Source organism: Schistocerca nitens, chromosome 8 (genome assembly GCF_023898315.1).
Source record: "Schistocerca nitens isolate TAMUIC-IGC-003100 chromosome 8, iqSchNite1.1, whole genome shotgun sequence".
Taxonomy (NCBI): Eukaryota; Metazoa; Arthropoda; class Insecta; order Orthoptera; family Acrididae; genus Schistocerca; species Schistocerca nitens.
In genome coordinates, this window is record NC_064621.1 from 596,249,187 (window position 1) to 596,537,544 (window position 288,358).

The following is a 288,358-nucleotide window of genomic DNA, read 5'->3' on the forward strand; positions in this document are numbered from 1 at the left end:
GCTCTTCCAGGCCCTTTGATGTCTCTGACAGAATTACAATGTCATCGGCGAACCTCATAGTTTTAATTTCTTCTTCATGGATTCTAATTCCTACTCGGAATTTTTCTTTTGTTTCCTTTACTGCTTGCTCAATATACAGACTGAATAACATCGGGGATAGGCTACAACCCTGTCTCACTCCCTTACCAACCACTGCTTCCCTTTCATGCCTCTCGACTCTTATAACTGCCATTGGTTTCTGTACAAATTGTAAATAGCCTTTCGCTCCCTGTATTTTACCCCTGTCACCTTCAGAATTTGAAACAGAGTATTCCAGTCAACTTTGTCGAAAGCTTTCTCTACGTCTGAAATACTAGAAACATAGGTTTTCCTTTCCTTAATCTATTTTCTAAGATAAGTCGTAGGGTCAGTAATGCCTCACGTGTTCCAACATTTCTACGGAATCCAAACTGATCTTCCCCGCGGTCGGCTTCTACCAGTTTTCCCATTCGTCTGTTAAGCATTCGTGTTAGTATTTTGCAGCCGTGACTTATTAAACTGATAGTTCGGTATCTTCTGGTTATCACATCTGATACTCCATAGGCACTCAATTTGATTAATAGTCGCTTATGAGGAACGGTATTAAAATGCTTCTGGAAAATTATTCCTGTAATAGAATATTATAGTTAACACGTTCAAATGCTATGAAACTTCCTGGCAGATTAAAACTGTGTGCCGGACCGAGACTCGAACTCGGGACCTTTGCCTTTCGCGGGCAAGTGCTCCACCAACTGAGCTACCCAAGCACGTCTCACGCCCCGTCCTCACAGCTTTACTTCCGCCAGTACCTCGTCTCCTACCTTACAAACAAAGCTGTGAGGACGGGGCGTGAGTCGTGCTTGGGTAGCTCAGTTGGTGGAGCACTTGCCCGCGAAAGGCAAAGGTCCCGATTTCGAGCCTCGGTCCGGCACACGGTTTTAATCTGCCACGAAGTTTGATATCAGCGTACACTCCACTGCAGAGTGGAATTCTCATTCCACATTCAAATGCCTTGGATAAGTCGCGAAAGAGTTGGAGGGAGTTACTGAAGATGGCGTTGGTATTCTCTTAGGCGAAGGGAAACCTCCGAAACTGCTGGCTGGAGGGCCGGATGAGTGTGTACGGCTGTTAGGGTCCCCCTGGCGCCGTAAACACGGCCTCCGGACGGCCGTCCGTCGCAGTCAGCGCACAGCACACACGTGGTCCGGCGCTGCGGGTGGGGGTGGCCGCGGGGGCGGCGTGGGGGCGGGAAGCGCGCCAGCCAGTAGCGGCCCGAAGGCGCCCGCGGCCGGACGCTCCCACGCCACAGGTAGGCAGGCAGGCAGGCAAACGCGTAGGCGGCTGACCGCGCAACCGGCGCCTCGTCACAGCCACTGCCGCTGCGCTGTACACACGATCCGCGTACCCTAAGGCAGCCCGGTAAATCTCACTTCTGTCTCTCTGTGCGAGCTGTCACTCCAAGTTTTATGGTTTTACTAGCTAAACTGCCCGGCTTTGCACGAGACTTTTAATGTCTGCCACACAAAGTGATTGGCGCTGTGCCTTGGTGATACTCATAATGAATCTACGCCACACGAGAAAATGTAATCGCTTTAAATCGAAGGTCATACTTCTGATTCTGACTTTCTGCAAATACACACCAATTTCAAACCAAAAGTTTAGTAATAACAACTGTATCACAGATTATCCTTTGATTCCTTTTTAAATTACAAATTAAAGCGATATGTATGTAATGCATAATGTTAGGTATTTAATTTTTCAATAATTATCTTCATTGTTTCATCTGAATGTAGAAATTTGATGTAAATCGGCGGAGAACTTTTAAGTAAATCGGTCAAGAACTTCTCGAGAAGTTTGGTATGTATGTAGCGTATACTAAAAATATGACCGCCCAAATGTTCATTAGAGATCGTGGAGAAATTTGAAGTAAATCGACCAAGAGCTTCTAGAGATTTTTGTAAGGAATTTATTTGTAATACATGTGAAAAACATGCCACATGAGCTATTACTGGCATTAACATCCAGAAGAAATGGGCTAATGTTCATAATTTTAAAAGACATGCAATACAACCGAAATAGTGTATATTGTCCAGTGCAGCAGATCAATCAACAGATCTTTGGAATTTAGGTAGAAATGTTTATATATTTCGAGCTTTTCTAGAAGATTCATTTTGTAGCGCTAGTCAAGTATGTGCAAAATTTCTAGTTTAACAGAGATGGAGGAGGAAGAGTGCATTTCTGGGTTTTGAGATGTTCTGCAAAAGTTGGATTACATGAATTTTCACCATCTTTGTTACAAGTGCTTACTACAGCGGTTTTTAAATGCCCTGTCTGTCAGTTATATATACAAACTCGGACACATATTACAAAGAATTTTATACATCCCAGATTTGAGAAGTTTTTCAGTTGCTTAATATGGGAATTTTGCATATAGTTGATAAGGGCTACAAAATTAACCTCTTAGAAGAGTTCAAAATATATAAACATTCCTATTTAACATTCCAGATTTGTCGAACAATAAGCTTCCACTGAAAAATAGACACTACTTACGTTGTATTTCATGTGTTATAAAATGATGAAAAGAAGCCCATTTCTCCTACATATTAATGGCAGCAATAGCTTATGTGGAACTATGTGCCATGTTTCTCGTATGTAATATATATAACTTTCTTTATATACCTTAGTTAACATTTTATATGCTTTTATATATGTTCATCTCTGTTAGCACAACAACTTGACTATGTACATAAATGTTATTTATTTACTGTAAATCATGAATCTTTGTATACAGCTGTCACATACGATATGTACGCTTTTGGACATGTCATAGCATTATGCTTCTATGAAGAAGATATTGATATCTGTTGAACTAATATTAAGTAGGTTTTTGTAATACACTTCTTATACTTTACGTACAAGTATGGCCATGTTACAATGATTTATAATGTCCCGTATTTTGTAGGCTTCTGAAGGTGACAGTTTAATCTTTTGAAACTGGTAAAGCGAAATAAATTTCATAATCGTGCAACTGACGACTGAATTTTATTCTGAAACTCTAATTTTAACCTACCCTGCTTTCATGTGAGGAATAGAATGTCTGTAGGCTTCTCGCTGAAAACAGATGCCTCGCATCTCCTTGGACTTTCCAGAGACGTCAGACATATTTCTGCGACACCGATTACGATAGCGCAGTAATTAGACGATGGATTCATATTCCGGGAAAAGACTGTTGAAATCTCTGAGCGGTTATCCAGATGTTTGCTTTCTGTGATCTCTCTAAATCGCTTAACGTATTAACACCAACACCCGTTATATGACGGACCAACGATGGTGCGCTCTCGCGACAAGACCCGTCATATGACGGACAAATGAAAACCTGTCCTCAGCATCAATCTAAATAAATTGTTAGCTAATCCGTATCATCAACATAGAGCTATAAAATGTAGCCGAGGCAATTAAAGTTTCAACACACCTTTATTGAAATGATAATTTCCAGTCATTTTCCTAATAATTGTTTTTACCTGTGTAGACTGTCGATTGGTATTAAAATGAAATAACAAAATTGTAGATAAAATGGATTATCCAGTATCGTAATGATATATACATAAATTTAAAGTAAGTATCAATAATGACCCAGAAGAAGTAGTGGCTCAACCATTAACCACTCAATATGGAAAAGCATTTTTATTGTCGAACATAGCTGGACCTTGCTTTTAAGAATAGAGATGTATTAGCATGTACTCACTATTGTTAGGTAAAATTAATTCTATATGTCATGTGAAAGTAATAACATGCAGTAATTTATAAGTTAAAACATTTAGCAATCCATTCATTCTTCTAACTTAGGCAGCGCCGGTCTAAATTCGTGTGAAAAAAGACGGAAATAGAAGTAATCTGTTGATTTATAGACACATACTATTTACATAGGATTGTAGTAGGATTTTAGAACTGTCTTTCAGAACTGTGAAATACCTCTACGAAAACAGTCCATTGACGCCTAACGAGAACGGATTCACAAAGTGGTACTGGATCTATTGACACAAGTAAAAGTGCATCTAAGGTTTATTCGACGTTTCTACATTTCCAGAAGGCTTTTTACACTGTTCCTGACAAACAGCTTCTAGTCAAATGGCGTGTCTAAGCGGTTCGTCGCTTCCTGTCAGAAACGACAAAGTTCATATTGTTTGGCCGGAAATCATCTAATGAAATCGACGCTATATGTGAGTTCTCCAAAGCAGCGCTAGAGGCCGTTTGTTGTTCCTTTGAGAAAGTGACGTATTCTAGAATGGTATCTCACCTTAACAACAATACAAACAAACCTATTGGGAGAACATCCGCAACTGAGTATTATACCAGGGTTTGAAAATACCGCTTCAGTTGTATATTTCTTTTATTATCACGACCGGTTGGCCATCCTCAGGTGTCGCAACTGTGCTGTGGCCCCCGAGCGCAACAATAATAGCCTGAGCAAATCACAGTTTCGATTTCATAAGGGTTGCTGTACTGAGAATGCCGTTTACATGTTCACTCACCGGATTTTACAAGCATTAAATAATAAAATAGCGCCGTTTGGTATTTTCTGCCTTCTATCTCAGTCATTTAAGAGTGTGAATCACAGTATTCTCCTAGAATGTTTTATGGGACTGATGGTATATAGAACCGTTGGAAGATGTCATATGTAACAAAAAAAAAATTGTAGACCTACTTAGTAATTCAACCAACATAGTTCGGGGACAAAATTCTAACTGGGTAGAAATCACGTGTGGGGTTCCCCAGGGCTAGATCTTGGCTCCGCTATTGTTCCTCATATATGTAAACAATCTTCCATCTGATATACAACAAGCAGAATTAGTTATTTTTGCAGATGACAGTAGTACTGTGATAAATCCAAGTATACGTACAGAAACAGAAGAAATGGTAAACAAAGTTGTTAAAAGTATCTGTGACTGGTTTTCTACGAATACTCAATTTTAAAAAGAAACAACATATTCAGTTCTGCACACCTCGAGTACTACGCCAATGTTAAGTATAACCTATAATAAATAGGATGGAAACCTCAAAATTCTTAGGGGTCCATAGTGATGAGAATTTAAATTTGAAAAAGCACATTTTGGAACTCCTAAAACAATAAAGTTCAGCCACATTTCCTGTTAGAATAATTGCAAACCTTGGGGAGAGACAAGTCAGTAAGTTAATATATTTTGCACATTTTCGTTCAATAATGGAATAACGTTTTAAGGTAACTCATCTTTAAGAAAGCAAGTCTTCATCGCGCGAAAACGTGCTGTAAAAATATGTCGTGCTCACCCACGATCATCTTGTAGTCTTGTGTTTAAGGAGTTAGGCATTCTGACTGTTGCTTCACAGTATATTTATTTCCTCATGAAGTTTGTTGTAAATAATCCACTACAGTTCATAAGGAACAATGATATACAGAATTACAGCAGCAGAAGGAAAAATGACATCATTACTCCTCATTAAAGTTGTCTTTAGTACAAAAAGGCGGTGCATAATGCTGCAACAAAAATTATTGATCACTTGTTCAGTGATATCAAATGTCTGACAGACAGCAAAGTAAAATTTGAAAGTAAACTGAGAAAGTTTGTCCGTGACAACTCCTTCTATTCCGTAGAAGAATTTCTATTACTTTAATGTGTAAAAGGTGTTGGGTAGGAATTACTATCTCACATCTGTACATATTTTTTCTTTTTGAAAAAAAAAAAACGTTAGAAATGTTGAGAATGTAACCATATGTATAAATTAATTTGCGATGTGAATGTAATAAGATCCATCGTGCAAAATGATTCATGGAACATGTAACCAACTAACTAACTAACTTATATGAACGCTGTAGGAGACAGTCGTGCAGCTCTCAGATTGTTTACAGATGATACTGTCGTTTACCGTCCAGTAAAGTCGTAGAAGATGCGGCTCATGCGCATGCGACTTTTCGCTGCTGATGCTGTAGTATACAGAGAAGTTGCAGCGTTAGAAAATTGCAGCGAAATGCAGGAAGATCTGCAGCGGATAGGCACTTGGTGCAGGGAGTGGCAACTGTCCCTTAACATAGACAAATGTAATGTATTGCGAATACATAGAAAGAAGGATCCTTTATTGTATGATTATATGATAGCGGAACAAACACTGGTAGCAGTTACTTCTGTAACATATCTGCGAGTATGCGTACGGAACGATTTGAAGCGGAATGATCATATAAAGGCGGGTGCCAGGTTGAGATTCATTGGGAGAGTCCTTATAAAATGTAGTCCATTATCAAAGTAGGTGGCTTACAAAACGCTCGTTCGGCCTATAGTTGAGTATTACTCATCAGTGTGGGATTCGTACCAGGTCGGGTTGACGGAGGAGATAGACAAGATCCAAAGAAGAGCGGCGCGTGTCGTCACAGGGTTATTTGGTAAGCGTGATAGCGTTAGGGAGATGTTTAGCAAACTCAAGTGGCAGACTCTTCAAGAGAGGCGCTCTGCATCGCGGTGTAGCTTGCTGTCCAGGTTTCGAGAGGGTGCGTTTCTGGATGAGGTATCGAATATATTGCTTCCCCCTACTTATATCTCTCGAGGAGATCACACACCGCTGGGTGGCTTGCGGAGTATAAATGTAGATGAAGAACAAAACGAATTGCATAAGTTCATTGGTTTCCACGGCCAGTTTGAATTCCAATAAAATTATTTTTATCCGAGTCGTTATAAGACAGTAAAACTATAAAAGCGAAGTTTAGAGCGTCTTTACAATGGCGCTATCCTCATTGTCAGTCTAGGCGCCTGAAACGCACCGCAGCAAAGAAGGTCAAAACCTGGGGTATGTAATTGTTTTAGTATTTCGTAATGACGCGGTCTAGGACTCAAAGTGATTTTACACGAATTACAAAGCGATTTAGACAATATACCTGCTTGGGGAGAAAAGTGGCAGTTGACTCCGAACAATAAGAAGTGTGAGATCCTCCACATGAGTACTGACCCAATGTCATGAAATTTTGGTTACGCGATAAATTATACAATTTTAAACGTTGTCGATTCATCTACTCGTAAATGTGCCGGGATTACATTTACAAACAACTTTAACTGGAACCATCACATACGACGTGATTTAAAAAAGTAAGATGTACGCAGTTATGGCTGGGCAGATAACTTTTACTGAATGTTGCACCATAAATCAAAGTGACACAGATAGATGATACCGTTTTTCAGCATAGTTGGCAAGCCTCTGAAAACAACGCTCGGAATTTTGTGCCAATCATTCTCTTTCTGGACAATACAAATCCGCTGCTATTTCACAATGCCTTTCGATAACCGCTGTGTGTACGTCCTCGTATTAGGAAAATCTCCTCCCCTCAAGATGTAACATAATGCGGATGAGTAGGAAGATCAGACCGGTAATGTTCACATGCAGTATTGCTAGTGTCCTGCTTCACATAATCAAGTCGTTTAACTATCTGGCTGTAACGTTGCAAAGCGATATGAGAAGGAACGAACGTGTGAGATGAGTAGTAGGGAAGGTGAATGGTCGACTTCGGTTTATTGGGAGAATTTTCGGAAAGAGTGGTTCACCTGTAAAGGAGACCTCAAAAAGGACGCTGGTGCGACCTGTCCGTCAGTTCTGCTCGAGTGTTTGAGATCCGAACCAGGTCGGATTGAGAGACGACATGGAGGCAGTTCAGAGGTGGACTGCTAGATTTGCTACCAGTAGGTTTGAACAATCCACAAGTGTTACGGAGATGCTTCGGGAACTCAAATGGGAATCCCTGGAGTGAAGGCGCCGTTCTTTTCCACAAACACTATTGAGAAAATTTAGAGAACTGACTCCCGAACGATTCTACTGCCGCCAACATACATTGCACTTAAAGACCGCCAAGATAAGATGCGAGAAAGGGCTCATACTGACGTATATAGATAGTCGTTTTTCCGTTCCTCTGTTTGCGAGTGGAACGGGAAAGGAAACGATTCGTAGTGGTACGGGGTGCCCTCCGCCACGCACCGTACGGTGGCTTACAGAGTATCTACACTCCTGGAAATTGAAATAAGAACACCGTGAATTCATTCTCCCAGGAAGGGGAAACTTTATTGACACATTCCTGGGGTCAGATACATCACATGATCACACTGACAGAACCACAGGCACATAGACACAGGCAACAGAGCATGCACAATGTCGGCACTAGTACAGTGTATATCCACCTTTCGCAGCAATGCAGGCTGCTATTCTCCCATGGAGACGATTGTAGAGCTGCTGGATGTAGTCCTGTGGAACGGCTTGCCATGCCATTTCCACCTGGCGCCTCAGTTGGACCAGCGTTCGTGCTGGACGTGCAGACCGCGTGAGACGACGCTTCATCCAGTCCCAAACATGCTCAATGGGGGACAGATCCGGAGATCTTGCTGGCCAGGGTAGTTGACTTACACCTTCTAGAGCACGTTGGGTGGCACGGGATACATGCGGACGTGCATTGTCCTGTTGGAACAGCAAGTTCCCTTGCCGGTCTAGGAATGGTAGAACGATGGGTTCGATGACGGTTTGGATGTACCGTGCACTATTCAGTGTCCCCTCGACGATCACCAGTGGTGTACGGCCAGTGTAGGAGATCGCTCCCCACACCATGATGCCGGGTGTTGGCCCTGTGTGCCTCGGTCGTATGCAGTCCTGATTGTGGCGCTCACCTGCACGGCGCCAAACACGCATACGACCATCATTGCCACCAAGGCAGCTGATTCTCATCGCTGAAGACGACACGTCTCCATTCGTCCCTCCATTCACGCCTGTCGCGACACCACTGGAGGCGGGCTGCACGATGTTGGGGCGTGAGCGGAAGACGGCCTAACGGTGTGCGGGACCGTAGCCCAGCTTCATGGAGACGGTTGCGAATGGTCCTCGCCGATACCCCAGGAGCAACAGTGTCCCTAATTTGCTGGGAAGTGGCGGTGCGGTCCCCTACGGCACTGCGTAGGATCCTACGGTCTTGGCGTGCATCCGTGCGTCGCTGCGGTCCGGTCCCAGGTCGACGGGCACGTGCACCTTCCGCCGACCACTGGCGACAACATCGATGTACTGTGGAGACCTCACGCCCCACGTGTTGAGCAATTCGGCGGTACGTCCACCCGGCCTCCCGCATGCCCACTATACGCCCTCGCTGAAAGTCCGTCAGCTGCACATACGGTTCACGTCCACGCTGTCGCGGCATGCTACCAGTGTTAAAGACTGCGATGGAGCTCCGTATGCCACGGCAAACTGGCTGACACTGACGGCGGCGGTGCACAAATGCTGCGCAGCTAGCGCCATTCGACGGCCAACACCGCGGGTCCTGGTGTGTCCGCTGTGCCGTGCGTGTGATCATTGCTTGTACAGCCCTCTCGCAGTGTCCGGAGCAAGTATGGTGGGTCTGACACACCGGTGTCAATGTGTTCTTTTTTCCATTTCCAGGAGTGTATATAAGTGTAGATGTAGATGTACTTTCCGCATACCGACTGGACATTGTCGTCTGAACTCGATGTCGACTGCCTAATACCAAAACATTTTGTTGACTCTGATTTACATAAGGAGAAAAGATCGTGGTGATGAAATACGAGGAACCAGGGCTCGACCAGAAACCACTCGCTTTTCGTGAGTCTAACGGTGTACAAACAGTTTGAACGTATTTCTATGCCATTTCAGCCAAACACGTATCAAATGCAGAGTAACTGAGTAGGTGAAGTTATCAGTCTAGCTTATAATCTTCCCCACCTCTACCTGGTGAGATGAAAACTAATCTTATTCTCGATAAAATCCTGTTCTTGGAATATTCTTTGATTTTTCCCAGACATCAGAAGGCTTTCTTCGAAACCGAGCGAGGTATTGCACTGCTAAGACCGACATTCTTTACAGCATTAACCCATTACTTAGGTTGTATTTATTGCGAATCTCTCACCCAGTGCAAAATCCCAAGCGACTGGAAAAAACGCAGATCACTCGTGTATATATGAAAGGTAAAAGAATGGACACACAAAATTACAGACCAATATTCTTAACATCGCTTTGCTGCACAATTCTAGGACGTATTCTGAGTTCCAATAGAATAAATTTCCTAGAGACGGAAAAGCTTATGTCCACGAATCGGCACGGTTTTAGAAATCATCGCTGTTGTGAATCTCAGCTTTCCCTTTTCTCACGATATACGGCGAACTGCGGATGAAAGGCCACAGGTAGAAACCGTACTTATAGATTTCAGGAAAGCATTTGAACGGTAACCCACTGCAGATTGTTATGGAGATACGGGCATATGCACTAGATTTCCTCATATATGAATGGCTCGAAGACTTCTTAGGTCAGGGCTTCACAACATACGTGCTCGCGGAGCAAGCTGTGAGCAGCAAGGCGCGAGCACGGAGCAGCGCGAGCACGCTACCCCCACTACCGGACCAGAGCGGAGAGTGGGGAAAGTCACGTGGGGCACACAACAGCTGCCGCCAGTCAATGTAAATCCGCGGCCACCTGCAGGGATATCACTCACGAATTATTACTGCGACAAATGAAACAAATAAAGGAGAATGTACACATGCCACATAATTTTATTAGCTTAGTGTATGCCTCTACATTCGCATTAATTTGTGAACTGTTACACAATAAAAGGTGTCACAGAAGTGTGGGATTCTCGGTTATCTTGTACTTTTTGCCCTTTACAATTGCGTCTATGTTCGGAGTAATTGTTCTTGTGCATTTTAGGCGCAGCGTGCAGTTTAAATTTCGATCAGACAATGCGTTTTTCAGGCGCGTCTTGTTACATTTCATTGCAGAGAACAGTTGTTCACAAACATACGTGGAACTGAACATTGATATTATTGTAGCCGCCAGTTTGTGCAAACGAGGAAATCTATCCTGAGGGAAGTGTCTGTAGAATTCCAAAATGTTTTTCTTGTTCTGAAATTTGTCTCTGTATTCACTGTCACACTGCAGGTCAATAATTTCTTGCTTCAGCGCGGGACGAATCTCTTAAATATTCGCTGAATATGGAGAGAACAGATCAAAATCACTGTCTAGTGCTGTCAGATCTTGAAAGCGCTGATCAACTAAACTATGTGAATAACGTTCACAGACTTTGTGAACATCTTGCATGGATGATAATTTAGGAAAATGAGCTAGGTTTCCTGTTTCCAGGTGACTCACCCAAAGTGTCAATTTCATTTTAAAAGCTCGTATTCGATCTATGAAATGAGTAATTAGCAGATCTTTACCTTGTAGTAAAATGTTCAAAGCATTCAGATGACTAGTTAAATCTGCTAAGAACGCGAGATAACATTCAAACGTGCGCGCGCATTTCCCCTCCCTCCCCTCCCTCCCTACTCCGCGACCTTGCACCTGCTCGCGAGCACGTGCCTGAGCAGACGCGAGTACTCGCGCTCAAATCCGGCCAGTTGTTAAGCCCTGTCTTAGGTAATAGAACCAAGTATGTAGTCCTCGAATGACCTGCCAGGATAGCTAAGGGCGCTAATGCGCTGCTTCCTGCACTCGCGTAGGCTCGCTGGCCCCGAATCGAATCCGCCCGGCGTATTAACGACCTGGATGTGGTTTTTAGGTGGTTTTCCACATCCTAATAGGTGAATACCGGGCTGGCCCTCATTTCCCGCCTTAGTTCCACGATTCGTAGACATCTAAAAAACGTTCGCATTCATGGCTTACACTAGATGCTGACAACCTGGGGTGCACTAATTCTGTCCTGGAGGGTATGGGGAGGCGACAGCAAGGGCATCCGGTCACCTTCCGACACTAACAAGTTCACAGTAACGAGGCCGACCCCGTATTGAAGTGGGACAAAGGCTCACGAAAACGGTGACTATGATGTAGTCCTCGACGGCGAGTGTTCATCAGACACAAGGGTATCCTCAGAAGTGTCACAGACTAGTGAGACAAGACCGCTATGATTTACTATGTACATAAATGATCTGACAGACAGGTAGACAGCAGTGTGCGGTTCTTTGTTGACGATGCTGTCGTGTACCGCAAGGTGTCGAAGGTTAGTGGCTGTAGGATTATACAAGATGACTTACACAAAATTTCTTGCTGGTTTGAAAAATGGCGAGTAGCTCTACATGTAGATAAATGTAAGTTAATGGGGATAAGTAGTAAAAACAAGCCTGTTATGCTCGGGAACAGCATTAGCAGTGTCCTGTTTGACACAGTCATGTCTTTTAAATATCTCGGCGTAAAGTTACAAAGTGATATGAGACGGAACGAGAGTGCGACGACTGAAGAAAGGATGGCAAATGGTTGACTTCAGTGTATTGGGAGAATTTCAGGAAAGTGTGGTTCATCTGTTAACGAGATCGCATTTTGGACCTATTCTTCAGCACTATTCGAGTGATTGGGATATGCACTAGTTCGCATAAATGGAAGACACTGAAGCAATTCAGAGGCGGGATGTCAGATTTGTTGGCGGTAGGCTGAAAGATCGCACAGGTGTTACGGAGGTGCTTCGGGAACTCAGATGGGAACTGCTGGAGGGAAGGAGAGGTTCTTTTAGAGGAACACTGGTATCCTGGACCGACGAGCTTGAAAGCCCGCCGGAAAGCACGGACCTAGGCAACAGCCGCTAGGGGCGCTGCTAAAATCTGCGAGCGCCGCTGTTGCCGCGTCACACGGACCAGGCCCCCCGCGCCAGCCAATCGACGCCACGGCCCCGCTATGAAGTTAGCAGAACAGGGGCCCGACCCTCAGTCGTTGTACTCACCGCTGATTGGTTCCTGATAGTGCTGCGTCTTGTCTCTCGATTTGGTCCAGTGTCTGGATGTGTCATTCTATCGCATTGTCCTCGTTATTGTCTGTTCATCAATGCTGTTGTCTTTCCCTTGTTTTTGGTGACTCACAGTCGACACACTCGGCTGGGCGGCCAACGTCTCCCGCTCATATCCGATTCCAAATGCAATGATACAATTTCAGAGACTTTACTAGTCTCATACAGATACACTACTGGCCATTATAATTGCTACACCAAGAAGAAATGCAGATGATAAACGGGTATTCATTGGACAAATATATTATACTAGAACTGACATGCCATTACATTTTCATGCAATTTGGGTGCATAGATCCTGAGAAATCAGTACCCAGAACAACTACCTCTGGCCGTAATAACGGCCTTGACATGCCTGGGCATTGACTCAAACAGAGCTTGGATGGCGTGTACAGGTACAGCTGCCCATGCAGCTTCAACACGATACCACAGTTCACCAAGAGTAGTGACTGGCGTATTGTGACGAGCCAGTTGCTCGGCCACCATTGACCACACGTTTTGAATTGGTGAGATATCTGGACAATGTGCTGGCCAGGGCAACAGTCGAAGGCCCGTACACGACCTGCAACATGCGGTCGTGCATTATCCTGCTGAAATGTAGAGTTTCACAGGAATCGAATGAAGGGTAGGGCCACGGGTCGTAACACATCTGAAATGTAACGTCCACTTTTCAAAGTGCCGTCAGTGTGAACAAGAGGTGACCGAGACGTGTAACCAATGGCACCCCATACCATCACGCCAGGTGATACGCCAGTATGGCTATAACGAATGCAAGCTTCCAATGTGCGTTCACCGCGATGTCGCCAAACACGGATGCGACCATCATGATGCTGTTAAAAGAACCTAGATTCGTCCGAAAAAATGACATTTTGCCATTCGTGCATCAATGTTCGTCGTTGAACACACCATCGCAGACGCTCCTGGCTGTGATGCAGCGTCAAGGGTAACCGCAGCCATGGTCTTCAAGCTTATAGTCCATGCTGCTGCAAACGTCGTCGAACTGCTCGTGCAGATGGTTGTTGTCTTGCAAACGTCCCCATCTTTTGACTCAGGGATCGATACGTGGCTGCACGATCCGGTACAGCCATGCGGATAAGATGCCTGTCATCTCGACTGCTAGTGATACGAGGCCTTTGGGATCCAGCACGGCGTTCCGTATTACCCTTCTGAACCCACCATTCCATATTCTGCTAACAGTCATTGGATCTCGACCAACGCGAGCAGCAATGTCGCGATACGGTAAACCGCAATCGCGATAGGTTACAATCCGACCTTTATCAAAGTCGGAAACATGATGGTACGCATTTCTTCTCCTTACACGATGCATCACGACAACGTTTCACCAGGCAACGCCGGTCAACTGCTGTTTGTTGTGAGAAATCGGTTGGAAACTTTCCTCATGTCAGCATGTTGTAGGTGTCGCCACAGGCGCCAACCTTGTGTGAATGCTCTGAAAAGCTAATCATTTGCATATCACAGCATCATCTTCGTGTTGGTTAAATGTCGCATCTGTAGCACGTGATCTTCGTGGTGTAGCAGTTTCAATGGCCAGTAGTGTATTTTAAAAACTTATTGGTGTTTGCACAGGGAAAAACACATAATCAAAAATGGTTCAAATGGCTCTGAGCACTATGGGACTTAACATCTATGGTCATCAGTCCCCTAGAACTTAGAACTACTTAAACCTAACTAACCTAAGGACATCACACAACACCCAGCCATCACGAGGCAGAGAAAATCCCTGACCCCGCCGGGAATCGAACCCGAGAACCCGGGCGTGGGAAGTGAGAACGCTACCGCACGACCACGAGATGCGGGCAACACACAATCCTGTCTGTTCCCAGATACAAGGCTTGTCGACGTAAACTGATAAACATCCATTCGATTGCTAAACTGCTACTTCTGTGCATAGAACTACGTGTAATACATCTAGACCGCCACATTTAGATCCATCCTTTTATTAAGCAAATCCAGATGTGAATGGAGCTTTATAAACAGATTTTTCGTGTGCCCCTTAATGCAGTAAATATTTTCGATTTCGACATTTCCGACCAGTACTCCATCGTATGGCTATTTGGTTGGTTGGTTGGTTTTGGGGAAAGAGACCAAACAGCGAGGTCATCGGTCTCATCGGATTAGGGAAGGAAGTCGGCCGTGCCCTTTCAGAGGAACCATCCCGGCATTTGCCTGGAGCGATTTAGGGAAATCACGGAAAACCTAAATCAGGATGGCCGGACGCGGGATTGAACCGTCGTCCTCCCGAATGCGAGTCCAGTGTGCTAACCACTGCGCCACCTCGCTCGGTATATGGCTATTTGTGTTACTACTGCCGGCAAAAGTACCACCTCCCACAACAAACAACATTATTTGTGTAAACGTGCTCCAGTTCCACCACCTAAGCTAATGTCAATAAGAATTCTTTAAAAAAAACATGATTAGCCATCATTTGCAACCCAAACTGTAATTTTTATCACATGCATAAAATGTTTCCGATTTTTGTGGTGTTTTATGTGCAAAATACCGGATCTGCTCGTCAGCCTGGGACATTTAGCAGGTTGGACTAATAGATATGTGGTATAATTAGCATGAGAAAATTTGATGGAAGCCTATTTTAATATGGTGATGATAACCCAGTTCAGTGTTTACACATACACATTCCAAAGAACAATGACACTGAAATGCTAGCTAACTCTGCTCATATGTCGCAGATTCTCCATGTTGGAAACATCTTAGGAATTTTGGTGTGTTAGCGAATAAGACAAGCAAAGATTCTAGTCCAAAATCCTTACTAATTTCTGCATAAACATTTACACACGAAAAACAAACCTTTTTATGTTTGTTTTGTGTAGTTTTAATTACATCCAGCTTAAAGTTTTAACTTATAATTTAAATCTACATCTGAATCGTGTATTTTTTACTCCTTCCAGTAATTTGTCAAGTACGAAGAAGGTGTGTTCTCGAATTTCAGTACAGATCTGATTTTTCCAGTAATCTATATCTTTTACGAATTGTTTCCTGCAACTTTTGTAGTGTACAGCATTCGGGGAGTTACATTTTAGCTCTTACCTCCTGTATAACACTACACATTTGTATAGGTGTACGCTATCAGTTCTTCTGTTCCACATTATTATGGAATTTCCGTGCAGAACTTTAAGTTTACAACTTATATGAAGGAGTGACCATTAAATGTTGTTATTCCGTTGGTTGTAAGCTCTGCCGATTGTTGTTCCGTTACTAGATGCACAACATACAGTCCACCACATTTAGACATAATGTAACCATTCTTTTTAAACAGGTCCTGGTGGAAATGGAGTTTTATAGACTGACTTTTCGTGTGGCCTTTAGTGTAGTATATGTGCTCCAGCCGATCATTTTCACCCAGAACTCGAAGATATAGTCCCTTGCCATTGCTGTTTACAGTTGACACTAACATCTTGCATTAGCCAGTCACAGCCGGATTTCTCCATACACTGTGTTTAAGCTAAATGTCAACCTTTTTGTGCTCATCTGCAGTAGCTTCTTCTTTTGTACAATTCCACTTTATAGTCTTCCTTATGGCAGTAGTTTAGCCATATATATAGTTTTTGTATTCTGACTTCCATCTCTTCCATTTTCAATTTTCTTTTTTGTGCACTTAAGGGGGGTAGGACGTCAAACTTGCCGACTTGGAGCAGGAGAGGCAACACAGGACATTTTATTTTCTACTGTCTATACTTTTACAAATAAATTCATAAAACTTTATCAGCATGACCAGGAAGGATTCAGGATTTACACTCATAGCAGTGGAAGTGCAAAAACATAACAAAATAAATTTTTTTAGATATGAAATTTCGTCATTTTTTCACTTACTGTTTGCTGAATTTGTTGCTATAGGTACATTTTTCTTCACAAGTAAGAAAGATTCTTTGATGAATTTTGCACAGCATACAAACCATACTTACAGGTGTATGAAACTCTAGAATTTTCCAAATCTATTAAAAACTGTGGTACATATTGAGATAATTAACTACAAAATTTGATTTTTTTCTAAACATAAAGTTTAAAACGTAACAGCTCATTCATTTTTTCATAAATTAAAAAGATTCTAGAGTTTCAGACACCTGTAAGTATGGTTTGTATGCTGTGCAAAATTCATCGAACAGTCTCTCTTACTTATGAAGAAAAGTGTACCTATAGCAACAGATGCAACCAATAGTAAGTGAAAAAATGATTAAATTCCACATGTGAAAATTTTTTTTTATGTTTTTGAACTTCCGCTGCTACGAGTGTGAATCCTGAATCGTACCTGGTCATGCTGACAAAGTTTTATGAGTTCACTTGTAAAAGTATAGACAGTGGAAATTAAAATGTCCTGTGGTGCCTCTCCTGCTCCAAGTCGGCCCTTTTGACGTCCTACCCCCCCTTAACGTATTAACTGCTCTTAGAGAGCTAATTTCTTTAATGGAAATGGTTTAAGTCTGTGTGATACATTTCTCTTTTTCTTAAGACTTTATAACACACACCCCTCCCCTTTCCTATCCGGGCGGTAGACTAATTGAAGACTTACCTTGTTGCTAATGGTTTGATATTAATTTGGAGTAAGGCAACGAATCCGAGTTGAAAGTACTACCCGGAAGAAGTCACGCGCTGACGTAACGTGCTCGTCATCGTTCTACTTACTTTGCGCAATAACGATCGGCGGAAATAAAGAAATACCAGAATAAAACGGAAACTAGCTAGTGAAATTAGGTCCGAAATGAACTTGAATGCTTCCTGTACCCAGCGGGTGTAGGAACCAGATGGTTGTCGCTGCGGCCACATTCTGCGGAGAAGAGGAAGCAGCGGGTCGCGGCTGCGCCTTGTCATTCCGTTGTGCGTGCGTGTTGTGTGTTTGTGCGGGACAGGCGACGTCAAACACAGCCGGCTCCCCGACCCTGACTGCTTCTCAGAACGCCATCTCCCTCTCAAACTGTGTAAGCTTGCGGCGACACATAATGAGTTTACACCTGTTACTCATGCGAGGCGGTGGTCTTCCGCTCCTAAACTTCGGGGACAGACAAGAGAGAGCGGACGAACACTTACTCAGTATTTGCGGGTGCGCACAGAAATAACCTGAGCGAACCGCTGAGATAAAAATGTGACTACTTGAGACTCATACAGGGTGTTTCAAAAACGACCGGCAATAAAAACGAAACGAGCAGCGATAGAAATACACCGTTTGTTGCAATATGCTTGGGACAACAGTACATTTTCAGGCGGACAAACTTTCGAAATTACAGTAGTTACAATTTTCAACAACACATGGCGCTACAAGTGATGTGAAAGATATAGAAGACAACGCAGTCTGTGGGTGCGCCATTCTGTACGTCGTCTTTCTGCTGTAAGCGTGTGCTGTTCACAACGTGCAAGTGTGCTGTAGACAACATGGTTTATTCCTTAGAACAGAGGATTTTTCTAGTGTTGGAATTCCACCGCCTAGAACACAGTGTTGTTGCAACAAGACGAAGTTTTCAACGGAGGTTTAATGTAACCAAAGGACCGAAAAGCGATACAATAAAGGATCTGTTTGAAAAATTTCAACGGACTGGGAACGTGACGGATGAACGTGCTGGAGAGGTAGGGCGACCGCGTACGGCAACCACAGAGGGCAACGTGCAGCTAGTGCAGCAGGTGATCCAACAGCGGCCTCGGGTTTCCGTTCGCCGTGTTGCAGCTGCGGTCCAAATGACGCCAACGTCCACGCATCGTCTCATGCGCCAGAGTTTACACCTCTATCCATACAAAATTCAAACGCGGCAACCTCTCAGCGCCGCTACCATTGCCGCACGAGAGACATTCGCTAACGATATAGTGCACAGGATTGATGACGGCGATATGCATGTGGGCAGCATTTGGTTTACTGACGAAGCTTATTTTTACCTGGACGGCTTCGTCAATAAACAGAACTGGCGCATATGGGGAACCGAAAAGCCCCATGTTGCAGTCCCATCGTCCCTGCATCCTCAAAAAGTACTGGTCTGGGCCGCCATGTCTTCCAAAGGAATCATTGGCCCATTTTTCAGATCCGAAACGATTACTGCATCACGCTATCTGGACATTCTTTGTGAATTTGTGGCGGTACAAACTGCCTTAGACGACACTGCGAACACCTCGTGGTTTATGCAAGATGGTGCCCGGCCACATCGCACGGCCGACGTCTTTAATTTCCTGAATGAATATTTCGATGATCGTGTGATTGCTTTGAGCTATCCGAAACATACAGGAGGCGGCGTGGATTGGCCTTCCTATTCGCCAGACATGAACCCCTGTGACTTCTTTCTGTGGGGACACTTGAAAGACCAGGTGTACCGCCAGAATCCAGAAACAATTGAACAGCTGAAGCAGTACATCTCATCTGCATGTGAAGCCATTCCGCCAGACACGTTGTCAAAGGTTTCGGGTAATTTCATTCAGAGACTACGCCATATTATTGCTACGCATGGTGGATATGTGGAAAATATCGTACTATAGAGTTTCCCAGACCGCAGCGCCATCTGTTGTTGAAAATTGTAACTACTGTAATTTCGAAAGTTTGTCTGCCTGAAAATGTACTGTTGTCCCAAGCATATTGCAACAAACGGTGTATTTATATCGCTGCTCGTTTAGTTTTTATTGCCGTTTCAAATATACCGGTCATTTTTGAAACACCCTGTACTTTCATTTGTGACGGCGATGTCACACCTGTAGAAATAAAAGGTCCGACACAAGTGCTTCCGTTTAGCATGTACACCCATTTTCAGAAAAAAACAGAACACCTTGAACGATATTTACAGGACGTGTACATTAATATGTTCTGCAGAAATGATTAGCATTTCAGCCACCTCGGTTCAGTGTTTCCTGTTGCCTAGCAGGCATAGGGTCGGCCATGGGTCCTGGTAACTTGTTTCATCCATGGTGACGTCAGTGCGCATAATGGCTGCATTCACCAGTTCCCAAAGTACATCTGTGGTGGGTGGCATTGGGTCACAGAGCAGACGACAGACAAACAATTAAAATCGCTCAAAAGAGAAAAGGCTGCTGGACCTGATGAGATACCAGTTCGATTTTACACAGAGTACGCGAAGGAACTTGCCCCCCTTCTTGCAGCGGTGTACCGTAGGTCTCTAGAAGAGCGTAGCGTTTCAAAAGATTGGAAAAGGGCACAGGTCATCCACGTTTTCAAGGAAGGACGTCGAACAGACGTGCAGAACTACATACCTATATCTCTAACGTCGATCAGTTGTAGAATTTTGGAACACGTATTATGTTCGAGTATAATGACTATTCACTAGACTGGAAATCTACTCTGTAGGAGAGCCGGCCGCGGTGGTCTCGCGGTTCTAGGCGCGTAGTCCGGAACCGCGCGACTGCTACGGTCGCAGGTTCGAATCCTGCCTCGGGCATGGATGTGTGTGATGTCCTTAGGTTAGTTAGGTTTAAGTAGTTCTAAGTTCTAGGGGACTGATGACCACAGCTGTTAAGTCCCATAGTGCTCAGAGCCATTTTTACTCTGTAGGAATCAGCACGGGTTTCGAAAAACACGATCGTGTGTAACCCAGCTCGCGCTATACGTCCACGAGGGCCATAGACACGGGTTCTCAGATAGATGCCGTGCTTCTTGACTTTCGCAAGGCGTTCGATACAGTTCCACACAGTCGTTTAATGAACAAAGTAAGAGCATATGGACTATCAGACCAATTGTGTGATTGGATTGAAGAGTTCCTAGATAACAGAACGCAGCATGTCATTCTCAATGGAGAGAAGTCTTCCGAAGTAAGAGTGATTTCAGGTGTGTCTCAGGGGAGTGTCGTAGGACCGTTGCTATTCACAACATACATAAATGGCCTTGTGGATAACATCGAAATTTCACTGAGGCTTTTTGCGGATGATGCTGTGGTATATCGAGAGGTTGTAACAATGGAAAATTGTACTGAAATGCAGGAGGATCTGCAGCGAATTGACGCATGGTGCAGGGAATGGCAATTGAATCTAAATGCAGACATTTGTAATGTGCTGCGAATACATAGAAAGAAAGATCCTTTATCATTTAGCTACAATATAGCAGGTCAGCAAATGGAAGCAGTTAATTCCATAAATTATCTGGGAGTAGGCATTAGGAGTCATTTGGTTCAAATGGCTCTGAGCACTATGGGACTTAACATCTGTGATCAGTCCCCTAGAACTTAGAACTACTTAAACCTAACTAACCTAAGGACATCACACACATCCATGCCCGAGGCAGGATTCGAACCTGCGACCGTAGCAGGAGTGATTTAAAGTGGAATGATCATATATAGTTGATCGTCGGTAAAGCAGATGCCAGACTGAGATTCATTGGAAGAATCCTAAGGAAATGCAATCCGAAAACAAAGCAAGTAGGTTACAGTACACTTTTTTGCCCACTGCTTGAATACTGCACACCGGAGTGGGATCCGTACCAGATAGGGTTGATAGAAGAGATAGAGAAGATCCAACGGAGAGCAGCGCGCTTCGTTACAGGATCATTTAGTAATCGCGAAAGCGTTACGGAAATGATAGATAAACTCCAGTGGAAGAATTTGCAGGAGAGACGCTCAGTAGCTCGGTACGGGCTTTTGTTGAAGTTTCGAGAACATACCTTCACCGAGGAGTCAAGCAATATATTGCTCCCTACTATGTATATCTCGCGAAGAGACCATGAGGATAAAATCAGAGAGATTAGAGCCAACACAGAGGCATACCGACAATTTTTCTTTCCACGAACAATACGAGACTGGAATAGAAGGGAGAACCGATAGAGGTACTCAAAGTACCCTCCGCCACACACCGTCAGGTGGATGTAAATGTAGATGTAGATCCGTTGTTTCACCATATTCAACACATCTTCGATTGGCAACAAATCTGGTGATCTGGCGGGCAAGGGCAAATGGTTGACATCCTATGATACCAAGAAGGCACGTGTTCGTGCAGCAACATGTGGTCGTGCATTGTCTTGCTGAAAAATGGCGTCTGCGGTGTTGTGCAGGAAGGGTATGGCTACGAGTCGCAGGATGTCATTCACATAGGTCACTCTGGTCACAGTGCCCTGGACACTCACCAGCTGTGATTTGTGGCTGTACCCAACGGCACCCCGCGCCGTTAGCCTTTGAGTTGGCGCTGTATGTCTCGTGCGAATGCTGTCACTGTGATGCCGCTTCCCTGTCTGCGACGAACCAAAATGCGGCCAGCATTTTCAAACAAAGAGAGCCCGGATTCGTCTGCAAACACTATCTGATGCCACTCCTGTCCCCAGTGACGTCGTTCTGCACATTCGTCAAAGGTGGGCGAAGAAGAAGACGACGCTTACTTAACCCATACCGTAACAGACGGCGACGGACTGTCACCTCTGATAGTGTACTATGTGTTTCACTGTTCCACTGTTGCGCCAGAGCCGAGGAGAACGCATATCAGTTGTGCAATCTCATTCGAATGACGTGCCAGTCTTCGTGGGGAGGTCTGGTGCGACCTTACCCATCTCGTCGTGTTCTACGGCCTTCCGTGAACCATTCTGCACAAAACCGTTGCACTGTCCAAGACACTTCGTCCTACACGAACAACAGTTTTCCAGATTGATGTATCACATTCTCTCATGCCAATATTGCGCCCTCTTTCAAACTCACTGATTTGACGGTACGGTTCGCGCATACGTCTGCAAGGCATTTTGCATGTCTGTTGAAATCACACTGACCATTACTTTCGGTTTATAGAGACAAAGAGACCGGCAGGTAAATTTTACCGGTGGTACTCTTGCGTCGACATGAAACCCGCGGACCGACGTGGTTCAAATTCTAATAATTTCTGCACATCGTACTAATGTACATGTCCTGAGAATATGAACGTCCTGTCTCTAGTCCTTCAAGGTGTTCTCTTTTTCCTGATCTCGAGTGTAGGAACCCTTACAGTGAACAAAATTTAGTTACATAACTTAGGCTGCAAAATGTTGACACGTATTACTTACGGAACAATGAAAAAGAAAATGGTAGAAGACGGCCTGGTGGAGGATCTACATCAACATCTACGTGATTACTCTGCTATTCACAATAAAGTGCCTGGCAGAGGGTTCAATGAACCACTTTCAAGCTGTCTTTCTGCCTTTCCACTCTCGAACGCCACGCGGGAAAAACGAGCACTTAAATTTTTCTGTGCGAGCCCTGATTTCTCTTATTTTATCGTGATGATCATTTCTTCCTATATAGGTGGGTGCCAACAGAATGTTCTCGCAATCGGAGGAGAAAACTGGTGATTGAAATTTCATGAGAAGATCCAGTCGCAATGAAAAACGCCTTTGTTTTAATAATTGCCACTCCAATTCACGTATCATGTGTGCGGCACTATCTCCCCTATTTCGCGATAAAACAAAACTAGACGCCCTTCTTTGTACTTTTTCGATGTCATCCGTCAGTCCCACCTGATGTGGATCCCACACCACACAGCAGTACTCCAGAATAGGGCGCACAGGCGTGGTGTAAGCAGTCTCTTTAGTAGACCTGTTGCACCTTCTAAGTGTTCTGCCAGTGAATCGCAGTCTGTGGTTTGCTCTACCCACAGTATTAGCTATGTGATCGTTCCAATTTAGGTTATTTATAATTGTAATCCCTAAGTATTTAGTTGAATTTAGAACCCTCAGATTCGTGTGACTTATCGCGTAATCGAAATTTAGCGGATTTCTTTTAGTACTCATGTGAATAACTTCACACCTTACCTTATTCAGGGTCAATTGCCACTTTTCACACCATACAGATATCTTATCTAAATCATTTTGCAAGTCGTTTTGATTATCTGATGACTTTCCAAGACGGTAAATGACAGCATCATCTGCAAACAACCTAAGACGGCTACTCAGATTGTCTCCTATGTCGTTAATATAGATCAGGAACAATAGAGGACCTACATAACACTTCCTTGGGGAACGCCGGATATTACTTCTATTTTATTCGATGACTTTCCGTCTATTACTACGAACTGTGACCTTTCTGGCAGGAAATCACGAATCCAGTCGCACAACTGAGGCGATAGTCCGTAGGCAAGCAATTTGGTTAGAAGACGGCCTCGTGGAGGATCAGTTTGAAATCCGGAGAAATGTGGGAAAGGGACACGCGAGGCAGTACTGACTATGAGGCGTATCTTACAAGGAACCCCTTGACTGCGAGTCGCAAGTTCAGCCTTTAGTAAGCCTCATTTGAAAGCGTTGTGTTAACAATTACAACAGGAAGAATACTAGCTGCTAATGACTCACCATGTGCATCAGGACAGCGACAGAAGATGAATGTCCGGAAGGAGCAGAGATCAACCTTCTGAGGGAAGTATGTATTACACTTCAGAAAGTGAATATCGTCGACGTTCAAGATATGTTCAAAACAATCTGTTAACTTGCACCATGAACACAGAATGAAAAATGGCAATTCACAGTGATCACAAAGGTTCGCACCATCAAGATCGAAGGCGAATGACTTGGGTGCTATAAACCGTGGAGAACGTTAAACTAGGGATCCACTCTTAAGGACTGCATGTAGACCCACGCTGGGGTAACTGGTGGAACATGATCCCACGCAACCGAATGAGAAACAGTCTCTCGTGGAGCTTATCGAGACACTGACTATCGTTTAAGTTCTAGCTGCAGATATTGCGGTAATACGAGGTGCGGCTAGAAAAAAACCGGACTGATGTTGGAAAAAACATTTATTTACAATTATTTACAATTTCATGTTATCTCCTTCAATGTACTCTCCTCCTCGGTCTCTACACCGCTCCATACGAATTTTCCACTGTTCATAGCAATGCTGCAGATCATTTTCGGTAAGTCCATACATTACTTCCGTCGCTTTTTCTTTTACTGCTTCAACAGTCTCAAATCTAGTTCCTTTCAAAGCTGACTTGACTTTAGGGAAAAGAAAAAAGTCACAGGGGGCCAAATCAGGTGAGTAGGGTGGATGATATAAGATGGGAATGTTGTGTTTTGCCAAAAACGTCTTCACTGACAACGCACTGTGAGCTGGGGCATTGTCTTGGTGAAGGATCCATGACTTTTTTCTCCACAAATCGTTCCGTTTTCTCCATACTCGCTCACGTAGGGTAGCCAGGACGCTAATGTAGTAATGCTGATTCACTGTTTGTCCCTCTGGTACCCAATCAATGTGCACAATCCCTTTGATGTCAAAAAAAAAAACAATCATCATTGCCTTGAATTTCGATTTTGACATTCGTGCTTTTTTTTGTCGTGGAGAACCAGGAATTTTCCAATGCATCGATTGGCGTTTAGTTTCGGGATCGTAAGTAAAAAAAAAACACGATTCATCGCAAGTAATAACATTTTGTAAGAAGGTGGGATCACTTTCACTGTTTTTCAGGATGTCAGAACAAATCATTCTTCGGCGTTCCTTCTGTTCAATTGTGAGACACTTTGGAACCATTTTTGAACACACTTTGTTCATGTTGAAACTTTCATGAAGAATCTGCCTAACACTTTCCTTGTCAACTCCTGTTAACTCAGACACTGCTCTGATTGTTAAACGGCGATCTTGTCGAACAAGTTTACCGATTTTTTCAATGTTTGCATCAGTTTTTGCTGACAATGGTCTGCCAGTGCGAGTGTCATCACTGATGTCTTCGCAGCCATCTTTAAATCGTTTAAACCACTCAAACACTTGTGTTCGCGATAAACAATCATCGCCGTACACTTGTTGTAACATTACAAACGTTTCACTTGCAGATTTTCCTAGTTTGAAACAAAATTTGATGTTAACACGCTGTTCTTTCTGTACACTCAACATTTTCCGACGCACAGACAAAACGTCAACTACTTAAAACAGACGCCACGGGCAGACTGAGTGCAGGAGGCAGATGAAACTCGAGCAGCAGGCGGAGCGAGAGTCACGTGACAGGCCACGCGACTTTCAGCCTTATTGCATTCGTTTTATTGTTTCACCAGTACTAGTCCGGTTTTTTTCTAGCCACACCTCGTATTCTTTTATCGGCATGGAAAAACATCCAGAGGCTGAATTTGCCCAGTCGTTCCAGAGACATGAATTGAAATGTCACACTTTTCAGAAGGGGTAGTTTGCTCTAAAGGAGTATGACTTCTACAGTGTGATTGGGAAGGAAAGGTCAGTATTTTAAACAGTGATAGTGTAAGCAATTCTGAACAAAAAATCTTATATGAACATAGGTCCGCAATGCTTTGATAGGGAGGTATGGGTATTGAAAGGAACTTTAATTCTGCAAAACTGATGTGCACAACGTGTACGTATACGCAATACAAATGGACCGTAACGTGATTTACTTGCAAACAATGCACGGGTACATGCCATGTTTACGCTACGCAACCTACCACTTATTATGATCATGTGACATACGTAGTACAGGGTTATTATAAATGATTGAAGCGATTTCACAGCTCTACAATAACTTTATTATTTGAGATATTTTCACAATGCTTTGCACTCACATACAAAAACTCAACAAGTTTTTTTAGGCATTCACAAATGTTCGATATGTGCCCCTTTAGTGATTCGGCAGACATCAAGCCGATAATCAAGTTCCTCCCACACTCGGCGCAGCATGTCCCCATCAACGAGTTCGAAAGCATCGTTGATGCGAGCTCGCAGTTCTGGCACGTTTCTTGGTAGAGGAGGTTTAAACACTGAATCTTTCACATAACCCCACAGAAAGAAATCGCATGGGGTTAAGTCGGGAGAGTGTGCAGGCCGTGACATGAATTGCTGATCATGATCTCCACCACGACCGATCCATCGGCTTTCCAATCTCCTGTTTAAGAAATGCCAAACATCATGATGGAATTGCGGTGGAGCACCATCCTGTTGAAAGATGAAGTCGGCGCTGTCGGTATCCAGTTGTGTCATGAGCCAATAATCCAGCATGTCCAGATACACGTGTCCTGTAACGTTTTTTTCGCAGAAGAAAAGGGGGCCGTAAACTTTAAACCGTGAGATTGCACAAAACTCGTTAACTTTTGGTGAATTGCGAATTTGCTGCACGAATGCGAGAGGATTCTCTACCGCCAAGATTCGCACATTGTGTCTGTTCACTTCATCGTTAAGAAAAAATGTTGCTTCATCACTGAAAACAAGTTTTGCACTGAACGCATCCTCTTCCATGAGCTGTTGCAACCGCGCCGAAAATTCAAAGCGTTTGACTTTCTCACCGGGTATCAGGTCTTGTAGCAATTGTAAACGGTAAGGCTTCTGCTTTAGCCTTTTCCGTAAGATTTTCCAAACCGTCGGCTGTGGTAAGTTTAGCTCCCTGCTTGCTTTATTCGTCGACTTCCGCGGGCTACGTGTGAAACTTGCCCACACGCTTTCAACCGTTTCTTCGCTCACTGCGGGCCGACCCGTTGATTTCCCTTTACAGAGGCATCCAGAAGCTTTAAACTGTGCATACCATCGCCGAATGCAGTTAGCAGTTGGTGGATCTTTGTCGAACTTCGTCCTGAAGTGTCGTTGCACTGTTATGACTGACTGATGTGAGTGCATTTCAAGCACGACATACGCTTTCTCGGCTCCTGTCGCCATTTTGTCTCACTGTGCTCTCGAGCGCTCTGGCGGCAGAAACCTGAAGTGCGGCTTCAGCCGAACAAAACTTTATGAGTTTTTCTACGTATCTGTAGTGTGTCGTGACCATATGTCAATGAATGGAGGTACAGTGAATTTATGAAATCGCTTCAATCATTTGTAATAGCCCTGTACAATCACCCGTTGCTTGCGCAGTTGTGCCGTGTAAGATGCATTGTGTAGTATACTGGCGACGGATCGGTTAGCTGTGTAGTGTATGGTGTTAACTGTGTTCGTACAAGTGCTGCTATCAATGCCACACGTCTACAGTAGTGAGAAATACGCACATATGGTGTATATTTATAGATTCTGCGACGCTACAGGAGAAGAATACCACAGGTGCTTTCCGACTCGACGATTACCTGATCGCGGGGTGTTTACCAAAGTGTTTATCACTTTGCGTGCAACAGGCTCTCTTCCAAGTAGATATTTCTCGTCCGACCGTGCACGTGAACAAACTTTGCAAGAACAGGAAGAAATTATCGCAAGTGTTGAGCAAAGTCCCAGTACGAGAATACGAAGAATGTCCCTGGGTATAAATGTCCCACAGACACCAGTATGGGAAACATTACATGCAGAAAACCTGTAGCCATACAGCGTGTCCAAAATCTCTACGTTGGCGGCAACTTCCAACGACTTCAGTTCTATCATTGGGTAATTGAGAATAGTTATTTACTTCCATATATACTATTCATTGACGAAGCCCAGTTTTCACAACAGGGAATAAACAACACACGCAATAATCATCGATGGCCACGGGAAAATACACACGCTTTAGTAGGTAGCAATTTCCAAGTTCGTTTCGCCATAAATCTTTGGTGCGGCATGATCGGTAACTTTTGACAGGTCCATTTATTATCAATCAGCGTTTGACAGGAGACAGGTACCTGAATTTTTTGGAAAATTCATTTGTGCAACCATTGGAAGACGTTCGTTTAGCCAGGCGAACTGGAATGTACTTTAACATGACGGTGCCCCTCAACATGTTACCTTACGTGTGAGGGACCATCTCAACCGCACCTACTCTAATTGCGGGATTCGCCGTGGTGGATGCAATTAACTGGCCTCCAAGATCACCTGACTTTACACCTTTAGATTTCAGTATGTAGGATTGGATGAATTCGGAAGTGCACAAAGTGAAGGTAAATAAACGAGATGAACTGCTTCGTCGCATCATGGACGCTGCTGAATTGATTAGGAGCCAACCACAGGCAACTGAACAAGAAACACAACAAGTTGCCGCTAGAGCGCAAAAGTGCGTTGACGTTCATGGGATATTCGAACCTGTTCTGTGAACTGCACAACGTCTGTACGATAAATGTTAAAGCCGTTTGTAAAAGACGTTGTACGTCTTTTTCAACTGAATACATGTAACTTGTATGTTGTAATGCATTATGTTCTAAATGCAAAGTAAATAAACGTTATGTAAAAATGTGTAACATAACTGTACTTCTTTGTAACATTGTTCCCAAAAAAATCACTTTACGGTCCAGTTGTATTGCGTATACATTCAGGGTGTGCACATCAATTTTGCAGAATTAAAGTTCCTTTCAAAACCCATACCTCCCTAACGAAGCATTTGCGGACCTATGTCCATATAACATTTTTTTTTTCAGAATTACTTATACTATCATTGTGTGAAATATTGACCTTTCCTCCCCGAACACTCTGTATGTGTAGAGCAGGTATCAAGTAAAAAGAAGTTATTTTGAGAAGCTAGTGCCCAAAAGCAGTGCTCATTCCATAGTAGTCTCTTATCCTCATTTTCCCACTGTTGCTTCCTGTGACATGAATGTTTCCTATTGCTATTGAGAGATCGTGCGTACGAGAAAGAATCGCAGCGGGCAGATCACCTCCAGTTTCTCGGAACACAACAAATAACTTTCCAATTTACCATCCAGACTAACAGTCTGCATAAGTGTATGCGAGTGCGTTAAGGTACTGATGAGAGTTGATCTTGATACAACTCTCTTGGTACATCTAATTTCCAGGTTTCCTTTTATATGCATTTTCTCTTCAAATGCCGACTGGTCGGCGTTGAAGACGAATTCCTTAATTAATGATGGAATAAGTTAGTTTATCTCATCTACAAAATTTCTGGCCGATTCCGCAGTTTGCTGGGCATCGTCAAGTTGACCAGTTATTTGAAATTTCGTTATCTTACTTGTTCCAGCTCTGTAGAACTGTTTAAGTTATGCAGCCATCCACTGCTTCCCTTGAAATCACTTTAATCTATGTCGCGCGCGATTTGATGTGCGTAAAGTAGTAGGCCACTATCTCGTAGATCCTGTAAATTATATCGAGCATCCTTGAAATGCTCAGACCCCAGTTTTTGTGACAAGTACGTCTTGCCCTCCCTTAAATATCTGTAATTTTTCTTATGCACTACACGGTTATATTGCTGCGGACTTATTCGAAAGCTGTTCATAATTATTATTTTTTACTGTGCTACGGATGATCTTCCATGTACGTAATTATGTTGATTACCCGATCCTTTGACAACAATTGTCCTTTACTACGTTTCACTGGAGACGGCGTTTGTGGCTCTCTGTCAGACAGGTACGATGAATTACGTGACTCGACACACCTTAAAATTTTTTTAAATATTATTTATTGTGCAGAAGCGGTACAAAGCTGTATCACTTTTCAACATAATCTCCCACACGCTCAATGCAAGTCCTCCAGCGCATACAAAGTGCATAAATTCCTTTAGAAAAAAATTCTTTTGGTAGTACGCGCAACCACTCATGCACCGCGTGGCGTACCTCTTCATCAGAACGGAGCTTCTTTCCTCCCATCGCGTCTTTGAGTGGTCCAAAAATATGCATATCACTTGGGGCAAGGTCCGGTGAGTATGGTGGATGAGGTAGACACTCAAAGTGCAGGTCTGTGATTGTTGCAACTGTTGTAAGGGCAGTGTGGGGCCTTGCATTGTCATGTTACAAAAGGACACCTGCTGACAGCAATCCACGTCGCTTTGATTTGAGTGCAGGCCGCAGATGATTATTTTTTAGAAGATCTGTTTATGATGCGCTGGTGACAGTGGTCCCTCTAGGCATGTCATGCTCCAAAATGACGCCTTTTTCGTCCTAAAACAGAGTCAGCATAACCTTCCCTGCTGATGGTTCTGTTCAGATGGCTCTGAGCACTATGGGACTTAACTTCTGAGGTCATCAGTCCCCTAGAACTTAGAACTACTTAAACCTAACTAACCTAAGGACATCACACACATCCATGCCCGAGGCAGGATTCGAACCTGCGACCGTAGCGGTCGCGCGGTTCCAGACTGTAGCGCCTAGAACAGCTCGGCCACTCCGGCCGGCGATGGTTCTGTTCGAAACTTCTTTGGTTTTGGTGATGAGGAATTGCACCGTTCCTTGCTTGCTCTCTTCGTTTCCGTTTGGTGAAAGTGAAGCCAGGTTTCGTCCCCAGTAACGATTCTTGCAAGGAAGCCGTCACCTTCTCGTTCAAAGCGCTGAAGAAGTTCTTCACAAGCAACACGTCGTTCTCTCATTTCAGGAGTCAGCTGCCGTGGCACCCATCTTGCAGACACTTTGTGAAACTGGAGCACATCATGCACAATGTAGTGTGCTGACCCATGACTAATCTGTAAACATGCTGCAATGTCATTCAGTGTCACTCGCCGGTTTTCCTTCACTGCGGCTTCAACTGCTGCAATGTTCTGTGGAGTCACAACTCGTTGTTCCTGACCTGGACGAGGAGCATCTTCCACTGAAGTCACACCATTTGCGAACTTCCTACTCCATTCGTAGACTTGCTGCTGTGACAAACATGCATCACCGTACTGAACCTTCATTCGTCGATGAATTTCAATAGGTTTCACACCTTCACTACGCAAAAACCGAATAACGGAACGCTGTTCTTCCCTGGTGCAAGTCGCAAGTGGGGCGGCCATCTTTATTCTGATACTGCGACGGTATGTGTGCATCTGCACTATGCTGCCACCTACAGGCCATTCTGCACGCTGTTTGTAGTACGCTTGCCAACTTACAGGATAACGACACGAAATTTCGATATGTTATTAGAATTTTAAGGTTTTCATTTGGCTTACCCTCGTATCTCAGCTGCCATGTCTATCTCATTCTGCGAAATTTCTTGGGTTCCTCTCCGACAAAATGTCAACCTCGGCAACTGTTGTTGTAGATATAATGGAATGTTTGCATTGTTTATCGTAGTTATTGCTCTACTTTGTATCAACACCACTAGCACTGTAGCACTGTTGTTACTCGTCGATTAAGCAGTTCATGTATGCTCCGTAGGCTCATGCTGTGCTCACTATTGGATACCTCCAGTTCCGCTCGCTTTGCCATTAGCAGCCAATACTGTGGTTACTTGGTAGACAATGAGCGGGGGCGTCGAACGCAGTAAACGTTATTGGCCTTTCGCAACGTCGCGCTGAAGAGGTACATTGTTAGAAAGTAACCTGAATTAAGGCAAACGTACGTTTAAAGCATTTGTCGCTCGCTCGTGCTTTTACCGGCCTTCAGGCGCTTTCCATAGATGATCACTACAGCAGCACGGAACGACCGACTAACGTCTATGTTTCTAAGATACTCGCACCTGGGACCAGGCCGGCCGATGTGGCCGAGCGGTTCTAGGCGCTTCAGTCCGGAACCGAGCGACCGCCACGGTCGCAGGTTCGAATCCTGCCTCGGGCATGGATGTGTGTGATGTCCTTAGGTTAGTTAGGTTTAAGTAGTTCTAAGTTCTAGGGGACTGATGACCTACGATGTTAAGTCCCATAGTGCTCAGAGCCATTTGAACCTGGCGCCGGGCCATAAAATGTGCCCTCGGTCAAAGTCGCTTATTTCAGTTAATTTCCCCAGTTGTGTCTCTTATAACTGCTATAATGATTTCCCATTCGACTCTGTTCTGCTTTTGCATAAAAAAATGATGAAATGTGCGTGAAATCTTATGAGACTTAACTGCTAAGGTCATCAGTCCCTAAGCTTACACACTACTTAACCTAAATTATCCTAAGGACAAACTCACACACCCCGAGGGAGGACTCGAACCTCTGCCAGGACCAGCCGCATAGTCCATGACTGCAGAGCCTAAGACCGCTCGGCTAATCCCGCGCGGCATGCTTTTGTACTTTCCTTACCGAATCACGTGTCCACAACGCCATCAGGTGGCATTCAGTCTGGCGGTGGGAAGAGGTCGTTATGTGTTGGCTGAGTATATTTTTCTTCAGAAAACCTTTTTCTGCTATTGTCAGGTTGCCTCTTTTATCCTCTCTACTTCTGCTGTCGTCTGCTATTTTCCTGCACAAATAGCAAAATGGCTGTCGTTGACTGCTGCACTGATCTGGCTTCTTGACTGCTCCATTCCACTCGATTAGCATTGTTTTCTGCAATCCTTGTTTTAGATTGTAGCTTCCACAGCTTGTATCAACAAATATCTGCCGAATTTTGCCGAGCGACACGGGGCAGTGCTTAGGACACTGGACTCGGATAAGGGAGGACGACGGTTCAAATCTGTGTCTGGCCATCCTGATTTAGGTTTTCTGTGATTTCCCTAAATTGCTTCAGGCAGATGGCGGGACGGTTCCTTTGAAAGGGCACGGCCGACTTCCTTCCTCTTCCTTCCCTAATCCGATGGGAAGGGCCTCGCTGTTGGGTTCCTCCCCCCTCACCCCCCCCCTCTCCAATCAACCAACCAATCCAGCCAATCTACCAAATTTTCATTCGGTGTCGACCAACAGTTGTTTATAATACATGAAAGGAACTTCAAAAGATTTGTTAACAAGGGAAATTCGCAATCGCTGTCCCCTCAGATGGCTCAGTGGATAGACCGCCAAGATCTGAACACAGATCAAGCATGAAAACAGGAAGACGGCGTACTGAACTGTGAAAAATGAAGCAAAATAGACACAGCGAATGGTCCAAGTTCAAGATGTGCAGCGTCCAGCATAGCTGCATAGCCACGGCGCAGAGGTTATGTGGTTACGGTGTTGAACTGCGAAAGAGGAGTTGTGTATTCAAATCTCTGTCGTACCCAGAATTTTTTCCTCAAAAATATGAACTGTCCGTCCGTTTATTGGCGTGTCTGTACGCTGTATCCGATTGGTGTCTGTATCGTGGTCTAACGTCCGTTCGCAACAGCGAGGTGCAAGAAAGGGACCTCCAGAAGTGCGTTCCTCCTATTTCTACTACAACGAAAGTGCCACACGAATGACTGTTGCCTTCCGTTTTGGAAATTATGACTTTCGAATTCGATTGATGTAACATACTTAAAAAAAAAAAAAAAAAAAAAAACGCTTCAAATGGCTCTGGGCAGACTTAACATCTGAGGTCATCAGTCCCCTAGAACTTAGAACTACTTAAACCTAACTAACCTAAGGACATCACACACATCCATGCCCGAGGCAGGATTCGAACCTGCGACCGTGGCGGTCACGCGGTTCCAGACTGAAGCGCCTAGAACCGCACGGTCACACCGGCCGGCCCTAACATAGTTCACACCCCCTTATTTCTGTTTTACATTTCTGTCAAAGGTCGATGCGGCTTCTCGCCTGCTTTCCCTATTCATCACATTCACTTGCGACGGTAATATATTACTTACCGTATGACATATTTTATAACCAGTCTACAGTATGACAATTGCCAAGATTACAGAAGCATAAAAGACACGTCAGCGACCGGACCCGAAAGTAATTTTGTGAATAAAAAAAGGGGGGGTGAGGGAACGATCGGGATTTTAACATGGACGTCTCCCTTCGCACTCCACCACTGTACCCAAATATCCACGACGCATATGAGCTTGGAGCTGAGATTGGAACTCCAAAAGAAATGCACACTATTTTTGTAAAAATACGGTTTTCATTTTCCATGTGTGAAAGTTTTACAGTGTGTGGATACATTCTTGCCGCTTGTTTTCAAAATTAGTTCAACCTGTTCTCGTGAGTGGCGCCGTCACAGCATGTCTTCAAGATGGCTGCTACACTTGACGTTCGTCAGAAACTACGTGCTGTCATAGAATTCCTGTGCTGTGAAAACGAGACAGTGCGAAACATCCACAAGAGGTTGAAAAATGTGTATGGAGATGCTGCTGTCGATCGCAGTACAGTTAGCCGGTGGGCAAGCAGGTTACGCGATGAAAGCGGGCACGGCAATATTGAGGATTGCCCTCGCAGCAGCAGGCCTGGTACTGCACACACTCCAGACAATGTGCAGAGAGTTAACGAACTGGCGACTGCTAACAGACGCATCACAGTGAACAAATTGTCGCGCTACGTTGGGGAAGGAAGTGTTTGCAGAATACTGAAAATGTTGGCGTTAAAAAAGGTTTGTGCAAGGTGGGTTCCCAGGATGTTGACAGTGGCTCACAAAGAAACAAGAAAAACGGTATGCAGCAAACATTTGGAACAGTAAGAGAATGGTGGAGATGAATTTCTTGGAAGAATGGTGACAGGTGATGAAACATAGCTTCATCATTTTTCGCCACAGACAAAGAGGCAATCAATGGAGTGGCATCATGCAAATTCACCCAAGAAAAAAATTCAAAACCTCACCTTCTGCTGGAAAAGTTATGGCTATGGTGTTTTTCGATTCTGAAGGACTCTAGCTTGTGGACATCACGCCAAGTGGAACCACCATAAATTCTGATACATATGTGACGACACTGAAGAAACTTCAAGCTCGACTGAGTCGTGTTCGACCACATCGGCAAAAGCAGGATGTTTTACTGTTGCACGACAATGCACAACCACATGTCAGTAAAAAAACCATGGAAGCGATCACAAAATCGAATGGACAACACTGAAACACCCTCCTTACAGTCCTGACCTGGCTCCATGTGACTATCATCTCTTTGGGAAACTGAAAGACTCTCTTCGTGGAACAAGGTTTGAAGATGATGACTCCGTTGTGCACGCTGCCAAACAGTGGCTCCAACTGGTTGGTCCAGAATTTTACCGTGTGGGTATACAGGCGCTGGTTCCAAGATGGTGCAAGGCAGTTGAGAGGGATGGAGATTATGTGGAGAACTGAAAATATTGTTCGTAAAGGATGTATCTACACACTGTAAAACTTTCAAACATGTAGAATAAAAGATGGATTTAAAAAAATAGTGTGCATTTCTTTTGAAGTGACCCTCGTATTTTGCTTCTTTTTTCACACTTCAGTACACCTTCTTCCTGTTTCCATGCTTGATCTTAGTTTTTGAAGGGCTATCCACTGCTCCATCTTACGACTAAATATGTGGAAGTTGTGATGGGGAATTTCCCTTGTCAGAACACACAACTCACGCATAGAGGCAGTTTATTGCTAGGGAAGCAACACGACGTATTTACAATAGTTGAATTAAGTTCTACCAACTCGTCCACCAGCGTCACAGCCCTGAACATGTCAGATATTTTTAAAGACGTGCAGTGTTCTCTATCAGCTTGCACAACCCACGCCCCTCCATTCAGTGTGACTCTACTTTCAGTCGCACTGACAGCTCGCTACCAGCTTCCATTGATTCTCATGTAGTCTACACCACAACCATCGGCTTTCATAACCCTTCCGCCTTCGCTAATGGTGTTTACCGTCGTTCAAAGTGTGTCAGAATTTCATAACAGAGCGTTCAACTCGCTCCTTGCTGTCTTTGAGCAGCAGAGGGGAAGGGATTCCGCTTTTTACGACTGTTTACAAATCCGTGCAGACGCGTGAGTACGAATTCCAGAAAGGCTGCTCCTCTAAGTACGTGATATGTCCACAGTCCAGAAGTACGGTACTTCACCGTCACAGGCGCAGAGGCAAGCACCGAGCTATTCCTGTAGCCTGACCAAGTAGTGTCTACGCTCCGCAATTAGACAGAACATCGTCGTTTTATTTTTCAGCGTAAAACTGCATACCTCAACTACGAATACGAGAATTCTCTGAACGTCAGTTTCTGGGGTGGAGTTCCACGCCTGTTGCACTTTCTCGGTCAAAACAGGGACGGTTAGCGCTGTGTATGGATTGTAACCTCCCCCTCACTTATCGACCTTAATGACAGTGAAACATTAAACCGCGTGTACCTAATGGAAATTTGGGAAAAACAATCGTCACCGAAGTTAACTTGTTGGTAAAGAGGAAGGAAAGGGTTACATATAAATGAAAGGAAAAATGCAAATGAAATTGGTGGAAATTAGTTTTGAGAAAAGGGTAAAATTAATAAAGAAAGTAAATGTGCGGTCGTTAAGTTAACAATTAATTGGCGTTAATTAGACGTTTGAGATTTGGGGAAAATTACGGTCGCCAGTCCTATGGACAACTACTATAATAACTGAATTAGCACTAAAAGCGTGGCAACTGAAGGTAGACACGTGTTGTGTGAAAACTGAATGTTTTTTCAGAAGTAATAAATTTCGCTACACTCTGACTTAATTTAGCAAAAGAATTAATAAAACCGCAAAATTGGAAGTTAATTTAGTGACTCAAATTAATAGTGAACTTTGTTTCTGAAGCACTACGAAATTAAATAAAATAAGGTTAGTCTTGGGCTACCTCAACAATCATTTCAAAAGCTACTTGAATCTACGCAATTTAGAAATAAGAGATTTAACTTTGAACTTGAATTAAATGATTCTGAACAGTTAACAATAGTAAAATTTAGTACGTACCAAGCTGAGCTGCAGTCACAGGTAAGCTAAAATATGGTAACAAAACTCGCACTCTTAATTTCTGCTTGTGTAATCCAAATATTGTACACAGCTATGAATACTTTAACTGAACTTTGAAATTAAAGCAGTGAAATGGAATGATATTACTTTAATGCTGGCGTTTGAATTTCAACGACACTCGGGTTCATTCCGGAAAAGGAAGGGACCCTGCTTGGTAAGGCAATTGGGACAATGAGCAACAAATGTTCATGCTAAGTCGCTGTAATTTTGTGAGGCAAATGTGAAAATTTTAAAAGCTGAGGTCTGCCATACAGTTCTGAAACTTAACGTGGTTTTAGCCTTCCTTGTTGGTTGATTGAAGTTTTGCAGTCGTCGATCGGGGAGGTGGCGACAGTCACTCATTGTCGGCCGTCGCTGTTACAGAAGCTAGATGTTGGCGCGCCTTCTTCTCGACACGGTCACCAGGCGAAACGGGCTCTTGATGTGCGCCAGCTAATTCTTCCCGTCCGCGACACCGTGTCAGAAACTATCATAGCAAGTCGAGCGCAATTACATGCTGCCAAACCCCGAAAGCGCGGCAACTCGCGGGAGCGTCACAAAACACACCCGCTCCACCGCCCTACTCCAGCCAGACTCTGCTCTGTCCGCGCTCCACGCGGCAGAGTTAACCCTACCAAAGATCCTAAACACTTTGGTTCTCCACACGACCTATCGATGTAATCGATCGATAGCATAGTTTTCCCTAGGCAAGACCCAGCGTAAAAATATAAATAATATTTACAAAACAAACGAATATATATATATATATATATATATATATATATATATATATATATATATATATATATATATATATATCAAACCAATTACAATATATAAAGACACAGAAATGTCATATCTTCTGGTAACAAAATAAGGAAAACAATTTATAGTACAGTAGATGGAAATAGGAGGATATGCATTTCCGGCGTTACGGGATGACGCTGGAGTTGTCCGATGGTGTCGCACGTGTGCTCTACTGGTGACAAATCTGGTGATCGAGCTGGCCAAGGCAAGATGGCGACACTCTCTAGAACACGTTGGGCTACAACAGCGGCATGTGGGCGAGCGTTATCCTGTTGGGAAACACCACCTGGAATGTCGTTCATGAACTGCAGGAAAACAGGTCGTGTCATCAGACTGACGTACAAATTTGCAGTCAGGGTGCTTGAGATAACCACGAGAGTGATCTTCCTGTCAGGCAAAATTGCACCACATTCCATGTGTATTCCACTGTGTCCAGCACGCAGAGAGGTTGGCTGCAGGCCCTCGACTGGCCTCGTCCTAACCAACACGGCGATCACTGGCACAGAGGCAGAACCAGCTTTCATCAGAAAATACAACTGACCTCCACTCTGACCTCCAATAAGCTCTCGCTTGACACCACTAGAGTTGCAAATGGCGGTGTTTTGGGGTCAGTGGAATGCACGCTACAGGGCGTCTGGCTCGGAGCTGTCCTTGAAGTAACCGATTTGTAACAGTTCGTTGTGTCACAGTGGCGCCAACCCCCGTTCTCGTAGCCCTATTACACCATCCCGTTCAAACAAAGGTGTCGATAATGGCTTCTTTGTTGGCTTAAGGGGCTCCGGAAGGCCCTATACTTGCAATGTTAAAATAACGCTTATAAATTACATCTTTCCTCACAAAGTATTTGAGGTAGGAAGTTGAACTTTTTACAGATTATTTATTGGAATATGGGCTACAACTTAACACAGGGATTTTACAAAATTTTAGTTCAGTTATTAAAGATGATTTTTTTTCAATTGTAATGAAAATTCACAACATTTTTTTGAAATTTTTTATTTATATATTCAAAAATATACAGTTTTTTGGAAAAACGCTGTGTTAAATTATCCAGAAGGTACTGTGTAACATTTACTGAAAGTTTGAAACAAATATGTTCGGAAGATCCTTAGAAAACATGTAATTAGTATGAGAAAATAAAAGTTTTGGGAATCGAGCGACAAAGATTGAATTAACTTTTTAGTGCATTCCAGGTCCATAGGATGGATTATCTTCATCCTCTGCAAACTTCTCCTCCAGCTTCCTCTTGTTCCTCCTCCTGTTTACCCTTGCTTGTGTTTCTAGACTCTTTACAGCCCTGTCTGCAGCCCGAAGGCGTTCCTTGTCTAAAGCAAGTATCGCTCGTACCATGTTAGAACCTATCTTCATTCCCATATTTCTAAATACCTTGCACCTTACAATGTTGCCACCATTGAAAGTCGCAACAGCATCATACACACCAAAGTGAAGTGTTTCTGTTCCAACAAATACAGTCTTGGGAATTCTCGACCATATAACACTATTTACACTTTCATTGGGGTTTTGAGTTTTTCCGTGAATACACTTTTTCAACAGTTCAGGTGCTGCTAAGTCTCTGAAAATAGGTTTTATCACCTCCATTATTGCATGAGGCAGACTATGCTTATGAGTGTACACTTCACCAGTTAGCAATCCTTTGTTATATTTACACCAGCTGTCTTCTTCTTTGGGACACAAGCTACGTTGGGAATTTTCATCGTCTTTATTGTTTACAGTAATAACACATACCTTTGGCTTTCCAACATTTCTCCTTTTCTTAAAAGCCTTCAGAGGATTTCTAATAACTTTACTTTTACTCATTATTATACTTCAACAAAACAGAGACTCAAGAAACAGAATTAATTACGAATATTTTCGAGATAACGACAGAGTAAATAAACATGAAACAATCGACAATCACACCAGCGATATATATTGAACCATCACAGGTTAGCCACAACACATACTTTATCTCACATCACTAAAATGTACCTGATGAACACGGACGTTAATAATAACACCATTTGACAGCAGTTTAACAGCGCCACAGTGGGTCACGCCCATGTAGAACACATTTCAAAAAAAATTTAAAAATAGTTGTAGTCTACGGAATTGAATAAATTATATATCTATTAAAAGGTAATAGTCTGCAGATTCAGAAAACGCAAAAAAGTAAAAATTGAACGTTTCATGATTTTGAGCCTTTCCGGAGCCCCTTAAAGGCATTCTTCAGCAACCTCGAGTCATCATGTCCGATCTCAAAGGTAACTAACGGTCACGACTGTTACAGCAAACCAGATTTCCATCCTCACAGCGGTGCTGCTAGCGCCACTGTTATGCGACTGGCACTAAATCTGAACACACATCGTCTTTCAGCTGTAGAAACACGCCTACCAACTTTCGTCTACGTCGCACAACTCCTTCTTGATACTGCGATTTTTTTCCGTCAGTGTATATGACGTGTTTAGGAAATATTACGCATTCAGAAAACCTATTTGAATATTGGTAGTTTATGAGAAGATTATGTTATCTCCCTCCAAGTAGGAGGAACGTGTACCAGCCTTTGTCGGAATTCGATAGCGGCAGGATCATGGCCCATCGAGACGGTGCTTTATAATTGTACGATATTATTGCTCGCAATGGTCGGGATGCCACGACTGTCATTAAATATGGTCTCTGTGTGTTAAGAAGGATCCTTCCCAACTCCATGCTTGATCTTACCGATACCGCAGGTTCCCTTCGCGCGCCAGCAGAGATGTGCGCAGCAAGTGGTGCTACCAATGGCAACACGGGACGCAGGTCTTTTCAAATGGGAGACTCCAATGAGATCGAATGGCATCAGATTGCATTCATTATCAACATACGGACGCGGTCTCAGCTACTGGAGCAACGATTGTTCACCTCTAGTTTTACAGTCACAATAGAACATATATTGTGTTGGAACATTATGAATTACCTCGAAGAAAACTCTCTATTGACACACACTCAGCATGGGTTTAGAAAACATCGTTCCTGTGAAACACATCTAGCTCTTTATACACATGAAGTGTTGAGTGCTATTGACAAGGGATTTCCGATCTATTCCGTATTTCTGGATTTCCGGAAGGCTGTACCACACAACCGGCTCGTATTGAAATTGCGTGCTTATGGAATATCGTCTCAGTTATGTGACTGGATTTGTGATTTCCTGTCACAGAGGACACAGTTCGTAGTAACTGACGGAAAGCCATAGAGTAAAACAGAAGTGATTTCTGGCGTTCCCCATGGTAGTCTTAAAGGCCCTTTGCTGTTCCTTATCTACATAAACGATTTGGGAGACAATCTGAGCAGCCGTCTTCGGTTGTTTGCAGATGACGCTGTCGTTTATCGACTAATAAAGTCATCAGAAGATCAAAACAAACTGCAAAACGATTTAGAAAAAATATCTGAATGGTGCAAAAAGTGGCAGTTGACCCTGAATAACGAAAAGTGTGAGGTCATCCACATGAGTACTAAAAGGAACTCGTTAAACTTCGGTTACACGATAAATCAGTCTAATCTCAAATCCCTAAATTCAACTAAATACCTAGGTATTACAATTACGAACAACTTAAACTGGAAGGAGCACACAGAAAATGTTGTGGGGAATGCTAACCAAACGCTGCGTTTTGTAGGCAGGACACTTAGAAAATGTAACAGACCTACTAAGGAGACTGCCTACACTACGCTTGTCCGTCCTCTTTTAGAATACTGCTGCCCGGTGTGGGATCCTTATCACATAGGACTGACGGGGTACATCGTAAAAGTTCAAACAAATGCAGCAAGTTTTGTGTTATAGCGAAATAGGGGAGAGAGTGTCACAGAAATGATACAGGATTTGGGCTGGTAATCGTTAAAAGAAAGGCGTTTTTCGTGCGACGGAATCTTCTCACGCAATTCCAATCACCAACTTTCTCCTCCGAATGCGAAAATATTTTGGGAGGAACGATCACCACGATAAAATAAGGGAAATCAGAGCTCGTACGGAAAGATATAGGTGTTCATTCTTTCCGCGCGCTATATGAGATTGGAATAATAGAGAATTGTGAGGGTGATTCGATGAACCCTCTTCCAGTCACTTAAATGTGATTTGGAGAGCATCCATGTAGATGTAGATTTGGAAAGTATTCGCTACATTACTGATGCGTTGACGGTAGTGATTGTGCCCTGCCTTCGAGGTCTCCACGACCTGGTCTTTCAACTAGAAAATGAGAGGCAACATTTTGCCCCTGGGGTGCACGCCGACCTCGATACAGAGGGTGTTCGAGTGGTGCAGAAGACAGTATTGTCTCTAGATCTCTCACCCTTGAAACCTTCCCGCCTCCTCTATACCTCTTTTGTTATTGATTATTTTACAATAACCTAAGTAACCTTTCCTTAGGATTTCTATCTCTTGCTTAATAATAACATATGAAATCTTCCCTTTGAAATTTATTCTCCTTCTCTATCTTCGCATACAAATTTAATTGCTGCTTATTAAAAGTGATTTTCTGATTATTTCGACGAAACATAGAATGTGTCGTCGTCGTGGCCCTCAGTCGTTATCTGCAGTAACCCAAAACTATTCCTTACCTTTTTTACTGTTACTGGATCGCCCTCTGACTGCTACATCGAACTGCGACATGAATATACTTACTCTGTTTTACTATACTCTATTAGCTGCTGGTGGGCTTTCATAATAAGTGGCTGTATTTATTACCAAAGCTGACGTTATTCTTTAATAGCAAAGCTGACGTTATTCTTTAATTAATTTGACTGAAGTTACGTAATTCATAGTTAAACTTTTTCTTGACAACAATAAAATTTTGCAAAGTTCTACGTTGATGGTTTTTGGGATGGATTATAATTAGAAATGCAATATTGCTGGCAAAAGTCAATTATATTCTGAATGAAATGATTTTACAAACGTTCAAATGGGACTTACTTTTTACAATAATCATATAACTAGCAATGTGCAAACATACCTTCAGTAGACTTCAGTTTCTCAAAAAATTAATTGAATAATATTAGTTCCTCTTATGATAATAGTTAGCTGCTGTCTCTGTACATCCGTTTATAATCTCTTGTAAATCATAGCTAGTGGCTGGCAGGCACACCGCTCCTCTCAACCTCTCGCTTCAGACCTGCTACCGACTCGCTTCACTTCTCGCTTACTGCTGACATCCTACGAAAGCTAAAGTGCAGTCTCTCCTGCCAACAATGCATTCTGGTGCAGACAATCCCTGCTACCATTGCAAAATGTATCAATGCGCGGTCTTTCCCGCTCTTTTCTTAAAATGTATCCATACGCGGTCTCTCCCGCCCTTTTTAAAATTATATCAATCTGCGGTCTCTCTTGCCAACAATACTTTGGTGCAGACATTCCCTGCTGCCACAATTATTTCCATCATGACAAATATTAATTATTTCTACTTAATCCTATTAATGAAATATAAATATCTTTCATAAATTGTGATTTGACAAACAACAGAAATATACACGTCTTACACCCTTTGGAAACATCTAGTCATGGTTCTGTGGGACAGTTTTTTCCAAAACTGCTCTGTGACCTAATTAATAAACCACTGTTCAAATTTTCTTTACCTTTGGCGTTTTTCCCTCCTGATAGCAGGACCCGCTAAGTGGATTCGCTGTCTCCATTTTGTTTAGTCGTTGGCGGTGTCTGGATGAAGATTCACAGCCTTCAGGTCGTTGTGCATAGTATTGGCCCATGGCGGTCTAGGTCGTCCCTTGGCTCTGTTTCCAGTGACTTCCACTGCGTACGCTGCCTTTGCAGTGGTGTCTTCCTCTGCACACAACACGTCCAAACCATTGTAGACGGTGTTCTCACATTTTCTTCAGGATGCGTGCGGCCCCAAAACGTTTCCTGATAGTATCGTTCGAAACTTGATCCAGACAAGTGATGCAACCTAACCATCTTAGATCTTAGTTGCCATGACTCCCAGTCCTCGTTCTGCTTCTTTTGTAGCAGGCCGACTCTTGGTGCCGTAGAGAGCAACAGGACGGATGATAGTCCAGTGGATCTTTGACTTCAGAGGATCCTCGCTCCGATGACCGCAGATGATGCCTGTTATCGTTCGCCAATTTATGCAGGCTTCCTGCCTCCCTGCGTTGACCTCGTCTGTAAGCTGGCCATCGCTAGAGAGCGCAGGACCAGGATACTTAAATTTTGGTGTATCTTCTCTGTCAACGTTGACGGTCCCAACTTCTCACGGACGCCAGCGGTTCTAGGCTCTTCAGTCTGGAACCGCGCCACCGCTACGGTCGCAGGCTCGAATCCTGCTTCGGGCATGTATGTGTGTGATGTCCTTAGGTTAATTAGGTTTAAGTAGTTCTAAGTTCTAGGTGACTGATGACCTCAGAAGTTAAGTCCCACAGTCCTCAAAACCATTTGAACCATTTATATACGGTTGTGAAAGCTACCTGTACTCTCTCGGCTAGCTGAGTCCGCTGGCTGATTGTGAGAACGCCAGGGTGACAGGGGTCGTAAAAGTGTTTTTTGCTAGAAGGGAGATACCTGGCAGGTGTGCGCTGGGTGACGGGTCCTATTTGGGGCGGTGCTCTGCGTCCGGGTGACGGCGGCAACAGGGGCAGGGGGACGAACTCAGCAAATTGTAAACTCGCATTGAGGGACGCAGCCGAAAAAATATAGGGATCTTCAGTAGGATGGGAAAATGTAAGACATTCAAAATGAAAGAAATCTGCTAGACTGAGAATAGGTTACCGTTAACTGACGTGTTAATAGTTTCGTAAGTGATACCTCACAGGGGTTGAGGTAATGTTAAGGAAAAGCACGTGGAAAGTGGACCCACTTATTTCGTCATTTTTTATTTATTGGAATACACTTTATTGCTTGACAAAAATATTATAATTACAATTTAAAGAAAAACCTTGTTAAAAGAATAACAGCGCTCGCAATCTTTTTAAAAACTTGAACAGGCTCAGTTCAACAACTTACTCCATTAAAAGCAGGGCTTGAAAGCAGGAGTATACAGTCCCCACATACAAGTAAGAAGTCACACCAACTAAACGTGGCTGCAAACGGGTTCAATAAAATATTTGATCAGTAAAATGAATTACAAAGACAGGCACTAAATGTACTAACAACGTCCGAGCATGGGTGACACGTAACACAATTGGGTAACGCCCATCAAAAATACAGAAAGGGTAATAAGTCACTCCACTGATTATGTTTTGTGGAAAGCCCTTAAATATGTGTAAGCCTCAATAAAATCCCTTAACCAATAAAACACACAGTCCCCCAAAATACAGGCAAAGCTGCTACGGCATACAATTTAAATGTGACTTCCAACTGTTACACACCACCAGAAACATTGATGAATGAGATTTTCACTCTGCAGAGGAGTGTGCGCTGATATGAATCTTCCTGGCAGATTAAAACTGTGTGCCGGGCAGAGACTCGAACTCGGGACCTTTGCCTTTCGCGGGCAAGTGCTCTACCAACTGAGCTACCCAAGCACGACTCACGCCCCGTCCTCACAGCTTTACTTCTGTCAGTACCTCGTCTCCTAAACAGTTTTAATCTGCCAGGAAGTTTCAGAAACATTGATAATGATTCTTAAATAAAGAATCATTGTCAATGTTTCTGCTGGTGTGTAACAGTTGGAAGTCACATTTAAATTGTATGCCGTCCGAGCTTTGGCTGTATTTTGGGTGACTGTGTGTTTTATTTGCTTAAGGGATTTTATTGAGACTTACAAATTTTTAAGGGCTTTCCACCAGCCATAATCAGTGGCATGACTTATTACCCTTTCTGTATTTTGGATGGGCGTTACCCAATTGTGTAACGTGTTACCCATCCTTGGACATTGTTAGTACATTTAGTGCCTGTCATTGTATTTCATTTTACTGATAAAATATTTTGTTGAACCATATACAACAGCCCAAAATAACCAGGCAAGCTGAGAATTGTAGCAGACGGCTATCGCAGTCAACAAGTAACAAGAAGGCAAGTTTCACAATGAGTGGAGTTAACTAATGACTGCGGACCAAAGTAAAGGTTCAACAGTTCATATGATACGTAAAAAGCCTTAAGCAGCGCCCCGTAAGTAGCAATAATGGTGCAAGATTTAGACGAGTAGTTAAAGAGCAGGTAGAGAAAGGAGGAACTTCGGGCTTGGAGAACACGCTTTAAACCTCTTGAGCTTACTAAATTCACCAACTGCGACAGACTAATGGCTCCCGATTAATCAGCGACATTCTGCCGTGGCACGCATCAAATTATCAACTCCACTTAATCTGAGCTACCACGACGCAGCTGGTAGAAGCACCAGATTGCTGGCCATCCCAGACGTCATGCGGTGGCGGAAGAGCCACTGCGCCGGCCGCGGTGGTCTAGCGGTTCTAGGCGCTCAGTCAGGAACCGCGCGACTGCTACGGTCGCAGGTTCGAATCCTGCCTCGGGCATGGATGTGTGTGATGTCCTTAGGTTAGTTAGGTTTAAGTAGTTCTAAGTTCTAGGGGACTTATGACAACAGATGTTGAGTCCCATAGTGCTCAGAGCCATTTGAACCATTTTTTGAAGAGCCACTGCAGCGGAAAGCAAACACGCCTCTGCTCCGGACCCAGGGAGCAGGAACGCGTCGTCCGCTGCCAAAGCTGCCCTCCCCACACACATCAGAAGGGAACAGCAATTTGCGGAAATAAGGCTACAGACGACAGTGCCTAACATGTAAGAAATCTCAACTTCTCGCGAAAGCGACTACACATGCAAATTACAAGCTTAATTGTCCTTAAAATTACTTGTAAATTAGAAGCCGGTGCAATGGTTGATGCATTTTCATCTACAAAGCGTACTTTGCCTCCCACACAGATTATGTTACAAATTTAATTTCGTTCAAAAAAAGTGTTCAAATGTGTGTGAAAGCTTATGGGACTTAAATGCTAAGGTCATCAGTCCCTAAGCTTACACACTACTTAACCTAAATTATCCTAAGGACAAACACACACACCCATGCCCGAGGGAGGACTCGAACCTCCACCGGGACCAGCCGCACAGTCCATGACTGCAGCGCCCAAGACCGCTCGGCTAATCCCGCGCGGCTTAATTTCGTAGATTGCATTTATAACAAAGGGTACTCGTACACTTACACGGAATACGGCCTGGAACGAATGACTGCGATCACTTACACTGACCTATGATCATGCACGCAATCACTCAGAGGCGCGTTGATGTAACATATCCAAATCCACATTAACACAGACGTGGCCTTGCCATATCAAGCATCCAAAATATAAGAAAGTAACACTTAACTCCACTCAGATGTGAAGGAGCCGGTAACTGCCAGGATTCCAAGCTGGCGCTATTGCCTCCAATCCGCACAGGCGATCTCCAACGTGCCGTAAAATTTAAGCTTGCAGAGCAGGCCGGGAACTTGTCGACAAGCTTGCAGGCAATGTCCGCTGCTCTTCCTGCAACTCGCCATTACCAGTCCTCAAGCGAGCCGGCCAGTCTTGGCTCCGACCGATGTAACCACTTGAGGCTTCTCGAAGCCTGTAGCGAACAGCCGGAGTCCCCCAAAAGCAACAACTTGCCAGCCACGTGGCTGCCCTCCAGCGAACTAACTTTCTCAGGGCCCACCAAACCAATAACACACGTCTCACCAAAGATCCTAGCTGCCGGCATAGATCAGATCGATACTAGCAAGCCATGTAGTTAGTGGCGCCAGCGGAGAGCCATGCTGCCACAGCTCAGTAAGGGAGCCTGGGATTAGCTCACCAAAATTATTTTTATAGTGAGACGAGAATTTGCTAGTGTCTATATCAGGGTTTCCCATACTATGTTCCGAAGAACACTGGTGTTCCATGAGAAGTGAATAAGTGATCCGTGAAAACCAATCATAACACGGGACTTTCCTCAAGTTTATTTTTATTTTTTAAAATGTAGCTATGATTTTTGTGTTGTTAGTTATGATTTAAAATTTAAGTAATAGCTGAATGAAACAAGTTTTTCTCATTTATAAAATTTTATTAATTTTATTAACCTTCAAAATAAACGTGGTGTTCCATCAGAGGAAAAGTTTGGGAACCCTTCGTCTACATTCAGCAGCTATCTTGGCCAAAATGTGAAACGAACCTCACAGCGGGAAAGAATTTCTACTTTCTGCCCCACTCTAAGAGGGAAATGTGTGTTATTAGTTAATGGCTCAAATGGCTCTGAGCACTATGGGACTCAACTGCTGTGGTCATAAGTCCCCTAGAACTTAGAACTACTTAAACCTAACTAACCTAAGGACAGCACACAACACCCAGCCATCACGAGGCAGAGAAAATCCCTGACCCTTATTAGTTAATCCCCGAAGAATCTTTAAAAGGAGGGAATTGCTAATATTGCTTAATTTTTCATTGGAAGGAACTGAGAGGGTCCACAGCGATGGGCTAATGCAAGTCTGGTGTTGGCAGAAGCAGCAAAGATTTTTGGAAGCGAACGTATAGGGACTTCGCCTCCTGAGAGGGAGAACTTGGCCTTAGTTTGTGCTCCCCACAGACATCGCTTCAACTGACGGTCGTTTTGACGCTGTCTCAGAGCCGAACACCGACGCTGGGGCCAAACTGGCAACTTTCAGCCACCACTGCAACCACTCCGCGGTTTTAGGATATTAGTAAAGAATGTTCAAATCCACAGCGCTGTCATTGGCCGCGGGCTACCCCCGGAAGCTCGGGTACCTCTGCCTGCCCTGTGTCCAACGTCTCCTTTATATTGGGATCACCTTTACGTCGTCAAATTTTGAGACTTACCCTTGTGATAATCAGTCATAACTCCCTACTCATATTGCGCAAGTTCTACCGATACCGATTACGGTGGACTTCGTATTCAAGCAGCATTCGATAATTTTCTGACGGCTGTGTCCATCATCAGCGAAGTACGCTGTGACCTACTTCTTACTCTTTCCCAAAGTTCAGGAGGGCTCGGTCTTAGTAAAGTACGCTGTCGTATAGCGGCACTTTACATGGCCACTATGGCGCCGTGTCGAGGCCTCCATTACGCACCATTTACTTGCCGTCCTTGCGCCACTGTCCTTCTCCCCGCTGATCACGGTCGATAGCATCACGCCCGCGTTTGCACCTATCGTGAAACTCAATTAAGCTCGCGCCGAAATCCCGTGGACGCGCCGGGCGCGGGCGCAGGATTTCTGTGTCCTTTGTTTGCGCGGTCGTCAGAGAACGCAAGTTCCCATTGGTGCGGTGGACTGTGATTTGACGGCACATTCGTCACAGTTTCTTTTCGACGCATATCAGGTCGACTTGATACTATGCAAACTGTGGCAAGTATCCAGCTAACCAGCGGTTCCGTGCCGCGGGACTGGTGCACCCCCCCCCTCCCCCCTGCGCCCTCTGTCGTAGCGTCGGCCATGATCACCACCGATCAACTGTGTAGTCGTTGTGGGTGTCTGGTTGTTGCGGCGATAAATGATCGCGGGTCTTCTGCGAGTTCTGCCGCATCCTATTGAACCAGAACCCTTTCTTTACCCAGGGGTGGAATATTTTCGTCCCACAAAGTCTCGGGCAGTTCTCTGGATAAAGGGCTGGCCTTGGCTCGTCTGTATGGAGGTGCCCATTACTCGCTCCTTGATTTTTGGCAGTACTGGCACACTGCACATGCGGAGCTTTCCCGCTGTTCGCGCTGTCGAGCGTATTTTGCCAATTATCTTAACAGCGTTTCTATCACGCCCACGCTAGGTGGACGTGTTCCCGGCGTGGCAGCTGCCCGCCCGATTCGGAACGAAACGTGACGCGCCTGCGCCTTGGCCCGCCCGTCATCCTTTATCACCCTTGCAGAGTTTTCAGGGTTCCGGACAGGTGTACCAGTTTTACTTTGTTTTTCTAATGCATATACGCTAAAAATAAAATAAAAATGTGCAATGTGAGGGTGCAGCACGCAGGCCTGTGCGGTGGCGCTCGCCTCAGATGTACGCTGGTCCAAATCAGGTTGGTGGATATAATTTTCTCTGCCAGTATTTTGCCGGCAAGTGTAGGAGAGGTGGTGGCGTCATGTTTCTAACGACTGTTCTTTGCACTAATGTCCTGGTTTAAATTTCAAACCCCTCTGCAACATCTGAGCAAGTGAGGGAATATGACACTAATGATCGTTACCTATACACCGGATGGGGACGCAAAGTTCGGCGACCCCTTTGGTGCTGTTCAAGAAGAGAGGCTGTGTGGCGGCACCGGATTTAACCCTCACCTTTCAGTCATCATTACTGATGTCTCCTACGTAGTTGCATACAGTCAATAATTGATCGTCCCATTTCGGATGCAAGTAACATTTATTTTCGTTCCATATAAAAAGTGCAAGATACAACTAAATTGTCTTCTTGACTAACTGTGTCATACAAGTGCAGACAAACTTCATCACTAGTTAATGATTGATAAACAATAAGGGCCGGCCGAAGTGGCCGTGCGGTTCTAGGCGCTGCAGTCTGGAACAGCGAGACCGCTACGGTCGCAGGTTCGAATCCTGCCTCGGGCATGGATGTGTGTGATGTCCTCAGGTTAGTTAGGTTTAACTTGTTCTAAGTTCTAGGGGACTAATGACCTCAGAAGTTGAGTCCCATAGTGCTCAGAGCCATTTGAACCATAAACAATAAGGTTCAAAATGGCTCTGAGCACTATGGGACTCAACTGCTGTGGTCATCAGTCCCCTAGAACTTAGAACTACGTAAACCTAACTAACCTAAGGACATCACACACAGCCATGCCCGAGGCAGGATTCGAACCTGCGACCGTAGCAGTCGCACGGTTCCGGACTGCGCGCCTAGAACCGCGAGACCACCGCGGCCGGCCCAATAAGGTTCAAATGGTTCAAATGGCTCTGAGCACTATGGGACTTAACATCTGTGGTCATCAGTCCCATAGAACTTAGAACTAATTAAACCTAAGTAACCTAAGGACATCACACACATCCATGGCCGAGGCAGGATTCGAACCTGCGACCGTAGCAGTCGCGCGGTTCCGGACTGAACGCCTAGAACCGTTAGACCACCGCGGCCGGCAAACAATAAGGTTACTGAGAATTTGTCCATGTACAAACACCTGAAAGATTATAACTTCCAGAGAAGGAATCGCGATAACTGGACTCACAGAGCCCGTTTACGATCGGGATCGTAAATCCTTTGTTCGTTTAGCTCTGGCGCTTATAGATGAAAAGTCACATTCCTTTTTGTGGTATAATGACGGCAACTACTGACCACAGCTGATGGCCTAAGGTCCGTACAAGAATACGAATCTTGGAGCGTCGGTGCCTCAGGAGGTCAAGTCGGAGAAGTTCAAGTATCCCCACCGTTGTCTTCCAGACTGGACTGCTGCTGGAATCGAGAGATGTAGACCCTGGTGGTCGCTTTGCGTCGTAACTGATTGCCGTGGCTTAGCGAACTACAATTGCAGAGCGTGGCCGGACATCGTCCTAAATATACGCCCGGCGGAGTAACATCTGCTTGATGCTCGGATAGCAGGTGATTCGCGGGAGCCGAGTGGTGCTTCGAATTGTGGCGCTGATGTCAGGGATGTGTGCACTGCTAGCGCAGAGACAGGGTGTTTTCATGGTGCCAGCTCGACTTCTACTTCAAAACAGAGTGGCATGTTTTGGACAAATTTCAGCTTTTTGTGGCTGATACGCCGTGCTTGCTGTAATGTTGACATATGGATCTGTCCAGGGAATGTCTCCTCCGGAGCCGGAGCACAGACAACTTGTCGACCACGTCTGTAATGCAGGTAGCCGATTTTGTAGGCGAAGGCCTTGGATACTGCAATTATCATCATAGTAGGGCTATTTTGAAAGTAAGTTCCGATTGATCACGAAATAGAAATCACTGTGATAATCAGAAATATAGAAATATTTTATCTGCAACAGTTAGCTACAGCTTCCAGCCACTGCTCTACATTGTCACCGCTCCGACTTAGACATTTGCCGTAGCGTTTACCAACTTCCCAATACACTCGTCATAGAAGGCAGACGCCTGTGCTTCCCATCAATTCTCTACGCTCACCTATAGATCGTTGTCTGTGCAAAATGTTGTCTTCATAGCCAGTAGTTAATGTGAGCAGAGATGAAACACTACCGGCTGTAGTGCGGCTGATCAAACACATAATTTTAGATTTCCACAAGGCTTTCGACACCGTTCCTCACAAGCGTCTTCTAACGTAACTGCGTGCCCACGGAGTATCGCCTCAGTTGTGCGACTGGATTCGTGATTTCCTGTCAGAAAAGTCACAATTCGTAGTAATAGAGGGAAAGTCATCGAGTAAAACAGAAGTAATATCCGTCGTTCCCCAACGAATTGTTATAGGCCCTCTATTGTTCCTGATTTATATTAAGGACATAGGAGAAAATCTGAGTAGCCGTCTTAGATTGTTTGCAGATGATGCTGTCATTTACCGTCTTGTGAAGTCATCAGATGATCAAAACGCCTTGCAAAATGATTTAGATAAGGCAATTCACCCTGAATAAAGAAAAGTGCGAAGTTATTCACATGAGTACTAAAAGAAATCAGCTAAATTTCGATTACGCGATAATTCACACAAATCTGAAGGCTGTAAATTCAACTAAATACTTAGAGATTCCAATTACAAATACCCTAAATTGGAACGATGAGATAGATACTGTTGTGGGCAGTGCCAACTAAAGAATGCGATTCATTGGCAGAACACTTAGAAGGTACAAGTCTACTAAAGAGACTGCTTACACCGCGCTTGTCCGCCCTATTCTGGAGTATTGTTTGTGCGGTGTGGGATCCGCATCAGGTGGGACTGACGGATGACATCGAAAAAGTACAAAGAAGGGCAGCTCGTTTTGTATTATCGCGAAATAGGGGAGAGAGTGTCACAGGCATGATATGTGAATTGGAGAGGCAATCTTTATAACAAAGGCGTTTTTCGTTGCAACGGAATCTTCTCACGAAATTCCAGTCACCAACTTCCTCTTCCGAATGCGAAAATATTTTGTTGACACCGAGCTTCATAGGGAGGAACGATCGCCACGATAAAATAACGGAAATTAGAGCTCGTACGGAAAGATTCAGGTGTTCGCTCTTTCCCCGCGTTATACGAGATTGGAATAATAGAGAACTGTGAAGGTGGTTCGATGAACCCTCTGCCAGGCACTTAAATTGATTTGGAGAATATCCATGTAGATGTAGATGTAGATACGGTGCCTGCTTTTGCGTCGTTTAGGGGAGCGTCGTTTACGCAATCGTCCGCCTGCGTCCGAAGACAGGAGGGAGTGGCGCCGGTCAGGTAGGAAGGCCGTCGTGGGGGCAACCAGAGAGCCGACCAAGGGGTCGCTTCGACATCAGCGTCGGCCATGGGCGCAGCCGGAGCAATCGCCGGAACTGAGGACGTGGCTGGAGTCACACCGACACTCACCTCCTCCACAACTGCTTCAGGAAGCAGCGTAACACTGTCCATCAGCCGTTCACGTGATACCGAAAGCCGCCGGACGGCTGGCGGCGACTTAAGCGGCGTCGCATAAGTGATCGGAAGTATCGTAGACGACGACGGAAGTACCCTCGTCCAGTTGGTAGCTATCTGTCGCTGCAGGCATTCAGATCTGATGAGACCCTCTTTTACACACCCAGGACATGTATGATTATGGCCCATCATTTGCTGACGGTCATGACGGAACATGGCTGCGCAGATCAATTGTGATCTGACGCACTCCTTTAACGACAGGACGTGTGTGTGTAAGTGGACCCAGAGTTCCACCTTATGATCATGAATAGCGACTTATGGCCCAAAAGGCGCTATAACAGCCTCTGTAGGCACTTCCAATGGCAGTTCGAACACGCGAATAGTCCTAAAGACTAATCATGCACGTTCCACTTTGTCCAAGTCGACGTGACCGTCAGTGTGACGAAAAGGGACCCCTGTTTCGTCTGTTTAAAACGTGCCCGCAGGCAACGTCGTTGATCATTTTAACGTAAGTGGTGTTACTGAGAATCGAGTGATGGATATCCAGAAGTCCCGATGGCGGGATTTTCGCGTCCTCATGGAGGACACGTTCCACATGCAACGCTTTCAGTCATGCGTATTGCAGACAAAAGCTGAAACGTAATTTAGATGTTCTGAACTCATTTGTCATGGTCACAATGCAAGTCGCAATCCAAACGAACATGAACTCACACACTCCGCTGGCGGAAGTGCGGCACGTCCTCTCCAGGCGGCTGCTGAATCCAGATTCTATGAGGCAATGATGACAACGAAAATTTTCCTCAACTTCGGAAGCGGGTTGTTATTTTAGCAAAAAGTGTACGCACTTAGTACTAACATGTAATAAATGACTTGCAGTGGGAAAACGTCCGCCCCCGGTAGCTGAGAGGTCAGCGCTACAGAATGTCACTCCTAAGGGCCCGGCTTCGATTCCCGGCTGGGGCGGAGATTTTCTCCGCCCAGGGACTGGGTGTTTTGTTGTCCTAATCATCATTATTTCATCCCCATCGACGCACAATTTGCCGAAGTGGCGTCAAATCGAAAGACTTGCATCAGGTGAACGGCCAACCCGACGGGAGGCCCTTGTCACACGACATTTTATTTAGTGGCAAAACAGTTATCTGGAATAGTGCCCTCCAGCCCAGACACTAAATGATTTCAAAGGAGTTCTTGGAAATTCCTCGCCAACACCAAAGAGTATTTGCGGATGGACGAATTTAAACATTGTTGAAACCTACAATTACGGATAAAAGGATGAAAGGCGAAAGGTCAGGGCCCATGTATCATAATGTGTCATTTCCTGTTACTACCTTGTTGACATAATACCTCTGAAACAGATACGAGTTTGGCAATCACAATTTCAGATAATTACAACACAAAAAAATGGTTCAAATGGCTCTGAGCACTATGGGACTCAACTTCTGAGGTCATTAGTCCCCTAGAACTTAGAACTAGTTAAACCTAACTAACCTAAGGACATCACAGACATCCATGCCCGAGGCAGGATTCGAACCTGCGACCGTAGCGGTCTCGCGGTTCCAGACTGCAGCGCCTAGAACCGCGCGACCACTTCGGCCGGTAATTACAACACAGATTGACTAAGATATCAGATGACAATAATAGTGCAATAAAAACAGGTAGGCCATGATTAATAAGAGTTTCAGCGAACATACATTATGAAACAGCTCTTAATTTAACTGATAAGGGAACAGCCTGAGTTGAGTAAAACTACTAAATAGCAAACAGGCAGGCCTTCAGTGACAAGAGCTTTAATTAACCAAAATTACCAATTGCAAACAGGAACGCCTTCTATAATAACACCTTCAGTTAAGTAAAATTACCAAATGGATAACAGGCAGGCTTTCAATGATAAGAAATGGTTCAAATGGCTCTGAGCACTATGGGACTTAACTTCTGAGGTCATCAGTCCCCTAGAACTTAGAACTACTCAATCCTAACCAACCTAAGGACATCACACACACCCATGCCCGAGGAAGGATTCGAACCTGCGACCGTAGCGGTCTCGCGGTTCCAGACTGCAGCGCCTAGAACCGCGCGACCACTTCGGCCGGTAATTACAACACAGATTGACTAAGATATCAGATGACAATAATAGTGCAATAAAAACAGGTAGGCCATGATTAATAAGAGTTTCAGCGAACATACATTATGAAACAGCTCTTAATTTAACTGATAAGGGAACAGCCTGAGTTGAGTAAAACTACTAAATAGCAAACAGGCAGGCCTTCAGTGACAAGAGCTTTAATTAACCAAAATTACCAATTGCAAACAGGAACGCCTTCTATAATAACACCTTCAGTTAAGTAAAATTACCAAATGGATAACAGGCAGGCTTTCAATGATAAGAAATGGTTCAAATGGCTCTGAGCACTATGGGACTTAACTTCTGAGGTCATCAGTCCCCTAGAACTTAGAACTACTCAATCCTAACCAACCTAAGGACATCACACACACCCATGCCCGAGGCAGGATTCGAACCTGCGACCGTAGCGGTCGCGCGGTTCCAGACTGTAGCGCCTAGAACCGCTCGGCCATCACGGCCGGCTTCAATGATAAGAACTTCAGTTAAGTAAAATTACCAAATGCAAAGAAGCAGGCCTTTAATAATAATAGCTTCGGTTAGGTAACGATGGTTCCTCTGAAAGGGCACGGCCGACTTCCTTCCCCATCCTTCCCTAATCCGATGAGACCGATGACCACGCTGTCTGGTCTCCTTCCCCAAAACCAACCAAGCAACCAACCTAACGTAGGTTAGGTAAAGTTACTAAATAGAGAACACGCAGACCTTCTTTAATAAAGACTTCAGTTAAGTAAAATTTACCAAATGCAAACAGGCTTCAGTTACAAACTTGCGATAGGAATCTCTCCTCTAAAACAGTAAATAATATAATTTAAATGAGTTAAAAGTTCGACTCAACTTCAGTTACATAACTGACTTAGAGAAATTACTCTCGTGTAAACCCGTAATTAATAAAACCTAAATGGCTGAAATTTTTAATCAACTTCAGCTACAAAACTAGACAAGTAACTCTCAATTAAACCAGTAATAAATAAAATATAGAGACTCCATTGTTGAATAACTTCAGTATAAATCATTAGAGAGCAATTTCAAAATAATTAAATTTGGGGAGCGACAACATATTACGCCCAAATGACGATAATAGTAAGACCCTAAACGCTCCCTTTAAACAGTCATAATTAATCGTAGAAAATGTTGGGCATTGATTGAAATAACCGAACGATGTGACGGACAATCACTCCTACGGTGCAGCAAAACACCGATACAGTTTCACGTAAGAACAGGTTATCAGATGAGCTGTTTTAAGATACGGAACAAATTAAGAAGCCTGGGACGAACCGCGCACAAGCGTGAATAGCGAAAGCCCAACTCAGCTATCCCGGCCCTTGAGTCGAAAACTTCAGCACACAGGAAGCAATAAAAGCCAACGAATCATCCACGACAGACCGGTCTTCGTTAGCTACAAACAGACCGCCGAGCCCAACTGTACAGCGGCCAGTCAACTAACGGTTGCAGTAAGTCCTGGTCGAAATAAACTTGGCTCCAGGTACGAACAGCTCATTCAAATGCTATTAAATGACAGAAATAATATTTCACTTGCTTTGAGACGTTACGTAAGTCAATGTAATTCGCCCTTGCATGACATGATTGAAGTAATCACGGGTAAGTGATACAAAGCGAGGCGAGCCAGCTAGGTATTTACTATCACCGGGCCTTTTAAAGACTCAACGGACGTTCAGCATTTATTCTTGCGACATCACGTAATCAAAACTTACGTACGAGGCACTGTCTCAGAACCTATATTCGATTTAGGCTGAACAGGAACTGCCGATAAAGTACCCAATATTCATATTAATGGCCCTAACACTTCCGCTAACACAAAAAATTCACTGCGTTACACTGAACAAACAACGTCGGTTGCAGCCCCCTCTTACCCGTCAGTGTCCAGCAGTACCGGGGAAGCAGTAACTACCTCCTTGCACGGCTTTCCGGGCGGGAAGGAGCGCCTGGTCCCCGGCACGAATGCGCCCGGTGGATTTGTGTCGAGGTCCGGTGAACCGGCCAGTCTGTGGATGGTTTTTAGGCGGTTTTCCATCTGCCTCGGTGAATACGGGCTGGTTCCCCTTATTCCGCCTCAGTTACACAATGTCGGTGAAAGCTGTTCTCCACGTATGCGTACACCACCATTACCCTACCACGCAAACATAGGGGTTACACTCGTCTGGTGTGAGACGTTCCCTGAGCGGCGTCCACCGGGGACCGAACCGCACAATAACCCTGGGTTCGGTGTGGGGCGGCGGAAGGGTGAAGTGGACTGTGGTAGTCGTCGTGGGGTTGTGGACTACTGCGGCTGCGGCGGGGACGGAGCCTCTCCGTCGTTTCTATGTCCCCGGTTAACATACAACTACCCCCTTCCAACAGGTCGTTCTAACAGCTCTGTTGAAAACACAAGGACGCGCCACGCCTGATCCCCACGCGGCTCGGCCCAGCGAGGAAATACGGAAGAGCTGCTGGCGCAACAGCCTCTCCGACGCAGAGCAGAGGGAAAGGTAAACCACCAGGCTGTGGCCGTTGTCAACTCCCCGACTCGCTACGCCACAACTCGCCCCGTACCCCATCAACAACGTCGAGCAAAGATCTTAGTGGTCTCAAATGACAGATGGAGCTAGTGGCTCCAGGAATTCTAAAGGTGACGCCAGCAACCCCGCCACACCTCAGTTGCGCTATTATCCTAGGTAGAGGATAGTACAGCAATAGGCTCACCTGACTGCATGCATTTCGTGAGGTTATCATTGTGACGTCTCGCTGTATGTGTATGTGTATGAGGCTCTTTGGAGAGTACAATCAAAGATATGAGAGACTAGGGAGAATAAGTAAAACTACGACAGATACGTTGCTGTTGTCTTCAGTCTGAAAACAGGTCCGATGCAGCTCCCCGTACTAGGCTATTCTGTGCGAGCTTCTTCATCTCTGCATAACTAATCCACCCCACTTTTATCTCAACTTGCTTACCGCTCTGATGCCTTGGTTTCCCTCTACAAGCTCCTTCCCCCATTCCCCCTCCTCACGCCCCCTCCCCTCCTCGCTACAGACACAACACACACATACACACACACACTTCCCGCTATTGCATGATTGACTATTTCTTGATGCCTCAGGATGTGTCCTATACACCGATCCCCTCTTTTCGTTAGATGTATGAACAATAAGACTGTTTGTTGCAAATTCGGATACAGTTTTGAATTTTGCTTTCACAGTCTGCATACTCTTAATTATAAGAGAACTTCCTCGTCTAGATTTGGAGTATGGAAATGAGCATTTGGCGTCATTGACCGGGAGGCCCCTTGCGGGGCATGTCGGGCCGCCTTGGTGCAGGTCTTATTACATTCGACCTGCGCGCCGGATTGGGATGAAATAATGATGAAGACAGCACAACGCCCAGTCCCTGAGCGGAGAATATCCCCAACCCAGCCGGGAATCGAACCCGGGCCTGCAGGACGGCAATACGTCACGCTGACCACTCAGCTATCGGGCCAGACGATTAGGAGTATAAGCCAGACGAACTAGGAGGCCCACACGTTCTTCGGCAGAAGAAAATTGGTTGTCAATGGATAGCAAACCAACTACGAAGCGAGGTAGTGCAGTGGTTAGGACACTGGAATCGCGTCGGGAGGACGGCAGTTCGAATCCGCCTCTGGCCATCCAGCGTTAGTATTTTCGTGAGTCCCCTAAATAGCCCCAGGCAAATGTCGGGATGCTTCTTTTCAAAGCGCACGGAGCCGGCCGAAGTGGCCGTGCGGTTAAAGGCGCTGCAGTCTGGAACCGCAGGACCGCTACGGTCGCAGGTTCGAATCCTGCCTCGGGCGTGGATGTTTGTGATGTCCTTAGGTTAGTTAGGTTTAACTAGTTCTAAGTTCTAGGGGACTAATGACCTCAGCAGTTGAGTCCCATAGTGCTCAGAGCCATTTGAACCTTTTTTGAAAGCGCACGGCCTATTTGCTTCCCCATTCTTAAAACAATACGAGCTTGGGTTCAAATGGTTCAAATGGCTCTGAGCACTATGGGACTTAACATCTGAGGTCATCAGTCCCCTAGAACTTAGTTCTAGGGGACTAATGACCTCAGCAGTTGAGTCCCATAGTGCTCAGAGCCATTTGAACCTTTTTTGAAAGCGCACGGCCTATTTGCTTCCCCATTCTTAAAACAATACGAGCTTGGGTTCAAATGGTTCAAATGGCTCTGAGCACTATGGGACTTAACATCTGAGGTCATCAGTCCCCTAGAACTTAGAACTACTTAAACCTAACTAACCTAATGACATCACACACATCCTTGCCCGAGGCAGGATTCGAACCTGCGACCGTAGCAGTCGCGCGGTTCCAGACTGCGCGCCTAGAACCGCTAGACCACCGCGGCCGGCCTACGAGCTTGGGCTCTGTCTATAATGACCTCAATGTCGAAGGGACACTAAACCCTAATTTTCCCTCTTCCTTTTCTTTTTTTTCAAACCATTGATGTTCAGGAGAGGTTACGCTTAAATTTCGTTTTGGACAGTTTTAACTTTTGGAGATGTGGTACAGTTACGGCCAACGGTTTTTCCGCAGTGGTTACACCGGTCCCCGCCAGATCACCGATGTTAGGCGCTGCGAGGTTTGGCTAGCTAGATGGGCTGCTGGCAAGCGGGGTGCACTCAGCCCTTGTGAGGCAAGCTGAGAAGCTACTTGACTGAGAAGTAGCGGCTCCGGTCTCGCAAACTGACACAGCCGGGAGAGCGGTGTGCTGACCACGTGCCCCTCCATATCCACATCCGGTGACGCCTACAGGATGACATGGCGGTCGGTCAGTACCATTAGGTTTTCCGAGGCCTGTTCGGACGGAGTTAAGTTTTCAGTTTAGATAAGGCTACGGGTGGAACATGGATCCACCGTTACACTGCCGAAAAATATGGTCAAAAGAGTGAGTAGAAAGGGTGAAAGTATGCCAAGGGAAAGATAATTGGTCAGAAACAAAAGTGTAGTAATGTTTTTTGTTATCACATCTTCATCACCATTAAATATGTGGAAAAAGGTAACACAATGACTTTCTTTGCCCGCATCTCGTGGTCGTGCGGTAGCGTTCTCGCTTCCCACGCCCGGGTTCCCGGGTTCGATTCCCGGCGGGGTCAGGGATTTTCTCTGCCTCGTGATGGCTGGGTGTTGTGTGCTGTCCTTAGGTTAGTTAGGTTTAAGTAGTTCTAAGTTCTAGGGGACTTATGACCACAGCAGTTGAGTCCCATAGTGCTCAGAGCCGTTTGAACCATTTGACTTTCTTTTGAAGCAATGTTATTGCAAAGTTTGTACGGTGTGTTGAATCAGAAGAGACCTAGGTCAGTGCTCAGCAACGTCCTCTATCCTTAACAGCAGCCGTCTTCTCACACATCGCCCTCTGCAATGGAGAAGGCACGAACTTGGCTCCAAAATCTCAAACCACCCCAATTCCCGTAACTGGTCACACGCGGTTTTTCTCCAGTTCTAAATAAGGATTGCAGAAATGAATCTTTCGTTCAATGAAAAGATTACCTTCACTCTATAGAAGAATTATGCAGTGAGTTCGCCGTGGCAATGGAGGATCTGCGACAGACCTCTAGTTTTCCCGCTTTTCGCAGGCAGCTACCTTAACCCTTAAAGCGACAAAATGACCAAGCCAGAGTGACAATGAAACACATGTCAGTATGTACTCGTTGGGAATAGTAGTCAATGAAACTGCTCAATTTATTATGTATTTCGAAATCCGCTATGAGTTATCGGGTAGTAAATATTCATACCTAAGAATGAGATGCATAAAATCTATGCTGAAAAAAAAACCGGAAACAACATTGCAGGAAATTAGCAATGTCAACTGGAGTAAGTAAACGTACGCCAAAGGACTGGTGTTCAAAACCATCTTTAGACAGTGCTTAAAAAATCCACATTTGCGGCCACTTTAGTATCGGAGACAGTTCACGACTCTCATGAAACGCTTCTTCAAACACTGGATAAGTGCCTACGTTACCTGCTGCATCCGTACTACACGTTTACCTACAGTTCCACTCGACACTGTGTTACCCACACTACCATAAGATATTGTAGTAGCGTTTCAAACGGCAGACACAGCAGCTACACCATCCGCATCAGAGGCACCTTACAATGCTGAATCATCTGCGTGCTCCTTTGTAACTACTTCCCGCATTCCATTACACGATCAGCTAGAACGTCAACTGCCGTGGTGTTATGACACCTCCATGACGTTGTTCTTGTCGATACAAAAGAAGTATTCACGAATGTCAATACGACCACCCCAACAATAAAAAACCAACAAAAAAGAGTAAATAAAATGCATATTACATTCACGTGTGTGCATAAACTCTTTTCGTCATGCTGCACATTTTCAGTAAGCATACTAGATGTGCACTGTCAGTGGAAATAATTTATACTATCACAGCGGCTAACTATTCGAGAAAATTTGTGAAACAATATTGTCTGCCATGTTCATTCGTGATTAGAAGCAGCACTTCACAACATATGATAGTGAAACTGGATGTAACAAGCAACTGAATTAACTACAATCCATTTGTTTCCGTGTGCGGCACGGAAGAAAACTGTCTGTAAATATGTTTGCAGACAACTACCGAACTGATTTTATATTTATAATGTAGGAAATGTAACAGTGAAGTTCAAATAGCGTCATTTATATCAGATGGTGTCAAAATTGTAAATTCACGAGCTGCAAATTCTAGATGAAGAAAAAACAGCTCTGAATACGAGTGCCTCACAGGCCATCGGTAAACATACGTACCATAACTGATTTGTTTGCTGATATCTCAAACTTACCAACGTAGTCATACAGATGGTATTCATACTTATCAGAGACACTATTGTGAATATACACTCCTGGAAATGGAAAAAAGAACACATTGACACCGGTGTGTCAGACCCACCATACTTGCTCCGGACACTGCGAGAGGGCTGAACAAGCAATGATCACACGCACGGCACAGCGGACACACCAGGAACCGCGGTGTTGGCCGTCGAATGGCGCTAGCTGCGCAGCATTTGTGCACCGCCGCCGTCAGTGTCAGCCAGTTTGCCGTGGCATACGGAGCTCCATCGCAGTCTTTAACACTGGCAGCATGCCGCGACAGCGTGGACGTGAACCGTATGTGCAGTTGACGGACTTTGAGCGAGGGCGTATAGTGGGCATGCGGGAGGCCGGGTGGACGTACCGCCGAATTGCTCAACACGTGGGGCGTGAGGTCTCCACAGTACATCGATGTTGTCGCCAGTGGTCGGCGGAAGGTGCACGTGCCCGTCGACCTGGGACCGGACCGCAGCGACGCACGGATGCACGCCAAGACCGTAGGATCCTACGCAGTGCCGTAGGGCACCGCACCGCCACTTCCCAGCAAATTAGGGACACTGTTGCTCCTGGGGTATCGGCGAGGACCATTCGCAACCGTCTCCATGAAGCTGGGCTACGGTCCCGCACACCGTTAGGCCGTCTTCCGCTCACGCCCCAACATCGTGCAGCCCGCCTCCAGTGGTGTCGCGACAGGCGTGAATGGAGGGACGAATGGAGACGTGTCGTCTTCAGCGATGAGAGTCGCTTCTGCCTTGGTGCCAATGATGGTCGTATGCGTGTTTGGCGCCGTGCAGGTGAGCGCCACAATCAGGACTGCATACGACCGAGGCACACAGGGCCAACACCCGGCATCATGGTGTGGGGAGCGATCTCCTACACTGGCCGTACACCACTGGTGATCGTCGAGGGGACACTGAATAGTGCACGGTACATCCAAACCGTCATCGAACCCATCGTTCTACCATTCCTAGACCGGCAAGGGAACCTGCTGTTCCAACAGGACAATGCACGTCCGCATGTATCCCGTGCCACCCAACGTGCTCTAGAAGGTGTAAGTCAACTACCCTGGCCAGCAAGATCTCCGGATCTGTCCCCCATTGAGCATGTTTGGGACTGGATGAAGCGTCGTCTCACGCGGTCTGCACGTCCAGCACGAACGCTGGTCCAACTGAGGCGCCAGGTGGAAATGGCATGGCAAGCCGTTCCACAGGACTACATCCAGCATCTCTACGATCGTCTCCATGGGAGAATAGCAGCCTGCATTGCTGCGAAAGGTGGATATACACTGTACTAGTGCCGACATTGTGCATGCTCTGTTGCCTGTGTCTATGTGCCTGTGGTTCTGTCAGTGTGATCATGTGATGTATCTGACCCCAGGAATGTGTCAATAAAGTTTCCCCTTCCTGGGACAATGAATTCACGGTGTTCTTATTTCAATTTCCAGGAGTGTATTAATACCAAAAAAATCGGTTGTCTGTAGCAAATAAAGTAATAAACTGCCTTTGAGACCAGATGTAAAAATTTAAGGGGTTAAACATTAAGCTACCTTAGCTCGCTTTCGTATCTGACTCGAAATTTCATCGTCACTGCTGTTTGCCTCTGTGATTTCCAGTCTCTCGTACCGGAGGTTCTCCCTTGGGATGTGCATATTTGATAAATTCGCTTATTTCTTTTCTGGGAGGGCTAAAATCTATGGAATCATGCTGTACCCACGCCTACAAATCTATAAGAGACACTCAAATGAAAACGAGACAGCTGGAAAAAAGTAAGTAAACTGTTTATTATTTAAAAAGTGAACCCCATAACTAGACAATGACTTTACGGAAAAATATTTGCAGTTGCCGACGGTACCATCATTGTCTGCAGACGTGCACCAATTCGTCCGAAGCAACTCAATGGCCACGAAGCTCTTTCTTCAGGGCTCCGAAAATATGGGAATCGCGTAAGGAAAGATCCAAACTGTATCTACATCTACATCTACATGTATACTACGCAAGCCACCTGACGGTGTGTGGCGGAGGGTACCTTGAGTACCTCTATCGATTCTCCCTTCTATTCTAGTCTCGTTTTGTTCGTGGAAAAAAAGATTGTCGGTATGCCCCTGTGTGGTCTCTAATCTCTCTGATTTTATCCTCATGGTCTCTTCGCGAGACATACGTAGGAGGGAACAATATACCGCCTGACTCCTCGGTGAAGGTATGTTCTCGAAACTTCAACAGAAGCCCGTACCGAGTTACTGAACGTCTCTCTTGCAGAGTCTTCCACTGGAGTTTATCTGTCATCTCCGTAACGCTTGCGCGATTATTAAATGATCCTGTAACGAAGCGCGCTGCTCTCCGTTGGATCTTCTTTATCTCTTCTATCAACCCACCGGTGAGCAGTATTCAAGCAGTGGGCGAACAGGTGTACTGTAACCTACTTCCTTTGTTTTCGGATTGCATTTCCTTAGGATTCTTCCAATGAATCTCAGTCTGGCATCTCCTTTACCGACGATTAATTTTATATGGTCATTCCATTTTAAATCACCCCTAATGCCTACTCCCAGATAATTTATGGAATTAACAGCTTCCAGTTGCTGACCTGCTATATTGTAGCTAAATGATAAAGGATTTTTCTTTCTATGTATTCGCAGCACTTTACACTTGTCTACATTGAGATTCAATTGCCATTCCTTGCACCATGTGTCAATTCGTTGCAAATCCTCCTGCATTTAGTACAATTTTCCATCGTTACAAACTCTCGATATACTACAGCATCATCCGCAAAAAGCCTCAGTGAACTTCTGATGTTATCCACAAGGTCATTTATATGTATATATTGTGAATAGCAACGGTCCTACAACACTCCCCTGCGGCACACCTGAAATCACTCTTACTTCGGAAGACTTCTCTCCATTGAGAATGACTTGCTGCGTTCTGTTATCTAAGAACTCTTCAATCCAATCACACAATTGGTCTGATAGTCCATATGCTCTTACTTTGTTCATTAAACGACTGTGGGGAACTGTATCAAACGCCTTGCGGAGGTCAAGAAACACGGCATCTACCTGGGAACCCGTGTCTATGGCCCTCTGAGTCTCGTGGGCAATTAGCGCAATCTGGGTTTCACACGATCGTCTTTTTCGAAACCCATGGTGATTCCTACAGAGTAGATTTCTAGTCTCCAGCAAAGTCATTATACTCGAACATAATACGTGTTCCAAAATTCTACAACTGATCGACATTAGAGATATAGGTCTATAGTTCTGTTCGATTTCCCTTTTTGAAAACGGGGATGACCTGTGCCCTTTTCCAATCTTTTGGAAAAGAGTGTGTGACGGCTTCCCAGCGAAACTTCTGCAGCGAAGTGGAAACTACCTTATCAACACGTGGGCGGGCATTAACCTGCAACAGAATGACGCCGTCCTTTAACTTACCTGGGCGTTTGGAGTTGATGGCGCACTTCAGTTTTTGGAAAGTGTCCTTGAACCGCTGTGTCTTAATTGTGGCGCCGTGTTGCACAGAGTCGATGAGCGGCGATTTTGCGGGCGGTATCATTGTGTTGCAGGACAATGCACGCACCCATATTGCCAAGGTTGATTCGACTACGCTGCAGAAATTTCACCTAGAGACCCTTAAAAATTCTCCATACAGGCGGGATCTCTCCTCATGCGAATTCCATATTTTTGGAGTCCTGAAGAAAGACGCTCTTAGCCGTCGATTTGCTTCGGACAAGGAGGTGCACTCCTGGGTACAATCATGGTTACGTAGGTAGACGCAAAGATTTTTCCATGAAGACTGTGGCAGTCTTGCCTCACAATGGGATAAATGTAATAACAGTTATGGTGATTACTTTTGAAAAACTAAACGATTTACTTAGGTTTCTTCCATACTTAATTTTGTTCCATATGTTTCCTTTTCATTTGACTGCCCCTTATACTTCTCAAGCCAAAAAACAGAGCATGAATGAGAATACCTCGTACTTCCTTGCTCATTCAATTCACGTACTGAGCGAAGGAAAACTGCCTGTATGCCAACGTACGCACCTAATTTTGTCTTATTCTCATGATCACTACGCGATAAATAAACTCTGTTGGCAGCCCAACGGCCGTACCCTCTTATTCGAATACAGGACCTCAACAATTACCCTAAAGGGTTTCTCGAGAGGTACGCCATCTATCTTCGAAGGAGTCCGATTGAAGTTCCCCGACAGTATTTGTTAGACATTCATCAGGGTTATGATGTCCTATTACTGTCCTAGTAGCACGCTCTGGATTCATTCGATGTCTGATCCCATGCCTACACTGGAACAATACGAGTGGAATTCCGCCCACTACTACCTTGTATGCATATTATTTTTCAGACGTACTCTACTTCCCCAGAACACTTCCAACAAATCCAGGACTTCCATTTGCGTTCCGTAACAGTGGTTTTTCGTGTTCGTTCCGTTTCATGCCGCTTCTAAACGTTACCTCTTACAGGGTGTTTCAAAAATGACCGGTATATTTGAAACGGCAATAAAAACTAAACGAGCAGCGATAGAAATACACAGTTTGTTGCAATATGCTTGGGACAACAGTACATTTTCAGGCGGACAAACTTTCGAAATTACAGTAGTTACAATTTTCAACAACAGATGGCGCTGCAAGTGATGTGAAAGATATAGAAGACAACGCAGTCTGTGGGTGCGCCATTCTGTACGTCGTCTTTCTGCTGTAAGCGTGTGCTGTTTACAACGTGCAAGTGTGCTGTAGACAACATGGTTTATTCCTTAGAACGGAGGATTTTTCTGGTGTTGGAATTCCACCACCTAGAACACAGTGTTGTTGCAACAAGACGAAGTTTTCAACGGAGGTTTAATGTAACCAAAGGACCGAAAAGCGATACAATAAAGGATCTGTTTGAAAAATTTCAACGGACTGGGAACGTGACGGATGAACGTGCTGGAAAGGTAGGGCGACCACGTACGGCAACCACAGAGGGCAACGCGCAGCTATTGCAGCAGGTGATCCAACAGCGGCCTCGGGTTTCCGTTCGCCGTGTTGCAGCTACGGTCCAAATGACACCAACGTCCACGGATCGTCTCATGCGCCAGAGTTTACACCTCTATCCATACAAAATTCAAATGCGGCAACCCCTCAGCGCCGCTACCATTGCTGCACGAGAGACATTCGCTAACGATATAGTGCACAGGATTGATGACGGCGATATGCATGTGGGCAGCATTTGGTTTACTGACGAAGCTTATTTTTACCTGGACAGCTTCGTCAATAAACAGAACTGGCGCATATGGGGGACCGAAAAGCCCCATGTTGCAGTCCCATCGTCCCTGCATCCTCAAAAAGTACTGGTCTGGGCCGCCATGTCTTCCAAAGGAATCATTGGCCCATTTTTCAGATCCGAAACGATTACTGCATCACGCTATCTGGACATTCTTCGTGAATTTGTGGCGGTACAAACTGCCTTAGACGACACTGCGAACACCTCGTGGTTTATGCAAGATGGTGCCCGGCCACATCGCACGGCCGACGTCTTTAATTTCCTGAATGAATATTTCGATGATCGTGTGATTGCTTTGGGCTGTCCGAAACATACAGGAGGCGGCGTGGATTGGCCTCCCTATTCGCCAGACATGAACCCCTGTGACTTCTTTCTGTGGGGACACTTGAAAGACCAGGTGTACCGCCAGAATCCAGAAACAATTGAACAGCTGAAGCAGTACATCTCATCTGCATGTGAAGCATTCCGTCAGACACGTTGTCAAAGGTTTCGGGTAATTTCATTCAGAGACTACGCCATATTATTGCTACGCATGGTGGATATGTGGAAAATATCGTACTATAGAGTTTCCCAGACCGCAGCACCATCTGTTGTTGAAAATTGTAACTACTGTAATTTCGAAAGTTTGTCTGCCTGAAAATGTACTGTTGTCCCAAGCATATTGCAACAAACGGTGTATTTCTATCGCTGCTCGTTTAGTTTTTATTGCCGTTTCAAATATACCGGTCATTTTTGAAACACCCTGTAAATACTTACACAGTGTGACGAGCTAATGTGGTTTGCAACTATTATTGTGATCTGATGGGCCGGCCGAAGTGGCCGTGCGGTTAAAGGCGCTGCAGTCTGGAACCGCGAGACCGCTACGGTCGCAGGTTCGAATCCTGCCTCGGGCATGGATGTTTGTGATGTCCTTAGGTTAGTTAGGTTTAAGTAGTTCTAAGTTCTAGGGGACTAATGACCTCAGCAGTTGAGTCCCATAGTGCTCAGAGCCATTTGAACCATTTTTTTGTGATCTGATACTTCTGTGTTCTTTCCCTTTATTACAGACCAGTATCTCTTGCCTGTCCTGACTTTGAGAAAGCATTTGATCGAGTACCACATAAGACAATTTGGTATGCTCTTCTCCATCGTCAGGATCCAGAAACTTACAAAAACTGGATAAGAATGTCGTACAACATCAGCAGCCAGATGCGATGGTCCGCGTGACTGCCTCACAGATACCCTGTGACAGGTGGCGTTCGTCAAGGCTCTCCTCTGTCAACGCAGTTCTTTGTTCACTTAATGGGTACCCTAACGCGCGACCTACAGAAACGTGTGCCGTGGACGCTGACGACGTGATGCTTGCACCGGATACCACTAAGGATCATGAAACGCAAGTCCAAACAGGATACGATCAACCTTTAAACACCCACAAGACTATTTCGAAACAATTCCATCTCCAGGACCTACACTACTGGCCGTTAAAATTCCTACACGACGAAGATGACGTGCTACGGACGCGAAATTTGACCGACAGGATTAAGATGCTGTGATATGCAAATGATTAGCTTTTCAGAGCATTCACACAAGGTTGTCGCCGGTGGCGACACCTACAACGTGCTGACATGAGGAAAGTTTCCACACACACAAACAGAAGTTGACCGGCGTTGCCTGGTGAAACGTTGTTGTGATGCCTCGTGTAAGGAGGAGCAATACGTACCATCACTTTTCCGACTTTAATAAAGGTCGGATTGTAGCTTATCGCGATTGCGGTTTATCGTATCGCGACATTGCTGCTCGCGTTGGTCGAGATCCAATGGCTGTTAGCAGAATATGGAATCGGTGGGTTCAGGAGGGTAATACGGAACGCTGTGCTGGATCCAAACGGCCTCGTATCACTAGACGTCGAGATGACAGGCATCTTATCCGCATGGCTGTAACGGATCGTGCAGCCACGTCTCGATCCCTGAGTCAACAGATGGGGACGTTTGCAAGACAACAACCATCTGCACGAACAGTTCGACGACATTTGCAGAAGCATGGACTATCAGCTTGGAGACCATGGCTGCGGTTACCCTTGACGCTGCATCACAGACAGGAGCGCTTGCGATGGTGTACTCAACGACGAACCTGGGTTCAAATGGTACAAATCGCTCTGAGCACTATGGGACTTATTCGGGAGGACGACGGTTCAATCCCGCGTCCGGCCATCCTGATTTAGGTTTTCCGTGATTTCCCTCAATCGATCTAGGCAAATGCCGGGATGGTTCCTTTCAAAGGGCACGGCCGACTTCCTTCCCCGTCCTTCCCTAATCCGATGAGACCGATGACCTCGCTGTCTGGTCTCCTTCCCCCAAAATCAACCAAGCAACCAACTATGGGACTTAACTTCTGAGGTCATCAGTCTGCTAGAACTTAGAACTACTTAGACCTAACTAACCTAAGGACATCACACACATCCATGCCCGAGGCAGGATTCGAATCTGCTACCGTAGTGGTCGCGCGGTTCTAGACTGTAGCGCCTAGAACCGCTCGGGCACCCCGGCCGGCGAACCTGTGTGCATGAATGGCAAAACGTAATTTTTTTCGGATGAATCCAGGTTCTGTATATAGCATCATGATGGTCGCATCCGTGTTTGGCGACATCGCGGTGAACGCACATTGGAAGCGTGTATTCGTCATACTGGCGTATCACCCAGTGTGATGGTATGGCGTGCCATTGGTTACATGTCTCGGTCACCTCTTGCTCGCATTGACGGCACTTTGAACAGTGGACGTTACATTACACATGTGTTACGATCCGTGGCACTGCCCTTCATTCGATCCCTGAGAAACCCTACATTTCAGCAGGATAATGCACGGCCGCATGTTGCAGGTGTTGTACAGGCCTTTCTGGATACAGAAAATGTTCGACTGCTGCCCTGGCCAGCACATTCTCCAGATCTCTCACCAATTGAAAACGTCTGGTTAATGGTGGCCGAGCAACTGGCTCGTCACGATACGCCAGTCACGACTCTTGATGAACTGTGGTATCATGTCGAAGCTGCATGGGCAGCTGTACCTGTACACGTCATCCAAGTTCTGTTTTACTCAATGCCCAGGCGTATCAAGGCCGTTATTATGGCCAGAGGTGGTTGTTCTGGGTACTGTTTTCTCACGATCTATGCACCCAAATTGCGTGAAAATGTAATCACATGTCAGTTCTAGTATAATATATTTGTCCAATGAATACCCGTTTATCATCTGCATTTCTTCTTGGTGTATCAATTTTAATGGCCAGTAGTGTAAATAATAGGTGCTTTTCGCACCATGGTGGACACGTTTGTATACCTAAGTTCGCGATTGCAGACTGACTATATATAAATAGGGATGTGTGAGCAAAATCAAAGCGAACTGGATGTCATTGAGAGACGTCTCTGGTTTCGTTAGTGACAATCTACATAAAAACCTGAAGTCACTTACTTGGTCCAAAAAGGGGTCCAATATTCAGGAACACACATTTTCAATTAATTGCCAGGAACCACTAAAAACGTGGTTACAGATAAAGCACGATTTGAACAGAGTTTGAAAGACTTTTTGATAGGCAACTCCTTCTACTCCATAGATGAACATCCTAACAGAGACTGTTATGCCAGCTTAAGTAAAAATATAGGTTAAACTTCAATTTTGACAACACAGTCAAGATTCTGACAGCAGCCGGCCGAAGTGGCCGTGCGGTTAAAGGCGCTGCAGTCTGGAACCGCAAGACCGCTACGGTCGCAGGTTCGAATCCTGCCTCGGGCATGGATGTTTGTGATGTCCTTAGGTTAGTTAGGTTTAACTACACTCCTGGAAATTGAAATAAGAACACCGTGAATTCATTGTCCCAGGAAGGGGAAACTTTATTGACACATTCCTGGGGTCAGATACATCACATGATCACACTGACAGAACCACAGGCACATAGACACAGGCAACAGAGCATGCACAATGTCGGCACTAGTACAGTGTATATCCACCTTTCGCAGCAATGCAGGCTGCTATTCTCCCATGGAGACGATCGTAGAGATGCTGGATGTAGTCCTGTGGAACGGCTTGCCATGCCATTTCCACCTGGCGCCTCAGTTGGACCAGCGTTCGTGCTGGACGTGCAGACCGCGTGAGACGACGCTTCATCCAGTCCCAAACATGCTCAATGGGGGACAGATCCGGAGATCTTGCTGGCCAGGGTAGTTGACTTACACCTTCTAGAGCACGTTGGGTGGCACGGGATACATGCGGACGTGCATTGTCCTGTTGGAACAGCAAGTTCCCTTGCCGGTCTAGGAATGGTAGAACGATGGGTTCGATGACGGTTTGGATGTACCGTGCACTATTCAGTGTCCCCTCGACGATCACCAGTGGTGTACGGCCAGTGTAGGAGATCGCTCCCCACACCATGATGCCGGGTGTTGGCCCTGTGTGCCTCGGTCGTATGCAGTCCTGATTGTGGCGCTCACCTGCACGGCGCCAAACACGCATACGACCATCATTGGCACCAAGGCAGAAGCGACTCTCATCGCTGAAGACGACACGTCTCCATTCGTCCCTCCATTCACGCCTGTCGCGACACCACTGGAGGCGGGCTGCACGATGTTGGGGCGTGAGCGGAAGACGGCCTAACGGTGTGCGGGCCCGTAGCCCAGCTTCATGGAGCCGGTTGCGAATGGTCCTCGCCGATACCCCAGGAGCAACAGTGTCCCTAATTTGCTGGGAAGTGGCGGTGCGGTCCCCTACGGCACTGCGTAGGATCCTACGGTCTTGGCGTGCATCCGTGCGTCGCTGCGGTCCGGTCCCAGGTCGACGGGCACGTGCACCTTCCGCCGACCACTGGCGACAACATCGATGTACTGTGGAGACCTCACGCCCCACGTGTTGAGCAATTCGGCGGTACGTCCACCCGGCCTCCCGCATGCCCACTATACGCCCTCGCTCAAAGTCCGTCAACTGCACATACGGTTCACGTCCACGCTGTCGCGGCATGCTACCAGTGTTAAAGACTGCGATGGAGCTCCGTACGCCACGGCAAACTGGCTGACACTGACGGCGGCGGTGCACAAATGCTGCGCAGCTAGCGCCATTCGACGGCCAACACCGCGGTTCCTGGTGTGTCCGCTGTGCCGTGCGTGTGATCATTGCTTGTACAGCCCTCTCGCAGTGTCCGGAGCAAGTATAGTGGGTCTGACACACCGGTGTCAATGTGTTCTTTTTTCCATTTCCAGGAGTGTAGTTCTAAGTTCTAGGGGACTAATGATCTCAGCAGTTGAGTCCCATAGTGCTCAGAGCCATTTGAACCATTTTCTGACAGCGTGTTAACTCTTTAAATATTAGCTGTTCCAGTTTACTGCATTGTATTATCCTATTTCGACTATATCCTGACGAATGATCCGGATAGTAAGTATTATATTCAAATGTTTTATGTTTTTATGTTACTCTTTCTGACATGTTCCACACCCACGAGAATCATCTCATTTTTTGGGCCTACGGAACGAAAACTGAATCTAATCTAATCTAAAAGAAGATGGTGAAACGTCCCCTTAGAACAATTATAAATGACTGTGCTTAAACTGACACACAATATTTTTAGCGCAACGCAATCTAACTTTCAAAAATCCCTACAAAAGAATGGCCCTGACTAACATTAACCTATACGTTTCACAAATCACTTACCTCACAAAAATCTTCGTTACTATAACTACTGCAATACAGCGAGCGCCACTACTGCCAGCTAAATAAAAGATTCAAACTACGGAAGGCACTAACTACTGATAGGCATAGTCAGCAAATGAAAGATTTTAATAGAGAACAAACAATGTATTTACCTTAATAGTCATCAAAAGTCATAATATATATAGCAGTTCATGACATCCAGTCTTACAAATTTCAAAACTCCGCCATTTCTCTCCCCACATCCACCGCTGCTGGCGGCTCACCTCCAACTGCGCAACGCTACGCGTTGTTAACATCTAGCTGCCCATCACTACAATAGCCAACAACAATGCAAACCAGCCACTGACTGCACACAGCACAGCCAGTGGTTTTCATACAGAGTTCTACGTGGCGTTACCAATAAGAAAACCTAAACAGCCTACTTACATAGCCCCCATGCTCCCCACAAAAAATTTTACAAATTGTTTTGGGCAGTCGCCAATTATGGTTTGATAAAATTTGTCATAATTACAATAAAAAAATATCAAATGCACACACTTATTGATACATTGTTGGTCAAAAGCTAAAATTTTCTCACAGTCCCATAAAGACAGTCCTGATCATTCATCACAGTAAAATTGCAGTGTTTTTTTTTTCTCAAAGTCTGAGCAGTAAAAGAAAATGCACACGGAAGTGGTGGATTTCCATGCAGTCTTGAAGAAGTAGTGTTGTCCTTCCAACGGAAAGACGGTGCTGACTCTTGACATGCCGACAGGCAATGGGCCACACCAGAGCAAACCCACAGCAGAGTCAGTTGAAGTTATGAAGAATATTGGTAGGTAAGTCATCACAGAACAGACCCACTGTAGTCCTGGTAGAGATTATGGTATTGGTGGGCCACCAGAGGTGCAGATCCACTGCAGTCCTTGTAGAAATAATGGTGTTGGTGAGTCATCAAAGGTGTAGACCCACTATAGTCCTTGTAGAGATGGCTAGCAGCCATCTGTTGCGACTGTGCAGGTGCACAATCACCATCAAAGAGTCTTGTGGACAATATAGCAAGTCCATGAACCACCACTTGTGCACTCACAAAAAATTTTTTTGGGATGTCATTAGAACCAGCAATGCTGTTAGCCAGTCCCTTGCTGAATTATTAACACACATGCAAACACTATCAGTCCCTGCTTCTCACATATTGTCCATATAATATGACCAACAGAAACGTATGCAGTGAAATGATACTTAATTTGATGAACTGGTGTCAATTACAATTTTATAACGTAAGAATACAATAACAAAGGTACAAAATACATCATTAAAGAACATAACAATACAGATAACATTTGTAGTAAAACAGGCTTTACAAAAGAATAGAAATAAACATGTACATCAGTGTTACAGGCATTAAGACGTAAGTAAATATATAAAATAATGAGAATAGTTTTCGAAACATTAATTTCACACATGAGCATTGAAACAGAACAGAATTAATAATGTCGATAAACACCTTTACAAAGTAAATAACATATTATCAATGCAAATTATATTTGAGGATAACAGTACTCCTCCTCATAGTGAATGTAGCTTTGTACTAGAAAAATTTTACAACATAAATCGTATTAGCTAAACACATAAAGACAGGAAAAACACAAATACACGAGAGTACACAAACACATAGCAGAATAACAGAAAGTGAAAGGACAGGGTTTGTTTTACTGCAGTATCTTGCAAACAAAACTTTCTTTACTTCTTGGAGATCTCCCTTCGTTCTTCATTATTTCAAAAAATGCTATTTATACCTGCTTTCCGTACTTTTTTCGTAAAACTTCACAATGCATTTCTTCCAATTCATTGTAACTCATTCTCTTATATAGTCTATCCCTCTTAAGCTAACTTAAATCTACTGAGCTCAGATGCTAAACTAAGGGACAAGGTAATGCAGCAGCCCAAAACAATTAATGCAAACAGCAATGACAAAAAATGCAAATTGGCAAAGCAAGCAGCAGTAAATGTAATAACTTATATCTAAACATAACAAACCCACAAGCAGAAAAAATAGTAGACTAAGGACAACAATGTAGATAAGGGATATGTATAATCACATCTTAATATCTATGTAATTAAAGTGGTGCACCACAAAAACTAATTCTACAACAAATTACCAAGTACTTGAAAAGAAAATTATATATGCAGTTACTGTTATTAGTCCCTTCTTATTGTTCTTTCCATTACAAGAGCTCCTTTTTCGAAGAATGTGGATCATAAAATAATTATTTAATAGATCTGTTGACAGAAAGTGTTCACATTAGCAAATGCATTTAATTTTATTTTATAAAACCCATGCTGCAACACAGCTGGAAAACAGATATCAAATGAAATAAGCAACTATGTACAAAGCATAAAAATATCATTCAATAGTCATATGACATTTCATAAGTTAGTAGAAATTCTCTCAACTCTCGTAGAAAGACGCTTGTCATAATCAGGTGTGCAGATGTAAGTATCTTTCCAAGTAATGAGCGTGTCGTATTTCCGATGCTTTCTACAAAAGAATGTCAATAGTGAGGATAATGGCCTCTTTTTTTCTCCACCTAATGGCTTTCTTTTGTCAGATGACTATCTCTCAGCTGAGCGCCCAAAACGCATTACGTCAAGGTCACTTACATTTCTTACTGAAATATTTACGACAGCAGTTTCCGCTACAGTGACAGTCTCATATAAAAAATTCCACAGGTCATGAATTTGTGTTACAAACGTGTAGAAACAAAATTCTGTAAATATAACAGTGTCCAAAAAATTTTCATCGGCATTGTGGTACATTCAAGCATTTACACACATTTCATAACTCTTAAAGTACGATTTTTGGTTTCCAACATCCTTTTTCACAAGTCAGAGTCCCTAACCATTACTCATTATTCCTTACCTTATTACACATATACATATTCGTCGACACGTCAATCTTGTGTAGACACTTCTTCAATATTTCATCATAATAAATACATAGCATAATCAAATTCCTCATATAGCGTCTGCTTATTGATGATAAACATACCTCAACAGCATAATACACATCGTCGTCGTAATAATAACATCAAATCTCAAAAACGTCGTAGCTTTCTGCAACAATTTCAAAACCTAAAAAAATTCTCTGCTCATTTAAATAGTGTCATCTACCTCAAACGTAATTTAAATATCATGATCCCATACCAAAGACATCATTCAAAGCTCTCATAGTGTCACAATGGTTCCGAAAAAAATATGAACAGTTCACAAAGTACAGACAAAATATAATTTCATATGTGTGAAATTATCCAACTGTGTAATTGCGTAAACATGTGTCACTGACATAGTAAAAAAAAAAGTTTGTCTCTCTCAGTTAAATGATCAGATAGCTGTGTAATTTATGTGTTAGAGAAATATAGTACCGATGTGTAAAGTTGTATAAACAAATACTATATTAGCTAGGGCTCCTTGTGCTTGGCAAACACATGGTACACAGAGTAAGCGTGTACCCCCCCCCCCCTGAGGATTAATGTAATTATACCCTCAGGTGTTACAGATTATAGCAATGGAATGAAATGTATCACAGAAAAACTTTGTATCATTGTAATTCAAAAATCTCTAAAAATTAATGTTTTAAGTACAAAATTAATCACTCAAATACGTGTACTGTAGTGCTAAACTGTGCATCTTGTTCTAAGACAATCTCTGTGGAAGTGTCGTAGTTTTCGTCCTCCGAAAGCTAAGTTCTGCAAAAGTCAATGTACTTACCTCATGATAAACAAAAGTGAAATGCTTTGTGTATAGATATCTTAGTTATTATGCCTATTGCCGTGATGAAGAAAGTACTGTGCTGTAACGTATTGTTGTGCTACGGAAAAGGCTGTCTCATTGTAGCTATACCACAAAAGTTACTACTAAAACATGTTTTAATTTCGAGAATAATTCAGAAAAACTGTGCAGATATAAAACGGAAACACCGCAAAAGCAACATCGTAAATTGTCACTCATTAGTAGTGTCGTGATAAAATCGTGTAGCTGTCACATAACTAACCACTGTTTCATCTGGTATCTCACAGAAAGTACTTTAAATCCAGAATGGATTTTCAAGTAAACCAAAATGTTGCATTAAAATCTCATTAGCAGTACCGGTACATGTTCTAAGTATGTGAGCCATATAGTCGTTACGTAATCGTACAACTAACAAGCAAGAATGTACACACACAATAATACTGTGTCGTCTGTTCACTATAACAATGCATGCGTAATTTCTGTTTAAATAAGTTCTCTTGGTTCTTGACTGGATATTTAACTTCAAACATTGTTGCATGTTAACAGATTCTAAGTCTGACAAAGCATACTAGTAATGTAAAGTGAAAAGTTTTATGGCAAAGACAAAGTTAAAAAGCAGATTATCTTTCAATAGATGGTTTTACATGTGAAATGTAGTGCAAACCTTTACTCTTCCTAATACTCAGTTTCAACTTAAACGCAATTATCATGCAGTATACATCGGTAAAGAATACTGGAATTTTTCTCAAGGTTAGCGCCTATGTTATTTTTCTCTGAGCCAGCCGGCGTACGCGGCTGCCTGCGGTGCAAGTCATTGTCTGTTCCTTTGTTGGCGCGCGTCGTTATTGGGATTAGGAGACTTAACTTCTATAAATTCACCTTGCCGAGAGGGCCCAGCCCTGTTTGAATCCAGCCAGTTCTGATGAAATTCAGGTCTGGCGTTATGATTATATCGTCTGTCGTCATGTCGGTAGTTCCTGTAGTTTCTTTCTTGTCGGTTAAGTGGTGGAGAATTTCTCCCTGAATTATCACTGCACGGTGGACCGTTGCGTCTGAAGTTATTCTGTCTCCCGTGATAATAATAGTTCTGGTTGCCATATTGTCTGTTTCTATGATTGTCTCTGTCATATTCATTACTACGGAAATGCGATCTTTCTCTGCAACTATTACTCTGCCAATGGTTATCATATGGGTGGTGTCTGTTTTGGTCACGATTTACGTTGTAAGAATAGCCTTGTCGTGTCCATTTATTATTTCTGTCATCGCGGAATTGCGACGGATGTGACCTGTAATTCTTGTGTTCCTGTTTTCGCGTTCCGCGATTGTCAGTGTCAATTTCTAATTCTTGTAAGAGTCCCTGAAAAGCTTCAATGTCGTCTTTGCAGCGTCCTGCCAAAATAATATGTCGTAAATGTTCAGGTAATTTGATTAAGCATGTGCGGATGAGTTCTGAGGGGCTGTATGGGTTTGACAGGTACTGATTCTTGTGCAACATGTCTTCAAAATATTTCACAAGACTGGAAAATTCAGATTATTCGAAATGTTTCATCATTATGATGCTATGTTTTACTCGGTCTTGTGTAGCTTGAGACCAATATGCTGAGAGGAAGACATGATAAAATTCTCCTTCACTGTGACAATCGTGCATGACCGATCGCATTCTTTCAGCTGGTTCATTCTCTAAGTAGCCACACATAAATTCTAATCTGTTCTCTAATGAGCAGTTGGGGGGGGGGGGGAGGGGGAAACAAGGAGAGAATTGATGAAGCCACGCTTGTGGATGAATTTCGTTGCTAGAATTCTTAAATGTTTTGAATTTACATGTAGTAATGAACAGCTTATAGTCAAAATCATCGTGTCGGCGAGTAGCTAATCGGTCATTGTTACGTCGTGTCGGCGGTTCCATCTCAAAATTCGGTGCACCTTGCCAATTTCTTTCATAATTTCCGAAATGCCCTGTGTTACTATTTTGTGGCTTTTCCGTATTTCTAATTTCCTCTTCCCGTGTTGCAGCGCGAGTGTCCTCTCAAATATGTAATTTTTGTATTACTTGTGCCAACTGATCTTGTACTTCCCGGATTTCTCTTTTGTATTGCATATTAATTTGATTTTGATTTTGTTTGAATTTCTTAATTTGTTGATACTCTTATGTGTCAGTGATGGCTACAGGTCTTGTGTCATTCAAATCATCATCTACCTTTGCAGATAAGTTAGTGAACTCATCCGAAAGTTCGGCAACTTTCTCCGATAGTGTACTTATTTCCTCAGTGTGTTTTTCTGAACCAAGTTTCAGAGTATCCATTTGTGTTGAAATCGTATCTACTGTGTTCTTTAAGTTTTCCTGAGTTTTTGCAAGTAGCGTAACCGAATCGGTAGATGCAACTGAGTCAATTTTAGCCCACAAGATCTCATGATTTTCGTGAACAATGGTTTGCAGTTCTTTTATGGCTGCTTCGTGATTCTGTAATGCATTTTCATGCCACAAAAAAATAGGTTGAAAATGCTCACAAATTTGTGTTTTTACGTCATTACAGACTTTTTGACATTTCGATTCAATGTTATGTAACTCAGCAGTTAAATCTTCACGTGTTTCTTCAAGTGTGGTGTCTAACTTTTGAAGCTTTTGCTGTGTTTGTCTCTGATTTTATTCCATTGTGTCTAACTGTTGCTGTGTTTCTCTCTGGTGTTGTTCCATTGTGTCTAACTTTTGAAGATTTTGTTCCATTATGTCTAACTTTTGAAGATTTTGTTCCATTGTGTCTAACTTTTGAGGCTTTTGTCCCATTTGTTGCATTAATTGTAATAACAATGTACTGTTGTCTGAAACATGTTCCTCAGTGCTATTCGGCAATGCATTTGAACCGACAATATTCGCATTTTGAAAAGCAGAAAATGTGTCTTGACTTGTTTGAGAAAACGGCGAGGACGCGAAACCGGAATCTACAGTATTTGCAAGACTGTGTCGTGTCATTCCCGATTCCTGAGGCGGGCTGTTGCCGACCGATCGATCGATAATGCTTCCCTGTTCACTAATTGTTTCACTGTCTACACCATTGTTTGCCGCCCGCTCCATTTCCCTATGCACAATTACCAAATTACTATGTTGAACATTAGTTAATTCATCACACGGTGGCGCTAACACACTGCTTTCGTCTTCACTGTCATTTCTGAGTTTACTTTGGAGCCTCGTATTACGTTTTTCACACGCCATTATTGTCACAATACTTCACACGACAACACAGAAAAGCACAATTTGAAGAGCAAAAATAAGAAAACAAATTAAGATAACACTGAAAATAATATCTAGTTAATCGCAAGCGCAGCTGCGAAATACTTGGTGCAAATCTACATGCATGCCACAACTGTTTTACTGTACAACGATGAAAGACTGCAACTACAAAGGAGATTCTCTCTACAGTTACGCGCTAGCAATAAACAAAAGCTACACTAAAACTACAAGAAAAAATCAGAAGATTCCAGTGAGGTATCCTCGGCTAAGGGTCGTCATATGAAACGTCCCCTTAGAACAATTATAAATGACTGTGCTTAAACTGACACACAATATTTTTAGCGTAACGCAATCTGACTTTCAAAAATCCCTAAAAAGAGTGGCCCTGACTAACATTAACCTATACGTTTCACAAATCACTTACCTCACAAAAATCTTGGTTACTTGAACTACTGCAATACAGCAAGCGCCACTACTGCCAGCTAAATAAAAGATTCAAACTACGGAAGGCACTAACTGCTGATAGGCATAGTTAGCAAATGAAAGATTTTAATAGAGAACAAACAATGTATTTACCTTAATAGTCATCAAAAGTCATAATATATATAGCAGTTCATGACATCCAGTCTTACAAATTTCAAAACTCCGCCATTTCTCTCCCCACATCCACTACTGCTGGCGGCTCACCTCCATCTGCGCTGTTAACATCCAGCTGCCCAACACTACAATAGCCAACAACAATGCCACCCAGCCACAGACTGCACACAGCACAGCCAGTGATTTTCATACAGAGTTCTACGTGGCGTTACCAATAAGAAAACCTAAACAGACTACTTACAATGGTTATCTGCCTAAAATAAAAAATATACTAACTGGTGGTGAGGCCAGTCACGTTATACGGCACAGACTGTTGTCTCATATCTAAAGGAGCAGAGCACACATTATACGTCATGGAAATGTGGAGACTGAGAAGATTGTTAGAAATTTCTCTGCTCGGCCGTATCAACCACAAAACGATTAGACAACTAGCTAGAATGGCCCCCAATCAGTGAGAAGATGCAAGACTGAAGACTTTATCGCCAGAGACACACCGTACGGGCACAACCGACTTCAGTCGGTCAGAGAGAGCGTGAAAGACTTACATTAACGTGACTGTACAATATATACGCAGACGTAAGATCAAGAAGGAATAATCCACGGGAAGGTTTAGATCGTAAGAAGTGGCTTGCACTGATCCAAAAAGCGGACCTCGTGCCAATGGGAAGGCGCTAGGAGGAAGAAGGCCTTGCATTTATCCACATTTAAAGTGAGCTGCCGCCCATTACACCACGTGGACATGGTTTCACAAGTGTTTCTGCATTTCCTTACGATCGTCCAGTGACGATACTTTTCTGGCAGGCAACCAAATGCACTGTGCTGAACAGACGTTGTTGTTGTTGTGCTCTTCAGTCCTGAGACTGCTTTGATGGAGCTCTCGATGCTACGCTATCCTGTGCAAGCTTCTTCATCTCCAAGTAACTACTGCAACCTACATCTTTCTGAATTTGCTTAGTGTATTCATCTCTTGGTCTCCCTCTACGATTTTTACCCTCCACGCTCACCTGCAATACTAAATTGGTGATCCCTTGATGCCTCAGAACATGTTCTACCAACCGATCCCTTCTTCTAGTCAAGTTGTGCCACCAACTCTTCTTCTCCCCTATTCTACTTAATACCTCCTCATTAGTTATGTGATCTACCCATCTAATCCTCAGCATTCTTCTGTAGCACCACATTTCAAAAGCTTCTATTCTCTTCTTGTCCAAACTATTTATCGTCCATGTTTCACTTCCATACATGGCCACACTCCATACAAATACTTTCAGAAACGGCTTCCTAACACTTAAATCAATACTCGATGTTACAAATTTCTCTTCTTCAGAAACGCTTTCCTTGCCATTCCCAGTCTACATTTTATATCCTCTCTACTTCGACCATCATCAGTTATTTTGCTCCATAAATAGCAAAACTCCTTTACTACTTTAAGTGTCTCATTTCCTAATCCAATTCCCCCAGCATCACCCGACTTAATTCGACTACATTCCATTATCCTAGTTTTGCTTTTGTTGATGTTCATCTTATATCCTCCTTTCAAGACGCTATCCATTCCGTTCATCTGCTCTTCCAAGTCCTTTGCTGTCTCTGACAGAATTACAATGTCATCGGCGAACCTCAACGTTTTTATTTCTTCACCATGGATTTTAATACCTACTCCGAATTTTTCTTTTGTTTTCGTCACTGCTTGCTCAATATACAAATTGAATAACATCGGGGAGAGGCTACAACCCTGTCTTACTCCCTTCCCAACCACTGCTTCCCTTTCATGTCCCTCGACTCTTATAACTGCCATCTGGTTTCTGTACAAATTGTAAACAGCCTTTCGCTCCCTGTATTTTACCCCTGCCACCTTTAGAATTTGAAAGAGAGTATTCCAGTTAACATTGTCAAAAGCTTTCTCTAAGTCTACAAATGCTAGAAACGTAGGTTTGCCTTTCCTTAATCTCTCTTCTAACATAAGTCGTAATGTCAGTATTGCCTCACGTGTTCCAATATTTCTACGTAATCCAAATTGGTCTTCCCCGAGGTCGACTTCTACCAGTTTTTCCATTCGTCTGGAAAGAATTCGCTTTAGTATTTTACAGCCGTGACTTATTAAACTGATAGTTCGGTAATTTTCGCTTCTGATTTCTTTGGGATTGGAATTAGTATATTCTTCTTGAAGTCTGAGGGTATTTCGCCTGTCTCATATATCTTGCTTACCAGATGGTAGAGTTTTGTCAGGACCGGCTCTCGCAATACTGTCAGTAGTTCTAATGGAACGTTGTCTACTCCCGGAGCCTTGTTTGAACAGGTATGCTGGGGTAATACACCGACCACGAACAATGATTTCTATCCAGTATGACGGATTATGCGTAGCTACCAAGGGGCGAGATGCGAGCGGAAAGGACGTGCTCTGGTGTGGTCCCCGTCCTCGCGTGCGACGTGTGCGTTCCACCTCCCCTCCCCTCCCCCCCCCCCAATCTCACCTCCCCCTCCCCTTCCCGCGCCTGGCAGTGGTCCAGGCCGACCCCGCCGGACGCAGGCTGACACGCGATGAAGGCGGCGCGGCGCTTTTGCGGTCTCCTCGTGTTTCGCTGCCTTCATTTGCATAGCGGCCGCGGCGCTGCGCGAACCGATACGCAGACACCGTGCCGTCGCTTCCCGTCTACATCGGCGCAGACGCGCCACACAGTGGCGTTCTTGTTTACCTACCCACGTCGCCGCAGCGCGGGCGCTAAAACTGAACGAGGCGCCGTCTACGCTCTGATGCCGAACGCCTGTCGCTAACGGTCACAGAAAATAATGACGCCCGAACAGCTGATTCGTATAGACAACCTCTAACGATGTTTCCGTTTCGAACCACAGAAATACACTACTGGCCATTAAAATTGCTACACCACGAAGATGACGCGCTACAAACGCGAAATTTAACCGACGGGAAGAATATGCTGTGATATGCAAATGATTAGCTTTTCAGAGCATTCACACAAGGCTGGCGCCGGTGGATACACCTACAAAGTGTTGACATGAGGAAAGTTTCCAACCGATTTCTCATACACAAACAGCAGTTGTCCGGCGTTGCCTGGTGAAACGTTGTTGTGATGGCTCTTGTAAGGAGGAGAAATGCGTACCATCATGTTTCCGACTTTGATAAAGGTAGGATTGTAGCCTATCGCGATTGCGGTTTATCGTATCGCGACATTGCTGCTCGCGTTGGTCGAGATCCAATGACTGTTAGCAGAATATGGAATCGGTGGGTTCAGGAGGGTAATACGGAACGCCGTGCTGGATCCCAACGGCCTCGTATCACTAGCAGTCGAGATGACAGGCACCTTATCCGCATGGCTGTAACGGATCGTGCAGCCACGTCTTGATCCCTGAGTAAACATATGGGGACATTTGAAAGACAACAACCATCTGCACGAACAGTTCGACGACGTTTGCAGCAGCATGCACTATCAGCTCGGAGACCGTGGGTGCGGTTACCCCTGACGCTGCATCACAGACAGGAGAGCTTGCGATGGTGTACGCAACGACGAACCTGGGTGCACGAATGGCAAAACGTAATTTTTTCGGATGAATACAGGTTCTGTTTACAGCATCATGATGGTCGCATCCGTGTTTGGCGACATCGCGGTGAACGCACATTGGAAGCATGTATTCGTCATCGCCGTACTGGCGTATCACCCAGCGTGATGGTATGGGGTACCACTGGTTACACGTCTCGGTCACCTCTCGTTCGCATTGACGGCATTGAACAGTGGACGTTACATTTCAGATGTGTTACGACCCGTGGCTGTACCCTTCATTCGATCCCAGCGAAACCCTACATTTCAGCAGGATAATGCACGACCGCATGTTGCAGGTCCTGTACGGGCCTTCCTGGATACAGAAAATGTTCGACTGCTGCCCTGGCCAGCACATTCTCCAGATCTCTCACCAACTGGAAACGTCTGGTCAATGGTGGCCGATCAACTGGCTCGTCACAATATGCCAGTCACTACTCTTGACGAACTGTGGTATCGTATTGAAGCTGCGTGGGCAGCTGTACGTGTACACGCCAACCAAGCTCTCTTTGACTCAATGCCCAGGCGTATCAAGGCCGTTATTACGGCCAGAGGTGGTTGCTCTGGGTACTGATTTCTCAGGATTTATGCACCCAAACTGCGTGAAAATGTAATCACATGTCAGTTCTAGTATAATATATTTATCCAATGAATACCCGTTTATCGGCATTTCTTCTTGGTGTAGCAATTTTAATGGCCAGTAGTGAATACGAGTAGCATTCATCTCACGCTAGTTGAGGAGAGCCCTACGTCATAGTGACGTAACGCTACGTCGTCATGGCGTAAATGAACCTAAATCGACTTCATGAGTACGTATACCGATCTTTGCAGTTGTACCACAGAGGTTGCACGGTAACGTGAAAGCTAAATCTAAATACACGTGTACAAACGAAGTGACAGCAGTTGTGTGGTATGCTCATACCAGTTGAATTACTTATTAAGCTGTAATCTCAACAGTTTTGGATGTTATTGTGTGTTTCTTGATGTAATGAATGTCTGAACGAAGGAACCAAAACAATAACAAAACGCAAAAATAGCGTCTATTCATTTAAAAAAAAAGATTAGTTGTGCATAAATCATGTGTCTGCGCACATGATTTATGCAGAATTAATCGGATTTTTTTTTAATGACTACTCGCTTTTTTTGACTTTCGTTGTGGTTATGGTTCCGTCGTTCAGATATTCGCTATATTCATGTAACACACAATAACATCCCACATTCTTGGGATTAGAACTTAATAATTAATTATTTCACGTTTCTGTCGACACAATCATGCACGATTCATGGAATTTTTCAAAAATGACTACAAGCTTTTTTTTGACTTTCGTTATATTCATGAAATACCCAATAACATCCTAAATTCTTTGGATTACAGCTTAATATTTAATTATTTCACGTTTCTTCCACATGATTTCTGGACGATTCATTGGATTTAAATAAATGAGTGCAAGCGTTTCTTTTCTTATTTCGTTATGGTTCCTTCGTTCAGAGCCAGCCGATGTGTCCGTGCGGTTCTAGGCGCTTCAGTCCGGAACCACATGACCGCTACGGTCGCAGGTTCGAATCCTGCCTCGGGCATGGATGTGTGTGATGTCCTTAGGTTAGTTAGTTTTAAGTAGTTCTAAGTCTAGGGGATTGATGACCTCAGAAGTTAAGTCCCATAGTGCTTAGAGCCATTTGAACCATTTTGTAACTGACAACGAAACTGTCAACTTCCAGGATAACATAGACCTAGAACTACGCTATCAGTTGTCACCTCAACCAATATTTCATATTCACTTTGACTGGGTTCACCAGTTCACCGCCGGCCGAAGTGGCCGTGCGGTTAAAGGCGCTGCAGTCTGGAACCGCAAGACCGCTACGGTCGCAGGTTCGAATCCTGCCTCGGGCATGGATGTTTGTGATGTCCTTAGGTTAGTTAGGTTTAACTAGTTCTAAGTTCTAGGGGACTAATGACCACAGAAGTTGAGTCCCATAGTGCTCAGAGCCATTTGAACCAGTTCACCACATTGTCACTTTACAACTTAACCAGAGTCCTAGGTACCGACTGACCGATCTGCAACCATAACACGAAACTAATAGAATTGCAACACGGACAGTACAATAGCGGTGTTTGTATGTATCAATAAAAGACACAACTGAAAGCGACAGAAGCATATAACGAAGAACCGTCATTCAACCCTTATAATTTTTATCATTGTGTCATCACAACCAAGGTTTTTATTTCAGACGAAATCGTTAGTAAAGTTTCAACAAAAAGTGTAAAAATGCTATACTGATATGCATCTACAAAATACGATTATTTCTTGTATTAGCGGCATGAAGTATGTACGAGGTTGCCCAGAAACTAATGCACCGCATTTTTTCCTTCAACAATTCTTTATTGAACATAAGAGAATTACACACACGAAAGAATGGTGTTTTATCTACACACCCTATTTTTCCACGTAATCTCCATTCTGTTCTATGGTCTTACTCGAGAGCGAAACAAGGTCGTGTATGCCCTGTCGGTACCAATCCTTGCCCTGGTGGTGGAGCCAGTCCTTCACTGTGTGAATCAACTCTTGATCGTCCTCAAAACATCTTCCACGATTGAAATACTTTAATGGCCCAAACAAGTGAAGTCCAAGAGGGGCTGCCACATGTCACGTGTAACAGCCGTGGACGGTCTCCCCGACCGCTGCAAATCGTGCAGCTCCGCCGAACCGCCTTCTGATGACCTCGCCCACCGTGCCCAGCGACTAACTGTACTTCTGTCGACAGAAGGTGCTCCATAGACTTTGCACAATCGTTTGTGAATATTCCGCACAGTTTCTTTCTCTTTACTGAGAAATTCAGCAACATTACCTTGCTTGTAACCTTACAGGGGATAATGTGAACAAGCTGTACTTACTTGGGATGGTTTGTTAATCAGGGGTTGGACCCACATTTGCCCGTAATACAGCTGCGAGTCTTCTTGGAATACTGCCATATAACGATTCTCCAGTGGAATGTTATGCCACATTACTATTAGAACCGAAGCCCTGTATTGACGAGGGAGGCGGAAATGTGCTCCGGAGTCTGCGCTCCAGTACCGCCAACAAGGGTTCGATGATATTCGAGTCCGGAGACTGTCCTGGCCAGGGAAGACACAACAGTTCAGATGCAAGCTCCTCATACCACGATTGTACTGTCCTGTCTGTGTGAATGGATGCATTATCGTCATGATGTATTGTAAGTAGGCTGTTTATGTTTTCTTATCGGCAACGTTACGTAGCGCTCTGTATGAAAATCACTGACTGTGCTGTGTGCAGTCTGTGGCTAGTTTGCATTGTTGTCTGCCATTGTAGTGTTGGGCAGCTGGACGTGAACAGCGCGTAGCGTTGCGCAGTTGGAGGTGAGCCGCCAGCAGTGGTGGATGTGGGGAGAGAGATGGCGGAGTTTTGAAATTTTTCATGTACTGCTATATACACTCCTGGAAATGGAAAAAAGAACACATTGACACCGGTCTGTCAGACCCACCATACTTGCTCCGGACACTGCGAGAGGGCTGTACAAGCAATGATCACACGCACGGCACAGCGGACACACCAGGAACCGCCGTGTTGGCCGTCGAATGGCGCTAGCTGCGCAGCATTTGTGCACCGCCGCCGTCAGTGTCAGCCAGTTTGCCGTGGCATACGGAGCTCCATCGCAGTCTTTAACACTGGTAGCATGCCGCGACAGCGTGGACGTGAACCGTATGTGCAGTTGACGGACTTTGAGCGAGGGCGTATAGTGGGCATGCGGGAGGCCGGGTGGACGTACCGCCGAATTGCTCAACACGTGGGGCGTGAGGTCTCCACAGTACATCGATGTTGTCGCCAGTGGTCGGCGGAAGGTGCACGTGCCCGTCGACCTGGGACCGGACCACAGCGACGCACGGATGCACGCCGAGACCGTAGGATCCTACGCAGTGCCGTAGGGGACCGCACCGCCACTTCCCAGCAAATTAGGGACACTGTTGCTCCTGGGGTATCGGCGAGGACCATTCGCAACCGTCTCCATGAAGCTGGGCTACGGTCCCGCACACCGTTAGGCCGTCTTCCGCTCACGCCCCAACATCGTGCAGCCCGCCTCCAGTGGTGTCGCGACAGGCGTGAATGGAGGGACGAATGGAGACGTGTCGTCTTCAGCGATGAGAGTCGCTTCTGCCTTGGTGCCAATGATGGTCGTATGCGTGTTTGGCGCCGTGCAGGTGAGCGCCACAATCAGGACTGCATACGACCGAGGCACACAGGGCCAACACCCGGCATCATGGTGTGGGGAGCGATCTCCTACACTGGCCGTACACCACTGGTGATCGTCGAGGGGACACTGAATAGTGCACGGTACATCCAAACCGTCATCGAACCCGTCGTTCTACCATTCCTAGACCGGCAAGGGAACTTGCTGTTTCAACAGGACAATGCACGTCCGCATGTATCCCGTGCCACCCAACGTGCTCTAGAAGGTGTAAGTCAACTACCCTGGCCAGCAAGATCTCCGGATCTGTCCCCCATTGAGCATGTTTGGGACTGGATGAAGCGTCGTCTCACGCGGTCTGCACGTCCAGCACGAACGCTGGTCCAACTGAGGCGCCAGGTGGAAATGGCATGGCAAGCCGTTCCACAGGATTACATCCAGCATCTCTACGATCGTCTCCATGGGAGAATAGCAGCCTGCATTGCTGCGAAAGGTGGATATACACTGTACTAGTGCCGACATTGTGCATGCTCTGTTGCCTGTGTCTATGTGCCTGTGGTTCTGTCAGTGTGATAATGTGATGTATCTGACCCCAGGAATGTGTCAATAAAGTTTCCCCTTCCTGGGACAATGAATTCACGGTGTTCTTATTTCAATTTCCAGGAGTGTATATATATTATGACTATTAAGGTAAATACATTGTTTGTTCTCTATTAATATCTTTCATTTGCTAACTATCCCTATCAGTAGTTAGTGCCTTCCGTAGTTTGAATCTTTTATTTAGCTGGCAGTAGTGGCGCTCGCTGTACTGCAGTAGTTCCAGTAACGAAGATTTTTGTGAGGTAAGTGATTTGTGAAAGTTATAGTTTAATGTTACTCAGGGCCATTCTTTTGCAGGGATCTTTGATAGTCAGATTGCGTTGCGCTAAAAATATTGTGTGCCAGTTTAAGCACAGTGCTGTATAAATTGTTAATAGGGGACGTTTCAATATGGCATCATTGTTGGGGGACAACATTTAAATCATGGAGTGCACCTAATCACCTAAAATATTCACATAATCGTTGGCTGTAACACAGCCTTTGACAGTAATGATGGGACCAGCAGAATACCATGATATGACTGCCCACACCGTCACACTTCCACCTCCATGCTTATCCGTTGGAATCGAGCAATCAGGATTGTAGGCTTGTTTTGGCGTTCTCCAGACGTAAATCTGGCCCGATGTTGGAAATAAAGGAAACGGTGACTCGTCGGATCGTATGATGTGTTTCCACTGATCAGCCATCCAAGATTTATGTTCCTGACACCATGTTTTACGCCCCTTTGTGTTGGTTATCGTCAGTAATGGTTTCGGTATAGCAGATCGTCCATGAATATTCGCTTTGTGGAGTTCTCGGCGGACAGTGTCTAGAAGATGGCTATTGAGTTCTGCAGTCACTTTAGCCGACGTGGTTTTGTGCTGTTTTGATACAGTTCGTGTTGGCGTACTGTTTTCTGTAGGCTGTCATGATTGTTGCAACAGATGCTTTTGAAACATTCAATAAGTCGGCTGTCTCAGTTACTGATGGTTGGTTGGTTTCGGGGAAGGAGACCAGACAGCGAAGTCATCGGTCTCATCGGATTAGGGAAGGACGGGGAAGGAATTCGGCCGTGCCCTTTCAGAGGAACCATCCCGGCATTTGCCTGGAGTGATTTAGGGAAATCACGGAAAACCTAAATCAGGATGGCCGGACGCCGGATTGAACCGTCGTCCTCCCGAATGCGAGTCCAGAGTGACTGATGCTCCAGCTAGTGGGACCCCGCAATCTGCCCTCTTTGGTACTCTGGTAGGTCTTTCACAGCACATCGACCTCGGCCTCTGAATGCAAGTACGAAGTGTGCACTACTCGCAAACAACCTGCACTGCTGCCTGGTCCGTACTGAACGCGCAGAGTCCAGCGCGACACGTGGCTCACCTGCGCTGTTGACAGTCGAACAGAACCATCGCATTACAACCACTGTTCACATTATTTTGCCTATCCCCTATAGAGCACATTCAGAAGCCATTCTGAAACTGTTCTACAGCTGCGCTATCTGTTGGCAGCGACGGAAAGTTGGCGCGCTCACTCGGGAGACTTTTCAAATGCTGTCTGCGTACTGGAGTAGCCAGTCGGTCGGTTGCGACAGAGGGATCTTCTTCCTCGCTGATATTTTCGGTTGTCTTGCCGTTGGCCGGGTGGAAGGGAGTTGATTCGGTTGTTGGTTGGTTCGTCAGCTGTCCCTAGGTCGTGCTGCCACCCGATTATTTAATGTTACGCTTGGCTGCCTGTCTCACATAAACTGTTGTTAGAGTTTCCTTCCCACGCCGACCCTTGGAACACTCCTGAGCACCACTGTTCTGTTGTTTGTGATTGTGATTTTCTTTTGTCACAAGTAACTTGCCAGGCCTTTAGCCGTGTATTAATTTTGTATTTTCTATGTTTAGCGTATGGCCTTCGCCGAACCTTATGTGAAGTATTTTAAGATTAGACCTTCAGTCGTGTTTTATTTATAATTCATGTTTGCTCTCTATTTAGGCCTTCAACCGCGTTTGTTTTAAAATCTGTGGCTTTCAGCCGTAGTGTGTAAATTCATGTCTGTAAGGTTTCTCTTTAATTATCTTGAATTCTTAAAATGGCCTTCAGCCGTACTGTGTAAATGCTTATCTTAACATTTGTCTTTAATTATTTTGAATAATTGTGTGGGCCTTCAGTCGTCAAGATATTTCAGGTTTTCTTAAGAAGGTTTTCTGTTGTACTGTGTAAATGCTTGTCTTTAAAGGTTTCCTTTTATTATGTTGAAATGTTATTGGGCTTTCAGCCTAGGAATTAATTTAAATTTTCCTTAATGTGGCTTTTAACCGAGATCTGTAAATGCTTGCCTTTTAAAGAATTTCCTTTGCTGATCTGAAATATTATTTGTGCCTTTAGCCAAGAAGATATTTTAATTTTATTTAAATAAGGCCTTCAACCGCTTGTCTAAATTCTTGTGCCTTAAAAGGAATTATTTAAGGACATTTTAATTTTACTTAAGTAAGGCCTTCAGCCGTTTCTCTAAATCCTTGTGTTTTAAAAGGAATTATTTAAACTTTATTATTGAAAGGTTAGTCGGGCCCTCAGCCGTGAATTGATTCTTGTTGTTTTAAAGAGAAAACTGTGCATTGGTTTTCGAGGAATGAAAGTTGTGTGTTCTTGTGTAACTAACAGTAGCTGATCTTGGCCCCTTTTTACAAACTGATCCGCTCTGTCCTGTGAAACCTGGTTTCAACACCATCTGATGGAACTTTAAGTTTCCGAAACCGATCGTGTACACAATAAACGGTTGTGGTTTAAGTAACTGTTGTGCGGTTTCTTCATTTTACAAAATTAGACAGTTATATCATCAACAAGAGCACTTATTCAGAATACAAGGTGAAAGAAGAAAGTTGTGCAGAGTTCTCATGAACTTTAAAGTCAAATAGAAACTTTAAGAGTAAAGGTCAAATTTTGCAACCTTAAACAACGTAAAGGCCTCGAAATCAATGTTGTGCTATCCTTACGTCACATTATTGCAGAGCACGACCACAAGCTTTTCTTTGAGACGGAAACACTCACTTACAAGAAGCCTTTTTTAATAAAAGCATTCAGTTTGAAAATGAGGCAAAATATAGAAATTACGGCCCGTTTGCATGAACCGATTCCAGTGTAAGATTAATATCGAACAACTTTTCCAAGGTAGTTACTACATACTTACTATTACTCGTATATGTTGCTGAAATTTGGTATATTGTAAACTTTGCAACTTATGCAGTTTTTACTACTGCATTTATGTTTCCTATATGCTACATACAGTAGCATCTTGCTAGTTTAATTCTCATTAAACTAGCAAGATAATAATCTTCGCAGCAACAGATACCGATAGTGTGGGATTTACTACGACAGTATCACAATATCGAATACGTGGTATGGACACGGATATTGTAGATATCGAAACAAAAGTACCTCATCTCTGTAATACCTGAACGTCGCTTTCCCGAGTGAACACACACAGCAACGTGACGCATCCCGTACGATAACACTAGGGCCTCGATATCGGTCACTGCCCACACCACTCCGCGGGTTTTGTCTCATTAGCAAGGAAATGAATCTGTGGCTACAATTACTGTCGCTATCAAACCACGACTGTCGATGTCACTGGAGCGAGAGGACTTCGAATGTTTCAAGGATGGGGAAGGAAATCGGTAGTGCTCTTTCAAAGGAACCCTTCCGGCACTTGCCTGGAGCGATTTATTGAAATCACGGAAAACCTGAATGTGAGCAACCGGGTGCGGATTTGAACCGTCGTCCTCCCGAATGCGAGTCCAGCGTGCTGGCCATTGCACAATCCTGCTCGTATGGATCAAGATGAGGCATTTCCAGCCCTCATTACCCGATAACAAAAGATAATAGCGCATGACGTACGATACTCTTGAAGCGTACCATAGGTCCTCCACATTTTGTTGCTGACTGCCCAAGTAATTAGAAATCATTTTCTCGTCACAGTTGCTCACGATAAGTATTTCTATAGGTTTTCATCATTCTTTCCTGAGACCACTAATCAGTGATGCTAAGCAGCCTTACGATTTCTATTTCTGTGTTCACCGAATGGAAAATTATAGATCTGTTTGTTGCCACGACACCGTTTTATACAATGTCACATTAATCTTTGCCATGCCACTCGCGTTTAACTGTGTCTTCCAGTCTATTTCAGGAAAACTGAGTGCTTACTACAGCGTGATTGGAGCAATTACGCGAGACACTCTCCAAGCGTTACCGGAAACGGTCAGTCACTTCGGTGGGTGATCCACGTGGCTGATAGAAACAACCGTTTACTATTTTTAACCCAGCTTACAGTTCTATCTCCACCAAGATTATTATACATTTCGCGCGAAGTAGAGTAACGAATATTAGAAGCAGTTCGTCATATTTATGTTTTCCTTTGAAGACAGATGCCAAGAAAGATGTGAGAGATACAGCAAACGTTGCGTGGGCGGAAACAGGTGCGCTGCGTGCGGTCTATTAATAGCGGCAGCCGCTGCAGTCGCCAAACTACCTCGCAAGCTGAAGAGACACTTTTTTTATTTATTTTTAATAATTATTCTCAGAAGTGCAAAACTGCAGTTGTACATCGCGAGCACCAGCGCCGACACACACGAAGTGACGTCAATTCGCTCCCAAACATTTGAGTCTAGGGAATGACACGCGTGGATAGTCCCTGACGGCTGGAAAACGCCAGCATTGCGATTAGCCAGCTACGAAAATCGACTACTGCTGCCAGAGGATCAGTTCTGTGCCAGATTTATCTACATTTACAAAAGTTATCCACAAAGTCCCGCTATCCTTTCAAAAAATCGTAACTTATGTGACAAATGTCCTGAGGTAGCGATATGCACGTATACAGATGGCGATAGTTTCGCGTACGCAAGATATAAAAGAGCAGTGCGTCGGCGCAGCTGTCACTTGTACTGATGCGATTCAAATGAAAAGGTTTCCCCACCTCGGGAATTAGCACACTTCGAAACCGGAATGGTAGATAGAGCTAGACGCATGGGAAATCGTTAGGGAATTTAGTATTAACAGATCAACAGTGTCAAGAATGTACCGAGAATACCAAATTTCAGGCATTATGTCAGCGCTAACAGGCGAACAACATTGCGTGAAATAAACACAATGTGGGACGTAGGACGAACGTATCCGTTAGGACAGAGTGGCGAAATCTGGCGTTAATGGGCTGTGGCAGCAGACGAATGACGCTAGTGCCTTTGCTAACAGCCGGACATAGCCTGCAGCGCGTCTCCTGGGCTCGTGTCCATATCGGTTGGACACTAGGCGACTGGAGAACCGTGGCCTTGTCGTCTGAGTTCGGATTTCAGTTGATGAGAGCTGATAGTAGGATTCAAACTATGAGACAGTCCCCACGAAGCTATGGACCAAAGTTGTCAAGAAGGGACTGTGCAGGCTGGTGGTGGCGCCGTATTGGTGTGAGCTGTGTTTACATGAAATTTACTGCATACTTTGGTCCAACTGAACCGATCATTGACTGGAAGTGGTCATGTTTGGCTACTTGGAGACAATTTGCAGCTATTCATGGACTTGATCCCCCCCCTCCCAAAGAACGATCGAACTTTTACAGATGACACTGCACCATGCCACTGGCCCACAATCGTTCGCCATTGGTTTGAAGAAAATTCTGGACAATTCTAGTGAATAATTTGCTCGCCCAGATTGCACCACATGAATTCATCGAATGTTTTTGGGACATAATTGAGAGGCCAATTCATGCACAAGATCTTCCACCGGCAACACTTTCGCAATTAAGGACGGCTTTAGAGGCAGCAGGGCTCAATATTTCTGTAGGTGAGTTCCAACGACTTGTTGACTACATACCACGTCCAGTTGCTGCTCTACGCAGAGCAAAAGGAGGTCTGGCACGATACTGGGAGTCACCCCAAGACTTCTGTCGCGTCACCGTCTAGACCACTATCGTGCTGGTGCCGAATCTCAACACATACTGGTAGACATTTCACCTTATTACCCGTTCACGAGGCGATTTCTGAATGAGAAACTCGACCCATGATCTTTCCTTATATCTACATCTACATCCACATCCATACTCCGCAAGCCACCTGACGGTGTATGGCGGAGGGTACCTTGAGTACCTCTGTCGGTTCTCCCTTCTATTCCAGTCTCGTATTGTTCGTGGAAAGAAGGATTGTCGGTATGCCTCTGTGTGGGCTCTAATCTCTCTGATTTTATCCTCTTGGTCTCTTCGCGAGATATACTTAGGAGGGAGCCATATACTGCTTGACTCCTCGGTGAGGGTATGTTCTCGAAACTTCAACAAAAGCCCGTACCGCGGTACTGAGCGTCTCTCCTGCAGAGTCTTCCACTACATTTGATCTAACATCTCCGTAACGCTTTCGCGATTACTAAATGATCACGTAACGAAGCGCGCTGCTCTCCGTTGGATCTTCTCTATCTCTTCTATCAACCCTACCTGGTACGTGTCCCACACTAGTGAGCAGTATTCAAGCAGTGGGCGAACAAGTGTACTGTAACCTACCTCCTTTGTTTTCGGAGTGCATTTCCTTTTGATTCTTCCAATGAATCTCAGTCTGGCATCTGCTTTACCGACGATCAACTTTATATGATCATTCAATTTTAAATCATTCCTAATGCCTACTCCCAGATAATTTATGGAATTAACTGCTTCCCGTTGCTGACCTGCTATATTGTAGCTAAATGATAAAGGATCTTTCTATGTATTCGCAGCACATTACACTTGTCTACATTGAGATTCAATTGCCATCCCCTGCACCATGCGTCAATACGCTGCAAATCCTCCTCCATTTCAGTACAATTTTCCATTGTTACAACCTCTCGATACACCACAGCATCATCTGCAAAAAGTCTCAGTGAACTTCCGATGTCATCCACAAGGTCATTTATGTATACTGTGAATAGCAACGGTCATACAACACTCCCCTGCGGCACACCTGATATCACTCTTACTTCGGAAGACTTCTCTCCATTGAGAATGACATGCTGCGTTCTGTTATCTAGGAACTCTTCAATCCAATCACACAATTGGTCTGATAGTCCATATGCTCTTACTTTGTTCATTAAACGACTGTGGGGAACTGTATCGAACGCCTTGCGGAAGTCAAGAAACACGGCATTTACCTGGGAACCCGTGTCTATGGCCATCTGAGTCTCGTGGATCGTCTTTTTCGAAACCCATGCTGATTCATACAGAGTAGATTTCTAGTCTCCAGAAAAGTCATTATACTCGAACATAATACGTGTTCCAAAATTCTACAACTGATCGACGTTATAGATATAGGTCTATAGTTCTGCACATTTGTTCGACGTCCCTTCTTGAAAACGGGGATGACCTGTGCTCTTTTCCAATCCTTTGGAACGCTACGCTCTTCTAGAGACCTACGGTACACCGGTGCAAGAAGGGGGGCAAGTTCCTTCGCGTACTCTATGTAAAATCGAACTGGTATCCCATCAGGTCCAGCGGCCTTTCCTCTTTTGAGCGATTTTAATTGTTCCTCTATCTCTCTGTCGTCTATTACGATATCTACCATTTTGTCATCTGTGCGACAATCTAGAGAAGGAACTACAGTTCAATCTTCCTCTGTGAAACAGCTTTGGAAAAAGACATTTGGTATTTCGGCCTTTAGTCTGTCATCCTCTGTTACAGTACGGAGTGTTACAGTACGGAGTGTCTGGACATTTTGTTTTGATCCACCTACCGCTTTGACATGAGACCTACAGCTACAGACTGTAGGTGAAGTTTCTCCTTGCTACTTTGTGCAGTTCCGAGGGAATACTAATGATTTACATATCCAAGAATGTAGAGCCAGTTTGACATTTGTTGCATGTCGCCTTCGTGGTGTTGCAATTTTAACTGTGTACGGCAGGTGCTGCCCTCTTTCTGACTACAGGGCAGCTGAACAGGATGGTAGCCCGGCGCTGAGATGTCGTCGCCCCTGAGCCGCCTGGGTCTGGGACCCCGCGGTCAGCCGAGGACTCTGCGCGTCATGGTTCTGGGCCAGGCCGGCGTCGGCAAGTCTGGTGAGTGCCGCTGTGTACGTCTGGGTCCAGACTGACCGTCGCCGGAGAGTTGAGCGGCCCCGGCAGGAGGAATGTGCTGCCCTCGAACTCTCACCAATGCTCTCTTACTTTGCAGCTCTGGTGGTGAGGTTCATTACGAAGCGCTACATCGGTGAGTACGACCCGACGCTGGAGAAGGTGTACCACTTCCAGACTGTGATGGACGGTGAAGCGGTGCTGTTCGAGATCCTGGACACCGCTGGACAGTCGCACGTGAGTATACGAGACTCCGCAGGTCTGGCTGTAGGCGCCACCACTGGAACTGTTTTAGCCGCCCCTCTCTGATACAGAGGGTCGCGTAAAGAATTGTCACCCCCGGTGTGGAAACACATGACCATTGGTGTGCCACACGGCTCAATATTGGATCCACTGTTATTCCAGTTATCTACGAAACATCTTCTGCCATCTACACGAAAGTAATTGAAGTAGTTCTTTTTGCTGTAGGTTTTGGTGCTATGAACATCAGGAATGGTGGTACATCTACACCTGGATAAGTGAATGTAACTTTCTTAAAAATTTTTTTTGTTCTTCGTAAATGGAATCCCACCAAAATTTGGCAAACAACACGCAACTGACATTCCACGTAGCAGTAATGCATCAGAGGAAACCTTTAAATAACATTTAATATATAAAATGCTTCAGGTGCTGACTTATACGAACTTAAAGTCACATACTACAAATATCCACAAACGTCAACGTTCCATGACTTCTAACTTGATATAAACTGCTTTGTAATTTCTGTTTTCATTTGTTTATCTTTTCTGTTGTAATATTGCGGGTCTCCACTTAATTGGGGATGAACGAATGCGTTCATCAAAAATATCAGGGTAAATATATGACTTGCATGATTTTACGAAATTTCAGTCACCAACTTTTTCGCCTGAAGGAGAATGATCATCATAATAAAATAAGAGAAATAAGAGCTCATTATTACTATGTAGTATTCTGTCTAGTGGCAGGTCTTTGTCTTCGTATGGAGAATTTCTTATGCCAGTGTTCCCTGTCTTCAGTTCGTTCCTTCAGTCTGATGAATCTCATTCCATCATCGAAAAGTTGAATTCTTCATCTTCTTGTCCTATGGTTCCTTTAGTTTTTCCTTCAGTGACTTCTTGTATGAGCCCTCGATGTCTAAGTGTGTGTCCGATCCAGTTGGCCTTCCTCTGATGAATTGTATTTAGGGTTGAATAACACTTAGGCGGTTTTTTTTTCTGCTGATTTTTTATTTGTATGAACTAGTTTTCGGCTTATTAGGCCATCTTCAGATAATTACTGGTTATTGTTTCAAGGAGTTTGAGTTCTTACGAACCAAACATTCTGGACTAAGATACAACGCACTTACATACGATCTTTAGTTGTGTTATTGTCTTTAAATTGTCATTGTCAGAATTTCCGAACAGAAGTAGACATCATTAAATATATTGCATATAACAATGGCTGTAACCACGAATTAGTTGACAAAATCCTGCACAAGAAACAAAGAAGGAAAATCTTACCCTACATTTATGCCCCCCCTACAATAACAATCACACCAAAAACCAAGTGGTGTATTCCATATCTAGGTAAGCTATCAGAGAAACTAGCCAAAACAGTGAAATCCCTAAACTATAAAACTTCATTTTATGTAAAAGGCACTACAGCTAATCTCCCATTCGACAGAAAGGACAAAACAGAGAAACTGACTGCAATAAATTGTACATTGGTCAAAAAGGCCGCGCCATAGCAACAAGGCTGACTGAACATGAACGCAGCTGGAGATTAAATGCCGGGCCGAGTGGCCGAGCGGTTCTAGGCGCTACAGTCTGGACCCGCGCGACTGCTACGGTCACAGGTCCGAATCCTGCCTCGGGCCTGGATGTGTGTGTGATGTCCTTAGGTTAGTTAGGTTTAAGTAGTTCTAAGTTCTAGGGGACTGATGACCTCAAATGTTAAGTCCCATAGTGCTCAGAGCCATTTGAGCAATTTTTGGAGATTAAATAAACCAGATTGCACCTTTGCTGAACATGTGCTCAAAGAAGGACACAAATATCTAACACACACAGAAGTGCTACATGTTGTTGTTGTGGTCTTCAGTCCTGAGACTGGTTTGATGCAGCTCTCCATGCCACTCTATCCTGTGCAAGCTTCTTCATCTCCCAGTACCTACTGCAACCTACATCCTTCTGAATCTGCTTAGTGTATTCATCTCTTGGTCTCCCTCTACGATTTTTACCCTCCACACTGCCCTCCAGTACTAAATTGGTGATCCCTTGATGCCTCAGAACATGTCCTACCAACCGATCCCTTCTTCTAGTCAAGTTGTGCCACAAACTTCTCTTCTCCCCAATCCTATTCAACACCTCCTCATTAGATATGTGATCTACCAATCTAATCTTCAGCATTCTTCTGTAGCACCACATTTCAAAAGCTTCTATTCTCTTCTTGTCCAAACTATTTATCGTCCATGTTTCACTTCCATACATGGCTACACTCCATACAAATACTTTCAGAAACGACTTCCTGACACTTAAATCTATACTCGATGTTAACAAATTTCTCTTCTTCAGAAACGCTTTCCTTGCCATTGCAAGTCTACATTTTATATCCTCTCTACTTCGACCATCACCAGTTATTTTGGTCCCCAAATAGCAAAACTCCTTTACTACTTTAAGTGCCTCATTTCCTAATCTAATACCCTCAGCATCACCCGACTTAATTCGACTACATTCCATTATCCTCGTTTTGCTTTTGTTGATGTTCATCTTATATCCTCCCTTCAAGACACTCAACTGCTCTTCCACATAGAGCCAACAAAGACAGAAAACTCAGCCTACTAGAAGCACTTGAAATTAACAAACACTTAGCCCTAAATCCCCAGCTGGTTCTAAATGACCAATTGCAACTGAGCACATCACCACTCTTAAACGTTACTCAATACAGTAAACCTGCTACTATCCAGAAAGTGTCCCAATAGTAAACAAATTCACTCCCCCCAATATAATGTAATATCCTTTATGTGTTTACATTCCTGCCGGTCGTTGTGGCCGAGCAGTTCTAGGCACTTCAGTCCGGAACCGCGCTGCTGCTACGGCCGCAGGTTCGAATCCTGCCTCGGGCATGGATGTGTGTGATGTCCTTAGGTTAGTTAGGTTTAAGTAGTTCTAAGTCTAGGGTACTGGTGACCTCAGATGTTAAGTCTCATAGTGCTCAGAGCCACTTGAACCATTTTTTGTTTACATTCCTAACTGTAACACAACTGTAACAATGTAAGATTTGGTATTTATTAATAAACTAATGTCAAAAAAAATTCTAATAACAAAATGTAACCCTCAAAGGAAACTTCTCTGTTGTACAACCAACAATTAGTGTCCAGTGCAACTGATCACAACAAATACCAAAAAATTGTAATTTTGTAATAATGTGTATTGTAAATAATTCTTATTGTTGTCATGCATAGTTCTGACAAACCATAAAATGTGATTTATTATGTTAAAGCACAGTTTTACAGAACAAAAAGTCAAACGAGCCGTTTGACACTTCAAAGACAATACCACAACTAAAGATCGTGTGTAAGTGCGCTGTATCTCAGTCCAGAATGTTCGGTTCGTAAAAACTCAAGCTCCTTGTAAACAATAGCCAGAAATTATCTGAAGATGGCCTAATAAACCGAAAACTAGTTCATCATCATCATCATCTTGGACAGTTTCCAGCCACTGGCTGGGTCTGTCGGGAACACAAGCCTCTCCATCGTGTTCTGTCTTTCCACCATTCCCCCTCTTCCACCTTCGTCCAGTTCTCTCCTCTTCTCATCACACATTCCTTCACTCCCTTCATCCATCTATCTCTTGGTCTTCCTCTGGGCCTCTTCCCCTCCAGTTGCAGATCAAACATCCTCTTTGGAATTCTTCCCTCATCCATTCTCTTCATGTGTCCATACCACTGCAGTCTTAATTTTTCTATCCTGTCCTGTACTGGTTCCTCCTTTAGTCTTTCCCTCACATACACATTTCGCAATCTGTCTCGTCTTGTTACACCCAACCTGCTCCTCTGGAACTTCATTTCACTAGCCTGTATTCTACTTTTGTCGCTTTTGTGCATTACCCATGTCTCACTTCCGTATGCCAATATGGGGACAAAGTAGGTTCGGTATATAATTCCCTTGGATTTCTGTGGCACCTCCTTGCTCCAAATAAGCCCCCTAATGCATTTGTAGAACTGCCCTGCTTTTCTGCACCTTTCATTTATTTCCATTGCGTTTCCCCCCTTACTTACAATCACGCTTCCCAGGTACTTGAAGTTCTCTACCACTTGTAGTTTTTCCCCTCCACAAGTTATATCCACATTTGGCCTATTCTTCTTCCTTGTTGTGACAATTATTTCACTTTTCTTTGCAGAGAAATGCATTCCATATTGTGCTGCCGTTGCCTCCCATGCATGTAACTGCTCTTGTACCTCCTTCTCGCAATTTCCCCATAACATCAGGTCATCGGCAAAAAGCACTGCTTTAATTTTATGATCTCCAATTGCATCTGATACTTGCTGTAGGATTTCATCCATAACAATAATAAACAATAAAGGCGAAAGTGCACTTCCCTGTCGCAGCCTATTTTCCAGCTTGAACCATGCAGTACGTTCCCTCCCCACTTTCACACAACTCTCACTTCCCTCATACATTTTTCTGACTTTTCGTGTTATCTCTTCATCTATCCCTTTTGCGTTCAGCACATCCCAGAGCTTGTCCCTACAGATACTGTCATACGCCTTCTCAATATCTAAAAAGGCCATGATTAAGTCCTTCCCGTACTCATAGTGCCTTTCCTGCAGTTGCCTTACCGCAAATATGAGGTCCGTTGTTGATCTTCCCGGTCTGAAACCGTACTGCTCCTCTTGCAGTCTACTTTCAATACTGCTTCTTATTCTCTTCTCCAGGATCTTTTCATAGATTTTTCCACAGTGGCATAGCAGGGTGATTCCTCTGTAGTTCTCACATCTCCTTTTATCCCCTTTCTTGAAGATCGGGACTATAATTCCTTTCTTCCAATCCTCAGGAATTTTGTTCTCCTTCCACACCACCCTCAGCACTCTGTATAGCCACTGGGTTCCTACTTCTCCTCCCATAAGTCCAACCCCTCGTCCAAGTCGTGGGAGATGGGCAACGGCACAAAGTAGGGGACTGCCTATAGGGGCGATGTACAGCGGGGACTTCGTGTGCCCCAGGACCGCTACGGTAGCTGGGAAGGCCCTATGGGAACCCTGAAACGTGACGGCTAACGGGGCTCTGGTGAAGCTGCGATAGGCCTAGCAAGCCAGTAGTGGATAAATCAACTGCTTTTGAAAAGGGAACATGCCTCGAAAACTAGTTCATACAGATAAAAAATCAACAGAACAAAAAAACCGCCTAAGTGTTATTCAACCCTCAATATGGAATTGTTCTACCAAGAAGCGACGGAAGAAGCCATAAATAAAATTATATTTAGAATGTCTCTCTTCTCTCCTACTCTTCTCAGTACATCGTTATTCGTCACCCGATCGGTCCACTTGATCTTCTCCATTCCCCTCCAGCACCGCATTTCAAAGCTTTCAAGGTATTTTTTTCCCTTTTTTCTCATGGTCCACGTCTGTGCTCCCTACAATGCAATGCTTCAGATGTAGCACTTCACCAGTTTCTTCCTTAATTCCGAGCTTAACTTGCTGGTCAGCAGATTCCTCTTCTTATTGAACGCAATTCTGGCCATAGCGCGATTCTTGCTCGAATTTCACTGCCGCATTGAGCACCCTTTGTCACCAAATTTCCCAAGTACTTCAACTGTTTCACATCCTCCAGTTCTCGATTCTCGATGGTTATCGTCAGAGGCTTCTCGTTTTTTTAAATCCGCATCACTTCTGATTTTTCGATGTTGATTTCCATGCCGTATTTCCTTCCAGTTTCCACCAAATGGTTCATCATGTGTTTCAGTTGTCTGAGACTTTTAGCAAGCACTACCTGGTCATATGCATACCTGATGGTATTGATGAGGTGTCCTTCTATCCTGAAGTTTCCACAATCTTTCAAAACTTCTCTCGCCACCCATTCCCCATGCAGGTTGAAAAGACTCGGCAATAGACAACACCCTGGTCTGACCCCTCTTCATACACTGCTGGCCACCGTAAATGCAACACCCTGAAGGAAGCATCCGAATCAAGTGAAATTTACACCATGGGTTTGCAGCGATGAGATATGCAACTGATTAGAATTTCAGCGCAGACGCACATCACGCGCGCCTGTGGCGCCACCTCATAGCGCCATTTAAGGCTTGGCGATTTCGACGAGTGTACGTTCGGCACGTGTGTTTACCTTGTGGTTGTTTCACAAGACGATCAGTTATGCCTCGTAGACAATAGCGAACATCTTTTGATCAAGTATCCGAGTTCGACAGAGGAAGGATAGTGGCTTACCGAGATTGTGGATTATCATACAGAGAAATCGCTAGTCGTGTTGGACGAAACCAAACAACTGTAATGCGGATATGTGACCGTTGGATGCAGGAGGGTACGACGGACCGACGTGGTCGATCGCATTCACCTCGGTGCACCACTGCACGTGCTGATAGGCAAATTGTGCGCATGGCAGTGACGGATCGCTCAGTGACATCCCGAACCATAGCACAGCACATTGCGTCTGTAACGCATCATCCAGTGTCTGCGCGTACCATTCGACGCCGTTTACAGCAGAGTGGTCTGTCCGCAAGACGTCCATTGCTTCGTCTACCATTGACGCAGAACCACAGACGTCTCCGTCGCCAATGGTGTGATGACAGACGGATGTGGACGGCAGAATGGAATGACGTTGTCTTTACTGACGAGGCACGCTTCTGTCTGCAGCACCACGATGGTCGGATTCGAGTGTAGAGACACCGTGGAGAGAGGATGCTGGACAGCTGCATTATGCACGGCCACACTGGTCTTGCACCGGGTATTATGGTAGGGGGCGGTATTGGATATTACTCTCGCACGCCTCTAGTACGCATTGCCGGTACTTTAAATAGCCGGCGCTACATATCCGAGGTGCTGGAGCCAGTTGTCCCTCCTTACCTTCAGGGCTCGGCCACAGCCATATTTCAACAGGATAATGCGCGACCACATGTGGCACGCATTGTCCAAAGGTTCTTCGTCAATAACCAGATTGAATTGCTTCCCTGGCCGGCTCGCTCTCCGGATCTTTCGCCGATAGAAAACATGTAGTCCATGGTTGCTCAACGAGTGACCCAGATTACATCCCCAGCTGCCACACCAGATGATCTTTGGCAACGTGTGGAAGCTGCTTGGGCTGCTGTACCCCAGGACCACATCCAACGTCTCTTTGACTCAATGCCGAGACGTGTGGCAGCGGTGATCTCCAACAATGGCGGCTACTCTGGCTACTGATTCTTTCAGGAACCACATGTCTCAGACGTCTGTAAACGTAATCATTTGATACTTGGTCAACATGTTATCTACAAAATAAATCTTGTTGTGCTACCTCTTGTCTTTCTTGGTGTTGCATTTACGGTGGCCAGCAGTGTATTTCCACGCTGCTTCTCCATAGTTCAGCCGAACCTTTACTCTTTGTCCCAGGTAGAAGTTGAGAATTAGTCTCCCGTCTCTCCAGTTTATTCCTATCTCCTTAAGGATTTTCATCAATTTTACCCAGCCTTGAGCCAGTCTATAAAACAAACACAAACTTCTTGGCTAACAGCCACAACTCTCTCCGACAATATCCTCATACAGAAAGATTTCGGTAATAACTTTTCCCATGCGCTGTTGGAGAGTGGAATGGTAGAGAAATAGTCCGAAGGTGGATCGAAGAACTCTCTGCGAGGCACTTAAATGAGAATTGTAGAATAGTCACGTAGATGCACTAGTAGATGTACAGATATATACCTAAAAACAAACAAGACAGTCATAATTACACAGCTTTATTTTTTCGAGGCGATATTTTATGACTTCCTCTCATTCGAATTGTTGTGTGTCATTTTCGTAGGGTTCCTGTTGCAGCGTGCTAGTGTAGCGTGGCGTGGAGATTTCATTGCGAACCAGGACTAGACACGTAGGCCTACATGCAAAGAACCGAAATAATTAACTGTGACACTTTATTTTTTCGGGTCATAACAATACATTTTAAGAAGGCGTATCACTGCATCCACCCGGAGAGCCTCAGGAACTGCCTAACGGGGTTTGGAATGCCTAAGAAACCCGTCAGCCTAGTCGGAATTTGTCGCACTGATTCAAAAGGCAAAGTGAAGCTTGGGAATGAACTTACGGAGGGCTTTCAAATGGTTCAAATGGCTCTGAGCACTATGGGACTTAACTCCTGAGGTCATCAGTCCCCTAGAACTTTCCGCAAAACCTAACTAACCTAAGGACATCACACACATCCATGACCGAGACAGGATTCGAACCTGCGACCGTAGCGGTCGCGCGGTTCCAGACTGTTATGTTAATAAACACAGGATTGAGTCAAGGAGATGGTGTGTTGCCGGTATCGTTCAACCTCACACTTGAAAAGATAATGAGAGAAGTCTCTCGTAAAACCTTCGAGGGCGAGAACATCACCCATCTCGCGTTTGCTGATGATGTGGCCCTGTTGTCCAGGTCTAAGGAGGAACTAATGAAGATGAGTGAAAACGTGGAGGCGGAAGCAAGCAGAACTGGACTCCTTGTGATTGAATCAAAGACGGAATACCTGGTGATGAGCAGGACGCATGCTTCTTCAAGGGACCCACTCCAGCCTTTGATAGTCGGAAACCGGTACCACAAAAGGATTCGTGAATTTAAATATCCGGGGGTAATCTTCACAGAAGTCGCAGCATGTGAAGCAGAAGTCAAAGCGAGTATCCAAGCCGCCAACCGATCATACTTTGGTCTCAGTCAACTTCTTGCACCTTGTGGTCTCTTGCGGAATTTCAAACTCTAGCTGTATAAAACAATGTTTCAACCCGTAGTACTGTTGTTGTTGTTGTGGTCTTCAGTCCTGAGACTGGTTTGATGCAGCTCTCCATGCTACTCTATCCTGTGCAAGCTTTTTCATCTCCCAGTACCTACTGCAGCCTACATCCTTCTGAATCTGCTTATGTATTCATCTCTTGGTCTTCCTCTACGATTTTTACCCTCCACATTGCCCTCCAGTGCTAAATTTGTGATCCCTTGATGCCTCAGAACATGTCCTACTAACCGGTCCCTTCTTTTTGTCAAGCTGTGCTACAAACTCCTCTTCTCCCCAATTCTATTCAATACTTCATCATTAGTTATGTGATCTACCCATCTAATCTTCAGCATTCTTCTGTAGCACCACATTTCGAAAGCTTCTATTCTCTTCTTGTCCAAACTACACTCCTGGAAATTGAAATAAGAACACCGTGAATTCATTGTCCCAGGAAGGGGAAACTTTATTGACACATTCCTGGGGTCAGATACATCACATGATCACACTGACAGAACCACAGGCACATAGACACAGGCAACAGAGCATGCACAATGTCGGCATTAGTACAGTGTATATCCACCTTTCGCAGCAATGCAGGCTGCTATTCTCCCATGGAGACGATCGTAGAGATGCTGGATGTAGTCCTGTGGAACGGCTTGCAATGCCATTTCCACCTGGCGCCTCAGTTGGACCAGCGTTCGTGCTGGACGTGCAGACCGCGTGAGACGACGCTTCATCCAGTCCCAAACATGCTCAATGGGGGACAGATCCGGAGAGCTTGCTGGCCAGGGTAGTTGACTTACACCTTCTAGAGCACGTTGGGTGGCACGGGATACATGCGGACGTGCATTGTCCTGTTGGAACAGCAAGTTCCCTTGCCGGTCTAGGAATGGTAGAACGATGGGTTCGATGACGGTTTGGATGTACCGTGCACTATTCAGTGTCCCCTCGACGATCACCAGTGGTGTACGGCCAGTGTAGGAGATCGCTCCCCACACCATGATGCCGGGTGTTGGCCCTGTGTGCCTCGGTCGTATGCAGTCCTGATTGTGGCGCTCACCTGCACGGCGCCAAACACGCATACGACCATCATTGGCACCAAGGCAGAAGCGACTCTCATCGCTGAAGACGACACGTCTCCATTCGTCCCTCCATTCACGCCTGTCGCGACACCACTGGAGGCGGGCTGCACGATGTTGGGGCGTGAGCGGAAGACGGCCTAACGGTGTGCGGGACCGTAGCCCAGCTTCATGGAGACGGTTGCGAATGGTCCTCGCCGATACCCCAGGAGCAACAGTGTCCCTAATTTGCTGGGAAGTGGCGGTGCGGTCCCCTACGGCACTGCGTAGGATCCTACGGTCTTGGCGTGCATCCGTGCGTCGCTGCGGTCCGGTCCCAGGTCGACGGGCACGTGCACCTTCCGCCAACCACTGGCGACAACATCGATGTACTGTGGAGACCTCACGCCCCACGTGTTGAGCAATTCGGCGGTACGTCCACCCGACCTCCCGCATGCCCACTATACGCCCTCGCTCAAAGTCCGTCAACTGCACATACGCTTCACGTCCACGCTGTCGCGGCATGCTACCAGTGTTAAAGACTACGATGGAGCTCCGTATGCCACGGCAAACTGGCTGACACTGACGGCGGCGGTGCACAAATGCTGCGCAGCTAGCGCCATTCGACGGCCAACACCGCGGTTCCTGGTGTGTCCGCTGTGCCGTGCGTGTGATCATTGCTTGTACAGCCCTCTCGCAGTGTCCGGAGCAAGTATGGTGGGTCTGACACACCGGTGTCAATGTGTTCTTTTTTCCATTTCCAGGAGTGTATTTATCTTCCATGTTTCACTTCCATACATGGCTACACTCCATACAAATACTTTCAGAAACGACTTCCTGACACTTAAATCTATACTCGATGTTAACTAATTTCCTATCTTCAGAAACACTTTCCTTGCCATTGCCAGTCTACATTTTATGTTCTCTGCTTCGACCATCATCAGTTATTTTGGTCCCCAAATAGCAAAACTCCTTTACTACTTTAAGTCTCATTTCCTAATTTAATTCCCTCAGCATCACCCGATTTAATTAGACTACATTCCATTATCCTCGTTTTGCTTTTGCTGATGTTCATCTTATACCCTCCTTTCAAGACACTATCCATTCCATTCAACTGCTCTTCCAAGTCCTTTGCTGTCTCTGACAGAATTACAATGTCATCGGCAAACCTTAAAGATTTTATTTCTCCTCCATGGATTTTAATACGTACTCCGAACTTTTCTTTTGTTTCCTTTACTGGTTGCTCAATATACAGATTGAATAGCATCGGGAGAGGCTACAACCCTGTCTCACTCCCTTCCCAACCACTGCTTCCCTTTCATGTCCCTCGACTCTTATAACTGCCATCTGGTTTCTGTAGAAATTGTAAATAGCCTTTCGCTCCCTGTATTTTACCGCTGCCACCTTCAGTATTGTATGGTTGTGAAACTTGGATTGTCAGAAAAAAAGACTTGAACAATATTCTTATTCTTGAGCGGAAAGTCTTAAGGAAGATCTTTGGCCCAGTTCAAGATTAGATCACTGGAGAATGGAGGATCAGACATAATTGTGAACTAGACGAAATGTACAATAAACCAAATATTGTAGGATTGATGAGAACCAAGCGCCTTGTATGGGTAGGACGTGTCAGTCGGATGGATAAATGCCGATGGCCTTTGAATGCTATGCACTATACCCTCTATGGAAGACGCCCACTAGGAAGACCGAGGAAGAGATGGAGGGATGGGATCCATGAGGACTTGCTGCAGATTGGAACAGAGAATGATTGGCGCCAGGAGGCACAAAACAGAACCCGGTGGAGGAGGAATCTTTTAGCAGCCCTCGGTCATCTGGACCTGAACGCGTAAAAAGTAAAGTAAGTAAGCATAACAATCAATACTTACTGTCTACCTTTCGTATTGTGTATTCAGTTCCCTCAAACTATGCTGCCCACTCGAATAAGCTCTCTACTTGACTGATAAGAGATGCGCGTTTTCATTGTCAGCTGTGCCGCTGGGTGAGTACGTGGGGAGTGCCAGGCTTGCCCTCTGTGCAGGAGAGCGAGTGCGTGACGCTGGAGGCGAACATCCGCTGGGCGGAGGCGTTCGTGCTGATGTACTCGGTGACGGACAAGTGCTCCTTCGACGAGTGCAACCGGCTCAAGTTCCTCATCAACTACAACAAGCGCCGGCGCCGGCTCGGGCCCGCCACGCACAAGGTGGGTCGCGCCTGCCAGCCACTTCTGTTCACAACTTGTAAGAAGCTTCTTCCAATTATATATCCGAAATATGGTGACAAATATGTACATTAATATACATATTTTTGTTGTAAATATTTATTATTGGAAAAGATAATTAAATCGAAACCGTAGCTGCTGACAGGTGTTGTTGATATACATCAATGGGGAGAGGTGAAAATGTGCGCCCCGACCGGGACTCGAACCCGGGAACTCCTGCTTACATGGCAGACGCTCTATCCACCTTTTTAATTTTTTTAAAATTTGTTTCTGTTTTTTTGTTTTGTTTTTAGAGGTGTAGTAGGTCAGGGGGCAGAGTGGGCAGGGGTCGTACTTGGAGGCCTGGCCAAGGTGTCCCCGTCTCCTGACAGGATAAGGGAGAGGCAGCAGGAAGGAAACATTGTACATTTATGTAATTTTTTTATTATTAACAATATTATTTGATGTATTCATTTAATTTTAATGTCCCAGAAGAAAAGTCATATATGAAAAAGAAAGGAAAGAAATATAGGGCCGAAGTGACATCCTCGTCACTTTACTGGGAGTAATATCCCGTCCCTCGAAACAACGTAAACTTGGGACTCCCCACCGCTTCGGGGGGTTATGAAACATGCTGCCTAGAAAGTTCGCAAAATGCGTTTTCTATTTAGAGTGGCGTCGGATGATTTCGTGTTGTTCTAGTAGATAACGCCAATAGTCCATGCTCGATATCAAGGTCCGCGAGAGCACGTAGTACGATGCGTGTCCTCCAATCCAGCGGATTGCCGATGTTTTTTGTGAGGGGGAAAAGTCAGCGTCAGGGAAAAATAGAGCGTCCGTCGTTATCGTGGATTCGTCGTCCATCTGAGCCACCGAGAACACAGAGGATGGTGCGACTGCAGGGACTTATCCCTTGCACGCCTCCCGTGAGACCCACATTCCCAACTGTCCACAACCTGCATTCGTACTGTTCCTAATAGATATTTGCCCATTCACCCATTACTCGCACCAGACTAAGCTGACGAGTCCCGTGAGAGTTCGGGCAAAGCGTGCGCATTCGCATAGAAGAAGGTCATTGGCCGGGTACCCTTTAACTATAACTATGGTATCAGTTCCCGACAGAACAGATACCATTGATGACCGTGCAGCTCTTCTAGAATGAAATGACAATTAAATCGAAACCCTTAGCTACCGACAGGTGTTGTTGATATACATCAATGGGGACAGCTGAAAATGTGCGCCCCGACCGGGACTCGAACCCGGAATCTCCTGCTTACATGGCAGACACTCTATCCATCTGAGCCACCGAGATGCACGGTCATCAATAGTATCTGTTCTTTCGGGAACAGATACCATCTTCATATATATTATGTGTCTTTTTGTCGGACATATTTACGAATTCGAGGATTCACAATAATCTACGGAAAATAATGTATGTCTATTCTAATAAAATGTCTTCTCGGCGTCCAACTGCTTTATTTGAGAGCTATAACACGTATGCGGTTCTTACTCCCTCGGCAGCTTTTGTATTGCTATTACTTACTCTTTCTTATGCACTCATTTACTTCTCATGCTACCACGTTCGTCCCAAAACTGAAGTACTTGTACGATTGCGAAGAAAATATGACTACCTGCAGTTTTCAGCCAACACTCTCATCTGTTCCACCTCCACCTACTGTAGAATTGGTTCAAATGGCTCTGAGCAGTATGGGACTCAACTACTTAAACCTAACTAACCTAAGGACATCACACACATCCATGCCCGAGGCAGGATTCGAACCTGCGACCGCAGCGGTCTCGCGGTTCCAGACTGCAGCGCCTAGAACCGCACGGCCACTTCGGCCGGCCTACTGTAGTATTCCTCGCATTTTATGCTTAGGGTGATGTATTCAGGTAGTATTTTATTAGCTGCATCGAACTTTATAAGATTTCCAGGAAACTCAATAAATCGAAATAAATTTATTTTTCGTAGCAGTGGTGTAAAGTAAATCGTAGTAATATTGTTTCGCTTTTCGTTTCTGAAGTAATTTTCACATTAAAAGAACAGGTTCTTCTAACAGTTCAGCGTCATAAGTATCTATGGAAACTACTGAAAAGGAGGTTAAACCACGAGTAGGCAGCAAGATGTTGGACGACCACGCATCACAGAACGTGGAGGTCGGAGATTTTTGCGTTCTGCAAAGAAGATAGGCGTCGATCTGTGGCAGATCGGTTGGCAGGATACAATGCTGGTGTGGGCACAGGTGTTACGGAGCACACCCTTCAGAGCACATTGTTCAACATTGGTTTCCGCCTACGTGTACACATGTTGAGCCAACGACATGGTCGATAACGATTGGCCGCGCGGGATTAGCCGAGCGGTCTGAGGCGCTGCAGTCATGGACTCTGGTCCCGGAGGAGGTTCGAGTCCTCCCTCGGGCATGGGTGTGTGTGTTTGTCCTTAGGATAATTTAGGTTAAGTAGTGTGTAAGCTTAGGGACTGATGACCTTAGCAGTTAAGTACCATAAGATTTCACACACCTTTTTTTTTTTTTTTTTACAACGGTTGCAGTGGCCCCGGGACCATAGAGATTGGGTCATCGAAACATGTGACCGTGTCGTTTTATCGCATGAATCACGTTCCTCGTTTCACCAAGTTAATGGTCGTGTCCGGATATGCCGTCATCCAGGGGAACCGACTGCTCGAGACACGAGCATAGACTGATTCCCCAGGGCTTCCATGTGACCCGTGGTAATGATCCAAGCCACAATGGCAGCTGTGGAACTTATTGTAAGCCACTTGCATCCTCGACGGCGATGCTATCCTCCAATAGGATAACGTTCGTGTCACAATGCTAAAATTGTGCTATAGTTGTTTGAGGGGCGTGATAGTGAACTTACGTTGATGTCTTGCCCACCAAAATCGCGTACTCTGAACCGAATGGAACACATACGCGACATTAACCGACGCCTGCTCTTTATCTTCAAATCACCGGTCCGTAATTTACCGGGAGTGCTGACCTGTAGGTAGACATCTCTTGCCACAAACCTCCTGAAAGCTTGCAAAGACTTGTCGAATCCACGCTACGCAGAACAGGTGCTGTACTGTGTTCCGAAGATGGTAATAACAGTGTACTGGCTCATAGGTGTATATTCACTTAGCACACTAAAAATTAATCCACTACATGGAAATCATAAGCATGACTGTAATCACCGAAGGCGGAAAAAGGAAGCCAGTTTTTAAAATTTTCCCTTTAACCACCAATGGCGAAAAATGAAATGTTTAGAGAAGTGAAAATCTGCTCATTTACTTAACAATTTCGAATAACTTATGCGAACAGCTTATTTAGGAAGTAGTGGAGTATAATTTACCCGTGGTTATCCCTTCAGAATGGTCAATACTATCTCGTCATATACGCATTTCATCTTGAAATACCTGGTTTATGAAGGGCGTTATATTCCTCGAAGAACGTTACATACGAACGCTACTAAAAGCGCTGCAGCTGCCGTTAACCAACGACTATCGGAAGTCATAAACTTCAGAATCATAGTTTGCTTCCTTAAGGGGTCGCTATACAACAGAAAACACGGACCTCTTCCTGTTAGGCGAGATAAAAATAACTAGAAATATAGAGGCTTCTGAAACGTAGCACAACAATTCTTGCACGACATAATCTGCAAACTTCGCATCTTCTCAACGTTGTTGTCAATATGATCGTCGAAACAAACTTCCTCACTATGCTACCTCACTGTCTTTTATATCTCTACTCATCAGTGCCACTGTTATCAACATCAAAATATTCTTTTTTCATCCTGATAAAAAAACGCTTTTTTCTCGTTTCTGCCTAGAACGTGCACCATAGACTCCAACCAAAAACAAACATACTCCAGTAAACTGCTTTTCGGTTATATAACAGATGTATACCAAAGCTGTGACACAAAGATAGGCTGCATGCATATTTCACTTCTTCCTTCCTCTAGTATGTTCCTTTACGGATAGCAATACATATTAAGATTGTGTCATTCACTCTGGAGAAGGGTGTTTACTGTTTTGAAACTTCGTAATAGATGAAAACTGTCTACCGCACCGGGATTTGAACTCGGTAACTTGACTTCCACAATCAGTGTTCCATTACTGGCTGCAGATACCGCTTTTGTGAAGAGTGCTAGTCCAGCTTCCGCAAAGTTTGAAAACTAATGGAGAGATATTGACTAAAGTTAAGCTATGCTGACGGGTTGTGGATCGTATACGGGTAGTTCCATTGATAAGACACGAAACAATATTCCGGTTTCGATTCGTGCTCCCGTACGCAATTTTAACGTCCCAATAGTACACGGATAGCGTCGCCTGTCCCGTGAAAGACTATAATGAAGTACCTGAAAAGTGGCAACTGCCAAGCACACTAAAGTAGACACTTGACAGTTGCCAAAAAGTTGTTTAGGAAATTGTAAACACCGGTTTTCTGACTCTGACATTTGAGGCATATAAGCAATATTTATTCCCCGAGTTCCTTATACAAATGGAAGGTTCGCAGAATACAGATGTAGATGGTACTAGAATGAAATTTTCACTCTGTAGCGGAGCGCGTGCTGATATGAAACTGTGGGGCGGCGGAGAGAAATTTTGGCTGTTTCTAGAATATATATAACTGCTGCATTGATGTTTGCTTGCGGTCAATTTCGAGCTTTAGAATGTTGTTAATACTGTCTTTCGCCGTTCTCAACACTGGCTCTCTATTTACTTTGTAGACCCCCAGAAAGCGATTTGACAAAACCTGAAGCCTGTAAATAGAGTTCCTAGTGCCCACTTTCTTGAGATTACAATTATTATAGCTGCAGCTTGTAGCTCTGTAAAGTCAGGAAGTTGTTCGGGATTTCTAAACAAAGACGACTTTCCAAAATAGTTGAGTATATTCTCAAAGTCACTATTACACACACAAATATCCCTACAACCCAACTAACAGAACAGTTCAGAGTCTATTGCGATAATGCAACTATAAATGTCCGTATTAATTGTTGAAATGAATGCTCGCCATAATTTGATGAAATATCTCATCAAACGCCACGCTATTTTAGTAGTAGAATGTCTGTCCCGCGACGGCACGTGGAAATACGACAATACGCACACTGAGGCTAGATAATGAAAATCATTCTCGAATTAACACTTTACTTGAAACGCTTTACTGGTTACGCGCATCTCGAGTAACAGAATACGGCACCCGAGGCTGTTAGTAGCACTGATACTGGCGCGGCGCGATTCCCGACACAGATGGCGTGTCATTCAGCGTCTGGAGAGAACTGGGGCCTTGGCTTCCTCGCACAGTGCTCTTATATATAAAGCCGGGGTGCGGACCGCTGAGAAAACGCTCGATCAAATCGGCTGTCTCGACTAGCCGCTGTGCTAGTAACGCACCACTTCAAGTTGCATAATAAATTTTAGCTTCTCTTGCTGAAGGCCGATGAAGCTCCTAATTTAACTGTGCATTCAGCACGCAGGGAAGTATTGATAATAAATTTTTGACGTGGCTAACTTTAATAACTTAGGCGAGAGAATTAATTTAATTGCACTGCACGCAGCAGATGGGCTCTGAACTGTCCCTTCTGAGATCCGCTATTGCTATAATTTAATAGATATTTGAAAGAAACTTTTTACAGCTTCATCATCATAGCGGACCTCCAACCTATTAAAATCTAAACATCCTAGTATGATTTATAAGCTCACTTAATCTATCTTGCTTCCTCTAGTTTTGAGATGAAAACCACAAATCATGAATTTACACTAACATCTTAATTTGTGAAATCCAAAGTACTATTTTTATTAAATCATTATGAAAGCTGAATCTAAATACAAATTTTGCAGTCTCTAGCTCTTTTCTGTGCCGCCAATTATTTTTATAGAAAAACGTCCAAATAAAGGAAACGGCTGAAGTTATCAAGCTGATATTTAACACACATTAGTTTATCATTATTCCAGACATACTAGGAAAGTTTTATGTCATTTGCTTGATTTTTAAGGTATTGCGCAACATCTATGACGTCAGAGCTAGCAGACTGACTAACACACAATGGAAACTGATGTGAATTTGCTGCAGCGTGAGTAGGCTGCTTCCCTACATCACCCTCTACTTAAAATTTTTTTTTTGTTTATGAATGTTAATGAATGAAGAAAAAAAATTTAATTACAAAAAGGGAAGCAAGAGTACAATTTAAACTCCCTATGAAAAATCAAAATTGAATTATAAACATATATAAATTTTAAAAGAAACTGATTTCCTACATTAATCATTTAAATTGCGGGCATTTTCACTGCCTCTTTAGAAATGTCATTACTCAAATTTTAAGCAAAGTCAATGAAATATTTTTGGCATGCATATTGCCTTAGACTAACAAACACATAGAAATTGAAAAACTGTGAAAATCTTAGTTACATTAAATACATCAAATACATTTTTACACACACAAATTCAAGGAAGATAACATGATACATAAACAGATGATTATTCCTTATCAGTCTTTTATAAACCTGAAAGAAATGGCACAAATAATTTTTTCACACGTGGTTGTAGCCGCTTTGGCTGGCGTCCTACACTTCCATTCACAAAGGGTAGAGGAGGGAAGTTGCTATGGTGTGCGTCCTTCACGTTCTCTCTAAATTACAAGGGGAAAGGGGAGGGGTCACTGTGAGTTGTGTCCAAGTCACTCCACGCTTTCACGCAGCTACCAGGCTGCCATTATCTGGTTTGTCCTGTAGAACAAACAAAAAGAGTGCCTCAGACTCTGTTCACTTAACATCTAAGGGTGGGTCACAATGAAATGGGGATATATACATCTTAGCCTTCAATATGTTGCTGGAACAAAGTTAACAGAATCTTTTTCAATAATACTCTCGAGGTTACTTAATTGTCATAAATTGGTAAACAAATGGCTCAAAACGCCGTTAGTCACGTACTAGAGAAAATTTATGCTCAAGGCATATAATCATAAATCATATTAGTCTGAATTTATTATTTCTGGGCCGGAACACTGAACCAATGCTCGGTACATTCACTGACACCTTTGTATTTTATTCACTTAGCTGACTCATCTTTGATTACCTTAATCTTAGAGATAGTATGAGTATGATTAGTGGTTGTTTTTTTTTCAGCTTCTTAGTACAGGTGAGTAACTTTTGGTAATAGTACAGTTGTGAGTGTTCAAAACACACTACGTTTAGTTGTCTACAAAATCCACTTATTGGTCCTCTGCTGTTGTCAGTTCCACATCTGCAATTAGGTACTTACTTACTTTGAAGTGTATTTATGCTGAGCTAAAATAATGTTTTACGTCTGCCATTCTGTTACTTATTTTACTTTGCTTAGTGTATTATTTATTTAACACTCACTCTCTTAATATTTAAAGCATAGGATAGCACATTCATTTCATATTCATAGTGTATTGCAGCTGATTAGTTTGCTCACGTGGCAATCCATTTCCACTCGATCGGACGCTGAAACCACAGGTAGTCTCTCTCAGACCTACCACTAAAATGCATCAAATAATTATGGACGAGCGTAATGCTAATTTCCTTAAACCTATAGGACACCATGAGCTACTCTGTCTCATTTAACATAAGGGTACCTATGGTCGCATTCACGCCTCCAACTTATAACCTCAATATGTGTAGGTGTATCCTGTCACACACTACACTAAAATAACGGCCAGCTCCAACCTTATAAATACTTCAAGGACGTGTCCTTCACGTCTCAACCACAAACACTGCTCAATTCTCCTACACTGCCTTTCCTTGCTACACCAGGTGAGTTTATTTTTACAACTTATCTACATATTTTTCTTATAACACTAAGCAATCTCTTCCTTACTATTTCTTAGTTGGCTCTAATGCATACACTAGATTTCACTACCACTTCAGATCCTAGTCGTACACGAATTCATATATCTTTTTAAAATATTATTGTGGGACCATTTCCAATAAAACAACACTTTATACTTATTATTTTACCAGGGTTCTATACATAATTTTTACTCAAACACATTTTATCTTATTTACGTCATACTTCTCTATTGTTTGTCACTATTAGGTTTGTCATATCAGGTATTTTGTTTCACTAATCGGTGGATAGCATGGTTACATAATTCATGGCTTGATAGTCATATCGGAAGAATTTAATGTGGAAAGAAGAGGTCGAAATTTTTGTGGATAGAAAAGATGAAGAGTGAGTGAGACCTGAAAGGGAAAGAAGATCTCACACAGCTGGGACTGCACAGCTGCCACACTGTGTAGAGGTTAAAGAACAACCTCCTCCCTACAGCCCTCATTAGCTGAATGCTGGTTTAATATTCATACCGGAAAATTTATGTGGAAAGAAGAAATCGAAATTTTTGTGGATAGGAAAGATGAAGATTGAGTGAGACCTGAAACGGGAAAGACGATCTCACACAGCTGGGACTGCACAGCTGCCACACTGTGTAGAGGTTACAGAACAACCTCCTCCCTACAGCACTCATTAGTTGAATGCTGGCTTGATAGTCATGACGGAAATTTTACTTTGTTAGAAAGAAGAAGTCGAAAATTTTGGTGGATAGGAAAGATGAAGAATGAGTGAGACCTGAAAGGGAAAGAAGATCTCACACAGCTGGGACTGCACAGCTGCCACACTGTGTAGAGGTTACAGAACAACCTCCTCCCTACAGCATTCATTGGCTGCCTATGAACACGCCACGTCGATCTGAAAATACTTTATGATGCCTTTTTAGAACCTGTCTCAGTTCTTCCTTCTGATTAGCTGAAATCTTATCGATTTGCTGCAATTTAGCTTCTATTTTGTTCAAAATATTTGCTTCTTCTTCTTCTGTGTTTAGCTTACTTCCACTAAGGTTAACATCTTCATCCCAATACCTCCTATTTTTCAAAACTCGTATAGGCAGCTCCCAAGTTTCAACATCCGTTACTACATGTTTATCACTAAAAGGGACTGTAATTACTCCTGTTATTGGCAAGAACATTTTTAACTGGCTTTTTTCGAAGTCAACAACACTCTGATATTTTGATAAGAAATCTATGCCAATTAAAACCTCAATAGTCAGATTGTTTACAATTAAACATGGATGATCAATTAAATTACCATTTATGTTAAAGGGCAGTAAAGCTTCTTGCTTTACTGTTTTCGACACCTTGCCAGTAGCACCAATTATTCTTAGTCCTGATACCCTCATTACTGTAAGCTTGTCCTTACCAGGTAATGCATCAAAGAAGGACTGAGATATTGCACTCACCTCACTTCCACTGTCTAAGAGACAACGTACATTGATACCTAACATATTCACTATTATTATAGGGTGGCTTATTCTAGGTTGTACAGGTGGTTCCTCAATTTCATCTAATAGTTCCTTTTGAATTCGTCTCCAACTAAAGTGATCGACATCTGTCTTCATTACATTTAGGTCACAGTGAGTAGGGGTTTCCTGACTTACACTTTCAGCTGCCTTTTCCAGTCTGTCTATTAATTTTAAATCGAAACACTGCACGACTTCATTACATTTAGTTTGCTGAACGTGACCCAAATTACTATAGTCTGAGCGATTCTGCGCCTCCAGACCGGGCATAACACTAGTTACAGCTAAACCACTTTTACTATTTTCGTCGGTTTCCTTCTCAAGTGACAACTGGTCACAGCTACTGGGTTCATCGACCCTCAACAGCCCACCCTCTACATTCTCACTTATCTCCTGTCCTAAATCTATTAATACATTATCAACATCCTGCACAGGCACTTTAGATAAGAGCACATCATCTTCATCATAAATATAAGCGTGAATTTCTTCTGCTTCCTCACCTGACAATTCCGTACTTTGTAGCTCTTCCCTATCATTACACTGTTGCGCCTTCTCTTTCTCTTCCCACTTAGAAAGCGTCTCTAACACGGTATCTATCAAATACTGTGAGTGATCTAATATTTCTGTTGTATCCTTAGGTGCTACCGACTCTTCATCCACATATTCAGTTTGAGTATTTTGATCTGTCTTACCAATTCCCTTAACTACTGGCCTAGGAAAAGTAACCGCCTGGTGAGCGCCAGTGTCCTCATAGACGGGAACTAGTTTTCCTGCCTCGGCCCACTACTGTTTCCTTTTGTTTCATTATAGTTTACTGGCATAGCCTTACTTTCCGTACTGTGGTTTACATGCATATTTCTGTTCGGAACAAAATTATTATCATTTGGATGCCATTGCTGATTCGGATAATTATTTCCCCAATTCCTACCTCTCCTAGGCTGGCGAACACCCACGGTTCTAATGTTTACATGGCCATTTTGCTCGTTCCTAACACTACTATTATTGTTATTGGCATTTCTGTTATTACGTGCTTGCTCCTCATTGGCAGCAACACGTTCTACACGTTCCAAATACTCAATGAAACGATCAAGATTGTCTCTAGGGGCAGATATAATTCTAGTTTGCCAATACCATGGCAATTTGGCTTCAAGACCTAGTATAATCATCTCAGGTTTCAGCTTTTCGTCCAAATGTGACAAACGTGAGATCCATGACCTAGCAAAATCTTTAATTGATTCCTTGCCTACATTGAAGCGTTTTCCACTCCAAAATTCCCTTAACACTTCATTTTGCTTATGGCTAGACCAATACTCATTAATGAAAGCAGTTTTAAATTCCGCTAATGTTTTACACTTTAACATTACATCAGCTGACCAACGCATGGCGTCACCTGCTAAATGGCTTCTAATGAATGAGATTTTCTCTCGTTCAGACCAAGTTGGCGGAATCACATCTTCAAAATCGTTCCAGAAATCTAGCGGATGGATATTTTTATCTGGATCGAACCGCAAGAACTGCCGACACCCGATAAAAGCGGCGTTTGCAGCTACAACTTGTTGTACACTACCATTACCAGAAGTTACTGAAGCTACTTTACTCTCTATGTTAGCAATGTTAGTACTGATATTTTCTACTTTCATCTCAACATTATCTACTCTTTGTACAATATGAGTAGTATCATTTTTGATTGCATCTATGTCAGCTTGACATATGTTTACTTTTATATTAACGTCTTTAAATCTATCTGAGCACAGTTCAGATTCCGCCTCGATCTTTTCTGTTAACTTGTGCTCCAGTTTCGCATCTTCCATTTGGAAGTCTTTGCGAACCTCAGCAACTTCGGATTTAACTGTTTTATACATTTCAGAAAACTGTTGAGCCACCTTTTTCTTAATATCCTCATGGTTGCAATCTATTTTATTATTCAAACTGTCTAGATCCTCTTTCAACTTATTGCAACCAGCCTTGAAGGTATCGTCCATTACCTCCAATCGTTTATTAAAATTAGTTTGGCTGGCCACAATTCTGTTATTTACCTCAATTATATCAGATTTTAACTCAGCTGACATTTTTGCATTACTGTTTTTGACTTGTTCAGTTATTTCAGACTTTAATTCAGCATTATTGGATTCTAATTTATTGTCCATTGCCTCAAACCGTTTATTAAAATTAGTTTGACTGGCCACAATCTCATATTTTAATTCAGCATTACTGGCTGACAATTTTTCATTACTGGCAGCTATTGCTTGTAATATAACATTTAAATCAACAGCCACAGCATCTTTGGGTTGCTCAATAGCTGGCTTTTTATCACTCTCAGGTGACAAAAAACTAGCTCCAATACCAGAATCATCAAAACCAAATGAAACATCTGATTGATCAGACATGTCTAACTTCTTCTGTTTAAATTCTACTATCTCTGATGACTGTTTCATTTTTAATTCATCAGAGAAACTATCATCCAATAAATTTACAATTTCAATTTTCGGCTTTACTACAGGGGTCTCTATCACAGAATCATTGCCTCTTCCCACACTACTGTCAGGAGACAATACTTCATATTTTACTTTAACACTATTATTTTCATGCATATCTACAATTGAATCTTTGTCTGAATTTACAGTTCCCTCAACAGACATAGGTTCTAATTTAACTTTAAACTCAGTTTCTTTTGGCGGTTCCATCGCCAACAGTCTTTTAGTGCAGGTTAGTAAAATTTTTAACAGCTTTTCACTTAACTTAGTTCCTTCTGCACGACGTTGTCGGCGCGGCGTAACAGGATTACTGAGGCGACGTGGCACGTTGAACTGCAGACGGCACTCCGACGTCTGATGAGTGTCTGCGTGGCCCGTAACTACAGGCTCGACTCCGGCTGCTGCGGCTGACGACTGCGGTGCGACGAAACTGGCTACTCGCGATGCCGGCAGCACCGCTAGACTCAGTGCCAGCTCCGTGAATCCAGATGCGTTGTTAATCCAATTGCGTCGTCCACATGCACACGTAACACTTCCACTGTTCTATTACTCAGCTGCGTGTCGCATTCCACTCGTGAATTCGAATAGTTAAAAATCACTTTCACTTAGTTTAATTCCCGGCCGATGCACCATATGTGGGGCGGCGGAGAGAAATTTTGGCTGTTTCTAGAATATATATAACTGCTGCATTGATGTTTGCTTGCGGTCAATTTCGAGCTTTAGAATGTTGTTAATACTGTCTTTCGCCGTTCTCAACACTGGCTCTCTATTTACTTTGTAGACCCCCAGAAAGCGATTTGACAAAACCTGAAGCCTGTAAATAGAGTTCCTAGTGCCCACTTTCTTGAGATTACAATTATTATAGCTGCAGCTTGTAGCTCTGTAAAGTCAGGAAGTTGTTCGGGATTTCTAAACAAAGACGACTTTCCAAAATAGTTGAGTATATTCTCAAAGTCACTATTACACACACAAATATCCCTACAACCCAACTAACAGAACAGTTCAGAGTCTATTGCGATAATGCAACTATAAATGTCCGTATTAATTGTTGAAATGAATGCTCGCCATAATTTGATGAAATATCTCATCAAACGCCACGCTATTTTAGTAGTAGAATGTCTGTCCCGCGACGGCACGTGGAAATACGACAATACGCACACTGAGGCTAGATAATGAAAATCATTCTCGAATTAACACTTTACTTGAAACGCTTTACTGGTTACGCGCATCTCGAGTAACAGAATACGGCACCCGAGGCTGTTAGTAGCACTGATACTGGCGCGGCGCGATTCCCGACACAGATGGCGTGTCATTCAGCGTCTGGAGAGAACTGGGGCCTTGGCTTCCTCGCACAGTGCTCTTATATATAAAGCCGGGGTGCGGACCGCTGAGAAAACGCTCGATCAAATCGGCTGTCTCGACTAGCCGCTGTGCTAGTAACGCACCACTTCAAGTTGCATAATAAATTTTAGCTTCTCTTGCTGAAGGCCGATGAAGCTCCTAATTTAACTGTGCATTCAGCACGCAGGGAAGTATTGATAATAAATTTTTGACGTGGCTAACTTTAATAACTTAGGCGAGAGAATTAATTTAATTGCACTGCACGCAGCAGATGGGCTCTGAACTGTCCCTTCTGAGATCCGCTATTGCTATAATTTAATAGATATTTGAAAGAAACTTTTTACAGCTTCATCATCATAGCGGACCTCCAACCTATTAAAATCTAAACATCCTAGTATGATTTATAAGCTCACTTAATCTATCTTGCTTCCTCTAGTTTTGAGATGAAAACCACAAATCATGAATTTACACTAACATCTTAATTTGTGAAATCCAAAGTACTATTTTTATTAAATCACTATGAAAGCTGAATCTAAATACAAATTTTGCAGTCTCTAGCTCTTTTCTGTGCCGCCAATTATTTTTATAGAAAAACGTCCAAATAAAGGAAACGGCTGAAGTTATCAAGCTGATATTTAACACACATTAGTTTATCATTATTCCAGACATACTAGGAAAGTTTTATGTCATTTGCTTGATTTTTAAGGTATTGCGCAACATCTATGACGTCAGAGCTAGCAGACTGACTAACACACAATGGAAACTGATGTGAATTTGCTGCAGCGTGAGTAGGCTGCTTCCCTACAAAACTTTCGGGCAGTTTAAAACTGTGTGCCCGAACGAAACTAAAACTCGGGACCTTTACCTTTCGCGGGCAAGTGCTTAACGACCTTTTTTTTTGTTACTCTTATTTTGTTCGGTATGGGTATGGTTCGCTGCGTTTGCTCGGGGCGGATGTCCCGTTACGCCTGTTGAAGTTCATCGTTGATCCATTCACTCTTTCTTTTTTATTAGAGAGGGCAGTTAACCCTCTGATCGAACACGCTAGGCTACCATGCACCGACTGAGCTACCTAAGCACAACTCACGACCCCTCCTTACAGTTTTAATTCCACCAGCACCTTGCTCTCGCCCGCGAAAGACAAAGGTCCCAAGTTCGAGTCTGAGCCGACATACAGTTTTATTCTGCCAGGAAGTTTCGTAAATGGTACTCACATTCCTATGTAATACTGACAGCGTCTCCATCATACACAGGACCCCGCTCGTGAATGTACTTTTAATCGCTCTGAACTCCTCTGTAAATCATATCAGTTCATGTATAACGCTTTTCCTGTCTATCCTTGTTGCTTCTGAGATAGTTTTCAAGGACGTTTTACATTTTATCTTTTTTCAGACTACAAACATGGTTTTGGTCGTTATTTTCAATGTAATTTGTACATTTGCTCATCATTAGTCAGGTTTCGACAGTAATTTTTCATTTGTTAGATTTCTTATCTCTGGAAACTCAGATGCTTTTTTCTACCCGTGCAAGTTATTAAATTTTTGCGTAATTGTTTTCGTATTCACGATAGATAAATCGACTCTGAAGAGCTAAGAATGCTTTACCTAGCAAAATGCAGATTTTTTGTTTTTGCTTAGATCGTTACTTGGATATAAGTCTGTATTTCTGAGTGGACAATATCTATGGTTGCCACGTCGACGTTACGCGAATAAACAGTTTTAATAAGATTCTTGTAGATGTGTGTGGTCTGTCCCTTTTTTTTAAACTCAGTCAAGAAAAGGTGCAGGAAATCGAAAGTACTGGGCGTTTCACTAAAGTCCTTTTTATTATCTGTTAAGATGCTTAACATCTAGATTCACTAAGTAAATGAAGTAAGCCTTGTGAAAAGTTGCTCAACTGTATTTTCATGCAGCAAAGTCACAAATAGTGCCACCTAGTGCGTTATAAGCAATAAGCACTTCTTTGGATGTACATTTTCGGCACAAATAATGTTTCTCAATTACTTTTACAATTCACTTCACTAAAACCACACACTCTCACTAAAGGCATCCATACCGAAGCAACGACGCTCTTGTTAGAAACTGCAAAATAAATCAGTCTCGTATCAGTCAAATGTTCGCATAGTGTTCAATGATTAGTTCTAATTGCCAAAATATTACAAAGTTACTCACTTCTCGCTGAGGTAGTGTCTCCAAGCAAAGGCTGTACGATACACCAAGCAGAGTTACAATCTTTAATAAGAGAGGCAACTTACAATTTAGCTGTCGTATCTCTCAGTTAAATGATCCAAACAGAATAACTTTTAATAAGGAAAGCAATTTACAATTTAGCTGTCACATTTCTCAGTTAAATCATCCAAACAGTATATTTGTGATCACATAAGATTTAAACTACCTTCTATCGCAGTGTCCCTGACATAAATCTACAACTACACTACTGGCCATTAAAACTGCTACACCAAGAAGAAATGCAGATGATAAACGAGTATTCATTGGACAAATATATTATACTAGAACTGACATGTGATTACATTTTCACGTAATAACAGCCTTGATATGCAAGGGCATTGAGTCAAACAGAGCTTCGATGGCGTGTACAGGTACAGCTGCCCATGCAGCTTCAACACCATACCACAGTTCATCAAGAGTAGTGACTGGCGTATTGTGACGAGCCAGTTGCTCGGCCACCATTGACCAGACGTTTTCAGTTGGTGAGAGATCTGGAGAATGTCTTGGCCAGGGCAGCAGTCAAACATTTTCTGTACCCGGAAAGGCCCGTACAGGACCTGCAACATGCGGTTGTGCATTATCCTGCTGAAATGTAGGGTTTCGCAGGGATCGAATGAGGGGTAGAGCCACGGGTCATAACACATCTGAAATGTAACGTCCACTGTTCATAGTGTCGTCAATGCGAACAAGAGGTGACCGAGACGTGTAATCAATGGCACCCTATACCATCACGCCGGGTGATACGCCAGTATGGCGATGACGAATACACGCTTCCAATGTGCGTTCACCGCGATGTCGCCAAACACGGATGCGACCATCACGATGGTGTAAACAGAACCTGGATTCATCCGAAAACATGACGTTTTGCCATTCGTGCACCCAGGTTCGTCGTTGAGTACACCATCAGAGGCGCTCCTGTTTGTGACGGAGCGTCAAGGGTAACCGCAGCCACGGTCTCCGAGCTGATAGTTCATGCTGCTGCAAACGTCGTCGAACTGTTCGTGCAGATGGTTATTGTCTTGCAAACGTCCCCATCTGTTGACTCAGGGATCGAGACGTGGCTGCACGATCCGTTACAGCCGTGCGGATAAGATGCCTGTCATCTCGACTGCTGGTGATACGAGGCCGTTAGGATCCAGCACGGCGTTCCGTATTACCCTCCTGAACCCACCGATTCCATATTCTGCTAACAGTCATTGGATCTCGACCAACGCGAGCAGCAATGTCGCGATACGATAAACCGTAATCGCGATAGGCTACAATCCTACCTTTATCAAAGTCGGAAACGTGATGGTACGCATTTCTCCTCCTCACACGAGGCATCACAACAACGTTTCACCAGGCAACGCCGGTCAACTGCTGTTTGTGTGTGAGAAATCGGCTGGAAACTTTCCTCATGTCAGCACGTTGTAGGTGTCGCCACCGGCGCCAACCTTGTGTGAATGCTTTGAAAAGCTAATCATTTGCACAAAAGCCTGAATAACCTTCTTTCGCAGCGCGGACTGATGCGGGGCGTACACGAAGAGAGTCCGTGAGGTTCTGGAAAGCGCCGACAGAGCTGTGGAGCCACGCATATGCCGGCTCCAGCGCAGTGACCAGGCATCTGCGCCATGTCTCTCGGTTGAGGATCCATTGCTCGAACAGCACGATCCATATGGTGCCTCAGGTTCTCCATTGCGTTTGAATCCAGGGACTTTGATGGCCATGATAGTGCGGTAAACTCATCCTAGTGCTCTTGGAGTTCCAACGTACACTGCAAGCTGTATGGCACGTAGCACAGTGTTTGTGCTACATTCCATCGTGTTGAGGCAAAACAAACTGCATGTAGGGGTCGATATGGCGCCAAGGATAGACGCGTATTTCACATGTCGCTGCTCAGTGGACATCCATCTGCAGTGTTGGCGTGCAGATTCCAGTCGATCAGAAGCAAGGCACCGCCTCTGGAACGTGGGTCGGGGTGTGAGACAAACTACGACAGTAAGCGTTCTTGTTGTCTTTTCTCGAACAGTCGTAAGTATTTAATTAATTTTTGAATTCTCTCAAGTTATGGGCTTGCAATGAACCCGGTTCTAGGCGCTTCAGTCTAGAACCGCGCGACCGCTACGGTCGCAGGTTCGAATCCTGCCTCGGTCATGGATGTGTGTGATATCCTTAGGTTAGTTAGGTTTAAGTAGTTCTAAGTCTAGGGGACTGATGACCTTAGATGTTAAGTCCCATAGTGCTCAGAGCCATTTGAACCATTTTTTTTTGCAATGAACCAAACAAAGTTTAAACAACAATAGCTAAGTCCGGTGTTCTGGACACAGTTTTATCTGATGAGTATCAGGCCTTGTCAATGAGATCTGGTTTCGAACCAGACAGGAACTGCTTTCAATGAGTGGAGGTCGATCCGAACTAGTTTCCCATCGAACATTGCAAAGAAGACTGTATGCAGTGAATACTTGGAGTTGCATATTTCGCAAGAAGCTATTGTCTCAAATTGAACATAAAACTCGAAGCCTTCAGTGGGCCAAACAACATAGAAACTGAACTTAGTGGCGTATCGTGTGGCCAGAGGAGCAGCGATATTGCCTCTTTCAAATGATGCGAGACGTCGAGTGCTCCGATGACCCAGTGGTGCGTTCAGCCTGCGGTGAAGGGAAGATGCAGTTCAGATCAGAGGTGGTTGTTCTGTGACATTTTAGAGGTATGTTTCATACAGTGGCATGGGTCCACTGATTCAGGTTACTGCAAACCTGAATCAGGATGTTTATCTCAACAGCCTCGATGACCAAGTATTGTCCCTTCTTTTGATGCGGACATTCTTGTCTTCCAAGGTGACAAAAGCCGTCTTTTCATACACACATACGATCCTGGTTTGACTGCACTCAGGCATCCTATCGAAGGTCGATTGACCCGATTAACCACCGGATCTTAGTACTGTGGAAAATGTCTGAGACTATTTGGAACTGTGTGTGAAACATAGCAATCGACGAAATCCACACAATTTGGTGGCTCCAGGAGACATAATTACCCAAGAGTGGCATCAGATGGATACGTTTAAAAGAACGGGGACACTCTTCCTCGACGAATTGAGGCCTTTATCAAGGCTAGAAAAGATAAGGCAGGGGTGGACAATAACTTGGCTCGCAACCCTTGCATTGGCATGAGTGCCACAGCACTCAGACTGGCTGGCACACTTCCCCCACCTTCAAAAAAATGGCTCTGAGCACTATGGGACTTAACATCTAAGATCACCAGTCCCCTAGAACTTAGAAATACTTAACAACTACTTAATAACTTAGCCTACAACACAGCATGTCTCTTCCGAAGTAAGAGTGATTTCAGGTGTGCCGCAGGGGAGAGTCGTAGAACCGTTGCTTTTCACAGTATACATAAATGACCTTGTGCATAACATCGGAAGTTCACTCAGGCTTTTTGTGGATGATGCTGTGGTATATCGAGAGGTTGTAACAATGGAAAATTGTACTGAAATGCAGGAGGATCTTCAACGAATTGACGCATGGTGCAGGGAATGGCAATTGAATCTCAATGTAGACAAGTGTAATGTGCTGCGAATACATAGAAAGAAAGATCCTTTATCATTTAGCTACAATATAGTAGGTCAGCAACTGGAAGCAGTTAATTTCATAAATTATCTGCGAGTAGGCATTAGGAGTGATTTAAAATGGAATGATCATATAAATTTGATCGTCGGTAAAGCAGATGCCAGACTGAGATTCATTGGAAGAATCCTAAAGAAATGCAATACGAAAAGAAAGGAAGTAGGTTACAGTATACTTGTTCTCCCACTGCTTGAATACTGCTCAGCAGTGTGGGATCCGTACCAGATAGGGTTGATAGAAGAGATAGAGAAGATCCAACGGAGAGCAGCGCGCTTCGTTACAGGATCAATCAGTAATCGCGAGAGCTTTACGGAGATGATAGATAAACTCCAGTGGAAGACTCTGCAAGAGAGACGCTCAGTAGCTCGGTACAGGCTTTTTGTTGAAGTTTCGAGAACATACTTTCACCAAGGAGTCAAGCAGTATATTGCTCCCTCCTACGTAAATCTCTCGAAGAGATCTTGAGGATAAGATCAGAGAGATTTCCACGAACAATACGAGACTGGAATAGAAGGGAGAACCTGTGTGATGCCGCCGGCCGAAGTGGCCGTGCGGTTAAAGGCGCTGCAGTCTGGAACCGCAAGACCGCTACGGTCGCAGGTTCGAATCCTGCCTCGGGCATGGATGTTTGTGATGTCCTTAGGTTAGTTAGGTTTAACTAGTTCTAAGTTCTAGGGGACTAATGACCTCAGCAGTTGAGTCCCATAGTGCTCAGAGCCATTTGAACCATTTTTTTGTGTGATGCCCTTAGGTTAGTTAGGTTTCTACATCTACATCCACACTCCGCCACACACCGTCAGGTGGCTTGCGGAGTGTGGATGTAGATGTAGAAACCTAACTAACCTAAGGGCATCACACACATCCATGGCCGAGGCAGGATTCGAACATGCGACCGTAGCGGTCGCGCGGTTCCCGACTGAAGCGCCTAGAACCGCTCGGCCACCGCGACCGGCGCACAAAAAGAGGTACGGGTAGTTTAGAGAGCTTTCGTTAGAAACCTATAAAAATGAATGGGAATAACATATTAGACAGAAAGAATTTAACGGATTAGTTGACAACGAAAGATCAAAAAATAGCAATGATCGACAGACGATATTGATTGTTCTGTACTCTATCATACTTTTTAGTCTTAATTCTGTGACCATGTTATAGAATATAGACCAGTCTTTGTTTTAAATTCTGAGGAAGACACTGCTAGCAGTGTCGAAACCAGGTTAATTTGTTAAAAACAGTGACCGATGGCTGATTTTCTTTCAATTCGAAAGACGAGACGTTTTGATATAGGAAACGAAATTAAAAAAAAAAATTGCTTTAAAATCGGCGTTACTGATTTTCGAGGTCAATCATTAATAGGATTACGATAGACATTGTACCGACAATAAAAGTTTGAATCACCAGATTTTGTAAATCATGAAAAGATATAAGCTGCAACAATGGCGGCCGATCAGCTGCATGACGTTATCAGGTCTTGCACAATGCATCGTCTCAAATTAATACTGAAACAGATAAATACGGGCTAGGACGAGGTACATACAATGATGGATTTTAACTGATATACTGACAAAAAATATGCAGACGCTAGGAATACCGCACCTTGTAACACTCCGTATTTATGTATCCCGCTCGATCGGGATCTGAATAGCAGCCCAAATAATAATTAATTAATGTGACCGTGTACCTAATGGGACTGGCAATCGGATTTGACTGCTACGGAGTTGCTACATTCCATTTTGTCCTTCTCAAATGCTGTAATAATGAAATGTCTGGTGACAAGAAGAACGCCAACACAGCTTCATTAATGAAGAACCTATATTCGTCTCTAAAACACAAGAAAAAGGAGACAGCCAATGCCTTCGTCATACATATTTAATTGCGGCTAATCTCAGCACAGGCTTCTTCGTTATTCATAATCGTCACACGCAAATTCAACCACTGTAATCCAACACTGCAATCCAACACTGCAATCCAAATGATGCCGGCGCGGTAGACGCGAAACCAAATAAATATCGTCACAAAAATATCACTGAGCACTCTCGTAATTAAACTTCTTCACTTTCCCGTATTATTCTAACACAAAGGGGTTAAACCGCGGCGATGGCCGCTCCCTTTGTCGGTAAGCCTTGTATCACAGCAACCGGCCTCCGCACGGCTCGGCCCGCAACCCGTAACTGACTTCAACTCACACTCGCTCTCGCAACCCGACACTATCGATTGTTTGCCCTATCGACCTGTGCCGAGTGCAAACTTACAGTAAGGGCCAACGGACCCCTTACAACCTCCTTCTAAGCGTACGCCCACATCGGAAGCTACGAGAGAAGACAGTGAGGTAGGCAAGATCCCTCAAAAAAAAAAAAAAAAAAACAAAACAAAAACCAAGAATCATTTGTTTCAACAGACATTAGTTCACATTTGAAAAGTCACAGATTACGTTTATATAATTATACTACTACGTTGCGTCGTTCCATCTTTGGAGCGATCGATTATCCAATTAATTTGGAAAAAGGTTATCACGTACTAAGGGCAACCTTTTTGATGATGCCGTCGCCAACTGGTAAATGCAAGACTGTCCACATGTACGTCCAATGGGACCTACCGACAGAACGTTAAGACACGGAGCATCTGTCACGATTGCGTTCTCAGCTGCGCATGGTGATAGATAAGGTTTATTTTTATTTTTTACTTTCGTGAAAAGTCGACAACTGTGGGACACATCCCCACACACGTTTAGGTGTTCCATACGGCGTGAAAAAGTAGTCACGAGAATGCGATATGCCATTAGCCGGCTCGTCGTTTTCTGCTGCTTTGTCGACTGGTAAATGTTAAAAAACGGGGGACGTTCAAGCAAATGTGAATCTGTTGTTACAAAACAATCGTTCGTCGCTGGGCGGATAGAAAGTAATCATGAAGTAATTCCAGACATTTGTTCCGTTCATCACGTCACCAGCTATCATACCACGAAGAATATTTTTCAAACAAAATATCCATTTCACAAACGTTCTAGGTTGAAATGTTTTGTGAAGTTCAGGCTGTCTCTTCGTGAAGTTCAGACTGTTTACTCGTGAAGTTCATACTGCCTAGAATCGCTTCGAAACTAAAGATTTGGCCTTGTAGTAGACGAAGAGGTCATTAGAGATGGAGCATGGGCTCGGAATGGGCAGTGACGTGAAAGGAAATCGACCGTGTCCTTGCAAAGGAACCAACCCTGCATTTGCCTTAAGCGATTCAGAGAAACACTGAAAGCCTAAATCTGTCTGTCGGGCGTCCTCCCGACAGAGGGGGGTCGGGGGGGGGGGGGGGGGCGTTGTCTTGACCATTCCGCCACCTCACTCGATTTGGGAATTTCTTTAAATGAAGTGAAGTTCAGAATTTCAAATGGGAGAATGATATGCAGTGTGATCTGAATCGCAAAATCTGTTTTGTTGCTGTTGCTGAATAGTTACATCATATGTTGGGCCAGTTCTGTGATATAAAATCTTGGTGCAGCCGCTGACTCAAGTAATACTTAAATTAAGAAGCAGAAATAATGAAGAATTATGGTACTGCTTCAAATACATTTTTGTTCTTGTGAAAAGGAAAAACCTTTTTTTCATTTATTAAAGCATTTCTTCTGACTTAATCGCGTCCACTATTTTCAGATTACAAATAATCTTCTCATACAGAATTGATGATTACAGGCAGGCACATTCACGTTTTCTCGGTTTACTATGTCAGGTAACTCCGTGTTCGTGCAATTTGACATTTGTCTGGTCAGTTGGTTTGGATGGTTCCAGGTTTCAATCTTAGTTTCATTTCTCATTGTAGGAAACCTTTGAGACACTGTCTTCTAAGGCCACCAAAAAATTCTTCGACCCGCTCTCTCGGTCCACTGATCAGAAAAAATATTTTAAATACTCCAGGGTGCAGAAAAACCCATGTTGAAAACCGGTAAATGGGTTGTTTTGTAATCATTCCTAAAGAAAAAAGATTATTTCCAATTTATAGGTGGCTTCATCTGTTGAAATAGCAGAACTGAAGTAATTTCTTTCGTATAATAAATACAAGAGAAGGTTAAACTCAATATAACATTAAAAAGATCTTTCTAAGTATATCCTTTATCCTACCATATTTGCATCTTGTCTTATTTTTTTTAAACACTGCTTAAAGTTATCAATACGAATAACATATCTTCTTGATGTTACTGAGCCAGCGCAACACATCAAAACAATTTCAAACAAATAATGATAGTCCAAGAGTTATATTCGAAGATGCTAATTTAGTGTCATTTGTCACGTGAAACTCAGAATTCGACTTCTTTCTCTCAGGTTTGTAGCTGAATCTCAGCAGTGTGAGGTTTACCGACAGTTAGTCCTTAAAAGCTTGCCTAAAAGGCCCTTTACCTGAAAACCTTGGGACGCACCATTATCTAGGTGACGGTCGGTGTAGTATATCGGAACAGTGTAAAGGTCTTCCATGGGTGCCTCCTTTCACTCCATCTAGCACGCTCAGCTTGAAAATATTGTCCTCTGGGGGTAACCGCCGATATAAACACTGTTTCCAAATTTCCCTTTTATCTACCATCAGGGCCGAAAGTTAAATCAATGCAATTAGTTTACAAGTTTTCCCAAGCAGACAAACATTCGTCCGAACCTTGGGCTCTCTCGCTAATGAAATTCTGTCCTCCGGCAGCGCAGGGGAAAATCCCGTTACCCATTAGCAGCAAATGCCGCCAGCCCTTTCTGCTCCGACAACAAACTGACCTGCATCACGGTAACGTCAAAATTAACCGACGAGAATTTCGCCGCAGCGTCTGCGTAGGAAATAAACGTACATCTCTTTCACACCACTGTTTAAAGCTAATAGTGACATACGACCAGACGCTAGGCATTGTGAGAAGTTTAGAACGTTATGCAACTGAAATCTCTGCGGACTTGAAATCAGTTTCACTAGATCCTAAATATTTGGGAGCCGCGCGGGATTAGCCGAGCAGTCTAGGGCGCTGCAGTCATGGACTGTGCGGCTGTTCCCGGCGGAGGTTCGAGTCCTCCCTCGGGCATAGGTGTGTGTGTGTTTGTCCTTAGGATAATTTAGGTTAAGTAGTGTGTAAACTTAGGGACTGATGACCTTAGCAGTTAACTCCCACAAGATTTCACACACATTTGAACATTTTGAACTATTTGGAAATCATGTGTACCAAGATACACATACCATTTTAAAGCAAACCATGTTGACAACTGTGAGTGGATACCATCACGAAGAACGTTACGTTAGTGATGCCTTAAGTCATTCAAACAGCTGATTACGGACGTTAGTGCTCACCAGAAATGCCACTTCCTATTACGTCAGCAACGGGAAGTTTCCATTGGAAACTCGGGACAGCTGAATGTAGCTATGCTTCTTCGCGTACTTCAAACAAATTAGACAAAAATACAAGGGTGTTCGATAAGTAATGCAATATTTTTTCCTCGGCCAGTTTCGGTTAAAAAAATGCGGAACTTGTTGTGGGTCATCGTCGAATATTGCCGCTTCAACCCCTGTAGTTCCATGAATTTCCAACAGGTGGCGGCGCTGTAAGTAGCATTCAAAATGGCGTCTGTAACGGAGTTGCTTTCCAAGCAGAGAGCTGCCATTGCGTTTCTTTTCGCGGGAAACCAGAGCATCACAGGTATCCATAGTCTCTTGCAGAATGTCTACGCAGACCTAGCAGTGGACAAGAGCACGGTGAGTCGTTGGGCTAGGCGCCAGTCATCATCGCAACAAGGTCGCGCAAACTAGTCCGATCTCCCGTTTGCCAGCCGGCCACACGCAGCTGTGACTCTTTCAATGTTGGAACATGTGGATACTTTCATTGGAGGTGATCGACGGATCACAATCACCTCGCTGCGCAACTGGACGTCTCTGTTTGTAGTGAGGACATCCCCGTGCACCTTCTGGGGTATTGTTCTTCCTCACCCACCCTACAGCCCAGATCTCGCTCCTTCCGACTTCCTCGTGTTTGGTGCCGGCCGGTTCTAGGCGGTTCTAGGCCCTACAGTCTGGAACCGCGCGACCGCTACAGTCGCAGGTTCGAATCCTACCTCGGGCATGGATGTGTGTGATGTCCGTAGGTTAGTTAGGTTAAAGTAGTTCTAAGTTATAGGGGACCGATGACCTCAGAAGTTAAGTCCCATAGTGCTCAGAGCCATCTGAACCTTGTGTTTGGCCCAATGAAGGATGCAGCACATGGATGGTGGGAAGGTTATAGACGTAGCAAGTAGTTGCCATGTTGAAAAATCAGATTTTGTACCCAAAAGATGGGGAATGATGCCATGTATTGGAATCCTGGATGAAACGAACCTGCATTAAAAAAATACTGTTGCATTAATTACTGAACACCCTTCGTAAAACTGAACAACGATATTCAATAGGCAAACCTGGAATATTCTTTTCATTAATAGTAACAACGATCTTCAGCGTTCCAAAATAAACGAATATGGACACCATCGCTGCTCAAACCAGGAAAGTTCCTGATTCAGTTGTAAAGTACCAACCAACAACATTGCTACAAAGTTCCCACAAAATGTTGAAAAGAATGGTCCAATTCCGTATAGAGTGGAGGTTTGAATACCACGACCAGTTCCCTAGTAATAAGGCGGATTTTCGCAATGGCAAAGGTGCTGAATATGTTGTCACGCATATGGTTTGTGACATACCGCCCTGTTTCAGCCGAAACGCTTATCTTCTAGCTTTATTTCTGAACCTAAGCAGCTACTCCCACAGCTAGCCACAAAACTGAAGGCACAATTTGAAGAACTCCTCTTCCTTTTTCTCTTTGATCGGTTGAAACTAGCCGTACATGAAGGGCATACTGTAGAAGTACGGACTACGAGTATTGTGTTGCCGTAAGGATCGGTTTCGACACATCTGTTTAATATCTTCGTCATCGACAATTCCCGGAGAAGGTGAAACTTTTGCAATACGCAGAGAGTTTATATATTTAAATGGAAAATACATCCCTAGAAGAGTGTAAGTCAAAACTGAAAACAGCATTTTTGGCTTCCCAACAGTGGCTCACAAGAAAAGGACTAGATCTATTAACAGCTAAATCAAATCCAGTGTTGTTTACGAGCCACAGAGCGAATCTAGAAGGCCGTACCACTTTCCTTCGAATATGGTAGTCACATACCTGGGACTCTACAACTACCATAAGTAACCTGCCAGATGCACACAATATATTCGGCTAAGAAATGAGCTATTGCTGTCAACATAATCGGAGCTATGACAGGACTCGGGTGGAGTTTGAATACCGGTAACACTTGACTATATGTTAGTGCGTCCAGTTGCTGATTATGGGTGCGGTTGCTAAAATACCAATTCAAAGCAAAGGGGACTTGTTTGGGAGCAATGCTCTCCATCTCTACTAATGCACTCTTGTTCGAAGCAGATGAACCTCCACTCCACTTACGCTGGGGGTTTTTCTGAGCGAATCCAACACTTCGCAACGGTGTTCTAGGGGTAGCGTCTTTCTTTAATAACACAAACGTCTTCGATCCAGGTTCGAACCTTGCCACTGTTTACATTTTTAATAAAAGTCACCAGAAATACCGGCCGATGACTCCCGGCATAAGAAGTCACCCTCGTTCTTCCACAGCCTTGTCAAAGTGGGAGGAGGAGCCCACAGAGGTTTAGGGCACTCTCTGACCCTTTAGGGGGTTGGGGGTGGGAATTGCCCCTAAAGGCGGAAGAATCAGCAATGATCAACGGCATGGGAAGGTAGATTCAATGGAAACTATTGCATTAAAGACACATAACGTGTATCCACAGGACATATGACCTGTAACTGAAAGTACGTCATGATGATCTCTCCATTGGCAAAAATTTCCGGACTAATCCCCCATTCAGATCTCCAGGAGGGACTCCCAAGAGGGAGGTGGCCATGAGGAAAAGACTGAATAACCAACGAAAAGATAATGTTCTACGAGTCGAGGCGTGGAACGTCTGACGTTTGAACGTGATAGGAAAACTAGAAAATCTGAAAAGGGAAATGCTAAAGCTCAATTTAGATATAATGGAGGCCAATGAAGTGAAATGGAAAGAAGAGAAGGATTTCTGATAACAGAGTAAAACTGTATAACGAGAGTGGGATTCTTTACAGGAAGGTAGGGCAGGGAGCGAGTTATTGTGAACAGTTAAGTGACAGGGTTGTTCTCATCAGAGTCGACGGTAAACCAACACCGACGACGATAGTTCAGGTATACATGCCGACTTCGCAAGCCGAAGATGAAAATATACAGAAGGTATATGACGATACTGAACGGATAACTCACTCCGTAAAGGTAAATGAAAATCTGTCATCGGGCATTGGAATGCGGTTGTAGGGGAAGGAGTAGCAGCAAGGGTTACCGGAGAATATGGGCTTGGTTCGAGAAATGAGAGGAGAAATACTAATTGAGTTCTCCAGTGGCGGGACGTTAAAACCAATCGTCCTTCCTTCCTTCACAATTGAGTTATGCAATAAATTTCAGCTAGTAATAGCGAATACTCTAATCAAGAATCACAAGAAGAGGAGATAGACTCGGAGAAGGCAGGGAGATACGGAAAAATTTCAGTTAGATTACATCAAGATCAGGCAGAGAGTCCGACACGAGATAATGGATTGTAAGGCGTTCCCAGAAGCAGATATAGACTCAGATGACGATTTAAAACTGGTGAAGAGTGGGCTGAAGTTTAAGAGACTAGACAGGAAATATCAGGTCGCAAAGAAGTGGGATACGGAAATAATAAGGACTGAGGAGCACCGCTTGCAGTTTTTTGGAGCTGCAGATATTGCGATAAGAAATACCTCAGTAGGCATTTCAGTTAAAGAGGAATGGATATCTGTAAAACGGACAATCACATAAGTTGGAAAGAGAACCATAGGTACAAGGAAAGTAACTGCAAAGAAATCATGGATAACTATAGCTGATCCACGAAAGAAGGAAGTACGAAAACGTTCAGGTAAATTCAGAAATACAAATCACTTAGGGAGGAAATAAATAGGAAGTTCAGGGAAGCTAAGGCGATATGGCTGCATGAAAAATGTGAAGAAATCGAAAAAAAGTGACTGTCGGAAGGACGGACTCAAGCATATAGAGGATTCAAAACAATCTTCGGTGAAATAAAAGCAAGAGCGGGAACATTGAGAGTGCAATGGGAATTCCACTGTTAAATGCAGAGGAGAGAGCGCATAAATGGGAAGAGTAAACTGAAGGCCTCTACTTGGGGAAGACTTTTCTGGTGACGTGATAGAAGAAGAAGCAGAAGTCGACAGAGAAGAGTTAGGGGATTCAGTATTAGACTCAGAATTTAAAACACTGTGTATGACTTACGGTCAAATAAGGCAGAAGGGATAGATAACGCTACATCGGAATTTCTAAAATCAAGGGGGGGGGGGGGGGGAGTGGCAACAAAACGCTGTTCACGAAACCAGAACATCATCCACACAATGCTGAAGATTGCAAGAGCCGACAAGAGCATGAATTATCGCACAATCAGCTTAACAGCTCATGCATTCAAGTTGCTGACAAGAATAATGTATAGGAGAATGGAAAAGAAAATTGAAGATCTCTTGCATGACGATCAGATTAGATTTAGCAAAAGTAAAGGCAAGAGAGAGGCAGTCTGACGTTGCGGTTGATAATGGAAGGAAGACTGAAGAAAAATCAAGACACGTTAATTGGATTTGCAGACGTGGAAAAAGCGTTCGACACTGTCAAATTTTGCAAGGCGTTCGAAATTCTGAGAAGGGTAAGCTATAGGGAAAGACGGGTAATATACAATATACACAAGAAGCAAGAGGGAACAATAAGAGTGGACGACCATGAACGAAGTGTTCTGATTAAAAAGTGTGTAAGGCAAGGGTGTAGTCTTTCGCAGATTCTATTCAGTCCATAAATCGAAAAAGCAATGACGAAAATAAAAGGAAGATTCAAGAGTGAGATCACAATTCAAGGTGAAATGATATCAATGATAAGGTTTATTGATCTTATTGTTATCCTGAGTGAAAGCGAAGAAGAATAACAGGATCTGCTGAATGGAAAGAACAGTCTAATGAGTACAGAATGCGGACTGAGAGTAAATCGAAGAAAGAGGAAAGTAATGAGAAATAGCAGAAATGAGAACAGTGAGAAACTCAACATCAGAATTATGGATCACGAAGTAGATGAAGTTAAGGAATTCTGCTACCTATGCTGCAAAATAACCCGTGAGGGACGGTGCAAGGAAGACCCAAAAAGCAGACCTGAAGTGACAAAAAGGGCATTCGTTGCCAAGAAAAATCTATAAGTATCAAACATAAGTCTCAATTTGAGGAAGAAATTTCCAAGAATGTACGTTCTGAGCACAGTATTTTATGGTAGTGGGACTGTGGGAAAACCGGAACGGAAGAGGAGCCATTGAGATATAGTAGTACAAAAGGGTTGAAAATTAAGTAGACTGATAAGATAAAGAATGAAAAGGTTCTCCGCAGAATCGTCGAGATGAGGAAAATATGGAAAACACAGACAAGAAGATGGGACAGGATGATAGGAGATCTGTTAAGGTATCAGGGAATAACTTACATGTTACTAGATGGAGCTGCAGAGGGTAAAAACTGCAGAGGAAGACAGAAATTGGAATGCATCCAGCAAATAATTGAGGACGTAGGTTGCAACTGCTACGATGAAATGAAAAGGTTGACACAGGGTATGAATTCGTGGCGGGCCCCATCAAACCAGTCAGAAGACCGATGAATCCAAGAATCTGAGATCTATCCCCTCAAACTTCACCTTACAATACTTAACTCTTCGCTGCTGGATCACTAGAACTTTTCCTCCCGTAGACCAAAAGTATTTAGGAATTCGGAAGCTTTCAAAGAAGATACAGTAAGTAGACCGTCGGGAGTAAATAGTTTTACCGTATCTTTCCCACGAAAATCGTCTGAGGTAAACGTAATAATAGGCACTGCCTTTGACCATGAGGCTCATATTACAAAAACACTTTGGCGCAGTTTTTAAGACTATATCCCAAAGAAATATATACTACTGATGGCTTCAAAATGAGTGACTCCGTTGGAAGTGCGTACAGCATGTAATGTTTGCAGAAGTCTGAGCTATTGAAGAAACCAGCAGAGCCAAGTATGATGCCTAAATAACTCGTCGTGACACTAGAAGCACTTCGTTTCCACTCGCGGATGACAGCCTCTCTTCATTTCCTATTCAGAGACTCTTTACTTGCTCTACCAGTACTACAAGATTTAGCACGTGTTTGACTAAAATAGTGATTGTATCAATATCACCGAAGTACTGGACTCGATCCGGGAAGATGATGATTCCCTTAATTTCGCTCGGGCGAGAACGTACTGTGGGGCACAAGTAATGAAGCTGTCAACTGCTTAGCCAGAGAAGCTGCTGTTACAGGGCATGCTACTTGGACTGCAATTTCAAGTACATTTTACCGATATTTCCTACACAGTAGTATGATAAAAGATTGGCAACAAGAATGGAAGGAAGCAGCTAGACACAGAGGCTAGAAGTACACAACAATTCATCCATTGGTCTCCTGTTCCATAAAATCCCACACAAATTCACCGGCTAGCACATCACTTCTCTATTAGCCAGACTCAAATATACCCACAGATGTTTCCGGAAACATTTTCACAGGACGCTCATTGTATGGACACCTTTCTGCTCTTGAAAAGAAGAGGATGCAGATCGCCTTTTCTTTGGGTGCACCAGACTACATGGAAGTACTGCAGTCCTTTTACAAGAACTTGTGAAACTTGGTCATCTTTTGCCAACCTGCGTGATGGCTTTGTTAACAACATAGTTTTTTTCGACGCAGTGTACAGATTCCCTGTTGCTACAGGCACCTGCATCTGAGAACTATACATCACTGACAATGGACTGCACCAAAGTGTTCTATGACATTTGATTTTACAATGATTATATGGTATTGTTCTATTTGTAACCATAGATGCTCTACACGTGTGCGTGTGTGTGTGTGCACGTGCGTGTGCACAAGCAAACAAGCATGCATGCATGTCTGCATGAGATTGTATTGTGAAGATTGAAGATACAGACACTGTATAAACACAGACATTAAAACCATCAATGATGTATCCAATTTGTCAATGGGCTAAAATGACGATTTAATATTTGTCTCGCTGTGTGGGAATCACCAACAGTGGAAGTAAAGCGGTTGTGACTGTGTGACATAAGAAAGTCAGGATCGTTCCTGGAGGTTTGTTTGGGTAGCCAACATAGTTAAGGCGACTGCTCACGAAAAGCAGGAAATCGGGGTTCAAGTCCCAGCTTGGCACAAATTTTCATGTGTTGCAAACAGCTGATGTCAATGTATAGTCGCAATATGCATCTCTATTTTGTAAAGTTTATCACAGCTGTAATTGTCAGTGATCGTATCTGTTTCTTCATATATGCATGCAAGTTTGAAGGACAGCGTATTGTAAAGATACAGACAATGTACAAACAGTTATCGTAACCATTAATGATGTATTCATGTCTTGATGGGCTAAAATGTGATATAATATTTGCCTTCCTGTGTGGGAATCACAAATTGTGTGAACATAATAGTTGTGACTACGTGATGTATGGAAGTTTGGATCAATTCTGGAGGCATGATCAGGTAGCCAAAGTCGTTTGCTCACAATAAGTGGCATATCTGAGTTCTAGTCCTAGTCCAGTACAAATTTTCATCTTTTTCTAGCAAATAGTACAGCTCATGCATAACAGTATTCGCAAATTGTGAGTACATATCATGTATTTAACATGGCTGTAGATCACCAGTAGTGGCATGCATATAAGTCTGAAGGACATTTGCATCAAACTACACAGACACTGTGAAACACAGACACTGTAATACCTGTGTACAATGTCTGCCATCTTCCATGGTTCTTCTGAAAACAAATTTCTGTTAACACTCAAGAGATGACATAGTTCTGCCTTTTCACATTCATTAACCCTGTGGCGCATAGCGTCCACTACAGTGTACAGCTGTTAATGGTCGTTTCTTTGGCATTTTCAATCAGTTCTGAGGCTGCAAATGCCCACAGTTCACTGCAGTGGGCACTCCCTACTGGTGTTGTGTCGTGCATGCACTTTCAGCCACATGACTGATTGAAAACGCCAGAGAATTGAGCATTAAAAGTTGTCCACTGCAGTGAAATTCATGTACCACAGGGTTAATATCTCTTGTGTTACTTACTGTCCCACAAGCGAATTTATTACCAAATCCCCTCCACTGAGTATATTTTTCAATTTAACTATCTTCCTACCCTGTCCAGTATTCAGTTCCAGCACCTGGTCTTTGCAATCGGTACTTGCACCGTGTTTACCAAAAAAATGTACACCTAAAACAACATTTACACTTAATCCTGAAATTACAAAAAATGCCTGCTTGAACAGCACCCATCACCATTTACATCTAAAACTATGTCTTTCCTTACTGGTTTGTTGTAATTCTCACTAGCATACTTAATTTTTATCACTGTGCCTGGAGTTTCAGCTGTGTTTCTTTTCTTAATATATTTACAGAAATTTTGTACTATCCAACAATAAAACTCCTAGTGTCCATCAAGACCGTCTCACAAATCTCATCAACTTCAGTATTCGTTACTGGTTTCATTTTCTCAGTAAAGGCATGTTTCAATTCTGTTTTTGCCAAAAGAACCTCCTCTACCTCATGTATACAGTTCTTAATCATCTGTTTATCACTACAATCTTAATCATCACTACAATCTCTTTAACCCCTGCAAATATTAAATTAAAATGTGGGTCTTGAATACTTAACCCTCTTAATTACTGAGCAACATTATGTTTCTCTTAATCCTATGCTCCTGGCAGTAACAGCTGATGAAATTTTATATAATCTATTCACTCCTTGTGCTCATAAACTCTCTCATCCTTTACCATCCCCCCACTGCTTAATTCACTTTTGTCCCCAACTATATGTTGCTCTTGACGAATAATCAAAACGGTTTGGATTTCATTTTCTTCCCCACTGATATTATTATTAACTTTATTATTAACGTCAGTGGTATCATCCATTCTATTACCCATACTACCTTTACCCTTCAGACATACATCTTTTTCCTGTAACAATCTAACATTTCTATCCCCTCTAAATATTTCAGCAAAAGCATCTTTATCTTCAGCATTCTCCTCACTTACCTCACTGACCTGCCAAGCATAATCAAACTTGAGAAGCCTCAAATCTTCAACTACCTATTTCTAGAACTATTGAGCCCTTGTTACCCAATCACGGCGATCAAAATCATTCTCCTTCTTATTCTCTTGAGACTCTCCACACCAGTCATTCTCCTCAACCATCTGTAGGTTAAAGTTATCCAATAAGTGTGCCTGCACAACCTCTTCATTCACATCAACAAGAATTCTATTGGTGTTTTCTGACGAAGCTCCACGAGGTCTGTCTGTTGACATATAATTTATCAGAATTGGACAAGGTGTTGGGAAGATATTAATTCTGAAAGTTCTTTTAGTTGCAAATATTTGATAATTAACAAATAAAAAATTACTGGTCTCATTGAGGGCGCGATTATATGCACACACACATCTTACTATATTTTCCTCTTTCTGTAGACGGTCTTGGTTATTATATAGCTGTCTTGTATCAGGTTTTACAGAATATTTGTCTAAATTTCCTTGACATTTACGTTTATGGTCACAAATGTTTTGTCATCAGACTACCGGTTTCGGTCTATAATGACCACCTTCAGATCTGTTTTATAAAACACAGATGTTTTTGGTTCAAATGGTTCTGAGCACCATGCGATTTAACATCTGACTTCATCAGTTCCATAGAACTTAGAACTACTTAAATGTAACTAACCTAAGGACATCACACACATCCATGCCCGAGGCAGGATTCAAACCTGCGACTGTAGAGGTCGCGTGGTTCCAGACTGAAACGCCTAGAACCGCTCGGCCACTCCGGCCCGCACAGATGTTTTTGTAAAACAAATTTGAAGATCGTCATTATAGACCCCAACCGAAAGTCTGATGACAAAAAAATTGTGACCATAGACGTAAAGTAAAGGAAATTTATTCTATATTCGGGTCACTGTTCAATTTGCGACTATGCCACAACTTGTGGAATATTTGTCTGTAAAGGGGGTGTCATAGTCTCTTGTTTCCGCCTTGAGAACTAGGATCTCAAATGCCCCTCTCCAAAGGTCTGTTTTCTTAAGTTCCGGTGTTCAGCCATAGCAAGCTGCAGCCTCATATATTATATAGATGGCAGCTGCTGCAGAATACTGGTAGACACAGGGTGATACATATTTTACTTTGATAAGAATGCAGAGAAAAACGCTAATGAAGGATGTAATAGAGGGAAATCAAAGAAGAATTGGTGCACATCGACAACTAGTTCATTTCCATTCTCACCGTCGAGTTTCTGGCAAAGCCGAAGGCGATGTAGACGGCTGGGAAAAATACCATGGTTTAGCCTCATCCCTAATACATTCTATGTGCTCTTTCTGCTGCGGTTGATTCTGTGCAATCAAGGTTTCGATGGTAACTTGTCGCAAACTCGTCATAATAACTGGATTTTAACTGCCTTGGAATGCTCCCATTTTCTCGGCAAAGAAATTTAATGTGGGATTTAAAATTATGTGGAGGGTAAATTTAAGTGTAAAAAAGTGTCTGCTTCCTGCAAAAGTATAGGGGTTGTGTAACTTCCCCCTCACTTATCGACCTTAATGACAGTGAAAAATTAAACCGCGTGTACCTAATGGAAATTTGGGAAAAGCAATCGTCACTGAAGTTAATCTGTCGATAAAGAGGGAGGAAAGGGTTACATCTAAATGAAAGGAAAAATGCAAATGAAACTGGTGTAAATTAATTTTGAAAAGGGGTAAAGTTAATAAAGAAAGTAAATGTGTGGCCATTACGTTAACAATTAACTAGCGGTAATTAGATATTTGAGATTTGGGGAAAATTACGGTTGCCAGTCCTATGGACAATTACTATAGTAACTGAAAAAGAAAGGTTATTGCACATATAATTAGCACTAGAAGCGTGGCAACTGAAGGTTGACACGTATAGTGAGAAAACTGAAAGTTTGTCAGAAGTAATAAATTTCGCTACACTCTGACTTAATTTAGCAAAAGAATTAATGAAACCGGAAAATTGAAAGTTATTTTAGTGACTGAAATTAATAGTGAGCTTTGTTTTTGAAGAACATCGAAATTCAGTAAAATACGGTTAGTCTTGGGCTACCTCAACAATCATTTCGAAAGCTACTTGAATCTACGCAATTTAGAAACAAGAGATTTAACTTTGAACTTGAATTAAATGATTCTGAACAATTAACAATAGTAAAATTTAGTACGTACCAAGCTGATCTGCAGTCACAGGTAAGCTAAAATATGGTAACAAAACTCGCACTCTTAATTTGTGCTTAATATTGTAGCCAGCTATGAATACTTTAACTGAACTTTGAAATTAAAGCGGTGAAATGGGATGATATTACTTTAATGCTGGCGTATGAATTTCAACGACACTCGGGTTCGTTCCGGAAAAGGAAGGGACCTTGTTTGATAATGCAATTGGGACAATGAGCAACAAAGGTTCACGCTACGTTGCTGTAATTTAGTGAGAAAAATTTAACAGTTCGAAAAGCTGAGGTCTGCCATACAGTTCTGAAACTTTACGTGCTACCAGTCTTCCTTGTTGGTTGATTGAAGGTTTGAAGTCGTCGATCGAGGAGGTGGCGACAGTCACTCATTGTCGGCCGTCGCTGTTGCAGAAGCTGGATGTTGTCGCGCCTTCTTCTCGACATGGTCTCCAGCCGAAACGGGTTCTTGATGTGTGCCAGCTAACGCTCCCGTCCGCGACACCATGTCAGAAACTAACATAGCAAGTCGAGCGCTATTACGTGCTGCCAAACCCCGAAAGCGCGGCAACTCGCGGAAGCGTCACACAACACCCCTGCTCCACTGCCCTCCTCCAGCCAGACTCTCTGTGCCCGCTCTCCACGCGGCAGCGTTAACACTACCAAAGATCCTACACACTTTGGTTCTCCACACGACCTATCGATATAATCGTTCGATAGCATATTTTTCCCTAGGCAAGACATAGCGTAAAAATACAAATAGTATTCACAAAACAAACAAATTATACATAGCCATAAATGCATATATATATATATATATATATATATATATATATATATATATATATATATATATATATATATATATACAAACAGTAAAACAATTACAATATATAAAGAGACAGAAATGTCATATCTTCAGGTGATAAAGTAAGGGAAAAAAATTTATAGTACAATAGATGGAAATAGGAGGATATGCATTTCCGGCGTTACAGTTGGACAAAAATATGGAAACACTGCAATAAATGCGTGGATGAACATAAAGGCAGGTGCTAGGCAAGACTGCAGGTTGCGAGGTTGTGTTTGACCACGAGCGGCTCCTTTCCGATGTCGTCTGTATGGTGCAAGTGTCAGTCATGGTGATAACAATGTTCTTTGTAGATCTGAGCGCATTATATATGCCGGAGCTAAATGAATTCGAACGTGGACAAATTGTTGGTGCTTGCACGAGGTAGCCGAAGTATTTGGTGTTTCAAGAGACACCCTATCGAATATTGATACCACATACAGTCTATTCCACACGAAAGTTTACGCCATAATTTTAAATGTGACGTCCGCAGAGACATCTCTAGTAGTAGTCTGTAATCAATGCGCTTTTGCACAGCGTGTAGCTAAACAGTGCGGAAGTTGAATGTTTTGTTTTGTTGGTTGCAATTTAAAATAAGTGCAAAGTATCTGAAACGTAACGAGGCGGTGTAAACTATCCAAAGGCACCACAGCTTTCCTATGGAGCTTCTGATAAAATTCTTAGAAAATTAAAGACATTCATATCGAAGTGGCTCAACGATATTTAGAGGTTGGAAACGTGGATACTTTAATGAAGTGAGGGCTAAGGTGCCAAGGTATAATCGATAATAGCGGCGATTGTTTTTGTTGTGGCGTAACAAGACAGCTACGCCACACGGAAGTAGCCGAAAGGCACGCGTTAATCTCACGTAGGCTAGAGAGAGGTCTGAAACAGGATACGTAATGAATGCTATAAAGAAAAGTACGTAGCTGCTGGTATACTTAACTTTAATCCCTCATTGTGGTACATCGCTCTTGACGATACAAGTGAGACTCTTTAGATACATGCAATGTTACTAATGGCGCCTTGCTAGGTCGTAGCCATTAACTTAGCTGAAGGCTATTCTAACTATCTGCTCTGCAAATGAGCGAGGCTTCGTCAGTGTGCATCGCTAGCGACGTCGTCCGTACAACTGGGGCGAGTGCTAGTCCGTCTCTCGAGACCTGCCGTGTGGTGGCGCTCGGTCTGCGATCACAAACAGTGGCGACACGCGGGTCCGACATGTACTAATGGAACGCGGCCGATTTAAGCTACCACCTAGCAAGTGTGGTGTCTGGCGGTGACACCACAGTTTTAACTATTAGGTAATTGTGCAGTTGGTAATAACATGTATTTTGATGCAAACAAACATACTGAAGCGCCAAAGAACTGTTATAGACATGCGTGTTCAAATACAGAGATCTGTAAACAGGCAGAGTACGGCGCTGCTGACGGCAACGCCTATATAAGACGACAAGTGTCGGCGCAGTTGTTAGCTCGGTTACTGCTGCTGCAATGGCAGGTCATCAAGATTTAAGTGAGTGGGGTTATAGTCGGCGCACGAGGAATGGGTCATTGCTTCTCAGAGGTACCGATGAAGTGGGGATTTTCTAGTTCGTCGATTTCACGAGTGTACCATGACTATCAGGAATCCGGCAAAACATCAAATCTCCGACATCCTGCCGCCAGAAACAGATCCTGCAAGAACGGGACCAACGGCGACTGAAGAGAATCAATCAACTGTACAGAAGTACAACCCTTCGGCAAGTTGCTGCAGATTTCAATGCTGGGCCATCAACAAGTGTCAGCGTGCGAACCATTCATCGATATGGGCTTTTGGAGCCGAAGACCGCTCGTGTACCCTTGATGACTGCACGACACAAACCTTTAAGCCTCGTCTGGGCCCGTCAACACCGACATTGGACTGTTGATGACTGAAAACATGTTGCCCGATCGGACGAGTCTAATTGCGTCGAGCGGATGGACGCGTGCGGCTATGGAGACAACCTCATGAATCCATGGACCCTCCATGTCAGCAGGTGGTAGAGGGTCTGTAATGCTGTGGGGCGTCTGCAGTTGGAGTGATATGGGACCCGTGATACGTCTAGATACGACTCTGACAGGTGACACTGACGTAACCATCCTGCCTGATCACCTGCATCCATTCATATCCATTGTGCATACCGACGGGCTTGGGCAATTGCAGCAGAACAATACGACACTCCACACGCCCAGAATTGCTACAGAGTGTCTCCAGGAACATTCTTCTGAGTTTAAACACTTCTCCTGGCCACCAAACTCACCGCACATGAACATTATAGAACATATATGGGATGGCCCTGTACGTGCTGTTCAGAGGAGATCTCCATCCTCTCGTACTCTTACGAATTTATGGACAGCCCTGCAGGATTCATTGTGTAAGTTCCCACCAGCACTATTTCAGACATTAGTCGAGTCCATGCCACGTCGTGTTGGAGCACTTCTGCGTACTCGCGGGAGCCCTACACGATATTAGGCAGCTGTACCAGTTTCTTTCACTCTTCAGTGTATTTATAATAATCTCTTTTACTTCATATAGATAACGGTCTATACTTTCTTGTGGAAAGCGGAAAAACATCATCTGCTAATTCGCAACGCGGACGAAATTAAGTGTGGAGTGACTGTGACACGGTCATTGACGGTGATTGTGACGAGAAGTAACTGGACGGCACCTGCAAAAGTCACTGTATGGCTGATTGTCACATTCTCGAACCCAGTCAGGACCAAAGCAACACGAAGTTCCATAAGCAAGTTATTGCAGTGTAGCTGAGATCCCAAAACCATTCATCAGTGTTGCAGAAGCTCGTATGAGGAAAATGTGGTGCCGAACCCTAAAACCTGGACTATGGAACACTGGAAGAAGGTCATTTCCAACTCCTGACAGAGTTTATATCCGAAAAGTGATGATTTGGGCAGCCATATCGCGGTGTTCCACGGTCCCCGTGGTTACCCTGCAAGGTCACATTACTGCCAAGGATTATGTGAACATTTAGACTGATCCATTCTGTCCCATGGTACATGGTACAATCTCACCTAGCCATGACAATTCGCACCACAGTCATCATATCTCAGTAGTACTGAATGTTTGTGATCTACTTTTCGCTATCCAACACTATCACCGTTACCTGAGCTTGGCACTATTTTGCAAGGAAGAAACCCTGCAAGCCATAGAGGACCTGAATTTATCCATTTCGAGACGAATGGAAGCTGTTTTGAATGCCAACGGCTTTCCTGCAGCTTGTGAGGCATGGTAATGTGTTGCGTTTTTCGTGTTTCTATATGTTTGTCCACCCCCTGTACATCACGTTGTCATTACAAAGGGTTTCCCTCTTCCGATCATTGCATGCACTACTCTGTTTTGTTATTCATAAACTTTATATAATGTTTTGTTCTCATTAACTTTAATATAGACATAGAATCAGACACTATCAAAATTTTGTTCGACCTCGTACGTAGTCCTTTGAAGTTTGCTTTGTTGCAGCAGTGTAGATGAATAAATAACACGCCCGTTTATTGTCTATTCCCTGTACATCTCTGAGTGAATCCTGACAGGTTCCTTCTCTGCGTATGCAGTTAGACTTGTAGGCAGAGGACCTGTGGTGGCGAGATTGCCGGGTTCATGCGTTCATAAGCCGGGGGTACCCTCCTGATACGACTGATTATTTTTTACAACAGTGGGGAATAACGCTATACTTACCATTACCGTAAGTTCATCAAGCAATATCGTCTTTAAATAACGTTTATCTGCCAGTTTCTGTCTTCGTAGATTAAGCGGGAGACCTATAGCTCTACTAATACATTGAGGTGACAAAAGTCGTGGGATACTTCCGATATCGTGTCGGACCTCCTTTGCCCGCTGTACTGCAGCAGCTCGAAGTGGCGTGGATGCAGAAATTTTGAGCCCTCATACCTCTATAGCCGCCCATAGTTGCGAAAGTGCTGCCGGTGCAGTATTTTGTGCAGGAACCAATCTCTCGATTACGTCCCATAAATGATGCTGTTGGGTGATTTGGGTGTCTAAACCATTCGCTCGAACCGTCCACAGTATTTTCAAACCAATCGAGAACAATGGCGCATTATCATCCATAAGAGTTCCACCGTTGTTTGGGAATGTGAAGTCCATGAATGGCTGAATATTGTCTACAAATTGTCTCCAGTCATTGATGGATTCAGGGGGACCAGTAGACCCACTCCATTGCATGTAAACACAGCACACATCATTATGAAGCCACCACCAGCTTGCACAGTGCCTTGTTGACAACCTGGTGTTAGTCTAGGGGACTGATGACCTCAGATGCCAAGTCCCATAGTGCTTGGAGCCATTTTTGACAACCTGGATCCTTGGCTTCGTGGGGTCTGCGCCACACACGAAACTCGAACCCTACCATCAGTTCTTTCTTTCTTTTTTTTATTCTTCTGACTGATGTGATTTAGCCCGCCACGAACTCCTCTCGCCGACCGGAGTGGCCGTGCTGTTCTAGGCGCTACAGTCTGGAGCCGAGCGTCGGCTACGATCGCAGGCTCGAATCCTGCCTCGGGCATGGATGTGTGTGATGTCCTTAGGTTAGTTAGGTTTAATTAGTTCTAAGTTCTAGGCGACTGATGACCTCAAGTCGCATAGTGCTCAGAGCCATTTGAACCATTTGAACTCCTCTCCTGAGCCAACCTTTTCATCTCAGAGTAGCACTTGCAGCCTACCTCCTCTATTATTTGCTGGATGTATTCCAATCTCTGTCTTCCTCTACAGTTTTTGCCCTTTACAGCTCCCTCTAGTACCACCAGTCATTCCCTCATGCCTTAACAAATGTCCTATCATCTTGTCCCTTCTCATTTTCAGTGTTTTCCACGTATTCCTTTCCTCTCCGATTCTGTGCAGAACCTTCTCATTCCTCACCTTATCAGTCCACCTAATTTTCAACATTCGTCTGTAGCACCACGTCTCAAATGCTTCGATTCTCTCCTGTTCCTGTTTTCCCACAGTCTGTGTTTCACTACCATACAATGATGTACTACAGACGTATATTCTCAGAAATTTCTTCCTCAGATTAAGGCGTATGTTTAATACTAGCAGACTTCTCTTAGTCAGGAATGCCCTTTTTGCCACTGCTAGTCTTCTTTTGATGCCTTCCTTGATCCGTCCGTCTCTGGTTATTTTGCTGCCTGGGTAACAGAATTCTTAACTTCATCAACTTTGTAACTATCAATCCTGATATTAAGTTTCTCGCTATTCTCATTTCTGCTACTTCTCATTAGTTTCGTCTTCCTTCGATTTACTCTCTTTCCATATTCTGTACTCATTAGATTGTTCATTCCATTCAGCAGATCTGGTAATTCTACTTCACTTTCACTCTGGATAGTGATTGCATCAGCAAATTTTATAACCTCATAACCTTATAACCTTTCACCTTGAATTTTAATCCCACTCCAGAACCTTCCTTTCATTTTCATCATGGCTTCTTCGATGTACAGATTGAACAATAGGGACGAGAGACTAAATCTCTCCATTACACCCTTCTCAATGTGAGCACTTCGTTTTTGGTCGTCCACTCTTATTATTCCTTCTTGGCTCTTGTACATATTGTATATTACCCGTCTTTCCCTATAGTTTATCCCTATTTTTCTCTGAATTTCGAGCATCTTGCACCATTTGACATTGTCGAACGCTTTTTCCAGGTCAACAAATCCTATGAACGTGTTTTGATTTTTCTTTGGTCTTGCTTCCATTATCACCCGCAACGTCAGAATTGCCTCTGTGGTGCCTTTACCTTTCCTAAAGCCAAACTAATCCTCAATATTTTTTTCGTTCCTCTGTGCATTATTACTGTCAGCGACTTGGGTGCATGACCTGTTGAGCTGATTGTACGATAATTCTCGCACTTGTCAACTCTTGCAGTCTTCGGAATTGTATAGCTGATATTTTTCCGAGTCAGATGTATGTCACCAGAATCATACATTCTACACTCCCACGTGAATTGTCGTATTGTTACTTCTCCCAGTAATTTTAGAAATTCTGATGAAATGTTATCTATCCTTTCTGCCTTATTTGATGCTAAGTCCTCCAAATTCTTTTAATTTCTGATTCTAATACTGGATCCCCTATCTATTCCAAATCGACTCCTGCTTCTTCTTCTATCACGTCAGACAAATCATCCGTCTCATAAAGGCCTTCAACGTACTCTTTCCACCTATCCGCTCTCTCCTCTGAACTTAACAGTGGTATTCACGTTGCACTCTTAATGTTATCACCCTTGTTTTTAATTTTACCGAATGTTGTTTTGACTTTGCAACATGCTGAGTCAGTCCTTCCGACAAACATTTCTTTTTCGAGTTCTTCAAATTTTTCATGCAGCCATTCCGTCGTAGCTTCCCTGCACTTCCTACTTATTTCATTTCTCAGCGATTTGTATACCTGTACTCTTGAATTTCCTTTAACATTTTTATATTTTCTTCTTACGCCGATCAAATGAAGTATTTTTTCTGTTACCCATAGTTTCTTCGCAGTTACCTTCTTTGTGCCTATGTAATTCCTTCCAATCTCTGTAATTCCCCCTTTTACAGTTATCCATTACTGCCTACTGAGCTATTCCTTATTGCTTTATCTATAGCCTTAGAGAACTTCAAGCACATCTCGTCATTCCTTAGTACTTTCGTATCCCACTTCTTTGAGTATTGATTCTTCCTGACTGATCTCTTAATTTTCAGCCTACTCTTCATCACTAGTACATCGTGATCTGAGTCTATATCTGCTCGTGCTACGCCTTACAATCCATTATCTGGTTTCGGACTCTCTGCTTGACCATGACGTAATCTAACTGGAATCTTTCCGTATCTCCCGACCAAGATACCTCCTCCTCTTGCGATTCTTGAACAAAATGTTCGAATGTGTGTGAAACCTTATGGGACTTAACTGCTAAGGTCATCAGTTCCTAAGCTTACACACTACTTAACCTAAATTATCCTAAGGACAAACACACACACACACACACACACACACACACACACACACACACACACACACACACACACACACACACACACCCATGCCCGAGGGAGGACTCGAACCTCCGCCGCGACCACCCGCACAGTCCATGACTGCAGCGCCTTAGACCGCTCGGCTAATCCTGCGCGGCTCTTGAACAGAGTATTCGCTATTGGTAGCTGAAATTTATTACAAAACTCAATTAGTTTTTCTGCTCTCTCATTCCTTGTCCCAAGCTGATATTCTCCTGTAACTTTTTCTCATACCCCTTCCCCTGTGACAGCATTCCAGTCCCCCACGACTGTTAGATTTTCATCTTGTTTTACGTACTGTATTAGCCTTTCAATATTATATACTTTCTCTATCTTATCTTTGGCGTGCGACGTCGGCATTTTTACCTGAACTATCCTTGTTGGTGTTGGTTTGCTGTCATTTCTGATAACAACCAAATCACTGGGCTGCTCACAGTAACGCACTCTCTGCCGTGCCTTCCCATTCATAACGAATCCTAGTTTCGTTATACCATTTTTTCTGCTCCTGTTGATATTGAAACGTTCCCTTGGAAAAATTATTGAATTACTGTGCTGGTAAACCCCTTACGTTATTTGATTTTCAAACAGCTGAGTAGAACTGAGATACTCAGACATTTCGCTCTTTACTTATTCTGATCAACACTAAACTGACACACAATATTTTTAGCGCAACGCAATCTGACTTTCAAAAATCCCTACAAAAAAGAATGGCCCTGACTAACAATAACCTATACCTTTCATGAATCACTTACCTCACAAAAATCTTCGTTACTATAACTACTGCAATACAGCGAGCGCCACTACTGCCAGCTAAATAAAAGATTCTAACTACTGAAGCGACTAACTACTATAGGCATAGTTAGCAATTGAAAGATTTTGATAAAGAACAAACAATGAGCCGGCCGCGGTGGTCTCGCGGTTCTAGGCGCGCTGTCCGGAACCGTGGAACCGTGCGACTGCTACGGTCGCATCCTGCCTCGGGCATGGATGTGTGTGATGTCCTTAGGTTAGTTAGGTTTAAGTAGTTCTAAGTTCTAGGGGACTGATGACCACAGCAGTTGAGTCCCATAGTGCTCAGAGCCATTTGAACCATTTTGAACAAACAATGTATTTACCTTAATAGTATTCAAAAGTCGTAATATACACTCCTGGAAATGGAAAAAAGAACACATTGACACCGGTGTGTCAGACCCACCATACTTGCTCCGGACACTGCGAGAGGGCTGTACAAGCAATGATCACACGCACGGCACAGCGGACACACCAGGAACCGCGGTGTTGGCCGTCGAATGGCGCTAGCTGCGCAGCATTTGTGCACCGCCGCCGTCAGTGTCAGCCAGTTTGCCGTGGCATACGGAGCTCCATCGCAGTCTTCAACACTGGTAGCATGCCGCGACAGCGTGGACGTGAACCGTATGTGCAGTTGACGGACTTTGAGCGAGGGCGTATAGTGGGCATGCGGGAGGCCGGGTGGACGTACCGCCGAATTGCTCAACACGTGGGGCGTGAGGTCTCCACAGTACATCGATGTTGTCGCCAGTGGTCGGCGGAAGGTGCACGTGCCCGTCGACCTGGGACCGGACCGCAGCGACGCACGGATGCACGCCAAGACCGTAGGATCCTACGCAGTGCCGTAGGGGACCGCACCGCCACTTCCCAGCAAATTAGGGACACTGTTGCTCCTGGGGTATCGGCGAGGACCATTCGCAACCGTCTCCATGAAGCTGGGCTACGGTCCCGCACACCGTTAGGCCGTCTTCCGCTCACGCCCCAACATCGTGTAGCCCGCCTCCAGTGGTGTCGCGACAGGCGTGAATGGAGGGACGAATGGAGACGTGTCGTCTTCAGCGATGAGAGTCGCTTCTACCTTGGTGCCAATGATGGTCGTATGCGTGTTTGGCGCCGTGCAGGTGAGCGCCACAATCAGGACTGCATACGACCGAGGCACACAGGGCCAACACCCGGCATCATGGTGTGGGGAGCGATCTCCTACACTGGCCGTACACCACTGGTGATCGTCGAGGGGACACTGAATAGTGCACGGTACATCCAAACCGTCATCGAACCCATCGTTCTACCATTCCTAGACCGGCAAGGGAACTTGCTGTTCCAACAGGACAATGCACGTCCGCATGTATCCCGTGCCACCCAACGTGCTCTAGAAGGTGTAAGTCAACTACCCTGGCCAGCAAGATCTCCGGATCTGTCCCCCATTGAGCATGTTTGGGACTGGATGAAGCGTCGTCTCACGCGGTCTGCACGTCCAGCACGAACGCTGGTCCAACTGAGGCGCCAGGTGGAAATGGCATGGCAAGCCGTTCCACAGGACTACATCCAGCATCTCTACGATCGTCTCCATGGGAGAATAGCAGCCTGCATTGCTGCGAAAGGTGGATATACACTGTACTAGTGCCGACATTGTGCATGCTCTGTTGCCTGTGTCTATGTGCGTGTGGTTCTGTCAGTGTGATCATGTGCTGTATCTGACCCCAGGAATGTGTCAATAAAGTTTCCCCTTCCTGGGACAATGAATTCACGGTGTTCTTATTTCAATTTCCAGGAGTGTATATATCAGTTCATGACATCCAGTCTTACAAATTTACTGTCTCTGATGGACACACGTCCAGATCATCCGCTCTCAAAACTCCGCCATCTCTCTCCCCACATCCACCACTGCTGGCGGCTCACCTGAAACTGGGCAACGCTACGCGCTGTTAACAGCCATCTGCCCAACACTACAATAGCAAATTCCAACAATGCATACCACCCACAGACTGCACACAGCAAAGCCAGTGATTTTCGTACAAAGCGCTACATGGCGTTACCAACATGAAACCTAAATAGCCAACTTACAATATTAGCGTGTACTCATCTGACCATAAATCCTTGTCTTCTTTCCATATTACTTCACTGACTCCTACTATATCTAGACTGATCCTTAGAATTTCCCTTTTAAAATTTTCTATCTCCCCTACCATGTTCAAGCTTCTGATATTCCACACCCTGACTTGTAGAACCTTATACTTAAGCTAGTTATTCAATCTTTTCCTCATGGTCACCTCTCCCTTGGTAGCTCCCTCCTGGAGACCTGAATGTGGGATTAGTACGGAATCTTTTGCCACTGGAGATATCATCATGACGTCTTTTTTCAATTACAGGCCACATGTAATCTGGATACAGGTTATGTACCTTTAAGACATTGGTTTTCATTGCCTTCTGCATCCTCATGCCGTTGATCATTGCTGATTCTTCCGCCTTTAGGGATAGTTTCCAATCCCAAGGACAAGACAGTGCCCTGAATCTCTGTCCGCTCCTCCGCTCTCTTTGAAGAGGCCGTTGGCAGAATGAGGGCGACTTTATACGCCAGAAGCCTTCGGCTGCCCATGCTGATTATTAATCAAAGTTTTAAGCAGTGGCTGGTTTTGAATCCGGGACCGAGTACTTTTTTATTGAGAGAATGAGATTTTCACTCTGCAGCGGAGTGTGCGCTGATATGAAACATCTTGGCAGATTAAAACTGTGTGCGGACCGAGACTCGAACTCGGGACCTTTGCCTTTCGCTGGCAAGTGTTCTACCAACTTTTTTTTAAATAAAAAAAAAAATTTATCAATGGGTGACTTAGGCGTCGGTGGTGATGAAACGATGATGAGGACAGCATAACACCCAGTCCACAGGGGCACAAAAATATTCAGCCCTGCCGGGAAAAGAACCCAGGCCCGCTGCATGGTAGGCAAACACGTTACCAATCAGCTAATGTTTTTCAATTTTTTTAAATTTTTTTTTTGTTTGTTGCCTTTTTTTTTAATCTGGTGCCTAAAACCAGCGCCTTTTTTTCCAATGTCAGGCTTACCACGTTTGCTGACATACATTTTGTTGTACTACCGCATAAATAGTGTCTACAATGTCCATATGTTGTCAAATAGTGGCTAATTAGAAAATTAAGTAATTAAGGAAATGAATAAAACTGAAAATGCCCAAATGAAAGACATGAAGACATTGCGGTAGTACAAATACAAAAGAAACATGCTCCTGTAGCAATGAAATGAAATTCCTGTCGGGGGCGACACCTGCTCACGACCCGACGTTCGATAGAGCAAGAGAGCTATCAAATGGTTCAAATGGCTCTGAGGACTATGGGACTTAACTTCGGTGGTCATCAGTCCCCTAGAACTTAGAACTACTTAAACCTAACTAACCTAAGAACATCACACACATCCATGCCCGAGGCAGGATTCGAACCTGCGATCGTAGCAGTCCCGCGGTTCCGGACTGCGCGCCTAGAACCACTAGACCACCGCGGCCGGCAGCTATCTATCGACTCGTTCTCCAGACGTTGGTGTAAGACTGGGTCGTCTTCTCGATACTAACTGAGCTACCTAATCACGACTCACGCCCCGTCCTCACAGCTTTATTTCTGCCAGTATCTCGTCTCCTACCTTCCAGACTTTACAGAAGCTGAAACTTCTGGCAGATTAAAACTGTGTGCCCGACCGAGACTCGAACTCGGGACCTTTGCCTTTCGCGGGCAAGTGCTCTACCAACTGAGCTACCGAAGCACGACTCACGCCCGGTCTCACAGCTTCACTTCTGCCAGTATCTCGTCTCCCACCTTCCATTCAGAGCACCATGGGACTCCTCCTACGAACCGTGCAGAACTAGCACTCCTGAAAGAAAGGATATTGCGGAGACATGGCTTAGCCACAGCCTGGGGGATGTTTCCAGAATGAGATTTTCACTCTGCAGCGGAGTGTGCGCTGATATGAAACGTCCTGGCAGATTAAAACTGTGTGCGGACCGAGACTCGAAAGTCTGTAAAGTCTGTAAAGTTTGGAAGGTAGGAGACGAGATACTGGCAGAAGTAAAGCTGTGAGGACGGGGCGTGAGTCGTGCTTGGGTAGCTCAGTTGGTAGAGCACTTGCCCGCGAAAGACAAAGGTCCCGGCAGACAGTTTTAATCTGCCAGGAAGTTTCATATCAGCGCACACTCCGCTGCAGAGTGAAAATCTCATTCATCAATGTTTCTGCTGGCAAAGGTCCCGAGTTCGAGTCTCGGTCCGCACACAGTTTTAATCTGCCAGGAAGTTTCTTACTTTTTTTATTACTAATCAAGGACGCTACCCCTTGACCACGGGTTCAAGATGATTAGCTCTTATCAACTGAAATCGGGACTCATCTACCTAGGCCACGGTTTTCCAGTCGTCTAGGGTCCACCAGACGTGGTCACGAGCCCCGGAGAGGCACTGCTGGCGATATCGGCGATGTTAGCAAAGGCAGTCGCGTCGGTCGTCGGCTGACACAGCCCACCAACGCCGCGCTGTCCTAACGGATACGGTCGTCGTTCGTCCCCCACTGATCTCTGCGGTTGTGCCGCGTAGTGATTGCTTGATGGCAGTGTCAATACAAGGCAAACATCATTGCTCTCGGTCTTTAAGGCCGTCGGCCACAGCATTGTCCGTGGTGAGGGGTAAGCCTGAAATTTGTTATTGTCTGTGCACTTTTGGCACTGTGGATCTTGCAATATTGAATTACCCAACTGTTTCCGAAATGGAATGTCTCATGTGTCCAGAATCACTCCGCTTTGAAAGTCTGTTAATTCGAGTCGTGCGGCCATAATCACGTCAGACATCTTTTCACATGAATCACCTGAGTACAAGTGACACATATGCCAATTCGCTGCCCTCTTATGTCTTGTGTACGCGATACTACCGACACCTGTATACGTGCATATCATTCTCCCATGACTTTTGTGCCTCAGTATATAGCGTGGTTTGGAGTTCACGAAATTGCTCCTAAGAATACCCTTATCAGTCCAAATTGCAACGTACGCAATTGTTTAAATTAGACTACTTGCGTTATGATATATAAAAGAGCTGCAGTAGATTGTTACTCTTATAAGTGCTGTATAGAAGTTGACTAATATCCTAAGGCGATCGTCCCACTACACACAGTGAAGTGCTCTTTTTGTATTTACTGTTTTATAGCAGATTTCCAGTAATATGTTAGACGGGAAACAAACGCCAGTCGAAGAAACATAGTTTATGATTTTAGTGCAAAAAGTTGAGAACCTAAAATCGTGTTTGGGGATGTGGCGCCTTGCGAAGGTTTGTGTTAATTTTGTGGCTGCTGTTTCAACCCAGTGTCAGAGAGCCGTCGATTCATGCATTTGATTGCCTCATCTATGTACTCTTGCGTGTTCTTTCTGAAGGGATACTGTACATCGAAATCTTACCTGCGTGCTGTAGCATTTCGTGGATGGAGACGTAACAGTTTTTAGATTTTCTGTATAAATTATTTATCGCTGTAGTTCAATGTTTAGTCATTTCGCACAGATTGTTTTATGTTTGATTTTAAGTAACATCCTTCGTTGTGCTATAAACTTGCAGACTGCTTATATGAGTTTGATAGGTATACGAAGCCGTCCCAATTTATTACAGTCAAAAACTAGAATAATTATACTTTACCTTCGTTCAGAAACTTTGAGTATACTAAAGGACAACAGAGCTGAGTTATCTGTTATCGCTTTTCCTTCCCTAAAGCCAAACAGAGCCTTTGAGAAACCGTTTCTGGATCCTAAGCACCATTCTAGCTTTTAGTTTATTAAATTTTGTTGTGTTTTTACTGTACACGACGGCACGCTATTCGTCTGTAAGATACAGCTATTTAAAGGCTTGCACTGATATTGAGTACAGGAATAACATTATGGTGTTGTCTAGTCTTCATTATCTCCTCTTGATGCCATACTTAATTAAATACAGATTTTTCTGTGAGAAAATGGTGCCTTCCTGCGGTAGATGGTTAATCATAGGGCAATGTATGTTACCAACGGGAACAGTACTAGAATTATATGAACAGCTTTCTGAATTTTCTGTCCACTGAAGGGTAGGGGAGAAAAGTGTTGTTTTGGTGATATTACTTGTACGGGCATTAGACGTCGGCTAAGGCATGTTTCTGTGCCTAACGTCTCATTACCTTATGCTGGGCCGGCGAGTGTGACCGAGCGGTTCTAGGCGCTACAGTCTGGAACCGCATGACCGCTGCGGTCGCAGATTCGAATCCTGCCTCGGGCATGGATGTGTGTGATGTCCTTAGGTTAGTTAGGTTTAAGTAGTTCTAAGTTCCAGGGGACTGATGACAGATGTTAAGTCCCATGGTGCTCAGAGCCATTTGAGCCAACCCTAATGCTGGAGACATACTCAGAAACTATAAAGTTTCCTTAGCTGACTTCTGAAGCCATATCACCTCAGAGAGCCAAAACGCTTATGTGTAAGAGCGCAACTGTCTGGTACCAACGTCACACTACTGCTGCCATAAATCGCGCAATATCACCGTCGTGTCTTATGCAGGCTGTACTGCAGAATTGTGGGAGCTCTTTGCTTTACCAAGGCCAATAGTTTATCTAATTTCAGTCAGTCTTCTTTTCTGTTGAAATTTGTTTGTGTTTTTGAATTCATATCGTTCCTTTGTGCATCTTAGCACAGTAACGATTGTTCCTCCATAAATCCACAGTATCAAAATGGTTCAAATGGCTCTGAGCACTATGCGACTTAACTTCGGAGGTCATCAGTCGCATAGAACTTAGAACTAATTAAACCTAACTAACCTAACGACATCACACACATCCATGCCCGAGGCAGGATTCGAACCCGCGACCGTAGCGGTCGCTCGACTCCAGACTGTAGAGCCCAGAGCCGCACGGCCACTACGGCCGGCCACAGTATTATCAGAGAATCGAATTTGGTGGTTACCTGTTCCCACTCAATGATCTTATACCGCCAATTTATCCGCTTTCCCCAGACACTAGTTGCTTTTGTGTTCTTTAAGCTGGGTGTTAATGTCTCATTTAGTAGTTCCTTTGCGTACCTGGCGGCAAGTGCAAGGAATTTTGCGTACTCGTGCAGCAGCAAACCACTGGGGTAGGTCCTGCGCAGTATTAGAATACCCACGCACATTTCCTGTCGGTTTAAACACTGTGTCAATACTACGACTTCCTAGCTACTCTATCCTGTGCAAGCTTCTTCATCTCCCAGTAATTACTGCAACCTACGTCCTTCTGAATCTGCTTAGTGTATTCATCTCTTGGTCTCCCTCTACGATTTTTACCCTCCACGCTGCCCTCCAATGCTAAATTTGTGATTCCTTGATGCCTCAGAACATGTCCTACCAACCGGTCCCTTCTTCTTGTAAAGTTGTGCCACAAACTCCTCTTCTCCCCAATTCTATTCAATACCTCCTCATTAGTTATGTGATCTACCCATCTAATCTTCAGCATTCTTCTGTAGCACCACATTTCGAAAGCTTCTATTCTCTTCTTGTCCAAACTATTTATCGCCCATGTTTCACTTCCATACATGGCTACGCTCCATACAAATACTTTCAGAAACGACTACCTGACACTTAAATCTATACTCGATGTTAACAAATTTCTCTTCTTCAGAAACGCTTTCCTTGCCCTTGCCAGTCTACATTTTATATCCTCTCTACTTCGACCATCATCAGTTATTTTACTCCCCAAATAGCAAAATTCCTTTACTACTTTCAGTGTCTCATTTCCTAATCTAATTCCCTCAGCATCATCCGACTTAATTCGACTACATTCCATTATCCTCGTTTTGCTTTTGTTGATGTTCATCTTATATCCTCCTTTCAAGACACTGTCCATTCCGTTCAACTGCTCTTGCAAGTCCTTTGCTGTCTCTGACAGAATTACTATGTCATCGGCGAACCTCAAAGTTTTTATTTCTTCTCCCTGGACTTTAATACCTACTCCGAATTTTTCTTTTGTTTCCTTTACTGCTTGCTCAATATACAGATTGAATAACATCGGGGAGAGGCTACAACCCTGTCTCACTCCCTTCCCAACCGCTGCTTCCCTTTCATGCCCCTCGACTCTTATAACTACCATCTGATTTCTGTACAAACTGTAAATAGCCTTTCGCTCCCTGTATTTTGCCCATGCCACCTTTAGAATTTGAAAGAGAGTATTCCAGTCAACATTGTCAAAAGCTTTCTCTAAGTCTACAAATGCTAGAAACGTAGCTTTGCCTTTCCTTAATCTTTCTTCTAAGATAAGTCGTAGGGTCAGTATTGCCTCACGTGTTCCAACATTTCTGCGGAATCCAAACTGATCTTCGCCGAGGTTGCTTCTAACAGTTTTTCCATTCGTCTGTAAAGAATTCGCGTTAGTATTTGTCAGCCATGACTTATTAAACTGTGATAGTTCGGTATTTTCACATCTGTCAACACCTGATTTCTTTGGGATTGGAATTATTATATTCTTCTTGAAGCCTGAGGGTATTTCGCCTGTCTCATACATCTTGCTCACCAGATGGTGGAGTTTTGTCAGGACTGGCTCTCCCAAGGCCGTCAGTAGTTCCAATGGAATGTTGTCTACTCCCGGGGCCATGTTACTACTCAGGTCTTTCAGTGCTCTGTCAAACTCTTCACGCAGAATTATATCTCCCATTTCATCTTCATCTACATCCTCTTCCATTTCCATAATATTGTCCTCCAGTACGTCGCCCTTGTATAGACCCTCTATATACTCCTTCCACCTTTCTGCTTTCGCTTCTTTGCTTAGAACTGGGTTTCCATCCGAGCTCTTGATATTCATACAAGTGGTTCTCTTTTCTCCAAAGGTCTCTTTAATTTTCCTGTAGGCAGTATCTATCTTACCCCTAGTGAGATAAGCCTTTACATACTTACTTTTATCCTCTAGCCATCTCTGCTTAGCCATTTTGCACTTCCTGTCAATCTCATTTTTGAGACGTTTGTATTCCATTTTGCCTGCTTCATTTACTGCGTTTTTATATTTTCTCCTTTCATCAATTAAATTCAATATTTCTTCTGTTACCCAAGGATTTCTACTAGCCATCGTCTTTTTACCTACATGATCCTCTGCTGCCTTCACTACTTCATCCCTCAGAGCTACCCATTCCTCTGTATTTCTTTCCCCCATTCCTGTCAATTGCTGCCTTATGCTCTCCCTGAAACTCTGTACAACCTCTGGTTTAGTCAGTTTATCCAGGTCCCATCTCCTTAAATTCCCACCTTTTTGCAGTTTCTTCAGTTTTAATCTACACTTCATAACCAATAGATTGTGGTCAGAGTCTACATCTGCCCCTGGAAATGTCTTACAATTTAAAATCTGGTTCCTAAATCTCTATCTTACCATTATATAATCTATCTGATACCTTCTAGTATCTCCAGGATTCTTCCACGTATACAACCTTCTTTTACGATTCTTGAACCAAGTGTTAGCTATGATTAAGTTATGCTCTGTGCAGAATTCTACCAGACGGCTTCCTCTTTCATTTCTCTCCCCCAATCCATATTCACCCACTATGTTTCCTTCTCTCCCTTTTCCTACTGCCGAATTCCAGTCACCCATGACTACTAAATTTTCGTCTCCCTTCACAATCTGAATAATTTCTTTTATTTCATCATACATTTGTTCAATTTCTTCGTCATCTGCAGAGCTAGTTGGCATATAAACTTGTACTACTGTAGTAGGTGTGGGCTTCGTGTCTATCTTTGCCACAATAATGCGTTCACTATGCTGTTTGTAGTAGCTTACCCGTATTCCTATTTTCCTATTCATTTTTAAACCTACTCCTGCATTACCCCTATTTGATTTTGTATTTATAACCCTGTAGTCACCTGACCAGAAGTCTTGTTCCCCCTTCCACCGAACTTCACTAATTCCCACTATATCTAACTTTTACCTATCCATTTCCCTTTTTAAATTTTCTAACCTACCTGCCCGATTAAGGGATCTGACATTCCACGCTCCGATCCGTAGAACGCCTGTTTTCTTTCTCCTGATAACGACGTCCTCCTGAGTAGTCCCCGCCCGGAGATCCGAATGGGGGACTATTTTATCTCCGGAATATTTTACCCACGAGGACTCCATCATCATTTAACCATACAGTAAAGCTGCATGCCCTCGGTAAAAACTACGGCTGTAGTTTCCCCTTGCTTTCAGTCGTTCGCAGTACCAGCACAGCAAGGCCGTTTTGGTTAGTGTTGCAAGGCCAGATCAGTCAAAAAATCCAGACTGTTGCCCCTGCAACTACTGAAAAGGCTGCTGCCCCTCTTCAGGAACCACATGTTTGTCTGGCCTCTCAACAGATACCCCTCCGTTGTGGTTATACCTACGGTACGGCCATCTGTATCGCTGAGGCACGCAAGCCTCCCCTCCAACGGCAAGGTCCATGGTTCATGGGGGGGAAGTAATTCTTAAATAATGGAAATCTTCCTCCAAGTACTGAAACCCACAGAGTCTTTCATCCAGGTCCACTAAAAACTTCGTCTTTCCTGTTTGGGATGGTGGTTTGAATTTTTGTGAAGATGCCTGTTAGTGAGTGTCGGGTTTATGTAGATCTTTTGCCCTAAAGTTCCGCCATTTTTTCTAAGTACATTTACATCAATATGTTAAAACTGAACTTCTTTCCCTCTTTCCATTCTGAACTTTATATTAGAATCAAAGCAATACAGACAGTGTATAAGTTCTGAGAGTTCCTTTTCTCCATGGTGTCATATGCCGAAATTGTCACCAACGTAGTAAAACCAAGAAATGGATTTATTCTTGGCCATCTGAAGGCCTATTTCTTTAAATTTTTCCGTATAGAAATTCGTTATAACTGCTCTGAGTGGGTACGTCTTAGACACGCCTTCAGTTTGATCATAGAATTTGCTGTCCCATTGAAATGAATTGATGCAAGACAATGTTTAACGAGATTTTATCTTATTTTGATGGCAAGCTCAGTTTAATTTGTGCAGTTGTTAGCGCCGTTTTATGTAAGCGGTTTTTCTGTGGAAAATAATGTTTTTCTAGATGAACCTTGCTTAAAGCGAAAAACTTTGGCTTTCTTCCATACCTCCGTCTGGATCTATTATTAAGTGATGAATAGTAGGGCATCCAGTACTGCCTTCTTTTCCTTTCTCAAGAGCTTCATAACATCGACATAATTATTTTTATTTCAAGCAATTGTCCAATGTCTCCCATATTCCATCACTGTGAGAAACCGTCGAGCTATACTTCTACAGAATTTATGATTCCACCAAATGTTTCGAAAATGCTTAATTTTTTTCCTTGTTCTGTGGAAATTATGTCGCAGCGTACTTATTACATCCCGTAAGGAATAACACTTTTATGGAACAGTATGAATCTCATGTAGCTGTGGCAAAATGTTTTTCGTGGTTGGAATATACCTAGACCAACAAGACAAGTTTCTTTGATTTTTCTGTATCAGTGTACTAGTATGTTTTCCCTGTGAGTGATCAGTTCAATTTCAGTCGGGGAGGGTCTCAGACTAACGCATCAGTTACTGCGTTGACGTACGAAAAACAAGGTCAACATAGTGTGATGTGAATGGCTGGTCTTCTCCTCATTGGCCAGTCGATAATTGGCCTCCATCCATTATTCAGTACTACTAGACAGCTGCCTAGTGTAGCTTCTGAGATGTGTGTTACTGTGGAATCTTCTTTCGTATTCTCATACTTGCTGATGTGAGTAGAAGTCACCGCACAGTAATAACCAAAGTGTAAAGTGCCTGAATAGATTTTGCAGAAAGACATACGTATTCTTGCACAAGGAAGTTTGTATGACAGCGCAGTATAAATATACTCTAGTCCCAGTTTTCAGTCCTGCTGCAGCTGCTTGCAATTCGGTCGCTGAAAGGTGCTATATGAATTAGTGAAATAAAAGATACTATATGGATCTTTCGTACGACCGAACCTTTGTGTGAACAAATGTCCTTATCACATTTGACTATAGTTTCTATTTATAGTTTACTCTCTAGCAGTTTATCTTTCCAGACTAGCGGTCGAGTAAATTAACACTTAATAGTCATCACGGAAGTTCATTACACATTCTAAAGGGAAAAAAGGACGATGCACAACAAGGAATTATCCGAATGAGGCGGTATTCGGTTGATGTGACGTACATGTACAGACAAATGAATTGTTGCATATTCAGAAAAACTGGATGATTTTTTCAAGAGAAAGAGCTTCACAAATTGAGCAAGTCAACAACGTGTTGATCTACCTCTGGACTTTATGCAAGCAGTTATTCTACTTGGCTCTAATTTGATATCGTATAGGGGTTCTGCAGCAGCAATATGAAAGAATTTGAAATTTCCAAAATATGTGAGAGTATCGGTTTGCGAGGGGACTGTGTTGCTGCCGATGTAGAAGGAGGTGGCTGACTCCTAACTGTCACTGTAAATATTTCTCTTGTCGTAATGAGAAGCTGCCTGGGGATACAATTTATTATTGTGCGACGGGGCAAGACGGCATACTTTTTGATTCTGCATCAAATTACGACGTAATTTTTGAGATTTTCAATCACACATGTCTGGTAATGTTTCTTCAAACTGAAAACTGATGTATATGTTAAAATCATAACTTTTGTGTCCCGTAGTAATTTTTTTACATGTCTCACCCCGAAAATCAGAGTAAGACGGGAACATAAATGAGATACCAACACCAATGTTATTATATATTTTATTGTCTAGCAGTACAATATGAAAGTTTGTATTACAAATACCGACTGTCGATATTTTCTGTTTTACAGCGCGTACTCGTTTCATCTGTGCATGTTTTAGGAAGCCACTTCTTACTGTGTATGAATGCAGAGTCTCGCGGCGATAACATTGAATAAAATGTTCTCGGGTTTCCAACCGCGTCAATTGCTTAAAACTACACGAGCTTTCGGCCAAGCTCTCCTTGGCCATTGTCAAGTGATACGACTGCCAGTGGGCTGTTGGTGCGTCACGCTAGCTGCCGGCTGTGACGTCACTGGTGCCCATGACATTGCCAAGATCAAATCAATCTTCAGGTCTCCAACGAAAATCCGTCAGTTACTGAGACCAGTTAAAGACGCAGTAGGTCTCAGAACACCTGGAGTCTACGAAATACCTTGTGAGTGTGGCCAGAAGTACATCGGACAAACACTGCGCACTGTGGAACAACGCAGGAAAGAACATGAGAGGTATTATCGCCTACGCTATCCAGAGAAATCTGCGTTAGCTGAGCATGCGTTAGAAAACGGTCATCACATAAAATTTGACGATACCTGTGTCGTGGCTCGCACTAACGGCTTCTGGGACAGTTTAATAAAGGAAACTATTGAAATAAAAATTACCGCAAACATCCTGAATAGAGACGGTGGCTTGCAGCTCAGCGCTGCGTGTGATCCAGCGATCGCGCGGTTGAAGAGGGCACATCGAACGCTGACTCAAAACATGCCCATATATGACAATTTCACGGGCACCAGTGACGTCACAGCCGGCAGCTAGCGTATATAAGGGCACACCAACAGCCCACTGGCAGTCATAACACTTGACAATGGCCAAGGAGTGCTTGGCCGAAAGCTCGTGTAATTTTAAGCAGCTGACGCGGTTGGAAACCCGAGAACGTTTTATTCACTTCTTACTGTGACTGCACTGAATCCACTCCACTTACGATCCGTTTCTTTCGTAGCAGTTTCTTTTACACACAACACAGTCCTTGTCGTCAGCAGTCGGTTCTATTTCTCTCCCCCTTTTGGTGGCTGGAGAACTTTTTTTGGTGGTAGTCCTTTCCAGTTGCTCCGTTTTTAAACTTTATAGGGTTTCCTGGTGTGTCGACACCGATGCAGTTGTCTTCCGCTTTGTCTCTGGTGTTTCCAAAATTGCTATCAGTGAAATCTTTTCAAACGTAGTAGACGTCCCTGTCTTAGCTGCAAAATTTGCGTTTGATGCAGTTTGTGGGCTTACGGCTTCATTAGAAGTGTTGGGTTCGGAGTTGACAGATTCACTATGAATGTTGGTTCCACTAAGATGCTTCTCCGTAATTTTTAGGCATCGCGTGCAAATAACAGTACAAAAGAGGTATAACGGGTGTCTCTCTTACCCCAAAGAAGGTATGGCACCTTTCCCAGGTATCGGGGTGAGACGCAAGTTGATACGTGTTCCAGTAGAACAGAAAACGGGGAGTAACTGGACGCACACACAGTTCAAGATAGAGAATACATGATAAATACATGGTTAGACTTGGTACAAATGTATATAAATCATCATTATTGTTTTTAAATACACCTGTCATTAAGTCACATCGTAAATTTTAATATATATCACAGTTTTCTGACTCCCAGCGACGAAAAATATCCGTTACAACTGCACCTACAGCTTGCCCCTCGAGACTTGGACTCAACGAAGCAGTGGATCGCCGGGCACGGCGCTCTCTTCATACAGTGAAATAACAGGAGTAAATAGGCATCACACTTCGGTTAGTATCTTCCCCGATTCAGTCTACTTAATTTCACCTCTCTTCTTTAAAATATTAGTTATCTGTCGTAGCAAGTTCTTCTGTCTCCAACTGGCTAATGTATCCTGGAAAAAGCGGTCCGCAGACAAATGAGTCAGAGATGCACTTGCTGTGTCTACTACATTGGCATCGCTAGTTCTCGAAAATCGTCTCTTCTTTTCCCTCAAGTCCTCTGAGAGTCGTCTGCTGTACTTTTTTATATTACCACTTTTTACGTTTTTTCCCCTTTTGTATCTAACGAAAAGTTGTATACTATTTCTTTGTGTATTTTGTTTTATTTTAAACCTTCGTGCCTATGTTCATTATTGTTTGCTTCTCCCTGTCCACCTATCCAGCGCTTTTATAGCTCTGCGCTCCCCCTCCCCCCCCCCACCCCTTTCTCTCCGTGTAACTTACTCACCTGTTTAAGTACCGCCATTTCAAGTGGCTCAGCCGTCTGTCTATGCACTCTCTCGATGATAGATATGTAAATTGACGATATATATATATATATATATATATATATATATATATATATATATATATATATATATAATGTGTGTTTTATTTTGTCGAATTGTAGACGTGTTGCCGTACAAAATCACCTACTGTATTATGCTGTTTTGATTACCTTTTTGGACGAATTGTTATACAACATTATTTATTTCGTATGTTGTTTTTGACGATGTTTGTTATTACTTTCATTGTCATATAACTTATTACATTGTACTCTGTTTTTGCGGTATTGTTCAGGTAGCCACTGTAAATTTGCCTTCGAGGCTGAAACTTGTCACGGCTATTAAAAGAAAAATAAAAGTGCAGCTGGCGCGTTCATTCGATTATAAAACATGAGTTACTGCTCAGAGGTCGCGCAAGTGTTTGCTGTTGAACGCAGAGACAGTTACTGAGAGTGTCTAACATCGGTACCCGAGGTTCACTCCACCGCGGGCAGTAAACACGCGGGTGCGGCCACTGACCACACGCCGCGGCCACTAAGATTAACTAAAACCCGGGAAAAATGATTGTGAGAGATTTTCAGCAATACAAAGGACATATCACTGTTTTTGTCTGTTGCCAAAAATACGTTAATTATTTTGCAATTCGGTATTATTAAGCGTAATTCAGATTAGCTCTAGTCCAAAACAAAACATTTTATGTAAATAAAGTCATTGTAATGATCTTTATTCCTGCCTTTGATGTTCGTAATTCTTCTATTTATCGAAATACGCAATTATAAATACCACAATCTAGTGCTAATATCTTATAGTTGATTAATATAATCACCTTTAATTGAATTAGACTTTTCCAGCATGGTGCGCAACGAAATCCATTACGTGCCACTGATCTTCCACTTTCTCGTGTTCGTATCTGAATGTATGCTGCTGTCTGCAAGCCTTAGTCCTGTTAACTGTCCTATTACTGTTCCGCTTTAACGTTTTCTTGATAATCGGTAATGACTACTGGTATAAAGTTCTCTGGAGGTCACAGATATCTTTCCTTGCATGTAATGAATCGAGATATACTATCTGATCAAAAGAATACAGTCATCCCTACGTAATGGGGAAGTGAGCGCCAGATGTCACGAGAGGAGTATGAAAGGAGGTGGGGAGTTGGCAAATGGCTCTGAGCACTATGGGACTTAACTTTTAAGGTCATCAGTCCCCTAGAAGTTAGAACTACTTAAACCTAACTAACCTAAGGACATCACACATATCCATGCCCGAGGCAGGATTCGAACCTGCGACCGTAGCGGCCGCGCGGTTCCAGACTGTAGCGGCTTTAACCGCTTGACCACCACGGCCGGCTGGTGGGGAGTGGTGTGTTGTCAGTAGAGGAGCAGAAACAGCACGAGAGCTCAGTGACTTCGAACATGGAGTAATCATTGGATGTCACCTGGGTAAGAAATAGAACAGGAACGTTTCAGCCGTTCTAAAGCTGCCCAAGTCGGTGTTGGCGACGGCACCGTGAAGCGGAAACAGCTGCAGCTAAGAGCAGGCAGACCTCATGTACTGAGGGACAAGAACCGTAGAAGATTGCAGAGAGTGTCTGTAAAAAAATGACATGAAGTCAGCGGAAGCAATCACCCGTGACTTCCAAATTGCTACCAGCTCTCCGGGTAACTGGGCGTAGGCAGTTGAAAAGAATCTACATCCACATCGATACTCCGCAAGCCACCTGACGGTGTGTGGGGGAGGGTACTTTGAGTACCTCTGTCGATTCTCCCTTCTACTCCAGTCTCGTATTGTTCGTGGAAGGAAAGATTGTCGGTATGCCTATGTGTGGGCCCCTAATCTCTCTGATTTTATCTTCATGGTCTCATCGCGAGACATACGTAGGAGGGAGCAATATACTGCTTGACTCCTCGGTGAAGGTATGTTCTCGAAACTTTAACAAAAGCCCGTACGGAGCTACTGAGGGTCTCTCTTGCAGAGTCTTCCACTAGAGTTTATCTATCATCTCTGTAACGTTTTCGCGATTACTAAATGATCCTGTAACGAAGTGCGCTGTTCTCCGTTGGATCTACTCTATCTCATCAACCCTATCTGGTACGGATCCCACACCAGTGAGCAGTATTCAAGCAGTGGGCGAACAAGTGTACTGCAAGGGGCAGGGGTCGAGCATCTCCCCATAAGCCACACATTTCTGCAGTCGATGCTGAGCAACGCTTAAGGTGGTGCAAGAGCCGACGCCACTGGACAGTGGATGACTGGAAACCAGTGATCTGGACTGATGAATCGCGATATACCCTCTTTGGAAAGGTTTCAGTTTGGAGAATGTTACCTGATCAACAGCGAAGTATGGAGTATGTGGTGTTACAATATGGGGATGTTTTTCATGGATAAGGTGTGTTCCCCTCATTTCCCTCGAGAAAAAGCTAATAGTTTGGAGACGATGACTGTGTGTCATGACAGTGCACCTGTCATAGAGCAGCATCACAACAGTCTGAAATGCGCTGGCCTGTCCAGATTCCCGACGAGAGCCCAATGAAACACCTGTGAATTGAGTTGGAAAGTCGACTTCGTTCCAGACCACAACATCCAACGTCACCTCTGGTTTCGGCTCTCGAGGCAGAATGGGGTGCCATTCCACCACAGACATGCAGGCACCTCACTGAAAGTGTCCCCGGATGTGTTCAAGCAGTGAAGGTGAAGAGTCGAGACACTCCACATAGGTGTCCGTATACTTTTGATCAGATGGTGTATCCTTGCCAGCAGATGTGTAAGTAATCGGAAGCAAACGGCCGCTCAGTTTCCACAGGTGTCCGCTGAGAGTGACTGGAGAGCTGGTGGTTGCAGGAGCCGGTGGGCGAGGCGCCGGTGGTGCTGGTGGGCAACAAGACGGACCAGTGGGGCGAGCGCATGGTGAGCCGCGAGGAGGGGCTGCGCCGCTGCCGGGACACCGCCTGCGCCGCCTTCCACGAGCTCTCCGTGCGCGAGAGCATCGAGCAGGTGACCCCAAACAACTGTCTCAAGTGTTCCTAGAAGACGCCTTCACTCTGCAGCAGCGTCTTCACTGTTTTGAAACTTCCTGGCAGTTTAAACCAAGAGCGAGACCAGAGTCCAAAACCGGAACCTTGCCTTACACAAGCATTTCTCTTACCGACTGCTCCACTTCTTCACTGCTTCACTTCTTCCAGTATCTCCCTCCCTACTTCCCAAATTTCACCTAGTGAACTAGCATTCCTGAAGGGCGATGGAGGGGCTGGCTTAGCCACAATGTTGTCCATTGTTTCCTTAGCGAATCTTTCACAGTGCAACGAGTAGTGATTTTACACGCAGTGCCAACTGCAAGTTACGTCGTCGTGATGTATTCATACATTAGAATTTTTGATTGACCGTGTACCGCAATGTGTACACTACCACTTCTTTATATACAGATAGTTTTAAAACTAGCTAAAGTAATTATGCTCGTACATAACTGATTGACAAATTCATACACTATAACAGGTGTTTACATACAGGTGTTAAAACTATTAAAATATAAAACTGATTGAAAAGCCCAATAGTCCGCTGTAGCTGTATTTATTTAAATCGATTAGGGACTCACACAACTGGTTTCGCAAGTCTTAAGTTACATCTTCTGGTGTATATAATGCTATGTCATATGGTTTAGTGGTATATTAAAGAATGCCGCAGAGTAACATATGGCGTGGGTAGGCCTTGTCCTCAGCCTTTTTCCGTTGATAAAAACCGTCGTCAGTGATGAGTCTACAGTCTGTGTTGAAATCTGTAACTGCCACCACCTTAACGATGTAAGTATGTTCCTGTGGACTTATCTCGAGCCGCGGACTATGTCCCTCGTAAATCTTTTCCAGGAAAATGTTCAGTTCGCTCTTGTGTGTTTGTCACCAAAATAGAAGTAATAGTAGCAGCTGACAACACAAATTACGAGGTGTCAGCTGCTACGACTACTTTTATTTTGATAACATTTACGAGTGGCATCGTCCGTTGCTTGACACAAGTCCACAGGAACATACTCTGATCATTAAGGTGGTGACAGAGGTTTCAACACAGACTGTACACTCATCACTGACGATGGTTTTTATCAACGGTAAAAGGCTGAGAATTTGGCCTAGCCACGCCAGCTGTTACTCTGCGGCATTCTGTAATGCATTATGTACACCAGAAGATGTAACTTAAAAGTTGCAACGCTTCAAACCCGCGTCCGGCCATCCTCATTAGGTTTTCCGTGATTTTCCTAAATCGATTCAGGCAAATACTGGGATGATTCCTTTGAAAGGGCACGGCCAATTTCCTTCCCCATCCTTCCCTCATCCTACGGGATCGATGACCTCGCTGTTTGGTACCCTCCCCCAAATCAACGAAACAACCAAAAGTTGCGAAACCAGTTATATGAGTCTCTAATAGACTTAAATAAATACAGCTACAGAGGACAATTGGAGTTCTCATTCAGTTTTTTTATTTTAATATTTTTAATGACTGTATGTAAATACCTGTTGTACTGTATGAATTCGTTGATCATTTATGTCTAACTTCTTTATTTATTTAAATATATTTTAGATTCGACTTCCCTGAGACAGAATAGGGCATAAAATATTCTCAAGGTTAGAATGCTTGTCTGAAGTCGTCGTAAATTTAGCTTTCGATTAATCGTGTTTCTTAGCCAATCACTGATAATACTTAATATTGAAATGAGTGCCTGGTTCTCTGAGTTTCGCTCTACTGTTTTAAAACGAGAGATATTTCCCACTTTTCTGGCTACTTTCATTTGAAATACTTCTTTTAGTGTATATGAATAACTGATTTAATGTCTCGTCAACACACAACTGAAATTAATTTCTTCATAAATATTTAAAGAAACGAGTAATACTCAATTACTACTTTTCATCTTCAAAACTACTTCCTCTTGGCTTATTAAATATCAAAGGATACAATGCAGTGCCACGAATCAATACTTAAGAAATAACATACATGTTAAGTTGAGCACGAAGAAGAACTGATTACGACACTGACATTCAGTTTTTGATTTCTTACATTTTTTATTAATAATTGACGCGGGAGATTTTGCTCAGCCTCGGTCTGCTTCTTGCGTGGACGACTGTCGATGTGTTAAGATACAAATTCTCTTTCTTGTGGAAGCTTTGATGGTTTTACACGCATTTTTAAGGTTATGTACCTCAATCTGTAAAAGCAGAACCCTCATAAGATCACTTTCTTGTCCGTTTGTCTGCCCGTCTGCCCGACTGTTAAGAAACCTGTTTATGAGGAACAGGTCCTGACAAAACTCTACCATCTGGTGAGCAAGATGTATGAGACAAGCGAAATACCCTCAGACTTCAAGAAGAATATAATAATTCCAATCCCAAAGAAAGCAGCTGTTGACAGATGTGAAAATTACAGAACTATCAGTTTAATAAGTCACAGCTGCAAAATGCTAACGCGAATTCTTTACAGACGAATGGAAAAACTGTTAGAAGCCGACCTCGGGGAAGATCAGTTTGGATTCCGTAGAAATGTTGGAACACGTGAGGCAATACTGACCCTACGGCTTATCTTAGAAGCTAGAGTAAGAAAAGGTAAACCTACGTTTCTAGCATTTGTAGACTTGGAGAAGGCTTTTGACAAATTCTGAAGGTGGCAGGGGTAAAATACAGGGAGCGAAAGGCTATTTACAATTTGTGCAGAAACCAGATGGCAGTTATAAGAGTCGAGGGACATGAAAGGGAAGCAGTGGTTGGGAAGGGAGTGAGACAGGGTTGTAGCCTCTCCCCGTTGCTATTCAATATGTATATTGAGCAAGCAGTAAAGGAAACGAAAGAAAAGTTCGGAGTAGGCATTAAAATCCATGGAGAAGAAATAAAAACTGTGAGGTTCGCCGATGACATTGTAATTCTGTCAGAGACAGCAAAGGACTTGGAACAGCAGTTAAACGGAATGGACAGTGTCTTGAAAGGAGGGTATAAGATGAACATCAACAAAAGCAAAACGAGGAGAATGGAATGTAGTCGAATTAAGTCGGGCGATGCTGAGGGAATTAGATTAGGAAATGAGACACTTAAAGTAGTAAAGGAGTTTTGCTATTTGGGGAGCAAAATAACTGATGATGGTCGAAGTAGAGAGGATATAAAATGTAGAATGGCAATGGCAAGGAAAGCGTTTCTGAAAAAGAGAAATTTGTTAACATCGAGTATAGATTTAAGTGTCAGGAACTCTTTTCTGAAAGTATTTGTATGGAGTGTAGCCATTTATGGAAGTGAAACACGGAATATGAATAGTTTAGACAAGAAGAGAATAGAAGCTTTCGAAATGTGGTGCTACAGAAGAATGCTGAAGATTAGATGGGTAGATCACATAACTAATGAGGAAGTATTGAACAGAATTGGGGAGAAGAGAAGTTTGTGGCACAACTTGACCAGAAGAAGGGATCGGTTGGTAGGACATGTTCTGAGGCATCAAGGGATCACCAATTTAGTACTGGAGGACAGCGTGGAGGGTAAAAATCGTAGAGGGTGGCCAAGAGATGAATACACTAAGGCAGATTCAGAAGGATGTAGGCGGCAGTAGGGAAGAGGAGATGAAGCTTGCACAGGATAGAGTAGCACGGAGAGCCGAAACTGGCAGCACATAGAAGTTCGTAAAATAAAATAAATTTCTACAATACATACGCCTGTTGGCAAATTATTGCATCAAGAAGTTCATGCCAGCCGTCGTCCCACGATCCATAATGGATCAACGATGAATAAAACTTTAAGTGTTTCAAGGTACCTAGGGTAACAGATGAACTTGCTCTGTGACGCACCACTGGAGACACTGGCTGTTCCCGTGGGAGCACTCAGTAGACTGACGGTGTGAAGTGCAGCCTGAGAGACGTGGCCACGTCTACGTGCCGGCAGGTGTGGGCGGTGTTCCGGGACGTGTACCGGCTGTGGCGGCTGCACGCCAAGGGCGCCCGACTCTGCCGATCCCGCAGCGAACTCTCCTCGGCCGCCGCCGTCGCGCTGCTGGGTGAGTTCTACAGTAGAGCTATAAAAAAAACTACACTGATGATCCCAAACGTTGTGACCACCGTCCACTGCCACACTGGATTCCGCCTGGTGGGGTTGTGGGCACGAGACGCAGTAACAAAAGCACGTAACCGGAGCAGACACGGACGGGGGATCACCCTAGCGAAGACATGGGCTGCAAATGGGGAAATCCATTGACATACGCAACTTTGACAAAGAGCAGATTATTACACTACTGACCATTAAAATTGCTACACGAAGAAGAAATGCAGATGATAAACGGGTATTCATTGGACAAATATATTATACTAGAACTGACATGTGATTACATTTTCACGCAATTTGGGTGCATAGATCCTGAGAAATCAGCACTCAGAACAACCACCTCTGGCCGTAATAACGGCCTTGATACGCATGGACATTGAGTCCAACAGAGCTTGGATGCCGTGTACAGGTACAGCTGGCCAAGCAGCTTTAACACGATACCACAGTTCATCAGGAGTAGTGACTGGCGTATTGTGACGAGCCAGTTGATCGGCCATTGACCAGACGTTTTCAGTTGGTGAGAGATCTGGAGAATGTGCTGGCCAGGGCAGCAGTCGAACATTTTCTGTATCCAGAAAGGCCCGTACAGGACCTGCAACATGCGGTCGTGCATTATCATGCTGAAATGTAGGGTTTCGCAGGGATCGAATGAATAGTACAGTCACGGGTCGTAACACATCTGAAATTTAACGTCCACTGTTCAAAGTGCGCGTCAATGCGAACAAGAGGTGACCGAGACGTGTAACCGATGGCACCCCATACCATCACGCCGGGTGATACGCTAGTATGGCGATGACGAATACACGCTTCCAATGTGCGTTCACCGCGATGTCGCCAAACACGGATGCGACCATCATGATGCTGTAAACAGAACCTGGATTCATCCGAAAAAATGACGTTTTGTCATTCCTGCACCCAGGTTCGTCGTTGAGTACACCATCGCAGGCGCTCCTGTCTGTGATGCAGCATGAAGGGTAACCGCAGCCATGGTCTCCGAGCTGATACTCCATGCTGCTGCAAACGTCGTCTAACTGTTCGTGCAGACGGTCGTTGCCTTGCAAACGTCCCCATCTCTTGACTCAGGTATCGAGACGTGGCAGCACGATCCGTTACAGCCATGCGGATAAGATGCCTGTCACCTCGATTGCTAGTGATACGAGGCCGTTGGGATCCAGCACGGCATTCCGTACTACCCTCCTGAACCCACCGATTCCATATTCTGCTAACAGTCATTGGATCTCGACCAACGCGAGCAGCAATGTCGCGATACGATAAACCGCAATAGCGATAGGCTACAAGCCGAGCTTTATCAAAATCGGAAGCGTGATGGTACGCATTTCTCCTCCTCACACGAGGCATCACAACAACGTTTCACCAAGCAACGCCGGTCAACTGCCGACATCGTGCTGCCCAACGCAACGCTTAGTATGAAACAAAAAGAGATTTCGCCGAGCGCTATCCCCTGATCTAGAAACTTTCTTTCTCTATTAAAAGTATAAGAATTACAGACTCTACTGAAATAAATTCTTTGTTTAGTTTATGCTTGCTTTCTGCTAACGAAAAGAAAATTACAATCAGTGAATTAAACGTTGCCTAGTAGTCATTGTTGCAACACTAGTAAATATAAATTTCTTCCTCTCATTACAACTAATTCTCCTTGCATGTCAAAATTATTGTAGTTATTTTATGTACTTTTATGTATTGTTATGAGACTAGATATATGACAGTGACTAATAAGACTATTTTGTCGCGAAATATGGCGTCGCGCGAAAATTACGGCGACCGCCGTAGTTGATTGCTTTCTGACCAATAACGTAAAAGTTGCTATTCCCGTATTGGTGCATTTCTTGACGTGAGCGTGAATTATAAACGTCAGCTGTCAAATCACGTAGGGACTGTTTACCCAGTAATAAAAGTTTTTGATATTGTATTGCTACGAGTCACAATATTAAGAGACACTGGACACTGGTCATACTAAAAAGTTGGTAGGTGTATGGTGACCCCCCCCCCCCCCCCCCCAGTGTTCATGCAATTATTAACAGTATTGTGTGTGGTTCACGAAATTTTGTCACTTTTTCTAATTCCTTTCAGATATTGTCTTAGATGTCTTTGAAGTTTCAGAGAATATATACACAATTTTGTCGTTTCAGGTTAATTTCAGAGCAGTTTCTCGTGAATATTAGTTTTCAGTTCATAAACAAAGAGGGATCGTGACCAATTGAGAAGTATAACAAAGAGTGTGGTTTTCTAACTAGAATGTTGGATGACTTCACAGTTCAAATTTTGATAATTATTTTTTCTGTGGGTTGAGGTCATCACACAGTTCACCGTACATTGTTGAACGTGGAGCTAGCACCCCTACGTGTCCACATGTTGACCAAACGACATCAACAATTACGATTGCAGTGGGCACGGGAAGATAGGGATTCGACTGTCAATCAATGGAAACGTGTCAGCTATTCGAGTGAATCACATTTTTGCTACACTACGTCGATTATCGTCAACGTGAACCACGGCTCGAATGGAGCTGCGCACCACGGACGCAGGCTGGTGGGAGCAGTGTTATGCTAAGGGAGACGTTCTCCTGCGCTTGCATGGAACCTGTTGCAGTAATCGAAGACACGCTGACTGCCGTGAACCACCTGCAACCCTTTATGCTTGATCTATTTCCCGACGGCGATGTCATCTTTCAACAATACATCTATCTGTCAGTGTCTCGGAGCCAGAACCGTGCTACCGTGGTTTGAGGAGCGTTGTAGTGAACTCAAGTGGATGTCCGGACGGCCAAATCCTATGAAACTTATCTGCGTCGCTATCTGGCGCCATCACCGCGTACACAAGTCAGTGGCCTGTTACGTGATACACATCTAATGCCACATACCTTCACAGACCTACCAACAAAGTGTCCGATCCATGATACGCAGGATCAGTGATCTACTGCGTTCCAAAGACGGACAACCATAATATTTTGGTTCATCAGTGTACCATAGGCTACCGCAGACTACCAAAATGAGTGTAGACTAGGGTAGTTTTTCCAGTAGCTTTCGTCATTTAAGGTCGCACGTGCATTACCTGTACGTTAGGTGTGCTGCATACGGATCGGACGTTACCTCATAACGAACGCTTTCCTTACGTATATGATCAATGTCTTACTAGATTCCCCTAAAAATCGGAAGCGGTGAACCCTTTAGAAGCTGACTGAGGGTATGTAAAGGGCCGGAGGACATGAGGAACATTTTTGTTCTTCATAGTTACCCTTCCGTTAGTTACTTAAGAATAAACATTATTGATAGCAAGATAAATTGTCAACGATGAATTAAGGTTTTATTATAAAACTGTTAATTTGCAACGTGAAACAGAGGGATGTTATACTAAAAATAAAGAAACAATACAGATTTATCATATAGAAAACGCAATTTTTTGCAACAGAAAGGTAAAGTAAGAAACTGCAAAACCAAAATATATCAAGCATCGTTTAAATACTTCGCCGACATGATATAAAACATATTTCTCTCATTCATAAACAACTTCCGCACTTATCAATAATAACAGGACACTCTAGCCTTTGATCACGATGAAGAACGTTTTGCTGAGTAAAAATAACAGCAATAATAACATTATTATATATTTTTATGTTTGTGTTTGCAAACTGTACTTGCATCAAAAGGAACTGCTTAGGTTACATAAAAGGGCACAAATTACATGACAAATTAATTTTTATTACTTGCAATTCATATTCTGTACGGATATAAAACACACAATGGACGAACACTGAATGATGTGCGGTTCTAATTATGTGCAAAATAAATAACTAAACAAAAAACGAAGAGAAGTCGTAGGATCCCAACTCCTCTCTTACACATTCATTTATGTCTCTTTCCCTATCAATTCTATCAATACTGCCGGTAGCCCTAGTATTTACTACGTCATTTGTGCAGTGCACCAAAACTGCCGCACCACTGTTTAGGTAAGAACTCAACTCTAGCTCACGTATGGCACAAGGTTCTTCACATTCTACAACGTTTAGATCAAACGTAATGGGCCGACCTCAGATACAACCCTTGACCGTCACACGCTATCCGCCAAGCCTTATTGTGATAGCTGTCCGTCTGGCATCCACGAAGTTCATACGCACCGCTACAGTTACGCTATGTTGCGCGAATCATTACTCCTTAGAACATCCCACAACTGCTCTGCAAAGCAACACCTTTCTTTGCAGCGATGTAACTGGCATTACTCGTTTGTTCCTATGATCACCGTTTTCGTGTCTGTGCTGATATCCAGAATCCAGAATCCTAGCGACCCCCAACTGCTCCTTCTGCCGCTGACTGCTGTATCCGCCCTGCAGCAGCAGCAAGACCTCAGCAGTTTGACAAGAATATCAGCCGATGGATCGTCTAGTGTGAGTTTATAAACAAATAACTGTCATCAACAGGGAATTAGTGGGAACAAATACAGAGGGGTCCAAAAAAATTTATCCACTCTTTAAAAGTCCATAACTTGCAAACTAATTGACGCAGTTGTCTCATTTTTGGTGAAAGTGTAGCTTAAAGTCCAACTTAAAGATATCACTGTAGGTGTTCGAAATGGTTACCGTTAAAATCCACACTCAAACGATGCCGCCGAGCTGCAGCACGAACTACTGACTGGAACGTGTTCATTTGGATATTTGCACATGAATGTACGATGGATTCTCGAAGTTCATCCAATGTGCGTGGCTTTTGTCGATAAACGACGTCCTTTAGTGTTCCCCACGAGTAAAAGTCCAGAGGAGGAACGTACTGGATACTCCACAGCACCTCTACTGCCTATCCATCTTTCTGGTAGATTTTCGTCGAGATACGCCCTAACACGATTTTGGTAGTGGGTTGGGGCACCATCTTGTTAAAAGTAAACTCGTCTCCGTACAAGTCTCGGATGACAGGTAAAATGGATGTCTGAAGCTTCTGAAGGTACACCTCACCGGTAACTGTGCCACCAAAGAAGAATGGTCCAAGCCCCGGTAAGACAACCCCACACCACACATTTACTCCTGGCAATTTCACGGCTTTGTCTACATGGCAGTCTGGAACCGCAAGACCGCTACGGTCGCAGGTTCGAATCCTGCCTCGGGCATGGATGTTTGTGATGTCCTTAGGTTAGTTAGGTTTAACTAGTTCTAAGTTCTAGGGGACTAATGACCTCAGCAGTTGCGTCCCATAGTGCTCAGAGCCATTTGAACCATTTTTGATCTACATGGACGTTCGGATTTTCGGCGGCCCAGTAGATGCAATTGTGGCAATTTATTGTACCATTTAGTTTGAACTGTGCCTCATTAGACCAAATAATCATCTCTGTAAACTCTTCATCGTTGCGCACCATGTTAGTAAACCACTCGCAGTACTACATTCTACGATCTGGGTCGTCCTCGTTCATTGCGTGTAGCAATCGTGGGATGTAGCACTTCCACTTTGCTGTCTTCAAAATTCGCTGAACACTTGAGCACTCGCTCCAGTTTCACGGGCACACTGTCTCACAGACTTCTGTGGTGAGCGAGTGAGTTGTTGTAACACACGGCGGGAGTTAGCTGGACTTGTTACTGTTACAGGTCGTCCAGATCTTTAACACAGCCTTCGGCTTAAAATTTGTTTCGAATGCGTCGAATCGTTAAACGTGTAAGTGTCTCTGTTTGATACTGATTTCGCCATTGGCGTTGACCCTCATTAATGTTTTCGTACTTAAAATACCACTTCAAAACTGACTTCCTTTCATCGAATGTAAGCCTTGCGCCAGCCATGTTTACTCGAGTAGCTAGGTGCAACCAGGAACAAAACACTGACTATCTGGTGACTGTCATCTGACAAAACAAAACAACGCAATACAACAGTCGGCAGGAGTGGCCTCGCGATTAAAGGCGCTTCAATCTGGAACCGCGCGACCACTACGGTCGCAGGTTCGAATCCTGCCTCAGGCATGGATGTGTGTGATGTCCTTAGGTTAGTTAGGTTTAAGTAGTTCTAAGTTCTAGGGGACTTATGACCACAGCAGTTGAGCCCCATAGTGCTCAGAGCCAATACAACTGAGATTAAGAGCCACATCTATGAGACAATAAATTTTAAACATATTTATTAATTACGAAAGAACTGCACTTTAGTGTGGCATTTTCAGTGAACAACAGAGCGGTTCTAGGCGCTACAGTGTGGAACCGCGCGATCGCTACGGTCGCAGGTTCGAATCCTGCCTCGAGCATGGATGTGTGTGATATCCTTAGGTGAGTTATGTTTAAGTAGTTTTAAGTTCTAGGGGACTGATGACCTCAGATGTTAAGTCCCGTAGTGCTCAGAGCCATTTGAACCAATCAGTGAACAACTGAAGAGATTAGGCGTACCGCAGCAAAAATGTAAATAGAATGTATTACAATTATCTTTTCTCGATATTGCAGATCTTCTGTTGTTCTGAACTACTAAGCAACGTTCCCTCGGACACGCATGCAGGCACTGTGGTGACCACAGCCGTCATGAAATCAGGGTTAAAGTCACAGTCCGACACAAATTTTCACCGTGGTCATTTCATTATACAGCTGATGGTCGCCCATATTCGCAACCGCGAATAAATTTCATGTATATCTCTGTTTTTACAAAATAATTTGTTGTGGACTGTGACTAGTTAACTAGTTACCTTTTACAAAACAGAATTATGACACAAAAAAACTTTAAATAACTATGATTAAAATGAGGAAACAATGTCGGTATTGTGCTTGTTACATTAACGAAATAGCTCAATCTCGTTTCTGACTGCTCGTTTTATAATGCTCGCAAACAAACGGAACATTCTTCATGCTGTCCCGCCGATCTGTTGACATCTTGGATATTCGGGACTCCAGCCGGATGTTCGCGTCGTTCTCGCACGATATTTCAACAGCTTGCCTCGCTGTCTCCTTCAGGTGCTACCTGAGACAGGTCCTTGGGTCGATCGAGGCCAGTATTTATGCCTGAAAGGAGCTGCGCGTTCCCTAATCGGTGAACATTCTCAGACCTATAGACGAGGTTCTGGACGTCCACTCAGCACGATATTTAAACAGCGTGCCTCACTGTCTTCTTCAGGTGCTACCTGAGACTGGTCCTTGGGTCGATCGAGTCCAGTATTTATGCCTGCAAGGAGCTGCGCGTTCCCTAATCGGTGAACATTCTCAGACCTATAGACGAGGTTCTGGACGTCCACTCAGCACGATATTTGAACAGCGTGCCTCACTGTCTTCTTCAGGTGCTACCTGAGACTGGTCCTTGTGTCGATCGAGTCCAGTATTTATGCCAGCAAGGAGCTGCGCGTTCCCTAATCGGTGAACATTCTCAGACCTATAGACGAGGTTCTGGACGTCCACTCAGCACGATATTTAAACAGCGTGCCTCACTGTCTTCTTCAGGTGCTACCTGAGACTGGTCCTTGGGTCGATCGAGTCCAGTATTTATGCCTGCAAGGAGCTGCGCGTTCCCTAATCGGTGAACATTCTCAGACCTATAGACGAGGTTCTGGACGTCCACTCAGCACGATATTTGAACAGCGTGCCTCACTGTCTTCTTCAGGTGCTACCTGAGACTGGTCCTTGTGTCGATCGAGTCCAGTATTTATGCCAGCAAGGAGCTGCGCGTTCCCTAATCGGTGAACATTCTCAGACCTATAGACGAGGTTCTGGACGTCCACTCAGCACGATATTTGAACAGCGTGCCTCACTGTCTTCTTCAGGTGCTACCTGAGACTGGTCCTTGGGTCGATCGAGTCCAGTATTTATGCCTGCAAGGAGCTGCGCGTTCCCTAATCGGTGAACATTCTCACACCTATAGACGAGGTTCTGGACGTCCACTCAGCACGATATTTGAACAGTGTGCCTCACTGTCTTCTTCAGGTGCTACCTGAGACTGGTCCTTGGGTCGATCGAGTCCAGTATTTATGCCTGCAAGGAGCTGCGCGTTCCCTAATCGGTGAACATTCTCAGACCTATAGACGAGGTTCTGGACGTCCACTCAGCACGATATTTGAACAGTGTGCCTCACTGTCTTCTTCAGGTGCTACCTGAGACTGGTCATTGGGTCGATCGAGTCCAGTATTTATGCCAGCAAGGAGCTGCGCGTTCCCTAATCGGTGAACATTCTCAGACCTATATACGAGGTTCTGGACGTCCACTCAGCACGATATTTGAACAGCGTGCCTCACTGTCTTCTTCAGGTGCTACCCGAGACTGGTCCTTGGGTCGATCGAGTCCAGTATTTATGCCAACAAGAAGCTGCGCGTTCCCTAATCGGTGAACATTCTCAGACCTATAGACGAGGTTCTGGACGTCCACTCAGCACGATATTTCAACAGCGTGCCTCACTGTCTTCTTCAGGTGTTACCTGAGACTGGTCCTTGGGTCGATCGAGTCCAGTATTTATGCCTGCAAGGAGTTGCGCGTTCCCTAATAGGTGAACATTCTCACACCTATAGACGAGGTTCTGGACGTCCACTCAGCACGATATTTGAACAGCGTGCCTCACTGTCTTCTTCAGGTGCTACCTGAGACTGGTCCTTGGGTCGATCGAGTCCAGTATTTATGCCTGCAAGGAGCTGCGCGTTCCCTAATCGGTGAACATTCTCAGACCTATAGACGAGGTTCTGGACGTCCACTCAGCACGATATTTGAACAGCGTGCCTCACTGTCTTCTTCAGGTGCTACCTGAGATTGGTCCTTGGGTCGATCGAGTCCAGTATTTATGCCTGCAAGGAGTTGCGCGTTCCCTAATCGGTGAACATTCTCACACCTATAGACGAGGTTCTGGACGTCCACTCAGCACGATATTTGAACAGCGTGCCTCACTGTCTTCTTCAGGTGCTACCTGAGACTGGTCCTTGGGTCGATCGAGTCCAGTATTTATGCCTGCAAGGAGCTGCGCGTTCCCTAATCGGTGAACATTCTCAGACCTATAGACGAGGTTCTGGACGTCCACTCAGCACGATATTTGAACAGCATGCCTCACTGTCTTCTTCAGGTGCTATCTGAGACTGGTCCTTGGGTCGATCGAGTCCAGTATTTATGCCTGCAAGGAGCTGCGCGTTCCCTAATCGGTGAACATTCTCAGACCTATATACGAGGTTCTGGACGTCCACTCAGCACGATATTTGAACAGCGTGCCTCACTGTCTTCTTCAGGTGCTACCCGAGACTGGTCCTTGGGTCGATCGAGTCCAGTATTTATGCCAACAAGGAGCTGCGCGTTCCCTAATCGGTGAACATTCTCAGACCTATAGACGAGGTTCTGGACGTCCACTCAGCACGATATTTGAACAGCGTGCCTCACTGTCTTCTTCAGGTGTTACCTGAGACTGGTCCTTGGGTCGATCGAGTCCAGTATTTATGCCTGCAAGGAGCTGCGCGTTCCCTAATCGGTGAACATTCTCAGACCTATAGACGAGGTTCTGGACGTCCACTCAGCACGATATTTGAACAGCGTGCCTCACTGTCTTCTTCAGGTGCTACCTGAGACTGGTCCTTGGGTCGATCGAGTCCAGTATTTATGCCTGCAAGGAGTTGCGCGTTCCCTAATAGGTGAACATTCTCACACCTATAGACGAGGTTCTGGACGTCCACTCAGCACGATATTTGAACAGCGTGCCTCACTGTCTTCTTCAGGTGCTACCTGAGATTGGTCCTTGGGTCGATCGAGTCCAGTATTTATGCCTGCAAGGAGTTGCGCGTTCCCTAATCGGTGAACATTCTCAGACCTATAGACGAGGTTCTGGACGTCCACTCAGCACGATATTTCAACAGCGTGCCTCACTGTCTTCTTCAGGTGCTACCTGAGACTGGTCCTTGGGTCGATCGAGTCCAGTATTTATGCCTGCAAGGAGCTGCGCGTTCCCTAATCGGTGAACATTCTCAGACCTATAGACGAGGTTCTGGACGTCCACTCAGCACGATATTTGAACAGCATGCCTCACTGTCTTCTTCAGGTGCTATCTGAGACTGGTCCTTGGGTCGATCGAGTCCAGTATTTATGCCTGCAAGGAGCTGCGCGTTCCCTAATCGGTGAACATTCTCAGACCTATATACGAGGTACTGGACGTCCACTCAGCACGATACTTGAACAGCGTGCCTCACTGTCTTCTTCAGGTGCTACCTGAGACTGGTCCTTGGGTCGATCGAGTCCAGTATTTATGCCTGCAAGGAGCTGCGCGTTCCCTAATCGGTGAACATTCTCAGACCTATAGACGAGGTTCTGGACGTCCACTCAGCACGATATTTGAACAGCGTGCCTCACTGTCTTCTTCAGGTGCTACCTGAGACTGGTCCTTGGGTCGATCGAGTCCAGTATTTATGCCTGCAAGGAGCTGCGCGTTCCCTAATCGGTGAACATTCTCAGACCTATAGACGAGGTTCTGGACGTCCACTCAGCACGATATTTGAACAGCATGCCTCACTGTCTTCTTCAGGTGCTATCTGAGACTGGTCCTTGGGTCGATCGAGTCCAGTATTTATGCCTGCAAGGAGCTGCGCGTTCCCTAATCGGTGAACATTCTCAGACCTATATACGAGGTTCTGGACGTCCACTCAGCACGATATTTGAACAGCGTGCCTCACTGTCTTCTTCAGGTGCTACCCGAGACTGGTCCTTGGATCGATCGAGTCCAGTATTTATGCCAACAAGGAGCTGCGCGTTCCCTAATCGGTGAACATTCTCAGACCTATAGACGAGGTTCTGGACGTCCACTCAGCACGATATTTGAACAGCGTGCCTCACTGTCTTCTGCAGGTGTTACCTGAGACTGGTCCTTGGGTCGATCGAGTCCAGTATTTATGCCTGCAAGGAGCTGCGCGTTCCCTAATCGGTGAACATTCTCACACCTATAGACGAGGTTCTGGACGTCCACTCAGCACGATATTTGAACAGCGTGCCTCACTGTCTTCTTCAGGTGCTACCTGAGACTGGTCCTTGGGTCGATCGAGTCCAGTATTTATGCCTGCAAGGAGTTGCGCGTTCCCTAATAGGTGAACATTCTCACACCTATAGACGAGGTTCTGGACGTCCACTCAGCACGATATTTGAACAGCGTGCCTCACTGTCTTCTTCAGGTGCTACCTGAGACTGGTCCTTGGGTCGATCGAGTCCAGTATTTATGCCTGCAAGGAGCTGCGCGTTCCCTAATCGGTGAACATTCTCAGACCTATAGACGAGGTTCTGGACGTCCACTCAGCACGATATTTGAACAGCGTGCCTCACTGTCTTCTTCAGGTGCTACCTGAGATTGGTCCTTGGGTCGATCGAGTCCAGTATTTATGCCTGCAAGGAGTTGCGCGTTCCCTAATCGGTGAACATTCTCACACCTATAGACGAGGTTCTGGACGTCCACTCAGCACGATATTTGAACAGCGTGCCTCACTGTCTTCTTCAGGCGCGACCTGAGACTGGTCCTTGGGTCGATCGAGTCCAGTATTTATGCCTGCAAGGAGCTGCGCGTTCCCTAATCGGTGATCATTCTCACACCTGTATACGAGGTTCTGGACGTCCACTCAGCACGATATTTGAACAGCATGCCTCACTGTCTTCTTCAGGTGTTACCTGAGGAGACTGGTCCTTGGGTCGATCGAGTCCAGTATTTATGCCTGCTGGGAGCTGCGCGTTCCCTAATCGGTGAACATTCTCACACCTATATACGAGGTTCTGGACGTCCACTCAGCACGATATTTGAACAGCGTGCCTCACTGTCTTCTTCAGGTGCTACCTGAGACTGGTCCTTGGGTCGATCGAGTCCAGGATTTATGCCTGCAACGAGCTGCGCGTTCCCTAATCGGTGAACATTCTGAAACCTATAGACGAGGTTCTGGACGTCCACTCAGCACGATATTTGAACAGCGTGCCTCACTGTCTTCTTCAGGTGCTACCTGAGACTGGTCCTTGGGTCGATTGAGTCCAGTATTTATGCCTGCAAGGAGTTGCGCGTTCCCTAATCGGTGAACATTCTCAGACCTATAGACGAGGTTCTGGACGTCCACTCAGCACGATATTTGAACAGCATGCCTCACTGTCTTCTTCAGGTGCTATCTGAGACTGGTCCTTGGGTCGATCGAGTCCAGTATTTATGCCTGCAAGGAGCTGCGCGTTCCCTAATCGGTGAACATTCTCAGACCTATATACGAGGTTCTGGACGTCCACTCAGCACGATATTTGAACAGTGTGCCTCACCGTCTTCTTCAGGTGCTACCTGAGACTGGTCCTTGGGTCGATCGAGTCCAGTATTTATGCCTGCAAGGAGCTGCGCGTTCCCTAATCGGTGAACATTCTCAGACCTATAGACGAGGTTCTGGACGTCCACTCAGCACGATATTTGAACAGCGTGCCTCACTGTCTTCTTCAGGTGCTACCTGAGACTGGTCCTTGGGTCGATCGAGTCCAGTATTTATGCCTGCAAGGAGCTGCGCGTTCCCTAATCGGTGAACATTCTCAGACCTATAGACGAGGTTCTGGACGTCCACTCAGCACGATATTTGAACAGCGTGCCTCACTGTCTTCTTCAGGTGCTACCTGAGACTGGTCCTTGGGTCGATCGAGTCTAGTATTTATGCCTGCAAGGAGCAGCGCGTTCCCTAATCGGTGAACATTCTGAGACCTATAGACGAGGTTCTGGACGTCCACTCAGCACGGTATTTGAACAGCGTGCCTCACTGTCTTCTTCAGGTGCTACCTGAGACTGGTCCTTGGGTCGATCGAGTCCAGTATTTATGCCTGCAAGGAGCTGCGCGTTCCCTAATCTGTGAACATTCTCAGACCTATATACGAGGTTCTGGACGTCCACTCAGCACGATATTTGAACAGCGTGCCTCAATGTCTTCTTCAGGTGCTACCTGAGACTGGTCCTTGGGTCGATCGAGTCCAGTATTTATGCCTGCAAGGAGCTGCGCGTTCCCTAATCTGTGAACATTCTCAGACCTATATACGAGGTTCTGGACGTCCACTCAGCACGATATTTGAACAGCGTGCCTCAATGTCTTCTTCAGGTGCTACCTGAGACTGGTCCTTGGGTCGATCGAGTCCAGTATTTATGCCTGCAAGGAGCTGCGCGTTCCCTAATCGGTGAACATTCTCAGACCTATATACGAGGTTCTGGACGTCCACTCAGCACGGTATTTGAACAGTGTGCCTCACTGTCTTCTTCAGGTGTTACCTGAGACTGGTCCTTGGGTCGATCGAGTCCAGTATTTATGCCTGCAAGGAGCAGCGCGTTCCCTAATCGGTGAACATTCTGAGACCTATAGACGAGGTTCTGGACGTCCACTCAGCACGGTATTTGAACAGCGTGCCTCACTGTCTTCTTCAGGTGCGACCTGAGACTGGTCCTTGGGTCGATCGAGTCCAGTATTTATGCCTGCAAGGAGCTGCGCGTTCCCTAATCGGTGAACATTCTCAGACCTATATACGAGGTTCTGGACGTCCACTCAGCACGATATTTGAACAGCGTGCCTCACTGTCTTCTTCAGGTGCTACCTGAGACTGGTCCTTGGGTCGATCGAGTCCAGTATTTATGCCTGCAAGGAGCAGCGCGTTCCCTAATCGGTGAACATTCTCAGACCTATAGACGAGGTTCTGGACGTCCACTCAGCACGATATTTGAACAGCGTGCCTCACTGTCTTCTTCAGGTGCTACCTGAGACTGGTCCTTGGGTCGATCGAGTCTAGTATTTATGCCTGCAAGGAGCAGCGCGTTCCCTAATCGGTGAACATTCTGAGACCTATAGACGAGGTTCTGGACGTCCACTCAGCACGGTATTTGAACAGCGTGCCTCACTGTCTTCTTCAGGTGCTACCTGAGACTGGTCCTTGGGTCGATCGAGTCCAGTATTTATGCCAGCAAGGAGCTGCGCGTTCCCTAATCGGTGAACATTCTCAGACCTATATACGAGGTTCTGGACGTCCACTCAGCATGATATTTGAACAGTGTGCCTCACTGTCTTCTTCAGGTGTTACCTGAGACTGGTCCTTGGGTCGATCGAGTCCAGTATTTATGCCTGCAAGGAGCTGCGCGTTCCCTAATCGGTGAACATTCTCAGACCTATATACGAGGTTCTGGACGTCCACTCAGCACGATATTTGAACAGCGTGCCTCACTGTCTTCTTCAGGTGCTACCTGAGACTGGTCCTTGGGTCGATCGAGTCCAGTATTTATGCCTGCAAGGAGCAGCGCGTTCCCTAATCGGTGAACATTCTCAGACCTATAGACGAGGTTCTGGACGTCCACTCAGCACGTTATTGAACAGCGTGCCTCACTGTCTTCTTCAGGTGCTACCTGAGACTGGTCCTTGGGTCGATCGAGTCTAGTTGGTTGGTTGGTTTTTGGGGAAGGAGACCAGACAGCGTGGTCATCGGTCTCATCGGATTATGGAAGGATGGGGAAGGAAGTCGGCCGTGCCCTTTCAGAGTAACCATCCCGGCATTTGCCTGGAGTGATTTAGGGAAATCACGGAAAACCTAAATCAGGATGGCCGGACGCGGGATTGAACCGTCGTCCTCCCGATCGAGTCTAGTATTTATGCCTGCAAGGAGCAGCGCGTTCCCTAATCGGTGAACATTCTGAGACCTATAGACGAGGTTCTGGACGTCCACTCAGCACGGTATTTGAACAGCGTGCCTCACTGTCTTCTTCAGGTGCTACCTGAGACTGGTCCTTGGGTCGATCGAGTCCAGTATTTATGCCTGCAAGGAGCTGCGCGTTCCCTAATCGGTGAACATTCTCAGACCTATATACGAGGTTCTGGACGTCCACTCAGCATGATATTTGAACAGTGTGCCTCACTGTCTTCTTCAGGTGTTACCTGAGACTGGTCCTTGGGTCGATCGAGTCCAGTATTTATGCCTGCAAGGAGCTGCGCGTTCCCTAATCGGTGAACATTCTCAGACCTATATACGAGGTTCTGGACGTCCACTCAGCACGATATTTGAACAGCGTGCCTCACTGTCTTCTTCAGGTGCTACCTGAGACTGGTCCTTGGGTCGATCGAGTCCAGTATTTATGCCTGCAAGGAGCAGCGCGTTCCCTAATCGGTGAACATTCTCAGACCTATAGACGAGGTTCTGGACGTCCACTCAGCACGTTATTGAACAGCGTGCCTCACTGTCTTCTTCAGGTGCTACCTGAGACTGGTCCTTGGGTCGATCGAGTCTAGTATTTATGCCTGCAAGGAGCAGCGCGTTCCCTAATCGGTGAACATTCTGAGACCTATAGACGAGGTTCTGGACGTCCACTCAGCACGGTATTTGAACAGCGTGCCTCACTGTCTTCTTCAGGTGCTACCTGAGACTGGTCCTTGGGTCGATCGAGTCCAGTATTTATGCCTGCAAGGAGCTGCGCGTTCCCTAATCGGTGAACATTCTCAGACCTATATACGAGGTTCTGGACGTCCACTCAGCACGATATTTGAACAGTGTGCCTCACTGTCTTCTTCAGGTGTTACATGAGACTGGTCCTTGGGTCGATCGAGTCCAGTATTTATGCCTGCAAGGAGCAGCGCGTTCCCTAATCGGTGAACATTCTCAGACCTATAGACGAGGTTCTGGACGTCCACTCAGCACGATATTTGAACAGCGTGCCTCACTGTCTTCTTCAGGTGCTACCTGAGACTGGTCCTTGGGTCGATCGAGTCCAGTATTTATGCCTGCAAGGAGCTGCGCGTTCCCTAATCGGTGAACATTCTCAGACCTATATACGAGGTTCTGGACGTCCACTCAGCACGATATTTGAACAGTGTGCCTCACTGTCTTCTTCAGGTGTTACATGAGACTGGTCCTTGGGTCGATCGAGTCCAGTATTTATGCCTGCAAGGAGCAGCGCGTTCCCTAATCGGTGAACATTCTCAGACCTATAGACGAGGTTCTGGACGTCCACTCAGCACGATATTTGAACAGCGTGCCTCACTGTCTTCTTCAGGTGCTACCTGAGACTGGTCCTTGGGTCGATCGAGTCCAGTATTTATGCCTGCAAGGAGCTGCGCGTTCCCTAATCGGTGAACATTCTCAGACCTATATACGAGGTTCTGGACGTCCACTCAGCACGATATTTGAACAGTGTGCCTCACTGTCTTCTTCAGGTGTTACATGAGACTGGTCCTTGGGTCGATCGAGTCCAGTATTTATGCCTGCAAGGAACAGCGCGTTCCCTAATCGGTGAACATTCTCAGACCTATAGACGAGGTTCTGGACGTCCACTCAGCACGATATTTGAACAGCGTGCCTCACTGTCTTCTTCAGGTGCTACCTGAGACTGGTCCTTGGGTCGATCGAGTCCAGTACTTATGGTTGGAAGGAGCAGCGCGTTCCCAACAGAACACTCGACTCGGCGCGGACCAATTACGGAACGCCCAGCTCCTTGCAGGCATAAATACTGGACTCGACCGACCCAAGGACCAGTCTCAGGTAGCACCTGAAGAAGACAGCGAGGCAAGCTGTTGAAATATCGTGCGAGAACGACGCCAACATCCGGCTGGATTCCCGAATATCCAAGGTGTAAAACGGAACATTGTTTGGCAAAGTATGAAGAGAGTGCATAAGGGTGTGTCGCCACCAGGCGATGCTCGGCCCATGGTCAGCGCGGCCGCTGTGCGACGCGATGTCTCGCTGTGCCCTGTGACAGCGCGGTCTCGCCAGCGGCCGAGTGATGCAGCGGCGGCCGCAGTTGACGGGGGGGAGGCGTTGGGGGGGGGGGGACACGGGACACGCGGATAGCGCCTATGTGTGCCATTGGCGGCCACCGCTTACAGTGTGAGCGTAAGCCTGGCGCCCACAAACCGGTCCCAGCGAACACTGAAACGCTCCACGCAGGGACTATCAGTGAATGATAGTCTGATGCTTATCTGCGAAGTATCACACATCTCTAACATTTATCAAAATTTCTGGGGTTGTGTCTAGCCATCTGGCCTGTCAGGTCAGATTCTTCTTCTCGTTAGTTCAGTTATTTAACAACAGTTCGCAGATATTCTGTAACGCCACTTTTTCATACTGCAAAAGACACACGGACTCACCTCGAAAGTTCCTCTCTGGAACGTTTCTCCTTTTCTGGAGCTACGTTCACTTTCTCTGACATGTGCAAACTTTGTTTTGTGTTGAGATACGATTTATTTAACTGTGATGGACTGGTGCCTTTACTGTACCAACATTGCACCCCTGTAGCATGCTCTGAGTGTCGCACCATTCAGACAATCGCGTTAGTGACTTTCCATGTTGTGCTATAACCCACTCTCCCCTCCACCCTCCCCCTCAGTTACCCCACCCCTCCTCCTCCCAAACTCTCACCCGATCTCATCGGTACGATATTACAAAATCTAAGGTCCTAAGTGTATTGAAGTCAACAACATACAAAGTAACGATGGCACAAATAACTGATAGTAACTCCCCTTCAGAGAGGAGTAGATGTGGACAAAAAGCAGCATTACCTAACACTGTCATAGCACAATGCAAAGGACTGTAGTATACATATATACATATACATATATATATATATATATATATATATATATATATATATATATATATATATATATATATATATATATATATATATATTGCCTCGGGCATGGATGTGTGTGATGTCCTTAGGTTAGTTAGGTTTAAGTAGTTCTAAGTCTAGGGGACTGATGACCTCCGATGTTTAGTCTCATAGTGCTCAGAGCCATTTGAACCAAGTCTAAGTAACTCCAAAACACTCCTGGCTAAGCCATGTCTCCGCAATATCCTTTCTTTCGGGAGTGCTAGTTCTGCAAGGTTCGCAGGAGAGCTTCTGTAAAGTTTCGAAGATAGGAGACGAGGTACTGGCAGAAGTAAAGCTGTGAGGACGGCGCCTCAGTCGTGCTTTGGTAGCTCAGTTGGTAGAGCACTTGCCCGCGAAAGGCAAAGGTCCTGAGTTCGAATCTCGGTCCGGCACACAGTTTTAATCTGCCAGGAAGTTTCACTTGTAAACCCTGTTTATCCATTAACGAGTCTGACGCAAACAGTACAACTACATTGGTGTCAAGGAGAACTTTTCCATACCTGTTTTTTGCCCACACAGTGTGAAGACAATGCATGTGCTTTCAAAATAGCGTGACAGGTAAAAAAGATGAAAATAATATGCTCTGATAACTCATTCTTTCTTTGACACTCAGTAGTAGATGTTTAATTTTTTAAAAGTAGGCCCAAAAGAGCTTATGTTCTGTAATACTTCTTTTGTACAGTTGAACATGGAGGCGTTTCCTGTTTCACAATGTTATTTTGAGACTCCAGTTAGGTTCTAATACCGCTGTCTGGAAAGTGGATGTATCCACATCTTATGCACATCGTTACGAATGAAGACACTTTGAAACTCTGATGTTTCTCTATACAGCCATGATGGTTGACGATGTCAGATATTTGACACACTGGCTGTTCCTTTTAGTCATGCGCATAGATGCTTCAAAAGCAGTTGAAAATGGCTACAGGCCGAAATAGTAGAATACACTGATTATCGCACATCAAACAGTCGTCTCGCGAAAATGATGTCGATTCGTAGGCAAAATGCGACTGTGGCGCCAGCGAAAGTGAAAATTTTGAAGATTAAAAATGACCATGAATTATTACAAGCACTAGCACATCACAAAAACTTCACAACCTCAGCTGAAAGTTTTGACCAGAAATGTAGCACAACTTACTGATCACTGAATTAAACAAGAGATGTTGATTCGGATAGGTCCGAACTGTAACGAGGTCGCCTCTAGGCCGTAATTCCGTAAAGGTGCCATCCTACAGACACAGCACAATCATTGCACCGACCATACAGTGACACACTTATTAGAACATGCTAGTCCTGCACTCACTGACTCCATTATGATTGAATATACTGTTCAGTTGGAAATTTGTGGTAAGTTCCTATGGGACCAAACTGCTGAGGTCATCGGTCTCTGAATATATCCTTCATTTCCAGAACGAGACCATCTTATGTTTTACAAAATCTTTAGTTTTTGTACGTTACCACCGATATTGCTCTAAATGCCAATTTCAAAGCGGAAACCTTGTAGGAGGAGAATGACCATTAACTTGTATTCAGTGTATTTTCACGATTATTGCTTCATAATGGTGCCCTAGTATTACGTCCCAGTCAAATAGCGACGAGGATTTTCTGCCGATGGGCAGCCACATTCAAGTGGAATCTATTAGTCAGCTCGATAGGGAGCGGAGAATAGGCATTGCTCTGCGAGATGGCAGAGGCTGCCATAAGACTGAAATGACAAACCGTTTGGTTCTCGCCTTAATTGTTTCACTATAAATTTTTTTCTGCGTGAAAAACATTAGTATATGGGAACTTTAATGAATGTCGTAGTCGTTAAGTCAAAACATCGAAAAGAAATATTTCTAGCTATTTGAGGAGATGAATGCGCAAAAACTCAAAGACGTAAAGAAATCAGACGCACATCAGTGGTCACCAATTGTTATGCGGCAGACGTCAATAACTGTGTGAAATTCCCTGACGCTAATTATCGGAATGGCTGGATAGTAGCCCGCTTTGCAAATCTTTTCATCGGATTGCCTTGCAATTGCTAGATAATTCGATGTATCAGGAGCAAAGGGTTAACAGCGAGCCTATAGGTGCAGTCTGCAATTATGAGTTTTGAAAACTATTAACAGGCCTCCCTTTATCAGTGGGACACTGGTACACATCAACAGGAGGCATCAAAATCCCACTGGTTCTCTGATGGCCTATCGTGGTACACACGCATCCCAGTGGTAGTGAAAGAGTTAATAAGTGACCACCATGGCCGGAAAGCACTTCGAATTTTTAGATGAAGCACTCCTTTACGCGTCGCTATAGTATTGTGTTAGTTACCGCGGTTTGGACTTGGATTTTGATTTTTCTGAACTTTACTCTGAGCACCGGTTAGCGAGATTAGACTATAGTACTCCTACAAAACAATCTCCATTTGTATCCAGAGAGGTACAAAACAACACTGATACCCTGTGAGGTGGCGCATTTGTAATGTGGGACGACGCTGGTTCGAATCTCCGTCCGGTCATCCAGATGTAGGCTTCCCCTGGTTTCCCAGAGTCACCTATGGAAAATGACTCCTATGAAAAGACATGGCCGATTTCGTTGTCCAACCCGAGTTTGCAGTCCGCGTCTCTTGATATGGTTCTTGGCGTGACGTTAACCTCGGTCTCTTCCTTGCTACACTTGAACCAGTGATGAAATAAATAAATAAAATATTAAGTACCAGGCAAAAGTGGTCTTACCCGAGAAGTCTTTTGATTCATTTTAGAAAGAGGATGGCGCTTCACCACATTTCTACGTTGGGACTTGAGAAAGTAAGTTACAAAATGTCACGCGAAGACCATAGCGCAACAAGAGTGCTGCATTGTCAGAAGACAGTTCATGTTCTGAGTATCCTGCAGTTCTGCTATAGTGCGGATAATAGGCGCATCACAAGCTGTGAAGAGGCGTGGAGTGGCCGCGCGGCTTGAGGAGCAATGTCACGGATTGCGCGGCCCCTCCCGCCGGAGGTTCGAGTCTGCCTTCGCGCATGGATGTGTCTGTTGGTCCTAGGATAAGTTACTTTAAGTAGTGTGTAAGTCTAGGGACCGATGACCTACCTTAGGAATTCACACACGTTTGAACATTTTCAACAAGCTGTGACTAAATGGTTCAAATGACTGAGCACTATGGGACTTAACATGTAAGGTCATCAGTCCCCTAGAACTTAGAACTACTTAAACCTAACTAAACTAAGCACATCACAAATCCATGCCCGAGGCAGGATTCGAAGCTGCGACCGTAGCGGTAACGTGGTTCCAGACTGAAGCGCCTAGAACCGCTAGGCCACACCGGCTGGCAGCTGTGAGTGAAATTGGGCTGCAACTGGAAAGTTATTCCAGAGCTGAAGCCGGCCCGGGTGGCCGATCGGTTCTAGGAGCTACAGTATGGAACCGCGCGACCGCAACGGTCGTAGGTTCGAATCCTGCCTCGACATGGATGTGTGTGATGTCCTTACGTTAGTTAGGTTTATGTAGTTCTAAGTTCTAGGGGACTGATGACCTCAGAAGTTAAGTCCCATAGTGCTCAGAGCCATTTGAACCATTTGAGCCAGAGTTGAAGTACACGAGACAGTGCTATTCTTGAGGACAGAATGGCTACATTGAAAATTTGTTCACTGTGAAGTACTGCAGCAAATCGACCAAATGGAATTTCTCGTCCAGCCATAGTGAAGAGTAGTTCTAGCAGGGCTCCATGATCAAGGAGTGGATTTCGATAGTCGAGAAATCGGACGAATACAAGAACGTTCTGGCTATTGTTTACAGAGATTTGGTGACTATGTAGCAAAATTGTGTCATGTACCTGCATTATTTTGCATTGTACATCAGCGTTCAATGAAAGGTAAACTACTGGCTATTAAAATAGCTACACCACAACGATGACGTGCTACAGACGAGAAATTTAACCGACAGAAGGAGATGCTGTGATATGCAAATGATTAGCTTTTCAGAGTATTCACACAAGGTTGGCGCCGGTGGCGACACCTACAACGTGCTGACATGAGGAAAGTTTCCAACCGATTTGTCGTACACAAACAGCAGTTGACCGGCGTTACCTGGTGAAGCGTTGTCGTGATGCCTCGTTTAAGGAGGAGAAATGCGTACCATCACGTTTCCGACTTTGATAAAGGTCGGATTGTAGCCTATCGCGATTGCGGTTTATCGTATCGCGACATTGCTGCTCGCGTTGGTCGAGATCCAATGACTGTTAGCAGAATATGGAATGGGTGGGTTCAGGAGGGTAATATGGAACGCCGTGCTGGATCCCAACGGCCTCTTATCACTAGCAGTCGAGATGACAGGAATCTAATCCGCATGGCTGTAACGGATCGTGCAGCCACGTCTCGATCCCTGAGTCAAAAGATGGGGACGTTTGCAACACAACAACCAACTGCACGAACAGTTCGACGACGTTTGCAGCAGCGTGGACTATCAGGTCGGAGACCATGGCTGCGGTTACCCCTGACGCTGCATCACAGACAGGAGCGCCTGCGATGGTGCACTCAACGACGAACCTGGGTGCACGAATGGCAAAACGTCATTTTTTCGGATGAATCCAGGTTCTGTTTACAGCATCATGATGGTGGCATCCGTGTTTGGCGACATCGCGGGAAACGCACATTGAAAGGGTGTATTCGTCATCGCCATACTGGCGTATCACCCGGCGTGATGGTATGGGGTGCCATTGGTTACACGTCTCGGTCACCTCTTGTTCGCATTGTCGGCACTTTGAACAGTGGACGTTACATTTCAGGTGTGTTACGGCCCTTGGCTATACCGTTCATTCGATCCCTGCGAAACCATGCATGACGCCATGTTGCAGGCCCTGTATGGGCCTTTCTGGATACAGAAAATGTTCGACTGCTGCCCTGGCCAGCACATTCTCCAGATGTCTCACCAATTGAAAACGTCCAGTCAATGGGTGCCGAGCAACTGGCTCGTCACAATACGCCAATCACTGCTCTTGATGAACTGTGGTATGGTGTTGAAGCTGCATGGGCAGCTGTACCTGTAAACGCCATCCAAGCTCTGTTTGACTCAATGCCCAGGCGTATCAAGTCCATTATTACGGCCAGAGGTGGTTGTTCTGGGTACTGATTTCTCAGGATCTATGCACCCAAATTGCGTAAAAACGTAATCACATGTCAGTTCTAGTATAAAATATTTGTCCAATGAATACCCGTTTATCATCTGCATTTCTTCTTGGTGTAGCAATTTTAATGGCCAGTAGTGTACTTGGCCTGCCATGATAATGTGTGACTTACTTTATTGTCCACGATACGTAAGTTGTAGCAAAAAGAAAGAGGCCGCCCTCTAGTGTGATGCCCGACCTGCCGCAGGGCGCCGGTGGACCGAGGTGGAGCTGGACGAGGAGGGGGAGGCGGAGGCGGGCGGCGTCCAGCCGGCGGGGCGCGCAGCCGCTGACGTCACCGCGGACCCGCTCCCAGCGTTCCGCGCGCGGGCCTCTACCGACGGCCACCTGCTGTCGCGGCCGCGGCTCTGGAAGCTGCCACACCCCCACAACCAGCCGCGCACCGAGCGCCGTATGAGCATCTCAATGCGCGGCAACAACGCCAGCTGCTGAGCGGCACTACCTGCGTGACGTCACCAGCCTCAGGAGCCGGCCGGCCACACAGTGGACATCCTCCAGATGATGACTGCAACAGGCTCCAAACACAGCTTTCAGCTGCACAACTAGAAACTGCTGTCGCTCTGTAAAGACTTTTCTACAGCCAGCTTCAGTTGCAGGGGCAGTGATAAAATTTGTCTCATCACCATGAAAGAAATCGCTATCCTGGACTTAAGTCATTCCATCGTACTCGCCAGATAATGTGACATTTCTGCTGATGATAAATGAATTGGTAAACATTCTGATGAAAGCATTCCTCACTTTGTTGGCTGAAAAACGGCTCTGTTTCTCCTGTTACCTTTTTGTCGTTCTGGCAGTGCCAGTACGCTGCTTTTCGACTGTTTATTGGATAGAAGAGTGCAGATATTTAAGCACCGGGACCTCCATTTCTGTGACAGTTCCTGGTTCGTGAATGAGGGGCTCATTTACACACACTGGAAACGTCAGCGCTTTTTACCTACAGGGTCATACAATACTGACAGCCATCTTATCACGAATGTCACTGGCATATCTTCTTAACAAAGAATAATAATCCTGAAAAGACACAAATCATCGTTCGAGCCCACACGTCTAATGCCATTCTAAACTGTTCTCCATGATAGTATGAACTACATGATCACCCCTTATGCTTTGTTACTAGCGTGTAATGTGCTGCAGACAACATTACGCTCGAGAATAGTAGTAGTTCCTTACCTAAATTCCTGACAAGACCAATTCTGATCTCAGTAGAACCATTGTGACTGTGTGTGTGTGTGTGTGTGTGTGTGTGTGTGAGAGAGAGAGAGAGAGAGAGGGGGGGAGAGAGAGGGGGGGGAGAGAGAGGGGGGGTGAGAGAGAGGCGGGGGTGAGAGAAAGGGGGGGTGAGAGAGAGGGGGGGTGAGAGAGAGGGGGGGTGAGAGAGAGGGGGGTGAGAGAGAGGGGGGTGAGAGAGAGGGGGGGTGAGAGAGAGGGGGGGTGAGAGAGAGGGGGGGTGAGAGAGAGGGGGGGTGAGAGAGAGGGGGGTGAGAGAGAGGGGGGGTGAGAGAGAGGGGGGGTGAGAGAGAGGGGGGTGAGAGAGAGGGGGGTGAGAGAGGGGGGATGAGAGAGAGAGGGAGGTGAGAGAGAGAGGGGGGTGAGAGAGAGGGGGGGGTGAGAGAGAGAGGGGGGTGAGAGAGAGAGGGGGGTGAGAGAGAGGGGGGTGAGAGAGAGAGGGGGGTGAGAGAGAGGGGGGTGAGAGAGAGGGGGGGTGAGAGAGAGAGGGGGTGAGAGAGAGAGGGGGTGAGAGAGAGAGGGGGTGAGAGAGAGAGGGGGGGTGAGAGAGAGGGGGGGTGAGAGAGAGGGGGGTGAGAGAGAGGGGGGTGAGAGAGAGAGGGGGGTGAGAGAGAGAGGGGGGGTGAGAGAGAGGGGGGTGAGAGAGAGGGGGGTGAGAGAGAGGGGGGTGAGAGAGAGGGGGGGTGAGAGAGAGGGGGGGTGAGAGAGAGAGGGGGGTGAGAGAGAGAGGGGGGTGAGAGAGAGAGGGGGAGTGAGAGAGAGGGGGGGTGAGAGAGAGGGGGGGTGAGAGAGAGAGGGGGGTGAGAGAGAGAGGGGGGTGAGAGAGAGGGGGGTGAGAGAGAGGGGGGGTGAGAGAGAGAGGGGGGTGAGAGAGAGAGGGGGGTGAGAGAGAGAGGGGGGGTGAGAGAGAGAGGTGGGTGAGAGAGAGGGGGGGTGAGAGAGAGAGGGGGGGTGAGAGAGAGAGGGGGGTGAGAGAGAGAGGGGTGTGAGAGAGAGGGGGGTGAGAGAGAGGGGGGGTGAGAGAGAGGGGGGGTGAGTGAGAGGGGGGTGAGAGAGAGGGGGGGTGAGAGAGGGGGGGTGAGAGAGAGGGGGGTGAGAGAGAGGGGTGGTGAGAGAGGGGGGTTGAGAGAGAGGGGGGTTGAGAGAGAGGGGGGGTGAGAGAGAGAGGGGGGTGAGAGAGAGGGGGGGTGAGAGAGAGGGGGGGTGAGAGAGAGGGGGGGTGAGAGAGGGGGGGTGAGAGAGAGAGGGGGGTGAGAGAGAGAGAGGGGGTGAGAATGAGAGGGGGGTGAGAGAGAGAGGGGGGGTGAGAGAGAGAGAGAGGGGTGAGAGAGAGGGGGGGGGTGAGAGAGAGGGGTGTGAGAGAGAGAGGGGGGTGAGAGAGGGGGGGGTGAGAGAGAGGGGGGGGTGAGAGAGAGGGGGGGTGTGAGAGAGAGGGGGGTGAGAGTGAGAGAGGGGGGTGAGAGAGAGCGGGGGGGTGAGTGAGAGGGGGGTGAGAGAGAGGGGGGGTGAGAGAGAGGGGGGGTGAGAGTGAGGGGGGGTGAGAGAGAGAGGGGGGTGAGAGAGGGGGGTGAGAGAGAGGGGGGGTGAGAGAGAGGGGGGTGAGAGAGAGGGGGGTGAGAGAGGGGGGGTTGAGAGAGGGGGGGGTTGAGAGAGAGGGGGGTGATAGAGAGGGGGGTGAGTGAGGGGGGGGTGAGAGAGAGGGGGGGTGAGAGAGAGAGGGGGGTGAGTGAGAGAGGGGGGGTGAGAGAGAGGGGGGTGAGAGAGAGGGGGGTGAGAGGGGGGGGGTGAGAGAGTTGGGGGGTGAGAGAGAGGGGGGGTGAGAGGGGTTGGGTGAGAGAGAGGGGGGTGTGAGAGAGGGGGGGTGAGTGAGGGGGGGTGAGAGTGTGGGGGGGTGAGAGAGAGGGGGGGAGAGTGAGAGGGGGGGTGAGAGGAGAGGGGGGTGAGTGAGGGGGGGGTGAGTGAGAGGGGGGGGTGAGTGAGAGGGGGGGTGAGTGAGGGGGGGTGAGTGAGGGGGGGTGAGAGAGTGGGGGGGTGAGAGGAGGGGGGGTGTGTGAGAGGGGGGGGTGTGAGAGAGAGGGGGGGTGAGAGAGAGGGGGGTGAGTGAGGGGGGGTGAGAGTGAGGGGGGGTGAGAGAGTGGGGGGGTGTGAGGGGGGGGTGAGTGAGGGGGGGTGAGAGAGAGGGGGGGTGTGAGAGAGGGGGGGTGAGAGAGAGGGGGGGGTGAGTGTGAGGGGGGGGTGAGAGAGAGGGGGGGTGAGTGAGAGGGGGGGTGAGAGAGAGGGGGGGTGAGAGTGAGGGGGGGTGAGTGAGAGGGGGGTGAGAGAGAGAGGGGGGTGAGAGAGAGGGGGGGTGAGAGAGAGAGGGGGGGGTGAGAGAGAGAGGGGGGGGGTGAGAGAGTGAGGGGGGGGGTGAGAGTGAGAGGGGGGGGGTGAGAGAGTGAGGGGGGGTGAGAGAGAGGGGGGGTGAGTGAGAGAGGGGGGGTGAGAGAGTGGGGGGGGTGAGAGAGAGGGGGGGGTGTGAGAGAGGGGGGGTGAGAGAGAGGGGGGGGTGAGAGTGAGAGGGGGGGGTGAGAGAGAGAGGGGGGGTGAGAGAGAGAGGGGGGGTGAGAGAGAGAGAGAGAGAGAGGGGGGGGGTGAGAGAGAGGGGGGTGAGAGAGAGAGGGGGGGTGAGAGAGAGAGAGAGAGAGAGAGAGAGAGAGAGAGAGGGGGGGGGGCAGTTTGTCAAGTTTGAAGATGATGTGTGTATGTATCTAGCCTAACGAAAACTCTTCCCATGGACATAATGTGTAGTTAAGCTATCTACTACAAGAGGGTGCATCTTGTCCTTACCTAGCTGCCATGTTTATAATCCAAACAACAACTGTGTGATATTTTGGTGTTACTGAGTGCACTGCAGGTTTCTGTCTTCTATGTGCCGAATTTTCTTACATTAATATTGCAGGTACCATATCAATAACTCAAGCTACATCTACTGAAGATTGCAGTCAGCTGAGGTCGGCGTGCAATGCTTCAATCGGTGAACAATAAGTTTTACTGGTCTCTCATTATCTTCTGTCTCCTATTTAAGAAAATTCCGATAGTCCCACGAGTTACTGTAGCACATTAAAATACCACGTTTTTCTTTTCTCCTATTAACTTTAAATGCGAACATTTTATTTTAGGCTTTACCATGACTGTTATTGACATTGAATGAAACAAGTTTACTGTTACCAGTCACCGTTTTATTTATTTCCATCAGTGGAAATAAATAAAACGGTGACTGGTAACAGTGAACTTGTTGTTTTATTCTCCAATTAAGATGGTTCTTCAAGTTAAATTCCTTGGCTGGTGATTTGTACACAAATGTCCATAAACGAGATGCAGTGTAACTGGTTAGGAGTTTTGTACCATTTTCTGTTACGAATTCCTTAGACAAGATTACCGTAATACTGCTGTATTGCTAATTTGATCTTTTGACAGTTAAGCTGAATACTTGAAGGTGGAACAAATTAAAGATGGTTTAAGCATTTTTTCTGTTTTTTATTAGATTGCGGTGACTGGTGCCCGCCATCTGTCTTGAGTCACCAGGAAAAAATGCGCACTTCACTTTCATATTCCACACGACTCAACATCCCTTCTATGTTGGTGTCCCGTCAATATTATTCAAAATTTTTTGCGCTGTGCGCTTGCAAAGTTCTGGTAACTAAAGGACAGATCAGTGTGGATCTACCCGGTGAAGTCATGGGCTTTAAAATTTGTTACAAATTTGAACCATTAATGAGTTTCATTAATGGTAAGGCATGTTCACCAGATGTTGGTGAACAGAAATGAAGTGATAATGGACAATGTTGTTAGAATCTCCAAATACGAAGGGAAGAAGACAGGGTCTGCCAATACTCAGTAATGAATGTTATTTTTGTGTAATCGTAACACTCAACCAACAAAGAAAAATGAACCAGCATTGTGAGACAGTTGTGAATTGAGGCAACATATTGTTTAAATCTTTATTGATGTGTCTCCCTTGTGTTTGAGTCGAGAATCGTATACGAGACTTCTATAAACATTTGTGCAATGAGTGGTATCATTGGTTACAGAGTAGTAAAGTGATGTCACAGTTTTGAAATTCCATGTTGTCAACTTTTGATAAACACTATTCTAGAATGTAGTTAATGAATTAGGATACATTTGTTTTATTATTTTCAATACAATTATGATATTTTTTAATAATTATTGACTTTTTCTTCAAATCAAGTACATGCCGTCTTCCACGAATACGTTTCTTCCAACAAATTTCACTCGTACGATGTTTTCGTACGCATTAACTCTTACACGTGATTGAGGAAAGTGAAACACAGGAAATGCTATGTATTGGTATCCAAAATACATCGGGAAACAGGTAAGAAATTTTTCGTAATTATTTAGTTTATTATAAAACAAAATTACTTAGTAGTAAAAAGGAGAAATGGTCACTTTAGTGTAGTAGACTGTTCGAAGAGAGATGATTTATTTATCAGTCTTTCTTTATCAAACTTTGAACTCATTTCTTCCAGTCATACATTTACCCTGTTTATCGCTTAACTCTGGCCTTTTTTTCGCGCCTGATACTGCTCTGTAGCAGCAACTTCATCTCAGCAACACCTGTCATCCAGTCTGGGCTTCAGATTGCAGTCTTTACAGTCTTTGCATGTGTCTATAGTTTCCCTCACCAGTGGTTCACTCAGATGTCACGTTAAAACATGTCGAATCACCCGCCAATGTGTCCCCTCTCATCGAGTGAGTTTTCCGTTTATTCTCTCCATTTTATGTTTACCTTTCCACTTCATTTTAAGCACTCTTTTGGAACGTCACATATCAGATGAATATCGTTAGTTCCAATCCAAATGGCCACGAGTTTTTCCACACAATGTGCACCTGCTAAAGGCAGTTGTTCGTCTATCTCTACACTCCATCCCCATTCTTCTTTTCCGCTCTTACCTTTGACTTCAACAGTTCCGAGTGTATCTCGTTCATAACTTCTGATTTGTTTGAAATAAAGGATTCATGTTTTAGCCGAATAACCTAATAACAGTATTTCTACTACGCATTTATTTTTAATTTTCTATGCCTTTGCTGGACAGCTCTTGAGTTCTACAAAAGTCTCACACGGAAAAGGTACTGACATTCTCACTTCCAAAAAGGAAACTGAATTCATAGCATGTGTTAAAAATATATTACAAAAACAAAGTCTGATTACTGATGACTTTACGTGAGTCAGACACTACAAAACTTTTTAATAATTAGAGTGAAATGTTCAGTCCTTAAAAATTAATCATATTTATTGCATATACCTAAGGTCAAAACTGAAACTCTTACAGTTACGTTCTAAAAGCTGACACCTCTTGTAGTACTGTTTCAGTATTAGCAATAAATGCTTAAAAATATTAACTCAGATAATTAAGCAAATGGAGGATTACACTTCTAATACATAAGCAAAATTCTGTATTAAGACCTCAACGAAATCAACCTCTTGCAAAGTAAAAGTAATAAAATTCTAAAAAAAACGCCATTAGTACACTCAACGTATTGAATAAAATGGGCAGTAGTCTCTTATGTCCCTTACTCACTAGGTACATATCACTTTCTGCAAACATTATTAGGGCAGTGAACTATAGTCCATTTTTCTAAATATGTGACTATGCTATTTTTTAAAGTATTCCACCGTTTTGTCGACAACTGCCAGTCTTCATCAGGCAAAAGATGTACGCAGTTGGACTAAGGAGGCTAGAAGTCATGTGGGCAAAGTTATTCACTAACTATCAGTAGTTATCCAGCCACTTTCACAGCACGGTTGCTTGCTGCTAGATGTTCTCTTTCCTTCCCACCTCCTTTGGCCAGATTTCAGTTGAGAAAATTCTCAAGATGAGATAGCTGGCTCACTTTTGCTGCATGCAGATTCAAGACAATGGGAAAATTACTTTTCCAAAGTAAAAAAGGAAAAGAAATTCAAATTTAGATTTAAATGTGGGAAATTCGAATTGCCTGTATATCCTAATTAAAACACTGGGAAAATGTTCCACCATTTTCCCCTTCCTGTGTGGTCTGAACTTCTGCCCCTCTTAAACAGACTTCCACCAGAGATCGCGGCAGCTACCTGTATTCTCAGCAAATCCTTCATACATGTATGGAAGGGGCTATTTTCCTACTGTATCCCAGGGCTTATGCTTTGCTGCAGTACAGATATGTTTGCTGGGTTGCCTACTTGGCAGATGTCAACAGCTTAAGGGGCTCCGGAAAGGCTCAAAATCATTAAAAGTTTAATTTTTACTTTTTTGCGTTTTCTGAATCTGCAGACTATTACCTTTTAATAGATATATAATTTATTCAATTCCGAAGACTACAATTATTTTTAAATTTTTTTTGAAATGTGTTCTACATGGGCGTGACCCACTGTGGCGCTGTTAAACTGCTGTCAAATGGTGTTATTATTAACGTCCGTGTTCATCAGGTACATTTTAGTGATGTGAGATGAAGTATGTGTTGTGGCTAACCTGTGATGGTTCAATATATATCGCTGGTGTGATTGTCGATTGTTTCATGTTTATTTACTCTGTCGTTATCTCGAAAATATTGGTAATTAATTCTGTTTCTTGAGTCTCTGTTTTGTTGAAGTATAATAATGAGTAAAAGTAAAGTTATTAGAAATCCTCTGAAGGCTTTTAAGAAAAGGAGAAATGTTGGAAAGCCAAAGGTATGTGTTATTATTGTAAACAATAAAGACGATGAAAATCCCCAACATAGCTTGTGTCCCAAAGAAGAAGACAGTTGGTGTAAATATAACAAAGGATTGCTAACTGGTGAAGTGTACACTCATAAGCATAGTCTGCCTCATGCAATAATGGAGGTGATAAAACGTATTTTCAGAGACTTAGCAGCACCTGAACTGTTGAAAAAGTGTATTCACGGAAAAACTCAAAACCCCAATGAAAGTGTAAATAGTGTTATACGGTCGAGAATCCCCAAGACTGTATTTGTTGGAATGGAAACACTTCACTTTGGTGTGTATGATGCTGTTGCGACTTTCAATGATGGCAACATTGTAAGGTGCAAGGTATTTAGAAATATGGGAATGAAGATAGGTTCTAACATGGTACGAGCGATACTTGCTTTAGACAAGGAACGCCTTCGGGCTGCAGACAGGGCTGTAAAGAGTCTAGAAATACAAGCAAGAGTAAACAGGAGGAGGAACAAGAGGAAGCTGGAGGAGGATTTTGCAGAGGATGAAGATAATCCATCCTATGGACCTGGAATGCACTAAAAAGTTAATCCAATCTTTGTCGCTCGATTCCCAAAACTTTTCTCATACTAATTACATGTTTTCTAAGGATCTTCCAAACATATTTGTTTCAAACTTTCAGTAAATGTTACACAGTACCTTCTGCATAATTTAACACAGCCTTTTTCCAAAAAGCTGTATATGTTTGAATATATAACTAAAAAATTGCAAAAAAATGTTGTGAATTTTCATTACAATTGAAAAAAATCATCTTTAATAACTGAACTAAAATTTTGGAAAATCCCTGTGTTAAGTTGTAGCCCATATTCCAATAAATAATCTGTAAAAAGTTCAACTTCCTACCTCAAATAATTTGTGAGTCAAGATGTAATTTATAAGCGTTATTTTACCATTGCAAGTATAGGGCGTTCCGGAGCCCCTTAACAACATGTTTTAATAAATAAAAGACACCGACTAGATCAGAACTATTGTATTACCAACATTCTTTTTCAATCTGCACTGCAGTTCATCTTCAGGTCTGGCGCTGCAAAATGCAGTTTGTCCTGTTTTGACAAACTGCACTTTGCACTGGCAGATATGAAGATGATTTGCAGTGCAGATTGTCACTAGTAGTTGGTAGTAAAAAAGTTGTGATCCAGACTGTGTTCGTTTCTTCGTTATAACAAAAGAGGACACAGTTCCTGGACTGGAATCAATTATGAAACAACACGTTTATGGTGACGCATGTAGAAGGCGACAGCTCACAGGCAGCGCAAACGTCGCCGCAGTACTTCATTACATGCGTCTCCTTCCAGTCTCCTGGCATTTGGGAGGCTCCACGGCTCCATGTCAGTAGTGGAAGTCTGAATCACGACGGCAGTCGAATCACATCGAGCAGTCTATTCAAGTCGGCAGTGAAGTCTTGAAACCCAACAGTCACCTGCGAGTCGTCAACGAGTTACCAACTAGTAGTTATCGAGTTACCATTGAGCGGCCATGAAGTTAGCGTCTGTAATTCCTGGCCACACAAATGAAGCTTCTGTAACCTACGAGTGTTTACTAACTGGACGATGCCCTACAAGCCTGCGTCCCTGGAGTGGTCTTAGAATCTGGGATGTATAACTTACTTTGTTTGGACTTTGCGTCTAAGTGGCCATCTGTGGACGTGTGTGTTTTAGATTGACACTCGTCGTGTGTGTTGAACTGTATGAACTGCACCTTGAAGCTATGCGGTAACATTTAGCTGACAATTTTAGTTGTGATGACACCTTGACAAACTGACATTTACTTTCATTACAATGCAGCACACTATGAAGACAGTTACAAATACGAGGACTATTCGGAAAGTAAGGAACGATAGGTCGCGAAATGGAAACCACAGTGAAAATAAAAACTGTTTCATTTGCAACAGTTAGCTACAACTTCCAGCTACTTATCTCCATAGTCGCCGATCCGACTTAGACGTTTGTCGTAGCGTTGTACCAACTTTCCAATACCTGCGTTATAGAAGGCAGCCGCCAGTTCTTTCCGCCAATTCTCTACGCTGGCCTACAGCTCGTTGTCGGTGCCAAAACGTTGTCTTTATAGCCAGCGGTTCATGTGACCAGAGATGAAACTCAGGGGGAGACAATTGCGGACTGTATTGTGGGTAATCAAACATTCCCAATTGAAAACGATCCAGGAGCATCTTTATTGCCCCTGCAGAATGCGGCTGAAAATTGTCTTGAAGAAGAAAGCGCGTGACAGTTATGTAATGTTGGCTGCATAACTTCAGGCGAAATTTTTCACCAGGCCCTCGTGCTTGGCGGGAGACACTATTGTTATAAGTATCTTTATGTTTTCCCTGTGTGCTCAGAACTAAAAAGAACGACGTAACGCGATCGACTGGCATACTAGAGCTACTGCCCAACACACCTGTGCAAAACTTCATCGGATTTTCACTGTGGTTTCCCTTTCGCGACCGATCGTTCCTTACTTTCCGAATAACCCTCGTATACTGCAGTTGCCTCCAGGCCGATTCACAATTGAAGAATTGTGGTTACCATTCCTCAGTGCCCCCTGGCCTTATCCTTATTTTATCTTCACGCTCTCTAGGCAGAGATATGTTAGATGATTAACAACTTATGTGTATTCCGCTTTCAAAACTGGTCCTTGGTATTTTTAAGTGGGGCTTCCAGCGATATTCTACCGAATCGGGTAACTCAGCACTGTTACTACATTCTCCTGCCAACAAAACGCACTGAGGAGTTACTCTTCTTTCTATAGGCTTGAAGTTCCGTATTGTTTCATTCTTATATTAGGCTCATACAATTTCCAAGTGCTATGAACGAGGGATGAAGTAGTGAAGGCAGCAGAGGATCAAGTAGGTAAAAAGACGAGGGCTAATAGAAATCCTTGGGTAACAGAAGAAATATTGAATTTAATAGATGAAAGGAGAAAATATAAAAATGCAGTAAATGAAGCAGGCAAAAGGGAATACAAACGTCTCAAAAATGAGATCGACAGAAAGTGCAAAATGGCTAAGCAGGGATGGCTAGAGGACAAATGTAAGGATGTAGAGGCTTGTCTCACTAGGGGTGAGATAGATACTGCCTACAGGAAAATTAAAGAGACCTTTGGAGAGAAGAGAACCACTTGTATGAATATCAAGAGCTCAGATGGCAACCCAGTTCTAAGCAAAGAAGGGAACGCAGAAAGGTGGAAGGAGTATATAGAGGGTTTATACAAGGGCGATGTACTTGAGGACAGTATTATGGAAATGGAAGAGGATGTAGATGAAGATGAAATGGGAGATAAGATTCTGCGTGAAGAGTTTGACAGAGCACTGAAAGACCTGAGTCGAAACAAGGCCCCGGGAGTAGACAACATTCCATTAGAACTACTGATGGCCTTGGGAGAGCCAGTCATGACAAAACTCTACCATCTGGTGAGCAAGATGTATGAGACAGGCGAAATACCCACAGACTTCAAGAAGAATATAATAATTCCAATACCAAAGAAAGCAGGTGTTGACAGATGTGAAAATTACCGAATTATCAGTTTAATAATAGCAAAATACTAACGCGAATTCTTTACAGACGAATGGAAAAACTGGTAGAAGCGGACCTCGGGGAAGATCAGTTTGGATTCCGTAGAAATGTTGGAACACGTGAGGCAATACTAACCTTACGACTTATCTTAGAAGAAAGATTAAGAAAAGGCAAACCTACGTTTCTAGCATTTGTAGACTTAGAGAAAGCTTTTGACAACGTTAACTGGAATACTCTCTTTCAAATTCTGAAGGTGGCAGGGGTAAAATACAGGGAGCGAAAGGCTATTTACAATTTGTACAGAAACCAGATGGCAGTTATAAGAGTCGAGGGTCATGAAAGGGAAGCAGCGGTTGGGAAAGGAGTGAGACAGGGTTGTAGCCTCTCCCCGATGTTATTCAATCTGTATATTGAGCAAGCAGTAAAGGAAACAAAAGAAAAATTCGGAGTAGGTATTAAAATTCATGGAGAAGAAGTAAAAACTTTGAGGTTCGCCGATGACATTGTAATTCTGTCAGAGACAGCAAAGGACTTGGAAGAGCAGTTGAACGGAATGGACAGTGTCTTGAAAGGAGGATATAAGATGAACATCAACAAAAGCAAAACGAGGATAATGGAATGTAGTCAAATTAAATCGGGTGATGCTGAGGGTATTAGATTAGGAAATGAGACACTTAAAGTAGTAAAGGAGTTTTGCTATTTAGGGAGTAAAATAACTGATGATGGTCGAAGTAGAGAGGATATAAAATGTAGACTGGCAATGGCAAGGAAATCGTTTCTGAAGAAGAGAAATTTGTTAACATCGAGTATAGATTTAAGTGTCAGGAAGTCGTTTCTGAAAGTATTTGTATGGAAGTGAAACATGGACGATAACCAGTTTGGACAAGAAGAGAATAGAAGCTTTCGAAATGTGGTGCTACAGAAGAATGCTGAAGATTAGATGGGTAGATCACATAACTAATGAGGAGGTATTGAATAGGATTGGGGAGAAGAGAAGTTCGTGGCACAACTTGACTAGAAGAAGGGATCGGTTGGTAGGACATGTTTTGAGGCATCAAGGGATCACAAATTTAGCATTGGAGGGCAGCGTGGAGGGTAAAAATCGTAGAGGGAGACCAAGAGATCAATACACTAAGCAGATTCAGAAGGATGTAGGTTGCAGTAGGTACTGGGAGATGAAGCTTGCACAGGATAGAGTAGCATGGAGAGCTGCATCAAAGCAGTCTCAGGACTGAAGACCACAACAACAACAACAACATGAACGATTCCGTAGTAAAGGAACTACTTTTTGCATTTGTAGTACCAATGAATCAAAGCTTACCGCTTAATTTACTATGAACTAAGTCTACGTGGCCGATCCACCTAATATCACCGCACTTTACTTTTTCCAAGAATTTGCATGATGTCACTGATTCATTAAGGTCTGACTGTGTTCATGTCAAGTTAAATAGTTCAAATGCAGACATGTCGAGAGCTAATATCAGTAATAGACATTCTAATTTCCTCAAAAAATGGTTGTTGGTGGTAATTAACTGTAGCTAAGATTGTTGAGGCATGGACTATCGCTGACATCCTGAAGCTCCACGACTCTGCTCGAGAATGATGTCACAGAGAAGTCTCAATGCAAGAAAACTGTATTGAAATGCAGCTGGAGCTGCAGATGATCGGCTCTTGGTGCAGGTATTAGCTGTTGGGTTTCAAAATAAACAAATGTAACGTAAAGTGCACAAAAAGGCGACAAGTTCCGTCAGTGCATGGCTACACCTCCGTTGAACAAGCACTGAAACCACTGATATTCATTATACAGTATGTTAAGTATTGTGATATTTATTACACAGGGGGTTAAGTATTGTGATCAGTGATACTTCAATATGTATTAACTTTGGTGAGTCGGTTTTTTTTTTCTCTGCTTGTAACAGTCTTCCAGTGAACATGCCACATAGTTTACTACCCGATGTTACCTGTGCAGTCGTAACTTTACTCCTAAGAGGACTACGCATATGAGTATAGACTAACCGTTTTGCACCCAAGCATCCACACTCCAATACCTAACCTGCTGCCCAGAGGAAAATAAGCATTAGTGCCTTACTCTTGCCACATGTGCTTGGAAGCACCATCCAACCTAAAAACATATTACTCCTTCTGCAAATGCAGTAATTACTGATCTAATGTCAATCAGTACACCGTCCTCCCTCACCAGTGAAGATATCTGCCCTTATACCCCTAACGCCCTGTATGTCTGGGAGCATTCGTATGTAAAAATTTAAAATTGAACGACAACACAAAACAAATCTCAGGAAAGGCAACTGCCAGACTGACATTAATTGGAAGAAACCTCAGGAACTGTAGTCCACCCACGAAGAAGGTAGCTTACAAAACCTTTTGTAGGCGAGTGAGTACTGTTCGTCAACCGTAGACCCTTACCAGATTGGACTGGAAGATAAAATAGGGAGGATCCAAAAAAGAGCAGTGCGTTCCATTTAGTAAGCGTGAAAGCGTGGTTGAGATAACCATCCTATTCCAGAGGCGCTGTGCATAACGATGAAGCTTACTGTTAAAATTCCGCAGGCTTACTTCCCTGGAAGAGTCAACCAATATATTTCTTCCTTGTACATGTATATCTCGAGCAAAGGCCATGAGGATACAATTAGAGCGACTTGAAATGACACGAACTCGGACCAAAAATCGTTCTTGCCGCGCACCGTTCGCGATTAGAACAGAGTACGGGAAAAGTGACAGTAGTACAAAAGTATGCTTCGCCACACAGCATAAGGTGGCGTGAGGATTATAGATGCAGATGTAGAATGTTAAGCAGCACATAACAAAACACACACATAACATAGTTAATAACACATTTAAACACTGAAAATCGTTGTAGCACTTCTGTAGAGAACAACAGAAAAATATTTATAATTTATCGCATGTTTTTGCAACGCTGAATCACGACGCTGTATGTAGATAAAACGCATACGCCATACGAAATGCAGCAACCAATATGATGAAAGGAACGTATTCCTTGACATAATTTTTTTAAGCACACTTCAGTTGTGTATCACTATCGACCTCTCGGGAATTACGGAAATTTGAAAATGGCAGCTGCTGGAATTGCGTTACACGGTCATCGAACGATCGAACGAATGAATCGCTCTGTCAACTGCGATTGGCAATACTGCCGGCCGAGCGACTATTCAACAACCCTAATTAGTTTCCTTGTGCATACACCTTGTTTCAGTGTATCTACTGATCTGATTGAAGCCACGAATAACGGTGCTTGTTGCATAGGTATCCAAAGCGGTGAGTAATTATAACTTCTTAATACGGTTCGTTTAGGTAAAGAGCACCACACATGACACAAATTTTATGACGACTGGCTAGCGGAAGGCAAAATAGGAAGGCAAGTTGGAGAACGGAGACTGTCCACTATTTATGCCATTGCTTAGATTTAAACATGGTTATGTTATGTTATCCGGGGATCCAGAAATGACGGAAGGTCTAACAACAGACGAGTGGAACCCCCATGTTTCCACGGTAGAGTAACGGTGGTGTACGCGTACGTGGAGAACTTGTTTGCGCAGCAAACGTCGACATAGTGTAGCTGCGGCGGAATAAGGGGAACCAGCCCGCATTCGCAGAGGCAGATGGAAAACCGCCTAAAAACCATCCACAGACTGGCCGGCTCACCGGACCTCGACACAAATCTGCCGGGCGATTTCGTGCCGGGGAACGGCGCTCCTTCTCGCCCGGAAAGCAGTGCGTCAGACCGCACGGCCAAGCGGGTGGGCTTTTAAACATGGTAGTTGCATTGTTTTATTTAATTGTTGAACAAAAGAGAGGTCCATCTTCGTAGCAGAGTGATTCGCCTGTCTGACTACCATGTGGCGGATACATTTTCAATCCCCTGGTAAGAGGACTGCGACGCGGTATGTTGAGCACCGTGACGCCAGCTGAGTGGCCAGTAATAGCCGGGATAGTGGTGTGTTCAATCCACGCTCCTGCCGAATGACACCATGTGAGAGAGGGTGACACGGCGACCGCTTGGAATCGCTCAGTCCTCTGGTCCCCGTCGCGGAGTAGAAGGCTTTGTTCAAAGTAATGAGAAGAAAAATTCTAAACCAGAAAGCGAATATTAAAGATTAAAATTTTTTTCGCCGTATAACTGTCGCACGAATCAGTACCGAGAATGTTAAGTAGCTATTGTATAAATTGTGTGTTATATTGCATATTGTACATGTGGCCTACTAGAGATTTTCAAGGAAGAGTTTTACGTTTGGCAACGCATGTATGCTGCTGACGTTTTATTTTTGTCAGTGCCTGATGGCTTAGTAATTTTAAGCACCTGATATTGGGATTACCTAGTCTTGAATCATGTTACGGTAAATAAAATGATGTGTATAACATAACGATGAAAGTAATGTGTCAGTGCCAAGTAACGTAACTTTGGTGAAGGTTGGACCATACTGAAACGCGTACGTATTCAGTAGCAGCGATGGCGAGGCATGACAATCTCTGACCAGAGAGTTATTTATCGTTGCTAGTCTGCGCTTGACCGCGCGAGAGTTCAGTGCAGTTGCGAGGCAGTAGTTGTACGTAGCGAGTCGCGAGAGCATGTAGTGCAGTTGCGAGGCAGTAGTTGCACGTAGCGAGTCGCGAGAGCATGTAGTTCGTTCGTGCTAGTAGCGCGTGCGAAACAGTCTGAGTTGTGTGTGAGGAGTCGGCGGGCGTCGACATGGACCTCTGGTCAAGGTTCGGGACGAGGTATATTTTTTAAATAAGGTAATGAAGCAGCATTGCGCTCATCTGATAATGTAATGTATCTTAACTGTAAATCATTTGTTCAAGAATTGCCCCAATAATAATTTTGTTCTGAAAGCAATCTTTTAAGAAAATAATCATTACAATTGAAACAATATTTCCTTTGCTTTTCCTCCCAGAATCAATTTATCAGGTTGATCTTAACGTTAATTTTGTGTTGACTTAACATTTTTTTTTCACATTTTTATTGTCATTGAGTTTTATTACTGTGGGAAGCTAACATTTGGCTCTATTTGCATTTTATTATTTAATTCATATCATTTAAAAATAATTACGGGGAGGTTACACATAGCACGATGTCTATTCACATTTAAAAATTTATCTTTCATTTTGCGGGAAGGTTACACTTTGCTTTATTCCCATCAACATTTAATTATTGTTATTTACAAAATTCTCCGGGGAAGTTACAATACATAGAAAGAACTTCTACTATATGGAAATGAGGGTAACTGGAACAAATACGCAACAGAACGACTCTTTTATTCAAAGACAATAATTACAATGAAGTCACCGCGATTTACGATGATTTCCTGGACATTACAGACAACGGGACATGGTTCTTAACAGCGTGCGTGATCACCACGGAGGGCAATGCATGCTCCCCAACGTACTCCCACGTCGGCCATAAGGTTAGCAAGGAGTTCTCGAGATACGGCGTTCCATTGCTCCACCTGTGCGGATCACAAATGCTGGATGGTCGTTGGTGCATGTGGAAGTATTGCAATGCTTTTTCCCACTGCATCCCACAAGCGCTCGAAGGGAAGTCGATGGAGCGGTCAGGCCAGTTCATTCGCCGAATATCCTCTCATTGCATGAGCTCCTGTACCTGGCTTGATCCACGCGGTAGCACATTCCCACCCATAAAAATCAAGTCAGTGCCGAATGAACCCCTAAAAAAGACGCACATGGGGAATGCGTACAGTGTCACAGTAATGTTGACCGGTGGGCGGAACATTTTCAAAGCTGTGGAGATCAGTGTCCTCATGCACCATCATGCCTTCCCACACTATAACAACTCGACCACCAAAACGATAGGTTCGACAATGTTCTTGGGTGCATTACGTACTCCTGTACGGCGAGCACCCAGGAACAGTTTCGAACATCATCGTTTTAATTGTTCTGGAGCTATGGTGTGAGGAGCCATAGTGTTGCACAAGAATACTGACTTCAGAATCTTTGAACGTGGTATACTCGCCAGGCGATGCTATTGTGACACTATACCCCTTTGCCACGTGCATCTTTTCAGGATGACAATACGTGACTGCATCGAACTGCGCAGGAACGAGAAGATATTCGGCGAATGGACTGGCTGCCCGTTCGCCCGACTCAGATCCCGTCGAGCGCGTGTGGGATTCGTTGGGGAGGCGTGTTGCAGCATGTTCGCAGGCACCAGCGGCCGTCCAGTGCTGTCGAGGAGTGGAACGCCCTACCACGGGAGCTCTTTACCATCCTTGTGCTCAGCTTTGGAGCACGTGTGCAGAGTATGCATTGCCGTTCGTGGTTATCGCACAGCCTGTTAAGAACAATGTACCACCGTTTGTAATGTCCAGAGGACTACCACAAATCGCAGCATAATTATTGTCTTTGAATAAATGTGTCATTTCTATACGTGTCATTTCACATTACTTTCAGTTAACCTCTTTACTATACTATGCGTAGTCCAGCGTTCATCGAGCTATTTTACTTGACAGTGAAAGGTTATGTGAAAGTCATTGTCTTTAAGTTTCGCGCACCAGTATGTATCACACAACATTCTCAGCAGTGAAACCTTTTTTTTTATCAGTACATGTTTCGAGGAGAAGGAATTAAATTATTTCTTGAAAGTTTGATTTAGAGAATTCTAATTATACGTAAGCAGGAAATTCAATGAAATTATTTTAATTGTGGGTATTGAATCACCCTCCAGGGGCACCGCCTTAACGAAATCCTGTCAATGCGGTAGTGGTGGTTTGTGTGCTCCGATGGTGCTGCGGGATATGTCGGTGGTACCTCAGCCACTGTTAAGGTCACCCCTGCCTAACAGGTCCCGGCTGAGGAGCCAAATAAAGTGTGTCCTGGAACGACCCATCATTCCATTTCCCTTCCTGCCGATGGGTGAACTGAGTGACTCACAGTCTCTTTTATCCCTAGTTACTCATTTCCTCCTGTAGGATAGGAAGAAAGCTGTGGTGTGGTGCTGCCAATCTTCTTAGGGAAAGAGAATCCTGATGACAAATCCTCGTCCTCCGGTTTGGTGATCGTGCGACGGTTCACTTGCCCATCCATAGAAATACCCGTGTATACACTCAGTATGGAGCCTAGATTTTGGGATCTTTGAATATGCAATGTACAGTGTACCCAGAATAAACAACAACAAGTTTTAATGAGTATAACACAGCAAAACATTGATGGAGTTGTGCTTTGCGAAACAAGACAGAAAGGTGCTGGTTGTGAATATCTAATTGAGTTCACTCATTATTTCAGTGGAGTGGGCGAAAGCTGAGAAACTACGTAGCATCGTGGGAAGCTGTTACTGAATGGTTGATAGAGTTCAGACTGAGAGATGAAGCCATGAATGCAGCTAAAGAGGAAGTATATGCCCCTACTGAAGATGCACTTTTGAATCTAAAACAAGATTTTGAACAGACTGGTAGAGACTATAGAAGGCATTCCAAGTCGCCATGAACTGATACTGGCAGAACTTTCTAATAGCAGCGAGGGTAAACAGAGGAATATTAAGACTATTGGGATGTACGGGGAAAATGTTAGGAATAAGAGAGGGAGGGTTCGTGGATTCATTGGAGCAGTAGAATTAGGAGTGGAAAATACATTATTTGGTCACAAGGATATACATAAATTTACGTTGTATGAACGCAAATAGATATGTCACTAGCATTCCATTAGCAGAAAACAAAGAATCCAGTTTATACAAAATGCTGCCACATGAAGTGACTAGGCTAGATGACCTGTGGGTTGCTGCAAAAAGATTTGGGGTTGTCGAACAACTTGTTGATAAACAGTGAAGGAACCTGGACCGTGACAGAAGAGTCCAATATCATTCTATAGTCACATACATAGCTTGTTCTTAACTACAATAATAGTTATAAGTTACTGTTGTTTGCATTATCCATGTTGTAGATATATACACTGAAGCTCCAAAGAAACTGGTATAGGCATTCGTATTCTAATATAGAGATAGGTAAACAGGCAGAACACGGCGCCTATATTAGACAAGTGTCTGGCGCAGTTGTTGATCGGTTACTGCTGATACGATGGCAGGTTATCAAGATTAAAGTGAGTCTGAACTTGGTGTTATAGTCGGCCCACGAGCGATGGGACGTAACATCTCCGACGTAGCGATGACATGGTGATTTTCCCGTACGACCATTTCACGAGTGTACCGTTAATATCAAGAATCCGGCAAAGCATCAAATTTCCGACACTGCGGCAGCGGACAAAGATCCTGCAAGAAAGGGACCAACGAAACCGGAAGAGAGTCGTTCAACGTGACAGAAGTGCAACTCTTCTGTAAATAGATGTAGATTTCCATGCTGTGCAAGTCTCACAGTGCAAACCATTCAACGAAATATCATCGATATTGGCTTTCGGAGCCGAAGTTCCACTCGTGTACCCTTGATGACTGCACGACACAAAGCTTTACGCCTCACCTGGGCCCGTCAACACTGACACCGGTCTGTTGATGTCGGGAAACACGTTGCGTGGTCGGACGCATCTCGTCTCAAATTGGAACGAGTGGATGGACGTGTACGGGTATGCAGACAACCTCGTGAATCCATGGACCTTGCGTGTCAGCAGGGGCTGTTCGAACTTGCGGAGGCTCTGTAATGGCGTGGGCCGCGTGCCCTTGGAGTGACCAAGCTGACCAAAGCCGAAACAGGTGGGCATCTCTGGACTGTTCGAGTAGTTTTTAGAAGCTCCTGGTAAGATTTCGGCTGTTAAAAGGAGCTTGATCGGAAGCAGCGGAAAGCAACATTGGCAGGAGAAACCTCTCCAAGATACTGAAAAAGGAGTACATAAAAGGCAGTCGGAGCCAGTCTCGGCAGTAGCAGATGAGTTAAGCAGCAACCGTACACATTCGAGGGAGGCACTGATTTTCCGACCAGTAGCCAGCAACAGTACTTATATTGAGTTTTCTACCCGTTAGTAAAGAACGAGATCTGTAGAGCTTGTCTCTAGAAGCAGCGAAGAGTAATGGTACTTCTTTGTGTCGGAATATACAGAGGAGCAAGTGCCATCTTACACTAGTTTCCTATTGTCTAGTCGCATGATTCACCACCAGGAGTAATAGGTAAATTTTTATGTATAGGAAGGAACGAGGGCTGCCTCGTACTCGTCTCTTATCTAGATTCGAGTAGTTGACGGTATCATCGGAACGAGTCAACAGCAAATCATTCGTCTCTCATAGCAAAAGGTAGTTCTCAGGACCTGTGGGTTTCTATAGGCTAAGAGTAATCATCGATGGACAAGAAGCCACTGTCAGACACCTTCCGAGTAAGGTTGAATTCTTAAAAAAATAATGTGCTCTTAAATTATATTTGGAAGTGTTTGCACCGTTATTCACTTCCTACAAACTTCTCCTCTCCGCTCCAACACCACCTCTGTTAAATACCCTAGGAGGCTTTCCCCTTCTCACTTCGTTAAAGGTGCGCTAGCAGATCTCAGCCCAAGTGTCGTCAATGTCCTGGTTGCACCACACGGGCCACATCTCCATACAAGGCTGGTGGGACTTGAAAAGGGTAACGCAATGATACATGGAATCATAGGAGATAGGCAGTGATCCCTTTTGCATATAATTTCAGAACCGCCTTTAGCATTCTTTGATCCAACTATATCTCTTTCAACTCTTCATATAATGCTACAGGCGGTTCTGAAATTGTTGTTGTTGTTGTTGTTGTTGTTGTTGTTGTTGTTGTTGTGGTCTTCAGTCCTGAGACTGGTTTGATGCAGCTCTCCATGCTACTCTATCCTGTGCAAGCTTCTTCATCTCCCAGTACCTACTGCAACCTACATCCTTCTGAATCTGCTTAGTGTATTCATCTCTTGGTCTCCCTCTACGATTTTTACCCTCCACGCTGCCCTCCAATGCTAAATTTGTGATCCGTTGATGCCTCAAAACATGTCCTACCAACCGATCCCTTCTTCTAGTCAAGTTGTGCCACAAACTTCTCTTCTCCCCAATCCTATTCAATACCTCCTCATTAGTTATGTGATCTACCCACCTTACCTTCAGCATTCTTCTGTAGCACCACATTTCGAAAGCTTCTATTCTCTTCTTGTCCAAACTAGTTATCGTCCATGTTTCACTTCCATACATGGCTACACTCCATACAAATACTTTCAGAAACGACTTCCTGACACTTAAATCTATACTCGACGTTAACAAATTTCTCTTCTTCAGAAACAATTTCCTTGCCATTGCCAGTCTACATTTTATATCCTCTCTACTTCGACCATCATCAGTTATTTTACTCCCTAAATAGCAAAACTCCTTTACTACTTTAAGTGTCTCATTTCCTAATTTAATTCCCTCAGCATCACCCGATTTAATTTGACTACATTCCATTATCCTCGTTTTGCTTTTGTTGATGTTCATCTTATATCCTCCTTTCAAGACACTGTCCATTCCGTTCAAGTTCTGAAATTATATGCCTATAAAACAGGGAAAGCATGGATTGGGAGTAGTTGGACAGAAGAATTCAAAGTGAATCAGGGTTTGCGGCAGGATTTTATCTAGGAGAAATTCTGTAGACTTGGCACAGAAAATGCCAGACTTTGAGAATGGCAGTAGTTGACAGCAAGACATTTAGATGACCGGAGTGTAATAGCAGAAGATGAAAATGGTATAGCTGTATGATGAACATGAAGTAGTGTGAGTAGTTGGCCGTTGGAAAGGGTAAAGTAAATAATCTGTCGATAGATGGAAAAGTAATTGTAGATGTGGAAAAAGCAAACTACCTTGTATATTATTTAATAAACAGAACACAAATAATGATGAACACTCAATAGGATTAAATAATTACGAACTGGAACAAGGGCAATTAATTCTGTTCTGTAGAAGAAAAAAAAACAAGAACAACGCAGAGGAGAATTGTAAGACTATAGACCAGTGTGCAGTTTTGTACGGGGCAGAATCCCGGAACGCTAGCAAGAAAACTAGGAAAAGGCTACTCGACGCTGAGCTGTAGACGAAGCACAAGGTATACTAGGATGGATAGGATAAAAAATTACGTAAGCCGACAAAGGATGAAAATGGATAGAGATATCTGTGACAAAATCGAACAACAACGGCTGATGTGGTCTGGCCATGAGAAGAGGGTGGATGAAGACAGGATACCAAACAGGATATTACGATTGATGCCGTGCCAGTGGAAGAAAAGGAGCCTCTGACGACGCAACTGGCAAGGTGACCTGGAGGAGGCAATGGAAGCAAGAAATACGAGCACGAGCAAAGTCAAGACATAAGAAGATCGAGAGACTGTCGGTGGAGAAGCGGCGCCGCCCGAAGATAACACGCAGAGGAAGAAGAAGAAGAGTACTGAGTTGAAAAACACATCTGAACTAATTAACTTGAGAACTATCCCAATTTTCTGCCAGATAACCATCCTCATTTTTTCTATTAATAAGTAATATGTGCATATTTGGTGAACTCTGTGTGCTCTGTAACCTTTATTCTCAACGAACAGCTACTAGATAGCTAAATTTCGATAAACCATAATAAGATGTCGCCAAATATAGTGAAAAAACGGACAGTATTTACCAGAAGCACGCCGCAATTCGATAATCATTACTGAAGTGTACGCTCGTACGCGTGCCTTGCTTGTCGTCTTGCATTTACGCATGGCATGATATCGAGTGGGTGTAGAAGTTCTTCGTGCATACCCAAAATTGAGTAAGGCTCCTAAAGCGTACGATTCGCAGCCAGACACACTGCGTGATACCTGACGAATAAAATTTATCGTGCAATCGTCAGACAGGACGTTTCGTGAATGGCGCACTAGAATTCTTCTTATTGATTTTCATTATTACTAAGGAATTCAATAAGCCGTGTGTTTCCTATGGAATATATTCATTGTTGCGGTTTAATATGCCTACAGCTAATAGTAGAATTAGAAAGACGGTAGAACCTTCGCTTGCGGAAGAACAACACGGATTCAGGAAAGATCGAGGTACTATTGATTTTTTTTTTTTGGTAGTAAGAATGTTGACTGAAAAGTACTAGGAATCTGGTAGAAATTTTGTGATTGTATTTGTGGACATTGAAAAAGCGTATAACAGTGTTCCTCAAAACAAGATTGGGAATAATTACTATTAAAAACAGTCTTGATCACGATTTATTTAACAAGGTGACCGGTTTCAACCACTACTGTGGTCATCTTCAGACCATTGAGTAGGAACCTCTTTCTGTTGAAGAATCACTACTTTCTTCAACAGAAAGAGGTTCCTACTCAATGGTCTGAAGATGACCACAGTAGTGGTTGAAACCGGTCACCTTGTTAAATAAATCGTGATCAAGACTGTTTTTAATAGTAATTATTTATAAGACATTGATCACTGCTGTGCCCATAATGTATTCAAAAGTAAGATTGGGAATGTTTGGGAGACCTGAAGGTGCCAAAGTACCTAATCAACAAAGCCAAGATGCTATACCAAACGTGTTACAGCTGTGTGCAGATAGGGAACGGACAATCAGAATGGTTTGAAACAAAGAGAGGTGTCCAACAAGGAAGTTCCCACTCAGCACTCCTGTCTGTAATAGTAATGGACAAGATCATAAAATCTGTCAAGGCAATAGACAGCGAACCAAATGTCCTGTTTTTTGCTGGAGATTTGATGGTACGGGGAGAGGCAGAAGGTGAAGCCCAGAAGAAACTTAGTGATTGCGACAACACGTTCAAAAATTTCAAACTAAAAATAAGTAAAACAAGGACAGTAGAAATGATCATCAACAAGCTAGGAACAACCTCAAATATATTTCTAGAAGGAGTCAAAGTATAATCTGCTTCACATTTCAATTACCTAGGAAGCATGAGCTCAAAAGACACCATTAAACAGGAAATACACAGCAGGACAGAGAAAGTATTTAACTTTTACAGTCAAATCAGAAATCGTCTCCGGCATGATAAAAGGCCACGAAGAGCAAAAGAGGCCACGTACCACACCTACTTTTACCAATCCTAACATATGGTTTAGAAACATTTACCCTACTAAACAAAAACCTCAGCAGAATTCAGGCACAGAAATGAGATTCATCAGAACTATGAATCAAACAACTGGAAAGGACAAAATCAGGAATGAGGTGAACAGAAAAGTAACCAGTGACCAGTTTCATAAAGAAACGCAGGCTTCAGTGGTATGGGCACATAATGAGAATGAACAGCAAAGACCTGACAAAAGGTATTTCAACCTGAGCCTCTTAGGAAGAAGACCACGGGGAAGAATGAGAAAACTGTGGATGGAGACGGTGAGATTAGATGTAGAGGAGAAAGGACACAAATGGGAAGCGTCCTGGAAAAGAAGTTCTATCAAGATAGAAGGAGATAGCGAGCTCTTGTACACCACACCTGGGAAACTGGAGTTGGAAAACGACGATGATGTTGATGATGACAGATAGTAGTATTTGGGAATATTTTGAAAAAAGTTTCTCTTTGCCATTTACTAGGTAAAGTAAGCTACTTGATAAAGCAGAGTCACTAGAAAGTGCTCAAACAAAGCAATAGGTAATCAGTGGTTTAAAACTCGATTCGTAGTAGTACCATAAATAAGAAAATGAAACATATTTGACTAATCTGTCTAATATTAACCAAGAAAGCAAACTGAAAGAAAATATTCCGAAACCTATGAGCCTCGAAACCAGCACAGATATGTTTCAGCCTACCATGAAACAATTACTGGCATATTCGCCAACAGGTGACCAGACAATCGCAATATTGCAGAAATCGGTGATAAATTGATTGTGGACATGCAGCGGTAGTGTCAGGGTAAAGAGTCAAGTGGTTCAGTTTTGGTGAGTCAGCTGGCTCCAAGAGATACAGAATGAAGTTGGAAAAATGCTTCCGCACTCAGTTAATGCCAGCAGCAGACGAACAAGTTTGATACAAGTAGTTTCTTTCTTTTTGGAAGATAGTCGTGTAAGTATCACTACAGTCCATACACACCGTACAAAAACCTACTAAATATTGCAGCCGATTTCATGCGAAATTAAGAACGTCGGAAATCAGCGCTTTGCACGTCTTCAGGAAGTTGGTCATAGTGGTGCTACCTCAGAAAAATTGAAAGAAGTCGCTATAAAGTGCAATACTGAATCAAAAATACATCCCGCTGCAAGAGATAACCCTGGAAATGCGCCTCGTACAACTCGAATGACTGACTTCACAACTTCAGACTGTGTCGTTCATACACTGCAGTTAGTTGTGCATGATGTAATTTTTTCTGCCCCCGCAAGTCGAAGAACTGATAGGAAATGTTAAATAGCAGGACGTTTTTATAGAAGTTAACAGGCTCGAAGATGTTTGATCACAATTTAAAAAGTTTTAAATTCGCCGGAACACACTCTTTCTCATGATATCCAAACATGTTTGGGTACGAAGTACTTAACCCAGAACATTTGTTTCAGCAACAACAGGGCTTAAAATCTATATCGTAATAAATAATCGACAGTATAAAAAATTATCAATCATGAAGGAATTTGGTAACAGACAATATTTTACAATGCTTTTATCAAGCCAAGCTGTCAACGAATGTCTCATCTTGTACAGCTTCTGTTTCGGGCAATACAACTACAGCCATCGTAAAATGTAAAGTTAAATCAAACCTCAGATTCGCAGAAATCTGCAATGTAAATGTTGAACGTCAAAGTCATTCTGCTGAGGTAAAGATCTGCTACTAGTCGCATTAAATCAGCGATTCTCTTTCCAAAGAAGCAGCATACCTTTGATTACCGAAACACTCAGTGAGCCAATATTCAAACCAAACATGTAAATGTAAATGATATTAGTACAGTTAATACATAAGCCCACATATAAATAGTCCAGCTTGTGGATACCTCATAATTTGATTGAACGAAAGGATAACGCGATGAACAAGGAATTAAAAGCAAATGCGGTGTTTGAACCAGCACTAGACAGCTTCTTCGGGGAAACAAGTCTTCAAAACAGAATATGATGAAAACGTGTATTCAGATTCGCCTGAAAGTAATAAAAAAAATAAAGTAATGAACTATTTGAAGCGCCTTTGAATAATGTTTGACATCATGTACAGCAAATGATGTACCGACTGGGAGTTTAATATTTAGCTTAGAAACTCAGCGTTTTAAAGAGTACCAGAGGCTATTTGCTGTATATGATTTAGAGTAGCATTCAGTGCCGCTGTCAATTATTTCTCTAATGTATTTTATTCTTACTTTTAGACAAATAATTTTGCACAACATTTCACCATATACTTTTTCAATTTTTTTCTGATGCTTCGTTTAGAAACCATGAAATATAACACATTTAAATATCGATCGACATTTTACAGTTTTCTTAATTACCCTGGTTATTTTTAAGCTATTAAGTATTTTTTGAAAAACTAGATCTCACACTGGTCAATTTGATACCCCATTTGTTCATTTCCACACTTCGTTTGGATACACATTTTCAGAGAAATTACATAGTCAAATTTTTAGGCAGTCTTATTCTCGCTCCACTCAAATCATTTGTTAAATATCACATCAATGCCACTCTTTATGCCCGAAGTAGTTAGGCCCTGAAGAGACAAACTTTTTGACACCTCATTCGTAAAATATTTCAGATTTCCCTCAGATCACTAATTAAGTTTTTCTTAATTACCATGATTACTTTCAAGTAAATAAATATTTTTTTACAAAATTAGACCTTATGATGTTCACTTTCATGCCTCATTTGTTGATTTTCACTCTTCGTTTGGGTATGAAGATTCGGACGAAAGCGCACTGTGGAATTTCTGCGGAGTCTTGCTTGCTCTCCGCTCTAACATTTGAGCAGAAATTGGAAAGACTGGAAGCATTAGAACAGCTCTGCACTGGCATCTCCCTCCCACCAATAACACACATTGGTTACTATCAAGACTTAAAGCACAGCCACTCGTTTCTAAGTTTGATCACTCACTCACTCACTCACTCACTCACTCACTCACTCACTCACTCCTCTTTCCATCTCTCCGTCTCTCTTTCTTTCTCTCTTTCTCTCTCCCCCCCCCCCTTTCACTCCCAAGTCTTCGCCTAATTTTAAACATTGAAACAATCAGCAATTTCAAGCTCTATGATCAATTAGCAAAATATGTGTGGTTTCCAAATTTTTTCAACATCATCACGATAGACAATTTGCATATTTTCATTTGTGAAAAAAGTAAATATTACAGTGTAAGTGCTGCGTAAAGCCGAAAAAATCTTAGTTACATGTGGAACCAGTTGATTACAAAATTTGTACAGATGTTGCAAAGTACATAACAGGTTGTGCTTGCAGTTAGTTACCTGCGTAAAGTCTTAGTAATGAACAGCAATGGGAGTGGGGAAATTTTTGGTATTATACTTCATTTCGAGATACCTTTGTTTATCTAAATAACGAAAAAAGATACAAATGAAAATTAAAAATAATTACAAATCTATGGTTGGTTCTCATCATAGTCCGCCGAGGGCAGCGGAATAAGACTACTCCATCATACCATGTTCTGTGTAAGTCTGCAGGCTTTCGTGGCCGTTATCACTCAAGTTAAAATCTTCTGGGTTGTTAGGCCGCGTCATATTTCCTTCTAAAATAATCAACGTTTCGACCCCACTGCTGGGATCTTCCTTAGGATGTTTCGGTGTCCACTGTTGTTAGAAAACTGACAGAGACCGTGTCGCGTTCTCCTACAAAGGGGTGTTTTCCAGCGTTTGTGCGGGAGAAGTGGGAGTATAGGTTACAATTCTTGTGGCTACCTTTGGTGGGCCACCGTCATAGGCTAATATTCCGGCGCTGATGCAGAGGAAGAGGCGTTATCGGCTACACTCTTATGGATACTATTGGTGGCCCATCGTCATTGGACAGAAAGACAATTCCACATTTACGCTGGAGAAAGGTTGTTGGTTGAAATTCTACTGCTACTGGTCGGCCACCTTTGTTGGGTAGACGCGAAACGGACAGAGAAAGACCCAAATTTTACTGTCCGCCGAGGTGACTTGCAACGCGTTGTTTGTATTGCTCTCACACCACGGCCGCATATTCATTTCCTTGATGGCGGGGAGACACGATTCCGGAAGCCTATTGAACTTACATTCGTTCTTGGAAATTTCAACCGCTTCTCGGACCTCTGTTTCCTTAGCCAGCTCACGTACTTCATTAACACTGATGTCAGAGCCACAGTTCTCATGATGTTCCGCTACTGCCGATTTTACACTTTGTTTTAGCCGCGTGTGCCGTTCATGTTCCTCAACGCGTTCTTTAACAGTTCTTCCCGTTTCGCCTATATACACTTTGCAGCAGCCACATGTCACTTGATAGACGCCTGCATTGTGAAGGCAATCAGGCGCATCTTTTATTTCGCTTTCACTTGAAAGACGTCTGGATACCATTTTTTTTTTTTTTTTTTTTTTTTTTTTAGAATTCTTGTTAAGAGGTCAGTAACTCCAGAAACGAACGGTAACCTAACGAGTGAGAAGGCAGTTCCTCGTCATTCTTATTTGCGTGATTAATATTCCGCCTAAAGGCCCTGTCGACTGAGCAACTATCATAGCCGTTTGACTTCATTGTCCTCTTTAAAAAATCCAGCTCCGATTCTAGGTTGCCGTCATTGCTGATACGGAAGGCACGTGAAGACAGAGCGTTGAGCACTGCTTGCTTCTGGGCTGGGTGGTGGTGCGAAGTGGCATCTAAATACCTGTTTGTATTAGTCGGCTTTCTATACACTCTGTGACCTACAGTGTTATCAGATCTTCTGTATACCAACACATCTAGGAACGGGAGACCGACCTCACTCTCAACCTCCAAGGTAAATCTGATTTTTGGGAGAATTCCATTTAAGAAATTGTGGATCGAATGAAGTTCTTCTACACTGTGTGGCCATATAACAAATGTATGGACCACATAGCGGAGCCAACAAGAAGGCTACAAAGGAGCACTGCTTAATGCCCTATTGCTCAAAATGACCCATAAAAATGTCAGTTGCAACTGGCGATATGAGTGAGCCTATAGCAAGGCCGACAGCCTGTTCATGGAATACATAATTGTATTTAGAATAGCTCGAATGAAGACATAATTCAATTAAGTCACAAACGTTTTTCTTCTTCCTTATGATCTCCGTTGTATCTGACCTGGGGCGTTAGTAAATAACGATGTCACATCGAAGCTAACAAGAAAGTCACCTGCAGATATCAAAAAATGGTTCAAATGGTTTGAGCACTATGGGACTTAACTGCTGAGGTCATCAATCCCCTAGAACTTAGAACTACTTAAACCTACCTAACCTAAGGACATCACACACATCCATGCCCGAGGCAGGATTCGAACCTGCGACCGTAGCGGTCGCGCGGTTCCAGACTGTAGCGCCTAGAACCGCTCGGCCACTCCGGCCGGCTGCAGATATCGTCATTGTGCGTATAATTTCTAAAAAAAAAGGTTTCGAATGTTTGACAAAAGCATTTGTTTTACCAGCTAGATGTCTCAGTTTACTAGATAAATGACGTGCTAAAAAATAAGTTGGCGAATTATTCCCACTGACGATAGGCCTCAAAGGAACCGATTCTTTATATGTCTTGGATAGTCCATACATTCTGGGTGAGACAAGTATTCGAGGTATTTTTGTAATAGAGCTGTCCGATCTGGAGTCTGATAGCAAGTTTTTGACTTTCGGAACGATTATGTTCGTCGGATCGCTTTTCAACTTGCGATACACAGGACCAGCTAGTAGTAGTTCCATCTTCCTATGATAATTCACAGCGTCCAAAACAACGGTAGCATTCCCCTTATCCGACATCGTTAAAACAATGCTTTCGTTTCTCATGAGTCCATTAAGAGATTTCCTTTCCTGCGCCGATATGTTGCTTTCGGGAAGTTTCAATTTCCTTAGAACTCTCGACACATCTTGTCTTACTTCTTCGGGCTGCACCTTCGGAGCCACAAGAATCTTAACCGATACTCCCGCTTCTCTTGCACAATCGCGGGAAAACTCCCCTTTATATGAGAACGTGACACTGGTCTCTGACAGTGTTCTAGCAATAGTGGACACCGGAACATCCTGAAGAAGATCGCAGCGGAGGAGTCGAAATGTTGATTATTGTAGAAGGAAGTACGACGCAGCCTAACATTTCAGAAGATATTAATGCCATGTTTTCATTCTCATTTTAATTGTACAGATAACGTTGCATATTGGCCCCTACTTAGTAAATGCATCACTATACATTATGGACATTACGAATTTTGTGTGGCTTTATTTCAACTTCACCTGTTCCCGTCAGATCCCCGAAGTTAAGCGCTGTCGGGCTTGGCTCGCACTTGGATGGGTGACCGAGTCTGCCGAGCGCTGTCGGCAAGCGGGGTGCAGTCAGCCCTTGTGAGGCAAACAGGAGCTACTTGACCGAGAAGCAGTGGCTCCGGTCACTAAAGGTAAGAACGACCGGGAGGGCGGTGTGCTGACCACATGCACCTCCATATCCGCATCCAGCGACGTCTATAATCTAAGGGTGACACGGCGGCCGGTCGGTCCCGTTGGACCTACCGGGCCTGTTCGGACGGAATTTAGTTTCGTTTAGTTTTAGTTTAGTTTCATTTAAACTTGCTCTGTGCGAGGGAACAATGTAATTTGAAGTAATTCTGGACCTTTGGAATTAGTCACAGGGTGATGAACAGTGACAGATCTAGATATGTACGTAGAAGCCAGTGAGAGAACAGCTTGTGTCGCTCGCCGGTTTGATTTAGTGTTTTATGAGCTAATGATCCACGGACAGAGACAGATGGTGGGAGCGAGAGAGGCCATGTTAACTCTGACAGCCACGTGGCAGCAGCAAAAAAACCAGAAGGTTGAGTTAGCGAAGCCACAAGAACACGTGTTCAGTAGGGTCGGTTCGGCTCCGCCCGGCTCTGTGTCACCATTGCATAAGCCGGCTCCCAGGGCGGCAGCCTCGCCCTGCATCAGCGCTACGCCCATACAATCGTCGTAGAAGTTCCACTGGGGTTTGCGTTCTGCGTCACGTCTCGGTATTTCTTTAATATTGCTACGATTGGTACTCAGGTCCCCGACGTGATATATGTTAACACTCTGCTGGGATCTCTTCCTTCAGTAGCGTCATCAACACCACAAATGTCAATAAAATATTCAGTTTGGGACATTTTACATCATATGAAAGAGAGATCAAATGATTTTATGTATTCCTGAACGTTATCTATTAGATTTCCTGGTTTGCATCCATCTCACATGAAACAACCGCTTTACGTAATTTCTTATTACATCGTGGTACCAATAGTCTGAAGAAGTACTTGCCCTTCCACAATTCCTTGGTTGTTGTTGTTGTTGTGGTCTTCAGTCCTGAGACTGGTTTGATGCAGCTCTCCATGCTACTCTATCCTGTGCAAGCTTTTTCATCTCCCAGTACCTACTGCAACCTACATCCTTCTGAATCTGCTTAGTGTACTCATCTCTTGGTCTCCCTCTACGATTTTTACCCTCCACGCTGCCCACCAATACTAAATTGGTGATCCCTTGATGCCTCAAAACATGTCCTACCAACCGATCCCTTCTTCTGGTCAGGTTGTGCCACAAACTTCTCTTCTCCCCGATCCTATTCAATACTTCCTCATTAGTTATGTGATCTACCCATCTAATCTTCAGCATTCTTCTGTAGCACCACATTTCGAAAGCTTCTATTCTCTTCTTGTCCAAACTATTTATCGTCCATGTTTCACTTCCATACATGGCTACACTCCATACAAATACTTTCAGAAACGACTTCCTGACACTTAAATCTATACTCGATGTTAACAAATTTCTCTTCTTCAGAAACGCTTTCCTTGCCATTGCCAGTCTACATTTTATATCCTCTCTACTTCGACCATCATCAGTCATTTTGCTCCCCAAATAGCAAAACTCCTTCACTACTTTAAGTGTCTCATTTCCTAATCTAATTCCCTCAGCATCACCCGACTTAATTAGACTACATTCCATTATCCCTGTTTTGCTTTTGTTGATGTTCATCTTTGGTATGTCTTCTTAATTTTCGTAATCTGTTCAAGTTTTCATTTCCATGCATCAGTGTTGACAATCAGTTTTGCAGGACCTAATAGTTGTGTGACTATTTGATTTTTTTTAATTTTTTGGAAATTTGTGGTAAGGTTCTGTGGGACCAAACTGCTGAGGTCATCGGTCCCTAGGCTTACACACTAATCGAAACTAAACTAACTTACACTACGGACAACACGACAACACGCACACATGCCCGAGGGCGGACTCGAACCTCCGACGGGAGGGGTGGGGGGCAGCCGCGCGAACCTTGGCAAGGCACCTAAGACCGCACGGCTACGCAGCGCGGCTATTTTTTTTTTTAAAGTTTTGTCACTTACTAGCCGATTTCTTCCAACTTTTCAGGAGACACGTTTCAAAAATGACTCAGCTGGTCTCCTGATCTGTGTATTGCTGTTCTTGACAGATCAAATCCAGTCCATAGACTGACATATTGAGGTAGAAACTGATTATAATGCTGCTGTCTTTTATCAAAGATAGCAGTGTATAGTAATGGGTTCTCATCTACAACTTTCTTAGTAGTTACTTTCTTTTCTTGTTAAGACTGTCCGTGCTAGTATCCAGTAGTCTATATCGATCACTCAACTATTTTATTTTGTCGAAACTCTTGCTGATCTTGTTAAGTCTTAATAGCGTTCATTGCTTTTACGTGGCTCTGAACTGTTCCCATAACTTGCGGCAATCTCTTCACGTACTCGCCCTTACCACGAGCAGTGCACTCATTAGTCTCTTCCGAATATTTCAGTGTTTGTTTCTGTTACAATATTTGTGTTGCACGGCTCTTTCTACTCCATTTTTATTTCTGAATGTTTTGTCAGGTGCCCTTGAGACTGTATCACATTTAAGGGAGTCGTCCATAGACTCCGTGTTCCGCCTATTCGCTGTAACGCTCGCGCATTTAGTGCCTCACTTCTTCCTCGTGGTCATAGAGGGACAGGAAGGCGGTCATTCTACGTACTCCAGTCGCCTACGGCTCTTATCTACCCACAGGCTCAGCACAGGCATCGCAATAGAAATATCATGCTTGTGTGAGGCATAAGTGCCACTATGAAAAACCTGCTTGCCGCATACCGATCATTCTGACCCATTTGAACTTACTTACATACTGATGTTAAGCCCTCAGGCGTCGTCACGCTACACTGTGGCTTACTTTCCATGTTTTTGCTCCGTATTGGCCAGAGCTCCACCTCAAAGATTATTTCCGGTCATCCTTTTTAACTACTGTAACTTTCGCAACTGTACATAGTGACGTTTGTATACATCCAGGAGAATAACATTTACTTTCTCTAGTTGGGTTTCTGTGCTTTTCCACTGACGACAGTATTTTTACCATCACCCATCACTAAATTTAAAAATAAAATCTTCGTATGTAACATTGCCTGCAAGTCTTTGATGATACGAACAGAATTGGTCGCAACATACTAACCGAGAAACTTCGATGTTAGACTTACCAAAGATAGGGCGGAAGTTACACAAGCATGCGTTCGACGTCCATCTTGACTTGTAACTTGAGGCATGACTGTTTGTGCTTTCGTTTTAGAATTCACAGAATCCAGATATTGGTGGCTCCATGTATGCATGTATCGTTATATCTGATTGTCTTTTCATGGAGTGCATAGGGTCCTGAAGATGGCATTAATGAGATGGAGAAACTGCTCGTCTAAATAAAACGACGTCTGAAAATATACAGGCCGTTTGGTTATTTCCCTTGGTAAGTACTTGAACGGCCGTTGTCCCGTATTCACAATGGATCAACAGAGACATTCCATATTAGATCGTCTATCGTTAAACATTTCCTCAAAAGGTCAGCTTCATTTGGGCCTCTATCTTTAATTTCGTGTCTAGAATGAGGAGGTGGCACAGGTTTATATCTTGGAGGACCAGTATTCTCATCTGTATACGATCAACCAGACGTAAAAGGTAAAAATAATTCATTAGCCTCACTCTCATAACTGCTTCTATGCATTTAAGGATTGAGGCAGCAAAGGTATTGATCTGTAATTTCCTGTATTTTTTGTATCAGCTTTATTTATTAAGGCACAATCATATACGTGCTGTTGATATTCTCGGGAACTACGCAGTTGAATGAATCATTTATCATGGTTTTAAAGGGAGCCTGTATATTCATGTAGCCAAACAAATACCACTTTTCAACTTATTTTTTCTGGCTTCATACTTTGCGGTTAATAATAAGACCGTTGAACTTGCTATACGATCCTTTAGAGCTATTATATCTGATTTTGTAAACTTATGTCCTAACTTTCCTACAGTACTGGAGAAATGAACACGTGCGTACTTTGTACATTGTTTTTGCCATATATGTTTACCTGAAATTGACTCTGATCTGTATTTTGTTTGGTTCCATCCGTCCTCTGATTTCCTGTTTTACAAAACTTCAGATCACTTTATTTTATTATTCTCATTATACTGGGTGTTTCACAATTCATGTTACAGAGTTTGCAGAAAGGACTTAGTAGGCCTAGTTTTACATAGGGACCCACATCCGCAAACGGCACCCAACGACGCTACAGAGGGTCAAAGTTATAGGCGCCAGCGCCTGTAAATGAATGTCTGTAGAGGACGATTTCGTTATGATGTTACAAACTTCCTAGGATGATGGAGGAGTATAAATACATCAATTTGAGGTAACGATCTCTGTGCGGGAAATGAACGAATCTAACGTTATAAGCGAACACCAATCTGATACCTCCAACAGTGTGTACAGTTGTTAGGATTGTAGTGCAGGTAACTTTTAGAGGTGGTAATATGGACCAAAACAAGAAAAAATGTGCAGTAAACATGGGCTCTGTATGCCTTAAGAGCTATGAGCAGTTATTCAGTAGTGGAGATATGTTTCACAGTAGCGAAGATGAACAAATACCCTTAGCTCCTCCCTTCTGCAACTTCTATAAGGGTGTAGCAAAAATCGTGAAACAGCCTGTACATAATTTGACATTTGATGACTTCTTCTGGTAGTGAACAGTAGCCTCTGTTGAGATCAAAACTGAGTAACTCTTAATTGTGTGTTTTAATAGAATTAAAATACACTGATTAGCCGGAACATTATGACGACCTTCATAATAGCGAGTATGTCCAACTGTGGCAAGGGTAGCAGCGGTGACACGTTGGGGCTTACAGGCAAAGAGGCCTTGGTAGGTCGCTGGACGGAGTTGGCACCACGTCTGCACACACAACTCACCTAGTACCCGTAAATTCCGTGGAGAGGGGCGAAGAGTTCTGAAGCCACGTTCAGTCACATCCCAGATGTGTTCGATCGGGTTCATACCCGGTTCTTAGGGCGACCAGCACATTGACTGGAACTCGCCACTCCATCACATTCCTGGCCTTGTAACATGGCACATTACCTTGTTGAAAAATGCCACTGCTGGCGAGAAACGTGATCGTCATGAAGAGGTATACGTGGTCTTCAACCAGTGTATGATGCTGCTTGGCCATCATGGTGACTTGCACGAGCTCCACGGGACCCACGGATGTCCTCGTGAATAACAGAGCGGCCGTCAGCTGTCTCCGACCCTCAGTATAGGTGTAAAGAAGCTGTTCCCCTGGAAGACAACGGATTCGCGCTCTCCAATCGGTATGATGAAGAAGGTATCGGGATTCATCAGACCATGCAACTCTCTGCCACTGTGTCAACTTCCAGCGCCGATGGTGATCTGCCCATTTCAGTCGTAGTTGCCGACGTCGTGGTGTTAACATTGGCGCATGTATGGCTTGTCGGCTGCGGAGGCCCAACGTTAGCAGTGTTCGGCGCACTTGCGTTCAGATACAATTGTACGAGGTGCATTCAAGTTCTAAGGCCTCCGATTTTTTTTCTAATGAACTACTCACCCGAAATCGATGAAACTGGCGTTACTGCTCGACGTAATCGCCCTGCAGACGTGCACATTTTTCACAACGCTGACGCCATGATTCCATGGCAGCGGCGAAGTATTCTTTAGGAGTCTGTTTTGACCACTCGAAAATCGCTGAGGCAATAGAAGCACGGCTGGTGAATGTGCGGCCACGGAGAGTGTCTTTCATTGTTGGAAAAAGCCAAAAGTCACTAGGACCAGGTTAGGTGAGTAGGGAGCATGAGGAATCACTTAAAAGTTGTTATCACGAAGAAACTGTTGCGTAACGTTAGCTCGATGTGCGGGTGCGTTGTCTTGGTGAAACAGCACACACGCAGCCCTTCCCGTACGTTTTTGTTGCAGTGCAGGAAGGAATTTGTTCTTCAAAACATTTTCGTAGGATGCACCTGTTACCGTAGTGCCCTTTGGAACGCAATGGGTAAGGATTACGCCCTCGCTGACCCAGGACATGGACACCATCATTTTTTCAGCACTGGCGGTTACCCGAAATTTTTTTGGTGGCGGTGAATCTGTGTGCTTCCATTGAGCTGACTGGCGCTTTGTTTCTGGATTGAAAAATGGCATCCACGTCTCATCCATTGTCACAATCGACGAAAAGAAAGTCCCATTCGTGCTGTCGTTGCACGTCAACATTGCTTGGCAACATGCCACACGGGCAGCCGTGTGGTCGTCCGTCAGCATTCGTGGCACCCACCTGGATGACACTTTTCGCATTTTCAGGTCGTCATGCAGGATTGTGTGCACAGAACCCACAGAAATGCCAACTCTGGAGGTGATCTGTTCAACAGTCATTCGGCGATCCCCAAAACAATTCTCTCCACTTTGTCGATCATGTCGTCAGACCGGCTTGTGCAAGCCCGAGGTTGTTTCGGTTTGTTGTCACACGATGTTCTGCCTTTATTAAACTGTCGCACCCACGAACGCACTTTCGACACATAACTCGATCACCACATGTCTCCTTCAACTGTCGATGAATTTCAATTGCTTTCACACCACACAAATTCAGAAAACGAATGATTGCACACTGTTCAAGTAAGGAAAACGTCGCCATTTTAAGTACGTAAAACAGTTCTCATTCTCGCCGCTGGCGGTAAAATTCCATCTGCCGTACCGTGCTGCCATCTCTGGGACGTATTGACAGTGAACGCGGCCTCATTTTAAAATAATGCGCATGTTTCTATCTTTTTCCAGTCCGGAGAAAAAAAATCGGAGGCCTTAGAACTTGAATGCACCTCGTACTCTGCCCGGCATTAAAATCTGATGGTACTTTCGCCACAGTTCGCAGCCTGTCCTGCTTTATCAATCTGCCCAGGGTACGACTTCCGACAGCTGTAATGAGGAGTGACTGAACAGCCCCACGACGTCTGGACGTGTTTTCGCCACATGCTGAAGACACTCACCACAGCACTGCTCGAACACCCAACAAGTATTGTTTCCGAAATGTTGTACCGAGCCTTCGGGCCATCACAATAAGCCCTTGATCAAGCTCAGACACATCACGCGCCTTCTCGACAGCACACTCACTCATACTATATGCACCCTGTATGTGTCTGACTAGTAGTCATTCCTAGCCAGGTAACGGTGCCATTGCGTAGACGGGTTTATATCGATGGCAGGTGGATGGTCATAATGCTCTGACTGATAAGTGTAAATTAATGTCCAGAAGGACTTCTCAATATCTGTCGTCCATTTATTGCTATTAGTCGTAGATACGGACATGGATAACTATGAAAATGTCTTCGCAAAATTCAGTTTAACAGTACAGAGTTCCCTTTTAATCTGCATTTTTTTCTGTTTACTATTCACAGCAGCTATGATTTTCTTATCCTTTGATAATAACGTATTTTAGATTTAACATAACAGATCTGCTAATTTAATTATCTTACGCTAACATGACTGCGTCGGGCACCACAGTCTTGTTCAGGAAGAGAGTGACTGACAAGGGCAGAAAATGGAGAACACGGGACAGCCTGCAGCGCGTCTGACACCTTCACATTTGAAACTTACTGGCAGATTAAAACTGTGTGCCGGACAGAGACTCGAAGTCGGGACATTTGCCTTTCGCGGTCACGTGCTCTACCAGCTGAGCTACCCAAGCACGACTCACGCCCCGTCCTCAAAGCTTTACTTCTGCCAGTACCTCGTCTCCTACCTTCCAATTTTCTCGTACTGGACGCTGCAGTGCCAGCTCATTTCGTTGCAGCAGCCACGGCGATAAGAAAGCCGTGAGCTGACAGTTCTTTGCCGCTTGCATCAATTAATCAAAAAAAGAAACAGTAGCAGAACTTTATTGAAATTTTTTGGGTTGACAAAGCGCTTGGATTTCAGCAAATGAAGCACACAATACGACATTAAATACGTAGCTCTCTGATAAACTGCCGCAAGTTGCGAAAGCAGGGCTACGAAAGTTGCAACAGGCTCAGCAGTGTGACTGAGAGGCTGCACCCGGCTACTGGAAGTGCTTGTCAAGTCGAATCAATCATGACAAATATGAAAAAATCAATTCAACAGCAGCAGAAGTGTAATAATAAAAGGACTTAGTTTTTTGGGTTTGAATCCCTGTCGAATAGTCCTAGTATACATTATCTAACATCACGTACCGAGCAAAATGTTGAAGTGGAGAAAACATGGCACTTAGAACGTTTGGCGTTTCCACATTTCACATGTTAACTGGAAAGCGTGTAACAAATTTAGAGACACTGGCCATCTGACACTCCGTGGAGGGTCATGGATCGCGCCTGGATATCTCGTCAGAACGAACAATGCCACTGCAAGATGAGGGTAGCAGTTTGCGTTACGGTCCCGAGCACAGTATCCGTCCTCGGTGAGGTTCCACAGCTGGGTGCACTGAACCGCATAGTAGAAGATTCATCCTGGAAACGACCTCGAGTCTTTTCTCCCCGTAGACCGCTACGGTCGCAGGTTCGAATCCTGCCTCGAGCATGGATGTGTGTGATGTCCTTAGGTTAGTTAGGTTTAAGTAGGTCTAACTTCTAGGGGACTGATGACCTCAGAAGTTAAATCCCATAGTGCTCAGAGCCATTTGAACCATTTTTCTCCCTGTATTACTGCTCCAGCATGCAGGTGAACTACGGATTTTGTAAGGTAGGCGAGAGGAACTTGCAAACGCAACGCTGTGAGTTGTACCTGGGTAGCTCGATCTACGTCTTCATCTACATATATACCATGCAAGCCACCGTATGGTGGGTGGCGGAGGGTACCTTGTACCACCACTAATCATTTCAATTCCTTTTCCGCTCGCACATAGAGCGAGGGCAAAACGACTGTCCATATACATCCGTACGAGGCCAAATTTCTCTTATCTCCGCGAGATGTACGTTGGCGGCACTAGAATCGTTGTGCATCAACTTCAAATATCAGTTCTGTAAATTTTGTCAAGACTGTTTCGCGAAGAGAACGTCGGGATTCTCATTTGAGTTCCCGAAGCATCTCTGAAATGCTCGCGTGTTGATCGAAACTACCGGTAAAAATCTAGCAACTCGCCTCTGATCTGCTTCGATGTATTCGCATAATCCGACCTGATGGGGCTCCCGAACACTCGAGCATTAGTCAAGAATGGGTCGCACTAGTTTTCTATACTCTGTCTTCTTACAGATGAACCATACTTTCCTAAAATTCTCCCAATTAACCAAAGTCTACCATTCACCATACCCATTACAGTCCTTACATGCTCGTTCCATTTCAAACAAACTCAGTATTGATGCTGTATTCGAACATTACCGGAATGTTTTTCCTAATCATCTGCATTAAGTTACATTTTTCTACATTTGGAGCAAGCTGCGGGTCATCACGCCAACTAAAGATGTTGTCTAATTCATTTTGTGTCGTCCTACATTCACTCAAAGACAGCTCACCCTGTCCGTCAGGTCATTTATGTATACAGAGAATAAGACAGGTCCTACTGCACTACCCCGAGCCACTCCTGACGATACCATTGTCTCTGATGAACTCTCGCCGTCGAGGACAACGTACTGCGTTGTATTATTTAAGAACTCTTCGAGCCACTCACTTACCTGTGAACCTACTCCATATGCTCGCACCTTTGTCAAAGCTTTCTTAGGAATCTAGGAATATGGAATCTGCCTCTTGCCCTCCATCCACAGTTAGTAGGATATCGCACGAGAAAAGGGAAATCTGAGAGCTTCGCACGAGATTTTTAAATCTATCGATAACAGGATTGTCGCTGAAAGATAACAATACTGATGATTCAATAAACTCCCCATATGTGATAAAAATCGTTATTTTCTTTATGTGTCCCCAACGCTATCGGACTGGCCGTCCATTATTCAACAAGTGTCTCGTAGAACACAGTGACCATCGGATATGTCACCTTAGACATGCTGAACGACAAAACAGTTTATCTGAACCGGGCATACGAATGCCTGGGACGTAAATGAGTTTTCGCAGAAATGGAGAGCCGATCAAATGTCAACCAGTGTGTCTAATGCTCTAGCGCTCACGTGCACCAATCCCAGAATGAGTTAAGACCTGTAGGACAGGTTAGGTTAGCGTTCCTGTTAGACACAGATTTTTAATTTGTTATGAAGGTTCACACAGCACCCAATCAGCTGCAGAGCGAAAGCTTTATTCTGCAATAGACAGCGCAACTATCAGCACTGAAATATCGTCCGCAGCTCGTGGTCTCGCGGTAGCGTTCTCGCTTCCCGAGCACGGGGTCCCGGGTTCGATTCCCGGCGGGGTCAGGGATTTTCTATGCCTCGTGATGACTGGGTGTTGTGTGATGTCCTTAGGTTAGTTAGGTTTAAGGGGCTCCGGAACGCCCTATGCTTGCAATGTTAAAATAACGCTTATAAAATACATCTTTCCTCACAAAGTATTTGAGGTAGGAAGTTGAACTTTTTACAGATTATTTATTGGAATATGGGCTACAACTTAACACAGGGATTTTACAAAATTTTAGTTCAGTTATTAAAGATGATATTTTTTCAATTGTAATGAAAATTCACAACTTTTTTGCAATTTTTTATTTATATATTCAAAAATATACAGTTTTTTGGAAAAAGGCTGTGTTAAATTATGCAGAAGGTACTGTGTAACATTTACTGAAAGTTTGAAACAAATATGTTTGGAAGATCCTTAGAAAACATGTAATTAGTATGAGAAAATAAAAGTTTTGGGAATCGAGCGACAAAGATTGGATTAACTTTTTAGTGCATTCCAGGTCCATAGGATGGATTATCTTCATCCTCTGCAAACTCCTCCTCCATTTTCCTCTTGTTCCTCCTCCTGTTTAGTCTTGCTTGTATTTCTAGACTCTTTACAGCCCTGTCTGCAGCCCGAAGGCGTTCCTTGTCTAAAGCAAGCATCGCTCGTACCATATTAGAACCTATCTTCATTCCCATATTTCTAAATACCTTTGGCTTTCCAACAATTCTCCTTCTCTTAAAAGCCTTCAGAGGATTTCTAATAACTTTACTTTTACTCATTATTACACTTCAACAAAACAGAGACTCAAGAAACAGAATTAATTACGAATATTTTCGAGATAACGACAGAGTAAATAAACATGAAACAATCGACAATCACACCAACGATATATATTGAACCATCACAGGTTAGCCACAACACATACTTTATCTCACATCACTAAAATGTACCTGATGAACACGGACGTTAATAATAACACCATTTGACAGCAATTTAACAGCGCCACAGTGGGTCACGCCCATGTAGAACACATTTCCAAAAAAATTTAAAAATAGTTGTAGTCTTCGGAATTGAATAAATTATATATCTATTAAAAGGTAATAGTCTGCAGATTCAGAAAACGCAAAAAAGTAAAAATTGAACTTTTCATGATTTTGAGCCTTTCCGGAGCCCCTTAAGTAGTTCTAAGTTCTAGGGGACTGATGACCATAGATGTTAAGTCCCATAGTGCTCAGAGCCATTTGAACCATTTGCACCACTGAAATATCAGATGGGTGCAGGAAGCTCTGCGGTAAAAAGCCGAAAGGGGAAGCGGACACTGGAATCCCATTCAGGAGAGCGCGGTTCAGACTCCCGTCCGCCCACCCAGTTGTAGATTTCACGTGGTTTCACCAAATTCGAGCTTGTTCTCCGTCTAATGGTCTAGTTTTCGTCCTACTCCTTTTTGCTGCAACAGAACTCTGGTTTGTTTTCACGGCAAAATTTGCAAATCATCAGTGTAAAGAGGAATATCGTTAATTGTCAAAACCCGTATTGAATTGAATCAAAACCAACGTGTAGACACATTATACGAAATTACGCCAAGACATTTCTTCAGAAAATTTCTAGTAGATTAAAAGTGCATGCTGGCATCGAACTCTGCCCCTTACCTTACAAGCTACCCCTTACCACCCGAGGTATCCCATTCTGGGACTGTATTCTGGTTTGCAGGAAAGAGCTTTTCCTTTCGATTAAAACACTGGCACCAAGTGAGTTGGTAACAGCGATGGAAGCCAGAAGTATACTCTTGCTCGACACCGTATGTCGACGCTGGCCTCCATCAAATACTATCGTTACAGAAAGCTGAGCCACCGTCGATTTATCATACGGTGCCAGACGAACTAGAGTGTCAGATTTAGACAGCGCAAAACATATTATTCTTGTGGTAACGGCGGCAAAAACCATGTTAGCCGCTTCCCGCAGCACGGATTGCTTCTAGCAGGCGGTGTAGACCTTAACCTCGACTCCGAGCATCTCCTGTGACTGTGGCTACTTACTACTGCCTTACAATTTTCAGGAGGTGGGAGGGGGGTCTCAGACGGTTGATAATCTTGGGTTGCATTTCTTGGTTTCCTGAAATTGCGATAAAAATCGTAAAAGCAGCAATGAGACAAAAGGAACTCCCTCGGAATGTGTGTATGTTGACACCACATTAGTCTTTCATAAAACTGGCTCAAGAAAATTTGTGGCGCTGCAATGCCCTGTCGTCACCTATCGACAGCAGAAGTCTGCACGTTTGCAGTCAAGATGACACTTGACAGTGCTTCCAGAATAAGAGAAATTAGCTGGGAGACCCAGTTTGGTCGAATGATATCAAGACATTGTTTACAGGACGAGTTGAGGTGGGGGGACAATATGAGTGCACACACTAGGTTGTGGTCAACCCTTTCGTGCCTCAAAATGAGGCAGCAGGTTCTAATCAAAGGTTTGGCATCAAATGGTTCCCTTAGAGGACGAACGAGGAGAATAATTGTTAGCAGTTGCCCCTATAACTGTGTCAAGTCTTGCTGCAGATATTGGAAGCTTTATATTTATGTCACTGAACGCTACTCTCAAAAGTCTTCATGACGCATGCGCCTACTCACCTGTGCTCACTCACCAGTAGCTGCAGTAGGAGGTGACTGCAGCGAACACGTCAAGATGTTCACCGAAGTGCAGACCAATCAAGGAACTTCTCTATACGAAGCGGTCCAAGAGTAGACTTCAGAGTAATGGTTGAAACTTTTCGAATCGACGAGAACCCAAGAAGAGTTGATATCTATCAGACATTCCTGAAAGGTGTAACTAAATAAAATTAAAATTCTACTATATTACTTCTTAAATATTTCGTATGGTGTGGGAAGCTAGGTATTTTATTTAGTTGTATAACTTTCCTGTGTGAAGCACAAAACTGTTTTACGTATAAATATGATCTCTGGATGCTTTGAAACTCGATGGAGAAAAAGTATTTCCCAAGTCTGAATACTGAAAAATCCTTCCACACTGCATTTTTATACATTGAATTATAAAAATAACAGTCTTTTATTAGTAACAAATCCATTCGAAGACAAAGTTAGGGTAATCTTGGCTTGTGGTATATATTCGGAATTACAAATTGAATAACCACCGTGTCGCCTGTAGAAAAACCATCGGACTCCTTTAATGTAATTTGGAACAGATATAGATCCAGTTCTGCAGATAAAATTGACTCACTGACTGTCGGTGAAGCCGACCAAAAGTTCCTCCCACGAAAGTTTGCATTATTGCAACACTGACGGCCCTTTCACTAATTATTTGAAAATGTAACATGACTCAGGATGTCTCAATGAAGCACACGATTCCCAGTAATACTTTATTTTAACATATTTTCAACTTGAATACACCCACATGAATCAGCAACGAACCATAAGAATAGCAATTTCAATAGAAATCGCAAGAGGAATAAATGACTTTGCCTTGTTTAGTCACATTTATACTTTTGACAAAAGAAACAAGTAAGCCTATTATGACGTATTTTGCGTCATGTCTCTGGTTAACTTACAGTTCTTTGCTCTGTTACTTTACTATCTCAGAGACTTTGGCTCTTCACTAATTATAATTCCTTACTCGTAAGAAAGGAAACACGAATAAAAATACGAAAAATAACTTGAATCTAGGTAAGAAGCGTCACAGGGGGTTGCTTCCAGACGAGGCACTACCCATATGCGCAGTGACACTTCCTAAGACGGACGCTAACAAGGGAACCTCCCATCGCACCCCCCTCAGATTTAGCTATAAGTTGGAACAGTGGATAGGCCTTGAAAAACTTAACACAGATCAATCGAGAAAACAGGAAGAAGTTGTGTGGAACTATGAAAAAAATTAGCAAAATATACGAACAGAGTAGTCCACGTGTAACATATGCAACTTCTAGGGTATTGTGTAGTCAGGAGCGCCGTGGTCCTGTGGTTAGCGTGAGCAGCTGCGGACTGAGAGGTCTATGGTTCAAGTCCTACTCCGAGCAATTAATTTACTTTCTTTATCTTAGCAAAGTTATGATCTGTCCGTTCGTTCATTCATTGACGTCTCTGTTGACTTTAATAAGTTTAGTGTCTGTGTTTTGCGACCGCACCGCAAAACCGTGCGATTAGTAGACGAAAGGACGTGCCTCTCCAATGGGAACAGAAAACATTTCATCGCAAGGTCATTGGTCAACCGATTCCTCCACAGGAAAACACGTCTGATATATTCTATACGATACTGTTGACGGCATGTGCGTCACATGACAGTAATATGTTGTCGACCCATCTAACTTGTACACTTGGCGAATGGGTAAAAAGATTCTTCTACCTTGCCCGATTTAGGTTTTCTTGTGGATGTGATTATCACTCCCAAAAAAGTGATCGCATCGGACGGACAAACGGACAGATAATTGTCTGAAAACAAAAAATTAAAATTTTTAGTCGAGAGAAGATTTGAACCAAGGACCTCTCACGCCACAGCTGCTCACGCTAACCACAGGACCACAGCGCTCCTGACTGCATATTGCCCTTGAAGTTACATATGGTACATGGACTACTCAGTTCGTATATTTTGCTAATTTTTTTCATAGTTCCACACAACTTCTTCCTGTTTTCTCGATTGATGTGTGTTCAGTTTTTCAAGGCCTATCCACTCTGCCAACTTATAACTAAATCTGAGGGGGGTGCGATGGGGAGGTTCCCTTGTAAGAGAAGCATGTTTCGCCATCTCAGACTGTGACTGCGCAGATGCTTTACTGCGATCTTGGGCCTGCGCGAAATGGCAGAATTCTATGGAACAAAATTACAGCATGCAGCCACTGTCCGGATAATATCTTGAACAACAAACAATTTAGCACAAGGCAGAACCTCTTGAATGCCAGAGAGAGCGTGTGGGGTTGTTACGGGAGTGCTTCGGCACACAGCCCTTCTCTCCAGACGCTCGTCGCTTGGCGAACAGCGCTGCAAAAACAGAAGGATTCACTCAGTGTGTTGCTCTTGGGCACCATTATTAACCGTGTCACGTGCACGTTTCTGTATTGCCGAATAAGATAACAACACTCACTTAGGATTTTTTGTGCTGTAGCAGACAGTCATACAAATTAGTTCATTTCAAACGAGCTCTAACAGCAAAATAAAATCTTTTGTCTTTGACTTGCAGTTCCGAGCGGGGGCAAAAAAAAAAAAAAAAAAAAAAACAAAAAAAAATGCTTTTCAGCTATGTGTCCACTTTCAAAGGTTCATTCCCTCGTCTTGCCTGAGGTCAGGGCGTTGCACGAAGTTTAAGTGGGTGTAACCCACACGCTCTTACCGATGAGCTGCGCGCGAAACCAAATAATGTGAGATATTGCATCAAAGATTAGCAAAGAAACATTCATCAGCGGGACCAGAATCGTTTCTCGTCACTGTTACACATATACAACGTTGTCTAGAGTTACCAAGCTTCTTTTTAAGACCTGATCTTTTTGAGGAAGTTAATCTAGAAGAAGGTATTAGCAACCACAATGTCGTTGTGGCTTCTATGTCACTGGAAGTTGCAAAAAATAAACAAAGAAACAGCACAGACTTTTCTTGTTTGGGAAAGCAAATAAAAGTATCATTAACGAATATCTTCATAGTCAGATCCAAGCATTCAACGCAGGACACAAAGATACTGAGCACCCTTGGTTGGGATTTAAAGGTATTGTCCACTACGTGCTACAGAAGTATGTGCCTAGCAAAATTATAGGAAAGGGAAAGGATCCAGCTTGGTACAACAAATATATTAGGAAGTTGCTGAGATAGTAGAGAATTTTGCACAGTCGTTTCAAACGTAGTCTCTGCCCCGCTGAGAAACAGAAATTATGCAAAATGAAAGCAGCTATCAAAAGGTCGATGAGAGATTATTTTAACGAATTTGAAAGCAATATTTTATCTGCAGATTCTAAAAATAACCCCAAAAAATTTTGGTCGTACGTAAAATCTACGAACGCTATAAATAATTTAATACCTTCTCTCGCTGACAGTACGGGTAATGTAACGGATGATGATAAACAGAAGGCCGAAATTCTAAACCTAGCTTTCAAAAACTCGTTTACGCTAGAGGACTGCAGCACCATTCCCCCTTTCAGTTATCGAACAAACGCAAGGATGGCAGACATAGTGTTTAATGTATCTAGGATAGCAAAACAGTTAAGATCCTTAGATGCCATGAAGGCATCTGGCCCAGACGGTATCCCCGTAAGATTATATGTTGACTATGCTACAGATATAGCACCATTCTTATCCATCATCTATCAGAGATCATTGGAACAGCAGAAAGTTCCACGGGACTGGAAGAAGGCCCTGGTCATAGCAATCTATAAAAAGTGTAGAAAATCGGATGTACGTAATTACCGGCCAATTTCACTGACGTCGATTTGTTGTAGAATCATGGAACATATTTTGTGTTGAGACATAATGACCTTTCTAGACTCTGAGAAGCTCATCTGCAGAAACCAGCACGGTTTTAGGAAACAGCGGTCATGCGAGACACCGCTGGTCCTCTTTGTGCATGATACAGAACAGGCTCTAGATAACGGCTCCCAGGTTGATGCCAAATTTCTCGACTTTCGAAAGGCGTTCGACTCAGTTCCGCACCGTCTCTTGCTCCAAAAAGTGCGCGTTTACGGTCTACCGATGACATATGCGGTTGGATAGAAAGTTTTCTAACAGACAGGAGGCAGTATGTCGTCCTGAACGGGGTGACTTCAACAGAAACAAGCGTAACTTCAGGTGTGCCCCAGGGCAGCGTAATAGGTCCGTTGCTTTTTACGATTTACATAAACTATCTGGTTGATGGTATTGACAGCGGCATTAGACTGTTTGCCGATGATGCTGTAGTCTACAGGAAAGTAGTATCACACGAAAGTTGTCGACAAATCAATGAGGATTTGCAGAAAATAAATGAGTGGTGTAATGACTGGCAGTTATCTCTCAATATTAGTAAGTGTAACCTAATGCGTATAACAAGGCCAAGATCTCCATTAATGTGCGAGCACAAAATAAATGCCCAGTCCTTGGAAGCTGTAACGTCCGTCAAGTATCCGGGTGTGACTGTTCGAAATGATCTCAAATGGAACGATCAGATTACACAAGTAACGGGTGAGGCAAACTCTAGATTGCGGTTGAAACATCCCCTTTTGAAAAATTATATACGTGACTGGGCTTAAACTGACAATATTTTTTTTAGCGCAACGCAATCTGACTTTCAATAATCCATACAAAAGAATGGCCCTGAATAACATTAACCTATACCTTTCACAAATCACTTACCTCACAAAAATCGTCGTTACTCTAACTACTGCAATACAGCGAGTGCCACTACTGCCAGCTAAATAAAAGATTCAAACTACGGAAGGCACTAACTACTGATAGGCATAGTTAGCAAATGAAAGATTTTAATATAGAACAAACAATGTATTTACCTTAATAGTGTTGAAACATCATAATATACATAGCAGTTCATGACATCCAGTCTTACAAATTTCAAAACTCCGCCATTTCTCTCCCCACATCCACCACTGCTGGCGGCTCACCTCCAACTGCGCAACGCTACGCGCTGTTCACATCCAGCTGCCCAACACTACAATGGCAGACAACAATGCAAACTAGCCACAGACTGCACCCAGTGATTTTCATACAGAGCGCTACGTAACGTTGCCAATAAGAAAACAAACAGCCTACTTACACGGTTTATTGGTAGACTCCTGAAGCGATGCAGCCCTTCAACAAAGCAAATAGCTTACAATACGTTAGTTCGTCCAGTCTTAGAGTATTGTTTGTCTGTGTGGGACCCTTACCAGTTGGGTCTGATTCAAGAGACTGAGAAGGTCCAAAGAAGAGCGGCAAGAGCATATACTATTACCACCAACTTTCAAATCGCGCAATGATCACCGTTCAAAGATAAGGGAAAGTAGAGCTCGTACTGAGGCGTTCAGACAGTCGTTTTTTCCTCGCGCGATGCAGATGTAGAAGCCGCGAGACAGTCAATATTCCCCAAAAGAAGACATAACGTCTACATCAGAGGCAGCAATCACTTTGACATGTTTTCGAATAAACGTAAACTAGAGAGAAAATACTTTATTTACTTTTTTGTACTTCTCGCATAACTAGTTTCGGTCTATTGGGCATTATTAGGTTTGTAAAAGTGGTTCAGTGTTTATTGTTGCTATGAGATAATAAAAGATAAATAGGATGAACATAGGAAAATAATGGTGCATTAAACATCACGACATCAAACATCTTATACATCATTATGGTGCCATGTCTCTCCTAGAGCAGGTAGTCATAGCCTGTAAGCCCAAGAGTTGCAGTATGTCAGTAGTGAAATTATGCCTACGCGGTTAACTTGTTAAGCTTCACATAAATGTGACGATCGGCAGTAGGTTTCTTCAAGAATGGTCGGTACTACGATCCGCCTCTCGCTGGAACACCCTGTTAACTGAATTTGGACGAACTCATTTTTAATTTGAATGAAATAAGCAAATTATGTACAATCATATGCTTTCGGCTTGATGTAGGTACTGTACTCTTCGCTGCTAACGTTCAATGTCATGTGGGGAGTCAACCATAAAAATTAGAAGACTTTTAAGAGAGGAATTCGTAGTATGGAATGTACTCCGGAGGGAGAGTCCTGTCATCAGCGACAAACCAGCTGGGACGCACGTGGTCTGAGGAAGCCGAGGCGAGCGGTAAACAGCGGGGCGCGCCCTCCGCGGCTGCCGAAATCAGCGGCGAACAACGAACCCAACACAACACAGCACAGCAGAGGGGGCGCCTTCATCCAGCCCGCGGGCGGCGCTCGCTTCCTGCAGCATCAAGTCTAAACGGTTATACAAAATATTTCACTTATAAAACAATCACGCCACAATCAACGTCATGTAAAATTGTGTAGTTGCAATACCGTCTCTGTCTCCGAGAAAGCTTACACATTCAGTACTTTGTAAGAGGAGTGTTACTCTGGCCGAAACAGTGACAATGACAAACATCTGGTCACACTTTTCATTTGGTTTCGTTCTTCTTGATGTTTCCTCTTCTGCTTATGCTTCAGTAGATTTCATACAATTAAGTTTGAGAGTAATGTCTATATACAGGTGTTTCAGCTGCCCCTACATTTAGGTTTTATGCAACCCGCAACGCCTTCATAAACCAAGAAAGTGATTAAAAAAAATGGCTCAGAGCACTATGGGACTTAACATCTGAGGTCATCAGTCCCCTAGACTTACAACTACTTAAACCTAACTAACCTAAGGACATCACACACATCCATGCCCGAGGCAGGATTCGAACCTGCGACCGCAGCGGTCACGTGGTTCCGGACTGAAGCGCCTAGAACCGCACGGTCACACGGGCCGGCCACGATTTTCATATTGTCTCGCTCGCTGTATGCTAACTATTAGTCGTTGGAGGCCACAGTTTTCGATTTGTTCAAGAAAAACACGTTTGAAGATCACTTTTGCACTTTTTTCTTGAATAACATTTTTGTTAGAGTATAAAAACACTTCAGGAAAAATACAGAAAGCAGAAATTATGAAAAGAAGCAGACCATATAAGAAACACCGATAAGATAAGAGCCGATACTACAGCCAACTGAATGTACAAGTACTGATTATAATAATACAGTAGTTGGTGCGAATGCATACAGAAGATGATTAACAAATGGGCTTACCTTACAAATTTGTAAGAACAAGATATATAGGAAGATTCAAGAAGATATGATTAGAAAATTTGTGGAGACGAAAACATTTAGGAGGTGACATTGCACGTCCCTTCTTCCTCGTTGCAGTTTTTTGTGTATTATTCAGCAAATAATCTTGGCATCAATAAAAAGTAACGTGGCAGCAAGAGAATCAGCTACCACCGAAAGTAGTTGCAGTTATTGACGTCGCTTGCTTGCACGCAGAAAGTAAACATCCTCGGCACAGGACCAAACAGATTAAGGCAGGCTACAGCAAAACTGATGGCAATACAAACTGGCAACAGTCTAAAGTACACACACCAAAAAAGTTTTGCATCACCCTGGTTCTCAGAACTCCTGATGATAGATGTTGACTGGATATTGTATTACAGACAGTCCCTTTGACTGTTCAGCGATGTCACTAAACCAGCCCAAAGATGTAAACAACAGCGCCTATTAGACGGTGGGGGTCCAACAACCGATCGGTTCCAGTCATTCTACCAGGAAGGAAGTACACGCCTCGTGTTATTTACAGTTCAGCCATGGCTACAAGGTCAACACCGCGGTTCGATCGCGTCCGCATTGTTACTTTGTGCCAGTAAGGGCTCTCAACAATGAAAGTGTCCAGGTGTCTCTGAGTGAACCAAAGCGATGTTGTTCGGACATACAGAGACAGAAACTGTCGAAGACATACCTCGCTCAGGACGTCCATGGGATACTACTGCAGTGGATGACCGCTGGCTACGCATTACGGCTCGGGGGAAACCTGACAGCAATGCTACCATGTTGAATAATGCTTTTCGTGCAGTCACAGGACATCGTGTTACGACTGAAACTGTGCGCAATAGGCTGCATGATGCGCAACTTCACTCCCGACGTCCAGAGCGCGGTCGATCTTTGCAACCACGACACCATGCAGCGTGGTACAGATGGCCCCAACAACATGCCGAATGGACCGATCAGAATTGGCATCACGTTCTCTTCACCGAAAAGTGTCGCATATGCCTTCAACCAGACAATCGTCGGAGACGTGTAAGGAGGCAGCCCGGTCAGGCTGAACGCCTTAGTCACACTATCCAGCGAGTGCAGCTAGGTGGAGGTTCCCAGCTGTTTTGGAGTGGCATTATGTGGGGCCTACGTACGCTGCTGGTGGTCATGGAAGGCGCCGTAACGGCTGTGCGATACGTGAGTGCCATCCTCCGACCGATAGTGCAACCATAGCGGCAGCTTATTGACGAGGCATTTGTCTCCATGGACGACATCTCGCGCCCCCATCGTGCACATCTAGTGAATGAATTCCTTCAGGATAACGACATCGCTCGACTAGAGTGGCCAGCATGTTTTCCAGACAAAAACTCTATCTAACGTGCCTGAGATAGATTGAGAAGGGCTGTTTATGGACGAGGTGACCCACCAACCACTCTGAGGGATCTACGCCGAATCGCCGTTGAGCAGTGGGACAATCTGGACCAACAGTGCCTTGATGAACTTGTTGATAGTATGCCACGATGAATACATGCATGCATGAATGCAAGAGGACTTGCTACTGGGTATTAGAGGTACCGGTGTGCACAGCAATGTGGACCACCACCTTTGAAGGTCTCACTGTATGGTGGTACAACATGCAATGTGTGGTTTCCATGAGCAATAAAAAGGGCGGAAATGATGTTTATGTTGATCTCTATTCCAGTTTTCAGTACAGATTCCGGAGCTGTCGGAACCGAGGTGATGCAAATTTTTTTTTTACTTGTGTATCTTAAGTGTGAAGATAATGCATAGCAATATAATTAATTGTTGTATTGATCAATCTTTGAACATTGGTCTAGTCCTGAATCAAGTGAAGGGTGAGTGAGACAACTAGCAGGATGGCTAGTTCGGCTCTGTTGATCTAACTGTTGATATACCATGTGTCCAGTCATATCCGCCTTTGGAGGATGTTTACACTGCTCTACAAAACTTCTGGAAGAGCTACATAATGTAACGTAACACATTAAATACGCAGCGGAAATGAATGAAAGTACGGGAGCATGTTCGCGGAGATCCAGTGGTGCACAGAAAGGGGGACGTCACATGACGTGACGTTATTGTGACTATAGCGCCAAATGGGTCTATCCCTACAACACAGGGCAGTTGAAGGAGCAGGGAAAAGACAGTTTGTGTCAATCAGTGAGCTGTTACGGTTTGCTGTGGAGACATTCTTCATTCCATCATGGCTAAGGGACAATATCTATCTCTGGATGGCCGCGCACGCGAAAGAATTATCGGGAAACCGAAAGAAGGCCGGTTTGACGAGTCTAGCCAGCAGATTCGCATTTTCACAGCATTGTTTTACATTAATAGGGAACGTTTCGAACCGCAGGCGCTGCTGCCCGAAAGAGAGATGGTGGCCGACTGCGGTCAACTACAGCAGTTGATGACCACTAAATTGTCTAGCAGGCAGGAAGGGACCCCCGGCAAACATCGGGTGCAATTGCAACCGTATTAACAGGAGTGCGGAGCATGCAGTCTCAGGCACCACAGCGACACGGTGGCTGCATGGGGATAGTCCTTCTTTGCACTACGACCAGTACGTCGTGTTCTGTTGACACCCGCACATAGGTGGCACCGTTTATGATGGTGCCATGAGCAAAGGGACTGCACCAATGAGGAGTGGAGTCGCGTAGTCTTCTCGGATGAGAGCAGATCCAATCTGAGTAGTGATTTTGGACGTCCGCTCATCCGGCAAGAGGTGGGAACACGTAATGAACCCAGGCGTATGCCGAACATGACCAGTCTGGTGGTCCAGGTGCTATGTTGTGGGGAGGCATTATGTTGCATAGAGTTATTGACCTCTTTACAGGAGGAGGATATCTTGGAAGAAGAGGATATTCTGAGAATGGCCTGGCCTCCCCATTCCCCGACTTAAATCCTGTCGACCACGTGTGGGGTGCATCGGAGAGACGTATTTCAGCACGTCCAAAACAGTTGTCAACTGCGCTGATGGAGAATCTGAACGCGTTGTGGCAAGTACTTTCTACCAAAATGAGATTTTCATTCTGCAGCGGAGTGTGCGCTGATATGAAACTTCCTGGCAGATTAAAACTGTGTGCCCGACCGAGACTCGAACTCGGGACCTTTGCCTTTCGCGGGCAAGTGCTCTACCATCTGAGCTACCGAAGCACGACTCACGCCCGGTCCTCACAGCTTTACTTCTGCCAGTATCTCGTCTCCTACCTTCCAAACTTTACAGAAGCTCTCCTGCGAACCCTCAGGCTGTGGCTAAGCCATGTCTCCGCAATATCCTTTCTTTCAGGAGTGCTAGTTCTGCAAGGTTCGCAGGAGAGCTTCTGTAAAGTTTGGAAGGTAGGAGACGAAATACTGGCAGAAGTAAAGCTGTGAGGACCGGGCGTGAGTCGTGCTTCGGTAGCTCAGATTGTAGAGCACTTGCCCGCGAAAGGCAAAGGTCCCGAGTTCGAGTCTCGGTCGGGCACACAGTTTTAATCTGCCAGGAAGTTTCACTTTCTACCAAATTTGTGGGGAGCACGGTAGCATGTTGCAGAGCATGCACTGCCATCCGTGGTGATCACACACCCTATTATGAATCAAGTACTGCCGTTTATAATGTCCATGGGACCATAATGAACCACGGTGATTTCAATATATTTAGTGTCTTCAAATAAAAGTGTCATTCCTGTTCGTCCGATTGCGCATTTCTTTCAGTTACCTTGTGTAATATACTGTCCGCCTGCTTAGCTGAGTGGCAACGTGTTTGCTTACCATGCAGTGGCCCGGGTTCTTATGCAGTAGCCCAGGTTCGATTCCCAGTCAGGTTGGAGAACTTCACCACTCGTGTATTGGGTGTTTTGCCGTCCTCATCACTGACGCGGAAGCCGCCCAATGTGGCATCACCTGAAATAAGACTTGCACCCGGCGACCGTACTTCCTCGGATGGGCCTCCTGCCCATCAGGACCGTGCGATCCTTTTTTCCTTTGTGCTATACTGTACCAGTTCTTTCAATGCATGGTACAAGTTTTATCGAGCTACGTTACTTGCCAGTAACATAACAAGCGATATTTACTTTCATCCTTAAGTTTTTTACACCAGTTTGTTTATGTGGAAGGCAGGAGCATAGTATAGTCCAACTTGTGCGCACCTTCTATGGCGATCGACCATAACTCGCCATTAAGTGTGGCGCCATCTCTGTAGATGAATCTATCCCATAACTTCTGAAGGACACAGCATAACCTCTAAAGAAGAAAGTACTGTATTCGGGTGATCTACAGGTGACGAGGCAGTTACATTGTGAACAGTGCACTCCGAATCCATCTTAGCAGTCGCAGAGACACCTGTGGGATCTCGTCCACTGTCAGGCACCAATAAGCAGCATGCAGACCTGGGGGCTTCATGGGTGTCACTGAAGGCACAGCTCAAGACCAGGACACACTGACACCACCAACAATCACAGGGACTCTCCGCAATTTACTGAATACAGAAGTACAGGGTTATTACAAATGATTGAAGCGATTTCACAGCTCTACAACTCTACAATAACTTTATTATTTGAGATATTTTCACAATGCTTTGCACACGCATACAAAAACTCAAAAAGTTTTTTTAGGCATTCACAAATGTTCGATATGTGCCCCTTTAGTGATTCGGCAGACATCAAGCCGACAATCAAGTTCCGCCAACACTCTGCGCAGCATGTCCCCATCAATGAGTTCGAAAGCACCGTTGATGCGAGCTCGCAGTTCTGGCACGTTTCTTGGTAGAGGAGGTTTAAACACTGAATCTTTCACATAACCCCACAGAAAGAAATCGCATGGGGTTAAGTCGGGAGAGCGTGGAGGCCGTGACATGAATTGCTGATCATGATCTCCACCACGACCGATCCATCGGTTTTCCAATCTCCTGTTTAAGAAATGCCGAACATCATGATGGAAGTGCGGTGGAGCACCATCCTGTTGAAAGATGAAGTCGGCGCCGCCGGTCTCCAGTTGTGGCATGAGCCAATTTTTCAGCATGTCCAGATACACGTGTCCTTTAACGTTTTTTTCGCAGAAGAAAAAGGGGCCGTAAACTTTAAACTGTGAGATTGCATAAAAGACATTAACTTTTGGTGAATTGCGAATTTGCTGCACGAATGCGTGAGGATTCTCTACCGCCCAGATTCGCACATTGTGTCTGTTCACTTTACCATCAAGAAAAAATGTTGCTTCATCACTGAAAACAAGTTTTGCACTGAACGCATCCTCTTCCATGAGCTGTTGCAACCGCGTCGAAAATTCAAAGCGTTTGACTGTCATCGGGTGTCGGGGCTTGTAGCAATTGTAAACGGTAAGGCTTCTGCTTTAGCCTTTTCCGTAAGATTTTCCAAACCGTCGGCTGTGGTACGTTTAGCTTGTAAGTAGGCTGTTTAGGTTTTTTTATTGGTAACGCCACCTCTGTATGAAAATCACTGGCTGTGCTGTGTGCAGTCTGTGGCTGCTTTGCATTGTTGTAATACTCGCCATTGTAGTGCTAGGCAGCTGGCTGTGAACAGCGCGTAGCGTTGCGCAGTTGGAGGTGAGCCGCCAGCAGTGGTGGATGTGGGGAGAGAGATGGCGGAGTTTTGAAATTCGTCATGAACTGCTATATATATATATATATATATATATATATATATATATATATATGATGACTATTAAGGTAAATAAAACGTTTGTTCTCTATTAATATCTTTCATTTGCTAACTATCCCTATCAGTAGTTAGTGCCTTCCATAGTTTGAATCTTTTATTTAGCTGGCAGTAGTGGCGCTAGCTGTATTGCAGTAGTGGGAGTAACCAAGATTTTTGTGAGGTAAGTGATTCGTGAAAAGTACAGGTTAATGTTAGTCAGGGCCATTCTCTTGTAGAGATTATTTAAAGTCAGATTGCATTGCGCTAAAACAAAATATTGTGTGTCAGTTTAAGGACAGTCGTGTATAATTGTTCAAAAAGGGGACGTTTCATATGGCGACCATGCCAGGATACCTCACTGGAATCTTCTGATTTTTTTTCTTGTAGTTTGTGTAATTAATGTAGCTTTTGTTTATTGCTAGTGCGTAATTGTAGAGAAAATCTCCTTTGTAGTTGCAGTCTTTCATTGTTGTACAGTAAAACAGTTGTGGCATGCATGTAGATTTGCACCAAGTATTTCGCAGCTGCAATTAACTACATATTATTTTCAGTGCTATGTTAATGTGTTCTCTTATTTTTGCTCTTCAAATTGTGCTTTTCTGTGTTATCGTGTGAAATATTGTGACAATAATGGCGTGTGAAAAACGTAACACTAGGCTCCAAAGTAAACTGAGAAATGACAGCGAAGACGAAAGCAGTGTGTTAGCGCCACCGAGTAATGATTTAACTGATGTTCAAAGTAGTAATTTGGTAATTGTGCATAGGGAAATGGAGCGGGCGGCAAACAATGGCGTGGACAGTGAAGCAATTAGTGAAGAGGGAAGCATTATCGATCGATCGGACGGCAACAGCTCGCCTCAGGAATCGGGAATGACAGGACACAATTTTGCAAATACTTTAGATTCTGGTTTTGGGTCCTCACCGTTTTCTCAAATAAGTCAAGACACAATTTCTGCTTGTCAAAATGTAAGTGTTGCCGGTGCAAATGCAGTGCCGAAAAGCATAGAGAAACAGATTCCAGACACTAATACATTATTATTGCAATTAATGCAACAAATGGAACAAAATCAGAGACAAACACAGCAAAAGTTACACACAATGGAACTAAATCAGAGACAAACACAGCAACAGCTTCAAAAGTTAGACTCATTGGAGCAAACTCTTGAACAAACACGTGAGGATTTAACTACTGAGTTACATCACATTGAATCGAAATGTCAAAAAGTCTGTAATGACGTAAAAACACAAATTTGTGAGCATTTCCAACCTATTTTTTCGCGGCATGAAAATGCACTACAGAATCACGAAGCAGCCATAAAAGAACTGCAAACTACTGTTCACGAAAATCATGAGACCTTGCAAGCTAAATTTGACTCAGTTGCATCTACCGATTCGGTTACGCAACTTGCAAAAACTCAGGAAAACTTAAAGGACACAGTAGATACTCTGAAACTTGGTTCAGAAAAACACACTGAGGAAATGTGTTCACTATCGGAGAAAGTAGCCGAACTTTCGGATCAGTTCACTAACTTATCTACGAAGGTAGATGATCATCTGAATGACACAAAACCGGTAGTCTTTAATGACACAGAAGAGAGCGAACAAATTAGGAAACTGAAACAAAATCTGAATCAAATTAATACGCAACACCAAAGAGAAATCCGCGAAGTACAAGATCAGCTGACACAGGTAATACAAGAATTACGTATTTCAGAGGACACTCGCGCCCCAACACGGGAAGAGGGACTTAGAAATACGGAAAAGACGTAAAATAATAACACAGGGCATTTCGGAAGTTATGAAAGAAACTGGCAATGTGCACCGAATTTTGAGATGGAACGGCCGACACGACCTAACAATGACCGATATGCGACTCGCCGACATGATGATTTTGACTATAAGCTGTTCATTACTACACGTAAATTCAAAACGTTTAAGAATTCTGCCAACGACTTTCATCCACAAGCGTGGCTCCATCAATTCTCTCATTGTTTTCCTCCCAACTGGTCATTAGAACACATTAGAATTTATGTGTGGCTACTTAGAGAATGAACCAGCTGTAAGAATGCGATCGGTCATTCACGATTGCCACAGTGAAGGAGAATTTTACCATGCCTTCCTCTCAGCATATTGGTCTCAAGCCACACAAGACCGAGTACAACATAGCATCATAATGATGAAACGTTTCGAACAATCTGAATTTTCCAGTATTATGAAATATTTTGAAGACATGTTGCACAAGAATCAGTACCTGTCAAACCCATACAGCCCCTCAGAACTCATCCGCATTTGCTTAATCACATTACCTGAACATTTACGACATATTATTTTGGCAGGACGTTGCAAAGACGACATTGAAGCTTTTCAGGGACTGTTACAAGAACTGGAAATTGACACTGACAATCGGGGAACGCGGAAACAGGAGCACAACAATTACAGATCACATCCGTCGCAATTCCGCGATGAAAGAAATAATAACTGGACACGACAAGGCTATTCTTACAACGCAAATCGTGACCAAAACAGGCACCACCCATATGACAACCACTGGCAGAGTAATAATAGTTACAGAGAAAGATCGCATTTCCGTAGTAATGACTATCACAGAGACAGCCAGAGACACAGACGATATGGAAACCAAAACAATTATTATCAAGGGAGGCAGAATAACTTCAGACGCAACAGTTCGGCGCGCAGTTACGATTCAGGGAGAAATTCTCCACCACTTAACCGACAAGGAAGAAACTACGGAACCTACCGACATGACGACAGACGATATATTCGTAACGACAGACCTGAAATGCATCAGAACTGGCGGGATTTAAACAGAGCTGGGCCCTCTCAGCAAGGCGAATTTGTAGAAGTTCGGTCTCCTAATCCCAATAACGACGCACGCCAACAAAGAGAAAGACAATGACTCGCACAGCAGGCAGCCGCGTGCGCCAGCTGGCTCAGGGAAAAATAACATAGACGCTAACCTTGAGAAAAATTCCAGTATTCTTTACCGACGTATACCACATGATAATTGCGTTAAACTTGAAACTCTGCGTAGTAGGAAGAGTAAAGGTCTACACCACATTTCACATGTAAAACCGTTTATTGAAAGATAATCTGCTTTTTAACTTTGTCTTTGCCATAAAACTTTTCACTTCACATTTCTAGTATGCTTTGTCAGACTTAAGAAACTGTTAACATGCAACAATGTTTGAAGTTAAACATCCAGTCTAGAACCTAGGGAACATTTTTAAACAGAAATTACGAATGTATTGTTATGGTGAACAGACGACACAGTGTTGTATTTGTACATTCTTGCTTGTTAGTTGCACGATTACGTAACGACTATCAGACTTACATACTTAGGACACATACTAGTACTGCTAATGAGATTTTGATGCAACATTTTGGTTTACTTGAAAATACATTCTGGATTTAAAGTACTTTCTGTGAGATACCAGATGACACAGGGGTTAGTTTATGTAACAGCTACACGATTTTATCACGACGTTACTAATGAGTGACAATTTACAATGTTGCTTTTGCGGTGTATCTGTTTTATATCTGCACAGTTTTCTGAATTCTTCTGGAAAGAAAAACATGTTTTAGTAGTAACTTTTGTAGTATAGCTACAATGTGACAGGGTTTTCCGTAGCACAACAATACGTTACAGTACAGTACTTTCTTCATCACGCCAATAAGCATAATAACTACAATATCTATTCGCAAAGCATTTCACTTTTGTGTATCATGAGGTAAGTACATTGACTTCTGCAGAACTTAGTTTCGGAGGACGATAACTACGACACTTCCACAGAGATTATGTTGCAACAAGACGCACATTTAGCGCTACAGGACACGTATTTGAGTGATTGATTTTGTACTTAAAATATTTATTTTAAAGATATTTGGAGTACAATGATACAAAGGCTTTCCGTGATACATTTCATTCCATTGCTGTAATCTGTAACATCTGAGGGTATAATTACATTAATCCTCAGGGGGGTACATGCTTACTTTGTGTACCATGTGTGTGGCAAACACAAGGAGCCCTAGCTAATATGGTATTTGCTTATACAACGTTACACATCGGTACCATATTTCTCTAACACAGAATTACACAGCTATCTGATCATTTAACTGAGAGAGACAAACATTTATTTTACTACATCAGTGACAGACATTTACGTAATTACGCCGTTGGATAACTTCACACTTACGAAATTGTATGTTGTTTATACTTTGTGAACTGTTCATATTTTTTCAGAAACATTGTGATACTATGAGAGCTTTGAATGATGTGTTTGGTATGGGATCACGATTTTTAAAGTACGTTTGAGGTAGATGACACTATTGAAATGAGCAGAGAATATTTTTTTAGGGTTTCAAATTATTGCAGAAAGCCACGACGTTTTTGAGATTTGACTGAGGTGTTATGATGTTATTTTTACGACGACGATGTGTATTATGCTGTTGAGGTATGTTTATGATCAATAAGCTGATGCTATATAAGGAATGTGATTACGTGTTTATATGTATATGAATAATGAATAGAAGTTAGAGACTATGGTTTGTGAAAAAGGTTGTTGGAAACCAAGAATCGTACTTTAAGAGTTATGAAATGTGTGTAAATGCGTGACTGTATCACAATGCTGACGAATATTGTTTTTTTGACACTTATATTTATAGGATTTTGTTTCTACAGATTTGCAACGCTAATTCTTGACCTGTGAAATATTTTTATATGAGACTGCCACTGTAGCAGAAACTGCTGTCGTAAATATTTCAGTACGAAAGTTAAGTGACCACCTGCACGTAATGCGTCGCGGGCACCCAGCTGTGTCAGATGCCTGGAGAAAAAGCCATTATTGCGAGCCCTTTTCAGCGGCACAGGTAGAAAAAAAAAGGAGGCCATTATCCTCGCTATTGACGTTTCTTTGTAGAGAGCATCGCAAAAACGACACGGTCGAACTTGAAAACATATGTTGACACTGTGGAGCTCTTAATTTATGATATTTACAGAAATACCTAATGAAATGACGAGAAATATTTTTACATCTGCACACCTGATTCTGACAAGCGTCTTTCTACGAGAGTTGAGAGAATTTCTACTAACTTATGAAATGTCACATGACTATTGAATGATATTTTTATGCTTTGATTTGCGTAATTGCTTATTTCATTTGATATCTGGTTTCCAGCTGTCTTGCAGCATTGGTTTCATAAAATAAAATTAAATGCATTTGCTAATGTGAACACTTTCTGTCAACAGATCTATTAAATAATTACTTTATGATCCACTTTCTTCGAAAAAGGAGCTCTTGGAATGGAAAGAACAATAAGAAGGGACTAGTAACAGGAACTGCATACATAATTTTCTTTTCAACTACTTGGTAATTTTTTTGGTAGAGTAAGTTATCGTGATGCATCACTCTAGTGTTAAGATGTGACATAGTTATTAGACATGGCCATTTTTAGTGTAATATTTTTTTCTGCTTGAGCTATGTCATGTTTAGATATCTGCTGTTTGCCAGGCATAGTGTTACTGAATTTGACTGTGTATTATTCTGTTAAGCCAGTTTTACTAATGATTTATTTTTCTTGTTTGCTACGCATTGCCTTATATTAGTTGTAATATTGCATTTGCTTTGCTAATTTATGCTGCTTGCTTTGCCATCTGTATTTTTTATCATTTCTATTTGTGTTAATTGTTTTGTGCTGCTGCATTGCCTCGTCCCTTAGTTTAGCATCTGAGCTCAGTAGATTTAAGTTAGCTTAAGAGGGGCCAGACTATATAAGAAACTAACTATGATGAATTGGAAGCAATGCATTGACAAGGCATATGAAAACGTTTTGGGCCAAAATGAGTATTGTACAATGAGCCATAAGTATTTTGAAAGAAATATGGTTGGAATACAAAAAGGAGGTATAGATAGGACCTTTTGGGAAAAATGATGAATGAAGGGAGATCTCCAAGAACAAAAAGGTTTTGTTCGTAAAATACTGCAGTACCAAGTATTATATTGAAAACAAACCCTGTCCTTTCCCCCTGTGTTATTATGCTATGTGTTTGTGTACCCTTGTGTATTTCTTTTCTTCCTGTCTCTGTGTACTGTTTCATAGAAATTTTTTTCTGTTCTAGTACTAAGCTACATTCACTATGATGAGGAATACTGTTATTCTCAAATATAATTTGCATTAATAATATGTTATTTTCTTTGTAAAAAATGTTTATAGACATTATTTATTCTGGTTTGTTGCTCACATGTGAAGGTGATGTTTCAAAAGTTCTTCTGATCTTTATGTGTTTACTTATGTCATAATTCCTGTAACACTGTTGTATATGTTATTTTGATTCTTTTGTAAAGCCTGTACTACAAATGTTACCTGTATTATTATGTTTTTAATGATGTATTTTGTACCTTTGTAATTGTATTCTCATGTTATAAAATTGTAATTGACGCCAGTTTATCGAACTAAGTAACTTGTAAGCATTCATTTCACTGCACACATTTCTGTTGGTCATAGTATATGGACAATATGTGAGAAGTAGGGACTGTTAGTGTTTGCGCGTGTGTTAATAATTCAGCAAGGGACTGGATAACAGCATTGCTGGTTCTAAGGACATTTCAAACAAATTTTTTTTGTGAGTGGACAAGTGGTGGTTTATGGACTTGCTATATTCTCCGCAAGACTCTTCGATGGTGATTGTGCACCTGCACAGTCACAATAGATGGCTGCTGCCCATCTCTACAAGGACTACAGTGGGTCTGTATCTTTGATGACCCACCAGTACCACAATCTCTACCAGGAATACACTGGGTCTGCACCTCTGGTGGCCCACCAGTACCGTAATCTCTACCAGGACTACAGTGGGTCTGCTCTGTGATGACCTAACTACCAATATTCTTCAAAACGTCGACTGACTCTGCTGTGGGTTTACTCTGTTGTGGCCCATTGCCTGTCTGCATGTCGAGTCAGCACTGTCTTTCCGTTGGAAGGACAACATTACTTCTTCAAGACTGCATAGAAATCCACTACGTCTGTGTGCATTGTCTTTTACTGCTCAAACTTTGAGAAAAACACGGCAATTTTAGTGTGATCAACGATCAGGACTGTCTTTATGGACTGTGAGAAAATTTTAGCTTTTGACCAACATTGTATCAATAAGTGTGTGCATTTGATTTCTTTGTTATTGTAATTGTGAAAAAACTTTTAACAAATATGTATTGGCCAGTGCCCAAAGAAATTTGTAAAATTTTTTGTGGGTAGCATGGGGGCTATGTAAGTAGGCTGTTTAGGTTTTTTTTATTGGTAACGTCACCTCTGTATGAAAATCACTGGCTGTGCTGTGTGCAGTCTGTGGCTGCTTTGCATTGTTGTAATACTCGCCATTGTACTGCTAGGCAGCTGGCTGTGAACAGCGCATAGCGTTGCGCAGTTGGAGGTGAGCCGCCAGCAGTGGTGGATGTGGGGAGAGAGATGGCGGAGTTTTGAAATTTGTCATGAACTGCTATATATATATATATATATATATATATATATATATATATATATATATATAATGACTATTAAGGTAAATACAACGTTTGTTCTCTATTAATATCTTTCATTTGCTAACTATCCCTATCAGTAGTTAGTGCCTTCCATAGTTTTAATCTTTTATTTAGCTGGCAGTAGTGGCGCTAGCTGTATTGCAGTAGTGGGAGTAACCAAGATTTTTGTGAGGTAAGTGATTTGTGAAAAGTACAGGTTAATGTTAGTCAGGGCCATTCTCTTGTAGAGATTATTTAAAGTCAGATTGCGTTGCGCTAAAAAAAAAATATTGTGTGTCAGTTTAAGGACAGTCGTGTATAATTGTTCAAAAAGGGGACGTTTCAAGCTCCCTGCTTGCTTTATTCGTCGACTTCCGCGGGCTACGCGTGAAACTTGCCAGCATGCGTTCAACCGTTTCTTCGCTCACTGCAGACCGACCCGTTGATTTCCCCTTACAGAGGCATCCAGAAGCTTGAAACTGCGCATACCATCGCCGAATGGAGTTAGTTGGTGGATCTTTGTTGAACTTCGTCCTGAAGTGTCGTTGCACTGTTATGACTGACTGATGTGAGTGCATTTCAAGCGCGACATACGCTTTCTCGGCTCCTGTCGCCATTTTCTCTCACTGCGCTCTCGAGCGCTCTGGCGGCAGAAACCTGAAGTGCGGCTTCAGCCGAACAAAACTTTATGAGTTTTTCTACGTATCTGTAGTGTGTCGTGACCATATGTCAATGAATGGAGCTACAGTGAATTTATGAAATCGCTTCAATCATTTGTAATAGCCCTGTACGTATGGATTGGAGAGGGACATGCACAAAACTGAACGCAATATTACACATAAATTGAAACAAATATTGGGAAGCTCTCCAGTCACTAACTGGGTTCAATAGTCCTCCAAATACTCACTCTTCAACAACAATCAACATATGTCTAAATGAAGCTAACACTTTGCACATGACATAAAAGCTACTATCTCATCGACCAGTCTTAGAATATTGCTCAAGAGTGTGGGACGTACACTGGGGTGACAAAAGACATGGGGTAGCGATATGCACATATCCAGATGGCGGTAGTATAGCGGACACAAGGTATGAAAGGGTAGCGCACTGGCAGAGTTGTCATTTGTACTCAGATGATAGACCTGACACATGTTCCACATCCACCTGACATGTGTGAATTGTGGCCGCACGACGGCCATTAACAGACTCTGAATGCCGAGTGGTAATTGGAGCAACACCCATGGGACATTCAGTTTCCGAAATTCTTAGGGAATTCAGTATTCCGAGATCCACAGGATCAAGAGTGTGGCGAGAATACCATAATTCAAGCATTAACTGTCACCATGGACAACGTAGTGGCCAAAGGCGATGGCCTTCACATAATTACTGAAAGCAGCTGTGTTTGCGTAGAGTTGTCAGTCTTAACACGCAAGCAATACTGCGTAAAGCAACCACAGAAATCAATGTGGGACATATCTTATCTGTCAGTAACTTAGCTGTTAGGACAGTGCGACGAAATTTGGCTTTAACGGGCCACGGCAGCAGCCGTCCGACGTCAATGCCCTTGCTAACATGACGCCATCGCTTTCATCAGCTCTCCTGCGCTCGTGACCGTATCAGTTGGACCCTAGACGTCTGCAAAACCGTGAATCGGTCAGATGATCCACGATTTGAGTTGGTTAGGTGGCAGAGCAGTTCTAGGCGCTACAGTCTGGAACCGCGCTACCGCTACGGTCGCCGGTTCGAATCCTGCCTCGGGCATGGATATGTGTGATGTCCTTAGGTTAGTTAGGTTTAAGTCGTTCTACGTTCTTAAGTCCCTTAGTGCTCAGAGACATTTGAACCATTTTTTGAGTTGGTAAGAGCTGACAGTAGGGTTCGAGTGTGGTGCAGACCCCAGAAAGCCATGGACTCAAGTTGTCAACAAGGCACTGGGCAAGCTAGTGATGGCTCCAGAATAGTGTTGACAGAGGACAAGTTACTCTCCCACTTACTTTTCGCATATGGGAAATACTGAAGACTTTATTACAACCTGGCGAATCTTGAGCAAGACACTAGAAAGTTAACAGCCTGAGCAGACGTTGATGGAGCCTGGTAGGGTGCTAAAAGCATGAGGTATTTTTATGCTTCTAAGCTCATAGAAACGGCATAATGGGAGTTGAAAGCAATTGGTGGCGAGCCCATCCCTCAGTAAATCTTGCCTGACAGGCCCACAGCCATACAGCCTGTCTGCCGACAGGGCAATCCCTCGTAGAGACAGGTCTCCAGCAGAACAATGCCACTATACCTGCCATGGCGCCTGTGGAAGCCTGGGCTGGGGGCAACAGTCTGAAGGAATGCATCTACACAGTGGAGTCATAAACCAGGCATTGCATGCAGAGCCCTACATAATAAAAATTCACCTGTTTTCATGTTTGCCAATGGTGCAAATAGGCCTTTGAACCACTTCCACCGGCTGCCTCAGTTGTATAAGAAACTCTGGCGTCTGAGAAACATTTACAGCTAGAATCTTCATTACAGCTCATAGCTAGGATTAACAAGCTCCAACCAAGGCACAGGCGATTCAGATAAAGATCTTTTTATCTGTTTGCTTGTTGCCGTGGGAAGCGACACGACTTCAGAGAAAATTATCTCTACCCCCCCTCTTCGAAAACTTAAAGTCATCATTCGCAGTTTCCTTTTCTTCAGAGACGCAGGTTTCTCAACTCTTGCCCTGTTTCGACACGAGTTCGTGCTGTCGTGTGGGAGGCGAGATTTAGCACCTCTAGAGCCCTCTGATTGGCTCAAAATGGCGTGAAGGCGGTGTCGTTCGTGCACTTTGCAGGAAAACGGTTTTTTTTTTCTGGAGAGGCGCGAAGCAGTCGGGTGAGGGACTTCTGGTCGAGGCTCTGGCATGTGTGGTTGGTACTTGGGACCTGTCCTGAGACTGACTTCACTTGCGAGTAGTTTAGACTGGGGAGCCCTTGGTGAAGTTCTTACTGCACCGACAGTGTGACTTCAAACGTCTCGGACTGCTTGTTTGCCGAGGGCATATTTATTCGTTTTTGGTTTACCACTCTGGGTTTAAGTGTCAGGAAGTCGTTTCTGAAAGTATTTGTATGGAGTGTAGCCATGTATGGAAGTGAAACATGGACGATAAATAGTTTAGACGAGAAGAGAATAGAAGCTTTCGAAATGTGGTGCTACAGAAGAATGCTGTTGATACGATGGGCAGATCACATAACTAATGAGGAGGTATTGAATAGAATTGGGGAGAGGAGGAGTTTGTGGCACAACTTGACCAGAAGAAGGGATCGGTTGGTACGACATGTTCTGAGGCATCAACGGATCACCAATTTAGTACTGGAGGGCAGCGTGGAGGGTACAAATCGTAGAGGGGGACCAAGAAATGAATACACTAAGCAGATTCAGAAGGATGTAGGCTGCAGTAGGTACTGGGAAATGAAGCTTGCACAGCATAGAGTAGCATGGAAAGCTGCATCAAATCAGTCTCAGGACTGAAGACCACAACAACAACAACAGACTTGACGTTTGGTATCCTTGTGTGCTCTGTTGTACAAGTCAACCAAATTGGTCCTTGGTACGACCACCGAATGGGTGTGTCGCACACTGAAATCTACCGTGATTTCGGGGCTGTGGCAGAGAGTAAATTGTGAGATTTTTGCATTTCTTTCGTGGCCACGATCGTTTCTCAGGTGCCGTCTCCACGTCTCACATCTCACCTCCGCCGCACACATCTTGTCAGATGCAATTTACATCGCCGCATGAAGCAAACAGGGTAACGTACTGCCACTCTGGCGTTGTCAGGGAGTACAGATCTCAGTCGCCACTTGCTGTCAGCTGCACCTGTATAGAGAAACTTCAGTAGATTTGATCAATCAAAGTCTGCTCAGCGTCACATCAATTCAGATTGCGTTATGCACATTTTGAGGACCAGAGTTAAACCGTATTTGCCAACCCAGGATCCTTGTCCAGTGTAGTCTCAAACCACCTGTTAGTTGTTTACGGTATTCAATCAATAACTTTTTAGCATAATTTATGTCTGTTTTTTAGAAAAAATAAATGTTGCTTGAACACTAAAATTATGCCAACACAATCAGTCATTTATATAGTCCCCACTAGGGTTAAACTTCAACGTGGGCTGCGTTTACATGAAATGGACTGGGTTTTCAGGTCCAAATGAACCGATCACTGACTGGAAATGTCTATTTTCGGAAATTTGGAGACCATTTGCAGCCTTTCATGGACATCGTGTTCCCAAACGACGATGTCATGTCAAGGGGTTAAAACTGTTTGTGACTGGCTTGAAGAACGTTCTGACGTTCTGGACAATTAGAGTAAACGATTTGGCCACCCAGGTCGCCCGGTCGCCCGCGAACAGTTATAGGACATAATGAACAGATGAACTCGTGCACAAAATCCTGCACCGGCAACGCTTTCGCAATTATGGCTCAATATTTCTGCAGGGGACTTCCAACGACATGTTGAGTCCATGCCACGACGTGATGCTCCACTACACTGGGATGAAGGAGATCCGACACGATGTTACGAGGAACCCCATGACTTTTGTCACCTCATTGTATAGCAAACAGAACTAATAGGGGATACTGAATGTATATAGAGAAGGGCATTACGAATGGTCACAGGGTTTTTGGACTTTGAGAAAGGGACACGGAGAAGCTGAAAGAACAGATATGGCAGACGCTTGAATATACACAAACTATCGTGTGGAAGCTTACATTCAAAGTTTCAAGAGCCTACTTTAAGTGATGAAGCTATGAATATATTATGGACATCAATCCAGTACTGGTGGTGAAAACGGGTTAGAGTAATTACAGCACGCAGAGTATCATTTGAACAATCATTCTTCCCTCGCTCCAAACGAGAACAGAACGGCGCAAGACTTCGCCACAGCCCAGAATCGTGACCAGTCTACAGTCACCGCCAGCAGCCGCAGACGACGACTAGTCGACGCAGCAACCCTTCGTTGTTGGACCACTTTCCCGTCGAGCTACTTCCGCCTGATGACACCCACACTTAGAACACTGGCCCCATACGAGATATTTCTACGAGGCACAGAAAACAGCTTCTTACGCACGTTTAGCGCCAGACATCGGTATTTAAGCCACCCCCGGTGATACAGCTGGGTGAAATACCGATGACGTGGCTCGGCCTGTGGCAGCAGCCACTGTGTTCATCAGGCAGCCGGAATCTCCACTGCCAGCGCCACTCTCTGGCTGGCTGCCGCGGCCCTGGCCCCCAGCCACCGCTCCCCAGGCTGCAGTGCCACATTCGTCACCCTTACAGTCCCACTGGGCGATCCTGCCCGGCCCTGGTACCTGTCAACGTGCTGCTGCCCCACCGCCTTGATTTAGCCAGCAACTGGCCGCCACCATGCAGAGTTTGTAAAAGTTATGTGGTGCCGTCCGCAAGGAACTCCTGCGTCGGCACGCCTGTTCCAACATGCTTCGGTTTGAGGGTCATTGTCCGCCGTCTGCTGTTCAGCTGCTGCAGAAACACTGCTCTACGGTTGTTTATGATTGTTAATAAAGATTTTAAGCAACAAAATGGCTTCTCACATGGTACGCACTTCCACCCACCTCTGTCGGAGAGATGCACGTCCACACCTTCACATCGATGCCGATTACATTTGATGTGAGAATAACTGACGGACATTGAAATGGTGGAGCAACAGAAGGCAGAAGTGAAAAGGATGCAGCAGCAGTACCAGTGAACGCAAGAATATTAGTAAATGTCTGATTGTGTTTTTATCTGTCTTTTCTGTTTAGGTATACGATACACTTTTGGTGGTAGAAGTAAACAAAAATGTACAAGAGCGACAATCCAGACGACGATTCAGCTTTTGCTGGATGAGATACCTTAAGTTACAGCTGATAATGAAGATTTACTTAGGGCAGTAGATCATTTAAAGTCTGAAAGAAAGGAACAGTCAACTTCCAGCGTGTCTCCCCCCAACCTTTATGCTAGCACTGCCTCGTTGTAGCCCCATTTTCTGGCAATGTCGGGAAGATGTTTTGTCTTTTTTGATAGTTCGCATACATCTGAGAAGTTAGCAAACTGGAATATCGATCAGTAGTTAAGTGTGGTTCTATTAAAATTAGTAGCGCCTGCTAGAGAACATGTAATGTTCAATGAGGTGTTTCGGTATGCTCAGTCCTTTGCGGAATTACAGGAAAGGTTAGTGGGTCGCTACAGAAGAATTCTGGAAAAACTCAGGATAACATGAGGCAATACTGATCCTATTTATCTTGGAAGACTGAAGAAAGAAAGGCAAAGCTACATCTATATGACTTCTATATTTAGACAAAGCTTTTGACAATGTTATCCGGAATGCGGAACTTAAAACTGGGAATTTATCAGGGATGAAATACAGGGTATGAAACATTATCAGCAAATTGTACAGAAATAATACCCCCGTTCTGGGAGTAGAAAAATATGAAAGGGAAGCAATAGTAAAGAGTGGAGGGTGACAGGATTGTAGCCTTTCCTCATTGCGTTTCAACATGTACAACATGCAAAAACCTTTTCTGTTAACTTTCCATTGGGACGTGGGTCCGCATATGTATGTACTCTGATACAATGTACTTTCCTCCAAAGTGTATTTTTCTGTTACATGGATGCAGTCACTAAAACTATTTGATAAAAAACAGAGTGGAAAGTGATGTAATTTTTCCGACTAAACCAATGTTAAGAGACGATAAATTTGGTTTGAAATTAGAAAGTGGAAACAAAACAATGTTAAAAATAGCCTCCGAGATCAATGAATGTGTTATTGGGAAATATGAGTAACAAGCATTTTAAGCAGGAAATAACTACCTAAGAGGGCAACCTACACAAGTCAAAAGTGATCAGAATATTTAGACCTCTTATTTATCAACCAGTCGATGTTTGCCAGCAACCTAATGTAGAGCCGATCAGGCGAATGAGATTACATTGCAACCAGTTTGGCCTCTCCGCGTCTGTTGAGCTGTGAGAGGGGCCCAGAAAACGCAGTGGTAGTAATTCCTGTGAATAATCACAACAAAAATGTCCGGAGACTCTGGCCACCCTGTGCTGTAACGATGAAGATGTAACGATATGTTTGAACTTTTCTGTAATTCTCCGAGAAAATGTGCCAATTTATTTCAATTAATTGTTAATGTTAGTTAATTTCATTTGTTGGATTTATGAACAAGGAGAGACCATCCAATCAAGGCTGAGGCACAAATCTCACAGGTTGCATCTCACCAGGAGGAAAACTAACTTTCTTTAAGGTTAGTCAGTTTGTATTTAGTTCCATAAACCGTGTTTTATTTTTCATTTTATAGTTTGTTCGTGAAGGGTGCAGGTGGAACAGTATTACTTTGGCACATTTACCTGTACATTTATCAGGATCTCATAACTTCTGAACGAAATAAGATAAAGAATTGAAATATGGCAGTTAAGAGATTAGGAAATAGTTTACCTACATTGATTCCCACGTCATATCTTTGTCGTTAATAGTAATAACTAGAGACCAGTTATAATACATTACAATGGTATACAAATATTTACCAATAAAAAGAAAATTCCGAAACTGTACAGTGTAGAATGTGAAGGCAAGGTAGAGAAAGGACGCTTATTGTTGAAACAATTTGTTTAGTTTGACTAGTGTAACATCGAGGAAAGCAATTAAGTTACAAAAAAGTGAACAAAAATTAAGTTGTTACAAAAGAGCGAATGAATGTTAATAATCAATTCGTTTAAAAATTCTTACGTGAATCATAGAATGAAGGCTTTCACGACCGGACGACATAGCCGCTAGTAAACCTTTCGGGATGTGAGGTCGTGGTCCAAGAAACTCTTCCATTCCTGACGTTTCGTCCAGGTTAGATAGGTTTCAGTTTTATTGTCTTTAATTATTCTAACTGGTAGTTTTAATATATCTGATTTTATAAACTATCAACTTTATTGTTGGTTTATCATCATTTCTTTTCCTTTAACTTTAGCTGCACTGGACATCTTCAGAGGCGTTCCTACGCTGAGTCTTGCCGACTGACTGATCGGACGTCCGAGAGTGACGTATATACTGTAGGAAAGGTAGGGGGGTGGGGGGGGAGAGGGGTGATCGAAGTAACACATGAGCAGAGATAATCCTTGTCAAAGATAAAACTTAACTATCGATTATCGTCTTGTCAAAGATAAAATTGTCTAGCGATTCTGCAGAGCTATTGCCCGTATGTCACTAAGTTTCATTGCCTCCTCTTTTCTATTAAAATTATCCTGATGCTTAGAAATTTCAGTGACTTCTCTACAAAGACGTGGACAATAATTTGACGTTGTAAATGAAATTTCTGTTACAGAAAACTTCACTTTGTGGTTTGCTGGCTGAACAGCAGTCTCTGCTACAGCTGATTTCTCTATTTTTCCTAGCCGGCAAAGACTTTTGTGCTCTTTTAACCGTGTATTTACGCTCCTCTTGGTAGTTCCAATATAAACATCACACGTAGGTGAAATTTTGTATGCACCACATGTTGACAGGAGGGCGTTTATCCTACACAGACCGGAGTACTTATTTTCTTTGTTCGTCTAAAGACTGGTCTGATGTCATGTTTCTGTATAATCTTACAGATCTGATTCGTTACATTTTTAATAAAAGGGAGAAAAACTGTATTTTTCCGTCCTTGTGGTTTATCCTTGTCCTTCGGTCTTCTCTACCTTGGTGGTCGCAAAATTCTCTTTACATCTTTCCCTGAGTAGCCATTTGTTTTATTTCAGCGTCCAGGTGTTCCGATGAGCATATCCGCTTCGGCTCTATCGACAAGACTTTTGTTGTGGATGGTGATCGGAGTTTTTATGCAAATATCCGTCGCTACGTGTTACTTGCCGAAAAACTTTATGTTCCAAACTTCCATCGGACAGTCTCATAACTAAAACATTCAAGAAAGATATTCTATCATCGTTTTACATTTCCATGGTAAACTATATTTTTGGATTAATTTTGTTTAGATGATAAAAGAATTCTTCCAAAGCCGTTCCAACATGGGGCCAAGCCACAAATTGTGTCATCTACAAACCAATACCAGCGACATGGTTTGTCCAGAGCCGATTGTTCGAATTTCTCCATATAGAAATTAGTGATCGCAGGAACTAATGGGTTACTCACCGCTACACCGTCAAGTTACTCACAAAATTCATCGTCCCACTGGAACTCACTCGAAGTAAGGCAATGTCTAAAAAGAGCAGTCAAATCTCCTGGAAAAATTTTCGTTATGAAAATCATGTCGTTAGCTGGAATCAGTGAATAAGGACACTATGACAAAACTTACAAGAATATCTTCAGGAGCCAGAATTAGTCCAAGTTTCTCAATAAACTCCGCCAGGACAGGTGTGAATTACACTACTGGCCATTAAAATTGATACACCAAGAAGAAATGCATATGATAAACGGGTATTCATTGGACAAATATAGTATACTAGAACTGACATGTGATTACATTTTCACGCAATTTCGGGGCATAGATCCTGAGAAATCAGTACTCAGAACAACCGCCTCTGGCCGTAATAACGGCCTTGATACGTCTGGGCATTGAGTCAAACAGAGCTTGGATGGCGTTCATAGGTACAGCTGCCGACGCATCTTCAACACGATACCACAGTTCATCAAGAGTAGTGACTGGCGTATTGTAACGAGCCAGTTGCTCGCCCTCCATTGACCAGACGTTTTCAGTTGGTGAGAGATCTGGAGAATGTGCTGGCCAGGACAGCAGTCGAACATGTTTTGTTTCCAGAAAGGCTCGTACAGGACCTGCAACATGCGGTCGTGCATTATCCTGCTGAAATGTAGGGTTTCGCAGGGATCGAATGAAGTGTAGAGCCACGGGTTGTAACACATCTGAAATGTAACGTCGACTGTTCAAAGTGCCGTCAATGCGAACAAGAGGTGACCGAGACGTGTAACCAATGGGACCCCATATCATCACGCCGGGTGATACGCCAGTGCGATGACGAATACACGCTTCCAATGTGCTTTCACCGCGATGTCGCCAAACACGGATGCGACCATCATGATGCTGTAAACAGAACCTGGATTCATCCGAAAAAATGACGTTTTGTCATTCGTGCACCCAGGTTCGTTGTTGAGTACACCATCGCAGGCGCTCCTGTCTATGACGCAGCGTCAAGGGTAACCGCAGCCATGGTCTCCGAGCTGATAGTCCATGCTGCTGCAAACGTCGTCGTGCAGATGGTAGTTGTCTTGCAAACGTCCCCATCTGTTGACACAGGGCTCGAGACGTGGCTGTACGATCCGTTACAGCCATGCGGATAAGATGCCTGTCATCTCGACTGCTAGTGATACGAGCCCGTTGGGATCCAGCACTGCGTTCCGTATTACCCTCCTGAACCCACCGATTCCATATTCTGCTAACAGTCATTGAATCTCGACCAACGCGAGCAGCAATGTCGCGATACGATAAACCGCAATCGCGATAGGCTACAATCCGACATTTATCAAAGTCGGAAACGTGATGGTACGCATATCTCCTCCTTACACGAGGCATCACAACAACGTTTCACCAGGCAACGCCGGTCAACTGCTGTTTGTGTATGAGAAATCGGTTGGAAGCTTTCCTTATGTCAGCACGTCGTAGGTGTCGCCATCGGCGCTAACCTTGTGTGAATGCTCTGAAAAGCTGATCATTTGCATATCACAGCATCTTCTTCCTGTCGGTTAAATTTCGCGTCTGTGGCACGTCATCTTCGTGGTGTAGCAATTTTAATGGCCAGTAGTGTATTTCCTTTCATCTTCAGATACATATATTCAGTGGAACAGACGTTCCATATTGTCCAACGACCTTCAGTTTTGTTGATATGTACCTTTGTATTCAACACCTAAAAAAACTAAACTCTTCCCAAAAAGACCTAGAAGACCCAACGGTACCGTCCGACTGCCGAGTCAGCCCACAGGCGTCACTCGATGTGGATATGGAGGGGTATGAGGTCAGCAGAGCGCTCTCCCGGCAGTTCTTAGTTTTGGTGACCGGAGCCGATACTTCCTAGTCAAGTAGCTCCTCAACTGGCCTCACAAGGGTTGAGTACATCCCGCTCGTCAACAGCACTCGGCAGACCGGACGATCGCCCACACAAGCACTTAACTTTGGTGATCTGATGAGAACCACTGTGAGAATTGCGGGAAGGCTATTGGCTTTGTATACAACATCATTTTCTAGAAACTACTCACAGACACATTGGTTGCAACCTGATTGATAAACTGAGTGCGCGCACGTGGTTTGTCTTTCCCCCCTTTTTTTGTTTTCCCACCATCTGTCCAGTTTCCCCCCACCTGCTCTCGGCTGTGGTATGTCACATTTGCCAACTTTTTAGTGCAGTGTTCCAGTGACTATTCAGTGTTGTTTGTCTTTCTCGTGTTGCGAACAGAAACCATGCTGTCGCTAGGTGTGAATTTTATGTCTTTTGCGAACAGAATCCAGACTGTCGCCGTGTTTTTTAATTGTCTGTATATTGTTTTACCTGTCTGCTTCGTATGTATTTTATTAGCATCATCATCCCTCTGTTCTTTGTTTTAAGTTCCACGATTTCTTTTCGCCATGTTACTCTTTAAGTCTCCGATTTTATCGCCTGTTTTTATTATTTATTCTCTTCATCTTTCTCACAAAGTCTGTAGGCTGAAGAGCGGCATACTAAGCTGCTGCCGGCCCGCCCCCTTCGGGGGAATTTAAATTCAATAAAGAAAAAAAGAGAAAAAAAACGTGGTTTGTTTCATACCACGTCGCTGGCTGCGCCACTCTCTGGTTGCCAGGGTTGTTCGTTCCTGCGTTTCTTATACGACCAACCGCTACTCGTGACAGCCAAGGGCTTCACAGCCCGTAGTTTCCCTAATGCCTACTGGCTAATGACGTCTCGGTTGCTGACTACTGGTCAAAGGTGCATAACAGTCTTTAGAGTGAGACTAGGGAAGATTTTAGTGATCAACAGGAAATTTCGACCAGTACAAATATTTGCATAGTTAATGTATGAAAAATGCCTATAGCTTCTTGGCTACTGGATCGAGGAGTGCTGTAGCAATGACTGCACTGAGATGAGGAAAGAGGCCGGCCGGTTGGGCCTTATTCAATCACGGATCAGTGCAGTATTGTACTTTATAAATTAGAAGCTTATACCTTAAGATAACGGTAAGAAAATATTTGGAAAATTTTAAGGTTTGGTACTGGAGAAAAGTGGGAAAGTTATAGCGGACACGGACAAAATGTATAGGAAGTAAACTACGGAATAAAATTGTTTTTAATTTTTTTATTTTGTGCAACATGGTGACACAGAAACTCAACATGTCCACAAATCTGGTTCGTGAGATTGCCCACTTGAAACTAGGGTGGCAAAAACGCAGCTGTTTGCAGACTGAGGGTGTAAGTTGCGACCGCCTTTTGTCACTCAACGGACAACAAAAAAACAAAGTATCGTGGCGCCAGCCTGGCTTGAAATATTTCCTCTGCGTCCCCGTGCCATCAAAGCCCTGACCAAATAAAAATTGCTCGTGACTTGCCGCAGAGAGAAACCAATTCTTTGGCGCATGGAAATGTCACAAGGAGTCGAATGAATAACATAAAACTGTTTTAGTGTTATTGAAATCACGGCTAAGGTAATCATTTTACTCATCCACAATACGAGGGTAAGTCAATTATTATCCGTAATTTAGTTATATTTTTGTTTATTTTGGTATTACTGTCGTTTTACGTTGATGACGCATGCTTTGTTTATTTGTTGTTATATCTTTGCACGTTTCAAGCTGCTAGGTTAGTTTCCTTACCGCTGCCGTGCTGTTAATCATGGTTGCTCCGCTGTCTGTTTGCACCAAAGAAGAGCAACGTTCAGTGATCCGTTTTCTGTGGTCGGAAGGCGTATCAGGGGAAGAAAATCATCGAAAACTTTCGGTACAGTACGGGAACAGTGTTTTGCCACAACGGAGTATCTACGAGTGGATTGAAAAATTCCGCACAAAAATTGTCGCACAAGTGCTACGCACGATGAAGCAGCCGGACGACCGTTTACCGCCACAAATGAAGAAACCATTGAGCGTTCACGTGAAATGATTCTTTTAGACAGACAATTAACTGTTGACGAAATGGCACATCGTCTGCAAATTATACACGGTTCTGCCTACGAAATCATCCACAACAGACTTGGGTTTCACAAAGTTTGTGCAAGATGAGTCCCAAAGCAATTCACTCAGTTGCATAAACAAACGTGCTTGGACATCTGCAAAAAAGATTTGGATCACTATGGTAACGAAGGTAACTTCTTAGACAGGACCATTAGTGATGACGAAACATTAATCCATCATTACAAGCCGGAGAGTAAACGGCAGAGTATGGAATGGAAACATTCAAATTCGCCGTGCAAGAAAAAGTTCAAGACCCAACCGTCCACTGGAAAACTGATGCTTACTGTTTTTGGGGACGCACAAGGTCCAGTTCTGGACCATTATAGGGAAAGGGAACAACAATAAACAGTGTACGTTACAGTGAGATGCTTACTGCCAGGCTAAAGCCTGCAATTCGAAGCAAACGCCGAGGATTGCAGTCAAAACGTGTTGTGTCAAATGGTTCTGAGCACTATGGGACTCAACTGCTGAGGTCATTAGTCCCCTAGAACTTAGAACTAGTTAAACCTAACTAACCTAAGGACATCACAAACATCCATGCCCGAGGCAGGATTCGAACCTGCGACCGTAACGGTCTTGCGGTTCCAGACTGCAGCGCCTTTAACCGCACGGCCACTTCGGCCGGCCGTGTTGTGTCGTTGCACGACAATGCCCGTCCGCATACTGCTGTCCACACTGCTGAAACGCTCCAGAAACTCAAATTTGAAGTACTGGAACATCATCCATATAGTCCCGGTCTTGCCCCTTCTGACTATCACTTATTTGGTCCACTCAAACAGGCATTAAAGGGCCGTCGATTTCACTCTGACGAAGCAATTAAAGAATTGTGCATTCCTGGGTCGCAGCTAAATCGAGAACTTTCTTTTACGAGGGCATCAGGTAGCTCGTACAACGATGCACCAAGTGCGTTGAAACGCAAGGAGACTATGTCGATAACTAATGTTCTTGTAAGTTTCCTGTTTGATTACTACAAAAATTTATCACTTCTTTTCGGATAATAATTGACTTACACTCGTATTTTTAATTTGAGAAGAAAAAATGTTCAACAGTGACATAAATAACAGAAGTTTGGATGGGTAAGTTCACTTTTCCAGACCCTAAAACATTTACAAAACTCCTTAGGCTGCCCGTGGCCTCATTAGGTAATTAATTACGTTCTTGCAGAAGATGAAACTTATCCGTGGGTAAAAGATATTACAATGTAAGTCATCCTTGATATCAGCAGAGACTTTTTGTATTTCTATTGAAATTGGCCGCCCATCAAAGAAGGGTAAATTTTGAGACGGTATCAGTGCAGTAGGCAAACATGTGAATAACGAATGTTATTCCTTGACAAAAGATAGCTTCAAACGCGTCGGACAGCAATGTAATGTAAACAATAATAAATGAAGGCAGAGGGTGATAAATTATTTCATGTAAAAGTAGCAGTAACATTACGCCCTCAGAGATAAAATATTTGTTAATAATATACGTAGTATTAGCTGGAGACAAGACATCACTCGGATATTTTACACGAATCAGCAACTGCCACGTGCCTCATTTGGGAATTCCTACGCTGGTTTAGTCTCAGACTACCGCTGACTTAACACTCCTCGTCTCTTTTCCGTGAAGACTCTTGCTGATATAATCGTCGTCGTGATTATATAATAGTCAAAGTTATCGTGTTTATTTCCGAATACTGAGAACCTCCTTTTGACTATTCAACCGACAAACGTTTGATATTTTCCAGCCGTCAAATTTCGGTCTTTCATCTCAAATTTTGTAGAATTATTTTCGTCATAAATTTGTCTTTTATTATCACCTGCTGTAACCTCATAATATTTTATATTATCTGTACGGTTTCTCGTCAACGGGCCGGCCGTAGTGGCCGAGCGGTTCTAGGCGCTTCAGTCCGGAACCGCGCGACCGCTACGGTCGCAGGATCGAATCCTGCCTCGGGCATGGATGTGTGTGTGATGTCCTTAGGTTGGTTAGGTTTAAGTAGTTCTAAGTTCTAGGGGACTGATGACCTCAGATGTTATGTCCCATAGTGCTCAGAGCCATTTGAACCATTCGAACCATCTCGTCAACGTTTCAGTTCCAGATGAGGATAAATTCAAACAAATATTGTCTGAAAATAGTTCCTTACAGCTAAAATTAAATTAGATACCTGTTACTTGCAGCTGCACTCGCACTTCAGTACTTTCGTGATGGGTGATGGCGAATAAGTAAGCCAGTAATTTACAAATATCCGGCTATGTATTGGTATAGATAGATATGTGTTTATTATTTTGCAGTGTGTTGAATCTTAGTTAAGTATCCGTTACCTGCAGCTGCTTTGCTTAGTTAACTTGTTAACGATTACTAATACAACATCAACAAAAAATTTTCAAAGCAAAAAGTGTTTTAAAATATTCTAAACAATTGCTTCATTTGTAACTATATTATCAGAACTTAAAAATACGAAACTGAAAATAATAAAAAGGAATCTATTTTCTTCTTCAAAATGCATACCTTTTCAAGGAATCAAGTTGAGACTAAAATGAAATGTGGACTTACTTCCAGTTTCAGCTTTGTGTACTTTGCCGTATGTTCAACTAATTTCTAGGTAAAGTGCTTTATTAATCCATTTACACTGAATGTTTTCTTAAAAATAAGATTGGGTTCGCTTGGGCCGAGTCTTTAATTTGAAAGTTAGTGAATCCTTCTCAAGCAGTCTGTTAATACTGAATTACGGAAATATCGATACCCAAGACTCAGTACTAGGGGCCCCTATTTACTAATAGTGTTAATTACAATCGGTTGCGTAAAAATTTATTAAGTATCTGAGTTCTTTAGGAAGCGATATGTGTTTCAGCAGACCAACTGAGGCAGATCATCGTGCCGTTCCAGGAGGAAAGGTCAGCTCGACCGGTATTTCACACGTGTAAATGGTTTACGTTCACAGTTTAAAAAAAACTATTCCATACTTCATCTTCTGCAGAGATTATGTAAAATGCAGACTGGGACTGGCAATAACTAGAAAAGTTTTTCTGAGAAAAGTGAAATTTATTGGCATCGAACAGAAAATTAACTGTTAGAAACTCTTAAAGTATTTATGTGGAGTGTAGCCTTGCACGGAAGTGAAATGTGAACGACAGACAATTCAGAGAAGAACAGAACTAAAGCTTTTGAAATGTGGTGCTGCAGAAGAATGTCGACAATGAGATGGCTAAATCGAATAGCTAATAAAGAGGTAATGAATCTAAATGGAGGAAAAAGAAATTTGTGACAAAACTGGAATAGGAGGACTGTTCAAAAAATAAGGTGACTTTTCAAATTGAGCGGTCAAAGTAAATTCGACTATAGATCTTTTTTTGTTATGTTGGTACATATGTCCCTAAAATATGTTCACAGTTTCAAGTGTACAGCATACTTCGTTTGTTTTTGACAGATATAAAGGTTAGCCGTGTTTTAGTTGCTCGGCGATTTTCAATGATTATAAAAAAAGGGAGCAAAGAATTTGCATCAAATTTTGTGCGAAAAATGGAATCAAGTGCTCTAAAACAGTTGAAATATTGACAGTGGCATACAGTGAGTCTACTCTAAGTAAAAAAAATGTTTACAAGTGGTATAAGCTGTTCCAAAATGGCCGAGAAGATGCCAATGACGAATCTCGCTCTGGACGCCCCAGCACAACAACAACAGATGACAACGTCGAAGCTGTGAAGAAAATTGTTTTGGAAAATCGTCGATTTACCGCAAGAGAAGTTGCTGAGGATGTTGGCATATCGGTCGGCTCGCGTCATGCAATTTTTTCGGATGTTTTGGGCATGAGACGTGTGTCAGCGAAGTTTGTTCCAGAACTTCTCATTTTTGATCAGAAGAACCGTCGCATGAGCATCGCTCAGTAGCTCTTGAATGGCGTCACTGATGATCGTGATTTGCTCAAAAGGGTCATAACTGGTGACGAAACATGAGTTTACCGTTATGACGTCGAAACCAAAGCCCAATCGTCCCAATGGAAGCATACCGGAGAGCCAAGACCTAAAACACCACGCCAAGTACGATCAAATGTCAAAGATTTGCTCACTGTTTTTTTTTTCTTCAAATATCGTGACGTAGTGCATCATGAATTTTTACCTCAAGGTAAAACGGTCAATAAGGAGCATTACCTTGACGGCATGAGCCGTTAGCGAGAGGCAATACGCAAAAAAGTCCGGAATTGTCGAAAAACAATTCATGGCTGTTGCATCACAGCAATGCACCTGCTCATTCATCGTTGCTTGTGAGAGATTTTTTGGCCAGAAACAACATGACAATCATGCCTCAGCCACCATATTCACCGGATTTGGCGCACTGAGACTTTTTACTGTTCCCAAAACTGAAGAGACCTATGAAAGGGCGAAGATTTTGAACGACTGAGGAAATAAAAACTGCATCGCTGAAAGTACTCTAGGCTGTACCAAAAGGTGCTTAGGAGAAGTGCTTCGACGATTGGAAGGGCCGTTGGTAGAAGTCCATTGTATCTGAGGCGGTTTACTTTGAAGGGGAAAACATGAATATTGATGAATAAATATATATTTTTTCATAAAACTATAATGTCACCTTACTTTTTGAACACAGGGATCGACTGAGAGGACACACACTGAGGCATCAAGGAATCGTCAGTTTGCTGATTGAAGGAAGTGTGGAGCGTAAAAGTTGTACAGAGAGACCAAAGTCTGAATATAGCAAGCAGGTACGAATGAATGCCGGTCTGCAGTAGCTGTACAGGGATGAAAAACTTGCACATCCTAGAGACCTGCATCAAAACAGTCTTAGAATAAAGACCACAACAACAACATCGGCTTCACCTTTTGTATGGAACCATACGACTTTAAACCATCCCTGACCCAGGTGTCTTGTTTCAACTTGGATGTTTGTCAAATTGATCTCGCAGTATCGTATCACCCATCCTCTTTTCACCACTAAATTCCCCCCACCCTCTCCCACACTACTCTGAGGGGAGACGGAAGGCAAACGGGCTAAAAAAAATCGATTTTTAGATTTCTGCTTGTTTGAAATGCCCGCTATTTCGTGCGTAAAACAGTTTTTGTTTGATATAAATAAGAATTTTTTCATGAGTTATGATGGTTTTCCTGACGCTGTGTACGATCTGGCATTTAAATGGCACGCCTTCTTGTGCACCATGCAGAGACAATGCGCAGGTTTCTTTTCTTCCTTGTGCGTTATTCTCTGCCTCTGTTTTATCGTGTTAAAGTTTCCTACCGTGTATTTACTATCGAAAGTGATCTTTCTGATCGTGTTTGTGATTGTTTTCGAGCGTGGTAAAGGTCGCCTCACAAATGTTGAGCCGGCCGCGGTGGTCTAGCGGTTCTGGCGCTGCAGTCCGGAACCGCGGGACTGCTACGGTCGCAGGTTCGAATCCTGCCTCGGGCATGGGTGTGTGTGATGTCCTTAGGTTAGTTAGGTTTAAGTAGTTCTAAGTTCTAGGGGACTTATGACCTAAGATGTTGAGTCCCATAGTGCTCAGAGCCATTTGAACAAATGTTGAAATAGATTGATTACAGAATTATTATGGCTTGGCCATAAGAAGATATGTTGGGAATTTAGAAAACATGAAAAAAGCTGTATGGGCTATCATTCTCCATAAGCTTTCCATAAATGAAAGTCCTCAGCACTGTCTTTGCCCGAATGATCCTGATACTTGGTGCAAGTATAGGAGAAGTGCAATGTACGACCACATACATTCTTTACCTGCAGCAGTAATGAATCAAATTAAACCTACATTTAGAGATCTTTGTAAAGATACTTTGTTGAAGAGATGTCTTCATGGGAAAATTCAAAATTTAAATGAATGTGTGAATTCTGTCATTCGGACCGGGTTACCGAAAACTGTATTTATGCAGCTTACAACCCTCAAATTTGGTGTTTATGATGCTATTCTAGGTTTCAGTGATAGCGTAACAAGAAAACTGGGTGTTCTAGAAGTATTGGGCATAAAATCTAGTGGAAATACCGTAAAATTCTTGGTGCAAATAGAGAAAAAGAAAATGCTTATTTGAAATGCACAAAAGAAGCTAGACAGAAGAGAAGAGGGATTAATAGAAGAAAAGAAGCCCAGTATAATTCAGATGATGCTCTGTATGATGCAGGAAGATATTACTGATATCTATACTAAAATTGCGATACTAACTTTAAATTGATTTCTGTCAAAACCACATTTTTGACTTTCAGGTACCATTATTTTCTATATTAAAAAACTAGAGACCCGCCTCGATTGCGAAAAAAGCACCTAGTGTTAACCTAGGTTTCGGCGTAGTTAACTACACCTCCTTCAGAACAATAAAACCCACAAGTGCCTAAGAAGACCTTTGTCAATGGTTAAAAGAACACCATAGCTATACATTTATAAACGAAAAAAAGGAAAACACAAACAGTACATGTGTACAAAGTCTAAACAGTTACTTAATGGTGTAACCTCCACCTCACACCGGCCTATGTTCGATGGGCCATGACTTGCCATAAACTAGTTTTTTAATATATTAACAGACGATTGCTGACGCGCTGCGAAGTTGAAGGTTATTATTTTCTATACTAATAGAGTTAGAAATATGAAATTTGGACAATTTGTACTCAGGATGGTAATAAGTTATTACCGGTAAATTGAGAACCACCAAACAAACTGTTTCATAATAATGTATGAAAAAACTGAAATTTCATTAGTGAAAGAATAAAAAAATTATTGAAATCCATAAGAGGTATTTTGTTCATTTTGCTTGTAAATGCAGGCATATATGTTACATACGTTCAGTAAAAGCTTATCTGTTTTAAAACTGACAGTTCTTTTGAAATGTGTATCTATTCAAAGGGTGAAATAGAATTGGCAGAACAGGGATAAAAATAGCATTCCGTCTCCCCTTAACGCATCCAACTCCCACGTATAAAATAGGTTCACAGGTCTGATTACATATGACTTAATGTATTGAATATTCGACGTTAAGCACATGAGCGAGAAGAAGCTCACAAAATGTCTGAACTCATCTTTAAAGCTTGATGGAAGTCGTTATGTGCTCGCATTATCAAACACTCGATGAGTATGGCCTGGAAAATTTGAGAGCAATTTTAAGCAAAAGCTAGTTTTTCACTCATTTAAATGTTTATGACGTCATATCTAGACTATGTATCGTACAATGGTATAATTTTGCAGGTACAATCAGTGGTATATGCGGAAACTGTCTGCAAAACGTATTGCGAATAGAGTTGGTGGTAAAAAAACCCTGTCCGAACAGATCTTGTAGGCGCAATGCCACCGACCGACCGCCGTGTCATCCTGAGCCCTTAGGCGTCACCTGATACACATACGGAGGGGCATGTGGTCAGCACACTGCTCTCGCGGCCGTTGTCAGTTTCCGTGACCAGTGCCGCTACTCCTCAGTGAAGTAGCTCCTCAGTTTGCCTCACAAGGGCTGAGTACCCCCCACTTGCTAATAGCACTCGGCAGACCCGGACGGTGACTCTTCCAAGTGCTAGCTAAGCTCGACAGCGCTAAACTCCGGCAAACTAACGGGAAGCGGTGTTACCACTGCGGCAAGCGCGTTAGCCGAGTTGGATTTAAATCATCATTTATCATCATCATCATTTAAGACTGATTTGCCTCATGGTGAAGTTTTACTGCACGGAGAGCAGAAACATAGGCCATAAATGTTTTTCGTTTCACCATTTTTTGAGGTGTGTGAGCGAGAAAAAGTTTCGTAAATGTTTGAAATTATGTAACAAACTTTGTTGGAAGTCACTAAGTGCTCCCATTCTAAAATACTGGAGGAATAGATTCTGGATGATTGGTGTACAGTGAGTTACGCTTTCTGAAGACACACCTTGTTGGAGGAGACGCTCCAATATAGCGTTATTCGATATGCAGTAAAACTATGATTGTGCCGAACACGCACAAAACTTTATGATCAGATACATGTGGCTCATGGGATATTGCCATCTGTGTTCATTCTGACAGCTGACGACACACTGCTGGGCAGGAGTCAAACGGTTTGAATTGTGTTTAGAGGTACCACTAGGTGGCAGCAGTCTTTGACACAATAACTTAGAAAAATAACAAACAAACATTTTCCGTGTTTGTATAATACCTAAAATGATGGCGATAGCCCACAACTAAAATTGTAGTGGTTATAAACAAAATCGACAAGTTTCTCTACATTAGGGGATAGTAAATCAGTAGTGGTCAGCTACAAAAGGCATACAGTTTCCCGATACAGGTTCTTTATATTAAAAGATAGCAAATGTCAGTACCAGTCACCTACGACAGGCATACAATCTGAAAGTGCTGTACTGGTGTTACGGCCGCGCGGGATTAGCCGAGCGGTCACGGGCGCTACAGTCATGGACTGTGCGGTTGGTCCCGGCGGAGGTTTGAGTCCTCCCTCGGGCATGGGTGTGTGTGTTTGTCCTTAGGATAGTTTAAGTTAAGTAGTGTGTAAGCTTAGGGACTGATGACCTTAGCAGTCAAGTCCCATAAGATTTCACACACATTTTTTGAACTGATGATACGGATTACTTTTTCAGATCCGTAGATGGCAGCTTAACTTGCCGAAACTAGTGGCCCATATATATCTTTATTGCGATTTGGGAAAGTGAATTTCCCTAGTAATGAGATTAAATTATTCAAACCAGAGACCAATTTCCTGCAGTCAGTGCCATATAATCACTTCATAATTTTGGAGATGAGACCGCTTCAATTGTAAGTCCTTTATTTATACGCTATAGTTCAGAAGTTTTAATGTATGCTATGTGGAACCATTTTACAACCATTAACGAGCTGCATTTCCATGGGTACCACTGCCGCTAATAATAGTTTTTATGTGAATTTACGTCGTTCTTAACTCATTGTAAGGGGTCACAAAGCTTTCCCATCAGCCCAGTCGTCGTTCTAGGTGTCTAGTTGTCCACGTATTCGCACACGCGCTCCACATGACTCCTCTCTCCATGACGCTATATAGCGTTTTCGCGGTTTTGTTTTGACTCCTCGCCTGTTGGAACACATCCACTGCGCGCATTAGGCTAAATGCAGCCTCTTGCTATCTGGTTTCGCAATGCGTTGCTGTCTGCCGATCGAGCTGCTTAGGTGTGACGCGATTTTGAGCCTTGTTTCACTCCAAGTCATTTTCGTGCTAGGCCTTAAAATAGTTCTATATTATGGTTTTTGGGGGATGGACTACGATTTATGGCTGATTAACTGGCTTTTTACCAGTACGTTTTTTCAATCCTTTTTAGGTAAATGAGGGAAAGTGAAGTGCTTAATTTTATGTAATTCCATAGACGATTATATTTGGTTGGTTTTTGATTACTTTTTCGGTGTATGGGGATGCGTTAGCTACCAGATACTGTTATTCGTGGTGCGTAGAATTTATTAATGTTTTACCTACTTGATAGTCTTTTATAAGGAATTTCTTCCTTTTAGCTTTCATCCTTCATACCTATCACGGGAGCGTGTGACGGAAGCTTTCTATGTTATTCTATGCTACTTTATGTTTGACGTCCGCTACTCAGCGAAAAATTGCTTACTGTGAAAGCTGGGTCATCCCATTCCCTTTTCTCGATCGGAACGTGATTTTGTATCTTCATATTTTCGTTTTAGTCACTTTTTCTGCCTTAACCAAGGTGTTACCTATTATTTTGCACAGATTGCACCTGACGATGCGGCTAAAATCCTGCGAAACTGGTCGTGCCTGTAAGTAAAGGACTTGCAGCTGAAGAGGTCTTATCTTCAAAATGATATATCCAGGCTGTGGCTGTCTTGATTACAAAGTCTGCTGCACTTGACAACTCTTTGTATAATGCCATTTACAGTATCTTCTGTTGGTGGCTCTCTAATGGGAGTTATTATAACACTAATATCGTGTGCAAAAATGACCCATTCTGCTTGTTGAACGTTAAGTGGAAGTCCGTTTATAACAGTATCCTTCAACAGAACAAATAGCCCTGTCACGGGAAAAGCCACATATGACACCATTATACGGGAAATTGAGCATTTAGTACATACGTCATAAACGTGACTACTTTCCACAACTTTCGTGTAATGTTACCCCTTTTACAGGATTTCACCGTGATGTATGACTAATGGATGTGGAAATCAGACTATTAGTTCCTTTTCCTAAGAGTTTCCTAGCTGTTAGAAAGAAACAGCAGTAAAAATTGAATAATACTGAATCTATGACCTTTGTCTACCAAGGTCGTAAAGTGGTTTCTCTAATAGGCAAAGAAATGGTTAAGTTTCAGAAAAGCAGAAGAAGTAAATCTGACATACTTTCCTGCTGTTCGCTAACATAACTTGACAAATGAATATAACTTTTCAGGATATGGTTCTGAGAAAGACACAGGAGCCTTTTAGCTACTATACTCACGTACATACTGTATATACTCTGGATCTAGAAAGGCCACGAATTTTTAATCATCGCTGTATACTAAAAAAATGGCCAGGGGGAGTTACATGTTTGCATTTTGTGCAACCAACAAATTAAATACTTAAAGATTCTAAAGACATAATACACAAATTTAAATTTATTAAGACACTTTGTTTATACTTTTCTCTTAACAAATGATCTGTCGAAAGCCAAAGGTAGAGTGTGGTCCCTCTATCGTCATTCAGTACTTTTATGCAACCCTACTTCAGCATTACTGAGCCACATAAGCAATCTTCTTTTTATAACTCTTTGTACTTTACTGAATTTCATTTATACCGAAAGAATTTTATCTTTAGTTTACTAAAAACTTAAACTTGCAAAAACTCTGCATTTATGCAAGACAAGTTTGTATTTTTAGCAAAACTTACTTACTCTCTTTCACTTATTGCCACAAAGATAGTAAGAATATTAAAATTGTTAAATTTGTCTGAAAACATCTACTTCAGTACTTGGCAAAATTTCACTTCAGCATTTCTATACGTAGATCATACAGTACTTTGACGTGCACTTTAAAAGTTAGTCCACAAGAATTATTTTCAGAACTTTATTCAAAGATGAAAGTTAGTGATTGTAAATTCTGAATAAAGGGCTACAAATGTTTCTATATCAGGTTTACTAGGAGTAAAAACACCAGTAAAGGACTCTATACAGGTGAATGATTAGGAATAAAATAGCAGGATGAACCAAATTTTATGTTTAACACAATAATTATTCAAAAAAGTTAATTTTGAATTAATGGTTCACGCTTCTACAGTTCTAATTATACAGTTAGTACTGTTGGCTGTAGTCGTTGGGTGTGGCGAATAGCAATGGCGGCTTCACTATCTATGGTACGGCGTACAAGTTTCTTGAAGTACGGACTAATTAATACGTCTTGGCGTCGTTTTAACGTCAATGACATAAACCAACAACCCGCACCAAAGCCGTAATCATCCAGCAACCATCATTCGAGGCTATTGTGTGATAATTTCCAGGCAAGGGATCGCCTCCTCCGTCCGACTCTTGCGTCTTTCACTGCAGCCTACGGACTGTGTCTTCTCGTTTCCGCTCATTCTACAGGTAGCGCGCCAAAAACCGAAGCCACCTTTTATGCCTCCCACAGTAACTTCCGTACAGTACAAAAGCACCCCATCTTTTATATAACTCATATACTACAAATCGTCCCTAAGCGTATACCATTTTATGCAAATGACAACTTAGTCAAATGTATAAAATTACATACACGAACATTTTCATTTTATTAATCCATGACAAAATATTATTTAGTAAATTACATATTTCACATATTTCTTTACATAAGCTACAAACATAAATTAGTAAAGGACTCTAACAGCACATATAACACTTTGCATACAGTCGTTGCATACCAAAGTTATATTACGACAAACTTTAAAGGCAAAAAATTTCTATAAAATAGATAACTGATTGAATAATAGTGTTACATAGTGATTTTTTCCACCGTGTACAAACTCTACGGAATGACTGATGAGAGGATACGGAACAAAAATGGTCTAATGAACTTATGCCCGGAAATGCATGGTTTCCATTCTAGAGACCATGTATTCAAGGCACATCGTTGCAGAGACTACGGTCTAATACGCGCTGTACCATGCAGACAGTTACAATATGTGTTGTAAATGGTTCCCATGTACCTCAACGCACGCATGTACGCACCGTAGCATGTTCTGCCTCAGCAGGGGAGACAAAGTCCCCCGCAAGAAACGCCGATAGTTCCGCCCTGTTAGGCAACGTGGAAGGAACAGTGGTCCCAAAGCACGATCGCCAATTACCGCGGCCCACACATTCCGGCTGCATCGATGCTGATGATTCGCTGTCACCATACCGTGGGGGTTCTGCATACTATACCGCAGATGACTTATGAAAGCTGAAGATACTATTGCGCGTAAAGATGGCCTCATCTGTGAATAGGATGGATGACAAATCCCGGATTTGTGGTTGCCTGGTGAAGAAAAAAGTGACAAAACTCCTCCAGATATGGAAAGTCTGTCACTTGTAAGCCCTGCAGACACTAAGTGATAAGGGTAGTAACAGTCGTGATGGAGAACGTTCCACAAGGCCGTCTGGCTTACCCTGTACTGGCGGGCCAACTGCCTGGTACTGACACGGCGGTCGCATTCCACAGTGTTAATCACATTTTCCTTCAAGTCGGGTGCCCGAACATTTCTGATACGTCCTTCATTGTTCTTCTTGTTGTGGCGTAACAAGCTAGTCACGCCACACTGAGGAGGAAGCCGAAAGGCACGCGTACACACACGCCGACTGGCGTCAAGTCTGGAACAGGATACGTATTGAATACTATAAAGAAAATACGTATCTTTGGAATATACTTAACTTTTAATCAATCCTTGTGATACATCTCTCTTGACTATACAAATGAGACTCGTAAGATACATGCACTGTGACAATTGGCGCCTTGCTAAGTCGTAGCCATTAACTTAGCTGAAGGCTATTCTAATTGTCTCTCGGCAAATGAGAGCAAAGGCTTCGTCAGTATAGTCGCTAGCAACGTCGCCGTACAACTGGGGCGAGTTCTCGTACGTCTCTCGAGACCTGCCGTGTGGTGGCGCTCGGTCTGCGATCACACAGTGGCGACACGCGGGTCCGACATGTACTAATGGACCACGGCCGATTTAAGCTACCACCTAGCAAGTGTGGTGTCTGGCAGTGACACCACACTTCTACTTCCTGAAACGACTGTCTCAGACAAACGCCGAAACACTATTGTAAACAATGAATGCTGCGGTTGTTGTCGGAGGGGATAAGTCTCCTGATACAACCTTGCTGCCTGCTGCCCATTGCCTTCCTGTAAGTAAAC

The 288,358-nt window shown here is 43.8% G+C and overlaps 1 protein-coding gene across 3 annotated transcripts; it reads left to right on the forward strand.

Moving 5' to 3' along the window:
• Positions 1-1,289: 1,289 nt before the first annotated feature.
• Positions 1,290-199,218, forward strand: LOC126199215 (ras-related and estrogen-regulated growth inhibitor). Of its 3 annotated transcripts, none has more exons than XM_049935994.1 (7): positions 1,290-1,327; positions 96,967-97,096; positions 97,212-97,348; positions 109,146-109,307; positions 171,063-171,215; positions 175,121-175,232; positions 198,149-199,218. In XM_049935994.1, exons 2-7 carry the CDS (start codon positions 97,000-97,002, stop codon positions 198,391-198,393), a joined length of 906 nt encoding a protein of 301 aa, XP_049791951.1. In that variant the 5' UTR covers positions 1,290-1,327; positions 96,967-96,999; the 3' UTR covers positions 198,394-199,218. The 3 variants fall into 3 exon arrangements, with proteins under 3 accessions (XP_049791951.1, XP_049791950.1, XP_049791952.1); XM_049935993.1 differs by having other exon boundaries at positions 1,291-1,327; positions 96,943-97,096; XM_049935995.1 differs by lacking the exon at positions 109,146-109,307 and having other exon boundaries at positions 1,291-1,327; positions 96,943-97,096.
• The last annotated feature ends 89,140 nt before the right edge of the window (positions 199,219-288,358 follow it).

Bases quoted from the DNA above. Each gene is read 5' to 3' on its own strand.
- LOC126199215 (XM_049935994.1), top strand. From the start codon at position 97,000: ATGTCGTCGCCCCTGAGCCGCCTGGGTCTGGGACCCCGCGGTCAGCCG. The intron at 97,097-97,211 runs GTGAGTGCCGCT...CTTACTTTGCAG, and splicing joins GGCCGGCGTCGGCAAGTCTG to CTCTGGTGGTGAGGTTCATT. The intron at 175,233-198,148 runs GTGAGTTCTACA...GACCTGCCGCAG, and splicing joins CGCCGCCGTCGCGCTGCTGG to GGCGCCGGTGGACCGAGGTG.